General features: G+C 38.5%; 1 protein-coding gene and 1 pseudogene across 3 annotated transcripts; both read left to right on the top strand.

Annotated features, from left to right (window-relative positions):
• Positions 1–16,131: 16,131 nt before the first annotated feature.
• On the top strand, positions 16,132–16,280 carry LOC131513360 (U2 spliceosomal RNA; annotated as a pseudogene).
• Positions 16,281–133,348: 117,068 nt separating this feature from the next.
• Positions 133,349–286,472, top strand: COL8A1 (collagen type VIII alpha 1 chain). Of its 3 annotated transcripts, XM_058731630.1 has the most exons (5): positions 133,352–133,529; positions 176,468–176,598; positions 230,884–231,003; positions 278,723–279,053; positions 281,816–286,472. In XM_058731630.1, exons 4-5 carry the CDS (start codon positions 278,726–278,728, stop codon positions 283,720–283,722), a joined length of 2,235 nt encoding a protein of 744 aa, XP_058587613.1. In that variant the 5' UTR covers positions 133,352–133,529; positions 176,468–176,598; positions 230,884–231,003; positions 278,723–278,725; the 3' UTR covers positions 283,723–286,472. The 3 variants fall into 3 exon arrangements, with proteins under 3 accessions (XP_058587614.1, XP_058587613.1, XP_058587612.1); XM_058731629.1 differs by lacking the exon at positions 176,468–176,598; XM_058731631.1 differs by lacking the exons at positions 176,468–176,598; positions 230,884–231,003 and having other exon boundaries at positions 133,349–133,529.
• The last annotated feature ends 1,886 nt before the right edge of the window (positions 286,473–288,358 follow it).

Here is a 288,358-nt window from a genome sequence, read left to right as displayed (position 1 = left end):
GCACAAATTTGAAGTTCCCTAGCAGTTCTTATCAGATAGAATTTACTTTATCAGAGGAGTTAAAAACACTTTGACATGAAGATCCACTCTCGCCATTGCTGGTACTTACCTCCATTATAGAGATTACCAAGTTGTCACTATTTGTCTACGTGTGAATATATTAAGGTCCCCTCTTGCAGGTAAAGCTCCTTGAGGGCAAATCCTAAGAATGACTTGGCAAAGCAAAACCTTAGCACAGCCCGCAGATGCATGGCCCAGTCACAACTCCACAAAACTTCAGTTGTGAGTCAGGGAAGGAGCAAGTCACAAATCTTAGCAAGATATGAAATGATCTGGAGCCTGAGTGTTTGTTTTTTTTTAAAGAGGCAAGAGATACTGAGATATTGCATAATCAAATAAAAGTGGGAAATTCTACATTAAAACAAAGTTAATTGTTTTGTTCCATTTTAGGACTCCCCAGGGACTATAACATATTAATATTCGCTGTGAATCTCCAGGAAGAGAAAAAGAGTTCCATGTTTCCCAAACTTATTTAACCTTGGAACCCTACTTTCAAATATCATTTCTCAGAACCAATATCCTACTGTATACAATTTAAGAACTGTAACACTAAAGATTCCCAAAGCCCTTCAAGCAGTAATATTCTGAAATTTTACCTTATGAGTCTCTTTTTCTTTCTTCTAATCCTAGTGGGAATGTCCACTTAAGATGCTATATACCCAAACCCTTTATAAACTTCAAAATGCTAAATTAATTGTTAGTTATTACATATAAGGGCAAGACCTAGGGGAGATGGAGCAGATTGTTCCGTCATCATGCTTTTCTCTTAAGAAACCCTGAGAGCATGGGCAGCAAACAATCTCCACTAGAAAATCTCTGTTCTGACCTTCAACCTTGTTTAAAAAAAAAAACACACACACAACAACAAAAAAACATGCTTAATGACATACTTAGAAAATAAATTCTAGAAGTCTGGCACCATTTGTTTAAAAAAAAATAACAAAATCCTTTGTTTTGTGTGAATAGTGTTGTAACTAATTAAGGGGGAAATCAGCTGCCAGGTTACATGAAAAGACAAGGCCTGATTCCCCTGACATCTTCTTTGCATCCACGAGAAGCGAGCTGATGGTCTGCTGCCTGTGTGTTCAGCTTAGCCTCCGCTGACTGGGACTCATTAGCCAAGGGTAACAAATATGTAACCAATGCTTTTTCCAGATATTCCACCACAAACCAAGTACCACAGTGTCCGTCCCTTGCCTCGAAGGCCTGGGTCTGAGCCATTCAAGATGCTCCCTCCAGCTCAGCCTGAAGCATGGGATTTCCATTAGATGGAGTTCCTTACATCCATGCAGGCACTGCTGCGGTATAAATGTTACTCCTTTCTTCGTGGAAAGGTGGAAAGGGAGATGAACATGCTAATAAACTGCTACTTTAACTTCTTAATTTTAATGTTTAATAAACAACTTCTTATTCTACTTTAATTTTCCTAAGGCCAAGTCAACATACAGTTCAAGTGGCTCTGGGAATTAAATAAATATTACAGAAGCTTGTTCTCCAAATGGGAGTTTGTCCTGTTGTGTGATTTAAGCTTATTCACAAGCAACATTAGCCAGAAGTACCTCAAAATGGCTTTTGCCCCGTGGGACCCAGGATAATGGGATGTCCATGCAGACATTAGAGGCCTGAGTGAACATACAAAGCCACATGCAGCCAAGAGCATGGTCTAAATTTCACTGCTCTGGAACAAGGCTACCAGCAGACATAGGGTCAAGCTGGGCAAGGCACCCTCTCACCTTGTGTGATGCCCTCCCCAGCTCTCCCTACGTTGCTGTTGTAAGTCTCCTTTAGGTCAGAGACCAGTAACAGTTCTACTTTCCTTTGGAGGCTGCTGTTAAAATATACCAGTGTATCCTACCTCACATTCACTTATCAGGTGAGAGCAAAACTCTTGACAGAACTGAGAAAATGAGACCATGTCTAAGGAACAGGATTGCAAGGAGTCAGATGGGGCCTTGACAGGATGTGGGGGACAGAGAATGGCAGAATCTCTACCCAAGGGCTACCAGCAGGACATTCATTTTCTAGGAGACCTGACCAACCAGAGATGGAGGGGAGGAGTTAGAGAAGGAAGAATTCAAGGAAGAATTCCAAAAGGGAGCTCAGAAGAAAAATAAGGCAAGCCAGTTTCACTACTGCTATAAGGGCACGCCAGTATGCCCTCCTAGCAAGTTGGGCCCATGTCCCCAACATGTTATACTGAGAATTTTTCTAGTCAAACAAGAAGTTATCCACACTCTCAAAATAAGAAGCAAAACAGAGAAAATGCTTAAAAGAGTGAACCTAAATTACTTTCACAATTTAGCTCCTCCATTTGCCCTGGAGCAAAAATTGGTGAGATTTTAAAGAGACAGACACAAAAATATGTGTTGTTGTTGTTGCTGTTGTTGTTTTCTCAACAACTAGAGGTCCCATTCCCCAGAGCTTCAGCCAGTCCAGTTCGAGGAGAAATCAATCTACCAGGGAAAGTGACTTAGTTGGGCCCTAAAAGAGAGAGGAAGGGCAACATAAACAGGACTAGCCTCCTGCATTTGGCTAAGAGAGAGGTGACAATTCAAGTTTAGAAAACATCATTGCAAGAAATCAGTCAAGTGGGAAAAAACACTGAGGACCCAGAAACTTCTAGTAAATTCATTGAGAGGAAGGGAAATGAACAACTGAGCTAAGTAGCCTCGCTCTCCTCCAGCTGAGACAACCTTCTCAAATATCCCCCCTCATCTTCAATGGTGAGAACTCCAAACCTTGGCAGTTCTGTAGTTTTGCCACAAGCTTTATTCTTGAGAAGCCAAGAGCAACAGAAAACCTATCTGCACGTTTTCCTTTTTTTTTAATTTAAATTTTAGCATGTATTTATTTATTTATTTATTTATTTATTTATTTATTTATGAGAAAGAGACCCTTGAATTCCCTTCATGGAAATTTTCTAAGGATAAACAAGGCAAAGTAGGGTTAAAAATAGGTGTTTTAGGGGCACCTGGATGGCTCAGTCAGTTAAACGTCCAACTTCGACTCAGGTCATGATCTCACAGTTCGTGGGCTCGAGTCCCACATCGGGCTCTGTGCTGACAGCTCAGAGCCTGGAGCCTGCTTCAGATTCTGTCTCTCCCTCTCTGCCCCTACCCCACTCACGCTATATCTCTCAAAAATAATAAATAAATATTAAAAAAATTTTAAAAAGATATGTGTTTTTTTAAAAAAATCAGACTTCCCTACATCCAGGATATTCAACCTGAACTTCAGTTAAAGTTCAATATATATACACATAAAACAAATCAAGAGTCTTTACTACTGGATTGACAGAAACCTTAAAGGAACTGAAATGTATGACCTTAGAGGAAACCCAAGGCTACTTAAATAAGCCTCATTTTAATGAACCACAGCATAGCTGATTGTTGATGCACCCTCAAAACTTCATATTTATACTCCTGTCTGCTAGTAGAATAGGTGGCTGGGCTTTTGTTTTGCTTTATCCAAGTGGAATGCATTTCTCCAGGAGCACAGCATATCTCAGACCTGGGTCTGGATGGAACCCAAGGAATGTAAGATCAGAGAATGCCTGAAGTTACCAGATAATGGCCAACAGGCAATGAAGCTTTTGATTTTGTAAAATAAGGAATTGGACTAGATGAACTCTAAGAGTCTTCCAACTCGAACATTCTGTGATTCTATGATTCCACCCCACATTCCATATTCATTGACAAACAAGGAAAATCTGATCTGGACTAGTGGTTTTTGAAAACCTCATGATTCCATGAAACACCAGGAAAGTGTGGTCATACCAGACATATTTAATTTGTATGTATTTCATCATTGCTGAGACCTCTCCAAACATTAAATTGGAGATAGGGTTCAAGGGCATTTGAGAAAAAAATTAACAGAAATATTCTGGCTACTGGGTTTGTGTTATATTAACCTATGGGGGGGGGGGGAAGTACAGTTATAAGACATTCTTGTAACAGGTGACTATAATCCTAATGGCTTAAATCAGCTCTATACTGGAAAACTCTATGAGGAGAGGGAAGTTTCTGAGGGAAGAGTTTGGAAAGAGAGCTCGGATGGTCAGTCAGTCTGGAAATTTTGTCCAGCTATTATTAGTGATATTTTTAGGTGAGGCTCACCATATATTAGGAAAAATAAAATGACTTTGTTTATTAAACAATAAAATATACTTGGATAATAAGTTACACACCCATTTTTTTAAAATTAAGCTTTAGTCAGGGATGCCTGGGTGGCTCAGTTGGTTAAGCATCCGACTTTGGCTCAGGTCATGATCTCGCAGTTTGTGAGTTCCAGCCCCATGTTGGCTCTGTGCTGACAGCTCAGAGCCTGGCGCCTGCTTTGGATTCTGTGTCTGCCTCTCTCTCTGCCCCTCACTCATTCACTCTTTTAGTGAACATAGATCTTTTAGGCAACATATATATAAATGGTTCTTATTTGGGTTTTGTTTTGTATCCATTCAGCCACTCTGTGTCTTTTGATTGTGGAATTTAGTCCACTGACATTTAAATTAATTATTGATAGGTATGTATCTATTGACATTTTGTTAATTGTTTTCTGGCCATTTTGTAGTCCCTTTGTTCTTTTCTTCATCTCTTAGTCCCTTCTTTGGGATTTAATGACTTCCTTTAGTGATACCCTAGATTCCTTTCTCATTATCTTTCATATATCTACTACAGATTGCTGCTTGTTGGTTACCATGAAGATTACATATAATTTATATCTATAGCCGTATATTTTATTTTTTTTTTTAAATTTTTTTTTTCAACATTTTTTATTTATTTTTGGGACAGAGAGAGAGACAGAGCATGAACGGGGGAGGGGCAGAGAGAGAGGGAGACACAGAATCGGAAACAGGCTCCAGGCTCCGAGCCATCAGCCCAGAGCCTGACGCGGGGCTCGAACTCACGGACCGCGAGATCGTGACCTGGCTGAAGTCGGACGCTTAACCGACTGCGCCACCCAGGCGCCCCAATATAGCCGTATATTTTAAGTTGATAACAACTTAAATTTAAACATAGTCTAAAGATCTATACTTTTATTCCCCTTACATTTATGTTTTTGATGTCACATTTTCTTTTTATCTTTTTTTTAAAGTTTATTTTGAGACAGAGAGAGAGAGCGCATGTGCACACAAGTGGGGGCGGGGCAGAGACAGAGGGAGAGAGAGAGAATCCCCAGCAGGCTCTGCACTGCCAGTTGCAATGCAGGGCTCCAACTCATGAACTGTGAGATCATGACCTGAGCCGAAGTCAGATGCTTGACTAAGCCACCCAGATGCCCCTCTTTTTATCTTTTTTTTTTAAAGACTTTATTTTTAAGTAATCTCCACACCCAACATGGGGCTGAAACTTACAAACCAGAGATCAAGAGTTCCATGCTCTACCAACTGAGCCAGACATGCATCTCTCTTTTCATCTCTTTATCTCTTAATTAATTATTGTATTCACAGTTATTTTTATGACGTGTCATTTACACCTCATACTAGCCCTATAGGTAATTAAGCCACTACCTTTACTATATACTGTATTTACTTTTTCCAGTGAGATTCATACTTTCATATGTTTTCTTGTTACTAATTCGTGCCCTCCCTTTTCAGTTTAAAGAAGTCCCTTTAACATTTCTAATGAAGCCAGTTTAGAGATGACAAACTCCTTTGGCTTTTTCTTGTCTGGAAAACTCTTAATATCTCTTAATTCTGAGTACTTTTGCTGTGTAGGGTATTCAAGGTTGGAAGTTTTCTCTTTCAGCACTTTGAAAGAAGTGCCACTCGCTCGTGGACTGCAAGGTTTCTGCAGAAAAAGATGTTCATAGTCCTATAGGGATTCCTTTGTATGTAACAAGGTATTGTTTCTCTTGCTACTTTTACGATTCTTTGGTTTTAATTTTTGACATTTTAATTATAATGTGTCTTGTGAGTATCTTTCAGTTTACCTTATTTGGAACTGTCTAGGCTTTTTGGACCTGGATGTCTGTTGCTTATCTCAGATGAGGGAAGTTTTCAGCCATTATTTTTTCAAATAATGTTTCTGGCCCTTTTTCTCTCTCTTCTTCTGGAAATCCTATAATATGAATGTCTGTCTGATTTTGTCCCTAAGTCTCTTAAGCTATCTTCACTACTTTCCATTCTTTTTTCTTTTTTGCTCCAATTAGGTTCATTTACTCTGTCTTGAAGTTCACTTATTCCTTTCTTCATTTTCATCTATACTATCATTGAACCTCTTCAGAATATTTTCAGTTGAATTATTGCATTCTTCAGTTCTTTAACTTCTGTTTGGCACTTTCTTACATTTTCTCTTTGTTAAAGTTCTTGCCATGTTCATCTATTCTTTTCCTGAAATCTTTATGACCATTTCTTTGAACTCCTTAAATCAGGTACATTACTTTTCCCCATTTCTCAGATTCTCCCCCACCTCCTGATGTTTTATCTTATTCTTACATTTAGAATATATTCCTGTGTTTCTTCATTTTGCTTTGTCTGTGTTTGTTTCCATGCATTACAGGAAACAGCCATCTCTGCCAGTCTTGAAGAGCTGTGCAGAATATGAAACTTACTGTTCAACCCTGCTCTACCTCTTGGTCATCTCTCAAATCTTCATGATTGTCCAGCAGCCTGTTTAATTTTTAATAGCTCCCAATATTTGAGGCTGTGCCAAGACCAGCCAGTGTCCCAAAGGAGACGATCGGTCAACATTTGGATTCAGACTGATTGGAAGCCAGACCCTTAGGCATCAGCTTTTAAAGAATGCAAATATACACAACCCTGTAGGACTGCAAACATTAGCCCCAGTGGCTCCCCAAATCAAGCAAACTGGAGATGTCTCCTGGGCAGCAGTCACTGGGAGAATTCAGTAAATCATAGGAAGACAGAAGGACAATGCAAAGATTACATTCATGAGCCTGTGTCCCCTGAGAGCACCTCCATAGCCTCTAGATGTGTGCCACACCTGAAGTCTGCCCCTAAAGCTGAAGCTCCAGTTGTAGCAAGCAGGCTTCTTTCATGGAAAGGCTAGAGATGTGTATCAGTCTGCTACCTGTGCAGTGCCCTGGGGGTGATACTCTGCCAAGAGCTCTCTTTGATTGTTAGAGACTCATGGGACCCGAGAACACAAGCCCCCTTGTTTTCCAAAGCCAGGTGGTCAAGGGGCATCCCCTGACATTCTTGAAACCACCACGACTCTGGGAGATACTCATGCTCTGGAGAACAGCAGAGGGATAGTGTGAAGATGGTGCCACCAGTTGGACAAGGCAGAGGGGGAATGCAAAGATGGTACTCACCCAAAAAAACAAAAGAGGGAAAAAAAAGGAAATAAAGAAAAAGGAGAAAAAAAAGAATGAAAGAAATAAAATAAAGAAAGAAAGAAGAAAAAGTAGGGCCTTTGCCAGCTTTAGCAAAGCAGAGAGACAGGAGGAAGATGTCACCACCAGCCTCCACACCTGGAAAATATCCTAGCAGCATCCCTGCCCCTTAGATCAATGCTTCAAAACTAGGAGAGGAGTCTCTTTCACATAAAATCTGGGTACTTTTCAAAGAGTTGCTTCTCGACTGGGCCCTGGGGTGAGTGAGTCTGTGTGCTGACCCTTCAAGGGATGTTCCTTAGTTTGCCATAACCCCATGGGTCTATTGAAATGAGCCCCACTGGTACTCAAAGGCAGATGCTTTGGGTGCTTATCTCTCAGGTGCTTGTCTTAAAAGTTAGGGTGCCCGTGTACAGTATGAACCTTTTGCTCATCAGGAGAAGTTTGGATGCATTTTGAGACTCCCCCCATGACCCTTTGTGAGTCACCATACCAAGGGTGGGGTTTATGGTGAGTATGTGGCTTAGCCTTTCCTACCTACTTTGATGTGGTTTCCCTCCTATTTGTCCAATGTGAAGACGCTCCTTTAAAAGAAGGCATTCAAGAATAAGCCAGATTATCTCTTAGAGAGAGTGTGTATGTAAAGGAGACTTTAAAATGCAATGAATATATGTATCAAATAACTATGAAGGTCTTATCCAATCCAATGAGTATATGTTTTAGTGATCATATGGTACTTGTTTGAACTTTCATTTTTCTAAAACTTAAAAAAAAAAGGAAAATTAACAAATATGCAGAGGGAAATAGGACCCATAACTACAAAAGAATATTTGGAATCAATTTGGAAATGTTTCCAAGAGGTTGCATTTGAACAGTTTGAGTTGTTTTTGAATTTTGTGTCAAACTGAAAATTAGATTTTAAGATTTTATGAGTTGCAGAGATATTAAATTTTTTACATTGTTTCTTACACTTGACATTTATAAGAAATCATAAGCAATTGAATGAAAGTAATAAACAAACATCATGTTAAGTAAGGCAAGAATTTTTGATTAGATATAGTGGGAGCCTTTCAGAGTTTTGGTGAAATTAAAGAGAAAATAAATTAACATTTGAAAGGGAAATGAAAAGAGTGTACTATATAGTGGGCTCAGTATTGACCAATATAGTAATAATTTCCAGAATAATCAGTGGGGAATTAAGATGAATAAGAATTATCTTAAATTATGTAATAGGCTGCATACAATACAAGATAATAAATTTAAATAACAAAGGAAAATTTATGGGGCTAAAACTGAGCAACAGAAACACATAGAACTGCCTGGTGAGGAAACTGAAAACAATCAAAATCTCATTAATAACAATCACATGCCTTCTCTAAAAAAAGGATCAGCACTAAGTACTGTCAGGAAATCATCCCAGAATCAGTTTACTCTGGGTTCATAGAGTTCACCCAGTTAATGGCTAAAAACAATCAATTCAGAAGCTGAAAAGTTCACATGCTATGGGGGTGGAAAATGACAGTGCCAGACACAAAGAGAAGATGATAATAAGTTGAATTAAAATTTTCCAGGCTTTCTCTATGATTCTTGGCAACATAATCAACATCATTTAGCACAATAACATGTTGTGTGACATATAACATCCAGATGTATGCATAGATATACATATATCTATATTATAAACATATATATACATATACTTTTTTTTCCTGTCATTCCCTTTTCCTTTCCCCTTATCACTCAAGTCTACACTGGGAATAAAAATGGAGAATTTGCACATATATATGTACATTTCAAGTAATTAGATTTATTTATCAGTTTTTAGCGTTTAAATAATACCATGACTAGGATTTTGTAGTCATACAGTAGACTACCATGCCAATGGTTTCCTACCCAGCAAAGGGACAAGAAAGAATGGGAGAACCCTAGATATCCATCACAATGGTTAAAGGGAAGAGGAAAAGGGGCCAAGAAAGGGCATAAGGTGAAGTTGTTAGAAAATACCCTTAGACAAACTCCACTTTTCCTCTCACTTTTGGTTCAGGAGATCTGGCTTTCATAATGACATTCCCAAGCCATCTAGCACAATGCAACATGGTGGAGGTGATTTTACTTTAATGATGATCAAAGTAAATTTAAAAATCATTAAACAATGGCTTGCTCTCCTCATTTCAGGTTGTCTTAAGGCACATACTAAAGAAACTCCCTCCAGTTGATTAAGTCTTTTGTTTTTAAGAAAACCCCCCAAATGGCCTTTTCATCAAAGTACATGTTTTAAAGTACATTATAGAAGTGACTTCATGTGGCTTTCTATAAAAGATTCTCACAAATAATACCTCCTCCTTGAAGCCTCCTCTGATTCCCAAAATCTGCTCCCCAGTCTTCACTCTTCATGTTCCTTTATGGCTCTGTAAGTCCCTCTCTTAGCACTTCCTTTATTCTAGTGAATCATTCAAATTCATCACTCCAGTTAGATAGCAAGCTTTTACATTCCCAGCATCTAGCCCAATACTTGGCACAATAATGGCATTTGATAACACTTGGATACATGAATGACAAAATACTAAAAAATTTATTACATTTTAAGTGCATGTTCCTTGACTATCTCCTTAGACTATGAGCTCTTTGGCAAATACATTTAATTATAGAACCAGGCTGCCCAAGGTATCTCCTTTGGAATATATGGAATTATTTTCCCTCATAACTTAGACATTTTAAAATCTGTTACCTAACCCTTAATAAATAGTAGTTGGTAATTCTACACCACCAGAAGATAGATTAAATAACTTATTTAAAATTTTCCTTCTTTACAAACCATTTCAGAAGCACTAACAAATAAATATTATACTAGCAATTTAGGCGGCAGTTATAATGTCTTCTTTGTCATCATTGCCTTCATTTCATTCTTGTAAAAATGTCAGTGTGTTTAGGGAGGTCCCAGGGAAATGAACCAAACTAATTTAGTCAGAACAACTGACTCCACATCCTTTTAGTCTGCAGACCAACGTAGAAACCATTTCCCTCCTGCAAGGAGCCTGTTTTTGCCAAATCAAACAGCAAGCACAAAAGCAAATGGAGTGGGTTCTCTGGCTCAGTCTCCTACCTTTGACTGGCAATAGGCATTTTCTCCCTCCTTCTTATGCCCTTCACAAGATGCTCAGTGATCACCCCTGGAAGTTCCAAGTACTTTGACAAGTGCTCATGGAGGCCAGCTGGAATTCTTTTGAGGGGTTTAAATTTCTCCACCCTACCACCTAGTCATGAAGAAATTCAGAAGTTATGAAAGTTCTATAATCAATGGCTTCTTTTTTATAAAAAAGAATATCCTACCATGCAACCACTGACCAAAATAGCATATACTTTAAGCACTAGTGAATGTCAATGTTTACTTTGGGATAGTACTGAACATTTTAAGTCCTTGTAGTAGGCTCCAATGTGTATGCAACAACTCAGATATATCCTACACCTTTTGCCATCATCTATAACTTATCTTTCTTTTTTTTTAATTGTTTATTTATTTATGAGAGACAGAGAGACAGAGCACAAGAAGGGGAGGGGTAGAGAGCAAGGGAATCACAGAATCTAAAGCAGGCTCCAGTCTCTAAGCTGTCAGCACAGAGCCTGAAGTGGGGCTTGAACCCACGAAGTTGGACTGAGCACTTAATGTACTAAGCCATGCAGGTGCCCCTAGAACTTACGAACCCCTATTAATGCAGGGGTAAAAAACCCTTCTCTACCAAATTAAAATTATTTCGCTGGGTTAATTCAGTAAACTTTAAGTTTCTTCCTTCTCTAGGGGTTCCCCCACCCCAACTCCACCTTCCAAAGTTGGCACCTAGGTACAGGAGATGCTTCCATATCCTTCACTATTATTTTCTTCCCTCTCTAGCACATGTGGTTGGTCCTGCCAACCACTAGTCTTGCCCCTAGGAATGCTTCCATGATATTTGTTGAGATTAAATTGATCCCCGGCATATCATCAGTTTAACAACATCTGCTGATTTCTTGTCCTGATTCAGTGCTTAGGTGTCTCCTACTCAAGCATATACAAGTATTTAGATTGCCTAAAGGCCAAACCTAACCTACAGGTTACCAGCACATCAGGTCTAGCCTATCTGACTTGACACTGAACCATTTTAAAATGCTTACCTGGTTGGCACCATAATGCTTCGGCATATACAGAAAGAAACAATTTATCTAAGGGGCTGGCTTCAATATTGTCTGAGAAGTAAGGAGCAAGCCCCCTGCACAGGCAGCTTCCAAAAATTATCTATGAATTTCTACTTCTCACTTCCACTTCTTGGGATTTTCTCCAAGAGAATTACACTAGGACAATAAAATTTGACTTCTTGTTTCTCTTTCTTCTACCTTCCAGTCTCCATGGGAAAACAAAACAAAACCAAAAAACAAACCTAAGTACCCTAATGGGAACTTTCCTTACAACAGACTTCAGCATTTATAGACTTATATGACTTATAATAAAACTCTATGAAGCAAGTGTGCCAGGCTTGGTTTTTGATATTTATAGTGAGGGAAAACTGAAAATTTAATAAATTCTTTTATTTCTCAAGAAAACTAGATTTCAAAACCAGTCTATTACTATGGACTCAAAAAGTCATCTTAGGGACTCATTCCCAGGGCAAAAAAACTTCATGGTTTAATCTTACAGGAGAGCTTCATGAAAATATAGTTTAAAAAAGAATGAAAAAAAATGAACTCAAAATGGACTGAAGACCTAAATGTGAGACCTGAAACCATAAAAATCCTTAAAGAGAGCACAGGCAGTAATCTCTCTCACACTAGCTGTAGCAAAATTTTCCTAGACATGTCTCCTGAGGCAAAGAAATAAAAGCAAAAATAAACTACTGGGGCTACATCAAAATAAAAGTTTCTCCATAGCAAAGTAAACAATCAACAAAACTAAAAAGGTAACCTACTGAATGGGAGAAGATATTTGTAAATGATATATCTGATAAAAGGTTAGTATCCAAAATACATAAAGAACTGATACAACTTAATACCCAAAAAACAAATAATACAATTAAAAATGGGCAGAAGACATGAATATACATTTCTCCAAAGAAGACACAAAAATAGCCAACAGACACATAAGAAGATGCTCAACATCACTCATCATCAGGGAAATGCAAATCAAAACTAGAATGAGATATCACCTCATATCTGTCAGAATAGCAAAAATCAAAAACATAAGAAACAAGAAATGTTGGTTAGGATGTGGAGAAAAAGGAACCTTCTTGCAACGTTGGTGGAAATGTATATTGGTTCGGCCACTGTGGAAAACAGTATGGAGGTTCCTCAAAAAATTAAAAATACAACTACCTTATGACACCATAATTGCACTACAGGGTATTTACCAAAATATCCAAAAATGCTAATTCAAAGTGATATATGCACCCTTATGTTTACTGCAGCATTATTTGCTTCCATAGCCAAACTATGGAAGCAGCCCAAATGTCCATTGATACATGAATGAAGAAGATAGATAGATAGATACATAGATACACACACACACACACACACACACACACACACACACACACCAGAATATTATTCAGCCATAAAAAAGAATGAAATCTTGCATTTGTAACAACATGGATATAGCTAGAGAGTATAATGGTAAGTGAAATAAGTCAAAGAAAGAAAAATACCATATTATCTCACTCTTATGCAGAATAAGAAATAAAACAAATGAGTAAAAGAAAAGACAAACCAAGAAATAGATTCTTAACTATAGAGAACTGATGGTTACTAGAGGGAAGGGAGATGGGAGGTGATGGGGGAAAATAGAGAGTGGGGATTAAAGAGTACACTTATGATGAAAAAAAAAACCCAAAAAGAATGATAAAATACAATGGTTACACATTTTCAAAATATTGACACACTTTTAGATATCTCCCTGATAAAATGAGAAACAACCGAAGTTTTATATTAAACCATACCTTTATTCTCTACAATGTGGTCTACTCTAGACAGTTGATGAAAATGAGGTAAAAGAAGGCTTGAAAAACTCAAAATAAACATAAATAATTTCCCTAAAAGCATTTGGATGTGATGCTCTAAAGTAAAACTTGCAATTTAAGAAATAAACCCAACTAATAAGTGTAGGGTCTGCCATATGGCAGGCACTGGAGATAAAGAAATGAATAAAGATCACAGCCATAATCATAGTCATTTTCATACTTGTTCCCTGATATTATACTTTTATCCTTTTTCCAACTCTCTCTCTTCTTTCCTCTCTCTCTCTCTCTCTCTCTCTCTCTCTCTCTCTCTCTCTCACACACACACACACACACACACACACACATCTACATCCAATACTAATTGAAAGGCAATGACAGTACCTTGCTGTTTTTTAATTGTTATGACAAACATTGTGACAAAAAGAGGTAGCTTTTATAACCACATATATAGAAAATAAAATTGAAATCCAATAAGTTTAGGCAATCTACCTAAAGTCACCCAACTTATAAGTAATAAGCTGAGACTTAAACCTAACTCCCCTAACATTTGGTTTACTATTTCTTCCATGCACTGTTTTGCATCTCCTTGGTATGGGAATCTGTCCAAGGATAGTATACTTATCCCCTAAGGGGTGAAGAAACCTGGTGCTAGAATAGTTAGGGAATTTACAGAGACAAAGTTAGATACTCTATTCCAGTATATTCTGCATACTGCTGCCTGCCAGGTTGGACACTTGTTTGCTAGTATTTTTTATACTAAGAGGACCTCTGTATTTGAGCTGGACACCTGTACTCCCCATTCCCTTTCTTTGCCTCAGACAAGGGGAAGTGGAGGCAAGCAGTCATGGCCCATGTGGACTATCTCTAGGACAAGTCTTAGGGATGGTGAAACAACGGGATAGAATGGTCCTGGAGCTCTCCCTCTGTCAAACCAATCTACCAGTCTGGATTACTTAAGCCTATACTGTTAATAGACTAAGAAATAAATTTTAATCTTACTTAAGTCACCTTCATTTTTGGTTGTCTTAGACCAGCTGAATCTATACTTTTACCAATATGTATATTTTCCAAAATCACTCTTTAGCATATGTTCATATGTAACCACTGACAGTTCTCCATTGCTTACAGAATGAAATCCAAACCTGTCCTTCAAGGGCTTTCACAATTTGGCTCCCACCTACCTTCCCTACATTATTTCCACTATTTCGCTTCATTCCAGCCAGACTGACAGATTCACGGTTTGTTGAACATTCCTCCACTATCCCTCCTCCCCAAAAACTCTTCAATGAACTCTATTTCATTGAAAAAGAGAAGGCAGAGAAGGAGATTTGAGGAAGGAGGAAGAAAAGGAGAAGGAAGAGAAGAAGGATGTAAGAATAAAAAGGAGAAACAAAAAGTTGGAAATGGGTGATTCTTGTGTTTTGTTAATGTTGATAATGATGGAGATGATAGTAGAGGTGACTGATTTCAGAAAAGAACCTGTAAAACTAAGAAAGAATTGAAGAAAGCTCTGTGGCCATCAGCGTGTTTTGTACCTTTCATGAACTTTTTCTTTGATTGTTTATTATTTATTCCTTGGGAAAGCAATTAGGCAAATGAGAAACATTAAGAAATTGGTTTCCATTCATTGACTGAGCTATTTTCTCCTCATGCAGAGTAATATGAATAAACCACAAATTAATTTTCTACCAATGTTGCCAACGTGTCTTAGAGCATTTTAGGATATTCAAACTGGCTATTTGAAACTGTATTTATTTTTCAGGGCAGTCATATTGAAAGTAAAATTCCCAGCATATTGGTATACTGGAAAGGAATGGCATTCTGTTTTCACTTAGGACTCTGTGTTGTTTTCCCTGATATAAAATAACAGCTGTATCTAGGCAGCATCTTAAATAACTCCTACTTTATATGAAATACTGAAAAAGAGAATATTTGTAGGGAGAATTAGTAAAAGGGTCCTATAAAAAAGTGTGAGTTCATTTAAAGGAAGACTATATGAAGTGATGGTTAACTAAATGCTATAAACGTCAACCACAGTGTAAATAAGACTGAACCATTGCTATTTTTTCTCTGACTTCAAGTTTCCAAGTCTTTATCCCCAAAATTGTATTTCTAAGTACTTCCAATGTTCTTGAAGCATGTAAGAGTGTGCCTTCATGGTGATTACTATATTGAAAGACGTTTTGTCGAGTATCACCCAATAGCAATGGTAACAAGTGTCTACCATAGTAGCTGAGAAAAGTGCTTTGTACACACACACACACACACACACACGCACACACAGTTTCTCTTGTCAAGCACTGCACCCAAAGTAACTACATGTACAATCTCCTTGTTACCAGATTTAGCCTGAGGATAAATTTAGCCAGAAGATATTGTGAGCCAGCTTGGGGGAGAGCCAGGGTGATCCTCTTGCTCTCAGTGACCAGGAAAAGGGCAAGCCCTCTAAAGAGCAGGGCTCAGCCTGTATGTTTTGTTGTGTAGATAATAAAGTCTGTCACAATACCTTTAAACTAGGTTGTCTGCATTCCACTCAAATGTAGTACCATCGAAAATAGACTCAAGTCTGCTTTGGATTTGTTTTCCAGGCCCACTACATTCTACCGGTGATTTACTGAGATATAAATCAGAGATACAAATACCTGACACTCCCTAATTTACAAGGCTAAAATTATGAATCATTATTTAATACCAACAACTCTTGCTATGTTTCACAAGATTCTTTTATAATAATAACATCTTACATTTGTATCACATTTTATAGTTTCACATTCATTATTTCAAAATGCAGTGTGTTATCGCTTCTCGGCCTTTTGGCTAAGATCAAGTGTAAAATGCAGTGTGTTGCTCCTTTGTGATTGCCTTGATAAGTTCTTGGAAAATGTGTGATTTCATGTTGCCAATGTTTTTATTTAATACACATTTTATTCAACAAGCACTAATTGAGCACCTACTATCTTCCAAGCCCATGTCACACTCTAAACATATCTACTAAATTTAACCAAAATGTTTTTCCATTACAACCTTAGACAAGTGGCTCCATTATATTATAAATCTCATGTCTATCAGATTAATAAAATACATTTATCTATATGACATTTCCAGTAAAAGGAAGGAGGTTAAGAATATATCTAGATCAATTAAGATTTGGATGACTAACATTTTTTATAAGGTTCTAGAAATTGAGGTAAGTTTTTGGGCTTTTCTGCTTAAGGCAGCTGCCCATTTGCAATCACCAAATATGCCATAGAAGAGCTCTGATGTCATGTTCAATGTAGATTAGCAAAAATTGTATACCAACATGGAATAAGCAACATTGCCTTCTTTTATGTAGGGAGTATTCTCCTCTAATACTACGGGTTTGCGTAAATCTGTGGATGGTTCCCACAGCCGGAAGCTATCCTTATGTGGCCTCAGCTTTTCTAACTCCTTGCTGCCCACTGTTCTTGTTCCAGTCACGCCTTAATGTCTTTCAGCCAACTTTTGTCTCCCAGTTGACCCCGTCCCTGGAATACACCCTAATCTCATCTTTTGCTCCCAGATAATCTGCTCTTCACCATAGACAGTACGTCCAAACAACTCCAATTTGTATTCCATGACCTTTCCAACAACCCACACACCCTCTTAAATGAATGTTTTACTCATATAATCATGATGCTTTTGTTTCCCTAGGATTCTCTGTATTAGATACTTTAGAGAGCACTACCCTGGTTTTTAAATCATAGGCTTAAGGGCTAAGATTTATTGGATGCTTGCGTTGTGGTAGGTACCATGATAGAAATCTCATTTAAGCTCTATTACAATTTTGGAGGTCCATACTAACCCCACAATATGAATGAGAAAACATCCTCAGAAAGTTAAATGACTTGCTCAGGTGGATTCCTCATGGTGGATCAAAAGTAGACTTTAACCTACATCTCTCAGATTCAGCATCATTTATGGTGCAGCCAGAGCACCAATTCCTGTACCCAGTAATTTAATAGAGGGAGTTTTCTAAGGATACTTGTCACAAAGATATTAGAAGAGCCCAAACAGAAAACATGGGAGGGAAGGAAACCAGGAATTTCTAATACAAGAGGCCGCAATCATCCCCAGAGTTGGATGGGCAAAGGGAGGAACTGATGTCTCCAAAACTCAGAAGAAGACACGTAGAAGCTGGAACCCAGCAGGCTCAGACAGTGGGAGTTGGGGCCGAAGAGCAAGCTGTCTGGCAGGAGCTGGAGCATCAGAACAGTCACTACTAAAGATATCCTCGAAGCAGAGAGAGGTAGAGGTAAGTACCCTGGTTATTCCTTGCTCCATCCCTCCTATTTGTTGTCAGTGTCTTCCAGTTCCATTCCCAGGGCAAAGCTGAATGGTAAAGTTTTGGGAATAACAAGAATAGCTTCTTACTAACACAGAGAAGGGAGCAGAGGAAGGACAGGAAATGGATTTGAGAATAAGCAGGCAACTGGTTCCAAAGCCCACACTAACTTCACTAAGACACAACTGCTACCCTCTGTCATTTGCATCCCATGTGATAACTGAGTGCAGCCTGTGGCTGTGACAGACAAATCATCCATCTGTCCATTGGTTAATGCCCGTGTCTCCTCCTAAGCACTGCCAAGCAACTCACACAGCCACTAGAACATAGTGAATACTCAGTGACTAATCGTCTGATTTTTTCTCTCAAATGTTGACTAAGCCAATCAAATTATCTATAGCAACGATAGTATAAACATAAGACATGGATATCTTATGATACAGAAGTAATTCTCATGATAAAAGGAAGATATGAGAACAGTATAATTTTTCAATGTTGGCCTTTAGTGACATTATTTTAACTTTGTTGCTAAATCAGTTCCACGGCTCCAGTGACTACAGGTTTACCATGCAGCCAAAAAAGCTGTCGGGGTAGCCTGGGAGGCCTTCAGAAAGCCAATTGTCATTTACGACCTAGCCCCAACTTCTCTCCTCTGAAGAGAAGAAAATGCCAATACCACTTTAATGCTGTCAAAAGTCCCTCGCTCAGCTTCTTAGTTATACCAGTTGATATTATTGTTGGAATTCATTACTTCTCAAGTGTCCCCTATTTAATCTATTTCACATTCATAAGGAGTATGTAATCCAAAACCAGCACAGACTCAATTATACTCATTACTTGATCTTAAAAGTAATTCCCTAACATATGGAAGAAGGAACATTTTGGGAAAATGTCAATGGGTCTGGAGCATCAGAGTGACAACGTTCCCAATGCTGGATACTCATCCAAACATATTTAATCCCCTTCATTATAAAAATTACAAGAGAAATTTCTTAAGAACCATCTTACTAGCAGAATTCTAGGTATTTCCTGTTCCCAAGGGCAGAGAAATATTGCAAAATCGACATTTTTTAATGACATTTCAGTACTGTCTCTCTTGGCTGAAAACAGAAAAAGCAAGAGACACATAAAAATGAAAAAGGGAAAAAAAGGTTAATTAAAAAGTTTCAGCCCTGTTTAAGGGTAATTTAGCTAATTTTTATGTTAAACCTTTAAGCCAATTTGTATTTTATCCAAACAAGCTTGCCCACTTGTGGTGATAACATCATGAATAAATGAAAATAAACACATATGCCTCCTCTAAGTCTAATTCTTCCATGATAACTACAGTAAGAAATGAATATTACCATTTCAGTATAAAGACTAAGCACCACTTGGTTGAATTGTTTGGCTATTTGTACATTGTTACTACTCATTTGGAACACAGTCTTAGATTAGCTCATTTAAACTGGTGGCAAAATCTAATGTTTTATTAAAGTCTGTGAAATGAATTCATGTTGAATATGATCCTTTGGTCTGAAAACTAAGTATCAAGCCAGCATAAACTTCAATTCTTCTGGCAGGAAAGTTAAGAATTTGTCTCAATTTCAGACTATCCACTGCCCCCAATCCCTGCCCTACAACACACAACACATGCGCGCGCGCACACACACACACACACACACACACACACACACACACCTTTCGTCCATCATATTACCCAGAAGGCTACTATTAAGAAGGCTGCACTGAGCCTTGGTCTGTTTCAAATATTTTCTCCTTTCCCCCATGCAGCTCTGTAATAAGGTGGTGCTGCCCCCTGCAGGCTACATTCCCTGAGCTCTCAGCTGGCTCTGGCTTTAGCCAAGGACAGGCAACTCATGGGAAGATCGGAGAGCAGGAGAAAAGGAAAAGCCTGGGCATTTCTACCTCTTTTTCTGCCTCAGGTTGCATCTCTCACGTGGCTTCATGGCAAGAAAAGTCAGTTGCAGTTTTAAATTCCACTACATGACTCCAGTGACCAGGATCCAATAAAAATCATATTGCAACTCACAAATGTATCAACACTTGTATACTTCATATTTACACAATGTTGTATGTCAATTATACCTCAATTTAAAAAAGAACTCTCCCTTTATCTCTCTTGTTAATAGTTTCTTTTGCTGCTGATTTCTGGCTTGCCACTCTATCTCCTATTTGGTTTCTCAAATCTTCCATCTTATCTATACCTAATTCACCCTATTAAATTCCTACCATTTTAAATGTTTATTTACTTGAGAGAGAGAGAGAGAGAGAGAGAGCGAGAGCACAAGCAGGGGAGGGGCACAGAGAGAGGGAGACAGAAAATCCCAAGCAGGCTTTGCACTGTCAGTGCAGAGACCAGTGCAGGGCTGGATCTCATGGACCATGAGATCATGACCTGAGCCGAAATCAAGAGTTCAGATGCTCAACTGACTGAATCACCCAGGCTCCCCAAATTCCTACCATTTTAAAAAGCTTTAGTGGTTTGTATTTTCCTGGTTGAATATTCACTAATGGCAACAGTTTAAATTAAGTTGACAGGGATTATAACCCACTGTTTTCTATCATCCTTCACAAAGGTGTCATAGAAACCAAAACTCTGGGGTCAAGACGAGAGGAGAGGAGAGGAGAGGAGAGGAGAGGAGAGGAGAGGAGAGGAGAGGAGAGGAGAGGAGAGGGAAGGGAAAGAGAGAAAAAAGGAAAGAAAGGAGAGAGGAAGGAAAAACTGAAGAGGAGAAAAGAGAGAACTTTCTTCCCATGTGCCTCCATAGAGTTCAGTATTGTTCTCTGGAGAGATGACTATCTGGGTCTTTTTGTTTCTTTATCACTTCCTCCAAAATGGAAACAAGTCTGGCTGATACTGGCTATAACATCCCCTACCTCCACTGCAGATTTTCTTTGTTCCTCCTACAATCAGAGCAACCAACACAGTCCCCACAAAGTGTCACTTCTCATAGCAATAACAGCAACATGGCTGGCTGATTCATCTGAGACTCTGTGTTGGAAGCCATCCCTGCTTTGCCTCTTCTCATGAGGAGGAACCTGAAGTAGTCAAGAATCTTCCAGGGACTTCAAGGAAAGTTCAACTGCATAAAGGTGCAGCATGATACTCTGGGAATGCTACTACTGGCAATGCTACCTCTAAGAACTCCAACGTGCCTGCCAAGAGAGCTGCATCCTTTCTGTCTGCAGGGTACAAGACCGTTCCTCCCTAACTCTGCATCTCACTATCCATCTGGGCTCTGAGGAATTTCTGCCAACCAGAATCTTCAAAACTCCCTTGAACAGCCAGTTCTTTGGTACTCTATTAATAATAGGAATTGCAAACAGTCCCCTGAACCAAATGGAAGTAGGTGACCCTCACCTCTGCTCCCCCACTTCCCTGCTTAGTCCTGCCAACTCTTACTCCCCACCAGCCCCCCCACACCAAAACGAAAATGACAAGAGATATCAAGAGATGTAAAAGTTCCTAGTAGCAATAAGTAATTGAGGAGAAGGGGAACATTATGAGGTTATTTAAGACCCAGTCTCTGACCTCCATGTATTGCTGCCTACCAAGAAAGATGAAAATATAAATATGACTGATAAATGCCAGTACTGTTCTATGTCCAGAATGCCTTGGGCCAACATGGAAGAGAGAAGCCCGGTCAACTGGGGAGTCAGGGAGGTTGGGTGTATAAATGTTTACAAATGTTACATCCTCTTGTTGGACTGACCACTTTATCACTATGTAAGGCCCTTCTTTCTGTCTTTTGTTACAGTCTGTTTTAAAGTCTATTTTGTGTGAGATGCACATTGCTATCCTAGCTTTCTCTTCATTTCCATTTTCAGGGCCTATCTTTTTTCATCATTTCACTTTCAGTCTGTGAGTGTCCTAGGTTTGAAGTATCTTGTAGGCAGCAGGTAGGAAGATCTTGTTGCCTTTTAAAATTAACCCAGCCACCCTATGTATTTTGATTAGAGTATTTAGTGGTTCATTTAAAGTAATTATTGAAGGCAATTTTATTCATTCATTCATTCATTCATTGCCATTTTATTCATTGCTTTCTGGCTATTCCGTAGTTTCTCTGTTTTCTTTCCCTCTCTTCCCTTATGGTTTGGTTGTTGTATTTAGTGTTATGTTTAGATTACTTTCTCTTTTTCTTCTGTGCATTTACTCTGAGTTTTTAGGAAGTTAATTTTGAACACATTCCAAAGCTTTTATTTTTACTCCCCCCAACCATGTTTTATATTTTTGATGAAAAGTGTTTCATCTTTCAAGTATCCCTTAACTAATTATATTTTAAATTAATTTTACTACTTTTGCCCTTTACCCTTCATACTTGCTTTATAAGTGACTGATTCACTACCTTTATTATTTATTTACCTTTCCTGGTGAGATTTTCTTATGTTTTCTTATTAGTAGAACCTTCTTTTTTTGGCTTAGAAAAGTCCCTTTAATATTTCTTGTATGGTTGATTTAGTGATATTGAACTCCTTTATCTTTTATTTATCTGGAAAGTTTCTCATCTCTGTTGATTCTGAATGATAACCTTGCTGGGTAAAGAATTCTTAGTTGGCAGTTCTTTCCTTTCAATACTTTGAATAGGTCATGCCACTCTCTTCTGTCCTGTAAAGTTCCTGCTGACAAATCTTGTAGCTTTATGGGATTTCTCTTATAGAGAATAAATTGCTTTTCCCTTGCTACTTTTAAGATTCTCTTCATCCTTGACTTTTACCATTTTAATTATATATCAGTGCATTTGTCTTTGGGTTCATCTTACTTGGGACTATCTGGGTCTCCTGGTCCTGAATGTCTGTTTCCTTTTGCAGATTAGGAAAGTTTTCAGCCATTATTTCTTCAAATATTGTTTTTCCTCTTTTCTCTTTCTGGGACCCCTATCATACAAATGCTATTCTGCTTAATGTTGTCTCAGAGATCCCTTAAGGTATCTCACTTCTTTTAATTCTTTTTTTTTTTTCATTTTACTGCTCTGTCTGGATGTTTTCCATTGCCTTGTCTTTCAGCTTGCTGATTTGTGCTTCTCTTTAATCCATTCTGCCATTGAACCATCTTTAGTTTATTTTTCAGCTTTGTTATAACTTCTGTATGGTACTTTATTATATTTTCTCTCTGTTGAAGTTCTTACTGTATTTGTCCATTCTTCTCCAAAGATTGCTGAACTTTCTTATGACCATGACTTTGAAGTCTTTGTTGGGTAGGTTGCTTATCTCTACTTCATTAAGGTCCTTTAGGGGGATTTGTCTTATTCTTTGGTTTTTAACATATTCCTCTGTCTCCTCATTTTGTTCCTCTTTCTGTGTTTACCTATACGTATGAGGTTAAATGGCCACCTTCCTCTCTTGAAGAAGTGGTCTTGTATAAGAGCTGTAGCCAATGGCCCAGAAGTGCAATCTCCCCTGGTCACCTCTCTATATGTACCCCTCATGTGGCTGCATGTGCCTGCCAGCTCTTATAGTGTCATGTCTACTGCATGGGAAGGTTTAGGCCTGGTATAGCTTGGCCATTGAAGGTAGAACAGGGTTCAAGCCACTTGCCCATCTTGGTTGCAGCTCAGCTTCTGTGCAGATTGAGTGGGACTCATTTTCTGTATGTGTTGGGTGGGGCTCAGGATGTGTACCCCGTCTAGTCGTGTGTTGACTGCTATGTGGGGAGGGCAGGGCTGGTGGTATTTACCTGTCCTGGTTGTGGGGCACTCATCCAGTTTTGGCTTTGCTGCTGCCTGGGGTGTTTGGGGCTCAGGATGCTTGCCTGTCCCCATTACAGTTCAGTCTCTGTGTTGGTGGGGTGGGGCTCTGAGCTTGCATGGCCCTATTGTGGGGTAGGTGGGGTGCATAAATCTTGGGGCACTTGTCCATCCTGGTTATAGTGTAGGGTGGGGAGAGCATGCCCTCTGGTGCTAGCAGGTCAGAGGGAGGGCACCAAACATGGTGCCTATGGGCTTGGTCACCAGCAAATTAGGATGAGATTATAAAAATGGCCTCTGATAGTGCTTTCTCACTGGATAAAATCCCTGCAGTTCCCTACCTCTCTAGCAGTTGGCTTAAAAATACTAAGTGGGTCTTCCTTGCCTATGATCTAGATGCTTTTAAATCTGTTGCTTTTTCCCTTGTTCTCAGGGTAAGTCAATTTTCTCTTAAGCCCTTTAAGAGTGGGATCTCTGTTCCCTATACACCTATGATTCTCCTGTTTTAATCTCTATTGATTTGCAAAAATAGACATTTCAAAGGGGTTATCTTTCCAGGGCTGGGTCCCCGGGTAAGAGTACCTGATATGGGGCACAATCCCTTCAGTCCTCAAAGATGAGTTCCATATTTTTGGAATCACTTCTGATTGTGGGATTACCACATCTGTGTTAGGGCCCTGGGGAGGCTGTGTCTTTGTTGGGCACCAACATAGGGAGGGTAGGTACCCATTTATATAAAGCAGATATTAAAAGAAATAAAATGAGAAATAAAAAATAATACAACAATAGCAGGGTACTTTAATACCACACTAACATAAACAGATAGATTATTCAGACAGAAAATCAATGAGGAAGCATCAGCCCTAAATGACACATTAAACCACATGGATTTAATAGATACATACAGAACACTGCATCCATAGACAGAAGAATACACATTCTTTTCCAGTGCACATGAAACATTCTCCAGCATAGATCAAATATTATGCCATAAAACAAGTCTCAATAAGCTCAAAAAGACTGAAATCATATCAAGCATCTTTTTTGACCACAAGAGTGTGAAACAGAAATCAAATAAAAGAAGAAAACTGTAAAAAACACAAATACAAAGAAACTAAATAAATTGCTATTAAACAATCAATGAATCAATGAAGAAATCAGAGAAAATTAAAAAGTACCTTAAGGGGTGCCTGGGTGACTCAGTTGGTTGAGCAGCATCTAACTCTTGATTTCAGTGCAGGTCATGATCTCATGGTTTGTGAGTCAAGCCCTGCATTGGCTCAATACAGACAGTGAGGATCCTGCATGGGATTTTCTCTCTGCCTCTTTCTCTGCCCCTCCCTGAACGTGCACTCTCTCTCAATATAAATAAACTTAAAAAATAAATTAAATTAATAATACCTTGAGTAAAATTAAAATGGAAATACAAAGTTCCAAAAATCTTTGAGATACTGTAAAAGCAGTTCTAAGAGGAAAATCCATAACAACACAGGCCAACTTCCAGAAACAGAAACCTCAAATAAGTAATTTAACTTCGCATTTAAAGGGTTTACAAAAAAAATCAAAGCCTAAAGTTAGTAAAAAGAAGGAAACATAAAGATCAAGGAAGAAATAAATGAAACAGAGTCTAAAAAGACAGGGGAAAAGGGGCCCCTGGGTGGCTCAGTCGGTTAAGCATCCGACTTCTGCTCAGGTCATGATCTCGTGGTTTGTGAGTTCGAGCCCCACGTCGGCCTCTGTGCTGACAACTCAGAGCCTGGAGCCTACTTTGGATTCTGTGTCTCTCTCTCTCTCTCTCTGCCCCTCTCCTGCTCATGCTCTGTCTCTCTCTGTCTCAAAAATAAATAAAACATTTAAAAAAATGTTTTAAGACAATGGAAAAGATCATTGAAACTAAGAGCTGATTCTTTGAAAAATAAAACATGGATAAAACTTTACCCAGGCTCATCAAGAAAAAGAGAGCCAAAATAAATAAAATCAGAAAGAGGAGAAATTACCATTGATACCACAAGAAAAAAAAATCATAAGAGAATACTGTAAACAATTATATGCCAACAATTAGACAGCTTAGAAGAAATGAATAAATTCCAAAAAAATATAATCTTCCATGACTGAATAATGAAGAAACAGAAAATCTGAACAGGCCAATTACTATTAATGGAAGAATCAGTAATCTAAAATCTGCCAACAAACGAATGTCCAACTCCCTTCACAGGTGAATTCAACAGACATTTAAAGAAGGGTTGGTAACTATTCTCCTAAAATTATTCCAAAAAATTGAAGAGTAAGCAACACTTTCGAATTCATTTTCTGAGGCCAGCATTATGCTGATACCAAAACCAGACAAAAACACTAACAAAACAGGAAAATTAAAGGCTAATATCCTTAATGAACATAATGTAAAAACCCTCAACAAAAGATTATCAAACCACATTCAACATTACATTAAAAGGATCATACATCTTGACCAAGTGAGATTCATTTTATGAATGCAAGGACAGTTTAACATTTGCAAACCAACAATATGATAGAGCACATTAAACAAAACAAAGCATAAAAATCATATAATTATTTCAACATATGAAGAACAAGCATTTGACAAAATTCAACATTCATTTATGATAAAAAAAAATCTCAACAAAGTGGGTACAAAGAAATGTACCTAAACATAATAGAGGCCATATATGAAAAATCAACAGCTAACATCATATTCATTGGTGAAAAACATAAAGCTTTTCTTCTAAGATCAGAAACAAGACCAGAATGCTCACTTCTACGTTTTTTGTTCAATATAGTATTGAAAATCATATACAGAGCAATTAGACAAGAAAAAGAAATAAAAGGTATCCAAATTGGAAAGGAAGAAGTAAAACTGTCACTATTTGCAGATGACATGATGTTATATAGAGAAAATCCTGAAGATTCTACCAAAAAATGTTAGAACTAATACATGAATTCAGTAAAGTTGGAGGATACAAATTTAATATACATATTGGTTGCATTTCTATATACTAATTACAATCAACCAGAAAGAGAAATTAAGAAAATAATGCCATTTACAGTTGCACTTAAAAAGAATAAAATGTCTAGGAATAAATTTAACTAAAGAGGTGAAAGAGCTATATGTGGAAAACTCTAAGACACTGGTGAAAGAAATTGAAGATTACACAAATAAATGAAAGATACACTGTGCTTATGGATTGGAAGAAATAATATTATTAAAATGTCCATACTATGCAAAGGACCTATAGACTCAATGCAATCCCTATCCAAATAGTAATGGCATTTTTCACAAAACTAGAACAAAATAACCTCAGATTTGCATGGAATCACACAAGACCCTGAATAGCCAAAGTAATCTTGAAAAAGAAGAAGGTTGGAGGCATCAGAATCCCAGATTTAAAGATATACTACAAAGATATAGCAGTCAAACAGTATGCCGTGAGCACAAAAAGAGACATGTAGATCAATGGGGGGAAAAAATAGAGTGCCCAGAAATATATATGCTTCTTTCTAAGGTCAATTAATCTGTGACAAAGGAGGCAAGAATATTCAATGGGGAAAAGATAGTCTCTTCAATAAATGGTGCTGGGAAAACTGGATATATACAAAAGAATGAAACTAGACCACTTTCTTACTCTATACACAAAAATTTCTAAGTCTGAATAGACTTAAGAATTAAATGTAAGACCTGCCATTAAATTGTTGGAATAAAACATAGTATACATGCTCTTTGACAGTAGTCTTATCAATATCTTTTTGGATCTGTTCCCCAGGGAAGGGCAACAAAAAAAAAACTAAACAAATGAAGCTACATCAAACTAAAAAGCTTCTACACAGCAAAGGAAACCATCAAAAAAATGAAAGACAATGATATATTTGATAAGGGGTTAACATCCAAAAAATACAAAGAACTCATACAACTCAATAACAACAACAGAAAAAAAGTAACCCAATAAAAAATATGTGGAAGAGGATCCCCATGAGGAAGATGGCGGCGTAGGAGGACGCCGGGCTCACCGCGCGTCCTGCTGATCACTTAGATTCCACCTACACCTGCCTAAAGAACCCAGAAAACCGCCAGAGGATTAGCAGAACGGAGTCTCCGGAGCCAAGCGCAGACGAGAGGCCCACGGAAGAGGGTAGGAAGGGCGGCGAGGCGGTGCGCGCTCCACGGACTGGCGGGAGGGAGCCGGGGCGGAGGGGCGGCTCGCCGGCCAAGCAGAGCCCCCGAGTCGGGCTGGCAAAAGCGGAGGGGCCGGACGGACTGTGTTCCGACAGCAAGCGCGACTTAGCGTCTGGGAGGTCAGAAGTTAACAGCTCTGCTCAGAAAGCGGGAAGGCTGGAGGACAAAGGGAGGGAGAGCTGCTGAGCCCCCGGACGGCAGAGCTCAGCTTGGCGGGGAACAAAGGCGCTCGCCAGCGCCATCTCCCCCGCCCATCCCCCAGCCAAAATCCCAAAGAGAACCAGTTCCTGCCAGGGAACTTGCTCGCTCCGCGCAAACACCCAACTCTATGCTTCTGCGGAGCCAAACCTCCGGTAGCGGATCTGACTCCCTCCCGCTGCCACAGGGCCCCTCCTGAAGTGGATCACCTAAGGAGAAGCGAGCTAAGCCTGCCCCTCCCCCCCCCGTGCACCTTGCCTACCCACCCCAGCTAATACGCCAGCTCCCCAGCACCACAAGCCTGGCAGTGTGCAAGTAGACCAGACGGGCCACACCACCCCACAGTGAATCCCGCCCCTAGGAGAGGGGAAGAGAAGGCACACACCAGTCTGACTGTGGCCCCAGCGGTGGGCTGGGGGCAGACATCAGGTCGTACTGCGGCCCCGCCCACCAACTCCAGTTATACACCACAGCACGGGGGAAGTGCCCTGCAGGTCCTCACCACTCCAGGGACTGTCCAAAATGACCAAACGGAAGAATTCCCCTCAGAAGAATCTCCAGGAAATAACAACAGCTAATGAACTGATCAAAAAGGATTTAAATAATATAACAGAAAGTGAATTTAGAATAATAGTCATAAAATTAATCGCTGGGCTTGAAAACAGTATACAGGACAGCAGAGAATCTCTTGCCACAGAGATCAAGGGACTAAGGAACAGTCACGAGGAGCTGAAAAACGCTTTAAATGAAATGCAAAACAAAATGGAAACCACGACGGCTCGGATTGAAGAGGCAGAGGAGAGAATAGGTGAACTAGAAGATAAAGTTATGGAGAAAGAGGAAGCTGAAAGAAAGAGAGATAAAAAAATCCAGGAGTATGAGGGGAAAATTAGAGAACTAAGTGATACACTAAAAAGAAATAATATACGCATAATTGGTATTCCAGAGGAGGAAGAGAGAGGGAAAGGTGCTGAAGGGGTACTTGAAGAAATTATAGCTGAGAACTTCCCTGAACTGGGGAAGGAAAAAGGCATTGAAATCCAAGAGGCACAGAGAACTCCCTTCAGACGTAACTTGAATCGATCTTCTGCACGACATATCATAGTGAAACTGGCAAAATACAAGGATAAAGAGAAAATTCTGAAAGCAGCAAGGGATAAACATGCCCTCACATATAAAGGGAGACCTATAAGACTCGTGACTGATCTCTCCTTTGAAACTTGGCAGGCCAGAAAGGCTTGGCACGATATCTTCAGTGTGCTAAACAGAAAAAATATGCAGCCGAGAATCCTTTATCCAGCAAGTCTGTCATTTAGAATAGAAGGAGAGATAAAGGTCTTCCCAAACAAACAAAAACTGAAGGAATTTGTCACCACGAAACCAGCCCTACAAGAGATCCTAAGGGGGATCCTGTGAGACAAAGTACCAGAGACATCACTACAAGCATAAAACATACAGACATCACAATGACTCTAAACCCGTATCTTTCTATAATAACACTGAATGTAAATGGATTAAATGCGCCAACCAAAAGACATAGGGTATCAGAATGGATAAAAAAACAAGACCCATCTATTTGCTGTCTACAAGAGACTCATTTTAGATCTGAGGACACCTTTAGATTGAGAGTGAGGGGATGGAGAACTATTTATCATGCTACTGGAAGCCAAAAGAAAGCTGGAGTAGCCATACTTATATCAGACAAACTAGACTTTAAATTAAAGGCTGTAACAAGAGATGAAGAAGGGCATTATATAATAATTACAGGGTCTATCCATCAGGAAGAGCTAACAATTATAAATGTCTATGCGCCAAATACCGGAGCCCCCAGATATATAAAACAGTTACTCATAAACATAAGCAACCTTATTGATAAGAATGTGGTCATTGCAGGGGACTTTAACACACCACTTACAGAAATGGATAGATCATCTAGACACACAGTCAATAAAGAAACAAGGGCCCTGAATGATACATTGGATCAGATGGACTTGACAGATATATTTAGAACTCTGCATCCCAAAGCAACAGAATATACTTTCTTCTCGAGTGCACATGGAACATTCTCCAAGATAGATCATATACTGGGTCACAAAACAGCCCTTCATAAGTTTACAAGAATTGAAATTATACCATGCATACTTTCAGACCACAATGCTATGAAGCTTGAAATCAACCACAGGAAAAAGTCTGGAAAACCTCCAAAAGCGTGGAGGTTAAAGAACACCCTACTAACGAATGAGTGGGTCAACCAGGCAATTAGAGAAGAAATTAAAAAATATATGGAAACAAACGAAAATGAAAATACAAGAATCCAAACGCTTTGGGACGCAGCGAAGGCAGTCCTGAGAGGAAAATACATTGCAATCCAGGCCTATCTCAAGAAACAAGAAAAATCCCAAATACAAAATCTAACAGCACACCTAAAGGAAATAGACGCAGAACAGCAAAGGCAGCCTAAACCCAGCAGAAGAAGAGAAATCATAAAGATCAGAGCAGAAATAAACAATATAGAATCTAAAAAAACTGTAGAGCAGATCAACGAAACCAAGAGTTGGTTTTTTGAAAAAATAAACAAAATTGACAAACCTCTAGCCAGGCTTCTCAAAAAGAAAAGGGAGATGACCCAAATAGATAAAATCATGAATGAAAATGGAATGATTACAACCAATCCCTCAGAGATACAAACAATTATCAGGGAATACTATGAAAAATTATATGCCAACAAATTGGACAACCTGGAAGAAATGGACAAATTCCTAAACACCCACACTCTTCCAAAACTCAATCAGGAGGAAATAGAAAGCTTGAACAGACCCATAACCAGCGAAGAAATTGAATCGGTTATCAAAAATCTCCCAACAAATAAGAGTCCAGGACCAGATGGCTTCCCAGGGGAGTTCTACCAGACGTTTAAAGCAGAGATAATACCTATCCTTCTCAAGCTATTCCAAGAAATAGAAAGGGAAGGAAAACTTCCAGACTCATTCTATGAAGCCAGTATTACTTTGATTCCTAAACCAGACAGAGACCCAGTAAAAAAAGAGAACTACAGGCCAATATCCCTGATGAATATGGATGCAAAAATTCTCAATAAGATACTAGCAAATCGAATTCAACAGCATATAAAAAGAATTATTCACCATGATCAAGTGGGATTCATTCCTGGGATGCAGGGCTGGTTCAACATTCGCAAATCGATCAACGTGATACATCACATTAACAAAAAAAAAGAGAAGAACCATATGATCCTGTCAATCGATGCAGAAAAGGCCTTTGACAAAATCCAGCACCCTTTCTTAATAAAAACCCTTGAGAAAGTCGGGATAGAAGGAACATACTTAAAGATCATAAAAGCCATTTATGAAAAGCCCACAGCTAACATCATCCTCAATGGGGAAAAACTGAGAGCTTTTTCCCTGAGATCAGGAACACGACAGGGATGCCCACTCTCACCGCTGCTGTTTAATATAGTGCTGGAAGTTCTAGCATCAGCAATCAGACAACAAAAGGAAATCAAAGGCATCCAAATTGGCAAAGATGAAGTCAAGCTTTCGCTTTTTGCAGATGACATGATATTATACATGGAAAATCCGATAGACTCCACCAAAAGTCTGCTAGAACTGATACATGAATTCAGCAAAGTTGCCGGATACAAAATCAATGTACAGAAATCAGTTGCATTCTTATACACTAACAATGAAGCAACAGAAAGACAAATAAAGAAACTGATCCCATTCACAATTGCACCAAGAAGCATAAAATACCTAGGAATAAATCTAACCAAAGATGTAAAAGATCTGTATGCTGAAAACTATAGAAAGCTTATGCAGGTAATTGAAGAAGATATAAAGAAATGGAAAGACATTCCCTGCTCATGGATTGGAAGAATAAATATTGTCAAAATGTCAATACTACCCAAAGCTATCTACACATTCAATGCAATCCCAATCACAATTGCACCAGCATTCTTCTCGAAACTAGAACAAGCAATCCTAAAATTCATATGGAACCACAAAAGGCCCCGAATAGCCAAAGTAATTTTGAAGAAGAAGACCAAAGCAGGAGGCATCACAATCCCAGACTTTAGCCTCTACTACAAAGCTGTCATCATCAAGACAGCATGGTATTGGCATAAAAACAGACACATAGACCAATGGAATCGAATAGAAACCCCAGAACTAGACCCACAAACGTATGGCCAACTCATTTTTGACAAAGCAGGAAAGAACATCCAATGGAAAAAAGACAGTCTCTTTAACAAATGGTGCTGGGAGAACTGGACAGCAACATGCAGAAGGTTGAAACTAGACCACTTTCTCACACCATTCACAAAAATAAACTCAAAATGGATAAAGGACCTGAATGTGAGACAGGAAACCATCAAAACCTTAGAGGAGACAGCAGGAAAAGACCTCTCTGACCTCAGCCGTAGCAATCTCTTACTCGGCACATCCCCAAAGGCAAGGGAATTAAAAGCAAAAGTGAATTACTGGGACCTTATGAAGATAAAAAGCTTCTGCACAGCAAAGGAAACAACCAACAAAACTAAAAGGCAACCAACGGAATGGGAAAAGATATTTGCAAATGACACATCGGACAAAGGGCTAGTATCCAAAATCTATAAAGAGCTCATCAAACTCCACACCCGAAAAACAAATAACCCAGTGAAGAAATGGGGAGAAAACATGAATAGACACTTCTCTAAAGAAGACATCCGGATGGCCAACAGGCACATGAAAAGATGTTCAACGTCGCTCCTCATCAGGGAAATACAAATCAAAACCACACTCAGATACCACCTCACGCCAGTCAGAGTGGCCAAAATGAAGAAATCAGGAGACTATAGATGCTGGAGAGGATGTGGAGAGACGGGAACCCTCTTGCACTGTTGGTGGGAATGCAAATTGGTGCAGCCGCTCTGGAAAGCAGTGTGGAGGTTCCTCAAAAAATTAAAAATAGACCTACCCTATGACCCAGCAATAGCACTGCTAGGAATTTATCCAAGGGATACAGGAGTACTGATGCATAGGGGCACTTGTACCCCAATGTTTATAGCAGCACTCTAAACAATCGCCAAATTATGGAAAGAGCCTAAATGTCCATCAACTGATGAATGGATAAAGAAATAGTGGTTTATATACACAATGGAATACTACGTGGCAATGAGAAAGAATGAAATATGGCCTTTTGTAGCAACGTGGATGGAACTGGAGAGTGTGATGCTAAGTGAAATAAGCCATACAGAGAAAGACAGATACCATATGGTTTCACTCTTATGTGGATCCTGAGAAACGTAACAGAAACCCATGGGGGAGGGGAAGGGAAAAAAAAAAAAAAAAAGAGGTTAGAGTGGGAGAGAGCCAAAGCATAAGAGACTGTAAAAAACTGAGAACAAACTGAGGGTTGATGGGGGGTGGGAGGGAGGGCAGGGTGGGTGATGGGTATTGAGGAGGGCACCTTTTGGGATGAGCACTGGGTGTTGTATGGAAACCAATTTGACAGTAAATTTCATATATTAAAAAATAAATAAATAAATAAATAAATAAATAAAAATATGTGGAAGACCTGAACAGACATTTTCCAAAGATGACATAAAAAATGGCCAACAAGCACATGAAAAGGTATTCAACATCATCAGGGAAATGCAAATCAAAACCACAGTGAGATATCACTTCATAATTATCAGAATGGTTATTTAAAAAATACAAGAAATAATGTGTCAGCAAGGCTGGGGAAAAAAAGGGAACCCTGGTACACTGACAGTGGGCATATATTGGTGCAGCCACCATGGGAAACAGTATGAAGTTTCCTCAAAAAAATTAAAAGAAAACTACCATACAACCCAGCAATTTTACCCCTGGGTATTTATCTGAAGAAAATAAAAACACTAATTCAAAAAAATATACATACCCCTGTGTTGACTGCAGCAGTATTTACAATAGCAAGATATGGAAGCAATCTCAGTGCATTGAAAGATGAATGGATGAAGATGTGACACACACACACACACACACACACACCACACACCGCACACACCGGAACATTACTCAGCCATAAAAATATAAAATCTTGCCATTTGTGAGAACATGGACAAATACACAGAGTATTATGCTAAGTGAAATAAATAAGACAAAGAAACACAAATACCTTATGATTTTACTTGTATCTGGAACCTAAAAACCAAAAATAGAGTCACAGATACAGAGGGGAGGTGGGCAGAAGGATGCGTAAAATAAGTAAAGGAGATTAAGAGGTACAAATTTCCAGTTAGAATAAATAAGCCATGGGGATGTACCGTACAGCATAGGGAATACAGTTAATAATATTATAATGACTTTGAATGGTGACAAATGGTAACTAGACCTTTCTTTTAATTCTTTTTTTTAATTTTATTTATTTAGAGAGACAGAGTCAGAGACAGAGAGAGGGGCAGAGAGAGGGACAGAGAGAAAGGAAGAAAGAGAATCCCAAGCAGGCTCTGAACTGTCAGCACTAAAGCCGATGCAGGCCTCAAACTCACAAACGGTGAGATCATGACCTAAGCCAAAACCAAAAGTAGGACACTTAACCAACTAAGCCACTGAGGTGCTCCAGTAACTAGACTTTTTCAAGTAATCATTTCATAATGTATAAAAATATCGAATCAGTATGTTGTATACCTGAAACATAATATTGTATGACAATTATAGTTCAATAAAAAATCGTTTTTGCTATAAAAAAAAAGAGCATTCTGATATTCACTTTAAAAAATCTTATTTACTTTAGCCATAGGGATTAAAAGAATTCAATTACTCTTTTATGTTTCTCAGTTCCCTTTTGGGTTTTCCTTGTCATTATTTGTGATTATTTTTCATAAGACCTGAACTCTATGGAAAGAATCTAAGTACATTTACTATGCACAAATGTACTTACTGTCAAAATTTCTTGCTGTGAGAAGTACTACAAAGTGGAAGGATCTGGTTAAAGAGAAATTAATTCTGGATTCATGGGGCTAATTATATATTTATATTTTGAAACACTTTAATGAAATGCTCTGATTTCCTTTATTCTGGTGGGGTTTCCACTATTTTTTTATTTTATTTTTTTTTCAACGTTTTTTATTTATTTTTGGGACAGAGAGAGACAGAGCATGAACAGGGGAGGGGCAGAGAGAGAGGGAGACACAGAATCGGAAACAGGCTCCAGGCTCCGAGCCATCAGCCCAGAGCCTGACGCGGGGCTCGAACTCACGGACTGCGAGATCGTGACCTGGCTGAAGTCGGACGCTTAACCAACTGCGCCACCCAGGCGCCCCTCCACTATTTTTTAAATAAAAGTATCAATATTTATAACTAACTCCTGGCTGTTAGTTAAATATAATGGCATGGACATCAGGTCTTGTATATCAAGTTGGTCCTAGTTTTTGAGAAGTCAGTTAATTATGAGATTTAGCACTCCCAAACTACTACCTGCTCCGATCCAATGAATTCTTTTTTGTTATTATTATTCCCACTGATGCTGTAAAATTCCAATGAAAGCATAATCTTTAACAAACACATAGCTAGAATGCTTTATTCCTTAGCTGCATGAACATTTAGCTTATGAAAAAGAATGATACTCATAGTAATGTGAGGAACTTCCGGAGGGGTCTCTATGAGCCTAGATTTCCATATTAGTCCTTTTTTGGGGGGGAAAAACAAGTCTCGGGTGCATACTTGAAATGTTTTCAATCTGCAGCTTCACATGCCAAGCTAAATCCGCTTTATACTTCCCTGGTCAAATCTCTGAGATTTGTAAGGACAGTAGCCTTTTTCAACCGGTCAGCCCCTTCATGGAGTCAGATGTTTTTATCCTAAGCTCTAAGTCAGTTCACTTGTACAAAACTGGCCACCTAAACTGTGGACAGCTTTCTGTCTGGTGGGTTCATGTGGGCTCAATCTCCATCATATAAGTTTAGACTGGGGTGTTTGAAAAACCATGCAAGGGTCTTTTATGGAAAACCAAGTCCACTTCTCATATTTAAGACCTGTACTACTAAAATTCTTAGGAAAGTTAAAGATAAAAACTAAGTAAAACAGTTGCTATTATTTGTAGAAGCAGCATTGCATTTTGAGTGGGAAAAATAAACAGATTTCTATTAAGTAGTGGCACAACTGAGAAAACATAGTATGCAGGTGAGAAGGAACACAGAGCAGATAGATCTCAAAGCCCAGACTTCGCCCAGATACCAGCAGAAATTCTGTGCCCAGGTTCTGGAAAGTCTATATCCTTCCCTGGAAATGCAAAGAACTGTTGAAATGACACACTAAGAATGACCTTCGGTTGAAGATGGGATGAGTAGCATGCAAGTGCACACCTTTGGCTTAAATTTGATTGAGTGCAACTACAGCTTTTCACTGAATAAGAGAGAGGAGTCTTCCTCTATTTAGTGATGGAGAGTGTGATGGCTCATCAGGGCTGGAGAAAGTCCATGGCAGAAAACACAGCAGCACTCACACTCCAGACTACATTGAAAACCACAAGTCAGGTCCCATAAGAGCAATGTTTTGGAAGGATAGTTGCCATCTTGTTAGTTAACCAGTATTTTGTTTTTATTCATGCTGATTTTTAAAGCAACCTTCCTACTTTACTCTTAATTCTTCTGCTTATTGATCTTCACAAGTATTTCTGTAAATAACAGTTTTTCTGTAAACAACAGTTACTTGCATAGTCCTGGGCTGTGTCTATTAGACAAAGATTGTAAGTAAAGGAAACAAGTACAAAAGTTCTATGAGATCCTTGCTCCTTTGGCTCTTCTGACAACTGTGCATATCTTCAAATAGCTTTCCCAGGCACATGGCTCTGAACTCAGTTTAAACTCAATAAAAGTTTCTGGAACCTCTGCTGAAATTAAGGACCCACTCTGCCCTTTTCGAACTGTCAGCATTACAGTTTTTTGGAAAGAGGATTATATTACTTTCCAGGCATTAAAGCTTCCCATTATTACAGACCAACATTTCTGGTGTAGACTAACAAATACTAGAATTACCCTTCAGCTCCCCGTGTAGGTTCAGGTTTGAACATTGTACATACAGCAGCTTACAATTTGCAGGCAGTAGAAATGACACCGCTGAGAGAAGTGACCATAGACCACAAACAAAACAGTAAATTATTTCTCCAGATGCAGCTTCTGAATTTTCAAGTTTTAAATGAGTCACTCACCAAGGTTGTAAGGTTTATTACAACTGCAGAGGTTTCATTATTAATATGTAATCACAAAATTTATTAACTCTATCAAACCTATAGTTTCCTCCAGATGACCCTGAATCACAGTTTCAAATGTGTGTGGGCTTTCTGACACATGAACTATGGCATTTACCGAGCCAATCTCTATCCTATACCAGGGAAGGGAGGGGAATTGAAATAGAGATGAAAAAGCTATCAAAATGTCAAACTGAAAATATACTGGCCAGAGTGAAAAGCATTCGGGTAGAATATTTCTAGCTATATGGTAAAGATCAGTTCAGTATGTCAGATATCTACAGAGTAGTTCAGGGCTAAAAACTATGGGTAGAAATTCAGGGCCAAGAAGTGCCTATTTATAAATAATGTGAGCACTTAATTACACTTAGAAAACTTGGGGCCAACTGTAAAATGAGCTAGCTTAATCTTGAGTAAAACTGAATGGATATTTTAGGAAAAAAATGAACAAAGCTGTCCCTACTAAGTCACTACCTATAAACATTCACTGAACATTCAGAAGTCTTTACACAGCAATATCACCAAACATATACTTATTTCCATTCTGACATAAAGAATTTAACAAAATTCCAAGTGACATGACATTCATGACTTGGGACTCAAATTTGTTTCCTATTATGTAAGCCCAGAGATGACTCTACTATTAAATAAGTAGCTTAGACCTGGAGTTCTAGAAGTGTGATCCAAGGTCTTGAAGCATCAGCATAACTGGGAACTAGTTAGAAATGCATACTCTAGGGCCCCACACTGGACCCACTGTAGCAGAAGCTCTGGGGTTGGGCTCCACAATCTGTGTTACCAGACTGTTACAAGACTGCAAAGTAAGGGTGCTTCTACTTCTCTTCTCTTCTCTGAAACTGGCTGAAAAGAACAGTAAGGAACAAAAAGAAGGAAATTCCATCTTAAATGATAATAGCTACTATAATACCAAACCAAAAACTATGAGGAATATAGTAAGATTTGAATTCAATTAAGCATAATAGATGCATACCTTAACAGACCTCAGGCAGGGCATGGAATTCTACAAAGGAAGGAGACACAGCCCTAAGGCACCTGACCAGTGATTTCTTATTTGAAATAGCAAGTTGTAGAGAGTGACAGGCAATGTGAGACCAAATAAAGAATGAGGTAGACACACAATCTTTGCACCTAGTAGGCTGGCAATATAGCAAAGAGATAGGGGTTGACAATCAGTTGCTATTTGAGTTGCTATTCAAAACTGGCAAAGTAAAATTAATAAATTTTATAGGAATTCAAATTAAAACAAATAAAATTTACACAAAATCCCACCTGCTTGACTGCAAGATAAACAAACTAAATGAGCACATCCCTAAGAGAAGTACACAAAACTCTGTCCCCTAGCAGAAATTTTAGAAAGAGAACTGAAGCAGCATAAATATAATAAAGCTACCTTCTGCCCCAGCTTACTCCCCTAGTCCTTTGTCAGACTGCTGTTCAGCAAACAGCCCTAAAAGAATGACCCCATTTAAAGATGAGAACAATATCACAAAGAAACCAGCATAAAATCAACAGATGTAGATATAGCAAGAAAAATTTAAAAATATATTTAAAAAGCACACAAAAAATCAGACATAGCAATTATAGAAATAGAGATCATCCCCCCAATAGTTTTCTGTGATATTAAAAAAAAAAATAAAGAAAACAAAGTCTTTTTGAAAAAAAAGTATCTAGAACAAGAAAGAATGGTTCCAAATAGAAAAGATAAGCCAAGAGAAGGATACTCAAAGTGAGCTGGAAGAATTCAACAAGGAAATAGAAGAAATAAATGTGACTTTCAGGCATAAAGTCCATTTTTGAAGAGAAATTTTTATAATGGATACCACCAAAAATACAGACTGGTCAGACTTCAGAAAATTAAATAAAATGAATAGTACAAGAATAAAGAATTACAAAGCATTAGAGAAAATTATTAAAGAGCCATTAAAAGGGATATGGAAGACAAATACGTTCCCACATGTACATAAATGATATTCTCTGTGAAGAAAACAAAACAAATTGCAAACAAAATTTAAAGTTATATTAGAAGAAAACATTCCCAAGTCATGTTAATAAAGAATGAAATTTGAATTTAGGGCAAAATGTGTGAAAATTAGTCTAAGACAAGGATTTCATTATGAAGAAGTATATACTCTATAATGAAGATCTAATTATCCTGAACCTCTAAGCACTAAATAATGTATTAAAAAACACATAAAGCAAAATCTTTTAAAAATGCAAGAAGTGGGGGCGCCTGGGTGGCTCGGTCGGTTAAGTGTCCGACTTTGGCTCAGGTCATGATCTCGCGGTCTGTGAGTTCGAGCCCCGCGTCGGACTCTGTGCTGACAGCTCAGAGCCTGGAGCCTGTTTCGGATTCTCTGTCTCCCTCTCTCTCTGCCCCTCCCCTGTTCACGCTCTGTCTCTCTCTGTCTCAAAAATCAATAAACGTTAAAAAAAAAATTTTTTTTAAATGCAAGAAGTGTACATAAATGAACAGTAATAGAAAATACATCCACAATCATTGACAGATGGTATAAATTAAAAATAAGTATCAATAAAAAATAACTGAAAACCGTAATTAATGTTAATGTGATATACATGTGTACACATAAATACAAATTTTAAAAAGCAATACTTAGGGTTACAAGGAAAATATACTAAAGTTGGCAGTTTAATAGCCCCTAAATAAAGTCTCAAGTTCTCCAAAGTGAAATAGCATAGGCAATATTTTCTAACCAAAATGTCATGACATTAGAAACACATAATAAAAGGCCATATTTCATTTTTTCTCATTGCCACGTAGTATTCCATTGTGTATATAAACCAAAAAATAAATAAAAAATAAAAAATAAAAAAAATAAAAAAAAAAAGAAACACATAATAAAAACTAATCAATATGTTGTACACCTATGCCTTATACAATATATATGTAAATTATATTTCAATAAAATAATAAAACTAAAGTTAACACATCCATAAATGATACATTCTCCAACAACTCTTGAGTCAAACAGGAAATCAAAACAGAAAAAGCCAGATAAGGAGACTGAGACCTTGAGGATTCTTGGTTCCATTTCCCAGGAAAGGCCACCAGGTAAAATCCTTTAGAAATAGTTTCAAAAAGAAAATAAGGAAACAAATAAGATTAGAAATAATAACATTCATATATAAAATTAATTCCTGTCCAATAATAGTAACGGACTTGAAGATACAGGAAAATTTCATTTTCAAAAGCAAGTTTGTCAGGGCCTAACCAGCAAAATAGAATTCTGACATAATTAAATACAGAGAATAGAACTAGTTGTGAAGGTTTTAGAAGAGCTGAAAGAGCAACACGGGAAGGGTTGCCAAAACATCAGTAATAGCACAAAGCTGCTAATGTCCCTAGGCTGGAATGACAAGGGGAGGGGATGGCATGTTTGGAGTCCAGGACCTGCATCCCCAAAGAAAGAGGAACTCTGATAGGACTGCCTGTTGGAAGCTGAGAATATAGAAGGAGCTAGAGTCACAGAAGAAATTCAACCAGAGAAACCACCAAGAACATATGGGCAGGAAGAGCTACTCTAGCTTTTTCCCTGCTTCTTCCTTCTGCTATCTTTCCTATGCCTTTCACTCACCAAACTTAAATGGAAGTCAAATGTCAAGCATTCATGGGAATGTAATGTACATGGCGTCCTACCCCATAAATGCAAATTCAAATGGATCTGAAGGCAATAGACAAAAAACTAAGCACAGCAACCAAAACAAAAAGAAGATTAGGAGAAAAAGTAAAAATTAGCTCTATTTCCAATACTTCACTTAGAGGCCCTCAATAAGAAATATGTTTGTTATAGGCAAAGCATGTGATTATTTAGTTATTTTTAAATTTGGAAAAGGCACATTATATAAAAGTGAAAAATAATAAGAAATGAGTTTCTCTGTCACCCCATACTTGCAGTATCTCTCCACAGAGGTGTCAATGTTAATTATTGTGTGCATACTTATGGGAAATTTCCACACACATATATGAATATTTTTAACTGTCCTCAAGCACAATATACATATTATTTTTCCTCTGGTTTCATTTTCACTTAACAATATACATTGGAAAGCTTGTCACAATTCATTTTTCAAAGTCTCCATTTGATGAATAAATGGGCTGTTTCCAGGTTTTTGTTGTTATGAACAATACAGTATAAGGGTGAGGGAATGCTGATAAAACTGCTTAGCTTTTGTCTTTACACGTCTGGTATCTGAATGGATTCAGTTAGCATGTGGTGGGCCAGAGGCAATACAGCTAAAAGTAGAACATAAGTGGGACATGGGATTTAAAATTAAGTCACTGAAACATGGAACTCATTTCATATATATCTCACAATCAATGTTACTTGTGATTCATACCCATATGTATGGGAGTGTTTTGAAGGACATGCAGATGTAACCAATATGTGCATCTTTATACCCAAGGCAATTACACATACCAATGCTTTTATGCTCCCAAAACTAAATAAAACCTGATCCTCTCTGTTTGGGCCAGGCCAAAGCACTTGCCTCTAAAAACTTTCAGGTTTTTGAGATAGTTTGGCTGGATGACCTTGGACAAGGCCTTAACCTCTGTGGTTCTTAGTTTTCTCATTATTAAAACAAGGGTGTCTATCCCACTCCTAAAATTTCAACAATTCTGCTTTGCTCAGCTCTCACTGTTATTGCTCAGCTCTCACTGTTGTAAAGGAAAAATGAAATGCCCTCTTCTCTCTCTTTCTTTTTTTTAATGAGTTAAGTTTTAAGGTTAAGGGGAAGAAATCTTGGGAACTGATTCCCTAATATTTTAGGACTTTTACACTGGCCTCTATCTGTAATCCCTGTATTCTCCCCTTGATCCTTGTGAAGCAATAGAGGTTCTTTAAATCTCCTCCCAGGAAGGAAATTAAAAGAATAAAATGTTGGAGAGGGAGTATGAGGGTGAAACTGTTGAACATTACCATAATTTTAGGTTGCTCTTGCTTTTATGGTCTTCAAAAAGAAATAAATTATAATGCAGCCTTAAAATAAAAGTTCTATATGCAGTCAACTGAAGTCACGACAGGTCATACAGAATTGGCAGAAATTGTCAGATTTCAAAAAATATCATAAAAGTTTCAAAGTTAAGAGTTTAAGGGAGTACATAGATCTCAACATATTATCAGGCAAATTCTGAACCACTTAAAGCTTTCAGGAGGCTATTTAATTTTCAGTGACATGTAATTCAATTAAGAAAAAAAAAACAAAAATTTGAGTTTAATCAAATAGGAAATTAAGATACAATTCTAGTATCCTTCAACACATTTCAAAATCTTTCTATCAATTCTAAAGGTATACTTGCTTAAATTACCAGCATGGCTTATGAAAAACAATGTTGTCAGGACTTTAAACACTACCTCCAAAGATAATCCAGAAGAATATTTAGGAATGTGCAAAATGCAACTAAACTTTGGGATGTTAAGGAAAGTGATATGTAGATTTGCTTTTAATATTAAAATACTCTTGGTTTAAAAATTGTATGTACATTAACTACAGTGTTTTCCCTAGAAAGATTGCATTAAATAATCATTTACAGAAACTGGAAAATATGACAATTCGCTGAGATTCTAGTGTTCTAGTGGCATATTACTGAGCTAGAAAAGCCAAGGAAATACAGTGAGGACATAGAGTTGGCAATCCCAAACGAGTGACTCATTAATTCATCCCAAGAGAGTCAAGAAAGGTTATACATAATATGCCAAATTTTAAATAAATTTTGAAGCATAATATGTAGATTCCCAGTCATAGAAGAAGGGAAGGGCATTTTAAGAAGAGAAAGTGGCAGGTACAAAGGCACTGAGGACTGTTTGGAGGAAAAGGGGTAAGTTTAGTATAATTTCTAAAACATAGTGTATGCGTGTAGTAGGAGACAAGGAAGGAATGTGGGATGGGCCCATGATGGACAGTGGAGTTTGAGGCATGCTCAAACACCCTGGCTTCTTTAATAACAAGCAAACATGCTAAACTATAGAGCCATGTGTTTTATCATAGCACATTAATGACCACATGTTAGAAAGAAAACTGGAAAATAACCATCGGCTTTGGCAATGACTCAAACATTCACTTTTTATTTCAGTCTTCAGAACACCAGCATGCAAGGTAACACTTGGGAGTATACTTTCTTTACGTCGTATTAAAAGAAGGAAAAGCTCAGATATTCTAGCATTTAAAAAAAACACACACTAGATCTTGTATGAAAACTAGTGGGACAAAAGTTACTAAACCCATCTTGTAGATTTCTATATCTTTACAATGGCCAATGCATCCATGAAATATGTAGATAAGACAGAACTAGAGGACCCCAGAACTCTCAAGTTCTTAGGGCTTCTGAGCTTCTGAAACCAAAAAGTAGCTTTGACCTTTTTTAAGACTGTGTATATTTTCTCCAGCTATACTTCCCCCTTTCCCTAACCTACTGGTATATTTACTCTTACCCACATATATCCTGGGTTTTGCCAAATTCTTTTCTCATACCATTCTCAATATCCTCTTTATCTAATGTGTCTGTTCAAATTCTACCCATCCCTCTCCCCTTAGCTTGAGCATTACTGAGCACGTGTAAGAAGCAGAAAGTGTGTTTGATGGTATGTGGTGATGGTAAAACAAGAGGAATGGAGCAAATATATACTGAACACCTAGAACATACCAATCACTGGGAAAAGTTTCAGATGGTTAATCTTAAGCAATCCTGTGCCAAGAACTATCAGTGCTCTAGAGTCTAGAACAACATGCCTACCACTTTTCTCTTCACTGCTTTCAGTTTTATGCAGCCCTGTCCTCTTCCTCCTGTATTCCTTCTATTATGCTTTCACTGGATTGATTGATTGATTGATTGATTTAATTTAAGTCCAAGTTAGTTAATAGATACTGTAATAATTGTTTCAGGAGTAGAATTCAATGATTCATCACTTACATATAACACCCAGTACTCATCCCAACAAGTGCCCCCCTTAAAATGCCCATCACCCATCCACTGAATTTATTAATATCTTTATGCCTCCTTATTTCCTTAATAGAAATTTTTTTTTCTTTTTTTTTCTTTTTTTTAAGTTTTTTTTTTAACGTTTATTTATTTTTGAGACAGAGAGACACAGAGCATGAATGGGGGAGGGTCAGAGAGAGGGAGACACAGAATCTGAAACAGGCTCCAGGCTCTGAGCAGTCAGCACAGAGCCCAACGCGGGGCTCGAACTCACGGACCGTGAGATCATGACCTGAGCCGAAGTCGGCCGCTTAACCAACTGAGCCACCCAGGCGCCCCAGAAATTTTTTTTTTCAAACACTCCTTAACCCTTAGTGAACTCAAACTTTTCCCTGGTAATCTCAAAGTCCTAAATATATATATATAATATGTATATATATTATATATTAATATAATATATATAAATAATAATTACTATATTAATATATTATATATATATATTAATGCTTAGTGAACTCAAACTTCTCCCTGGTAATCTCAAAGTCCTAAATATATATATATATATATATATATATATATATATATATATATATATATATAGAGAGAGAGAGAGAGAGAGAGAGAGAGATATAGATATATAGATATATATATAGATATAGATTTTTTTAAAAAAAAGCATTATTGTTACATTATACAAACGTCCTATGATTCACTTTTCTCACCTAAAAAAAAAAGAAGTTCTCAGGATCATTTCACTAGTCTTTCTCATATATTTGGCAATAAATGAGAATTTTTGTGAAGACAAAGAAATAAAAGACATCCAAATCAGAAAGAAGTTGTCACTATTTGCAGATATTATGGTTTTGTATATAGAAAATCCCAAAGACTCAACCAAAAACTGTTGGAGCTTATCAATAACTTCAAAAAAGTTTCAGGATACAAAATCAACATATAGAAATCAGCTGCATAGCTATACACTAACAATGAAACTTCTGAAAAAGAAATGAAGAAAACTAGCTCATTCACAATGGCATCAAAAACAATAAAATATCCAGGAATAAATTTAACAAAGTGAAAAATGTGTACAATAAAAACTATAAGACTTTGCTGAAAGAAATCAAAGGCACAAGCAAATGGAAAGATATCTAATATTTATGAATCATAAATGATGTCATTAAAATGTCCAAACTACCCAAAGCCATCTATAGATTCAATGCAATCCCCTTAAAGTACTAATTGCCTTCTTCACATAAATAGAAAAAAAAAAATCCTAAAATTTGTACGGAACAAAAGAAAAACAACCCAAATAGCCAAAGCAATCCTGAGGATAAAAAACAAAGCTGGAAGTATCATAATTCCTGATTTCAAACTATGCTACAAAGCTATAGAAATAAAAAACAGTACGGTATTGGCATAAGAGTAGATACATAGACCAGTGGAACAGTATAGAAAGCCCAGAATTAAATCCCAGAATATATAATCAACTAATATCTGATAAGAGAGCCAAGAAGGCCCAATGAGAAAAAGATCGTGAACAAATGGTGCTGGAAAAACTTGAGAAACACAAGGAGAATACAAATGGATCTCTATCTCATACCACTCACCAAAATAACTTGAAATGGATTAAAGACTTAAACATAAGGCCTGGAGATGAGTTTGCAGGAGATAGCAAAGATATTGTTTAAGGATACAAAATTGCAATGTGTAGCACATAAGCACTAGAGATCTAATGCAGTGTGTGGTGACTATAGGGAACAATATTATGTTATAATCATCCAACACACTAAGAGACCTCTCCATTCCAAACATTAAAAAGAAAGGATACTATGTTATGTAACATGACAGAGGTGCTCATTATCACTACAATGGCAATTATATTAATATATATAAGTTGTATCATATTGACATGTTTTGTACCTTAAATTTACATGTGATGTGTCAAGGATATTTAATTAAAAATATTAAAAGAGTTTCCCTAAAGCTCAGTGCAATCAATACATTATGGTCCTGATTTCTCAGATATGATGACTTAGTCATTTCTTAATTCAGGAAGAGAACAGTAGGTATCTAAAGGGTAAGGTCACTCAAATCATGATATTATACTCCTAAGGCCAAGACAATCATTAGTTCAAGTTTTTCAGACTCCACGTATTTTCCTTGCTGGGTAAGTTGACAAGCCACAGAGATTCACTCAAGTGACGAGTGGGACCCAAAAGTATTAAAAATGACATAAAATATCAGATGGTTAGGGTCAAGGGCTTGTTGAGTATGAACTTCTGCATTTTGATGATGAAACTGGGCCATTTTGAACTTTATAAATATAGCAAGTTAGGTCTTTAGAACACCACTGTTTGTCAGAGAAAATTTGTTTTAAGGACTTGATTATAAAATCTTGCCAGAAACCAGAATCTGGCCTCTAGAGAAATATTAAATTCTGTTTATTCTAGAATCACATGAAAGCATATTCCACTGGGGAAAAAATTAGTGTTAGTAAAATCATGTAACAAATGGTTCTTTGGAGACTCTGGTGTGAATCACTTGAGTCTGTGACATGTTGGTTGGTGGAGACACGTTGCCTCATTTTGGTCATTGTCATCATGCCTCCTTCACTTTTCTATCTTCTTAGAGACTAAAAGATAGCTATGGGAATTCTTCCATGAGAAAACCCCAAACCAGGGAAATACTGAAGTTTGACTTGAATTTTATGTAAAGTTTGAGGGTTATTGGGCAACACAAAGGTAAAGCTGATAAAAGCATGCATTGGAAGAGAAGCAAAAATGAAAAGCAAAGTCATTTCCACACTCTCCACAGACTCAAGAAATGAAAGCAGCTGAAATGAGAACAATTCTCCCTGCTTACCCTTCAGAGACAAAGCGGCAGGAAATTGTGAGATTCCTCCCAGAGCCCCACTTGCGAGGAAGCCCATTTAGCAAATGGTATGAGTTGTGGGATCTGTTGTTATTGGTTTTCTTCCCTGGGAACACAGCACACTGGGGATTCAGCTGTACCACAAAATGGTCTTCTAAACCCTCAGACTTGTCAAGTGCAGACTCAGAACTACTCCTTATGGGTTTGCAAAGAGCCATAACTCTCCTTTTTGGCTCACTCATTCTTGGCACTCTCAAATTGCTAGAAGAAAGCTTTTGAACCCAACTTGGTGTTATGGGCCACCATTAGCTCAGCCTCCTAACATCTGTTCTGTGTTTTTGTTGCACAGGGAATCTGAAGCCCTCAGAATGAAAGTGGCCAGGAACTAAGCCATGGAGAGTCTTCAGGGAAAGAAGCACCCAAAATATAACCTCCATCTTACTACTTACCAAATTAAGGCATGGTTTTCATCCTTCACAAAAGTTCTTCTAAACACCAAAGGAAAAAAAAAGACTCCAAAATAATTTAATATAATAGAAATATAAATAAAACAATTCCCAAATGTATGTATCTCCTAGGGGAAGGGGTAGATTTCATCATGTATAATATGTAACATTTATTATTAGTGCCTGCTATGTGCCAAGGACCACTCTAAGTATTTTATGGGTATGAATTTATGTAATCCCCACAATAAGCCACAATGAATCAGTTGGGTATATATCAGCATCCTCTCTGCTTTATAGGTGAGAGAACTGAGATATGTCTCATGTCTAAGGTCCCAGAACTAAAAGTAGCAAAGCTGTGACTTGAACCCATGTAAGCTTGGTTCCAGCATCCAGATTCTTAGCTATTTGATCATATTGCCTTTTATGCTACAAAAGCATAGAAAGCCAAAGAAATAACAATCAAGTTCAGAGGTTTAAACTCCTCCTAATTTTTACATACTGGTAATTATTCCAACAGGAATGTGTGACTATCCAATTTTTTTTTCTGGACTCCATAGGTTAGGTACACAAGCCAACTAAAAAGTACAGAAAACATCTTTAGATTCCTTCTCTTTTACAGCCTCAGCATTGCTGGTCCACAGCAGACAGAGGAAATTTTCACTGTGCTTCCCAGGGTTGTGTGAGAGTCACAAGGAAGGAAGAGGTTAATACGCAGCTGGAGCAATCATTCTCCTGTTGATAATAAGTCATGTAAGTTAGGAACTGTGTCTCTTTGGCTCACTCTTTGTATGTCAGGGTTCTCCAGAGAAACAGAACCAATAAGATGTATATATCCTAGTAAAAGATGAATGGATGGATGGATGGATAGGTAGAGGGATAATGAGGAACTGGGTCATGCAACTGCAGAGACTGTTCAGCCCTACAATCTGCTTTCTTCATGCTGGAGATCTAGGAAAATCAGTGGTATAATTCTAGTCTCCAAAGACCTGAGAACCAGGGACGCCGGTGGTGCAAATCCCAGCCTAGCGGCAGGGGAAGATCGGTATCCCAGCCCAAGCAAACAGGCTAAAAGCAAAAGGGGTAAATTCCTCCTTCCTCCATTTTGTTTTGTTTTGTTTTGTTTTGTTCTATTCAGGTTCTCAGCATATTGGACGATGCCCACCCACACTGGGGAGGGCAAACTCTTTACCGAGTCCACCAATTCAAATGCTAAGCTCATCAAGAAACATCTTCACAGATACACCAGAAGTAATGTTTAATCTAGGCACCCTGTGGCACAGTCCAGGTGACACATAAAATTAACCACCATAACCTCTGTATCTCCAGTGCATAATACAGTGCTCAACATACAGCACACATTCAGTCACTATTTAAGTGAGTGGCTAGTTACCACATGGATGCCATGTATGATTATCTCTGTGACTATATCATGCACCTATACCTTTATTTGATTATGGAGAGAGTTTTAGATGATTGTGAGTTCACAGAAAACATGAACATTACACTTGGTGAAATGCCCACATAGGAGCAGACAAGACTGTGAAGACAGTATTTTTAAAGAAGGAATGTCTGCTTAAATCTAACTGAAATGAGCCTGACATAAATAGATGGAAAACGGTAAAATATACATTATATACTTTAAAGCATTTTTAATAAATTAGGGACCCAAAATAAATTAGTCTCACATTATAATTTGTATCTGCCAACTGTTTATTAGAAAGATTTAACTTGGTAGTTATCATTTTTGTGCCATTTTTACTGCCAACACAGTTTTGAAAAATATAGTCTATTAAAGAGGATAATGATTCCTATTGAAGATTGCACCAAAATAGTAAAAAAAAATATCAGTTGTATCCCATCCAGAACAAAAGGAGATTAAATTTACCTCATCCCTGGATGTGGCATTTGGCCCCAACTGCATTTTTGCAGCAGGGTGGAGTTTGAGATCAAAAACACCAGAAATATTATGCATTTAATGAAAGCCAATCTTCTGGCAACTAGGCTGAGCACTGTTTTGTCCTATTTCTGTGGAATTTTGGTTGCATCCAAGATATCATAGAATATTCTTTATTCCTACAGAACTATAGCCTGAAGAAAGATGGACACCATGTCTGTAGTAACACTTAAAGGACAATTATGTTTCTGCCTTGCTGAAAGAAAAGTACGTATGAATAAACCAACAGAAAACATTATACATTTAACTCCTTCACTTTAAAAATGAACATAGATGTTTTTCCTGGAAAAAAAAAAAGAGGGTAATGATTGTCTGTCAAAGCTAGAAGTCATTAACATTAAAAATAAATGTTAATGTTTATTTATTTTTGAGAGAGACAGAGACAGAGCACAAGCAGGGGAGACACAGAGAGAGAGGGAGACACTGAATCCAAAGCAGGCTCCAGGCTTTAAGCTGCCAGCACAGAGCCCAATGCAGGGCTCAAACTCATGAGCCTTAGAGCCATGAGATCATGACCTGAGATAAAGTCAGCCACTTAACCAACTAAGCCACCCAGGTGCCCCTAGCCATTAACATTTTTAGAGCTAAAAGGGGACCTTGGAAATAATCTAGTCTCATCTCCTGGTTTCTCAAGCAAAGAAACTGGAGTACTAAAAAAATGTAAGGATTTATCCATAATCTCAGAGCTACTGAAGGACAAACTAAGTCCCAGGTCTTCTATGTACAGTCCAGATATTTTCTATTTTGTCCTATGCTGTCTAGCTGCAGTGCTGCATTGTTCCATCTTCACAAGATCTAGTTCAGTGGCTTGTATACCCATCGCCTAGTGAGAGCTCCTGGACTGGTTTTCACCTCAAGATACAAGGCAGTGTGCTAAGAAACCTGGCACCAAGGTCTCTTGGGTCTCTTTAAAGCTGTTGCCAGCACCAACACCTGGACCTCGATGGGTATGTAGAAGTTTGATTTCCTTATATTTTACTTATAGTTATGTCATTCACTTGTGACATCCTGGGTCAGACACATGGCATGGCCACATTTAATTTGTGCTATTGTATAAAAGAAAGAGTTATTTAAGACACTGATCTTTCAATTAAAATAATTTCAACTTTTTGTGCATTGTTTTTCCTGAGTAGCCAAATTTACTGTATTTTCCCACTGCCTGAAAGGAAACCTGTTAACAAACTCCCCTCCATATACTTCATCCATATCTTTTTTTTCTTTTTTAATAATATCTCACCTGCTTTTCATCGAGGTCATCAAATCTATGATAGAGCAGCACATATTAGAGTCAGAAAGACAAAACTCTAGTGTAACAAGGGAGCTGTAAAGGCTTGAGGTGATTTTCCTGGTGCTCCTCATCAGATGATCCAAACTGAACCATCAAGTCCGTCAGATGGGTTGATCGCCATGGTGTCAGGCCACTAAGATAAGCTTTGTCTCCACATATATTCCTGCCCATCTGGCCTACAGATGTCTGGTGTTCCTCAGTGATGGTCAGATATTAGATATGGTCATGCCAATGTGTACTATCCAAAGACATTCCCATCTAGAAAACAAATTCCCTCTAGAATAAAGAATAACTAGGACTCCTTTATTCTACAATAACTGAAGATTAATAACAAGTCACAACAACATATGTGATTATAATGAGGAAAGGCCCCCTAGAGTTAAATCTGAATCCCAACCCTGTTTTATAATTGTTCATTTTCCTAGAGCCAATGGACGTACCATTTAGAGATGCAAGAAGCTGGGCAGCTGAAGTAATCATCAACCTGCCTCAACCTTGGTCTTGTTTGAGCTCCAGGGCTCCAATTCTGAGAACTGAGGGATTTAGATTATGATACCAGCCTGGTTTCTCATGTGCTTTCACACAGTAACCCTCTTCATGGTCACAAGCATTTGATATCCACCAAGAGAACATAACATCTGCTTTCTCTCAAAAATCCCATGTAAATTTTGAAGATCAATGGGAAAAAAGTCTCTGAAGCATGGAGATATCAAGATTATTGTAAATTCCCAGTTCTACACATTGCATTTTAATAGAAATTCCAGTTTCACAAATAAAAGTTATTGGTAAGGGAGACTAGAGTGACATTTATAAGTCCTTTATGTAACACTTTATAGTTTTACACATTATAATTCAGTAATAAGAGAAAGAAGGAACACTGCATATTTTCTCTCATAAATATTCAGAATAGCACATTTTCTTAACAAAATTCCTATGAGACATTACTAATTTCTGTTTTTATGAAATAACTTTAGCCATAGCCCATTCTATAAAGGTAGTATTTAATTACATATATTTCCAGATTATGATTATTGTCAACAATGACAAATAATTCTCCAGAATATTTTAGCAGAAAACTGTGGAACTTCATTCTCTTTTTCATATATTCAGATCTTCATCCACTTAGTTTTGCTCTTAGAATTTACAACCCAGATCTTGCACTGTTGGTGGGAATGCAAATTGGTGCAGCCGCTCTGGAAAGCAGTGTGGAGGTTCCTCAGAAAATTAAAAATAGACCTACCCTATGACCCAGCAATAGCACTGCTAGGAATTTACCCAAGGGATACAGGAGTACTGATGCATAGGAGCACTTGTACCCCAATGTTTATAGCAGCACTCTCAACAATAGCCAAATTATGGAAAGAGCCTAAATGTCCATCAACTGATGAATGGATAAAGAAATTGTGGTTTATATACACAATGGAATACTATGTGGCAATGAGAAAAAATGAAATATGGCCTTTTGTAGCAACGTGGATGGAACTGGAGAGTGTAATGCTAAGTGAAATAAGCCATACAGAGAAAGACAGATACCATATGGTTTCACTCTTATGTGAATCCTGAGAAACGTAACAGAAACCCATGGGGGAGGGGAAGGAAAAAAAAAAAAAAAAGAGGTTAGAGTGGGAGAGAGCCAAAGCATAAGAGACTGTTAAAAACTGAGAACAGGGAATGCAAATTGGTGCAGCCGCTCTGGAAAGCAGTGTGGAGGTTCCTCAGAAAATTAAAAATAGACCTACCCTATGACCCAGCAATAGCACTGCTAGGAATTTATCCAAGGGATACAGGAGTACTGATGCATAGGGGCACTTGTACCCCAATGTTTATAGCAGCACTCTCGACAATAGCCAAATTATGGAAAGAGCCTAAATGTCCATCAACTGATGAATGGATAAAGAAATTGTGGTTTATATACACAATGGAATACTACGTGGCAATGAGAAAGAATGAAATATGGCCTTTTGTAGCAACGTGGATGGAACTGGAGAGTGTGATGCTAAGTGAAATAAGCCATACAGAGAAAGACAGATACCATATGGTTTCACTCTTATGTAGATCCTGAGAAACGTAACAGAAACCCATGGGGGAGGGGAAGGGAAAAAAAAAAAAAAGAGGTTAGAGTGGGAGAGAGCCAAAGCATAAGAGACTGTTAAAAACTGAGAACAAACTGAGGGTTGATGGGGGGTGGGAGGGAGGGCAGGGTGGGTGATGGGTATTGAGGAGGGCACCTTTTGGGATGAGCACTGGGTGTTGTATGGAAACCAATTTGACAGTAAATTTCATATATTAAAAAAAATTAAAAAATAAAAAATAAAAAAAATAAACTTTATGTAAACACAAAAAAAAATAATAAAATAAAATAAAATAAAAATAAAAATAAAAAAAAAAAAAAACTGAGAACAAACTGAGGGTTGATGGGGGGTGGGAGGGAGGGGAGGGTGGGTGATGGGTATTGAGGAGGGCACCTTTTGGGATGAGCACTGGGTGTTGTATGGAAACCAATTTGACAGTAAATTTCAAATATTAAAAAATAAATAAAAAATAAAATAAAATAAAATAAAATAAAAAGAATTTACAACCCAGAATAGTTATTGTGATGCATTTAGTTCTGTGCTTTGCTTCAGTCAAGGTCCACACAGCAACAATCCTCACCTTTCAACTTGACAGTAATTTTCAAGTCTTTAAACTGTTTACAAGAGGTCATTCATAGGTGTGAAGGGAGCACTTCTCTTAATGTGCAGAAATATCTCAAAAGGAATTGCAGCTAACTCAGCTATCTCAAAATAGAACTCCCAGAGTATCTAAACCTGATGTGCATTTGAGGTTGAAGAGGTAGAATCATATTGATTGGGGTAGAGGAGTGGGGCTGGTCTTTATAATTAAATGTATGGGGGCACTTGGGTGGCTCAGTTGGTTAAGCATTTGACTTCAGCTCAGGTCATGATCTTATGGTTCATGAGTTCAAGCCCCACATCAGGCTCTGTGCTGACAGCTCAGAGCCTGGAGCCTGCTTTAGATTCTGTGTCTCCCTCTCTCTCTGCCCCTCCCCACTCATACTCTGTCTCTCTCTCACACACACAAATAAATAAACATTAAAAAAAATAACTGTAAGGAATTTCCTCTTATTAACCATTGTCACTCTCATTCATATTATATACAAAATTCTGTACTACATGGAACTTATTAAAGGAAAAAATTCTGTTCTTTACATAGACCTTCATCACTTAATTTTCACAGTAACTCTATGGACTAGATTCCCATTTTACTGAATGTGTGCTTAAAGATCTGAGAGGTAAATCACCCACCAAAAAGCAGAGCCAAGAACTGAGCCCAGGCTCTCTGAATCCAAGATCAAGATCTTGACCTCTCAGAACAGCTACATCAAGTCAAAAAAGATAGCCTATTCTATCCTATGATAAAACTTAATTCTCAGGAACTGACTGATACATAACACAGTGAAAATTTAAATGCCAGCTTCAAATAGGCAAGTTCAAAAGGTGGTCAAATGACCCTGAACATGAAAAAAGATGTTGAATCTCTACTAATCAGGAAAATGCAAACCGAAACAGTAATGTATTATCTGTTTTTTCAGCCATTACTTTCAGATGCAAGACTTAAAAAACATCAACAATATCTGGTTTAGGTGAAGATACTGGTAAATGGGCTTTTCTACCATGTGCTATTAATTGTGACTGACACTAGGTAAGGCTTTTTTAGGGAGAACTCAACAGTTTCCATTTAGAAAAACATTTGACATTTTGGATGAAAAGAAAAAAAATGAAATGGTTATAAAGGATAACATTTTTTAATGTTTCCCTATTTTCCCTGTGTTTTCTTTTACATTTTTACTCCATGTATTTCTGGTTATCTTAATCTTTTACAATAAGAATATAGTCATATTATCCTTGTGTAATTTAAGACATTTAGAGTAAAGAGTAGATCATGAGGATCCCATTGGTTAAATTGTACCTACTTCTCATTTACCATAATCATTAATCCCTCCGTTTCCTGTTATTCTTAGGATATTTGGAGAGATGCCAGCTTCCCCTTGTCCTGCCAGTCAGGGGTGCTGGTATCACAGTTCCTTCATTGTGCAAGCACACAGACTCCATAGCTAGCCTGTCCGTGTGTGTTCTAAATTGAAAGAAGTTACTGAAATTGAACCTGAGTTGATTTTCTACAGAAACATAGACTTACAGCAGGAGCCCCTAGTGAGTGACAGACTCACTTCTTCACCATTATTGCAAGAAATTGTGGGATTTCAAGCTTTGTATCTACATGGCATCTGTTCAGGGCCCAGGGTGACTAACATGCTCCAGGGAAAGAGCCCTACACCCTTACTAGTATACCCTTCTGCTGTGACTCTGCCTCAAAGGTTGCTTCTTTTCCACTTGCAATGCTCTGGGTTTTATAAGGCCCATTCCTTCAAGCCTCATTACATTTCCTCTGACTTAACCTCCTTCCTGTCAATTATCTGCTTGTTCCTTCCTTTCTTTGACACTCAGTACCCCTATCTACCTTATCTACAGTGTCTGCAAGATCCTCCTTCTTCCACAAATGTTCCTGGCCACCCCTGACCCTAAGGGCCCACACATCCTGGTATTCCAGACTTTGGGACTTCGAGAAGCTGTGAATTAAACACAAAAACAATGCGGAAAATTGGCAGAAGGCTGCCAAAGCACCAATTTTGCCAAGTGGACAATCAAAACAAGTCATAGTACCCACTATCACCATCATTTTATGAAAGGAAGGTATTTTAATACTAAAAATGGGGAAAGGTCATAATCTCAGTATAAAAATGAAGTGTTTTCTTTTTAATTTTTTTAACGTTTATTATTTTTGAGACAGAGACAGAGCATGAACAGGGGAGGGGCAGAGAGAGAGGGAGACACAGAATCCAAAACAGGCTCCAGGCTCTGAGCTGTCAGCACAGAGCCCGACGCGGGGCTCGAACTCATGGACCGTGAGATCATGACGTGAGCCGAAGTCAGACGCTTAACCGACCAAGCCACCCAGGTGCCCCAAAAATGAAGTGTTTCTTAAAGAAGAGCAATTAATCAACCTTGGGAAGAGAACTGAGGTGGGACACATAATGAAAAATCAGCTGGCACACTGGAAAACAGCCCAGCCTGTTTGTCTAGCTCAGGGGACTCTCTTAGAACCTAGAGCAAAGCCACTTTTGCAGGTTACCCCCTGCCCCAAAACCTCCCCTCACATCTCAAGGTGGTAAGAGTGAGTTCCCCAAGCTAAGCTAAGGAGTCATGCTAGCTGCTCTCCTCTTTCAGGAAACTCCATCCGTCCACAGCTGCCTGCAGGTCACACTGGAAATGCCCAACAAAGTGAAGCTCACTTATGCCCAGAGTTTGCCGCTCCCTTCTCCAATTCAAAGGCAGCTGACAGACTCGTCTCTGTCTTATATAGCCTGGGATACTTTAAGCTCTCCTTGAAGGCTCTTGTACAGTTCTTGTCCCACAAAGATTCTGTAGAGTATGGAGCAAAAGCCCCAGGGGGAGTACTCTTGAACCCACAAACTGCGAGAGAGTACTTGGCTGAAATTAGACAGGGGCACCCTGCAGTGCTCACTTTCATCAGGGACACATTTCTGCCCGTGGAAAGGTATTTAAGGTAACCACTGATACATGCCTCGTTGTGAGATTCAAAAACCCAGAAGGTACTTACTACGGATGCTTTCTTTTTAGGTGAACACAGTTCTTGAAATGCAGCTCTTTTACATTTAACAAAATCCATTTTAATATTCACCTTGATTACTTACCATGTATTTGCTCTAAAGTCAAAGGCTAAGTGGCTAAATGACTTTTTTTTTTAAACCAAAAGCCTAGGTTCCAACTATGTTGACCTAGATTGCCAGCAGTAGAAATATCCTAACCCTCTCAGGCCTCAGGGAGCCGAATCCCACACTTATTATCAGTAAGGTATGAAAGGGAAGGGAGGAAACCCGGTTAGGCCCATGGCCAAAAAGGAGTTTTAGTTATGAGAAAGAATTGGTCGATTTCAGTCCATATGAGGGCATCCAGAAAAGACAGATTGCACAGATGCCCCACTTCCTCATACAGTAAGGAAAGATTAACAGTCAATTTTTACAGTGGTATGGTTGATTTGCTCCAGTAACATTTGGTAGCAGGGGCATTGCCTTCTACCCAGGCTTATTGCTAAATAATACAGGAGCTAGAAGGAAATGCAACAAGAAAGTTGGGAATGGGAAACATGTGGTGAGGTCAGGACACACACTCCCACGTGCCCACACAACACATGACTTTGCACTTTCCTCTATCATTGTGAACACGAACGCCACCGTCATTAATCAGAATAAAAATTCTTAAAACTTGCTGCACCATTCATCTCTAGAGCTAAGTAGGATTATTCCAGGCTTTCGGCCCATGTTTTCTAAAAGCCTAGCTGATTAAAAGGCATTAACATTTATGTTTTGCCAACACTGATTATACTGACTGCTGGCAAGTGTTTATGTGATAACCTAGACCCAAGAGAGATGCAGAGAGATGCAGAAGAGAGAGATGCAGAAGAGCACAGTAGAAGAACATAACATGCATAGATGAGGGGCACCTGGCAGCGACTGAACTGACTCCTCCTTGGCAAAGGAAGGAGGTTAACTTACGGACTTCAAGGCTAACTAACATTTTATGACTCTGAAATTTTTTTAGGTTTATTTATTTTTGAGAAAGAGAGAGACAGAGGGTGAGCAGGGGAGAGGCAGAGAGAGAGGGAGACACAGAATCCGAAGCAGGCTCCAGGCTCCGAGCTGTCAGCACAGAGCCTGATGCATGACACAGGGCTCGAACTCACAAACAGCGAGATCATGACCTGAGCTGAAGTCGGATGCTCAAACACCCCAGGCACCCCACCATTTTATGACTTTAATTAGCAAACAACTTTTCAGAAAGCATCTACCAAATAACAGGAGTTTAAAAATCCTGTTTATCAATTCTCAGTACTCCATATTCTTATTATTTTTTTTAATCTTTTTTCTTCCTGCCTTTTTATCATGTACTCATTTCTCTGGAATGCTGCTAATTAAAGAGGAAAGGAAGAGTTCTGATAAGTCAAATTTAATGAAGGAGAAAGTTGAAGCTCTGAGATTATCCACACAGTTGTCCACATTCTTAAATTCTCTGAGATATCTCCTTCTGTGGCACTTCAACAGAAAGAATTAGCTGAGGTTACAACTCTAGCATGCCTAAAGATTTCTTGCAAAAGCACCTCTGAAGGAAAAATCTGGTAGAGAATACAATCCACTTCTGCTAGAGACCCTAACACAGCTGGCAATCGGGAAATTCATGCTGTTTGTGATAAGAATGAAAGCAACCAATAGTCTTTCCTCTAAAAAACAAAACAAAACCAGAAGCAATGACTTGCAAATTTCTAGCAAGCTTATCGCCCTCAATTCAGGACTATTTGTTTGCCAATTAAGTGTTACTTTTCACAAATACAAAGTTAAATCAACAACCTTCTTGGCATTCATGAGGCTATATAGGTAAAGGAGCCTGTGAAATGTGGAATTAACTTTTTTGGTTTGAAATTGACACATCAAGTTGATGAGGGTTTTGTCAGCTCATTTAAATTCCATTCCCAGTCATAACCATTGATTCCCCAAGCAAGGAAACAGAAAGAGTGCGTTATGTTCAGAACAGAATTGAGTGCTACTTGGAATAGGGGCTAAATATACACACATTTATTTTTACCATTATTTACTACTACCATTGTTACTATTAGTAATGTTGTGTCTAAATAGTTTACCAAGTGCTTTCACATATTTTTTCCCCATTTTTACATCACCTTCTGTGATGGATATAAAATAGCAAGTATTTTATAGATACGTTAAACGATTCAACATCTATCATCATCACCACCATCGTTTCGTGAGCACTTACTATTTGCCAAGCTGTACACTATGTTTAATGTGGATCATCTCATTTAATCCTCACAAAAACCTTAAGCAACTGGTATTATTATCTCTATTTTCAAGATGAAAAAACATGATTGATTGGGGCCTGGACTCTGGGGCTTATCAGTTCAAGTCCAGTGTTCTTTCCACATTGTTTTAATAATAGAGTTAAAAAAGAACAAAGAAAATGCTAAAGTTTCCAGTTCATTTCATATCAGTTCCCTTCAGACAGAAATAAAGCAAGAAAGGGACCATGAAAAGAAAGTTAAATTTGCAGCCTCTTCCCAAAATAAAAAAAAAAAAATTAAAATTAAAAAAAAATGCAGAAGGCAACAATATTCACCAAATCTCCTGGAGCTTTTATAAATTGCAGTTGGGGCGCCTGGGTGGCGCAGTCGGTTAAGCGTCCGACTTCAGCCAGGTCACGATCTCGCGGTCCGTGAGTTCGAGCCCCGCGTCAGGCTCTGGGCTGATGGCTCGGAGCCTGGAGCCTGTTTCCGATTCTGTGTCTCCCTCTCTCTCTGCACCTCCCCCGTTCATGCTCTGTCTCTCTCTGTCCCAAAAATAAAATAAAAAACGTTGAAAAAAAAATTTTAAAAATAAATAAATAAATAAATTGCAGTAATGTTGCAATACTACTTACTATACTAGCAGCTAAAAGCACAATTCTACTTTTAGCTCTCCTGCCCACCAAAAAACCAACCAACCAAACAATCGAAAAAAATTATTAAAAAATAAAATAAAGAAGACTTTGTTTAAAAGCCTGACAGTGTGGGGTGGCCTACCATAACTGATAAAGCTCTTGGGTTTCCAAACCACCCTAGTTGCAGCCTGGTTGGTCTTTGGTTACAACAGACTTCAATTTCTACTCAGCAAGTATTTAACAAATACCTACTGCATGTTTGGAGCTGTATATACATTTTGCGTGTATAGAGCTGAATGGGACACTTATTGTTCCTGCCCTTCTGGAGATTCTTATGAACTAAAGGCAAAGACAAATATGGGATTAATTACAGTGTAGTGAATTCCACAACAAGGTATTTATCCCAGTATTGGGAATTAGAGGAAGCTTCCCTGAAAAAAATAGTATTTAGATGAAGCCTGAAGGAATGCCAGAAGTTAATCTGATGAAAAGGGGCATGAGGACTCAGGGAAGAGAAAAGCTGAGGAGCAGAAACAGGGTCACCCACAAATCTGGAAGAATATCTACATCTTCCATGAGGCAGATGAGGTTTCCATAATCTACTCCAGAGTGGAGGTTCAGGTTTAGAGGGAGTCCACCTTTAAAATATTTCTCTTACTTGCCCAAGAATTCCCACACTCTTAAGAAACTAGCATATAACTCCCCTACTCTGGAAGGACAGTGAAGGAAAAACACTGATAGATTCTCAGCTAATTATAACAGCAATGTCAGAAAAAGTTGGTGGAGGGAGATATTCATTTAAAAGGACATGAGAAAATAAAATGGGGATAGGGAAAGAAAAATGATTGGGGTAGGGATGTAAATAAGGAAGGTATACCCTAAATGAAACAGACCACTGTAAGTTTAAAAATGTAATATGATGAGAGGCACCTGGGTGGCTCAGCTGGATAAGCGTCTGACTTTGGTTCAGGTCATGATCTCATGGTCCATGAGTTTGAGCCCTGTGTCAGGCAATATGCTCACAGCTCAGAGCCTGGAATCTGCTTCAAATTCTGTGTCTCCCTCTCTGTCTGCTCCTCCCTGCTTGCTTGCTCTCTCTCTCAAAAATAAACATTAAGAAAAAGGAATATGATGAGTTCTCTTTACCTACCTCTTAAAGAATTTATAACACACTATTCCAGATTCATTTTTACTGTACTTCAGACCACAAGAGAAGGCAATACAGTGTCGCAGATTTACATTCTTAAGTTCTGCTTAGGTTTGTTAAGTCTGTGGGTGAGAAGCAAATACACTAAAAGCCTTTATTTTGTTCCTTTACTTGGTATGTCAGTTCCTTAATTCATTTTAACACTCATACAAGTATTATTTTTGAATTGCTATAGACACAAAGTGACAGAATAAGAAAGCAGCCCAAAGAGTGCTAGGAAAGGAGGAAAATGATAGTTTTCCAAAAGTAATTCATGTGCTAAATATTCTCTATCTTTCCATCTTGATATACACACTAATCTTTTCACCCTGTCCTGTGCTTCAGAGGTTGACCTACATCAAGGAGTTCCCTTGAGTTTTCAGTCAGGTGTGGTCAATGGGAGGCACTGGTAGGAGATCAGAAAACGAAGGACCAATGAGTTTTTGGTGCCTCACTATCCCTTATTGGTTTCCGTTAACTTTGCCCACAACCTTGAAAATAGCCCCTTCATTAATTGTTCCTTACTGGCCTAAGTTGAATGTGCCACCACTTTCCACACCACCCACCCCCCACTAAAAAATGGAAAAAAACACAGAAGTGCAATGCAAGCTTAGGGAAGGCATGCTTGACAAGGAAAAAGTATATTTATGAGATAGTATGTTAGAACACGAAACCCATTTGAAAACATGTTTGGAGTATATCCATGGATTCCCCCACATACCCCACCCCACCATATCAAGGAGAGTGAGAAACAAAAATGCATTGGGGGAAGATAAGAAAAGAGATGGTCAGAAACATTTTAGACAATGATTCATTCAGGATAACCACCAAGGGATGGGACACCCAGAGGAACTATTTGGGAGGAGTTGATAAGTGCATTGGACTTTTCTGCAGTCCCCCAAAAGAATAAAACCTTCTATGCAAATATCCAGGGCTCATTTCCTCCTTTATCCAGGCTAATGTAACCCCAGCCAGGATGACCTCAGTGGCTTCACTCTAGACCTTCTTTCCAAAAATGAAAACTTTATAAGAATACCAACCACTTTGGCTACAATTTTGTTAAGTTACAGACATCAGGTTGCTAGCAGTACAGGGAAAAAGAAGAAATTCTTATCTCTTTACCACAACTATGGTAAAGTTCTATTGGCTTCCTCTTAGCTATATGCATGAAGGAATACAAATTCAACTAAATGTCAAGTACTAGCCAGTAAGTGAATCCCTCTCTAATGGGTTAGACCAATCACAAAATGTTTAATCATTTCTGCTTCTTAGATGAAAAAATATATATTACAGTATTCAAAGTAAAGCTGCTCATTTTAATTTTTGCCATCTTCCTGTGTCGTTCCTTAAGTAACAATGACAGCTAAATTATTTTTGCTCAGCCCAAGAGTAATGTGTTGGGCTTCCTTTTTAATGACAACAATCTTTTTGTTGCCAAATGCTTCACGTCTTAAATAATGGCTTGAATCTTGGCTGCAATTACAAGATAAGCTTGTTCTCATAACCTTTTCACAATGGATTTTCATCAGCTCCTTTATAAAGGAAATTAAAATTTGCATTTAACTTCGAGCTCATGTGTCTGAAATTGGACACACCATCAGCACACTCAGACATGGTATTTATAAATGAATAACATTTGGTCTATATGGTTTTGACTAATATTTCATCTCTAAAGGAAAAGAGAAGGAAAATCTAACTGAAATTAATGAAGAATCAACAGAGGTTGGATGACAAGGTGACTCAAAACTAAAGACAATGTTTCTGTTAATATAATGTGCTAGCTTCTAAATATGCCCCAAAGAAAATCTATGTACTTTCCAAAATTTCTCAGTAACATCTGAGACCATAGACAATATAGCCATAAGCAGGTTTATGTATTAGAGAATGTAAATTCCAGAAAATAAAGGCCATGTTAGGTATCAGTTTGATAGAGTGAGTGATATCCTCATTGCTCAGGATAGACAACACAACAATAGCTATGGTCTAATAAAAGCAAGATGTCCCCAGGAATTAACAAGGAACTCCTTTCAGACAATGCTGTCAGATCATTTTTTCCAGAACCCAAGCTGAGCTTTCGCATAACCTGAGAATAAACATCCTTGATGCCAGGACTTGAGAAATACCAAACTCCAAATTTGTGGAGAAGCATCTATCCCTGATCCAGGATTCCAGCTCCCTGGCTTGCCCCAAATGTCTCCTTCCTTTAATGTTGACCAAGGACCGCCAGCTTTGATAGTAGGTTGGGATTTGCCCATGATACAGTCTCAAATAGGAGAAAACATTCACAACTAAATGGGACAATGGTTAATTCAAAGGCAACATCTGTGGGAAATATGATTGCAAACTAGGAAAGCAAGTTGTCTATCAGGAGACGAGTGATTCATAAATGTTTCTGGCAGGGTCTCACACAGATGGAGTTGTGCACCACATGCTATTTTTTTCCTGCTAGGATTTTTGCCTAACAGAGTAAGTGATTGCAGACCTGAGTGAGGATGCATTGTGTCGAAAGCAAATGTAATGAACTTTCTGATCAAAGCATCATTGAGTCTCTTCCCTTGTGATAGTCCCTGCTCTGGCTCCTTCCCTTAAGTAGGCAACTTGGGGAAGTTCTTGACTGGAATGTTTGTGCAGATGCAAATGCTGTGACTTCCTTCTGGCAGGAATTTCAACCCTGACAGGATACAGAGAAAAGAAAAATCCCAGTATCTACTTCCCAGCAGCTCTAGAAAAAATGCCGTCAGTTGTGTTTAGGCCAAATGAGGCATATGAGTTGGTCTCTAGGGTGAAGATGTAGACACACAGAATCTGAGAATATTAGAATTGGGATCTTAAGGCTCCCAGTTCAAACTTCTCACTGGACAGTGACTGACTCCCAAGGAGGTCAAAATGACTTGCCAAGTGTCTCATAACTGCTCAATGACAGAATTCATTGAGGATTATAGGATTATAACCCACTTCGTATGATTCCAAGTTTAGTGTCCTTTTCCCCTATGATGACATAGAAAATTTTCCCCTCATTAATTCATTTACACATCAAATATTTATTCAATACCCACCATATGGCAATCACTGTTCTGAGTGCTAGAAAAAGAACAAGGAGTGAGGGAAAGAAAAATCTTTTACCTCAATTAGCTTACTTTCTAGCAGGAGAGAATAACAAATTCAGATAAATAAATATATACTATTATGTCAGGTAGTGGTAAATGCCTCAGAGTAAGTAAACAAAGGTCAAAAGATAGTGGGGGGCAGCTATTTAAGAGAGAGGGTGATTGGGGAAACTCTGGGGTGATATTTGAGCAGAGTCCAAATGCAGTGAGGGTGTAAGCCACACAAACAGCTGAGAGAAGAACTTTCCAGGCAGAAAGAACAGTGTGTACAAAGCCCAGAAAACTGGAATGAGTTTAGTGTGCTTGGGGGGTTGGATGGGGAAGGGGCGTTTGCCTGGACTAAATGAAAGGGAACAGTGGGGGTGAAGTCAGAGAGGCCAATAGAGGGCTTTCAGAAGGGGAACAATTTGATTTTAGATTTTTAACAGGTTATTCTGGTTGTTAGGTAAACAGATTAAACAGAGGGGAGAGAGAAGACCAGGGAGCCCAATAAGGAGGCACTTCTCTAAGACAGAATTTAAGTTCCTCGAGATCAGGCATTTTTATGTAGCTTGTTCATTGTTCCAAAATCAGCACCAAGAAGAGTGCCTGACACATTGTTGAGGTCTTAGAGGTGTTTACTAAATGAATGGCTACCTGAGAAGTGAGACAGAGGGGAAAAGTGACAGTGGCTTGTATTAGGATAACAGTACTAGAGACAGTGAGAAATGGGTAGATTTGGGTGATGTTTTGAAAACAGAAGTAACATTGGGGCACCAGAGTGGCTCAGTTGGTTGAGCGTCTGATCCTTGATTTTAGCTCAGGTCATGATCCCAGGGAGTCACGTGTCAGGGTGGATCCCACTGAAGATTCTCTCTCTCTCTCTCTGTGTCTGTCTCCCTCTGCCACTGTCCCCAACTCGCTCTCTCTTTCTCTCTCCCTAAACAACAATAACAACAACAACAAGAAAGAAAATAGAAGTAATGAAAAGTTTCAAGTTTGGATATGTATACTTAGTAAGAAAGAAACCAAAAATTGCTCCTAGGTTTTTAGCTTCAACTCTCCAGATAAATAGTGGTGAATTCTCAGAGAGAAACAGATTCAGTGGGGAGAATTCTGTCTTGATCATGTTACATGTGAGCTGTTTATTAGCCTTTCAGATGGAAATACTGTGTTGGGTAAGCAGTAGAACAGAAGTGTCTGGAGAAGTGTCAGGGAAGATATTAAGATTGGAGATATAAGGGATACTATTTAAAACCAATGAACACTGCAATGTCACCCAAATAATAAGTATTGACAGGGAACTGATGGGGTCCAAGGAGCCCCCGGGACATTTCAGTGTTTCCAGAGGGTAGTAGAAGAAGAACCAGCAAAGGACTCTGGCCTAAGATGAAGCAGTACAGGCAAAAAAGTTCGACAAGAGGAAAACCAGAAATTGAGGTATCCTAGAAGCCAAGCAAAGAAAGTGTGTTTCAAAAGGAAGGAGTGACAAACTTTTTCAGTTTTTCCTGAAAGGTCAGGTGAGGCCTGAAAATTAATCATGGTATTTGGCCCCACAGGTCATTGGTGACACTAACACGTGTAGTTTCAGTGGCATGATGGAGACAAAATCCTCACTGGAATGAGTTCAAGAGGAAAGGAGAAAAAAGGACGGGGAGAGTACAAGAATCGACCACATCTTTCTGGGTAATTTGCTATAAAGGGTGTAAAGACATGGGGAATGATTTGAAGAAGATAAGGGAATCAAGGAAGGGTTTGGGGTTATTTTTTTAGGAGAGGGTCATTACAACAAGCTTGTATGCTGATAGGCAGATCCATTAGAAGTGGAGGAATTCATGTAAAGAAACAGGACACCTATAAGAGAAAAGTCACAGTTAGACTAAAGAAAATGGAATCCACTGCACAAGTGGAGACCTTAGCTTTGGAACAAAGCAGGCGTCATTAATCTGAAAGGGAGGAAAGGCAGAATACTGGTGAAGATATAATTTGGTGGCATAAAAGACAGCAAGCCCAATCTGATTGCTTTTTTTCCAGTAATATAACAAGGTCATCCACTGAGAACATGGGGAAGGAAAGGGTGTCTGAAATTTAAAGAAAGAGGAGGAGATGAGGTTACAGATGTGGAAGACTGATTCCCAGAAAGGCACTCTGTGCAGCACCAGAATCGAATGGAATAACACTAGATAATATGAACACTCATCCAGTTGCAAAAAAAAATAATAATAATAAAGTTAACACTGGTAGACCAGGTGTGGGCAGTTAGGGGGAGAGTGGCTCCCTGAAAAAATAATGTGCAGAAAGAAGCCACAGGAGGTGTTTTAAACAATGTTATAGCAGCCCTATAAATTTCAAAGAGAACATCAGCATGAATTATATCAATGTTGCCTTTCATGTTTAAAATACTTAAAAGTAATAAATTATTTTTTTCTGAATTTAGGAGGAAAACACTTGTTATGCAAAAGCATTAGTTCTTTCATTTATTAACTTATAATGAAATAATATAGAGCCACACTTTGAACCAGCAACCATGAACACATATTAGGACATTTAATTATACAGTAATACATACTGTACAGAACAGAAAATTAATAACTTGTTAAGTTGAAGCAATTATCTAACAATAATAATAGCAACAATGACAGAATTATATGTTCCTTCAGAGTGCTTTAGAGTGTAGGAACTGGAAACACTCATTTAATCTGAAGAGTTCTGTTGTTTATTTTCTAAGGTAGTTTTTATTTTTAGCTGCCTGATTTTTCATGGAAGGTTTTAATTAATTCCTTTTACTGTTTTATAAATCTTTCTCTTAAGTACAGTTTTAGATAACACTGCAATTCAAATCTCTGAGTACTTTGAAGGTTTCCTTTTTCCTTCAACACTTTTAAAACACATAAGTTCCACTGAGAGATCCAAAAAAAGCAATATAAATAGCTTAGCAATTTTGGACCTTCTTTGGGTTAAAAGAACCACAACATTGCCAGTTTCAAACCGGCTTCTCACCCCACTTTGTGAGGTAGGGGATTAAAAAACAAACCACACACACACATCTACTATCTTAGTTCTTTCAGGCTGCTATAACAAAAACACCATAAATTGGGTGGTTTAAACAACAGACAGTGATTTCTCACAGTTCTGGAGGCTAGGAAGTGTCAGGGCAGGGTGCCAGCATGGCTGGATGTCTGGTTCAGTTGCTGACTTCTTACTGGGTCCTCACATGGTCTTTCCACATGGTAGAGGGGTGAGGGAGCTCTCTGGGCATCTCTTTTAAAAGGTACTAATCATGAAGACTCCACCTTCCTGACATAATCACTAATCCTAATTACCTGCCAAAGGTCACATCTGCTAATATCACTTTGGAGGGTCGGATTTCAACATATGAATTTGGGGAGACACAAACATTCAATCCATACATAACACACACACACACACACACACACACACACACACACACACACACACCTTATAAGCTTTTTTCAAACTCAATGAGATTTAGAGCAATTCACTGCCTATTCTTTAGATTTCATTGCAATAAAATGCCCTCATAATTTACTTTCATTTTTATTCTGAATTAAAAACAAGCTTTCTATCTGAAACATCTTGCATTGTGCTAACCCAGGTCTTGATAGAATATTTTCAAAGCGGTTCAATATATTCTAAGCTGAAATTCTTTTCTGACTTTCAAAAGAAAATATTTCCTTCATTTCCACTATTAAATTTCTCTACCTTTTTTGCTGATCCACACTCACATTGGGTTTTGGGAAGAACATCACTACACACACAAGATAGCACCTTGTTATATCCACCTGGATTTCCTTGGGTGAAGTAGAAGCCCTCTTGTCCCACACAACCAAGACCGCAGCTAGGTGAACTGAACTTTGAGTGAGCTGAACTCAACAGGACAAAAAAGACAAAAGGATTATTGCTCTATACTGTTCACTATGATCAATGCCCTCTATCGACACTGTAATCAAGTAAACTGCACAATTTCAGGGCTGACCAGGAATCTGAGAGGATGAGGGTTAGGTGAGATAAAGGCTTAGAAATCCAACTGAGTTGCAGAAATAGGCCTGGAATGGGTAATTAGCTAATAATCTAATGTCATATAATGTTAAAAGCTTAGTCTTTGACGTCAAGCCTATATTCAAGTCCTAGCCATACATGTTGGTGGGTGTTTAATCTTCAAAATGTTATTAATTTTTTCTGACATTGTCAAGTGGGGATAATGGCCTTACGTTAGAGAGTTGTAAGGATAAAAAAAAACAATTTTCATGTAAGGTATTTAGCATAAGGGACTGGATTATGCTTTTGTTGGCCCACTTTGTAGAGAATGGATCTCAGTTAATACTCAAAACACTCCTGTGAGGTAGGCTCTATTATTACCACCTCTGTGTTATAAACAGATAAATGGAAGCACAGAGAGTGAGAGCAAATTGCTCAAGGGCCCAGAGCTAGTCAGAGTCAGAGACAAAATTTAAACCCAAGCACAATGTGGCTCTGGAGTCCGTCCTAACCACTACATTAAACTTTGCTCATAGTTCTTTGTCCTGAAATGTCTGTTGAAATAGAAGTTAAAGCTGTGATTAGAATCAGTCTGTAGGTAGGGGATCTGGGTGGCTCAGTCAGTTAATGATCTGACTTCAGTTCAGGTCATGATCTCACAGTTTGTGGGTTTGAGTCCTGTGTCAGGCTATGTGCTGACAGCTCAGAGCCTGGAGCCTGCTTCAGATTCTGCGTCTCACTCTCCCTCAGCCCCTCCCCAGCTTGCACTCTGTATCTCTCTGTCTCTCAAAAATAAATAAACATTAAAAAAAAAAAAGAATCAGTCTGTAGATAGAAAAGAGGAGGACATAGCAATAGTGGTACCAGGCAGAAGTCAACTTTAGCACCCAAATAGGCAATATGTGCTGTTCTGGGTGATGTATCCATACAAGAATGGACATCAGACAATGGGCCAAGAGCTAGCAGGAAAGGCTAGAAGAATCTTTGGGTCAGCCAACATCTACCCAATATCCAGCTCTCAAAAAATAAGACTTCAAACCAGTGTATAGACATGAACAATGCTTCAACTATAGGATATGAAGGAAGAGACCTTCCCTTCATTGCCCTAAATCCTAAGTCCAATTGGTGGGGGAAATGACTTGGTGCACATAAGATAGCTATAGACTTCAAAGAAAGAGAATCAAAGCAAGGACTGGCACCATCAATTCCAGGGCATCATCCTTAATATGGCAAGAATTATTGCAACCTTTCCCAACAGCAGCAGGAGATTTTATACTTTCCACTGGTTAGCACTTGATAGTTTCAGATGTAGGATATTAGTCTGGATATGCTTGGCTGAGTTTGCTTAATAGCAATACAACCAGAGGCTCCAAATGAGACACAAAATATTATGCTTTCTTTGTCTTCTTTTTTCTAAACCTCTGAGTGCCTATACCTTTTTACACAACCCCCACCTTCTCTTCTTAAATTGTACAACAGCTTGAAACTATAAAGTTATAACTAAACTTCCTTTTACTACAGTTATGACCTCTCACAAGGTTGTTTCTTTCAATAGCTTACTGGATATATGGCAAAACAATTCCAGGATCAGGTTGTGTCTGGTTTCCCTCATATAGTCAAGCTGATATTGAGATTCTCCCTTGATTACCTGGAAAGGGGCTAGAAAAACAGCCGCCAAACTGGACATCTTTACCCAATTTAGATTTAGATCTATGCTATTCGTCTCCATTCCTTTCTTCTCCCTTCATCTCGTATTCTTTTCTCTCCCCAGATTCCTCGAGATAGGACTCACCAACACTACCAGCTGATTAACACGCACTTTTTCCTGTTCCCTGTAGGGCAAACAAGCTGTGGGCAGTCAGCACCAAAACTGAGGACAGCTCCTTTCCCTGGGGCTTCCTAGCGTGGTTCCCAGTTGTGGTTTTACTGCAGGACTTTAGTTGGTAGCTAGGAGGTTCTCCAAATCTCCCACCCTCACCGTGGCTTTTAATATCAGAGTCTGACTGAACTATTAAGTTTATCTGCTATAATATTTTCAGAGCTCTGAAGGTCTAGTGGTAGATAAATAGAGTCAGTAGAGGCTCACAGGAAATGTTTCATCCAGTCTTAAGTTAGCACTTACAAATCAAAGACTCTCCACTGCTGTTTTCTAATCTAATAAATCTCAGATGGTTGCTTAGGTACACTTACAATAATTGAAGGGGGTGGGAAAAGAATAATAACCTCTGCATCAGTATGAGTCCATCCCAGTCTGAGTTGAATATGCTAGGTTGAGCTCCTGGAATACCTACCTCACTGCCTCTAGGGCCTCACTAGGTTTTGTTGATACTTCTATGAACTTCCAAAATGTCAGGATATATACTTCTAGTACTGTTTGGACATACCTTAGAAGCTTAAACTAGCAAATTCTAGAGTTATTTGAGCATGTATCATGACATACCCCACTTTTTTTGGTATATTTTAGTCTCTGGCATTCCCATCTCAGGCTTATATGTCCTCTGTGGGCAACCACAAGTGGCTGAGTTGTAATGTGGTTCATAAGCAAGGGATGCTACATTTGGGGGAGTACATATTCCCTGGGGAAGCTTAAGGAGCCAGTTAAGACTCCTCAGGTAAAAAGAGACACTAGAAGATACTTTGGTTTGGGAACACTAGCTATAACACAGAGTATTGGGTTGTTGCTGAGTGATCACTAGATTATCCAACCTACCTGCCCTAGCTCATGGAAAAATTTAGGACCAGAAATACCACCTAGGTATTAATCTCAGGTAATCTAGGTAAAAAAAAGTTTCTCCTATGTGAATTGTACTAATCATATCAATATTCTCCATACATGCAATGATAACTCCTGTATGTGTCAAAATTACTTGAAGTAATGATGTCTTGAATGTTCTACCAACTCAGCTGGGTTTCCAACATGAAACCTTCTATAATCTCAGGCATGGGGAGGGAGGGCAGGAACTAGTGAAAGTATATTCATGGGAACTGACTGACTACAGACAAAGTCTTGGCCAGAGTAGCTGAACACATTTATTTTGGAATTATAAGTGTATAGATGTCAAGTGATACTCCGCCAGACTTGATCTCTATTTGAAGTCCCTGTGAACCCCAGAAAGAGTAGACACATGGATTTAGAGCTCAAGACCAAAGCCAGAGCTCCAATTAAATCCCTCATAACATCCACAAAACAAAGATAACTTTCCAAAATCTGACAGGGCCAAGAAATTTCTTGAAAATCCTAAGTGGATTTGTAGAATCTGTCAGTCAACTAATACTATAATAATACTACATAACAAATATCCACAAAACATCACTGACATACAACAATAAGCACTTATTTAGCTCATGCAATGCAAATTGACTGGAGGTTAGCTAATTCAGATTGGACTTGGCTGGACAGTTCTGTTCCACACGTCTCTCAACATTCTCCTGAGACTAGCAATAGTCTGGGAATGTTCTCATAAATATAGCAGAAGCACAAAAAAGCAAGTGGATACATACAAATACTCTTAAGGCCTAAGCCTGCAACTGGCACATGGCACTTACACCTGATGCTATTGACCAAAACAAGCCTCAGAACCAATCCTAGAGTCAGGAGATGGGGAAATAAACTGTAGGCCTTTAACAGGAGAAACGGAATAGTTACATGGCAAAGAAGAGAAGTACAGGGAATGTGATCTGCCACAAAGGTGATCAACGAGCACACCAAATGAGAAGCTGACCATAATGAGACTTCTGCACAGATGTGACAATTACTAGCAGACCTGTCGTCCTAGGTCAGGGTTGCTTCTGCAAAATGCATTCCTTTCATATGACACCAGTACTTTGTTACTACTGACTCCAGAGCAAGAAGAATTAATATTTAATCAAATATCATCTGGTCAAGGCATATCTTCCAAAATAGCTCTTTAAGAATGAAATGGTGTTCATCCTTCCCCTGAAACATCAGTCTTTAAATTCACTTAGCATACCACTAATATATGTGAATGAGTAAAAATATCCCAAATGCCTTATAAATCTTTTATTACCTGAACACAGAGTGTACTCACTAGTTATTATACAATAATTACATGGAAAATAAACAAGCTCTCTGTCTTTGCCAGGCTTTGACAATCTGACCATCTGGGTGTGGATAGAATGAACTTTGAAATTTCTCTTCAGGGATTTCCAAATGCATTAAATTCTCAGTAGGTTTGGCAGTAATTGTAGAAGTGATTGTGTTATGACTACCAAGTGAGAAATCTAGCTCTATCATTTGGCTACATAGAAATTATTATAAAATTAAAAGCAATTCAGTAGGGTCTTGGCAACTTAATATCATATCCTTGAATTTTGAAAAGGGTATGAATCCATTTAAACTGGCTTTCTTGAGTATGATTTTCTAGAATCATAGAGGAATTAAGACAACCCTTGCCATTTCTTTGATTTTTGGATCATACCTTAAAGATTGTTCTGTGTCTTCACAAACTTTCTTACTTGTTTTTCTCTTTTATGTGTCTTGCCAGAATATTTTATCTCAGAATATTTAACCAAGTGCAACTCAACAGCTGTTCTCAGTTAATATCTTCAGGTTAAATCAGTACACATACTACAAACTAAAACCTGCTTGGGGTGTTTGTTTTTAAAGTCAGTAAGTGCATGCACAGCTTTGAGACTTATATTCTCACCCCCCCCCCACCCCAGCATTCTCCAAATAATCAGGATGTTCCAAGGAGATCAGGTAGATCATTGTACTTGGAAGAGAGTATAGATTTCAAAGACATAATCATCATTAAGGAAAATTATGCTGCATATTGTGTTGATTACCTGGATTACCAATGATTGTTACTAGAAAATGGGTCTGCCTGTGTAACTGTAAACACATCTAGACATCATTAAATTTCATTCACTAGTAACCCCTTTATTTTTCTAAACAAGGCCATGTCACTTAGTTTTAAGGACATATTTCAAAATATCTTCTCTATCATGGCAGCTAACAAAGATAATCTGACCCTATATGGCTAAACTATATGAAGGCTATTGTGACATTTTAATATTTGCTAAAGTAAGGAGATAGGCCATCAAAAAATTCCACAGGACATTTGTGACAGTGCAACCAGAAGGCACAGTCATCACATGAACTCATGAACTCTGTTCCCACTGGCCTAGACCAGTGGCCTTCACACTTTTTTTTGACCAGGACATACTGTAAAACACACATTTAACATCACAACTCAATATACATACTCACATCCTCAAACACACACACATAACTGAAATAACAGTTTCAGGAAATGGTACTTGACCTCACTGCATATGATACACTCTGATATGTTGCCTCTCTTATATTTCATTATGTTTCCAAATGCTAATGGCAGTGTACTGAAAATGATTTCATAGCCTACTAATAGATGGGGACACCTGTTAGAATATTGGAGGAGTTGAGCCTTTGTGGATGTCAAAGTCCAGGTTCCCTGGAAATCGGACCCCAAGGCAAAGCTTTAGGGCTTTGGAAGTTTTATCTCAGGAAAGCAAGAGTGAGAGGAAAAGGAAGTGAGTCAGGGAAAAAGGAAGAACACATACAAAATGGTGCATTGCCAAGCTGGCCACAGCTCCATAGGAAAGCACAGCTGGTTACTCAGTCACAAAGGACGGACATCTCCAGCATGTCTGTATGGAGCCCTTTGTGGAGAGTGGAGGAGGAAGGCAAGCTCTTTCCCATGGGTATTCTCCTCTTGGTCAAAATTTGCCCCTCAAACTCCCTCCCCCCACATTTCTGGATTGTGTCGCCCAGTTCTTGCAGGCAGAATCTCTTCTAGTAAGGTCAGACCCCATGCCAATGCTTCTGGGGAAGAGATGGAAGAGATGCTGACACCCAGATCTTACCCCTAAGGGAGACTGAAATAACCTGAGATGAAGGGATGATTATGGCAGCTGGTTTTTAAGACCCTGGAGATGACACAAGTTGGCACTGTTCTCTAGCCAGGAAGTGGAAGGAGCAGCCGAGGCCCAGGAGTCGTGTAGAGCTGAGCACATCTGGGAAGCCCCCAAATCAGGCCACTATTTTGGGGAAAACACACTGTAGAGTTAGGAAGCCTAAGTTCATATCCCTCTACCTCCACTTCCCATATATGTGGTATCTGTGTAAATTGCTTTACCTCTTTGATGGATGATATTAATAACCTTGCAGAGCTGCTATAAAAACTAGAGATAATATAGAATTCATTCCAAAAAGGACTTTTATATCTTTTGTTAGACTTATTAATAGATAGCTTATATTTTATGCTACTATAAATGGTATCTTTTTTCTTTTTGTTAATACAATTAAATTTATGTACAGCAAACTTGCTAAGCTTTTGTTAATTTTAATATTTTATCTCTAATTTTTTATTCTCTATGCAAAGAATCATTATCTGTTAATGATACTTTTGCTTAGTACTTTCCAATCTTAGTGCTTTTTCCCCTCTCTATTTTACTTTCTGTGCTAGCTAGAGCCTTCAGTACAACATTGAATACAATTATAAAAACAGGCACACTTGTCTTATTCCTAATATTGAAAGGAAAACTTTCAGTGTTTCATTATTTAGTTTATTTGGCTTATGTGCTGCAGGCTTTTTAAAAATTCAATTTAATTTTAAAAAATAAATAAAATTTAATTTAATTAAAGAATGACAAACACCTTTTTATTATTTCTAGTTTTTTTCATGAATGGATGCTGAGTTCTATCAATTCATTTTTTTCAGTATGTGTTGACACATTATTTGTTTTATCTGTTAATGTGGAGAATGACATTGATTTTTCTATTTTTTTTTAATCTTGCATTTATAGGATAAACACAACTAAATATCTATGATGGATTATTTTTTTAACATAGCTGAATTGGCTTTGCTAATTATTGTATCTATGCTCCTGAATGATATTCACCAGCAATTTTTCTTTCTTCCACTGCCCACATCAGATTTGGGGGGTCAAAGTTACACTAGCACCATAAAATGAGTTGGGAAATATTTCCTCTTTTACTCTATTTTGAAATAGTTCATGTAAGATTGAAAATATTTGTTCCTTGAATGTTTGGTTGGGCTCCACGATATAACCATCAAAAGCCTGGAGTTTTCTCTGTGGGAAGATGTTCAACTACCTGTCAATTTCCTTAGTGGTCAGATAACTTTTCATGTGTTCCTTTTCTTCTTGACTCCATTTCATTAAGTTACATTTTCCTAGGATTTTATCCATTTCATATAAATTTTCAAATTAACTGGCATAAAGTTTTTCATACTATCCTTTTATTATCTCCTTAATTCTGGCAGTTACAGCCCCTTTTATGTTCTTCAAATTGTTTAGTTGGAACAGTTCTTTTTTCTTCATCAATCTTGTCAAAATTTGTCAATTTTATTAGACTTTCCAAACAACTAAGATTTTGTTAGTCCATGTTTATTTTCCATTACATTAATTTTGGCCCAAGTCTTCGTCATTTCCTTTCTTCCAGATTCTTTGCATTTATTCTGCTCTTCTTTGCTGATCCTCTTAATACATCACTCATTAGTTTTCAATCTTTTTGTTTTGATATAATCATTAAAAGCTAAAATTTCTTTCTAACTGCTGCTTTATCTCCATCTCATAAGTTGTGATAGCAGTATTTTCACTATCACTCCATTCTAAATGTGTTCTAAATAAATATTTTCTTTGATTGTGATTTAATGTATTTTTTAATTTCTCTCTATATGGGGTTTCATTGATTATCTTTTGGTTATTGATTTCTAACTTAACTTCACTGTGTTCAAAGAACAATACAGAACATTGAAGATTACTGAGATTTTAGTATATGGCCAATTTTTGCAAATGTCCTTTTTGTTCTTATACATAATGTATATTAAGCATTGCATGGGCATGTTTTTATACATGCCCATTAGGACATGATTTTTAATCATATTGCTTAAATCTTCATTTTTCTTACTGCATTCCTGTCTGTACCACCACTCAGTTTCTGAAAAGTATATTAAAATCTTCTACAATTGTGAACTTATTTCTTTATTAGGTCTGTCAATTTGTTTTATTCATTTTGATGTATGTCATCAGGTACACACAGATTTTAAATTATTATATTTTCCTAGTGAATTAAATATTCTATTACTAAGAAGAGATTAATTATGCTTTATACTTTAAAGTACATTTTGTGTGACATAAAAATAGCTATAGCATCTTTCTTTTGGCTAGACTTTGCCTGATACATTTTTCCATCTTCTTTTGTTTTATTATCCAGTCTAATAACCTTCATATTTTAGGTAAAGCATTTCCTTTACATGTATATTTTTTGTAACTGACATTTTTACTTATATCTGCTATCTTAATTGGTGTTTTCTATGCATTCTGCTTTTTCCATATTCCCTTTCCCTCTCATTTCTTATCTTTTAAAAATTGATTATTTTTTCTCACTTCTATTTTCCTTTAGCAGTTTAAGTTGTGTACTGCTTCTATTCCTTTACTGGTCTTCCTAGAAATTACAGCATATATGCCATAAAGATAAATGTCTTTACCTCCCCACACAACACAATTTTAACTTCATTCATTTCCCTTCCAACTTAAGTTTGGTTGTTTTCTAGTATTTTAGCTTTGCTATTTCAGCATTTTGGTTTTAACCTACTTCTCATCCCTATCTCTAAGTTTACCAATATCTTTGCTCACTATTTCTTACGAAATCTCAGATTCTCCATCTAGAATCATTTACATCATTGCCTAAATATATCCTTTAGAAATTATCTTAGTGATAATCTTTTGGAAGTAATATTGATACAGGTTTGCCTGAAAATGTTATTTTGCCTTTGTTTTCATAGGATTTTTTTCTCAGTTAAGAATTTCTAATTTTTGTTACATTCACACAGTGAAATACTAGTGAGCAATAAAAAGGAACAAACTACTGATTCATGCAAGAACCTGGGTAACTCTATAGAGAATTATTCTTAGTGAAAAAGTCAACTGCAGAATGTTAAATACTGCATGATTCCATTTACATAATACTCTTAAAATGACAAAAGTATAGAAATGGAGAACATACTAGTGGTTGCTAGGGCTTAAATAGTAAGTGGAGGGTGGGAGGAAGTGGGTGTGACTATAAAAGGGCAATATGAGGTGTCCTTGCAGAGATAGAACTGTTCTCTACCTTGACTTCAATGTCAACATCATGGTTGTTGCTATTGTACATAGTTGTACAGATTTATAATATGTCATCATTGAGATAAACAAAGTAAAATGTACAAGGGATCTCTCTGTAGCATTTCTCACAACTGCATGTGAATCTACAATTATGTCAAAATTAAAGTTTAATTTAAAACTGACTTTAAAATATATTATGCATGCATTATGTATGATTCCATTTATATAAAGTTAAATACAGCTGCACATTAAATTAAATTCTTCATTGGCAATTATTTTCACTGGCTTCTGGCTTCCATTATTGCCATAAGAAATCAGCTATCAACCATCAACCATCTCTTACTAGTGATCCATTTGCTCCTTCTGACTACCTTACAGATACTTTCTTTGTCTTTTGTGTTCTCTGGTTTCAAGCTAACGTGTTTCAGTGAACATTTCTTTTTTAAATATCTGCTTTGGATTCATTGGCTTTATGTATCTGAGTAATTATGTCTTTAAACAATTCTGGAAAAATTTCCCATTCTCTGTATTATCTTTTTATAAAATGCCAATTAATCTTGTGGTAGATATCTCACTCTCTCCTTTGTGTCTCTTACTCTTTTCCATATGTTCCATATATTTGTCTCTAAGTGGGGCAGGCAGCATTTTCCAGTTCACCTTTATACTGAGGGCAAAGTGCTCTTGTCCCAGCTTTCTAAAAGAGGCTCGTTTATTAGACTTCACACCTGAATTTTGTGTCCTGTCTCATAATTCTGTGAGAAAGCTGAAGGTTACTAGGTTCATTAAATATCCTCCAGACAGAATGAAAATCTAGAGGTAGCCTAGCTCTCTGGATTTTTATCTTCACCTGTCTTGATTTGAGCCTGATAATTCCTTACTTCTGCATACCTGGCCCACCATATTATAAGAAACAAAAGGTAAAATTATTCATGTAAATTTTCAGGTACAGATAAGGCATTCTATAAAGAGTACCTGTTCCTATTATTCAATGTCATTCTCCTAGCCTAACTAGCCTGTTACCTTCTTTTCCTCATGGAATCATCATGTATTTTAATCAAATTAGATATTTTTAAATCAGTTTTTAAACCAATTCTTCATTGGTTTTTCTATTAATAGAATGCCAAGGCTTTCTGAATTCTAGTAATTTGAACCAGAAAAGCAAAAAGCCATAGTCACTTCGAAACAGCACACTGTATCCCGTGAACATAAGGGAAGGGAAACAAAAATAATATAAAAACAGGGAGGGGGACAAAATAGAAAAGACTCATAAATATAGAGAACTAACTGAGGGTTGCCGGAGGCATTGTGGGAGGGGGGATGGGCTAAATGGGTAAGGGGCATTAAGGAATCTACTCCTGAAATCATTGTTTCACTATATGCTAACTAATTTGGATGTAAATTTTAAAAAATAAAAACATTTAAAAAAAGCCATAGTCATACATGTGTTCCAAGGCTCTCTAATAGGACAGGAAAAAGGAACCAGCTCCACTGACTTTAGATTTGAAAACAATACCTTTTATCATGCAAAATACAGTGAAGAGTTGAAAAAACAAAGACAAAACAAAAATCTAAACACAGATCAAATTATGCAGCAAATTTCCTCAGGAAAAGAAAATAAAAGACCTATTTTTCAAGTCATAAATTTTATTTGATTAATATAAAATAAAATGAGTTTCATGGCTGTGTACCTGTATCTGATCAAAACTCCAATGTTGGTGAATGTTGCTGTCTCTGTCTGGAGGAATGGGAAAGAGGTTTGATGCTGGAATTTCAGAAGTTCTAAACCAGACAGGGTCACTGTAAGGATACATGAAAGTCGTCATAATTCTAAATCACAAAAGTAAATATGAACATGCCTAAATGCCAATATCTCCTTACTATCATCTCTTGCCAAGTTTCTACTGACAGAACTAATTAAAGGAAAAGTGACATTTTTCCACATTTATCTCATTGGCAAAATATCAACCATATGACTTGCTTTCGAACTGTCAAGAATGGCAACATTTAACACTTCTCAAGGGAATATGTCAAAGAAAGACCCAAACTACTACTTAATGCTATTGCCCCTTTTCAGATGTGAAGCTATGATTCCAAGGACAGCAGTACGTTAAGAATGGCACATCTGTAAAAACAGAATCAATCATGATAGAATAGTTTTTTTTATTTATTTGTTTGGTTTTGACCAGATATGTTATATGGATCAAAGTTACTGAAACCCTAAACTCTTAACAGCTCTGAATTATGAAACAGTAGTTAACTACCCTATGGAAAGATATAAACATTTATGAGCACTTGGATATTTCCTCACAAGTTCAAGAATCATAAGGAAAGAGAGCTTGGGGTCATGTAAGGTGCATCCCCATTCTCAACTGAGAGATAGGTGGTAAACGGAGGGGAAATAAGCCAGTCAGGAGACAGTTTGGAGTTAGTGCAAAGTGTACAGGACCAGTTGTTTGCAAGTTCCCAAAACCAGCCCCAGGAGAGGAACTGATAACTGAACTAGTGGAGATCAAAAGAATGAGGAGGCAGGCTTCAGACACCTGCCTGGCATATGTGTGAACTTTATTCTAGAGTATCAAAATGCAAAGGCAGGACCAGGACACCCTGTACAATCTGGAATAGTTACAGGGGGATAAATATTGGTAACTGGATTGGACACTAACATGAGTCACACTAAGGCAAGAGCACTAATTATGCATAATTATATTAAAATTTTGAGCAGATATAATTGCTGAGTTTGCTTTACACCTGAATCATATGCTGATGTTTAGAGAATTTGAATCATGAGCCATAAAGACTCACAGTTAATCTTAGTTCCAGAACCAAAGTAGAAATACTGTATTTTACGAGAGAGAAAAAACCCATTGCATTTAAAAGATTTTTCTCATCTTTACCTATAATATAAATTGAAAGCCAAACCAGCAACCAGAAAGTATTCTCTAAAGCATGATTTTCAACATACAATGAAGTCTTTAGCTTTTTACTCTCTAGCACTGTGTACTGTTGAGCCAACAGTATTATAAAACCATTCAGCTTAATAGAACAAATAGGAGTTGATACCTATTGTGTGCCAGGAAGTTTTCACCAAACAGATGAATAAAACATGGAACTTAGTATTGGAGCAAACATTCTTTATCAAGAGGCCATAAAGCCTCAAAGAGGAGCCTTGTAAAATCCCTTATTTTTAGTATTGAGTGCGTGTGTCCATGTGGCTCTAGACATTTAGACACCAGGCAGGGGCTCCATAAATGTTGCTGAATGAAAAAGTACCACTTATTTGGCCCATATATTAGTTTTCTATTGCTGCTGTAACAAATAACCACAAATTCACAGTCTTAAAATGATACTCACTATCTTGAAATTCTGTGGGTCAGAGGTGCAGGCATAACATCTCTCAAAATATCTCTACTCAGAGATCATAAAGCAGACATCAAGGTATTAGCTGGGCTGGGACTTTATCTAGAAGTTCTGAGGAAGGTTCCACTTTGAGGTAGAATTCATTTCCTTGTTAATGTAGGACTAAGATTCTCATTTCCTTGACATGTGGTTCATCTTCAACCCGCCAATAGCACCTCAAATCTCTGACTTACTCTTCTGCTACAAGGCAGAAAGATCTCTGCATTTTTAGGCTTTGTGTGATTAGATCAGGCCAGCCCCGGATAATTCAGGATAGTCTCCCTATTTTAAGACTAGCTGATTAGCAACCTTAATTACATTTGCAAAGTCCCTTTTTCTATGTAGCATAACATTCACAGGAGCAGCATCAGAGGGCCAAAATGCTCTGCCTACTGCAAATCATTTGATTCCAAGTGGTATAAATGGTAGTTTAAACCAAAAGGGACTTACTAACTGGGAAGTTAAGGAATGATGCTGCCTTTATCATGGATGAAACCATGCCTGAAGATTTAGATCTTAGACTCCGTCTCTAAGCTTTGTCCCCTTCTAGGTATGGGGAGAATGGCCTCATTTTCTCCTACTACAGATTGATTTACTTCAATTCCTATTTTGTATCCTCCCAGATTAGTGACCCACAGAAAAGAGGAACTTCTTTATTCTAATGTCCAATCAGAGTTTCATGTTTTGGAATCTGAATTTAAGCAGATGAATGGATAAAGAAGATGTGATATATATATACATATATATATATATATATATATATATATATATATATATATATGCAATGGAGTATTACTCAGCAATAAAAAAAATAATGAAATCTTGCCATTTGCAACTACATGGATGGAACTAGAGGGTATTATGCTAAATGAAATTAGACAGAGAAAGACAAATATCATATGATTCACTCATATGAGGAATTTAAGATACAAAACAGATGAACATAAGGGAAGGGAAGGAAAATAATATAAAAACAAGAAGGGGGACAAAACATAAGAGACTCTTAAACACAGAGAACAAAATGAGGATTGCTGGAGGGATTGTGGGTGGGGGGGAATGGGCTAAATAAGTAAGGGGAATTAGGGAAGACACTTGCTGGGATGAGCAGTAGGTGTTACACATAGGGGATGAATCACTAGAATCTATTCCTGAAATCATAGCACTATATGCTAACTAAATTGGACGGAAAGAAGGAAAGAAGGAAAGAAGGAAAGAAGGAAAGAAAGAAAGAAAGAAAGAAAGAAAGAAAGAAAGAAAGAAAGAAAGAAAGAAAGAAAGAGAGAGAAAGATTTAAATCCACAAAAGACACACTCTTAGATTTGGTGGTGTTGAAACCCAGTGGTGAGAACCACATCTGCATCAGATGTGATATCAGAGTCAATGTTTAAGAATGATGGCACAGTGAAGAGCAGCACCAGAAGTAATGTAAGGTGGTGGAAAGTGCATGGGTCTGCAAGGCAGACTTGCCTCGGGGCTTGGATCTGCCACTGCTGACTGCTGACTTTGGGCAAACAATATGATTCAGCTGGACTGTAATTTTTTCAATGTATAATTAAGTCAGAAGGACCTATAGTGACCATTCGACCTCCAATTCCCTCTGTATCCCTAATTTAAAAGTCACTGAAGGGACACATGCACCCCAATGTTTATAGCAGCACTATCAACAATAGCCAAATTATGGAAAGAGCCCAAATATCCATCAACTGATGAATGGATAAAGATGTGTTGTGTACATATATATATATACACACAAACATACACATACATACAGTGGATAACTACTCAGTGATGAAATGGAATGAAATCTTGCCATTTGCAACAACATGGATGGAACTGGAGGGTATTGTGCTAAGCCAAATAAGTCGATCAGAGAAAGACAGATATCACATGATTTCACTCATATGTGGGATTTGAGAAATTTAACAGATGATCATAGGGGAAGGGAAGGAAAAATAAGATAAAAAAAGAAAGAGGGAGGCAAACTATAAGAGACTCTTAAATACAGAGAACAAACTGAGGGTTGATGGGGAAGGGGGAAGGAAATGGGTGATGGGCATTAAGGTGGGCACTTGAGATGAACACTGAGTGTTTATGTAAGTGATGAATCACTGACTTCTACTCCTGAAGCCAAGACTACACAGTGTGTTATCTAACGTGAGAAAGAGAGAGAGAGAGAGAGAGAGAGAGAGAAAGAAAGAAAGAAAGAAAGAAAGAAAGAAAGAAAGAAAGAAAGAAAGAAAGAAAGAAAGAAAGAGAGGAGTTAATGGGAAGGTGGTTGGTTCTCATTCATGCTAATACCATAATAACTCATTCTGATACTGAGACCCACTATATCCCTCAAAGCACTCTGGGTCTTGACCTCTCCTGACTCTTAACTTCTTGCTCTTCTATAGTAGTTCTGTGGTACCCCATCTATAACCCCTTTATCAGCTAGTGTATCTACTACCCAGCCTCTGTGTGTGCTGCATCTAACAGCTTATACCTGCAACTTTCCCTAGCACATTGCCCTTGGCTGACTGGGATATCTCATTCGGAGATGCCTGGGAGGTTTCAGTGTCCCCCACTTGAAGGTAGCCAATGATTGACTGATAGGGAGGTATATATACACCTCCAAGCCAAATGTAGACTTTACCTAAGACCACATCTTTGCATAGCTCTTTGCTCTTAGCTATACCACTCCCCTCAGTTCCTTACAACTTTTCCTGAAGAGCAACCCCTCAATAAACCATGGGCACTTCAATCCTTGTGTCAGGCTCTGCTTTTAGAGAACTTACCTAAAACACTTTCTAACTCTAACTGCCTTACTGTCCCACCCAAATTCTCATTTTTGCTTACCTCAGCCAGAGTTCATTTCTGTTGCCTAACAATCAAAGAACTCCAGCTAATACCCTTAAAAACAGGAAAGGAGAGAAAAGGAGAGAGTGCTTCATGATCACAACACCACTAGGGCCACATAAAGTGGAAAAAACAGGTTGTGGTGAGAAAACTAGTTATTTTTGAGTGTCTTAAATCCCTGACTAGTTTGTATGATCCAAGACAGCAAGAACCATGCTTGCTAGCTATTCACCTTTTTTTAATCTTCCATAGCATGTAGCACAAGTCCTTGAACAAAGCAGATGTTTAATAAATATGAATCAATCAATTTCACAAAGGTAAATTCCCCAAAGTGCTTATTCCATCAAAAGACAATGTGAAAACAGATCAATTGGAAAGGAATGAGCGTGTTTTTCTTACATGGATCATATTAATTACAACTAATATTTACCTAGTAAACTACAGTTTGCAAAGCATGTCTACATACATTGTTCAATTTACTCATTTAAGCAATCATGTAAGGTGAGTTTTAATAACAGCCTCACTTTACAGATGAGCCTCAGAGAGGCAGAGATTTGTCCAAATGGCATAGATAGTAAACATTTAACAAGAACATCTGCTCCAAATCCTATATTTCTTCTTCTGAGTTAAGATCTCCCTGGCAAAGGGACACACACACACACACACACACACGCACACCTGGTCTTGTATTTTTCCAGAAAGGACTTTATGCTTGGTGTTCTTGGAACCTGAGATTGAAAAGAGTGACTAGGCTGTGGAAACAAAAAAGTGTGTGGTGTCTGCAGTCTGTCACTTCTTTCAAAAAAAGAGATTAATAGCAGCATAAAGAAAAGCCACAAGATGCCTGAATGATGTGTGAAAGACAGCAGGATGAGGCAATCAGAGGTATATGAAGAAGCAAGGAAGACTTTGCCCCATTCACAGATCTGAGTCAGATGTTATTGTTATTCTCCTCTAATTCCTGGCATCTATTGTTTCAAGTGTTGAGCACTTTGAGTTTCTTCTCCTAGAAAAAAGCAAAGCCCATCCAGTTTCTCTTCAATTAGAAAGTTTCACTCACATCCTTTAAAACATAATTAATCAGGGTGGTGTGTGGCCACTTCCAAACCAGGAACCAAAACTTTTCCTTTAACCGTTAGGAAAACCTCTCCCACCCAGGGAGAGAGCTCTCCTTGCTCATTCTCAATGCCAAAAAGCAGAGAGTGAGAACAGGTCGTCTGTCTAAAGTCTACAGGTATCATGTGTTCTAGATACAGGTATCTAGTCCTCGAGGTCTGAGAAAACACAGGTCATCTGTCTAAAGTCTACAGGTATCGGGGCGCCCGGGTGGCTCAGTAGGTTAAGCGTCCGACTTCGGCTCAGGTCATGATCTCACGGTCCATGAGTTCAAGCCCCGTGTCGGGCTCTGTGCTGACAGCTCAGAACCTGGAGCCTGTTTCAGATTCTGTGTCTTCCTCTCTCTCTGACCCTCCCCTGTTCATGCTCTGTCTCTCTCTGTCTCAAAAATAAATAAACATTAAAAAAAATAAAATTAAAATAAAGTCTACAGGTATCATATGTACTAGATACAGGTATCTAGTCCTCGAGGTCCAAGAAAACACAGAATCCATCTGAATAGCTCCTGAAAACGTCTCTGCAAAGCTGTTTGAAATTGTCTGCTGGCTAGAGCTTTCACATTCACACTGATGGTGTCTGATTTTCCATTCTTTTCTTTAATAATATTCTTCTACCTAGGACCACTTATTTCAGGCTATTTTATTCTAGGGTTGTTAGGCTTCATTCCAGCTGGAAAAACAGGCAAACGTTTCCCAGGCACATTCCCCTGCCGGTCTACCACCCACCTAAGTACTCACCAGGAGTCACTCTGATCTTGCCTGGCAATGTCCTCAATGTCAGCCAGATGATCCTTCCAAGTGGATTCCAAGCACTCACAGATGACAAAATTATCTGCCTTGATCTATTTGTCCTTTGACCAAGAATTTTAAAGCACCTCTCCAAGAACCCAAAAATGAAACCTCCCTCCATAGATAGCATTTTGTTGGCCAGCACTACTACAGCCAAAAGGGTCTCAGCCACACATCTGCCTACATTATGATTTAAGGGTGAGAGAAGTTAGGGGATGCACCCTAAATCAACCAGGGGTTAAGCAGTCAAGGGTAGAGTTTCTTGTCCACACTACTCTTCCTAAGTCTCAGCATGGTTGTTTACAAATACTATTTTCTGTAAGTTTTTTCATAAGTCAAACCAGTCATCTTGGTAACAGATTCCAAATATAGGACCACTTCACTACTCTTTTTGTCTTTCATCTTCATTGTTTAAAATGTTTTCTTTTTAACTAAAAGAACATCTAATGCTCATATATTTCATGGAGAGAGGATGTAGGGCTGAGGAGAAAGGAAGTAAAATCCATTGGTGGTCCCAAAAAGAAAGTGAAGACCTACTCTAAGTAAGATGATTCAGAGAGAGGTATTTCAGCAAGATGATTCACTAATGTGTGGATTTAGGGGAGCTACAAAGGTGAGTGCAATAACCTAGAGACAGTGGCAGTTGAGGTCTTACCACTGGTGTACCTGAAGAGAAACGTGAGAGAGTTATTGGAATTCAGCAGGAGAGAGAGTTGGGTGCGGTCTGCTAGCTTGTGAAGAATTGTGACTTTTGGTAAAGGGACACAGAGCCAGGTCTCACAGGGAAGAGGGCAAAGGAATATACCCCTGAGCTCGCTGTCATCCCCTTCCCACAGCTTCCTGTAAGGGCTTCCCTTTGGCCAAACCTGAAAGAAAGCTTGTGGGCTTGGAGAACCCTGGTGATGTAGTCTATACAGGTCAGCCTCTCAAGGCTGACAATTTTACTAGGTTCTTGAGATACTTAGAAATGATAATACCAAAAACCTGATAGGTACCAGGTACTTGTACTTTATTTCTTCTTTACCATCTTCTATTATAGGCATTTTATATCTGTCTTACAGATGTGGAAACTGAGGCTCAGACACTTTCAATAACCCAATATGGTCACAAAACTGGTAAGTGTCCCATCCTGGTTTTGAACTTCATTCTGTCTACCACCAAAACAAGTATTCTTTCTGGTTTGTCCAATTGCATATCAACTAGCCATCATTGTGTTTAGTAAATAATAACGTTCAATAAATGGTAGCTTGACAAGTATGTGCTATGTACTGTGCTAAGCCCTTTATATATATATTATATAATATATGTTATATATTATATAATATATTATATATTTATATATATAATTATTTATATATATATATATAATTGAAGCTTTTTTTGGATAAGATCTATTGGTGGTTTTAAAGATTAACTGAGATAATTATATATATAAATATATAATTATATATATAAATTATATATATATTTATAATTATATATATAAATATATAATTATCTCAGTTAATCTTTAAAACCACCAATAGATCTTATCCAAAAGAAAAGCTTCAATTATCACTGAAGAGATGCACAAACTTTTACCAAGGACTATGTGTTGGCCATAAAAAAAAAAAAAAATGCCTCACAGAACTCCTTCTTCAGGGAGTATAATTAAGAGTCTTAGGGTCTGTATTATGAAATTTCATCATTCCCTTTACTCTGAGGTCACAATTTCCACCAGCTACTCCCAATTAATGACTGAGTGCAAAAGGGACACTAAAGTCAGGCCCTTTCCTGGGACATGTGAGATTCATTTGATAAGAAACTTTGGCTTGAGGACTCCTCAGTGGCCTCACCAAATTCTTCTTAGAATCAGTCTAAGATGTTTCTGCCCAAACTTCCTTCCCTCTTTCCCTCATTTGGTGTCAGACCTGCATTAGTCTGAAGTCTCTCCCAGACTTTCCCAGTTTCCTCTCCTTTTTTGCTCACAGGCATTTCTCCTAAAATTTTCTTGCAAGTTTAATTCTGTCTTGGTATCTATTTTTTTTAGCCTATCTGATTCTTAGCAGACCCTGCTAACACAGGAGTCTCACTGAAATTGTAGTCTTAAATATAGCATTTTATAGATAATTGTTGAGTATCTGTTACTCACAGAGCTGTATAAAAGGTAAAAGAGAAATCAAGCCAGCACCTATCCACAAGTAGCTTACAATCTAGCAATAAATTTGTTATATACAAAGATACGCTATTAGATGGTTACCTGATATGCCAGAAGGAGAAACCATCGTGGGCGGTCAGATTCCATCCTTTTGTGTTTTATGCTATTATCAGTGGGAATTCCATGCATGTTCCCTGGCAGTGTGTTTCTTTGAAAACTTGGTTCTAAATCCAATATCAAACTGTGGTTTTTTGAATTGTAAGTGGAAATGGCTTGGCAGGAAGAAAAAAATGAACCAGCTGTCTTTGTCCAACTGTTTGAAATATGTATTTTCCAAGTATCCATTCTTTCCACTATTTTTTTTTCCAACAAAGACCCCACAAAATATGTTTGCACTCAGGAAGTCCTCCTCTCCTCTGAGGTAGATGAAGGTAGAAACAAAGTCATTGACCTAAAGCATTCCTTTTTGTTTATAATAGACTACTTTCTGCATCCCCCAACCCAAATAAAAAAAGAAAAAACTTTCCATGAAATTTTCTTATGTAGATATTTGACCAGTATTCTTTTCTTTCCTCATAAAGAATGTTTGGGGTATTTGTAAAGTACACACACACACACACACACACACACACAAACACACTGAGAGAAAGATAATTCTAGTTGCCTTTTTTGTTGAGTCTGAGAATTAAGAAATGAAAGACAATTCCAATTTTCTATCATTTTCTTGCTTGAGGGAAGTCATGGACTTTTATTTTAAAAAATAGCTATTTTCTTTTTGTGAAGTCCTGAAAAATAACAACCACCTTTTGACTGGCATGGAATCTGTAACGACTGATTAATCATTCAGGAGAAAGGATGAAGGATGAATATAGATCATTTCAGTAACTTCTAGTTATGCTAAATTAGTTTAATGACAAGTGATTTCTCACCTTTGATATGTTATTTTAAAAACAAACACATAAAAATTTAGTCAAACTATTGTCTGAAGGGACATGATGCCTCGAAAACTTTAAGATGTCTTCTCAACTGCTAGTATGCCTGTTTATACAGAAAACAGCCTACCAAATATAAGTAGGAGGTTAATGGGAAAAGCCTCTGCTTTTTTAGAGGCCTATTAATGATCTGGCTAGAGGTCTTTAGTTATTACACTTGTGGATCTAGCTGATTCTGAGAATCCCAGCATGAGTTCTGACAAGAACTCAATGGAACATGGGTCCCAAGCTGGGATGACAAGGATCATCAACTAGGATGACAAGTGATACCTCACCAGCTTGACCTACCAAAGGTCTCTGTCAGCTGCCTGGCATCCAGGACACCAATCTAGCTGAAGGAGCAAATCTGTTCTATCTTATGTTTCACTCCAAACAATTACCCTTATTTGAAAATAATTCTTGACAGAAGTAGAAGAAAAATAAGAAAGTGTTGAAAACTCAATGAAATGAGTAAAATTTCCTGAACGTTATTACATCTCAAGAAAAGCCTATTCCTTTTACAGAACCTTGTCTCCCTTCTCTGTGGTCTAAACTTTCATGGTCTTAACACATACAGCAGCTCCCCCACACCTGTGGGGGATAATTTCCAAGACCCCTAGTGGATGCCTGAAGCTCCAAATAGTATTAAACTCCATATACACTATGATGTTTCCTATACATACGTACATATGATAAACTTTAAAATATAAATTTAGTAACAGATTACTAAAAATAACTAATAATAAAAGAAGACAATATACTATAATAAAATTTATGATGAGTAGCGTGAAGAAGAGGTGAGAAGAACCCCTGAACTGACCAAGTCCACGTGCCCGTGTCCAGTGCCAACGTCCCACTGCTATCACCACCAAGCCCAAGTGAAAGTCCGAAAAGGGGATGCTAAAGGAAATAAAGCCGCGGTGAAAGACGAACCACAGAGAAAATCCTCAAGGTTATTCACTAAAACTGCTCCTCCAAAGCCAGAGCCCAAGCCTAAAAAGGCCCCTGCAAAGAAGGGAGAGAAGGTACCCAAATGGAAAAAGGAAAAACCTGATGCTGGTAAGGATGGGAATGATCCTGCAGAAAACAGAGATGTCAAAACAGATCAGGCACAGAAAGTTGAAAGTGCTGGAGAGGCCGAGTGAAGTGTGTGCATTTTTGATAACTGTGCATTTCTGGTAACTGGACAGTTTGAAACACTATTTTTTATCAAGTGCTATAAAAGTGCAGAATTTTTTTACTTTTTTAAAGCTATGTTGTTAGCACACATAATACTTTATTGTTGTTTGGAGGGAAGGGCATATGTCACTAATTAAGTATCTCTGAAGCTAGCCTGATAACAGGTTTGCAGGGTGGACACCTTTCCTTGCTAGTTTTGAGAAACTTCCTCTTGGTTCCCAGGAGGAAGGATTCCTTGATGTCAACAGACATTAGCCACCTTGGCACAAATGCCTTGTGGTGTGGAAAAACTAAAGTTCATTTTTTTTATGTCTTCTTCTCCCTCTCTGTTGGAACCTGACTCCAAGAAATGGTTCCCAGTATATTAGGCAATCTGGACTTTAGTGTCACTATTGAGATGGCATTCCTCAAAAGAGTTCTTTAGCTTATGGATCTTCAAATTGATAATTCTGCCATTTTCATGTTATTTCCTGAAAGTCAGGGTTGGCTTGTGAAAAGTTGTTGAACAACGTGCTAAATGTGAATGTCAACCCTCATTCCTTTTTTTTTTTCAATATATGAAATTTATTGTCAAATTGGCTTCCATGCAACACCCAGTGCTCATCCCAAAAGGTGCCCTCCTCAGTACCCACCACCCACCCTCCCCCCCTCCTACCCCCCATCAACCCTCAGTTTGTTCTCAGTTTTTAAGAGTCTCTTATGCTTTGGCTCTCTTCCACTCTAACCTCTTTTTTTTTTCCTTCCCCTCCCCCATGGGTTTCTGTTAAGTTTCTCAGGATCCACATAAGAGTGAAACCATATGGTATCTGTCTTTCTCTGTATGGCTTATTTCACTTAGCATCACACTCTCCAGTTCCATCCATGTTGCTACAAAGGGCCATATTTCATTCTTTCTCATTGCCACGTAGTACTCCATTGTGTATATAAACCACAATTTTTTTATCCATTCATCAGTTGATGGACATTTAGGCTCTTTCCATAATTTGGCTATTGTTGAGAGTGCTGCTATAAACATTGGGGTACAAGTGCCCCTATGCATCAGTACTCCTGTATCCCTTGGGTAAATTCCTAGCAGTGCTATTGCTGGGTCATAGGGTAGGTCTATTTTTAATTTTTTGAGGAACCTCCACACTGTTTTCCAGAGGTCAACCCTCATTCCAAACTTTCCCTCTTGAGAGCATCAAATGAAGACTTCATTGGGGTTTATAGTGGCTTTCTGATTTTGGTAGTCCATTGAAGACGGGAGTTTGAAAATTGTACACTCTTAATGATTGTCTCCCATGTCCTGCCTGAAATACCATGATTGTTTGTGAAAAGTATCTTTAAAAAGCTGGATACGGTTTGGGGAAAAAAGTTATGTGAACATGTCTCTTTTTCTTAAAATATCTTCTTGTACTGTACTCGCCCTTCCTGTGATGATATGCAATGAGAAAATGCCGAAGTGATGAGATGAAGCAAGGTGAATGACTTAGCATTGTGCTACTAATTACCTTCTGAAAGTAAGTCAGAAGGTGACCGCAAGTAACTGAGACAGTGGGGGGAAATAGTCCCAATCTGCTTTAGGTGAGCAATTCTTAGCTTCCTTTAATGTAGCTCCTTGAGGGTAAGAATCAGCATGTATCCTCCTGCCCTCTTAACCACCCCACCCAGAAAAGTACACAGTGATTTGCACATAGACCAATAAATAGGAAATGAAAATTGGATGTCCTAGGAAAAATAAATCAATTATTTTTGCCTTCACATATATTTTAACTTTCTGGACTACTGATTGATGAGCAAATTATTAAAAGAGAAATACTTCAAAAATCCACAAATATCTTTTCTTTAAAAAATATAGACAGAGATTTGTAAATTGAACAATATTTATCTTTAAATTTCTATAACCAAAATTATCTGTGTGACCACAGAATTGTTAACTGGTTACTTTTGTCATTTAGAGTCATTTTTTAAGCACTTTCTCTTTCAAGAGAAAAGTCTCTTTCAAGACTTTCTGGGAAATTGCCCTTTCAGATTGGGTCAAAGTCGGTGGATTTCCTACTTTCTGTGAGACAGCCCACTGGAGGAAAACACTAACTGACCAGGATGGGTAGAGATAAAATTCCTGTGAGGAACAGTTGAGCTTGAAGAGGCATTCCCAGGGTTATATTGGAATGACATTTTGAGGTGGTTAAGTCAGAATTGTAGTGGTTGGAAGAAATCAAGATTACAGCAGGAAGGTTAAAGCATTTAAAAGCTGAGGCAGCACTGATCAAGATTTAAGGAGCCATCTGGGAAGCAATTCTGACTCCACAAGCAGCATTTGCCAGTCTACCCCTTTTGTTTCATGCCCAGAATTTTTGGAGAGGAGTTGATAAGAGGAGAAGCAGTGCAGGAAGAGAGGAAGTGCTTGCCATGCTAGTGGCTTTTCTCTTCCTTTCATGTTCCTTAACTCAGCAACAAACTATAATCCCTATTAAACACAGATACAACGGGGGCCTTTTTCAACTGAGAGGAATTGCACTCTATAACTGAAAGCTATCATATGCTTTTGCTAGCACATTTGGTGTTACTAATGACTTGGAATACTGGAAGATTTTTCCAGTCCCTCACACAAAAACAGAAGTGGCCACATCAGTAAGGCAGCACTAAAGAGAATTTTGAGCATCTGGATATTTAAGTAATTAAGATGGCCCAGAATACTTCAGTCTATTATTCAGCACAAACCAAAAAAGAAGTTGTTTCCACAATTCACAGCTATATTCCCAGACTTATCGTACTTGTGTCTTCTATAGGCTGAACACTGGACTCAGAGTCCCAAGAGCTGCAAATGAGCCTGATACCACTTACTATCTTATAACTTGGGCAAGTTACTTAGTCTCTTCAAGCCTGAATTTCCCCACCTATGAAACTGGAATATTTTTATCTGTCGTACTTAGACAAGAGAGACCTTGTAAAGCTCAAAAGAGGAAATAGATATGAAAGCATTTTAAAATTCTAAATCACTATGCAAGAGATGGTGTTAAATGAATTAGTGGGGGTCCTTTGCTGATCTTTGATTAAGTTCCACTAACCATCCAACATTTGGGTGGTCCTGACCTGACCATTATCCAGTCCTCAGGCAGACCTTTCATTGTCTGAATCTAGTATTGGGTGGAGCATGAATTAACTGAAACCAAATCAAATCTCTGTCCTGCTTGTTCCTGACAGACCTCCTAGTAATTAGCATTCCAGAGTTGCTTTCAAAGATGAGAACTGCAAGAGAAATAATAATTGCATGTTTTTTTAAACTATAGGGAATTGTCCATCTCATGTATTCTATTATCTGGGAGCATCCAAATTAAATGATATCAGTTCATGTATTCCATAAGAATGTACATAAATATTCATGTTCTTTGCTCGAGTTCTAAAAAAAAAAAAAAACTGTAGTGAAAAGTATTCCTTTGCCCCTTGGATTTCAGTAAAGATGTTTTATTCTTCCTACTAAATCATTTCAAATTATGTTCCATGCCCGTAGTGTGCATTATATATCCTGCCAGTCAATAGCTAGACTGCAATGGCATTCATCCAGATACTCATTTTTACATAAATGGTTTTAAAACACGTTCTCTATATTACATCCTAATCTCATGCTGGCCCAGCAAAATATACATGATTCAATATAATGCAAATAATATTATGATGAGAAAAAGTTACCAAGGAGTCAAAATGGTGTTATAAAGACTTACTATAAAATCCATATGCTCACTCTGAAAATGTTCCAAATAAGCACTAGAAACTGACAGTTTAATGTGGTACTGAAAAGGTCAGATCAAGAAGCAGGAAGGCTCATGAAACCAAAGCACATGCAAAAGAAATAGCCAAACGAGTATCATGACTCCTGTAAAGAATTCCATATAACACAGGACCTGAATTTCTAGTCCCAAACTTAATTTACTTCTGTTCATATCAGAGACAAAATATCTTTATTAGAAATACTGGAAAAGCAGAGTAATGTAACTATTGTGTGTTTGCATTAATCCAAATCAATGGAAAATTTAGCCACAAAATACCTTCCTTAGAATAAATGTGAACACCTACACTCTAAATCTCCCCACATACCAAGATTTTACATGCCCATCTGCCATTTAATTCAGTTGTCTGATGAGAATTCTCCATGTGCATCACACTTGACTATGTTTTCTGTACAGTTTGCAGCTGGCTTTCTAGAATAATGTTTCAGGCATGGTTATTGGCTTATATATTCCTATGGTGCTTTCTCAGAGTGAATATCTTAAATAATTTTCGCTTACCTAAGTGTAGCTTCAAATATGCTTTTAAAAGGGACCCTGAAGGATTTGCCAAGACCTCGTATTTTAAATTTATGGCCTATTATGACACCATCCCTATATTTTATTGTGTTTCCACATTCCTGATGGAGAAACTGAGGCAGAAAGGGGAGACTCTGATTCAAAATACTCAGTGATTGAGTCCAGCAACGGAACTCAAGTTTCCAAATTCCTTTTATTATAATAGTTTTCTCAAGTTGCCTTAGAAGATCTTCCTCCAGGCATGATCAGAACTCTGACAAACAACTAACTGCTTTGAAAAACAAGAAATTATCTGCTGGAACTCCCTTAAACTGGCATATGTGAAATCAAAAGCCAAAAGGACCAAATAATCTTGGCTCAGGCTGCATGATAATTCCGACAGTAAAACTCTGAAACGCAAACATGCAACCGTTCAGAAAATAAAATAAAATAAAATAAAAGCTTCAACATTTCTCTCAATCCAACATAAATCAAAACAAACAATAATGGTCATGAGAGGTTTCCAAACTGGCCTGGATAGAGCAAATCCCTAAGCTCCAATGTAAAATAATTGAGGAGAAGCTCTCTTCTCTGAATCAGGCAGCAAACCCCAGGGTAACAGGCCCTCTTCTCTTCTACTTTCCCACCAATAAGTACAGCCACCTGATCAGTGGGAATCAGGGTGTACCTGCTCCAAAGGGAAGTGGCAGCCAGCCCCCAAACTCCATTTAAATGAAAATAGGGGTCAACAAAGTAGTCAATCAATCACGTATTTTTTGTATGGAGGGAAAGCACAAGAAAAATAAAAAGGAACATAGAAATCATAAGCAGAAAGCAGTCTAACCCAGCTTTCTCCTAACTCTAGAATGAGAACTTGGAATTATGACAAGAAAAGATTGAATTTTGAGGATTCTTTGGTTTGTGGCTACTGCTAAGTACCCTTATATTTTGATTCAAGTTATTTATTGACTCTTACAGCAATACTGGTAGCAATGTGCACTTAGGAATTCGACCTTTTTTAATTCCAAAATTGATAGACCTTTTCTGCCTCAAAAATATAGAATGAGAATCAGTAAAAGACAAACAACAATGTCACAGCAATCAGTTGTAAGTCAGCAAAAATAATAGCAATAGAAACAAAAATCCTAACTTGCTAGCTCAGAGACACCACTCCCTCCCTTCAATTATGTTTATTACAGTATAGGTATAATTTTATGTGTACTTTGTGATTATTTCATGACAAATTCTGCCTCCACGTAGGAGTCATTTTGAAAGTGTTTTGAATGGCAAAGTGTGTTTTGAATCATTCAAGAATTCATAGCAAATTAAACTATGAAAAACCAAATTTCATACATCTCCTAGAACTATTTCTAAACTGAGAGCCATTCAAAGAAATTTTGTGTTCATGTATATTCCATCTGTTACAAATTCATGACTTTTTGAAGGAAACTGTTTATAACGAGCATAGAATCATAAGCTTGTAAACGAAGTCTTTGGAGACCACCTACTACAACCAACCCGCTCAACAGAAGAGGAGACTGGGTTAATAGGCCAAACCCTTACCTTCAACATGACAGTTTCAAATAGAAAATAAATCTATTAAGGCATTGCTAATGGCTTTTTAAAACATATTGCAAGCTATTACTCTTCCATTAAAGGCTTGTTCTGATTCTTTCTAACTCCAAAAGAGAAGTTTGCAACTTACTTCCTAAACATAAGAAGCCATGTGTACACTTAGCAAACTGTTTATAATTCTGATTTTCATACATTATTTGTATTTTCTTATCCCTTAAGGTATCATTTTCTAAATCGTAAATGGGAAATGTGTATGTACATGTGTGTATATGTACATGTGTGTGCGTGCGCACCTTTAAGAACTATCATAAGCACAGAGGAAACTTGAGTAGTTGCCTCTTTGTGGCCTCTGGAAGACAGCAAGAATATTCATGGCTGCATGTAATGAGTTTTCACTGTCAAAATCATTGTGACATTTCAAGGGGAAAAGCCCCACAATTTCTGAGTAGCTATAGTGAATGTAACATAAATTATACCAACTGGTTCTACTTTCTTCCTGCAAAGAGAATGAACTGAATTGGTGGGTGTAAGCCAACATCTTAGAATGTGCCAGTTCGTGGATCTCCTTTCACCCAAATAAGAGACTCCATTTGATAACTATTCTTTTATGCCAAATAAATCCAGATCTTAAAAGCCCTTATTTCAGTAAAGTTGAAGGGCAGAGACAAAACAGCACGATTCCTGCAAATCCTTGGAAACAAAATGAAAACTTATCTGTCAAAGAACTGCAGAACTCTAAACTTGAGACCATCTTGTTCAACATCCTCATTTCAAAGATAAGAAATCTTCAGCTAGAGAGGTGAAGGGCCGCTTCAATGCCCCCCAGACAATAAAATGTGGCTCATAACTAGAACTCTGAAGACCCATCTACCTGAGTGGTTTTTCTGACTGACAAATGTGACCTCCACATATACTCACATCTTTTCACCTGTGATTTTCATATTGATATTCACATGTTTATAAAATAAACCTACACTCAACTCCTTTAGACTCTTCCTATTTAAAACAAATATTTTGTTTCCTCAAACTCAGTAACCTTGCTCTTAAAACTTCCACATAAAAGTCCCCTCTATAATTTAAAGATCTCCTACATCCATCTCCTCCATGATGATTTCCTACAGGCTTCAGCCAGAAAAGGAACCTTCTAAGCCCTAGGATATCCCATTCACATCTCTTATTTAGCATCTGTCACGTGCTTCGTCACAGTAATGTTATTCTATGTGCATTTCATCTGCCTCACCATGTCTAAAACACCTGGAGGTTAAGTCAGAATAGTATTTCTCCTTCAGTTACATTTGTAAAGCACAACATTTGTCTTTTGGGGAAGCCTGTCAGCCCCTGTGAAGTCACAATCTGATTTGTATCATAGTGAATTATTTATGAATCTGGATCCTGCAACAAATTAAGAAGCCCTCGCTATCTAGGATTATGTTTGCTTTTAAGATTTTTTTTTGTTGTCCTTTTTTTTTCTTTTTTTTTTAGAGAGGGAGAGAGAAAGGCAGAGAGAAAGGGAAAGAGATTCTCAAGCAGGTTCCATGCTGTCAGCATGGAGCCTGAGGTGGGGCTCCAACTCATGAACCGTGAAGACCTGAGCCACAATCGAGAGTTGGACACTCATTTGTTTGTTTTCAAAACCTCCTATTGCACATAATTTAATTAATTAATTTTATATATTCTTACCCTACAAAATCACCTGTCTATGTATAATTGTGCAATAAAAATGATAGGGCTTGTCAAGGTAGGGTCAGGGGCGCAACATACAAAAAAAAAAAAAAAGAAAACATTAAAAAAAAGATAAACTTAAAACAATGGTAGCACAATTTTAAATATGATAAGTGGTTAAGAAATACATAAATATTACAATAGATATTTAGATATAGCACTCCACCTGGAATTTTCTTGAGGAAGTGGGCATCAGAAGCACTGTACCTTGTGAGTTACTATAAAGTGGTAGAAGGAGGGTTTTCTGGAATCAGATGGAAAGTTTAACACCAGATGTGGATGGGTGTGGCTCCTGACACACACAGAGAACTGAGGTAGCTGGAGATGTATGAGGTGTCCGTGTTTTGTGTTTTCCCAGGCCACTTGGTTCAGCTGGGTGCAGTTTCCTGCCATCCCTTAGTATTTCTTTCAGAGGAAATTGTACATAAGCCCAAGCAAAATTCATGTTATGCTTAAAGTGTTCCCTATTATATCAACTGCACTGGAAGAAACTCACATTTTTAAAGTAAAGCGTTACAGCAGAAGTGACTGCATGTGTATCTTTAGATGCCAACGCTTTCATTCCTATGGATTCGATTTCCAGGACAGAGATTGATGGGTTGAAGGATTTACGTCTGTGGTTTTTGTTTTGTTTTGTCTCAGATATTGCTAGATTGCATCTTGGTTTTAATATTTTAAGATATTTTCTCTTTTCACATCCTTAGAGAAAACAATTCAGTCCCATACTGTACACCTCACATTTTTCCCAATTTGAGGTAACAAGTGTGAGACTGGATGAGATTTTCAAGACGGGATCCTAGATCTTGCTTTGCACTAGCCAAAGCAGCCAAACGGTTAATTTAAAGAACAAGGCTTTTTCTAGGACATCTAGGGAATGAGCCACTCTTACTCATCTGCCCTTCGCTTCCATCTGGGTAGCTCAGGACCAGAAAAGAAGATTCTTAGAATATTCTTCAGACCCCAAGGTACTTTTTAAAATAAATTTTCTTCAGATTATAAAAATTAAAAAAATTCTCTTTGGGACAGGGCTAAAACAGATTTTAAAAAGAAAGGGAAATAACATTTACTTATGACTCCACCAAGTGGAGATAACCATTTTTAATGTATTGGTGAAGTCTATCACATGTTGACATCATATGATATTTAGTTCTATCTTGACTATTTTCATGTCAAGAATGAAATTAATATAAATATAATTTTATATTTATGTTAATATATATTATTAATACTATATTTATAGTATTTAATTATATTTTATATAATTATTTATGTTTATATTACTACATTAATTATATTAATATATTATATTAATTTATATTTATATTAATACTATATTATATTAATACTATTATATTAATACTATATACTTTACATGAACACTAACACCCCATTTTATAATATATAATAATTTAGACATTTTTCTACTGTTAAAAATTCGATTTTTCAAATGTATTCTATTATAAAAATCTCTTCCATTGATGCTGTATGTATATAAATATAATTGTTATATATATTTGTATATATACATGTATCCTATATATATCATATACATATAATTATTAGTATACTTTACAAGGAGGATTTCTGGATAAACATAAAAATATGTTTAAGGCTACTGACATACTTTGCAAAATTCCTTTTCCAAAAAGGTACACCATTTACAATTCTACAAATCCGGCTTTAACTAGATTTTAATATTTTTTGTAAGCCTATCCTAATTTGATGTTTGAAATGTTTCATTTCCTTCTAATTTGTATTTCTGTTACTTGTAAGGATAAAATGGTTTACTATTTTTAATAGCCACTGTCTTTCCTCTTCTGAAAATTCTCAGGTTCTATCTCTTGCCTCTTAATTGAGATATAATCAGTCTTGACATATTAATTATATCAATCCTTTGTCTATTGTATTCACTGCAAATATTTTAAGTTTGTTGTTCATCTTTTTATTTTTGAGGGTTTCTTTTATATTACAGATGTTTTACTAACAGTTTAAACTTTTATCTCATTAAACTTATCAAAGTTCTCCTTTGATCAGGGGCACCTGAGTGGTTCAGCTGGTTAAGCGTCCAACTCTTGATTTTGGCTTAGGTCATGATCTCATGGTTCATGAGATTGAGCTGCATATTAGGCTCTGTGCTGACAGAGTGGAGCCTGCTGGGATTGTCTCTCTTTCTCTCTCTCTGTTCCTCCCCTGCATATGCACTCTCTCAAAATAAATAAATAAACTTAAAAAAAAAAAAGTTTCCCTTTGGTCACCTCACCGCCACAGTTGAGACAGAAAACAGTTTCATCACAGCAGAAATTCCCTCGTGCTCCCCCTCCACCCCTGAGCCCTAATTCCTGGCAATCACTGATGTTTTCCATGCATATAGTGTTCCCAGGACGTCATATGATGAACTCAAAACATGTAACCTTTGGGGTCTGGCTGCCTTCATTTAGCAAAGCAAATTTGAGATTCATCCTTGTCGTGTTAGTCATAGTTCATTTTTGTCATCGCCGGGTAGTAATTCATGGTACAAATGTACCACAGTTTATCTGTTAACTACCTGAAGGACATCTTAGTTGTTCCTGGTTTGAGGCAAATATGAATGAAAGTGCTATACATTTCCAGACAGGTTCTGTGTGAACACAAGTTTTCATTTCTCTTGGATAAACACCTAGAAGGATTTCTGGAGCATATGGTAAGTTCATGTCAAACTTTGTAAGAAACTGCAAAACTACTTGCCAAGTGACTATAGATTTTTGAATATCTTCTAGCAGTTCCAGCTGCTCCAAACCCTGTCAGTCAGGACCTAGTATTCTCAGTTACTTTTTTTAACCATTCCTATATATATATATATATATATATATATATATATATATATATACACATATATATATATGTATATATATATGTATGTATTTTTATGTATTTTTTATGTATTTTTATATGTATTTTTAACCATTCCTATATATATATATACATACATATCATTCATATCATATATATACATACATATCATTCCTATATATATATATACACATACATATCAATATACAATCAATGTGTATATATATATGTGTGTATATATATATATATATATACACACATATATATATAGAGAGAGAGAGAGAGACAGAGAGAGAGAGGGCTGTCAGCACAGAGCCTGAAGTGGGGATCAAAGCCACGAACCATGAGATCATGACCTCAGCCAAAATCAGACGCTTAACTGACTGAGCCACCCAGGCGCCTCACAAAGGCTTTTTAATGTTGCCCTTCCCTACACAGAGATTAAGCCTTTTGTTTCATAGACGATACAGGAAAGAAGTGTCCTGGTGGGCTTTTGGACATTCTTCAGTGATAGCAGCTCTATTACAATTAATGAGTGAGATCCCATACTATCGGGCTTATGCATAACCTCCATCCCTGCCACCATAGCTCATTGTGTCAGCACTGGAGAAACCAAGCAAAGGCTAACTGACAATAACTGGCCAAGACACTGTGTCAACTGGGGTTTAGTGCTTATTCCACGGATGATGCCCTCTGGTAAGAGATAACATTTCATAAAGACTTTCATATTTTCCCACCTCGTAGGTCTATCCATGCGCCTCTTTCCCAGATGTCCTTTTCTCCATTCAGCATATCCACTTCCACCCTGGCCCAGCCACCAAACCATTAGTTACAACTCAGGAGTCCATGTATATTCTTATTTTGGACTGCTTTTCTTTCCACACAAAGTGTAATGACCAAAGCTCTGCTTATTGGGAGAATATTCCTTCCCTACTCCCTTTCAGCACTATCACAGGTGAGATAGCAGGAATCCTTTTATAGCTTGCCCCTATATATCAAGCCTACACATATGTGAAACAAACTCTGCTTTTATTCTCCGTCCATTGGCTGATTTTAAGGAACTCCTCATGACTGTAAAACGAAGGAGAGAGGCTCTGGTACATGGTTTCAGATGGCAAGTGTCTATGGACCACCACTTCAGGCTTGACCCCAGATGTGCTACTCCCTTCTTACAAAGGATTACTGTTCTCCATCTGACCTTACAGCTTCATGAGTCTGACAATATTCTGCTAATGATAAGCAGCTCTAGCTGCAAGATCACACTGTGTCTCAAGGTGAGACATTCCACCTCCACTCACACCCAGCAGAAAACCAAGAGCTGTTTCCAGCCGGTTTGTACAGTTCTCTACTGCAGATACATTACAACATCTACTGCATTACAATAATTACAGATGGTATTCCCCTGTTTCAAAACCACAATCGACATTGTGATTCTCCTACTGGAGTTTTTCATAATCTCCACAGGACATCTTGCCCCACCACACACACATTATTACCAAAAGGTCTCCTGAACTGCAGGCCCAACTGGCAGGGCTTATCCTATAGCTGAGCTGCCACCAAAACCTTTCCTGCTCTGGGCCTCACTCAAAGCCAGCAGGCTTCTGTGTTCCTGGGACATATTATCAGAGTAGTATATCCAAGTATAAAGTGTGCTGTCTCTGAACCAGAGAGGCCCTCAAAGCACTGTGCTTTATTCTTAATGGTAGGAGTTTCCTTTACATTGGAGGGATATCCTAGTCACCTCACTAATGTGCTGGGAAAATGAATCTGCAGAGTTTATTTCCTACCATGTTTTGTACCAAGGCCTCCAGCATACTTATTTGTCTAGTCCAAATAACATGCTATCATCAATAAATCAATGTGATGTTTTACGGGACATCCAGGTGGTCCAGGTCCTGTTGGGATCACATTGTGACAGAAAGTGAAAGTTAATAGGGCCCTGATGTAAGACCATAAACGTATACTGTTGTTTCACTCATGTGAATGAGACCTGCTTCTATCTTCCTAATAGGTATCGAAAATAATGCATTTTTCAGATCAGTGGTTGCATGCTTTGTACCTGAGGTTCTTCTCTGGCAAAAATACAGCAGCTATAATTGAAACTACCCTTTGGTTGAATTTACTCTCCTCTAGGATCCAATCTGGTTTTTGTAGGGGCCAGATAGGTGAATTAAATGAAGATGTGATAAGGAACCCTTCCCCTGACACTAAATCTGTCACCACCCCCTCTACTCGAGATATATATTGTTTTAAATTCACTGGTTTGACAGTGGAGTGGGGGCCATTTTCAGATGCATCCCCTAAATCCTTCCCAGTGGAAATTATAACAACAATTACCCAACATGCTTAGAAACCAGTATGTATATTCTTCCAACTACCGAGTATGTATATTCCAATTATACATTCAGGGACTGGGGAAATAACAGTGGGGTGAGTCTATGGTTCTAGTGAATCCATGTGACCTAGTCTTGGGCCAGGACTCCATCTCTCACCTGGCTCCCACATATCTCCACTCTGATAAGGATACCATGATGATATTTAGTACCAAGGTATCAATGTCAACTCAGACACTGTACCCACTAGCCCTCAAAATGTCTAGGTATTACCTTTTTCCCAATGGACAGTTACCTGAGTAAATATTCTAAGTCCCTTTGGGAAAGGGCTGAGTAAATCATTGCTGTATATACTTGCCACGGTGTTGTGGGCTCCTTCCTCATGGATACCAGGCTTCTCCCCGTGTCAGTGAGTCCAGGAAGCACAACTTTCCTTTGGGTGTCTGCTTTGACATCTCAATCAACCACTCTTGATTTCTTTTGTTAGCATAAGTTAGGTAATACTCTTAGTGGCTGCCATCTATCCTGCCCCTGGAAACATTGATTTTTTTTTTTAAACCATCGCCAGAGATCTATGCAAGTCAGGTCCCCTGGCTGCCAAGCCAACCATGCTATTCATTATGATAACTGCACCTGCCTTGTTTATGGTTAATTACTACCACGTGGTGTTTTTACCATCCCCAACTTAAACAGGACAGCAATAAGCTTCTCAGCCATGCAGGTGCATGTCTCCAAAATTCTTTACCACTTTGGTAAATAGCATGTCCATAAGGCCTTCCTATGGGGCATAGTCAGCTGGTAGATGTTCCAGCCTTATTTAGATATCCACTTGAGCAGGCCCTGATCCCTCAGTCTTTTGATCCCTGCCTCTACCATCTGCCACAGGAGTGCCAACATTTCTATTTCACTTAATGTGGTCTGTCATTTCTCTGAAGATTCTGAGCAGCATATTAGCTCTATCTCCTGGGTTCTTGATAGGGTGTCAAATCTTATAACCTGGAAGAATGCTCTCATGCAGATAAATTCTCCCTTATCCAACTTGATGTTCTACCTCCACTCCTTGATCCAGCACCTTCATGATATAAGTACATCATACACACCCTCCTGGCTCCTGCCAGTGCATATTAGCCGGGCCCAGTAGTTCCTCAGGCATATATTCTCTTTGCTCCCTTAGCAGGCCCAGCCCTCTCTGGCTGGGTTATGTTGTGAATTAGCCCTAGTTCTCGGTCTGGTGTCCAGGGTTAAGGATGGTTCCTGAAAAGAGTGTGTATTGTCTCTCAAACCCTGTGTGTCATCTTCAAGCAGCAAGGAGGACTAGCATTTAAAATGTGGAGTGGGCCACTTCTGTGGGTCCAGAGCTTAAGAAGATCTGAAGATTCAAGGTTTTTAAAGACATAAACACAGGTGTTCCCATTTCAAGCCTCAAAGTTTTGCATTCTAACCAGGGCCCTAATCTTGTTAAAGTAGACTTGTGGGGGTTGAAAATTAACCTTCTCTGAAATTCCACTAAGCTCATAATCAAGTCTTGGGCTCGATCCTCAAATTCTTCTTCCTCCGCTTGTAGGAGATAAAATTCTTTTTGTATGCTTCCAAGGCAGCCCTCCGGCCTGCACACTTCACCTTAAATTTTTGATTAGCCATCCTTAACTTTTAATTGCTTTTCTCCAACGCAGTGCTTATGCACAGCAAAAGCCAGCTGATTCCATTGGCTTAATAATCACTTATTTACTGCAACTTCTCAAAGGCGTGGGATATTGCTCCTACCAGAATATTCCCTTCCACTGTATCCCATCTTAATTCACCACTTGAGAATGTTCTAACTGCACTGCCACACATGCCAGAGGCTCAGTGTCCAAGCCACCATCAGGGACAGGGTTCTCACTGCCCTCCAGCTAGTAGGTGATCCAGCTCTAAAATTCCACTGTAGAGGCTCAGACCACCACTGACCAACTAGTATTTAAGCTGGGTTCCCTAGAAAACAGACTTACAGGCTGAACAACACCCAGAAAGGAGGAAGTTGAACTGCAGTACAGTTGCAACAGGGGCCTCAGCCAATCCTGCAAGAAGCCCTGGAACTAAAATAGCTTTTTAGAGTTTTCTAGAATTAAGCCAAGGAGGCAGGGTCTCTGTACCCCCACATATTTCAATTATTTAATATGAGCGGTCTCCAGGAAGAGAGGTACCCTTGAACAAGACAGCTCCCTTTATTCTAGAGCAATGTCCAGAGATACTCAGCTATGAGTTGTTTACAGCCATTATTCCCCACAGGTGTGGGAATGGGTGCCACAGACCTGTAGGGCGAATCTGGATGGTACATCACCGTGCTCGTTACTCACTTGCACAACACCAACATTACACACTTTTCCAAATATCTTAGAAAAGCTATTTATAAAAGTCAGTATGATGATCAGGTAGGAGAAAAAAATGACATCCTAAATGGGGAATTCAACATGCTCAAGCAAAAGTGGAGTTTGAATATTACAACTATCAGGAAAGATGTTCACAGAAGTCCACATAATGAACACAAGTGAGAATAAACTGTTATAAATGGAAAGATATCATATAGTCAAGTAGTAAGTAAAAATAGGAAGGACCAAACAAACTCTGGCTGAGAGATGAGCTCTCATGGCACCAGATGCAGTGTTAGTCACACAGTCTCCCCAGGCCAACCACCTTCCAGTTGTTACAGTGTATCTAAACAGATGTTCTCTGCTTACCTTCTGTCCACTCACTGTTCTACCTCAGGGGCAGGGACAGCAGTAATGATGGAGGTCTGATTCTAAAATGGATACTGTTCTGTGCAATTACATCAACTAATACTATTCAGTCATCCCTCTATTTTAACTGGGAAAAACTAGCAAAGAGAAGAGATGGGGATGGGACATCTAGTTGCTGGTTCATCATGCAAGGAGATTGGAAGCCACCACTCTGTCCCAACAACAAGCAACAAGTTGAACAGACTAAAAAAATCAACAACTCATCATTTATCCGTAACAGAGGAGAGGACACAGGGAAAACCACTGCCCCCAAGATTAGAGAGAGGCAAATACAGGGAGTCACGGCTCCCTGGAACAGAGACTTACCTTGGGAACCAAGTGCAGGGTAGGAAACAGGGAACTGTAATTGACAGATTTCTGGAGGCTCCACACAGACAAGTTCGAGAGTTAAACACTCCACAGGGACCCCGTCACAGAGGACCCCTACAATATTGTGAGATTTACTTCCACAAGCACCAACCAGACTCCCTCAGAAAACATCAGGAGAAAACACTCTCTTCTGCTTCCACTGGAGGGAGGAAGAAAGGAACCATTTTGAAATATCCCAGAGAGCTCTGTTCTTCTCTAACATTGGGGAAGAGAAATACCCAACTCCAGCCCTCTCAGGCCATCCTGTACCACCTAAGGGGAGGAGAAAACAAACAAAAAAACAAAACAAACCTGAAAAACACTTGTGAGTTCACAGCCGAGAGGCACAGGCTTACCAAAAGACTGAGACCTAATCATGAGACTGTAGAATGCTTCTAGTCCCCCAGCACCTCACCACCACATTACTAAAGACTGATTATATAGCAATTCCTTTTACCTGGTACGTCATGTCCAGCCACCAAGAAAAAATTATAAGGCACAAGAAACAGCAAAAAAACAATTTCAAGAAGCAGAGCAAGCATCAGAACCAGACATGGCAGGGATATTCGGTTTATTTTTCAAGTTTTGTTTGAAGTTTATTTATTTATTTTCAGTGGGTGAAGAGGGGCAGAAAGAAAAAGAACCTCAGGCAGGTTCCATGCTGTGAACGCAGAGCCCCACACAGGGCTTGAAACCACGAACCCTGAGATCATGACCTGAGCAGAAGTCAGACCTTAACAGGCTGAGCCACCCAGGCGCCCCTGATGGGTTTATGAGTAAACTAGACACAGCTGAGGAAAGAATCTCTGAGCTTGAGGATATCTCAAAAGAAACTCTCAAAACTGGGGCGCGTGGGTGGCTCAGTCAATTGAGCATCTGACTTTGGCTCGGCTCAGGTCATGATCTCACGGTTCATGAGTTCAAGCCCTGCGTTGGGCTCCGTGCTGACAGCTCAGAGCCTGGAGCCTACTTCAAGTGCTATTTCTCCCTCCCTTTGCCCCTCCCTCTCTCACGCTCTCTTTCTAAAAAATAAAATAAATAAAAATTTAAAAAAAAGGAAACTCTCAAAACTGAAGAACAAAGACTAAAAAAACAGAACAGGATATCCAAGGACTATGTGACAATTATGAAAGGTGTAGCATTTGTGTAATGGGAATACCAGACAGAGAAGAAAGGAATAGAAGAAATGTTGGAAACAATGACTGAGAACTTCCCCCAATTAATATCAGATACCAAACCACCAAACGCAGCAAGCTCAGAAAACACCAAGCGAGATAAATACCCAAGAAAAGAGATTGAAATTACCTGAGTCCAATCTAATATCTCCTCCCAATCTGAGGATTATTAGCACAGATTATAGGAAGCATGCATCTCAAAATTCTGGCCAGTTATCTAGATCAGTCTTCTTTCAATTTGGTGTGTCAACTATTATAGTCAAAAACTCTTGAGATCCACCAACCCCACTTACTCTGTTTGCCATGCCAAAGAAAATTCTTAACCCCATTAATGGTAGGAAGAGTGCAATTTTAAATAAAGAGAGCTGAATGAGGTATTTTCTGAACTTTAAGAAAGTCATAAATATCATGCTACAAAAAGTAAAGAAGTTATCATATTGTAAATATAAATATTCTACTAACCCACCCAAGGCCAACTTTAAACTCTGCGAACTGGCAATACAGATCAGCATGATCCTTAGATTTAAATAAACCTAGGTTCAAATCCTGGCTCCACTTCCTTGTAGCTTTGTTTTCATGGGCAAATTCAACCGCTCTAAGCTTCAGTTGCCTCTTACATAAAACAGATACATTACTGATGCCTATTTCCATTGAGTGCAGTAAGGATCATTTTGCAAAAGCATATGCAAATAGCACTGGATTTGGCACTTAGAAAGTCTTTCATTAACAATACATACACTAATTTATTAGTGGTAGTGTTAATATTAGTTACTGTGTAAGCAGTCTCCTTTCTCTGTGTTCCTGGTTTGTCAGAACACAGCCTAACAGAAGCAAGAGTTCGTTTCTTAGCGTTTTAAATTGTGGCCCTCCAGAGGACCAGCAACCCAACTGTGCTTGTTTAATGTGGTTTTTTCTGCACCATATGCGTGTGGGCTTTTAATAAATGCTATTTGATGATGATGATGAGTTCCTGGAGACAGAGCTGTGTTCAGTAGTCACTACATTATGCTTGGCCTAACTTTCTGCTACTCAACTCCAGGAATGCTCCTGTGAACAGTACAGAAACTTCTGAAATTTCCATTTGAGGTGAAGCACCACTGCCAGGAAGCCTCACAAAGGGAGTCATTAACCCTCACCCTTTTTTCTGGTGGCCCCTTCCAAAGTGACCCTCAGAAGGGCCTTCTCAGCAGGCTGCTCTGGAGCTCGCAGAGTTCGGTGCATTCCACAGCACGCTATCTGCCGTGTTCCCAGGAAAGCAAGGGGCTCATGGCCGCTGAGCTCAGTGGGCCAACTCCCAAAGCCCAAACGATGGAGAAGAGTTTATTACAACTCCACCAAAAGGAAAAACACGACCAAGGCCTCACAGACCTCAGCCCCTAATCGATACAAAAGGAGCTTACAGATCCAGGGATTCAGACAAGGCTTAAACTTTTAAAAAATATTTGCATTAAAAACAGTGATGTATTAAAACACCAAGCCTGACAACTAAGATCAAAAGCAAAGACTTTTTCTCCTCATAACTTACATGAAAGTGACTGGGAGGTATGAAGGGCTTTTCATCCCATGGGATTAGGCTGCTCAAAAGAGCACAGGCTCTTTTCATAGGTAGTTTGCTTTCCAAGCCAAGAGGGCCTGGGTTTTCTGTTGGTAAGTTCTCCTCACTGCTATAAAACTATATTTGCCAAATACATTTGAATTAAAAGTCTGTTTTGTTTCAGATGTGCACCCTTATTTTCAGAAGATAAAGAATTTCTTCTTGGGTGAAATGTAAACTTTCTTACCTACGAAAACTTCTACCCTCCTGCCCAAGACTCGTAGTTGGAAGAGGTCTAGTGACCCCTGGTACAACCTTTCCAAGTAGGATGCTTTGAACAGAGTGCTGTAAATGAACAATGCTTCCTTTCAGACAACCTGGCTTCTCCAAACACAGAGATAGCTGTGATGCTTTGCCAGACCAAGAAAGAGCCCTGAGTTTAACAGTGATGACCGGGACTTGCAGCAAAGTTATGAGCTTTGCAGACAGTCTGTCTATGCAGGCTTAGACCTGGTTTCCAAGGTTCACTGAGACTACTGCCTGAAATAGCAGGGAAGAGTGAAAAGTGATTCAAGAGAGTGGAAGGACATCAAATTACATTTGAGGGCAAAAAAGACACAGGGAGAGGCCCGAGACCACTGTGCCTCTCCTTGGAAAACAACAACAAGATTATAAATTTAATATTGCAAAAGTCATAGAAATGAGAAATTTTGACTTATTGCACCTAAGTTTATGTTAGCTGTTATACTCCAAGCCATTTAATCAAATTTTACAGTCACTTGATCAATCATTTCATCAAGTTTTAAAATTCATCCACAGAGATTTTGCAACAATATCCTGGAGATTTTTTTTTTTGTATTGTGGACTAGTCTGTTGTTACTGGCAATGCATGTAGGAACTAGTCCTGGTGACCTCTCTGTGAACCCACCAGAAAGTCAAAATTTGCAATTTCTTGTTCAGTGTAAAGCTGAGCTTTGACCTTGAGGACTTTGTTGTGGTGGCTTTCCCCAGGAAATCAAAGAGACTGGTCATTTCCCAAGTCCCCAGAAGCAGTTCTGTTGTGAGAATCTATCAGAGGCCTCTGAGTGAGCATCTCTCAACTTAATGGTTCAAGTACAAATTTTCATTGGTATATAGAGGCTATCATCTAAATCTCAAGTCTTGTAAGAGGTAACAGGAAGACAAAAGGATGAGGGAAAAAAAGGAAACTTTTTGAGAAAAGAAGGGGTAAGATGTTATAAACTGTAATAGGAGAGTGTCTGTGCTGCATGACAGTATCAGTCTTTCTATCTTTTTGGAATGTCTCACTTCTTTTGTCCAGTACCTTCCATTGTTCTAGCTGGCTCTTCTCATGTTGAGAGCAAATACTTTCTCTGCCAATTACAATTGAATGTCTTACACCTCTGCTGAGAACATTCTGTAGATTGGACTTCATTCCAATTGACTTGGATGCCCTTCCTGTTGACCTTATTTTCCTTGTGTCTCACTTATCAGCCCTCCCTAAGAAGTCGGGGACTGCTAATCTACACCTCAGATGTTGACATAACTTTTGTCACCAGCAATTCGACTTGTCAAGGGCAGGTATGCATGCAATCAGATATCCAGAGCCCAGAGGTTCATCCTTATGATAAACTTCAGTGAGATGTTCAATTTGTAGATTTATTCACTCCCATCTTCACATCCTCTTCCTTTTTTTACCCAACCCATGGGATGACTTCTCTCTCCTAGAAGCACAAGGCTTTGTGAGGGCCAGCATCAGTAAGACAGTATTAATTGAATGAGCATCCGTTATTTGCTAAAACTTTGTGAGAAAAACAAAATATACATCATGAACAGAGCTGAAAGGGACCCTACAGCTTCAGTCTAAAAGTGTTATGTTTCCGACAAAGAAATTGGGATCCACAGAAGAAATTTTTTCAAATCATCCTGCAGTATTGTGGTGGGACTAAACAAGAAAACGGTTCTTATCGCAACTGCTGAGCTCCCTCTCACACGATCATGAGGCTTCCCATTTAGTTGTGATGACACCTTAAATTCTGTAACATTATAACCCAGAAAAATTTCCATATAAACTTACACAGTGTCCTCCAGTTAAAACAAAAGTCTATGCTGTTTGAAAATGTTTATTGATGGCTCATCTTCCTGATCAGATTCTCTACAAAAGCGAACTCTAAAGAGCTAATGCATTATTTTATTCTTTTCATTGTTCAAATTCTCACTGACCTCAGAGGACCCAGGGAATCTTTTCTATCAACAGTCCTAAGAGAGTCATAAAAGAATACACAAGTCAGCAGTGACCTCAGTGAATACAGAGCTGCATATGACAGGAGATCTGAGTGGGAAGCTACATGTAATAATTGAAAGATGGTAACTCTTATTCTGAGCAGCAAAAATTATGGCAAATTAGGCTTAGTAAAGCATGTAGTTATATCCAAAATTTTAATCCAACTAACCCATTCACTACTAAACACATGTGTCTCAAGTTCAGTCCAGAGTTCCTTTGAAGGAAGCATGTGTGTGTGCATGCGCGTGCATGCATTTCATCCATACAACTTTCACTTAGTGAGAATTTGTGGAATAACTACAATGTGAGGAATAGAAGGACTTAGAGAAGAAACAAGAGAGCAGAGTCCCTGTATAGAAGCCATCTTGCTCAGCCATCAGTGCACTTGCCTTCATCCAAGTGTCTCATCTTTTGACTTGAACTAGATATAGCCCAGATGCTGGGAAGGAAACATAAAAAGAGCAGTCTTTACTTCAAATTTTCCCTACCAATACTTCATCTCTGCTAAAGCTCATTCTTGCTCCTGGTGTGTGTGGTCCTACTTTTTCAGATCTTTTCAGTCAAATCCTTAGCCCCTTGTTGTACAGACTCACGGTTGGTATTACTAAGGCTATATTTTCTGATACTGCCTGGACCCTTGAGTCTTTAAGGGTCTCTCTGTTTCCTGGTCTGGGCTCACTGTCTCTGCAGCCCTCATTTCTTACTGACTCTAATTCAAGATACCTACTTGTGTTATCTCTGGACTTCACCAATTGTGCCTTTGATACTGTCATTGCTAGACCCTCTTGACATTCCAGTATCTTCTATTCCTGATATTCTAGAAAGAAATCAATGTTGACAGATAAGACATGTGAATGAGGTCTTAAAAACAATATCAGGGTGTAGGGGCGCCTGGGTGGCGCAGTCGGTTAAGCGTCCGACTTCAGCCAGGTCACGATCTCGCGGTCTGTGAGTTCGAGCCCCGCGTCGGGCTCTGGGCTGATGGCTCGGAGCCTGGAGCCTGTTTCCGATTCTGTGTCTCCCTCTCTCTCTGCCTCTCCCCCGTTCATGCTCTGTCTCTCTCTGTCCCAAAAATAAATTTAAAAAGTTGAAAAAAAAAATTAAAAAAAAAAAAAAAAACAATATCAGGGTGTAGATAAAAACCCTCTGGATACCAGCATGATCAAAAGGCATTCATTAACATTTAGAACTGCTCATAAATTAGCAGAACCTACATAACTCTGACTTCTAAACAATCCAAACATTTTTATAACATTTTCAACATTTTGTCCGAAAAATTAAAAGGCATTAAAACAGACTTACATAAAGAATTTTGTCTAAAAATTTTCTCCTAGATATATATTCTGGGGTCAGGACATATTCAGAAAGATCTCTTGCATTCTATCTAGTCAATTCCAGAATCTCACACCAATGATCCTGGAGCAATGACCCTCTTTTCTTCATTTATTTAAGATTAAAATGGCCCTGTGGCCTTGTACAAACACACGGTAGTAGCAGATATCAATGTATGCTGAAATAATTTTCAACTATTTGATTCAATTGTTTGATCTCTTAATCTTTCAGGAAAAAAATTAATTAAACAGACAACATTAACTTCTAATATTCCAGTTAACTGAAATGTTTAAATATTGAATACAGTGGAAATCTATTATAACTTGCTTTGCTAAATGACTTCTATGTCATTTAACTGACTTGTAAGTGTCAGTTCCCTAAAATATGCCTGAACTGAGAAGACCTCACCAATTCTGCATCTACCAGTAACTATATTTAATCAAGTAAATTGAAGCCTTTAAGCCTCAATTCTCTTACGTGTAAAATAGGGTGGTAGACATTCGACTGAATGAAATTTAAAGTCCCTTCCCAATGAGAAGTTGTTTGATTATGTGGATTTTATAACACTATTTGTGTATCACCCAAATATTAATCCTGTTCTTTGGCAAAAAAAAAATTTTTTAATTAAAAAAAAACATAAGCACAACATAAAGGCTCACGACATCTCAGTGTGCTAAAAGCCTGCAATTCTCATTGACTCTGAAAGGAGTTCTGCAGATGTGGAAGAACATAAATACTGGGGCTCTGTGAAGTGAAACTGAATGACTATGAACCAGCCAGCTGCACCAAGACTGACTTCACTTGAGCTGTGCTTTGGTGCCTTGTACTCACACCAGCTGTGCCCCAATCTCTGATCCAATTTTAGTTGGAACAAGAAAATGTTAGGAGAGGCAAGAGAGATGATTTACCTGTAGGAGATTAGACATTGCAAAATACCACAACTAACTTGCAAGTCATTGGTGATTAGGAAATTTCTCAGAGATATCTGCTAGGTTTCAAACTAATATCCAGTTGAATATCGACTATATACCCGACTCTGTAGGATGGGAAGGATAAATAAGGCATAGCTCTTGCCTTCAACTCTGTAAAAGAGACAAGACTTACACAAAGAGATACAGCAAAATGCAATAGGGATTGACCCACAAATAACTGATATGACATTCTCCAAGAACTCCAAATAGGTTTTTGGCTTATCATGATCAGATCGCTGTGATATATATCACATACACATAAATGATATGTATACACACACACACATATATTGCAAGTCAAGAAATATGACCATGGTAATTAAATATTTTTAAAAGAGCAATACATAACTGAGTAAACATGGGGAAAATTCAGTGTGGCAGGTAATTATAACTCTAATGACTTTGTCTTACGTCACTAATAAAAGTGTTGGCATTTGTTGCCTTAACAGAGATCAATAAACATGTCCAAGGTAGACAGACATTTCATATATGTCCCTGTATTAAATTAAATGTTTCTTGGAAGCACTTAAACTAAAAGCAAAATAGATGACTCCACCCCTAACACATTGTTCGTTGGGATTCCTGACAATCTTGTTAAAAATTAAAGGATTACAATTTCTAATTTTCATTATTTTCATGTAAATAGTTTTTAATGGAACCTACAATATCTTTAATGGAAATGGCATATTAAGTAGAAAATACAGAATAAACCTGAATGTCTGTAACAGTTTAAACTTCCTTATAAGATTGGCCACATGCATATAACTCCTCTCTTCAAAAATGTGCTAAATGTCAGCAAAGAAACTAAAAAATGTACATCTTGGAAGGACAAAAAAATGCGAAAGAAAACAACAGAGTTTGAGAGAGTTCAACAACTTTTTGGAACACTGATGGAGCATGGTAATTAACACCTGATGAAGGAGTAGTAACTAAATTAACTACAATCTGGAATGCTTAAAAAATGAGGGCCTTAAGTCAAGTTCCTTAGAAGCAGAGACTGAAATAGGAATTCCTGCATATATGATTTACTGATAGATTGCTCTCAGGAGAAACTTGTAAGGGCAATGAGGGAATCAGGCCAGAGCAGAAGAAAAAGTGAGTCAAACATGTGATTTTAGAGGAAGTCTAGCCCAGCCTGATCCCACAGAGAGCTCTGGAGGATAAAGTGTATTAAAAAGCTATCCCATCCAGACAGTAGAAGGCTGAGCTCTTATACCCCTGCATAGTTACTCCATGGCCTAGGAGCTGCCCCAGGCAGAGAAAGAAAAGTGTCATCTCCCTTAGTCCAAGACCATCATGCAAAGAACTATGTGCAGCCAGTATCTGCAGCAGCAGGGGGCTGGTGTATACCTCTAGTAAAAGGGATTTGAGCAGGGTACCACCAGCATCTTCTATAGTACACCCTTGCCCAGCTGAGTCCGCTTGTTTCTTATATTAAATTTACCCCATCTGGTCCCTGCTTCTCCAGAATTCTGGAAGTTCTACAATTTCCAGTACAACTTACAGGAGGAGAGTTAGTGACATGAGCTATTATCTCCCTGCTGAAGTTGTTCCTAAAACCATATTGACATACATTTCCCTCCACTGTTGATATATGCAACAACACAAACAGCATGGCTGAATCTCAACATAATTATGCCAAGTGAAAGAAGTCATACAAAAAAGTGTACATCCCATATGATTCCGTTTATATAAAATTCTAGAAAATAAAATCTAATTGATAATAAGATTAGGGGTTGCCTGTGGAGAAATTATGTGGACAGGAGAAAGTGATTACAAGGAAGCAAGAGGAAACTTTTCGGGGCAATATATATGCTCACCATTTTGGTTGTGATGATAGTTTCATGAGTGTACATGCCCAAATTGTATACTATAAATATGTGCAGATTACTGTAGTCAGTTATAACTCAATAGAACTCTCAAAAAATACACTAAAAAATGAATAATTTTCAAATAAATATAGGAAATAAGTAACCCATATTATGCAGATAATGTCACTAATTAATTAATTCAATAGTTACCATATGGCTACTGAGTGTGAGACACTGCATTAGATGTTGGGATCAGAAATATTTGTAGAATATGACACGCTTTCCCAAGGATTTCACAGATTTGTGAAATAATAGTCACCTACCAGTTGAGAAAGATAATCTATGATATTTATTTCAAAGATGATAGTTAATGTTCCCTATATTTCCTTTATACCAAAATATTGAATAAATCTAATAATGTTTGCAGTTCCTTTCACATAAAGCCTTCTTTTATTAGTAACTGTTTCTGTGTTATCGTCACTTTGCTAACCATTGCTCCTTGGATGGCCATAGTATCTTCACCTTTCAACACTAGTGTATTAATATTCCAAAATCATCATTACTTATTGACCATCACCAATAACGCAGTCACCTCTTAATCCATATTTTGACAGTGGATTTTCCAGAAACCTAGCTTTGGTCCTTGCACCCTTCTGCTACTTGCATTTGGGAGCATTTCATTGCTTGTTAGCTTCTCTATAAAGTAGGAAAAAGGAGGTAAAAAATCCATCCAAAATTCTGCTGAGAATAATAAAATCTTAATATTGGAAGTAATCTCCAAGCTATCTATTCCAACAACTACCCAGTACTAGAATCTCCTCTAGCCGGTCACTGACATATTCACTCAAACCAGATCCTGCTTGAACATTCTGAATAATAACAGAGCCAATACTTAGCTACTACAATAATAAAATTTATGATGCCCTAGTTTAGCTCTTTTCCATGTTGGCGGTTCAAATAGAAGCTCTGAGGGGTTATTGGAAACAATATTTAAACTTTGGTTAGGAAATAGTAATATGTATCTTAGTTATTATATATGTACACACACACAATGTTTGGCAGAGAAGAAAGAAAGAAAGAAAGAAAGAAAGAAAGAAAGAAAGAAAGAAAGAAAGAAAGAAAGAAAGAAAGAGAGACAGGGAGAAAGGGAGACAGGGAGGAAAAGAGAAAAAGGAGAAGGAGGAGGGTGGGAGAGAGGGAGGGAAGAAGGAAGGAAGGAAGGATGGAAGAAAGACAAGCATTCCTCCAAAATATGTTATAAAATACCTCACCCCCAGTATTCCCTGTAAGAAGAGGATGAAGGGTGAAAGAAAGGGAGAAAGGGAGGGAGGGAGGGAGGGAGAGAAGGAGGGAAGAAAATGTTAAACTAAAAGAATGAGTCCATTCGTGCTATGGGCTAAATTGTATACCCCTCCAAATTCTTTTGTTGAAGCCCTAACCCTCAATGTGACTGAACTTGGAAATAAGGCTTTGGGGTTAAATGGGTTCATAAGGGAGGGTTCCTGATCTGATAGGATTAGTGGCTTATAAGGAGAGGAAGAAGAAAGAGATCTCTCTCTTCACCACTTGAGGACACAGTAAAAAAGCAGCCATCTGCAAGTCAGGAAGAGAGCCCTCACCAGAACCTGACCATGACTCAGACTTCCAGCCCCCAGAAATGTGAGAAAATAAATTTCTGTTATCAGAGCAAACCAGTCTATGGTATTTTGTTATTGCAGCCCTAGCCGACTAACACATTTAGTCTTAGTAAGACTTTTTTGAAGTCTATCAAGGCATTTGAGAGCTCAAAATATTTTTTGTAAACCTCAAGTCAATTTAAAAAATGTTAAAGACTCATTTTTGTTCAGACCACTTATTTAGTCTTAACCTGATTTTTTTTAATAAAGCAAAAAGAGTATGGATGAGAAAGGAGCCCGCTAAAGAGGAGACTGGATGCCAGGATCTTGGACAGTATCATCTGACATAATTGATGCTCAGTTACTCTTCAGTAAAATGAACAACTGAAATTTAAAGTGACCCCAAAGTTTCCCTCCATTTACAAACTCTCTAAATATTTAAATTCAAAAGAATCTTGCAATATTGGAGGAAAAGGAACAGATTTGTAGTCAGTTTGGCTAAATGTATAAAGCACTTTGTAAAGATAATAGGGAATGATAACTACTTGCTAACAATGAACATTATGGAATTCTCCACAAGGAAGCTGAATTTTTCCTATTAAGGATTAAAGTACCCTAAAAGTGAATCTTACTATTATTTGGAGCTCAAGTGAAAAGAAAAATTATAGTTGAGGCCTCCAAAACTTTAGTCTGTAATTTTCTCCTCTATCTGAAATGATTCATTCATCCAACATACACTGAAGACTGAAGTACAAAGACAAAGCCTCCCAAAACTGGGAGTCAGGAACTGGAGAGCACACTATTATTAGTCAGTTTTTCTAATGAACTCAATAAACATTAATAAGTGGAAGTGTATATTTTTTATGTACAATATAGTCTCCCCATTTAATATAACAAAATGTGCACACTGAAAGAGACAGATATCCTAGATTCAGGGAATTTTAATGTGGGAGACACTTTAGATATACTTGTTCTTGAAGTCACTTCAGATGGCCTCAGGGACAGCAAGCTGCCCCCTTGTAGGAGCTTCCACAGTATTTGATTCTCTTCCTTGTGACTGCATCTTGTTACATTATAATATCCTTTTTTTTTAAGTTTATTTATTTGTGAGAGAGAGTGTGCGTGCAGGGGAAGGACAGAGACAGAGGGAGAGGGAGAATCCCAAGCAGGCTCTGCACTGTCAGTGCAGACCCTAATGTGGGGCTCGATCTCATGAACTGTGAGATCATGACCTGAGCCAAATTCAAAACTCGGATGCTTAACCTCCTGAGCCACCCAGACAGACCCATTATAATATTCATCTAAATATGTCTACATATCAGGAGGCATCAGGCACAGGAACCAAACCTTATTCATCTTTGTTTCCCAGGACTTTGCACCACATCTGACACATAGCTGGTGCTAAATACCACATTAGTGGAGTAAAGAATAAACCTGGCTGAACTGCATGAGGAGGCTGAGGTTCACAAATACTTGTCCAAGGTCTCACAAACAGGTATGGTAAAGCCAGATTTAGGCCCCAGATCTCAGGCTCACAGTTCAGTGTTCTTGCCTTCAAAATAGCTTGCAGGTAAAAAAAAAATGGTACCTCACCCAAACCCCACTTCTGTGTTCATTTGGGGATAACCAGAAAGACCAGCAGTATAAAAAACAACAACAAAATTTAAAACAAGAGGAGATGTGTAAAAAGAAAAGAAACTGATTTGAATAGAAACTTCTCTAAAGAAGATATTCAAAAGGCCAATAAGCACATGAAAAGATGTTTAACATCATTAGTCACTGGGAAAATGCAAATAAAAACCATAACAAAAACCACTTCATACCCACTAGGATGTCTGTGATCAGAAAGACAAACAATAAGGCTATAATAAGAAAACACAGGCAATAACAAATGTTGGCAAAAATTTGGAGAAATTGGAAACTTATACATTGATGGTGGAAATATAAAATAGTGCAGCCACTTGGAAAACAGACCAGCAGTTCCTCAAATGGTGAACAAAGAGTTACTATATAACTCAGAAACTCTACTTCTAGGATACTCGAAAGAAATGAAAACATATGACCACACAAAACTTGCACATCAATGTTCACAGCAGCATTATTCACAACAGCCAAATAGTGGAAATAATCCAAATGTCCATCAACTGATAAATGGATAAACAAAAATGTGGTATATCCATGCAATGGAAAAGTAGTATGGCAATAAAAAGGTAATTGGAAGTACTGATATTACATGTATACATGCTACAACATGAATGAACCTTGAAAACATCATGCTAAGTGAAAGAATCCAGACCTAAGAGACCACATATTGCGCGATTCCATTTATATAAAGTGTGTAAGACAAGAAAATCCTTAGAAAAAGAAAGTAAATTAGTGGTTGCCAGGAGCTTGAAGAAGGACAGAATGGAGGATAACTTCTAATGGTCTTTGGGAGTGATGAAATGCTATGGAATTAAATGGTCTGCACGATTTTGTTAACATGACAATCATTAAATCATACACCTCAAAAACATGAATTTTATGGCATGTGAATTATATCTCAATAAAAAATGCAAGGAAACTACCTAAAATGGCTGAATTATGTGAAATAAGTGTCTTTATAAAACAATTTTTTAAAGGTACAGTCTAGAACCTGTACAAAGTAAAATGAAACATTAGTACCCATGGGGTACCTCGGTGGCTCATTTGGTTAAGCATCTGATTCTTGATTTCAGCTCAAATCATGACCTCATGATTGGTGAGATAAGGCCCCATGTCAGGCTCTGTGCTGACAGCATGGAGCCTGCTTGGGATTCATTCTCTCTCTCTCTCTCTCTCTCTCTCTCTCTCTCTCTCTCTCTCTCTGCTCTTCCTCAACTGACACACGCACATGTGTGTGCTTTCTCTCTCAAAAAAAATTAAATAAACATTAAAAAAAGAAATAATAGTACCTATTATGTCTCATGAAGGAAACTGAAGGAACCTAGTGTTTATTTAGAGCCTAGTTGTGTCAGGTCCCAGAATAAATGCATTTTCTATATTTTCTCATTAATCTCTCAAGCAATCTACTACTCATTTTACAAATGAGAAAACAAAGTCACAAAAAGGTTAACTAATTTTCTCAATATCACACAATAATGTAGGGCAGACATGGAAATCCAGTTCAGATATACCTAACCCCAAAGCATATATTCTTTCCATTCTGGCATAGTTTCCTTATGTAGTTTTCAAACTCCATAAAATTCAGTTTCTTGCAAGTTCCTCTCGAACTTGTGAAGAAAACTAGAACAAACCTATCTTCAAAGGCTTATGCAAATGCTGGGCAAAATTGATAAGCTCAGTGGACTTGTTTATTTTTCCCACCTGCCTTCTTGATCACCTTCTTCATGATTGTCAGAGTTGGGGAGAACAGTTTACCCCAAAGCCCCTGACTATAGCTGGTGGACACTGTATCTCTGTAGGATGTCTGGTTCATCATTATAGTTCAAAGAACTTGGTTGTACTTTACATTCAGTAGAAGTTCAGTGAATAATTGTGGAATCTGAGTGAACACACATTTTCTTACCCTTAAAGTACTCATAATCTATTGGGGAGAAAAGTATTGAGGATATAGTAAAGTTAGCCATTTTACCATTTTATGACTAGATGCACTCCAAGGAACTTTCTTTGCAGGAGATTATCACTGTGGACAGACTTGGTTGATGGAAAGCCATTCCCCAATCCTTCTTATAGAGGGTTAGAGACTGACAGAAATGACCAACCTTTACATAATTGATAGGGTTATATCCTTTAGTCCTCTCCAGTGGGACCATGTGGCCAGTTCTGGAAAACAGGTTGAAAGTCAAAAGAACAGATATTACTTGTGGATTGAACATAATTGCTGATCTCATACACACCTCTCTTTTCTGCTGCATAGAGACCAGCAGTTGCTGAGATAATAGCTGCTCCATCAGTTACAGGAAGAACTGTGGAACAGAGCCCCCCAACTGGCCCACATGGAGATTTCACTAATCACTGAAATTTTGAGATAGTTTTTGTTTCTACAGCATGACCTAGCCTGTCCTGACTGATTCAAGTCTCTGGAGTCAAGATTATGTGTTAGAAGCAGTGCAATTTAACTAAAATGTGCTTGACCATGATAGGATCAGAAAGATAGTTTGGGGTCAAATAATACTAAGCCTTGAAATTCACACTAATGTAAAAGGTATATTGAAGGAGGCAAGTACTACAAGAAGAAAGAGTAATTGCATTAAATCCATAGAAACTATTAGAAGGAAAAAACTAAAAGCAGAGGAATGCACATTAGTAGCAGACACTGAGACATGGATGATGCCTTTGCTTTGAGAGCCAAGAAGGACTAAAGGTAGATAGCTGAAGACAGGAAGTGGCCACTAGGCAGGAGATGCTAAAAGTCAGTCTGAGAAGTACAAAAGCCCATGGCTAGGAAGGGAACTGCATTAACTGTCTATTTCCATCATGTCAAGTTACCACAAGTGTAGTACCTTACAACCACACAAACATTATCTTACAGATTTGACCTGGTCTCACTGACTAAAATCAAGGGATCAGCAGGTCTCCATTCCTTTCTAGAGGCTCTAGGGCCTCACCTAACTTCTAGCCACCACTTGCATTGCTTGGCACTGTCTTCAAAGTCAGCAAGGTAGAATTTCTCTAACCTTTCTTCATCTGTTTACATCTTTCTCTCTTAACACACTTAGGAAAATGTTCTCTGTTTGTGAGGACTCATGTGATTAGATTGGGCCCACTCAAATAATCCAAGATAACCCCATCTCAATGTCCTTAACTTAATTTTATCTGCAAAATCCCTTGTGCCACATAAGGCAACATACTAGCGGGATCTGGGGATTAGGACCTGGCCATCTTTGAGAAGCCATTATTCTATCTACCCCAGTAACCAAGTATTAAGAGTGAGGAAGAGTCAAGATATCAAGAAACTAGAGTGTGGTACAAGATGGGAGAATGGCTCCATTTTGATGTACTCTGAACTACAGCAGGCCAGCCCACTATGCACAGTGGCTCTTGTTCTGAGGCCCCAAAAGGGTAAGTTCAATGGTAAGAATGAGAAGTGATTAGGCCTTTACTTTGTTAGTGATAGGGAATGCATACTGCAGATAGCAGTGCCCATAATGCCCTGAGATTAACCTGTGGCATGCACAACAAACAAGTTTAATAAATAAGGCTGAATGAATGGATACGTAAATGAAATGCTGACCAAATAAACAGGACTCAAAAATAGTCTGGATACAGAAGGCACAAGAAAGATAAGAATAAAAATATTTGACAACCAATGAAGCATCTAGGAGCAGTACGAGGCTAAACCTTTAAAAAAACATGGGAGAGAATTACACAGAATTTCTTCCCCACTGTGCTCTGAAAATTTTATTGTTTTTCAGAATTTAATTTCTTTTACATAGCTGAAGGCGTAAATATGCTGGCAGATAGATGTAAGCTAGAGAAATGTAAGAAATCATATTCATTATATGTTTAGAAAAGGATTATTGGGCACATGCTTTTCAGGAAACCAAACTAGACATAATATTCGTGAGAAAGAATTGGGGAAACTTCTAATTTGGAGAGTGTGATCACTTTTAAAGGAGATTTTATCTTTAAAGAAATCTGAAGAGACAGGACCATGTTTTAATTATGAAACAGTGTTTCTGAATGTGTGGGCCTTAGATCTCTCCAGTCGAGGTATTCCACATCTGGATCAATTGAGTCAGTAACATGTAGAGAAAACTGAAAACTATAATAAATTACAACCCCTGTGGGCAACACCCGATTAGATTTCTTTTTGGCTTTTGCACAATGGTGGCAATGGCTGTAATCCAAAACATAAACAAAAACTCACATGGAAGCAACAAACACATTTTTTTTAATTATATTATTCCCCAGTCCAAAGAACTTTTTGTCTAAGACTTTGTCTGTGGTTTATTTATATTACTGAGTAACTCCACCCAGTGAACATAAAGCACAGATGACTCCAAAAAGGCAGCATTTACATAGTCTAATGACTCCCATGTATGGATGATAGATGTGGACGCCAAGAAGTTTGGCAATTCCTTTTGGGAAATTGACTTAATAAGATGGTGACAAGTGAAGTGTGTGCATGGTCAGTCCCATGGTAACCCAGACATTTCTATTCTCATCGCAGGAAAAACAAGCCATTCATTCTCCATTACCAATGTGCTCTAAAGCAACATGTAAATAATGGGCAAACTGCCACAAGTTGGATTTGCTAAAAACAGTCCCATGGTATAAATAGAATCCAGAACTATAAGCATTCCTAATGCAATATGATAGTTGATGAGAATGACACAAGTCTTAAACCTCTTGTTTCTTGAAACTTAATCTAGAGAACTGACAAACATCGATAAAACAAGAACCAGAAAGAATCAATTTGGCCTGTCGCTTGAATTATGAGTTCTTCCAGATATCCACGTACATTATCCTAGATTGTCTCTGGTTAAACTTTAACCTTATGCTGGTTTTCCCTACCACTCAATACATTCTTGTTTACTGGGAATCTGTGGACGAGAGTCCTGCCTTACCTAGGAGCACTACCTACACAGGAGATGAAATAAGATTTGAAATTCCCATTGGGTCTTTCTACTACTTTATCAATATCTAATGGGACCTGCATAATTGGGGGTTTTATAAAGATTAGTTGAGAAGAGCTGGCCCCCCTACTATGGAATAGTTAACAAGCTCATGCAGGTATACATACATATGACTTACAAACATGAGAGTGTTTATCTGGAGTTTACCACCAATCCATAGGCCTTTAATAAGGAAAGCTACAGTCATACTCTTAACACACTCTTGGGTTTCTTCTGTTTCTATTTCCAACACTATGTCACTTAATCCAGACAACTTGGTACAATGAGCTTTCATCTTTTAATCTTTGATGCCCTCTTAGACTGGTAGCACAACACACTGATTTCCATCTTCTTACTTACTTGGTGCCTGTGTCATTTTAATTTGTTGGTCCATATTTTCCCATAAATGTTTTTTGAAATAACTCTGTATACAGGCACCATGGCAGGCACTAGAAATGTACTGGAGAACAAGACAGATGTTTGACTCTCAACTTTTCTTGGCAGATCAAATCTTAGACTGATTCTTCCAGCTATTCCCCCTCCATCTTGAATAGTTCAATGCCCCAAGAGAATCTTAAGGCCCACTGTCATGGGATTGGCAATGATCATCAGGCAAGCATACCAACCAAGCTGCCCCTGAGCCTTCAATGGGGGCATAGAGAAAATCTATACAATGTTAGACCTCTGCCCTATGTTGGCACTTCAACGTCCCATGCTATGTTGTCTCTTTTTGGTGCCAAGGCAGATGCTACAAAGCATTTGTAGCCACTCACCCTGCAATTTCTCAAAGGTCAATGCCTAAACTATGTTGAAGAACTCCATTGCACTTACTTATTTTTTACATTGGTTATTTTTAAATTTCTGTCTTTAGTAGATTTGCGTAAATCTGTGCCATTCTGGGGTATCAGGAGATGAATCTCTTTGGTACTACTCACTCCCTTTACACAATACCACTGCCTTCTGTTTCTGGGATGTACATGGAAAAAATGGATTAGGTGGGTAGAAAGGAATGTGTTTTTAGATAAATGCTGTCTAGAAGACTCGCAAGCCGTTTCCTCGCTGTCTTTCCAAATGTCCCTTCAAGAGGAAACAAAAACAAAAACTCTGGTTACTAAACTAAGTATACAGATAGATAATCGCTGTTTAACTTTTGCTTGCCCACAACATGTTATTTATACCCACCCAGAGAAAGTAGCCTCATGTTAGTATTAAATGAAAAACAAATCATAAACATTAATGGAAATTTAGCACAAACTATACACATCAAAAATATATGGATATCCAAATACAAATTAGGGACAGAGGAAAAATTCTAAACCATCCCAATGAGTTCTCTATGTTAAGAATTTCTAACAAATCTGCACAAAATTTCCTGTTATAAATAAAATGCTTTTGTCAAATTTCAAACTTTTTCTCCAATTTTCTCCCAATTATATTATGGTCTAATATTGAATTAGTCTGTTTTACACAGACAAATGGATTTGGCACATTGACACTGAGTCATATCTCCCTCCACATGGGACAGTATCTGAAATTATGCATCACCACACACAGTAGAACAGTTTTCTCTGGGAAGAGTGTTTAAAGGGAACAAAATGTTTGCAAAATAAAAAAAGAGAAAACTCTATCCTTTACAATTCCAAGAATTCTCTAGCCATGGACCTGTGTTCTCTTTACTTCTACCCAACCCAATAATTTTCTGACACACTAACGCAACAACTATTAGAATAATGTCTCTCTTTTCTCATCTACTAAGGTGCCCTACATTAATCACAGCTATGAAAATGAAATGAGATTATATATGTGGAAATGTTTCGAAAAGCTTCAAGTGCTATCCATACTTATGAGGGAGGAGTGACAGTGGTGGTCCCAGTGGTGGGGATGTGGCAATTTCTTTGACAGTGTTTCCCCATTTAGGGCATACAGAGAACTAGTTCTGTGAAAAGTCCCATAAAGAGTCAACTCAGTGTGGGCTTGGCTCTGTAACTCGAATAATCTTGGAAAACACTATGTATAATACGTCTACCTTTCAGAATTTGAAAGAGCACGTTAGCCACTGAAGGCTTGGAATAGCCCTACAATGAGGAAATTTTATTAATAATAAAAATCATTAATTTTAATAATCCAGAATTTCTGAAACATAAATGCTTTGAACATATCCTTTCTATACAACAGCTATTAATATTCCTAGGCACTAGAGTCCCACAGAGTGTTGTTGTTATTGTTTTTATTATTATTATTCAGAAGGAACTTCTGAACAGCCAATTTCTTTCCCTCGTGAGACCCCAACCTCTTGCCTATACTAACAACACGACAGGTGAAATTCTTAATTTATGAGTAAAACTAGTGATACGGACATCCCCTTCAAAAATTAAGCCCCGGATTGGAACCTAAAAAGAATGTTCCAAATACCCATAATTTATCATTTTTTATGTGTATGCCTATACATACTTCTGTCATAAAGAGGAATATTCAGATGAAAATATATCCATAGATTTTAAAGATGGCAGTCTTCATAGTCTCAAAATGGAGATAAAGCAACAAGAGTTTACTAGTGCAGTCAGTCCTACACCAGTGCTTTGAGCAACATGATTTCCTGCTTTGAAGGAGCTTGCAGTCTTTTTGACTTCTCAGTTTGAGGAGTTTATAATCCAGAAGGCAGAAGTTAGCGCAAGATAACACAAATTAAAATAGCAAATAATATTCATTTGTGTTGATACAAACACGCATTATCATCAGAGATGTCCAGTAAGAAATAGTCTTGGTTTAGTTGTTGAAAGTGGGAAAGGAGGAAACCCATCTGATCCTGAACAATGCTCTTCCTTGCCACATAGTCAGATGTGATACCAGTATCCCCCTGGAACTCTCTGACAGGTCTAACACAGAAAGTCTAATAAAAACCAAGGTTCCAGGAAGGATGCAAAATATACACAAGATAAAAGTAAATTGAAAAACTAAGAGAATAAAGAATTAGAACACGGGAGAAATGAGGATGTAAAAAATAATATGAGACTAAAAGAGGGTGGCACAGACTCTTCTCTAAAGTCCAATGGAAACAAAGCTATGAGTAACAACTTACAAGAGTTTCAAGAGATCTGGCCACTTTTTGTACAGAAATTTAAGTCTCACTTCTTAACAGGTCATTTCTCTTCCTACCCCCTTACATAGTAATCTAAAGCCCATTTAACCACATGTCGATAGCAGTGATGTTTTTAAGGTTTCTTGCAGATAGACTTAACTATTTCCTTATGCATGGAGTGAAACTCCAAGACTGTGACTCTCCTTCTAGGAAAACAAGTAGGCTGCCAGAGATGAAAAGATCTGGTATTGGCACACTGAGTATATTCACAAAACCATATGGCGGCTCTAAGCAGAAGTGACAAGGGCTAACCATTATACATCCACATTTGAGAAATAAATTCATGAATAACATAGAAGCCAAGGTATGGAGAACTCTAAATTGTTCCCCTTTTTGTCATGGAAGTTCTATAAGGACATCTTGTAAAATGTTTCCCTTAAAAGGACATAGATGGGAACGAGACACCATGAGATGGTATCCAGCCATCACGGAGGGTCCAAAAATAAGTGGCCACAGTTCTTAAGGGCATTTAGCATTAGCTGCAGACTGTTGTTTACTCATTCAGTCAATCAAAAGTCTTAGATTGTGAGGGTGTATACCAGGAGAGTGCACTGGGGCCCCTTTATTTCAAAGCAATATTGAAACACATCTGCTCAAATAACCTTTGTACTTCAGCAGACTTACTTACCAAGCAGGAAGACTCGGTTTGCAGGCCAAATGCAGACTGACCCTCCTGATCCCCGACCAAAAACCATAAAGTATATTATTATATTTTCACCCAAACAAATACCAAGAACTAAGCTCTTCTTTTTTGTATGTTTCTTGATTCCATCTTCTGACTTATATTTAGCATTCTGAGTAACCATTTCAAAACTCTCCTAAATGAGCAAAGGCCTCCTCTGAGCCCTGTCATAGACCCCAGTACTTATTTCGCCCATAGAATTGGCCCTGTTGAATAAAAATGGTGTATTTATCTGTCTCCCCTACAAGACTGTCTAAATCCTCAAAAATGGGAACCAAACCATATTGGTCTCTGGAACTTCAGCTTCTATAATGCTGCCAGAAATATACCAGCAGTTCTAAATGTTTTGTTGTTGTTGTTGTTGTTGTTGTTGGTTGGTTGGTTTTTGAGCTAAATGTAAGGGGTACAAATAGAGAAAGATAGGGAAGATTTAATTTTTTTTTAAAGTTCTACAATCCATAATACATATTGACCACCTATTCTATGCTGGGCCTAGCTTCAAGAAAAGGGGTTAAACCTTCAGGGAGAAAGCAGTGAAGTTAAGGAGAAAAGAGGTGAGCATATGTATAAACCAGTAGATAGCGGAAAATGTCATAAGAGATGTACCAACCTCCCTTGGAGCTTCAGTAAAAGAGAAAACATTTCCTGAAGAAGGTGGTATTGAAGTAAACGGATAAAGGATGTGAGCATGTGTTCATGGGCGAATCTGGCAATAGGAGCTACCACCATATAAAAGATGAAGAGCCGACGGCACAGACATTGCAAAAAGCAAGTGGTCTCCCCTGACAGAATCACAGGGTATGTGAGTGAGATTAGAAATGAAAACTGGGCTTGAATCATGGAGGAGAGACTTAAATACCAGAATACGAATTCAGATTTTTTTTTTTTTTTTTTTTTTTTTTTACAAATCGGGTAATGTGCTGCCATCAAAGGTGTCTGCAAGAAAAAAAGAGAAAAGAAAAAAAAAATTTTTAAAGGTGGGGGCGGGGGCACCTGGGTGGCTCAGTCGGTTAAACATCTGACTTCGGCTCAGGTCACGATATCATGGTTTATGAGTTCAAGCCCCGCGTCAGGCTCTGTGCTGACAGCTCAGAGCCTGGAGCCTGCTTCGGATTCTGTGTCTCCCTCTCTCTCTGCCCCTCCCCAACTTGCACTCTGTCTCTCAAAAATAAATAAACACTAAAAAAAAATTTTTTTAAAAAAGGTGTCTGCAAGAAGGCATGATGTAATCACTGCTGGACGTAGGGAGACTCCTTTTGGGGCAACATGCAAGGTGATCTGTGGATAGGATGTGGTAGTCTAAGGTCAGGACACGTGTTAGATCTCTCATCTCAGATAAATATTTTTGTCGGTCAAACTGGAATTTCTCATGAAAATCTTAAGTTGTGTAAGACATAACTCAGAGCAGGAAATATAGGATTTATTACAACTGAACAGGAGGTAAATATTAACAAGGACCTAAGAGAGTAAACCACAATGAGAAAGAACGGAGGGTAGAAGATAAAGCAGAGTTAAGAATTAGTTAGCGAGGGAATCCTGGGATCAAGACAATTCCCAGACTGTAGACAGAGTCTAAGGTGCATAAATAAGGGTGAACTATATTTTACTAGCACCCTGGAAGGCCTTTACTTTTCCACTCCTGAGTAAGAAAAAAATCCCTTGACTATATTACCCCTTCTTCATTGCACTGCCCCCATGAGAGAATTCCTACAGTGAATTTTTTTTTAATTTTCAATTTTTATTTATTTTTGAGAGAGGGAGAGAGTCACAAGCTGATGTCAGATGCTTAACCAACTGAACCACCCAGGTGCTCACAAATTTTTTAAAGTATAAAAAAAGAACAGAATGGGCCATCTGGGTGCTCAGTCTGTTAAGCGCCTGACTCTTGATTTCGGCTCAGGTCATGATCTCCTGGTTTGTGGGTTTGAGCCCCGCATCGGGCTCACTGCTGTCAGCGTGGAGCCCGCTTCTGATCCTCTGTCTCCCTCTCCCTCTGTCCCTCCCCTGCTTGCTCTCACTCTCTCTCTCTCTCTTTCTCCCTTTCTCAAAAATAAACACTTAAAAATTAATAATTTAAAAGAAAAGAACAGAGTGACTCTAGTTGTCACTGGTTATGGGGAAGGTGAGGGTCAGAAAAAGGCTCAGAGACCCTAGAAAAATCTAATAGTTTGGGAAACTAAAGGAGCTATAACAATTTAGACTATACTGAAAAGGGCATTCAAACTTTTCCTCATTAAAGTAATAAAGGGGTGAGGCACTGGGGAGATGAAGGAATTTACAATGGGAGAAGATAGAGAGCCTCTTAGGAAATCAAATTGATCAATTTGGATATCAAGTAAATCTGGCACCATGGATAGAATTTTCAGAAGCTAGGAATAGGTGTGGTGTGGTCCCACTTCCACCAGGTGAAACGAGGATTACTACTCGATTCAGAGAAAGAGAGTTAAAGGGCTTCCAGGTTTAGACGCTGACAGCTAAACCCAGGGGACTTCTGGGTGACTTAAGGTCACTGTAAGTAGTGCTTACAGTTAAGAGCCAGCTGAGTGACAGAAGTACACCCCACTTCGGGATTCTATACCCAGAACACAGACAAGGTTTGATATTGGGGTGTAATCCCCTTGTAGCAAACACTGGACTAATGCGTTCTGATCTCTTAGTCCCATGCCCAAAGTTGAGCATGTGCATCTCTGAATGTTGGGCTGACTTCATGGGGGAAGAGTAGGAGAATCATCTACCAACTGGCACAAAGTAGACATCGGAAGGGTAGAAAGAAGTTTAGAGAATGTCTGGTTAAGCCTTCTTATTTTATGCACGGACACTAAATCCTAAAAGGATAAAACATCAGCCCCGAGTCTTCACAGGTAGTTAGTGACCTAGCTGGGACTAAACCCCAGATTTCCTGACTCTCTGTGCAGTGCTCTTTATAAAGCCAGCAGGAGCTATGAGGCAGTTGTCCGTAGGATCACCCAAGTCAGCTCTCTACCATCTGGGCCAACAAGGAAAACGGTGACTCACAGAATCCAGCCTTCCTTTGGAATGCAGGAGAGGTGTGCCTTTCTCCTGTGCTATGAGCCTTTTCAATTTTTGTAAATAAAACCCTATTTTAAATGCCCTGGGAGAGCTGGCAATTGTGAGTGCCTTGCAGGCCAAGATCATATCTAGTGATACTTAGAACAAGCTTAGGCTGACTGACCGATGGATCATTTGGTAGATAGAGAGCAAACGTCTATACATCAAACTTACTTCATGTTGTCCATGATTATTGCTTAGACTAAAAGTCATGTTCATTTGCATTCTAAAGTACTTAGGAGTGTCAGAAAGAATCAGAGGCTGAAATTTGCCAAGGGTAACACATATAAAACAATTGAAAGTTAGCTGTTTAAAAGCATACATGTGAAGGTACAGCTTTTAATGCCAGGTTCCATCGCTTTCTAATCCAGGAGCCTTTGAAAACTCAGTGATCTCATTCATCAGACCTACTCAATCTGGGAGTAGATACTTTTTGAGAACCTCAAAGCTACCACAGGGAAAGAAGAGTCAGGCTTCCTTGACACAGAGCAGACACCACCCTTCACATGAATCCCATCTGTCATCCGGGCCATACCCGGGGAGGGCGGCGGGTGGGTGGGGGGGTCCTGTCTTTCTCTCTCCTTACAACCACATAGGGCACCGACAGAGACAATGTCACCACTCTTTCTGCCACCTCACACAGACAGGCCTCCAAGTCTGCAGGACAAAGACACTCCCTTTTCTCTAAGTATGCTAATGGCCTTAGACATACCATACACATTTATCTGCAAAGCTACCAGAAAGATCCTTTTCAAAGAAAAGCGAAATCTTAGTAATATGCCATTTCCATCATGCCATTGTACTGCTCAGAAGTGTTCAATGACTTCTCACAGCTCACAGCTATGACGACAACAACAACGACAACTACTATTACTATTACTACAGTTCAGACTACTGAGGTGACGTAGAAGGCCTTCCATAGGCAGATCCCACCTCTCCTGCCCTGTTTCTTAGCCTCATGATTTTCCTACATAGACCCTTCCCTTTAGTCATGCTGGCCAATTCACTATCCTCCAAATATCCCTGTGTCTTCCTCAGCTGAACACATTCCCTTCCTTGCCCTCCAGTTCATCACGCATGTATCCAAACACTACTTTCCATGGCCGAGCTCAATGCCAGCTCCTCCTCAAAGTCTCTCTGCTACCCAGCTAACAGGATTTCATGCTTTTTTTTTTCCTTCTATGAGAACAGATCTACATTCTTATTTTCCTCTGCTTTGAATACTCAACACTGTCTGGTATCCATTCTTAATAAATATTTGTTAATTATTACTTCTAAATGAGCAAAAAGAAAAAGGGGGGCATTCCATATTCAAAGCTGTTTAAAATAAGGTAATAATCTGGAGCTGTTATTATATTATCCACACAATGGAAACTTCAGAGCATCTACTGTGTTGTCATTGGATTCCTTTCTTTCCACAGAAGACCAAACTAGGTCATTTCAAACCTCAGTCACCTTCAGAGAGATTCTAGAAGGGCACGCTAAGAACCAGCAAAGGAATCACATTCCTGGATTCCTGACTTGTTGTCCAGATCTGCTACTGAATCAGATTCAGGCAAGTGTGAACTAGAGAAATGAACTAACCATTAGCACCATCCAAACAAAATGAAAGGAGCTCTTTTGTTATCTTGGCTGCATATTCAGGTTTGAAAGGAGGGAGGGAGTAAAGGAAGGGAAAGGAGAAGAAAAATACAACCATCAGTTGCCTTCCCTTCCAACGTGCTTTTCTTGCCTTTTGTTTCTATTTTTCACAACTCTGTGATGAAACTGGAATATTTGGAAGGCATAAAATTGGGACTGAAAGGATGATTTGCTGTAACCTAATGAGGATGTTTACTAATGTGTTAACCACACAGATGCTCCTCTAACTGGGTCCTGTGTAGTTTGTCCAGAAAACATTTCTTTCCTAAGTTGGAAAGTGCCAGAAGTGGTACCCTGCCTATAAAATCACATCTGATTTCAGGGGTCCGCCCCAGCAGCATCAGGCAGTTCTCTTTCTAGGACCAGTAACAAGGGTTATTCATTTCATAGACTTAATTTAATGGGTTTGGCCACATCTTCAAAAGACAAACATACTATTTGGAAAGAGGAAAACTGAATTATGGAGGATGTGAAAACAGTAAAACCAAACAGCAAGTGGGCATGAAAGTTAATGTGAAAATTCTACCTTTCTAAGTATTCATTCTTTTTTTCAATCATTAAGCCAATAAATATTATCCACTCTCTATGTATCAGTGCTCCATAGTGTCATTTATTCAATTACATGATATGTATCCAGTGAGTACTTATTTTCTGCTAGCTAGTTAACGACTAGATACAATTTCTTTGCAGCCAAAAATTTACTATCATGTAAAATAGCAGGGAAACACAGATATGAAAAATTATAAATATTAAAACAAATAAGCAATGTCTAAAAAATCATAATATTTGGAATAATTATTCCAATGTCAAATTTGTTTATGATAAACTTTAAATTTTTCATCTAATCCTCCTTCATACCCAGGCACATGGCGTTCTACTTTGTTGATTTTCACATGTATCCAACGGAGAATAAGCTTAGTTACAAATAAAACAATCAAAGCTTTGGGCTCTAGAGGCAGACAGATGGGAGTATGAATATGTAAAAAAACTAAGTCTAGTGTAAACTTAGCACATGTGACAACTAGTATTATTGTTACCCAAATGCCACTATTGGGTATTTTCCTAATGGATTTCTTTCAATCCTTTTTTATAGGTGTGACTTTTAGACCAATGTTTCTTACAGAGAGGAGAGAATTTTGCACACACACACCCCCACCACCACCACAGGGACATTTAACTAAGTATAGACATATTTTTGGTATTCACCCCTTAGGAAGGAGAGTGATACTGGCATCTGGTGGGTAGAGACCAGAGAGGCTGCTCAATATTGTGCGGTGCACAGAAGAGGTCCCCACCACAAAGAATTACCCTGCCTGGGATGTCATAGAACCTAGTTTAAGAAACCCAGCTCTTGGCCGTCATTTTTCCTTCTCTCGGAGCCTGGGAATCCACAGACATCAGGATCTAACCTGAGACCAGGCTAGGTGTTTTACAGGACAGCCTCCTGCACAGAGTGCAGGAGTTTTGCAAGCTCACTAGCTGTGACTCTCCATTCATCTTGTTGGTTTGAGCTAACTGCTTCACCCCTGTAAGATTAACTTCTTTAAAAACAAACAACCAAAACTACACAATACTTACTTCATAAGGTTGTGGTGAACCCTGAATCACATTGTATCTCTCTCTATATATATAGATACATTCATATAGAGAGCTGTTCAGTGAAAGTCCTTTTATTCTTCCCAGCCCACTTACCCCACTCCTCCCTTTTTCCCCTCAGTAACCCCCCCACACACACACACACCGCCCATTCTTCAGGTTCAGGTTCTCTCTTTTTAAATGTTTTAGTTCCTTTGGTGGCAAAAATCGAGCTTGGACTGGGAAGTGAGTCACCACTCAGCAGCTAAAGGAGCTTGTTTTTCTTTCTCTGAATGTATTTCTTAAGAATTTCAGCCTGATCCTTCTGCCGTTTGCTGGTTGAATCCTCTCTGAATGTTTAAGACACACAGAGAGTGAGCTGTGGCACCAAGACGTTTTCCAATTGTTAGGAATGAGAGTTTTTTAAATACCGAAAATAACCAGAGGGCAGAGTCCTGAAATCCTGTTACATAAGCAGATGTTGGAGGACCGAGGCTGGGTTTGAGGTTCCTTTCCTCACAAGCCAATCTCAGCTGATCCTCCCGAACCTTTGCTGGATTTACCTTAATGCTGCAGAAGTCTCAAAGGGGCCTCGGGATGCTGCACAGTACCGGCAGCACAGGGAGACCTTTCTTGTCAAATAAGCACTGGTGGGAGTGAGGAGTGGAGGGCGGGTTTCACCCGCGGGCAGGCGGGACGCACGGGGGCTGCGGGCGCCAGGGGCGCGGGGGGCGCCTGCTGCGCACACTGCGCTCCTCTCCGCGCCCGCCGCTGCCGGGTGTGTGTCCGCCAGCGCTCGGGCCGTGCTCCTCGGACGCCCCGCTTCCCCTCCGTGGCTCGCTCAGGAACCCTTCCGTTTCCCTGAACCGTTATTTAGTGTTTCAAATTCACAGAAAACACCTTTAGTCATCACAGTCACCTACAACTCCCCTCTCAAAAAAAAAAAAAAAAAAAAAAAAAAAAGTCATACAAAAACAAAATAATTCAATTCCCTTTTCCTTCCAGATCTTGCTGGTCTCTCTGTCTCCTGTTCATTTTCTCCCCAACCTTTTTTCCCTCTGTGATCTACATCCTTTCTCTATTTCTCTTCGTTCTCTCTCTCTCTCTCTCTCTTTCTTTCTGTTTCTCCCTCCCTCTCCCGTTTCCATTCCTTCCACCGCTTCTACACCCCCCCCCCCCTCCGTCTCTCCTCCCTCCTTCGGGCTCCTGCTCTGCCCTCTCCGCCCCTCCCCAGAGAAGAGTGTCCAGCTCCACCCAGGGCTGCCCGCCCGCCGCTCCTTTCCTGCCCACCTACTATGAGGAGCAGCCCCTCCCACCTGCCCATAAAAGCCAAGTGCATGTTACCAGCCGAGGATCAGAGCACTCTCCCGGTCCTCTCCTGTGGGAGCCCCCAGCCTCTCTCCCGGATCTTACGTGCTCAAGGTAAGAGAACACTTCTGCAGGCATCTGACCTAATGGGGGTTGCTGCGGGGGTGGGAAATACGTCTCCTCTGGTCAACATGCTTACCGTTTGGTTCGACCTGATTCTTATGGATGCCAGATCAGCTGCTCCTTTAACTAGCAACTGGTTGGAAAACAAACTTCTGTTTGAACGGTAAAATAAAAGTTCATTTTGGGCAAGAAACAGCAGCATAAATACTGCAAAAAACCTTCTCTCTTTTTAAATCACTTTTCCCCATTTGCTGACTGTTGCTGAAGTTAAAATGTATCTGTTTGGGGTGTTTTACGCTTTTCATTGTAACTATCTCATATATCAGTGGGGGCAAGGAAAACTTTGTCCCATTGTCAAAAACGTACTTTAGAAGAACACAATTAGTTTCCTAAAAATAGCAGTCAAAAGGTCTGCTAACAATTTTGCGATGTTTTCCAAACCCCCTAAGACAGCTTCTGTGAGTCCTTTAAAAAGTATCTTTCCAGGTTTAAGTGCTTGGAAAAAATGATGTGAACGGGTGCCCTTTGCACAGTGACAGTAATCAGGTGGCTGGTAGATAGGAAAGAACAAACCCAAATTTACAAGCTGGGGCAAAATGTGCTCTCACAAAGCTATCTTTTCAAGACTTTCTAAAATGAGAACGGTGTCAGAACCCAGAAAGTGTATAAAGGAACTTCATGAATTTCTATACATACACCTAAACATAAAGCATTTCAATATGTTTCACAGCAAGAGAAAAATACAGGCCAGATTATACAATTCTTCTGTGTACACCAGACGGTTGTAAAAAAAAAAAAAAAAATCAACTTGAAGGCTTTGGAAGTTTGAACCCTGCTTGCCACCCTCCTTTCCCTCATCTGGTAAATTAACATCGACCTGATTAGGACTGGATTCTAGAGCTACCCAGTAGTTAAGCTAGCATCGTATTTAAAGACTGCCATACCTTCCTGTTTCTGAGGTCGGAGAATGAGTACCGTGCACCTGTGAGAGCTTCTGTGAGTAGCTCCACGACTACTCCTGTAAAACCAGACGCTTGGTCCATGAAGTTTGCCATCAAAATCTGTGGGCTGTGTGGGATGAAACTCTCTCAAGTGGGAGAAAAACCCTCTTCAAATATTTCCTCTGGGGAATTAATTGCACAAGACTGCTTAGAGACGGCAAACCAAAGGTTTGGTCAGGAAACCAACCCACTATTTCAGCCCTTAAGATTCTTAAAGTAAAAGAGGAAAAGCTTCATTTTTTTTTCTTTTTTGGTTTGTGTATATTGTTTCACTTAAAAAGGGAAAAGTCACCAGAGCTGTAAATAATTCTTCACTATTAAAGAAGGTAGAATCAACAGAAGTTTAACTGAGGGTCTTTCAAAGCTTTTCTCCGTATCATTTGCATATCAAAGGAAATAATAAAGATGTATTAAAATTCTGCTTGGCAGGGAAGGAATTCAATGCTGTGATTCAAATGAAAGAGTTACATATAAAGGTTTCTGTCATGTAAAATTTTGCTTCATTGGAAAAAATTATTGCAAGGAGTGTGGTTTCCTCTAAGAAAATGATATAAAATTACTATTGGCTGAGATAGTATGTGACCTGAGCATATTAAAATACCTTTCATCTTCAGCCACAGTGCAGACTGCTTGCTTCATATCTGATGTAAGTGGTTAATCAACCATGACAAGAGCACAGGTATGGGACAAGGCCAAACCAAGTGTGTGGTATGTCCAAGTTAATTCTTTTTTATGGTTATGCCGGACTCAAACCCATCATCACAAGAGCGAAAATGCATTTCATTCACCAGATTTCCCTTGAGGGAAGTTATCTCTTCTGGGAGAAGAAAAAAAAAAAGTGTTTCCAATGTAAAAGAGCTCCTGTTATTCCTAAATTTGGGGATGAAAAGTGTTCTCCCAGAGTTTGCTTCTGCTTTTCCTGGCAGCTAATCCACTCTACCAGCTACGAACCATTTAACAGTAACTGCCTTCCCCATGTGGCATCAAGTTCAACACCCTAAATAACTGGGTGAGATCATGTAGATGGCTCATGACCTAACTTTCCCAGGGCCCTTTACTGGACTCCTAAAGTGAGTCTTTCCCTAGAGGGCACATATCAGGCAAGATGAGACTTCTTAAGTCTTTAGAAAAATCAGTGCTGGGTTTCATGTAGTAGCCATCCCAATGTCTCTCCTTTGCACAGAATGTGGAGACTTCACATGAGTCTTTTCTCTCTGCAGTTATATAGCTGCTCCTGAATTGGGTTCATGACCATACCTATCTAACACCAATCGAGCTGGCTTGACCAACTCCTTTAATGTTTCTCAAAAAAGAAAAAATGAGCAGCTTCCTTTCACTAGAGACACAGAGAAGGTGTTCTGCTCACTTCAAGGGCCTGCTAAACCTAGGGAAACACACATTTGGATTGTTTTCCTATTGTCACAATTACAAAACAGTATTATTCTTCCAACGACCAGAAAGTGTATCCCACTATATGTCCACTGACACCCATGAAAATCAAAGAGGAGAATGGGGATGAAACCAAGTGGGAAGCCAAGAGGAATGTCTCCTAGGAAGTGCCCTGGGAGAAGAGAAAGAGCAGAATCTGTTACAAACGCAACTTCTTTTTGCCTTTATTTGTATGAAATATGAAGAGGTGCAGAAGAGCAAATAGTCATATCTGCTCTTGGTTTTTGTCTTAAATCAATAAGTATATTTCCACCAATACGCTAAGGTCCATCTCTTCTGTGCCCTACTCTAACAGAGGAGAATAGCCCAGTTCTAAAGACCAAAACGATTTCAGGTCTACCTCACATTAAAACCCCTAGGACTTTGCCAGTTACAGCTTTTTTAAAACTATATTATGAGTATAAAAACCCTCAGAACATTAATGGGTGGTTCACATCAACAAACCCACCCCTAACCGTCCAAAAGGTCCCAAAGTTGGGTGATTATTTGCAAGTGAGAAGTTAGAAGCAGCAAATTACTCCTTCTTATCTATGGTCACCCTCTTTGGTATGGCAACTTGCAGAGTGATTGAGATAAACACTTATTTCCCAACCTCTGGTCCTCCCAGTAATCCTCTGAAAACCAAGCCTTTTTTCATGCCTTGACTTCCTTCTCATCCATCAAGTCTTCATAAACACACATAAGCATAATTTAAAGAAGGTACAGATCTTGAGACTTAGAATCCAGTCTTCTGAGAGGTGCATTGTTCTAATTATGAGTGAAAAGAAAAAAAAAAAAAAAAGGAGAGGAGAGGAGAAGGTTAAGGGGAGAATGAATGCTCTTTGGAATTTAGAGAATGTTTTACTTTAGCATTTTGTGAAATGGACCTTTTGCTACCCAAAGCATGTAGAACTTAAAAAATAATAATAATAAAAAGATCAGCTCACAAATGGTTACAAAATGCTAAGGATATAATGAAAAAGATCTTCCAATGACCTGGCAGTCATTAACACCAGTTTATACCCCACAATACTAAATGAGAGCTCTGCTAAACTTGCCCTTTCCAGAGAGGCAAGGAGTGAAGAGCGGGAAAGAAAATTAACCACACTTCAGCACCAACAAACAGAGAAGGCACTAATCAGACATTCCACTATCACTTTGGCAACTGTGTTCCCCGTTTGAGGAAGGAGGTTCTTTAGAATCTATCCTTAAGCAAATAGATTTGTGGCATGGGGGTTAAAGGGAGTCACACAAGGTCAGAATGTCTATAATCTGGGGGCCCTGTGTATGCAAATCCACAAAGCCATTGAAATTGCATGGAATCAAACTGAGGTGACTGAAACAAAAATGTTTCCCAAAACTGATTATAATCAGCTAAAATAATAATGAATTCTAACTGCTCAGTGTAGCATAATGGCAAAAGCAACTCACAGCACCTATAGCTGATTATATAAAATATTAAAAGACATCTGATGGTTCACCTTCAATCTTCCCTATTAATTTTGGGTCCACTTCCATGGTTCTTCCTAGAAAATGAAAACTGCCCTTTTCTCCTTTCATGGGATTTGCAAATGCATACATATCCCCTCCCCCCGGCCCCGTGCTACCCCATTTTTCTTTCAGTGGAAGAAATCTCTTTTCAATGATTACAGATCAAGTTTCTAGAGTACCACTCATATTTGTGGCTTTTCTCATTACCCAAAGTCTCATACTTCTCTTAAACAGACTGTAAATTTTTACTCCGACAAATAAAAAGGCTTTACATTTTTGTCAAGCTTCATTCATCTATCTAGAAGAAATCTAATTTAAAATTGCTACTTGCCTCCAACAGGCCCTCTGCAGTGACGTTTCTAAACACTTTATCTAGTCCTTATTCCCCTTTCTTGGGTATTAAACTTATTGAGAGAAACACAGAATATAAATGCTGGAAGGATCTTTGGGGCTAATTTTAACTAATGTTAATTTTACAGCAAAAGTCAGAGAGGTCGATGTCATGCCCAGGGTCACCCCAGACGTGTGTAGCAGAATCAGGAATACACTTCGTGCAGTCAAACTCTTCAAACAGTGGTCTGTCTTAGATAACTATAGTGTGTCTTTCCCACACAGTATGTATCTAAGATGTCTTAAAATCTGGTTCCAACATTTATGTGACAGAACAAATGTGTTCTTGTATAATAACCTTCTTCTTCTCCCACTCAATAGACAATGTGTTGCCAATATAACCACCTTACTCCTTCCCAGGTCTTTAATGAGAAAAAAGACAAAATATGCATAAAGAACAATCAGAGGAGACTTTGAGGGACATATGGTTGGAGGGGTGTAGGCATGAAATGTGTCACGTCAGAGGAGAGGGGTTAAGGGGCCAAGAGTGTAGAGACAGGATACTGTAGCTAAGAGGGCTCATTCCCTTAGACAGAGGAGAGAGAAACTCCATAGAGTTGAGGTGCTAAAGAAGAGATTTTTAATGTGTCTGATCCAAGAGCCTGTCAAATGTTTGGGAGATAAAATCCTATTTGGGTCAGCCTCCTTTCAGTATAATGCCAGTTGAGGACTGACTCACATGGGTAAAAGCTTTACAAGTATTACATCTTATTAAAACTCTTCTGAACCCTTGACTGAACTTCTGCTGGGAAAAGAGCCTTATCTGACCCCTGACTTGACTGACCCAGCAATACTAACTCCATGGAAGTCATGCCATCACAATGCTCTCTGCTAAGATACAAATACAGTTTTTGGTGATACACAAAGTTAATCCAACATAGAAAATGATGAAGGTAAAAGGAATATTCTTGTATCATTTCTGGAAACAATTTGCCCTGAATAAGTAGACAGATGTTACCCCAGATGCTTCTTCACTTTCCCCTAAAGCCTGACAATTGTTTGCGTATCTTTGAAATAGTACTTTTGTTTCTGAAATTGATTTATTGTATGTTAAAATTTACATAGTCTACGACTAAGCATCATCGTGAAAACATTCTTTTAAGTAAATTTCTTGAAGACTGCATCTCTTAAGCTCTCTATTGATGTGTTTACATCACAGGATATTTAGGCATTGGCATCACTTGATGTGCCGAGATTAAAGACAATCACTTCATGTGCTACTTTTCCAACTCAAACTGAATAGGCCTGGGTGTGGGTGTCAGCTGTTGGCTTCTCTGGGAAATAAAATGTGTCCAGCCTGTTGGGGCGCCTCTCCAGTCCTCTCTGTTAGCTAGATAAAACAGCTGTTTTTCTGAAAGACTGGGCCAATGACCTCCGTAATTCAGGTTTCATGTACTAGGGCAACTATGGCTGGCTTATGCAGAAATTATGCTACCCTGCAGCCGAGTGGGTAAGTCACAACTGCCTTCAGTTCCATAGGAGGACACTGAATCCTAACATCTGGCTCAAGAGCATTGTCCTGGGGCAGCAGGAAGATATCTTGGCAGCAGTTGATGCATTTCATATGTTCCTCCAACTATCATGCCATGTGAACTCTAAAAAGATAAATCTAAACTTGGTTCATAAATTGAAACTGATGACCGTACACCATTATATTTCTTTAACGATCTTTACTTAGCGATTAACTAGTCTTCAAATCCAGAGGTCATGGTGTTCATCAGTGCTATAAATCCAAACAAGTGGCCTCTTGTTAAAAGGCAGATGAAAGATAAGGCCAAGACCTAAATGAAGGGAGATGCTAGGTAGAGCTAAGACTTTGTGGCTTAGGTGGCCAAAATTGAGGTTGGAAGAAGAAGAGATAAAAGGGGATCTTTAGCAAAAATATGCTATTGGATCCATAATTCCTAATCTAACGACATGTCTAGTTCCCCTTCTAGCTCCCAGTTTATTCCAATCCCCTCAGGTTGGAAAGAGTGGGGAGAGAAGTCATTGACCAGTAGAGGGAGCCACGGGGCTGAGTGTCTCAAAATAAAAACTGACTTGTTCCTAGAGGGGGCCTTTTAGATTTGAATTCTTCTGATAAAAGACAGAGCCAGGTGTCCTTTGTTACCAGTGGCTAAAGTGTACAATAGGAGCATATCACATTGTTGGTTTTCTTTTTGAGAAAAAAAAAAAATACCAATTTAAGCCTCTAGGAATAAATCACCTGCACTTCAACAATGCCAGAAATGTCCAGGCTTGTAGAGGTTTATTTGAAAGAAAACCAAAGCAATCTTAGAAAATGTTCTTTCCAAGGCCACCACCAGCCAAGACTAAATGCTCCAGACTAAATGCTCAACTCAGTGAGAAAGAAACTCTGGAAGCTGGGGGTGGGGTCAGGGAGAGAAGAGCAGAGAGGCTCAAGCACTGAGAAGATTTCATGAGTTTTAAAGGGGAAGTCTTGGTGTCCTGCCATGACCAGACCCTCCTGTCAACAAGAGCAGGAAGGGAGCCTAGAGAAAGAAGGAGGCAGAAATGGGCCCAACAGGTTTCTCTGAGATGGCCTAGAATCTGCACTCCTGGATCCGGGTCTCTCCAGGGAGCAGCCAGAGCCTTGCCTAGACTGAAGTGAATACCTTTCCGTTGAACATTTCCATTGCACAGCTGTGTTGGGGATGGCTTGTTAAGACTTGAGACACTTGCATAATTCAGAACCCTTTGGGGGATAGAGCTCAATTAGGACCATAAAAGAAAAATCCCTGGCACACCAGAGAAGGGCTGCTTGCTTTTTAAAACTTATGACATCCATAGGAATACAGAGCAGTCCTCTTTCTATTTCTGAGGTCAGTGGAGACGAACCTATAAAGTTTGTGTGCACGTAGCCTAAGAAGTCCCCATTTGAGAAAATCTTGCATTTTAATCTCAGAAACACCTTGACTCTTTCTGGGATCTTTGGAAAGCCACTGATCATCTCTGTGCCTTAATTTATTTATCTTAAATAGAAGAGCAATTTTCAAATAACCACTGTCTTTGTCATTTAGAGACACTTGAGGTGTTGCCAATTATTTTGCAGACTGATACTCCTCAAACATACATGGTTGCTGTTACTTATATAGTGAATAGATTATACTCACAACACCTGGTAATGGCTCATGGTATTTATGCAGAATCAGGTCAAAATGGAATAAAATTCCAAATAAGCACATAACCTTCCAAGATGTAGCAAGAACATTTTTGTTTCTTAAAGTACGAAAGACAATTCCTCATGTGTCCAGAATCCAGACAAGGTCAAGCGTAAGTAGAAGAGGGAAAAGAAACAATTAATTTATGGCTTAAGAATCTCAAAAGGCCTATATGCTCACTTGTCCATATTTTGACATCAATTAAAAGCTAATTCCCCACACACAGAAGAGTTTTTGTGGTTTTAAAATTCTACTTTAGCTAAAGAAAGATGATATTTTCAACAATGATGTTATATTATGTAAAACCCAAATGTTACTTCTTCAACGTTTTCCAAAGTGTGCTTCAGAAACAGTAGTACCTGAGATATTACTATGTGTTTATACAGAAAAAGCTTCTATGGTCTATTACATTTCAGAAACACTCAGTAAAACAACGTGATCAGTTTTGTTCACTGCTAGACTTCACAAAGACCTTAATATGCTAATTATATTTTCATTTTTTGAAAATGTTACAGTCAGTAGTGTGCCCTAAACTTATTTGCTGACACCTTCCCACCATGAGAGCATCTCTTGGAACCAGTATTCTATGGAAAAATTTGGGAACAGTTTAGGAATCACTGTCCCACGTCATTGTTTCAAGATCTACTGGGACATGGTAAAGTCAGTATTGCTAGTCATTATGTAATACACATTGAGTATCACAGATATAACACAAATTATGTGCTATGTCAAACCATAAAGTAAGAAACAATCCCAGTGTAATTTCCAAGCCCAGCTGAAAAAGGAACAAAAGAAGATGATGAACCTGTCTTGGTTCAATGGCTCAGTTCTTCATAGTAAAAGCAATAGCAGAAATGCCAGAATAATTTAAGATTTTGAAAAGCTAGGAAGATAGATGATGGGAAGGAAGGCAGGAAGGGAGGGAGCGAGGGAGGGAGGAAGACTGGACAGATTGAAATGATCTCTTCCTTCCTTCTTCTTTCTCATTGTCTAGATATTGTAATGATCATCAATAAGCAACAAGTTTGGTAAACAAGGAGCCTATGTAATTTCATGAATTAGCTCAACAGTCTCTGATCTGATCATTGTTTCACCTTAACTACTATTAATGACCAAGATCATTAGCCAAACTTCTTCCCTGAGCATTTACTTTCTCACTATAAATAGGGAGCTAACTCCTATAATAAGATCACACTTACTGATATTCTAGTATATCATACTATATCAGGGATTCTTTGGTTTATTGATAACACTCAGACCTCCGACCCCTATCAAATTCCCTGTTTCTCTTAGAGCCTTACTCTAGTAATTCTTTCCCCTTCACAAAGATTATACCTGGAGGCCAGTGTCCTAAAAGTGTCAGAATGGAGCATTCTCTCCTTTAAGAAAATGAGTAGTTCATAGTCACTCAAAGGAGAACTCAAGCTCATCATTTGTAATTACAGTAATAGATACTATTTATTAAGTGTCTAATAGGATCAGACCTTGTACTGGCATCTTTATCTCTATTCCTTAAATCAACCCTACAAGAGCAATATTATCATTCTCAATTTAAAGAGGAAAGAAACGGAGCCTCTACTTGGTCAAGCAACTTGCCCAGGGTCACACAGCTAGGAAGTGGCATAGCCAGTATTCCCATTGAGGTCACATTCCAAACTTCAGCCTTCCTGCTCCTCCACACTGCCTTTCATGGTGTCTTCTAGTGTTAATAAAAGGGAGAAAAAAACATCAATTCCCTGTGACAATGCTTCTGACTCATAAAGAAAGTGAGAGAATTCCAGTGGCTCTGTTCCTAGACACTGCCGACTGGCTCTGTTTCTTGTTTAATACTGTGATTTTAATTTCTTTTTCTTTTCTGTATTTTTTCCTAAAAGCATGCTGTCATTTTGGAGCCAAAAAAGTAAGGGCTGTGTAACTAGAAAAACCAAAAAAAAAAAAAAAAAAAAAAAAAAAAAAAAGCTATCATTTCTCCCTAGAGTAATTTTTAAGGGCTAAGGTTTCTCCATAAATTCTCCCCAAGTGGTCCCAAGTTGCTTGGCATCAGTCTGGGAGAGAGAGTGACAACCTAGCATGTCATTCCTAAGGCAGTAGGAATTCCCATGATTATATGAGAAACAGACAGAACAAAGACATTACAGCACGTTAAACAAACTTGAATCTGGCTCATCAGATCATTCTCTTTGGCGTTACTTTTATTAGCATCCATAGCCAGCTGACGAGAGTCAAGACAACTTAAATGATTCCCTCAGCCATGTGAGTCACCTAGAAAAGTGTCTATATTGTCTACACCTGCTCCTTAACCTGCTGTGAGGGTCTATATAGAAATAAGTATACCTCAAGCCCTTCCTTTGTGTTATGCCAAAGACAAAAGAAGAAACAAGGGCTGGTTCTTTCCATGTGATCACATTCTGCATACTTTTTTGCTTTTGTCCTTGATCTTCCCTCTCTGCATGTAGTATTTCCCACTAAATCTATGGAATTAATTTGTACTCCTCCTCCAAGGTTCAGATCAGGTATCTTCTGCTTGGAGAAGACATGCCTACAACCTGCCTTCCCCAGGCTGCATTGCACACCTCCACCACGCTCCCTAGTACTATGTGCACAGTCCTGTCATGGCCATGTCCACTCTGTAATAGCACGGGCTTGTTCTCTGTGCTTAGCGGTGAGCTCCTTGAAGAAGGATTCAGGTCTCGTTTACCTCTGCACCCTCAATACTTAACACATAATAGGAGCATAATAAATATGAACAAGAGGAAAGAAAAAAGGGACAGGGGAATAAAATACAGTGATGGTGAATGAGAAGCCTCTTACTTTGCTTTTCTCTATCCCTGTAGATGGTTCCAAGAAAACATAGTTTCACCGAAGTTCATTAACACCAGTGCACACACATATAGTGTTACTAGTGTTACACATTGACGTACAGTGTTACTCCACCGGAGCTAACCATGGGACACAAGATGAAGTCCCATTTGTAAGCTACTATTAAATATTGGCCTTCCATATACGAAATTATGTAAGGAAAAATTACTTGTTAGGTGGTGCCACTGTCCCAAGACTGTCAGTACTCTGCTCAAAAATATGAGTGACATTATGAAACATAGAACAAAAACCTTAATTTGCCAGTCAAGTATCTCAGTCTCTCTCAACCTAACCCATGCTTCCATCTTCACCTGTCTCCAGTCTACAGCAGGAATTTGACCTAAGCCACAAGGGCTATTAGTCGCCCAGACATTCTCTTTCCTTTTCTCTACTGAGTGTCCCCCACTTGCCCAAGGAACCATAAACTCAAGGTCTTCTTAAAGTCATCCCAAATGTTGCAGTCTGCATTGATCCTTCTCACTTCTCAACTGACAAGCACTTACTATAAATGTCACTTAATGTGTTGCCTGTACACTGCATTGAAGACATCGGAGCTGTCTGCTAGAATTTTCTGTAGTGATGAAAAAGTGCGATATCTGAGCCACCCAACACGATAGCCACCGACCACATAATGGCAACTGAGCATGTGAAGTGTGCCTAGTGGAACTGACGTACAAAATTTTAAATTTTTATTTTATTATAATCTATTTTTTTAACTTTGTTTATTTTGAGAGAGAGAGAGAGCATGTGTGTGTGTGTGTGTGTACACAGACACGTGGAGGAGGGGCAGAGAGGGAGAGAGAGAATCCCAAGCAGGCTCCATGCTGTCAGCGCAGAGCCCAACGGGGGGCTCAGACTCACAAACTCTGAGATCATGAGCTGAGCTGAAATCAAGAATTGGACACTTAACTGATTGAGCCATCCAGGTGCCCCTTATTATAATCTCTTTAAATTTAAAATCAAATAGCCACATGTGGATAGTGCCTACTGTATTGGACAACACAGAATATTTACATTTTGATGTGCTATGTCTTGTATCCCTTGATGAACATATAAGCTACCAAAAAAATTGAATAAGAAGCTTTTATGTATCCCAGGGGAATGCCATGACCACAGCAGTGCTCTTTAAATTTCGTGTTCAGTGCATTGCTTGATTACATGCCTGCCTCTAATTGTTCTATTATCTTAAAGAAGTCCTCTTCCCTACATATATAATTTTAACAAAATACTACAGATGGTATTTCCTTTTTTTTTTTTAGTGGCTTAAACTCACACAGAATGGCAGTGTACTGCAATCTGGGTCCTTTATCACTAGACAAATAAAATAAAATAAAATATAGACTGATTTCAACTGAATCTCTCCAAGAGAAATCTCCATTATTCATTTCCACCTCTTCTCTTTTCCCTTTTGTCGGAAAAACATGTTTTAAATACCTGCACGTAGAAATGCTTCAATTTTATGTGTGACTGTTCTACAGAGAAAGACTATCTCAGGTTATCTGAAACAAGTTCAGTAATAGATTTTTCTTTTATCTCCCCCCTGAAACCCCAAGACCTTCTGAAGGAAGGTAGTCCTATATCGTAGATTTTCCCAGAGAATTTTTGTCTCTATTTCTAGTGAACACCCTGAGGTTCTTTGAAGAAGGCTCAACCCTCTACTAGAAGGTCAAGGGAGGTCACATGTCTTTGGAATTTAACAATGATGTGCCCCTGGCACTTGCTGGCCTACCAATGGCCCTTCAGGAATCATCATGCCAACAGGCCAACCATGCAATAAAATCCTGTGGCTGGCAAAGCCAAGAGCAAAGTGATCAAACAGTCTGGCTGCAGATTAGATTCTAACTTATTAATAAGGCTTCAGAAAATAAACCAGATTGAGTCTTTAACAGCAACAGTTTACAGGAGATGTTTAATGATTTCGGAGGTCGGCCACACCGCATGCCTTCCTTCTGACTCAGTGAAGAGCGGGACAAGGGCAGAAGACACGCTCAAGAAGCCAGAGCAATCAGCTGTATCTTTTCCATTTACAGCTAAGTTTATTTGGAGTGACTGGAAAAACTTTCAATGAAATCTTTTTTTTTAAATAATAAAATAAAAGAATTTACCCAACTATCATGAGCCAGACAACATCGAGAAATAATTATGGGTGTGTATTTTCCCCTGCCTTGTAAAGTATTTACAAATTGTAGCATGAGCAAGCTCTAAAGTAAATGGTAAAGATAGCAATAACATTTAACTTGTAAATTTTTTATATTTAGCCATAAAAGAATCACCATGTGTTTAAATCACATTTGAATACATATAAATAAAATTCTCATCTGCAGACGTGAGCCAGTGGCTAAAGAAAGAATCCGTGACTCCTTCTCAACAGAGCAAAAACACTGGAGAGGCTTAGTACCTTATTTCTATAAAATAGAATTCATTGCCACCACATCAGCAAAAGTGTTAGTATCTTAATTTGGGAACTTATAAAAATGAAGACATTGATAGTGACAATAATAAACTTTGTAGAGAAATTTACAGTTTATGGTGTGTTTTATATACCTTCCTTCATTTGTATTAGATAGAGGATGACTTTATCTACATTTACACATGAGACAGTGGAGGCTTAGAAAGATTAAGTAAATTTCCCATCATTCAGATAGTGAATGTTGGAGCTAGAATATGAACCTGGCTCATCCCACTCCTGAAGTCCTCTTCATTCTACTAATTCAGGCTGAGCCTTAACAGTATCACATCCAGATCATCCTGGCAGCATAAAGCAGAAACTGCAGCAAAGGAAAGCAGAATGATCTGAAAGAGTTAGTTAGCAAAAAGGATTCAATGACTGAGAATGTGCTTTTCAAGAAGATAGAATTCAAATAAGATATTATTCAACAGTAATAGAATTAATGTGTATTGAGGATTTACTCCATGCCAAACAGAATGCTAAAGCTTTTTTTTTATATATATAGTATTGCATTTTATCCTAATCATTTTCCTTATAGACAAGAAACTATGTAGGAGAGTTAACTAACTTCCTCAAAGTCACATAGCTGTGGGTAAAGGACCAAGAATGTAAAACCAGTAGATGAGATTCCTGAGTTCTCCTCTTTAACTGCTACATCAGTGACATTTTATCCCCAGAGAATCACTCATAGCATCCCATTACTAATCTCTAGCAAACAGATTTGCAGTGGTGACAGGACAAGGGACATAAGAAAAGCCACTGATAATCAACAGGAATCATTTTATAGGTTGTCTTCTGTACAGTTTATGATTTTAAAGGACACACAATCCACTTTAAATCTGACTCTAATTTTTAAAGGGTATTTTTAAAACCCCCTTTTGATTAATACCAAAATGCATGTCATTTATGGGGGCAAAAAACCAAAAGATCTTAAATCATCTATGAGAAGCCATTGTAGTGTCATGTATAAAAGCACTGAGTTAGACATAAGAAGTCATGGGGTCAAGTCCCATGATTTCTGAGGGAATTACTGAATCATGGCTGAATGTAATTATTGACGTATTTAGTGGTGTCTTTTAAGAATTAAAGAAATTTCATATTTTAAGTAGATGTTATCAAAACAAACATATTTTGATCCTCACAGTTGTAAAATATCAGCTTTGGGAAATTTTTAATTATCTAACATATCTCATTCTCTAAAAGATTTGGGAAGGTTGAGGCTATTCTAATATATATGAGTGTGTAAACACATACACGCACACTTATGCATATAAATTATATGAAGTAGAATTTATGTTAAGCTAGAAAACCTCATGTCCCTAACATGCAGTATAACGGATTATTAACTTTTTGGTTGTCAGCTTCCAATAAAAGCATGATCAAAGTAGTTACCTGGAATCCAAAGCCTTGAGTTCATGCTTACTTTTCATCTAATGCAGCCGAGATCAGGGAAATTACCTCACTGCTCAGTGACTCAATTTATCTATTTGTGTAATGAGAAAAACAAAGGGTCTGGGGGACTTTGTTCCTGTTTCAAAATTTGAAAATGCTTAATGTAAGTCCCAATAATAGTCTGATTTGGGGTTATTATTTTTTAAGCAAACATCCCTCAAGGAAAAGATGCAAGCTAGTCTTTCCCTGCTTTTCTTTCCTTACAATCTTTCCTTTCCAAAGATCACCACAAAGAAACAAAGAGCCAAACACACTGACTCACGTCTTTTTCTAATAGTGTTGTGGTCAATTTGCTCCCGCATAAAAAAGTAGTAGTGAAGCTTTGAACTCTGGGTTTTGGAAGGCCAAGAGTGGAAAAACGTCTTTAGCAGAAAGAACAGCACATTCCAAATCTGTCCAGTGTTAGAAAAGTCTGCTTAGGCATGCAGTTCCCATTGAAGCCCTTTTCTGTTATCAACTTTCTGACAGAAGAGGCTGAACTTTGCCTTTCAATGATATCTTGAGTTTGCTGGGGGTTTTTTTGTTGGTTTTTATTTTGCTTTGTTTTGTTGTTTGTTTCGTCAGACCTTACTCATACGAGCCTTAAGATGGTTTCTCAGTTTGAACTTGCCTTTAGGACAAATGGGAAAATGGTGTAGCTTTGCTCCTAGAAAAGCTGGTTCCATCCTTTTTTTGGGAGGAAAAGTTGTACATGGTACAGAAAGTTGAAGATACACTGAGAGTCTTCACTGAGAGATTTCTGATACTGAAGTCGGTTATTACATTCTATCATTGATCAGATGTCATGATTTTTGCTTTCTTAGATGCTGCTTTCTCAAAGTCTGTTGCTATCTAATATAGTCATACAACTTTGTAGCGTACAAAAGTACTTTCACAATCCGAAATATATATGTATGTAAGTCTTGGTACATTTCTAAGTCACTAGTGTCATTCTTTGACTACTAAGATTGAGCAGCTGGCTTATCCTACATATCACCCAATTGAAGAAATTATCTCAGTACTAAAACCCTATCACCTAAAGTGCTGGAAGGACGTTTCAAAGGTCTTCACTCTTTTCTCCCTGGGAGGAAGTTTCCATAAAACCACTCTCACCATACTGTTACTCATCACACATCTCACCTGCAGGCCATCCTGGCCTTGGCTTCTTCCCTCCTGTCAGTGGAAGAGACATTTCTCACATATTTTCTGGGTGCACCTCTCCACCCCTCCTGCCTTCTGGGGCCTTGACTCTGAATCATCTGCACCATTGGTCTATTGCAGCTGTAGTGTTCTTCAGTGCAGCCCAGGTTGTGACTCACCCCTGTTGAAAATCTTTCAGAGCTATTACTTGGCCCTCAAATTAGAGTCCAAACTCTATCACGAGATTTATAAGGCCTCTCGTGGTCTGGGCCTGCCCAACTTTGCAGATGCCTTCCTTGTTATACCTCCTGCTGTCACCAGGCCCACTCTATAGTCACAGTTCTCTCTCTCTCTCTCTCTCTCTCTCTTTATATATACATCTTTTTTTTAAATTAATTAATTAGTTTATTTTTTTTTTAGAGAAAGAGCAGTAGCAGAGGAGGGACAGAGAAAGAGGGAAAGAGAGAATCTTAAGAAGCCCAGCGTGGAGCACCATGCGGGGGGCTTGGTCTCACAACAGTGAGATTATGACCTGAGTGGAAACCAAGAGTGGGACACTTAACCGATTGAGCCACCCAGGTGCCCCCACAGTTTTCTCTTAAAGTGTCATAGCTCTCATCTTTTAGGGCTTTTATCCATACTGTTCTGTCTTTCTCCCTGGAATACTCTGCCTTCTCATCACCTCCCAGCTTCCTAATCATTCCCAGAAGCCTTCTGTGTGGCCAGGACTGGATTAGCTGACCCTGCTGTTTGCTCTTACATTGCCCCAACCTCTCTCTATGGCATCTGACACCCTCACTATGCCTATTTCATTAATTGACTGTCTCTTCTGCTGGTCTATAAATACCATTATGGCCTGAATTGAGTCTGCCTTACTAAGCAGTGTGTCCCCAGCACAGACTCTGAAACTGGTATATATATATATATATATATATACCCACCCAATATTTGTTGAGTGAAGGAATAAATGAAGGATATCTGAATGATAATTAGAGAAACACAGATAAGAGACGAAGCAGCAGATTCAAGGATCAACCAGAGTTTTAGAAAAGGAGAGTGGTCAAAGTCTGGCCAAAGAAGTCAGAAATCAAGAAGTCTTTAGCAACCAACAGGGCAAGGTAGGAATAAAAGGTCTAAGACAGGCCCATAGCCATAATACATTGTTTAACCGACTGAGCCACCCAGGTGCCCCTAATCATAATATATTGTAAGCAAAAACTGATCATCACAATCCCCAGCCAGTCTCTCTCGTCATCATCTTGGACACAATTTCCCAAGAATATGTCATAGCATAGACCAAGGAACACCTGCGTCATGATCGCACACACCCCCAGCCAGCCTTACTGACTCAGGATCTCATGGGGTGGGCCAGAAATGGGCATTTTCAACCAACATCCCAGTTATACAACTTACAGCTCTAGGTGTGAAGTGGGGACAACTACAATAGCTGGCCGAGTAGGGAGAACAAGAAGAGGAAGCAAGTACCCTTCCCCAGTGGTGGCCAACTCAGTATTGTGAGCCCTCAGTTGCTTTACGTGTGATAAATGACTCATGTAGAAGGACAACTTTGGCCTGGTTTATCCACAATGAGCTAATGCATAACTGTCCATGGTTGGCCCTTAGACTCCCAATGGGAGTCTTATGTCTGGGGGGAGGGGGGCACTTTAATCATAATTCCCACTTAACTTGTCACTGTGACCTCCATTCTCCTGTTTGAGGCATAGCCCAGCATAATCCATCTATGCCTTCTGTCTGGACTAATGCATATTTAATCAACATTCAATAAAACGATATTCCCTTGTCTGTGACCTGCACAAAGGGCTAATAATAAATAACTATGAAAAATTCATTGTAAGCTATTACTCCTGTGAGAAAAACAAAAATGTCCCCTTTATCCCCACTGAGCCTGTGGTTTTAAAGCCCTTTCCAATTTTGTATTATTGTCAAAGAAAAATAATTAGATATGGCTGACTGGAAAAAAAAAAACATCTCGAAAGTTCTATCTGAGGAAAAGAGGCTCACCTCAAACCAACATTTCCTGTTTTGATCTTATGTTCCAAGCAGTCTCATTTTTTCCTTTGGGTTTTACATATAGTTTTGTCGTTTATGGGCATGCCTGTAATCTGTCATGCTCACAATGAGTCCAGAATAAATACTGATTTTTGTTACTGTTCTATTATTTATAGCTTAAGCTTGCTCTTCACCTTTCTCCCAAGACTCTGCTCTATCACTAGCCATTTGACGTCAGTACACTGCACCTTAAGTCCATGATAAACCAGAACGTATGTGATGTGGGCAGAAAAAATACTACATCTTGACTTTACCAAAGTCGTTTGAATCAAATGTTTTAAATGTAATTGAAAACATATTTTTACAAGCAAATAGAGCCAATAAACTAGAAAAGCCGTATGGAAGCACCAGGCCCTGCTTCTCTGGTTTTTAATAAACTGCAGTAGAGGACCTTGGGAACAGTGGGACACTTGTGTTGCATCACAGACTCATACAGGAGGACAAGTACTCCCCCACAAGTATGGCTCATCTGTCACATGTGCTCTGTAAGAAAAGTGTAGTAGGGAAAGAAGAGGAATACATAAGGGCACCATGGCTCTCTATAACCTTCCTAATGTCAGTGTGGGAATCTCATATGGTCTTACACAGGTAGTATGATTAAAGGGGGAGAACCTCACTGCCTTTGTCCCGCTCTGATCCCTGGATGGAAAACCATTATTATCTTCCTATAATTATTATTTTTAAAAACATATCTACAAAGGAAATATCCTTCTGGGCCAGGTCCTCATCTCCATAGCAGTGACACAGCTCTCACCAAATCTATGGGACACTGTTGCCCTTCATCCCAGTGTCAGATATTTCTGTTGGCTTGGCCTTTCCAGACCCTGAAACTGGAAGTCTATGGTGCTGCAGTGGGGCTGGCAAGCAGGAAAGGATTCTGGGCTAAGAGATTAAATCCTTGGCATACACTGAATCATCTGGCATACTGGCTTCTCCTATAATTTCTCTCGCTATGAACTGGAGTGGGTTTATTTACTCAATTTTTAAATGGCACCATTCATTGAGGTAAATCACTTGACGTAAAAGAACTAATTATAGAGCTTTTAGTAAAAGGAAAGTAAAAACTTTTCAATCTAGGTTTAGGGGCAGAACCAATTTCTGAGTTTTAGGTTTTTCCTGTATGTATGTGTTAAAGTTCCAAGGGACATGATTTGACCCAAATTTGTTGAATTGCTAACCATGATGCGAGCAGAGTAGCTATGTATAAAAATAAACTTTTCAATGTGTATGCCAATTTTTAAACTCTATCTCTTATACATGCTGACAAGGGAATGGATATGGGGGAATGATTCTACATTTATTGGTAAGAGTCTAACTTGGTACAACTTTTAAAAGTTGAAATAGTAATTACACCCAAGAGTCTATCCTATAGAAATATTCACATGTTTGTCTTAGGACATAAGGATGATGATGTTCACCAAAAGATGAAATCCACAGAGTGAAAAGGCAACCTGTAGAATGGGAGAAAATATTTGTAAATCGTATATTTGATGAAGGCTTAATTGCCAGAGAACTACTACACCTGAACAGCAACAAACATTTTAATGGGCAAAGGACTTGAACAGACATTTCTCTAAAGAAGATACACAAATAGGCAACAAGCACATGCATGACAAGAAGCTCAACATTACTAATCATCAAGGAAATGCAAATCAAAACCATAGTGAGATACCAGCTCACACCCATTAGCATATCTAGTTCCAAAATTGTTGGAATGATTTTCAGATATCAGTGTGCAGAGCACGATATTTTATATGTTCACCAAGAAAAGGGCTTGTGAGTCAGTGGCAGGGTGGTCACAGCAGTGCACTAGAGGTCCAGAGAGCCAGATGGAGTTCCGTGTCAGGCACTAGCTGGCCGTGTGACCTTAGGTTCTTTGCCACACCAGCATTTGCATTTTTATCTTTAAATATCTATGTACATTTCAGATATGCAGTACCTTGTTCTGTGTTTCTTGAGATCTGGCTGATACATGTATGTTGTGTACCCCTACAAAATTTGACTGGGCCTGAAAATAGCCAACCCATCACTTCTCCTAGGCAGTGATCTGAACTCGGGAGGCCATGCGTGCTTAAAGGACCGCATTTAGATGTTACATGATCAGGCATTCTGATTCTTCCACTCAGTCTCCACTGTCGCTAAAGAAAGGGCAAGTACCACCACAGACTCATAGGACACGCAGAGCTGAACTCTTCAAACCCATGTCAGTCCTTCAGAGCTTCTCTTCATTCCTCCGTTCAATCAAGAAATAATTATTCAGTGCCTACTATAATAAGCCAGGGCTCTACCAAGCCCTGGATATTCAATGATCAGAAAAATAAACAAGACCCTTATTCAGTTCAATTAAGGTCAAGAAAACAATGTGAAATGTGTTTTTGGTAATGGAATTACAGAGTACCAGGTGGGGGCGGAGGGACATGGTGTGGGCAGCACTCTGAGTTAGGGGCTCCTAACGCAGACTTCAAAGGTTTCCTAAAGGCTTCTCATCACAGAATGGCATCAACTCAGCTTTGAAACCATGAGTTAGGTCATTTTGCCTACTAGCCATTAGCTTTCCAAGAAGTCTGTCTTCCCGTCGTCTCTGGCTGCTGGAGAAGGGCATGCATGGCTCAGGCAGGAAGTAACCAAGCCACTGTGGTTCAGCTGCTCAAAGAGAAACAATGGCATCTCTGACTGATGTGTTGTAGCTGACTTTCACTCTAGGTAGGAGAATCCACTCTGCCGAATCCAGGTGTAAAGGGCTTCAGATATATGACCACCAGAGCTGAGAATAATGAGGAATACTGATTCTTTCCTCACCGAAGGCAATATCTACCATAGATCACTCGTCATTTTTACTAACCATCCCATCAAGCACAGAGCATCCGTTTGAAAGTCTTCAGAGTGCATGTGTATCCGTTTCTTCAGGCATAGCACGGGCCAAGGTGATAGGGCTCACATCCCTCTTCTGTTTTCTCCAAGTCCCCTCAGAATTCTTGTTTCCTGTCCTCATAATGTTTTTTTAACATTGGGTTGCAGAGCTGAAGTAAATACACAGTTGTTGTTGTTGTTGTTGTTGATTTTTAAAGGAGTCCTGATCAAACAGGTGGTGGCAGTATTGTGTTTTGCCTTTTCCCTGCAATAGGCTCTACAAATTTATCAAATCCCAATTAAGCCGAGTCTGAGTCTTTGACCTATAATTCTTACTTTCCAGCAATGACCATTGTTATTTTGTTTTCTGTAACTGATTTCTAAACTCATGAAAACCTTATACTAGAGGAAACAAGCTTGATGAGAAAGAGATGAAGATCATTAAGATTGTTTTTTCCCACAGAAAGGGATATACCTGGATCCGTTACAGGAGCCAGGTTTCTTTGGAACTTTTAAAAATTTAGAATATGTTCAAAATTTGCCCCACACACATTTAAAAAAAATAATTAGTTTCAGCTTTTTCCTAATCTTGCTTCCATTCCGTAAATTTTTCTACCTCTGTTTTCTGCATACAGTGGAAATTACATCACAAGTCATTGATTTGGAGCCTGCAGGCCCCCCTTTCTGCAGGAATTCTCAACCTTCCTATGAGGTTCTTGGAGCCCCTCACTCTCTGGCACCCACTCTGGACTTTGGGGAGTGGAAAGCATCCACCATCTCCCTCCCTCTCATAGGAAAAGCTTCTCACCAGAAACACTGACTCCCCCACAATTGATGTTCTCAGTTCCTAACTCTCCCCATCTCACACTTCCTCAGATAGAAGGGGATTAGGGCAAGGGATAATGGAGACAAGAAGAAACATTAAGTTTGATTATCCCACAGCTGGTCCTTCTGGGATCTCCTTAGTAAGGCCACATTGGGGTATGAGGAACAATTGGGGGATCTTTTTAGATTTACCACTTCTCTGTTTTCAACTGGGACCCTACACATCAATTTCAGTGCCAGAGGACAAGTTCCATCAACATCTTGTTATTTGTTATTTACAAAAAAGATTTTCTGTCTGTTACTCACATCTCTCAGGGCCTAGCATAGTGCCTTTTTTTTTTTTTTTTTGTAAGCAGTGATGGAAACACTCACTAAGTACTTATTAAATTCTGAATATAGAATTAGGTACTTGAGATATTGATCAGAAACTCTAGATTTCAATCTGAAACCTGCTAAAATAAGCTTGTGGATATCACGTCACAAATCCTGATGAAATCATAGAGACCTCACACCCAGAATTCCTAAACTCCACTCTGAACCTTCACAGCATTCTCTAAATGCTCCCATCATCAGAAAATCCACCATATGGGCAAAGAGCAGGGACAGTGCTTTAAAAATGACATGCATTCCTGGTGAGAAATTAAAAACAGAAACATTTGATGAGACCATCTTTTATGTCTGTTTGAGAAAGCTCCTTGGGCTTCAACATGTTTCATTAGCTCCTGGAGTCTAATGTCACCAGAGTCCCAAATTGGAAACATTTTGCCACAACTCACAATTCACAAGTAAGAATCCTGCTTGGGATTTGATTCATTTTGTGGGCCTCCTCACTGGGTTTTCTCCCCTTCACAACTCAGATAAATAAAGTGTGGCAGTCCATGTGGTTTTGCTTTCACATCCATAGCTTCAACTAACTTTTTTGGATCCTCACATTAGATACATCCCTCTGTAATATATGCATTCAGAGAACAAAAATTCAGATTAGTGTGGAAGGTTTGGGGGAGGCATGGCTTCATTTAATTTTGTTGGTTTCAGTTTTCTGTTGAAACTTGTTTCACATCCTTATATAACCCAGTTTCCCTCTCTGTATTTCCCTCACACTCTCACAAATAAGGGACATGTCTACTTTTCTCAAACAGGTGCTACAGCAATTGAAAAGAAAAATAGTTTTAAAACAAAACTTTGAGTTTGTGGACGAAATCCCCTTTGTGCCATCAAAAATTTTGTAATTAACCACATGTCCCTGGCATGCCTTAACCTCCAGTCTTCATTTCCCTCATCTGACAATGTAAGGCCAGGCTAATGTATTGTCCATTCATTGCTTATTCTGTACCATGTACCGTGGAGAGCATTTATCATATGTGATGATTTTGTTTTGTATTCATGATCATTCTATACAAAAGGAATCCTAATCTGCATTTTGTAGATGAAGGAAAAGATGCAGGAATGTTAGGTAGCTTGCACAGCACGTGCTGTGGCTAGTCAGTGACAGAACCTGAACTCAAGCCCTCCTTCACTTAATTCCAAAGCCCTAGTTTTACCTGCTGTAATATGCTGTCACCTAATGGAGCTCTGTACTCCCTAAACTGTTCCTTTAGGTTCTGTTCTGAGCTCACTTCACTGCAAGAGACATCATTGGTAAACTATTATTGCTGGTTTTATGCATAATAAAAATCATATACCCGATGTTGTGAATAGTGGAGAAAAAAGAGATATCAGGAAGCTTCATCTCCTTTGACCTTTTCTTCCAAAACTATTCTACCTAAACGAATGGTTTTCTTTTTATTTTGTAGGTACCCCCAAATAGTGTGCAGCCTCCCTTCAGAAGACCATCCCTACTGTTGGGAGGAAGAATTTTTCTCTGTCTGTGGCTCCCTTCTATTCTAATTTACTGCCAGTACTTTAGGGTGAATGTGTCATTGTTTCCTGTCCCTCTCTTATGATAGGAAATAATGGAACAGGATGCTTTTAAGGGAAGATATAAAAATATTGTATTGGGACACCATGAGGAATGTTAATTCCTTCTTTCAATCAGTGTTTCAGGGGTTGTCTGTAAAGATTAAAAACAGAAGGAATGAAATGTCCATAGATGGACTTATGAGGAACCCAAGTCTTACATAAAAGTGTTCTTCACCATCTACTCTTCTAGTTTTTTTTTTCAATTTTTTTCTTGTGATGAGGGCTTGTGAAATCAACTCTTTTTAACAACTTTCAAATATGCAGTATGGTATTAGTAATTATAGTCACCCTGATATACATTACACCCCTTGACATATTTATTTTATAACTTGAAGTTTGTACCTTTCAACCTATTTAGCCCACCTCCACCTCCCACCCCCACCTCTGGAAACCACCAATCTGTTCTCTGTAGCTTTTCCTTCTCTTCTTGTAAATAACAAAAATTCAGTATCACCTGTGCCTGCTTGGTTGTCCTTGGGAAAATAACACTTAAGGAAGAGGGTGGAGAGGAAGGAAAGGTAGCTCCAACTGAAAATTAACTGATTTAATCACAAATTATCTAATGTGTTTAATAAGAATTATCTTCTCCATATGTGCTGGCCCAGAAAATGAAAAATGTCTTGCCCATCAGGCTTAAGGCGTGAATCATGATTTTCCTATCAGCTAAACACTCAGTGAAAGGGAAGAAACATTTGAAAAGATAATGCAGCAGCAATTTTTTTTAAAATTAAAAATGAATGAGAATTTGTAGACCTCTTTTTTAACTTTGGCAAAGCTATTATAAATAGCATTTTTAAAAACAGTCTCGCTAAAACAAAACAAATGTTTCCTGTCAGTATGGAAAAAGAAATTCCTGTCTAAAATTGTGTTATCGTGTTATCTGGTTTTTAGTCCACTTAATTAAGAAAGCTGTTGAATGTTATGCTACATGTCATCAAATGCCATTTTTAAAACTGATTTCGATTTTTCATGAGTTATTTCCAGTTTTGTGTTTTCACTATTTAATCCTTTAGGGTTTTTTTTTTAAGTAATCGTTTTTCAAAGTCAAAGATACACTATTCTTGGTGTCATTCAGTTTAAAAGATACCCTAATATAGAAATGCATTGAAAGCCAAGTCATCTACTAAATTATAACACAGCCTCACACACATCATTAATACTTACTTTTAAACCAAAAAACTGAGCTATGGAAAGTGCTTAAACTGAGTTGAGGTACATTAAGTCTAATATACTTCTAATTTTTCACATAAAAAAACATGAGGCTCAGAATTTGAATGAAATGAAGTTATAAAGTTGGTGGCAGAAAGCTGAGTTCCTTTTTACAAAGTCAGTGTACTTGTTTCACAACCGCACTCTTCAAAAAATATTTATTAAGCAGCTACTATGTGACAGGTATCGTGTTAGGGTATGAGGATACAAAAGTAAATAACACAGGGCATCCATTCTGAAGAATCTTATAATCCAATGGAAAAGTAATAAATAAATAGGTGATGTGCAAGTTTTTATGTAACAAGTAACTTACAACCTTAGCAGCTTAATACAATCTACAATATACATTTATTATCTTATAGCTCTAGTGGATCAGGGATGGGCATGGTTTAGCTAGTCCTCTGCTTCAGTATTTCTCTCACAAGGCTGCAATCAAGGTGTCAGCCAGGGCTGAGGTCTCATCTGAAAGCTCAACTGGGGAAGGATTCACTTTCAATCTCATGTGGTTGTTGGCAGGATTCAGTTCCTATGGCCTACTAGACTGAGGTCCTCAGTTTCTTACTGGCTATTATCCAAAGGCTACTTTAAAAAATCTTGCTACACGCATCTCCCCAACATGGCTGCTTCTTTTATCAAAGCATGCAAGTAAAAAAGGCAATAGGGAAATTTCTGCTAACAGGATGGATTCAGGGATTATTAGGGACCATTTTAAAGTTTATCTGCTGCAGAATTCTATAGTAAAACATAATAAATGCTGTGAAAGAGAAAGGCAAGGGAGCAGTGGGAGCACAGGGGATAAGCTCTGCACCAGATTAAGGAGGCTGGGCTATCATTTGAGTTGAATTTAAAGGATGAGGAGTTATCAGATCAATGAAAAAGGAATGAAAGTGATTCTGAGCAGGAGCAAGGTCTGTTAAAGCATAGTATAGACTCCAGATGGAGACTATCTTAAGGCTAGCATATGTTGAATGAATGAATAATATGCCTTTGTAGCACTAAAAGTGGGATTCCACTCTGATATGCCACATAATAACCATGTAAGTCATTCTCCATCTCTTTAAGGAAGGTAGGAGAGAGAAAATTACAAGTGTTCGGAGTTAGAAGGAAGATGTGTTTTATAATAAGAATTCTAGAGAAAGCCAGAAATGTCACTCCATTCCAAGAGGAAAAAAAGTTTCCCAGAGCCTTTTTGAGTTCACCAAAATCCTGTACAATGTCTGACTTGAAAACATATGTAATATATCACCTCTAGGACCCAAGACAAAAGATGGTTTATAGTTCACATGTTTATTTCAGACTTGGCATTTTTGCCTTGATTTACAATATATACATATTTTGTACTTCAGCTGAAGAGCTCATTTTTCAAATAACGTAAAATAATAAAAAGTGGTATCACTTGCATTAGCAGTAATTACGTAAAAGACAAATATTTTTAAGTTGTAACCGTTATAGGAAGTTTTTTGTGCCAAAAATTGAGTAATAATGACCATATCTCCTCTTGCATATCAAATATGATTATATGAAATATATTGAATGGGACTACACATTTATTACTCTTCCATTCATAGAAAGTCAGACCTAATATTAATCAGAGTTAGTCATCCTGTTGTCCAATGGTGATAGGTAATCACATTTGGTGCCAGCTTTCAGAGAGAAAGCAGAGGATTCTCACAGTCTATTAGTAAAGGCACCCTCTTTTTACTGCCTCTTGGGATGCTGGATTGTTTGTCTTCTTTCCTTCACCAGTTGTGACATATGCAATTTCTTCTGGGGTGGGTGTATGTGTATATGGGAGAGAGAGAGGGAGGAAAGAAGGGGGAGAGAGAGAAGGAGAAATACTGTGTAAAGAGGTGTAGAGAGAAGTTTCAAAAGTATAATTCCTTTGTAACAATTTTCTACAAATCTACAACAGAACCAAAATCCTTGAAGAAAAAAATATTTTTAAGAATAGGAACATGGACCAGTGGAAAGGAAAATAATTTCAAAGGAATAGGAATAACATTATTTTTTAAATATAAAAAAATAAAGGTAATAATTAAGATATACGTAATATCAAAACATTCTTTGAGAGTATTGTAGAAAAAGCAATTCTCAAGGGGCTCCTGGGTGGCTGAGTCTGTTAAGTGTCTGACTTCAGCTCAGGTCATGATCTCCCAGTTCGTGGGTTCAAGACTCACCTTGTCAGGGTCTGTCCTGACAACTCATAGCCTGGAGCCTGCTTCTGATTCTGTGTCTCCCTCTCTCTCTGCACCCTCCCCCACCCCCACTCACACCCTGTCTCTCTCAAAAATGAATAAACATTTTTTATAATTTTTAATAAAAAAAGAAAAGACAATTCTTCAGCTGATTTAAGGAATATAAACATTTTAAAATTTCATTGATGAGAGGATGTTCCAAAGTAGAAAACTTAAAGCTCTTAATTATGTACACCCAAGTTTGAAATAACTAAGTATTCGATTATCTAGACTGTCTCTCCTAAACCTGCTACAAAAGAAAGAAGCAGGACTTTGGGAACTTAGTTATTCTGTTGATTATCTATAGAACACACCAATTGAATTATATGGAACTTACCCACTTTAGAGCCTTACAACTTTTAACAGAGAAAAGACACAAGTAATCTAGAAATGGTGAAACCTAGAAGGCTCTGGATATCCCAACACAAAACTAACAAATCCACAGGGAATCTCCACAGCTCAGAGCAGTAAAATTTAATTAGTAACTTCTGCATTTTCAAAGCTATTGAAAACCTCTTCACTATGTCAGTATCTAAATTTCCTAGACGACATCATTTGTTTCATGTAAAAATAACCATTACTTTGATTCATAAGGCAGATTTTGGTACTTCCATTAAATGTGTATGGAAACTACTCATCCCTGACTTCTATGCTTTCTTAACTTCTATTTTCCATCTCTTTATGTCTTCAGATTGCATTTTTTAGTGCTTTCCTCATGCTTCAGTTTATCCAGTGCTTTATTTAACTCATCTCTTGGGGTCTTATTTTAATAACATATATTCATTTTTAATGAACATGTCTTTTCTATAATTAGTATTTGATTCTTTTTTTTAAAAATCTGTCCTTTTGTTCAACATGCCCTTCATTTTTCCCATGAATTTATTCAATCTTTTATCATTAATCATTTTTTTATGTAGTATATGTGCTTTTTTTGTTTTAAAATGTTACTTCTAATGTTTCTGCTGCTGTGCATTCATCATTTACAATATTACCTGTGTTTTTTAAGGCTTTAATTTTATTATTTTTTTATTGGGTACTAAATATACTTTAAAAAGCTATAACATGTGTAAGGTTTAAAGAATAACAATACCATGAACATTCCTATATTAGTTTTATATCTAGTTTTAACATGGACTGTTACCAGTGCACGTAACACTGCCCTGGTAAGATTTGGAGCCAAATCCATGCTGTGTGCCTCTTTGGTCTCTTCCCTCTCTCTTCTTCCCAAAAGTAACTGTGATCCTGAGTTTTATGTTTATCATTTTCTTTTTCTTTATGATTTTATCACTCCTAATACACTTATTTTTACACTTATTTTAAGCCTCTTTTAGATAGTTATACCATCAAGAATTTAATTTATCTAATAAAATTCTTGCATTAGTTGCATCAACTAACTCTCTCTTAATCAGTAAGTTCCTGCTTGTGCTTTGTAATTTCCAACTGCAAGCTCAACCTCAGAAAAAACTGCCTCTCACCTCCATACTGATTACACCCTGATGTGTGGAGCTTCCTCTAGGAATATCATTGCATTTCCTCTGCTGTAGCTCTACAAGTTTCACCAGTTTTACTCCAGCTTTACCTTAAACTCTGAAGTTTTGTTTCTACACTACTTGGGTTATTCAAATTCAGGTCTCACAGCAAGTGTAGATTGGACCTTCAGTTTCCACAAATCTCTCCACCCATGACTCAGAGCAGATGATGTTTCCATGCCACATCCCCATACCAGGCCTGTCTCTGGAGCAGAGTTTCCTAGTTCCCTTCATGAATTGGACAAACTATTCCGGATATATTTATCCATTGCACAAAGAGCTTTAGATATTAGCTTCTAAGGCCTATATCCGTTCTACTACCTTTAACCTTCTTGGCATCAGCCACTGCTCATTACAATGACTTAAGTTCTCTCCATTTCCTGCTACTCAGAGATTTCCCTTTCTGGCATTTGAACTCATCTATGTAGCTAATATTTTTAAATCTATTTTATAGCTGGCATTACTATGAATTTCAACTTAGAAGATACATTTCTTACTTCTACTTATCCAACCAACCTTTCCAGAAATCAATATTATAGCTGAAAAAGTAAATCTGGGGATTTTTATAGGATTTTGTTCAATGCCTTATTGAAGTAATGCTTTGTGAGTAAGACATAGACTTACTTCTTTGAAATATCAAACTTTCTCTTGACTCTTCCATTGTTTGTGAAATTTTTTAACATTTAAGAAACACTTTGTTGTGAAAAATGGTACAAAATCATAAGTCTACATTACTAGATGTAATTAGTAAATGGGCAACACATAGTTTAGTATCACTTTGGCAGACAAGTATGAGAGAGAAGGGCTTGGTTGCCCTCCTTGATTAAGAGTTAAAATCTTTACATTTTCTACTAAAAAGGAATCTGAGTGAGTTTTCAGACTCAGATATTAGGGATATCTTTCTTCCTTTCAAAAGCCATTGTGAAATGACCACCCACGAATTTGTCTAAATCATTTGATAGATCCTTATATATTAAAACAGTTCTTGCCTTTCGTGTGACTAATATGTTTTTCATTCACTATATTGATCAATTTCCCTATTATTAGTTCTTAACATAAATATGTGAAAGTAAATCTTGACGAACAATATTTGGAAAGAAATTTTTTTTCCTGTTTTTTTTATTATTATTTTATTTTCCCACCTTTGTTTCACTCTGATTTTGAGGTAATTGTTGATTTGGGGGTATTTTTTCAAACCTCATTTTATATGCCATTTTTAAAGAAGTAGCAGAACATATATGCTAAGATTCCCAGTTCTGGAGTCAGACTGCCTAAGTTTCAAATCAGACTTCACCACTTACTATGAATCATGTTACCACAGGCAAGTTTTTTACCCTCAATGTACCTCAGTTTCTACATCTGAACAATAGGGATGCTGCTGCTGACAATGGTGCCTACCACACAGGGCTGTCATAAGGACTGAATGAATTAATACATATAAAGCACTTAGAAGAGCCCTTAATATATGTTATTATTATTATATTTAAATTTTCCATGAGAATTTTACACAGGCATCTCTAACAAAGCGTTCCTAGCCATAACCTAGCCTAATGATTTCATGGTTTTATGCAAAAATCTCAGGGCAAAATATTTTGAAGCATATAGAAATAATCTTGTGCTATCAGTTTTCATGATCTCTTGCGTTTTTCATGAATGGACATCCTAAAAGTAATGAATCCAAATAAGCCTTATTTTTTTCAATCAAAACTCTTTGTTGGGACTGTTTACAGGAAATCTCTTGGGAATGGAGGGAGTTGTGGCAACAGAAGAACCCTTCAGCTCTGTGGCCCGAGAGGGCCCTCACCCCCACCCCTGCTGGTCCTGTGGGCCAAGATAAACATGTTTGGCAAGGAGTGCCTTGCTCACTCCACCCTGGCAACTCGGAGGTGAAGGTTTTGGACTGTGGTATTGCTACTCCACCCAACTCTGTTCTATTTTTAATATACCTTTGTGATAAAATGTATTGTATCCATTTAAAAAGAAAAGTCTGGAAGGTGTGGCTGACAAGAAGGAAAGCAATATCCTGCCACTGCCTCAGACATGAAAGCTTCAGCTCATGGCCCACCCTCTCTGTACAGCTCAGGCTCCACATTTTGTTCAATAAAAGCAACAACATTCACATACCTCACCATCAGGGAAAATGCCATAAATTGTCCCAGTCATGTGTGCCCTGGTAAACACCCAAGTATATGACTGAGCTCTCAATAGCCAATCACAGAAAGAATATCGGCACACCTTGCTTTCCTTAAAAAATGTGTTGCGGGGCGCCTGGGTGGCGCAGTCGGTTAAGCGTCCGACTTCAGCCAGGTCACGATCTCGCGGTCCGTGAGTTCGAGCCCCGCGTCAGGCTCTGGGCTGATGGCTCAGAGCCTGGGGCCTGTTTCCGATTCTGTGTCTCCCTCTCTCTCTGCCCCTCCCCCGTTCATGCTCTGTCTCTCTCTGTCCCAAAAATAAAAAAAATTTTTAAAAATTTAAAAAAATTAAAAAAAATTAAAAAATAAAAAATGTGTTGCTAAAACTGCATGAAAATAAAATGTAAGTTAAATCAATTCTTAAATGCATTAAGAATGTGCTGCTTAATAAATACTGGAGGACTGAATAATGAAATCCCTTTGTAAAGTAATAAAGACCCTAGTTTATCTGTTTTCATGTCTAGAATTTTGGAATCTGAATTTCCTTAAAGAATGGCATAGCAATAACATTAGTTTCTCAACTAAAGGTGTTGCTTAAACTTTGGGCACTCAGTTTTCTTTAGGGGAATACTAGGGCACAAGATTCAGTGACCTCTGCAAGTCCTCTCAAGCTCAAAATTCACTGTCTTCTTAGGGCAGTCTAGTAGTAATTAGAGGAATGTCCTCTTGTTTGGTTGTTCTTTCTACTTATCATTCCCTCTGTAGTCTGGGGGAATATGTACTTTCCACTATCAGTTTCTCAGATAGCCCCATGACACTTCACGAGAGGGCTGGACTGAATGCCTTGCAGATGTGGCAGAAAGAGCCAGAACTATGGTACACTGAGGTTCTGAAGCTCCCCCTGAAATCTCTTTCTATAATGATCTTTCCTGCTTTGTTTTTGACCCAGAGTGGGGGAAAAAAAATCAAGAGTGCCTCTAACAATTTCATGGATTAGGACCTTCTTTCTGGATGACCCCAAGAACAGAAGGTACTACATACAATATTCCATTATTTGCCATGAGCACCAGAGATGCACAAAGGGAAAATTATATTAACTCCCCATCAAATACTGGGAAAAAGTACCATAAGGTAGTTAGGTTATTTGCCCAAGTTACCCATGGGTTACTAATAAAGCTAAAGATGCTGAATTCTGTGACAGAATTACTAGGTTATGCTGTTTAATGTTGAAATATCTGACACCAGAAGTATTTTAGTTAATAACATTGCCTATCATCTTCACTGAACATCACATTCTTCATCCAGGGTGTTCATACATTTAACAACTCACCCTTGGAATAATCTCAAGAACAAAAGGCAGCTGGAAGGTAATATTTTAAACATTAATGAGATATTGGTGGTGTACCTCAGTTCACCCAAGCCTCCAAACACAAACATAACTAGTTTTTGACTCCCCCTGTGGCTAAAGAAATACTTCCATTAGTGGAAATATTTGAAATCACAGAGATAAAAAGAATGTGTGATTCACATCAGTGTTATTTTGTCTCATCTAATGACATAAATAAATGTGATAATCAATATGAAATGGCTTGGCAAGCTTCAAAGAATGAAGAATCATTTTTGGCGTTACTACTGGTTGTAAGAATAATAGCATTGTAAACTATCAGCTGACATTAAAAAGATCATTAGAAGATATTACAAAACACTTTATGCCAGTAAATATGACAACTTATATGAAAGTGTTGCCAAACGGACACAGAAAAAGACAGGAAAACTGAATGGCTCAATATCATTAAAGAAATTGGACCTATTTTTATAACCTTTCCACAAAGAAAACTACACCCAGGTAGTTCACCTATAAATTACCACAGAACTTAAAGAATAAATAACTCCAATCTAAAACAAACACTTCCAGGGATAGGAAAAAGAATAAGAGACACTTCTGTATTATTTATCAGCCCAGCATAATCTTGATGCCAAAACTTGAAAGGGATGTTACAAAAAAGAAAAATAGCAGACACATAGGTACAGAAATCATAAACAATATTAGCCTGACCTAATTGGCTTTATTTCAGAAAAGCAAGGTGGTTTCTGATTCAGAAACCAATCAATGTAATTTACCACATTACCATTAAAAAGAAGAAAGCTACATAATAAATTCAATAAATTTAGAAAAAAGCATTTGGTAAAATCCAACACCCATTGATGATAAAAGTGCCCAGCAAACTATCTTAAGCTGATAGCATACTTAGCAAAAAGTTCTACAAATATTAACCTTACTTGTGGCTTTTGGGACAAAACAAGAATGCCTACTCTCACCATCTTTTGTTCAAATTATATTGGAGGGACGCCTGGGTGGCTCAGTCAGTAGAGCCTCCAACTTCAGCTCAGGTCATGATCTCACTGTATGTGAGTTTGAGCCCCGCCTGGGGCTCACTGCTGTCAGCACAGAGCCTGCTTCAGGTCTTCTGTCCCTCTCTCTCTCTGCCCCTCCCCAGCTTGTTCTCTCTCTCTCAAAAAATGAAAGAAAACATTTAAAAATAAATAAATAAATTATATTAGGGGTCCTAGTCAGTACAATACATCAAGAAATAGGACTAAAAGGTATAATAATTGCCAAGTAAAAAGATACTATTTTCATTAGTTATTATTGGAATGAAGAGGTGCATTTATCAAACCCATTGGATGCAAGGTCTCATATTCAAAAAGCAATTCGCTTCTGTATACTATAAACATGAAACAAATAGAAAATAAAACCTTTTAAAAGATACCATTACAATAGCATTGGAAACATCAGTTTAGCAGCTACATGCAAAGGAATTTAAGGAGTAAGCATCAAGAAATGACTATTCTAAGAGTAACAATAATGTGATCGGATTGTGCTTCAAAATCCAAAATTCATGTAAACATAACCAATTTTTAATAATTATTTTCTAAAACCCATACCCAAATCTTTCCTCCTTCTCCTCCATTTTGTTATCTGCTATATTTCTTAAAAACAAGATATCACAATTATTTAGAAATTCACCAGCATTCCCTAATGACAGCAGAAATGTGCTTCAGGAAACTTTTCATGGAAGCCACTGGTTTTAAATTGGCTTCATGTCTTACAGGGAGAGTACCAAAAAGGACTGAATTAATACATGACAGTCACAGGTCACTGTGGATCACTTAGAAGTATAATCCTCCATTTACTCAGCTTCTTCATATAGGACATCTTATAGTATATCTCATGAAAGTATACAAGGTGTCTAAAAGCAATTTTGAACTAATAAATACCTAGTAGTGCAATTGCTTGTTCATAGGGTAGGACTATTTTTAATTTTTTGAGGAACCTCCATACTGTTTTCCAGAGTGGCTGCACCATTTCGCATTGTGCACCAACAGTGCAAAAGGGTTCCCCTTTCTGCACATGCTCGCCAACATCTGTTGTTGGCTGAGTTGTTAATTTTAGCCATTCTGACAGGTGCGAGGTGGTATCTCATTGTGGTTTTGATTTGTATTTCCCTGATGATGATGAGTGATATTGAGCATCTTTTCATGTGTCTGTTAGCCATCTGGATGTCTTCTTTGGAAAAGTGTCTGTTCATGTCTTCTGCCCATTTATTTCTCCACTGGATTATTTGTTTTTTTGGATGTTGAGTTTGACAAGTTCTTTACAGATTTTGGATACTAACGCTTTATCTGATATGTCATTTGCAAATATCTTCTCCCTCTCCATGGTTGCCTTTTAGTTTTGCTGATTGTTTCCTTCACTGTGCAGAAGCTTTTTATTTTGATGAGGTCCGAATGGTTCATTTTTGCTTGTGTTTCCCTTGCCTCTGGAGACATGTCTAGTAAGAAGTTGCTGCAGCGGAGGTCTAAAAGGTTGTTGCCTGTTTTCTCCTCTAGGATTTTGATGGTTTCCTGTCTTACATTTAGGTCTTTCCATTTTGAGTGTATTTTTGTGTATGGTGTAAGAAAGTGGTCCATGTCACTGATCTATTACTTTGGCTATTCAAGGTCTTTTCTGGTTCCATACAAATTTAAATTTTTTTCTATCTCTGTGAGGAATGTTAGTGTTATTTTCATAGGAATTGCATTGAATGTGTAGATTGCTTTGGGTAGTACAGACATTTTAACAATGTTTGTTCTTCCAATCCATGAGCTTGGAATGTTTTTCCATTTCTTTGTGTCTTTTTCAATTTCTTTCATAAGCTTTTTATAGCTTTCAGCATACAGATCTTATACCTCTTTGGTTAGGTTTATTCCTAGGTATTTTATGGTGTTGGTGCAATTGTAAATAGGATCAATTCCTTGCTTTCTCTGTCTGCTGTTTCATTATTGGTGTATAGAAATACAACTGATTTCGGGGCGCCTGGGTGGCGCAGTCGGTTAAGCGTCCGACTTCAGCCAGGTCACGATCTCGCGGTCCGTGAGTTCCAGCCCCGCGTCAGGCTCTGGGCTGATGGCTCAGAGCCTGGAGCCTGTTTCCGATTCTGTGTCTCCCTCTCTCTCTGCCCCTCCCCCGTTCATGCTCTGTCTCTCTCTGTCCCAAAAAATAAACGTTGAAAAAAAAATTTTAAGAAATACAACTGATTTCTATACATTGATTTTATATCCTGCGAGTTTGCTGAATTCATGTATCAGTTCTAGCAGTTTTTTGGTGGAGTCTTTCAGGTTTTCCGCGTAGAGTATCGTGTGATCCGCGAAGAGCAGAAGCTTGACTTCTTTCTTGCCAATTTGGATGCTTTTTATTTCTTTTTGTTGTCTGATTACTGAGGCTAAGACTTCCAGCACTATGTTGAGCTAATAGGGAACTTCTGAATACCATCCCAGGCAAGCTGTAGAGTACCCAAATATTATGTGACTTTAGGATGAATATGCTAGACACTGGGCCCCTCTGTACTTTTCCATACAGTTCCGCACTCAGAACAGCTCCAGCTGTCTATGGGAAGGTTCTGAAAGACAAAGAGCTAGGGTTTGGCTATTTACACACAGACCATAAATGAATTACCACGAGTGTGTTGGCAGAGAGATTTGAACCTAAGGACATGGGACAATCTGCACAGGTTGCCAATGGTTTGTGACTTGTGAGAAAAGAAAGGGGGAATTGAAAAAAAAATCTTGCTGGCATAATTTACATTGGACCACATGAGCACATTCCAATCAATCCACTTCATAGACATGATCTCACTGGTCTCCCCAACATCCCTACAAGGAAATGAGGGGGACAAATGTGACTCCACCCTTTAAGCCAAAAGCCCCATCCTTCACTCCCACTTGTGGCTAGGAGTGGGTGGAACATATTTATACAGAGGAACAAATTACCATCTTCCTTGCTTTCTGGCCCCTCAACATGTGGGTGAACAAGTTTGCCTTTCAGTGCTTGAGGCCATACAATTCCCAAAACAACCAGTCTGAAATGTTGGGGACTGAGTCACTGGCCAGTGATAATTCTCAAACAAGTGCTGGTTTGTTTCTCAATCATTGTTTGGCCTTGCTAACTTGGACTCAATAACACCATGGAATATAAGCGGCTGGGATGAAATTTTCCTCATTGGCCTTGAGGAGGCTTTTTTCCTGAAAAGTAGCTTCTTAATGGTGTTGTTGTTGCTGTTGTTGTTGTTGTTGTTGTTGTTTGAGTATAGTTGATGCACAATGATACATTAGTTTCAGATACACAACATAGAGATTCAAGATCTCTATACATTATGCTATGCTCACCACAAGTGTAGCCATCATCTGTCACCATGTAAAGCTATTACAATATCATTGACTATATTCCCTGTGCTGCACCTTTTATTCCCATGACTTATTCATTCCATGGAAAAGGGAGACAATAGTGAATATGGAAGCTAAAACATTTTACACCTTTGCACTAGAGGATATGTTGATAGGACTATGCTCATCTAGAAGATAAAATTTGAAACCAGGAAAGTAAATACTTTGGGCATCCAGAAGTTCTCCCAAATAGTAAACTAGATCATCGTTTTTCTATTGTTGTTGTGGGGTGTTTTTGGTAATTGTATTGCCATTCCAAACTTCACTCCTCCATATGTGTGATTAAAAAAACAAAATCTGTGGCAGAATTATTCAAATTCTCCATCAAAATAGTTACTAGTACGTATAATGTTGTTGAAAGGTCATTTAGAAAAATAACAGTATACCCACAAAAATTTATTGGATGGTATTTTTCACATTAGGAAATACAAAATAATTTATTCATAAACCTACTCCTCAAGATTCATGTTTGATTCTCCTATACTGAAAGACATGTTTGGATTTTCTTTCTCCCACTACAAATAAAAATGTCCCAAATATTGAGAGATGAAAAGCACAGAAGATCATTCTCCATATAAATGTTGACACACATACATACTCACTCTACCAGCATATGGATACATACTACAGATATAGAACTCAGCAGCTTACAGCAGTATTCTGAGATGAGCACCATATGTGACATAATAATGCATTATTTCACTAAAGCTTTCAGAGCTTAAGAAAATAGCCTGAGGAATAAGACTGCTCTTTTCTGAGCCAAGGTTGCAATCTTCTAAGTCCAAGACGTGCTTGAAAACAGTCATTAGGTAATTGTAAAAGCCAAGGGAAATCAGTTTAAGAATATTAAATAATATTACTACTGACTGCCCTTTTCCATGTTCAATCCAGATGGAAGCTGGACACATGGGAAGTGACATTTTATAATAGCAAAGAAAAGGAGAAGGAGCGAGCAACCTTCCTGCCTATGTTCTCTCTGCAGGATTTTATAACTATCTGCTCTTTCTAGTCCCCAGAAAATGGGGATATTACATCTGTTCAATATTTTATGGAAAGTCTCCCCTTGTCTTTTTATAACATAGTTTCATTTTATTGTTAGGCAATTTCATTTCATATGTCAATAATAGCCTATTAATTTATTCAAATCAGGGGCGCCTGGGTGGCGCAGTCGGTTAAGCGTCCGACTTCAGCCAGGTCACGATCTCGCGGTCCGTGAGTTCGAGCCCCGCGTCAGGCTCTGGGCTGATGGCTCAGAGCCTGGAGCCTGTTTCCGATTCTGTGTCTCCCTCTCTCTCTGCCCCTCCCCCGTTCATGCTCTGTCTCTCTCTGTCCCAAAAATAAATAAAAAACATTGAAAAAAAAAATTAAAAAAAAAAAATTTATTCAAATCAACAACATGAAAAGCAGTTCTTGATATCAAATAAATATCCTTAAGGGAAGTCAGAATATTTCACTGTCGCGAACTTGGTGTATGATCTGGAGGAAGTTACTTAACCTCTCTAAGCCTTGCTTGACTGTCCGTCAAATGAGAAAGAGGAGATAAATTGTCTTCGTAAGTCTTTCCAGAATTCTGCTATTCTTTTTGCAAATTGGTTTCTGCTTGCAGAAAAGGTTCAATCTGTTTCTGGCATGGCAGTGACCAAGTCACAGTCTCTATTTGGGATAATGAGAAAAATAGGCCAACACATTTACAAGATGAATTACTGTGGCCAAAAGATACATAAATATGGATTGAGTGTATTTTTAATATTCAGAGAAGTTTCCATGTCTGAGTTACTTCATTAGCAACTGTTACTTCGCCTACCCCTGGCTGAGATTTTCCAGTAACACTAGGTCAGCAATTGTAGACTCCATTTTCTAAGAAAAATCTCTGCATTTTCCATCTGCAAAATTTTCACACCCAACGGCCATGTTCCTTAAGGGTCCAATGGAGACTGGAAGATTAGAGGGAGGGAAAAAAAGGTTTATGTAGAAAGAGTTTCTGACTTGGGAGTACATTTAGTTCAGAAACAAAAACTCTGAAGTGTGGCTGGCTTAGTAAAAGCCATCAAGAATATGAAGGACCAGCTGCTCCATATTTCCTCAGAGACTAGAACCTGAGGAAACTGCTTGCAATTATAGCAGAAGGCGGCACTTTGAGTTAGACCCAAAGAATTTCCTGGTTAGGTCTCTGAAACAAGTCACTGAGGGAGAGTTTTGCCACCCTCAAGGATATCTTGAGACCTGGGACAGCTACAATCGAATATTAGCCCATGTGTGTTCAGGGCTTCTATATTCAGACTCTACACTCTAAGGACACTGCATGTGCTACCTATTTTTATCAGCAGAACAGCGCCATGAGAGAAGTGTTATTGTTATTGTCACTTTATTGATGAGAAGACTACAGGGTTTGTTTTTGTTTTCATTTTTGCTTTGGTAGCTAGCAAGCAGAGGAGCCTGGATTTGAACCCAGAGCCAGTTCTCTTCATTGTTAGGCTCTAGGGCCTCTCTGCAATGGATTGACTGTCAACTAATTAATTGCAGTTTTATAGGGAATAACACAAGGAAGCTACTGGATTTGACCAAGTGTAGGAGGACCTTTTATACAAAGAAATATAATCTGATGTTCATCTCCACCAATTCCAAAAGCATTGGAAAAGGCTTTAGTGGCTTAGAGTTGTGTAAAGACCACAGAATATATGAGAATTTACTAGCTTTGTGACCTCAGATGTGTCACTTAACCTCTCTGATGTTCAGGTTCCTCTTTCACCCATTCAGCACTATTCACTGAGTACCTCCTTACATCAGAAATTCAATGGTGAATAAAATCTGGAAGATGAGAAAAATAATACCTATCTCACAACATTTCTGTGCTTACCACTCAGTCAGCGTGAGTTCCCTTCCCACTTTCCCTCCTGCACAAGGGACTTGTGTTACAGAAGGAAGAACTTTCTGACTTTAAGGGTTGTGATATATGCTTCTAAGTACATAAAGGAGAATAAAGAATTGTTATCTTCTGAATGAAAGATGCTTTTTCCAGAAAAAATCCAGAGAGAAAAGCACCAGCAAGTTTGTTACTTCCTTTCTCCTTTGTACTCTCAGAATTTTTTCATACCTCTATTATAATGTTTATCATATTTAAGTTATTCTTTTACATATCTTTCCCCCCATGAGACTCTGGATTAGAAGACAATGTGTATCCTTTTCTCCTTTCTGTATTTGCCAAAATCATACCAAGCCCTAGGCCTGGTGCATCGTGGACACTCATAATTTGTTGAATGAATGAATAGGTAGGTAGGTTAGGTATGCGGGTGGATGGGTAGATGGATAGATAGGTAGATAGATAGATAGAGGTTCCTGGTTGGAAAAATTAGAATAAAATCACAAGAGAGAAAATACAAATTGAAACTTACTTCACATACTAAGACAAGTAGACCATTCAGTTTTTGCTTTATTTTGACGTAGGAAGAGCTGTAACTAGGAACAATATGTACGTATCTTTCATGAGTGTTTGAAACTTCCAGAAGTTCCTTCTCAGCAGCAGCACTTGGGGGGACAGGATAAATTCTAGTTTGTGAAAGGAGTGGGTGGTCCTGCCAGGAAGCAGGTGGATAGGACTACATGATTTCTTCCAGCCTGAGCTTCAGTGACTCAGTAATTCCAAATGAACCCTCGGGAATCCTTCCAATCGAATGATTCTTTCCAGTTACTCGGACTGGGCCTCAAACAGGCTCACATTAAAAGAACCCAAATATTTAACCCAATATTGTCATGTTGCAAAGATTATTTTCACATCAGTGAATGCCCTCAGCCAAGCAAAAGTACCGTGTATGTGGGCGAGGAGAGACTCTAACGTGGTCTCTATCAGACCAAAACAGGCTGAAAACTCAAACGTTTCATGAAAGCAGGTTTGGGGGCTTAATCTGAAATGAGCTAATTTTTTTTAAGTGAATTGATGAAGTAAACTCTTCAGGAAAGTCAACTAGGTTGGGGTCCTGGGACTGCACCTCAGTGACATCAGATCTGAAATCCTACGGTGCTCCTGCATTCACGCAGGCCTTTCAGTAGCAGATGGTGCAAGCCAGCCACACCACAGGGACCACACGCAGAGTGTGAATTTTTAAGAACTCTCTTCTCGAGTTGGATCACTGGGTATCGAGAGCCTCCATGGTGTCTGGAACTGTACTAGACATTTTACATCTATTGTCTATAACCCTAAAAACAATCCTAGAAAACAGGGGTCATTATTCTCATTTTGTATCTGGAGAAATGGGGCTTCAAAGAGGTTGTACAAACTGCCCAATGCCGTCCAACTACTAAGTAGAGTCAGGATTCAGATCCAATGCATCTCTCGGCTTCCCTTCCTAAAGTAAGAGGGTCAGAAGATTGCTGGATTATTTACAAGCATTTGAGCCTAAATGCTGCGACCAGGAGACACAAAGCCTTATTTCATGAGAAGCTGCTATTCTTTAATAAGAGTTTGTCATTTGGTTCAAACCAGTTGCCCATCTTTTTCCTACTGAAATGGAGAATTGTCAAACCTCAAGAACCCATTTCCTGTTGCTATTTGCAAATTGTCAGTATTATTTTATGATAGAATCATTTCTTAAGGTAGAGTTGTATGTTTGCTTTATAATGTCTGAGTTTGGCACCTTGCAGAATAATTTTCTGAACGGGAATTGTGCTTCCATTACCTAATTGCAAAAAGCTGCCAAAATTTTAAAAGGCTCTGGGAAGGGGAGGCAGTACAAGAATTCAAGTGACCTCAAGGTCTCACTCTTAAAAGAAATGGAAATATTCTTGGACTGGATCGTCATCCTATTTGTTGGTGTAACTACAGCTGGAAGGGGAGAATAAAAGGCAACACTTCACTCCCCACTTTCTCCAGTAACACGTGCAACTGAATTATGCTCTTCATGAAGAAAATATTTCCGAGCAATTTGCAAGTTTTACCATCGTCTAAAAAAAAATGTGCATGTACCAGTTTAATGCCTCACTCTGAGGAAAAAAGTAAATTTATTTTTAACATAACAAAGACTCTAAGGGAAAATGTCAATCAACTAAAGTGAAAGCTCAGGCAGTGAGAAGACAAATGTGAATAATGCAGAGAATGGCATCAAAAGCTGATGGAAAGGGATACTGTTTAACACAGTCGTACTATCATCCAAAGTGCTGAGAGGAAAGAATAAGAATTTGCATATTCCTGGTGTGTTCAAAACATGAATATCTTCCAAATGCCACACCTTTCAGTCTTTTATTTTGGATTTTATTTTACACATAGAGCATAGCCATGAAGTAATATTAATTTAATCACACTCTAATAAAAGTTACTCTGCCGTTATTTCCATCCTTGCTAATCTTTCTTTCTCAGTTTCCTCATGAACTTAAAGCTTTGCCAAATACAAACGTATCAGTGTGAAGAAAGGATATGAAGCTAACCCTTCCCTACATGTTCTACACCACACCTTATGCCAATATTACATTTTTCTCCCCTTTCCTCTGTGTTGTAGAATTTGAGTCTTCTTAAAAATTCCCCTACATTGGTTTTCTATTTCTAATTCTTCTGATGGCTTCCCACCTGGAATAAAAGATTTTACTTTCAATTCAAACATGGAGAATTTACCTCTGGATATGAAAAACCTATGGCCACGTCATGTTGATTTTGCTTATTTAAGTCGGCAGTATGGTAATAAATTGAATAGGTTCTTAGTAAGAGTGCTAATTCATCTACCATGGCAGTTTTCTGTGATTAAAAAAAATATGGCTCTAATAGTCAGTCTACCTTACCCACGTGAGGTACTCAACTGGGGACTTAGCAACCTTTACAACAATACAAGTGTTCTTATTTTTGTCTTTTTTGTTTTCAATATTACATAAAAGAATTTTGCCTCTAATAAACACCCTAACATCCAATACTGGAATGGAAATCTCCAAAAGGTAGCTACTTTTAAAAACTTCACAACCTCGCTTTATTGGAACTAACCATGTAGCCCTAAATTGATCCTACAAATTCCCAGAAAAGGCAAAATGAATTTAAAGAACATGTTGCATCTTTAAAACAATAGTAGAATGAAGGGTTACGTTTTTTTTACCAAAGACCTGCATTGAGCTTTTTGTAGAATTTACCACAATACCATATAATTTTAGTGATACATATTTAGCATTTAGTATAAGCCTTTTTACAATATATGAAAATGAAGCAAGAGAACAATTAAGTAGCTAATCACTTATTTCACTTCATATTGGTTTATTTAATAGATTTCAGAGAGCGTAAGTTCATAAAGGGGTCCACAAAGTAAGAACCAGAGGACCCTGGGGAGAGGGCTGTATACTAAAGCCAGAAGCCAGAGAAATAACTTACTTTCCCAAGACTAAGAACTGTGAAGATCTCCAAGAGGAGATCTCCCAAGGTCCAAAGGAAGAGACAGAAAGTCTTAAAAGCAGGAGAACATTAGAGGGCAGCTGACAGGGCCACATGGTAAAACTCCCCTGCTCTTAAGTTCTCAGTGTGATCACCACGATGACTGTGGCTGAGCTCTACACCTGTCACGTGTCTCAAAGCCCACACGCAGTGGGGCCACCTAACAGCAGGTGGACCCGTGATGGCTAAGTCAGAGAAAGAAAATTCAAGGCCCGCCAGCCTCCACTGCCTTTTTGACATTAGACATATCACTGGGGTTCTTTTAGTCCCATTTCCTGATCTGTGAAATATGGGTAACAACAATGTGCTAAGGATTGTAGAATGGAGGTGAAGAGCCCTTGGTGGGCTATTAGGCACTATGCAAATGTTAGTTATGTTCATCTGCTCCTGTGTGTGTGTGTGTGTGTGTGTGTGTGTGTGAGTGAGGAGGAGGAGTAGTAGTAGTAGTGTGGACTATATGATTCTAAACTGTGACATTTCACAAATGGGGAGAGGTAGATGAGACAGTTGCACTCCATGAGCTGAGGGGCGTGGGGAGCAGTGACTGGGCAGGAGGCTGCTGCCGTGCATGCTGGCACACCAATGAATACATATACTGTGTGTTACAGTTGTAAGACTCCATGCTGCACTCTGGATGCCATCTAATTGCTTACAGACATACTTGATATGGACCAGAAAAAACCTGATACCATCATTATTCGGGATTCAAATTGAAAAGCAGCACTACAGTGAGGCTTCGGTAAGAAACTTATAATAATCATCTTAACAAGTAACTTAGTATGGTTGTTGTAAAAATTAATGAAATCGTTTTAAGTGAGAGCACAGCAAAGGTTTGTCATTTTGGAGATTTCATGAATAACTGTACAGCCGCTGCCACAATAGTTCCTTGTGTTCTGCATTTTCCGACATACCTGATGAATTCTTCTGCCCAAAAACTGCCTGTGAAAGTGGCACAGAGAAAGTTAGCTTGAGTCTCTCAACCAGCCGCTAGGCCCACCGGCGTCTTCATCAGTATGACCATCGATGTTCATGCAAAACCCCAAAGTGCCTCCCATGCCCTTAGAGAAAAATGTTCCAAATAACTATAGGTTTAACTGCATATTGTGTTCTCATACACTAAAAATCTGAAATCTGACCTTCCCGCCTCCCTCTTATAAGAATGCTTGTAATTAATTGGGCCCATCCAGACGATTTAAGATAATCTTCCCATCTCAAGATCCTTAACTTAATCACATCTGCACAATCCTCTTTGCTATGTGAAGTAATATATTCACAGGCCCCAGGAATTAAGTCATGGACATTTTGGGGGTCCAGTATCCAGCATACCACAGACGGTTTATTGTGTTATCATTACTTTTTCTCTGAAGGAAAATAATGCATTGGGAGCATAAAGAATTTGGTCAAATACATCCAAAGAGCCTGTGATGGAGTTCTTCAATCATTATGTCCAATTCTTCCTGCCCACATCAGTCTGGCATAAGTTTTCTCACCCTTGGCACTGTTGACATTTAGGGCCAGATATTTCTTTATTGTGGGGTGCTGTCCTGCACAGTGTGGGAATTTTAGAAACACCCATGGCCTTTTCCCACTAGATGCCAATAGCACTGCCCCCACAGTTGTGACAACCAAAAATGTGTCCATACCTAGCGATGTGCGCCCTGGGTGGAAAAAAATCAACCTCAGGAGAGGAGTATTCATCTAACAGAAAGCAACCAGATTATTGTCATTAGCTCCTTAAAGGCAATAACACAGAGAATGCAAAAGATCTAGTGGTATTAACTGATGGCTAGTCTTAAGTGGCCCCTGATAGTCTAAAAACCTTTGCTAGAGCTGATCTCCTGAAGTGCATTAACAGACAGCTGTCAAAATTCATGGAATCAGAAAACAGGCATTGTCCTTAGTGGACTCTTACTTTCTCTCCATGCACAGAACATAAACCTCCAAGGCTCGTTCTATCCGAGATTAAGGCAATGAATTGAAAATTCATTCAATAATTCAATAATTCAAGTTTATCTGCCAAATTTAGTTTTTCTAGCAACTACTGCATATGATTTGACATAAAACTGTGAGAGTGAATGAGATAGTATGGCCAAAATACTGAGTCCAGAGTGGATCCAGAGAAATGTGAAGCCACAAAATATTATCACCCAAAGTTTTAGCATTGGAAAGGATAGAAGAGACGTAGAAAGTGACATTGTCATCAAGCTGCTAGTGATAATACCAGAAATTCTTATATGGTGTGAACCACTCGATTATTGTCTAAGTTTGGGAAAATCACTTTGCCTGTGTAGGACCCACTTTCATCTGTTGAATGAGAAGGCTGGGGTGGGGGGGGGCGGGGAGAAAATCACCCAGCTCTTCACTACCGAAAGTGTGGCACATGGACCAGTAGCATCGGTATTACCTGGGATCTTATTGGAAATGTAGAAACTTGGGCCTCACCCCAGACCTACTGAGTCAGAATCTGCATTTTAACAAGATGCCCAGACGAACTAATGCACTGGTTTTCTAAGTTTGTTCCGAGTACTTCAAACCACCTCCCTACATTCCCTTACGGCCACCCAACCACCCTTGTGGACAGGGAACCTAAGGGCAGAATTAGCAGTAGGGATTAATTTTTTAAAAGCTCTGGTAATCCAACTTTTCCTTTGACAGATAAGGAAACGGAGGCCCAAAGAAGTAAAGCAGGTTTCCTGAAGCCACCCAGCCAATTAGTAGCAGAACACAGATTTTATTATTAGCTTTTCCAGTGTAGTTGACGGTACTGTTTCAGAAAAATGTTACCAAAATGGTGGGCTTAAATTGCCAAGTGTTACTCTTACAACCAATGAGCAGGAATGCTTTTTGTCTCTGGGAAAAAAAAAAGGCTTTTCCCCCCAAGTTTAAAAATGACTGCTTTTTAATGAAATTATGTTATTCCTGGAGGTACTTAGAGAAGAATCAAGTTACAGGGTGTCTCGCTCCTGATCCAGGCAGTAGGAAGGCCTCTATACTCAGGCCAGACACTTCCTCTCCCCTTTCCTCCCTCTCTCAACACCCACTCACTCCTCCCGCACACACAGGCTCACTCCTCCATGATGGTGTGTAATTCAATTACAAATAACTGTAGAAACCACATAAGTCCGTGATCGAGGATACTCACAAGTCCAGTTTTAGCCAATAATCCCTTTGCAAACAGCAGCCTTGACTGAGACAACGGAAGCCTTCTTTGGCTTGAAAATCAAATATATCTCAAATAACCACAAAGAAATGGATGGATGTACAGGTTAAGAGAATATCGTGGTTTACATTTAAACAAATTTCACTAATCCAACACTGGGTTACAGTGGTCCCCCCTTACCCATGAGGGATATGTTCCAAGACCCTCAGTGCCTGCCCGAAACCACAGATAGGACTGATTCCTATATATATACTATGTTTCTTCTTCTACATACACACCTATGATAAAGTCAAATCTATTAATTAGGCACAGAAAGAGATTAGCAATAATAACTAATAATAAAATAGAACAGTCATAACAATACACTATAATAAAAGCTATGTGAATGTGGTTTCTCTCTCAAAATAGTTTATTGTACTGTCTTCCTCCTTCTTGTGAGGACATGAGATGATAAAATGCCCGTGCGATGAGATGAACGGAGATGAATGACATAGGCATTGTGACAGAGTGTTAGGCTACTACTAATTTCTGATGATATGTCAAAAGGGGGATCATTTGCTTCTGGAGGGTGGATAACTCAAAGTGCCAGAAGAGAAACCTTGGACAAGGGGGGAAGGGACTACTGTAATGGGCATTTGTATGTTCCCCAGTGACAAGTGTCTCTGCCTTGGGGCAATCTTCCCGATTTTGTTTCTACTCTTCTTCTCCCTGTTGTCATTGAGTAATGACCTAGAAACAAGAGATCTCAGTATGACCATAACCAGGAAGAATAACAAACTATTTGAATAATTGAGCATACTGTATTTGGCCTCAGTAATACTGTCAGATACTTTCTTTAATTTGCCTCCAGACTACTCTGGGTTTTGCCTGCAATAAAAGTCCCAGGAACTATATTTAAAACAAAGGGAAAGAAATAATTGCATGGTGCCATGTTTACTCTTTGAAAATGATCTTTTTATCTCTTTCTTCCTCATACCTTTATATCACCTGAGAAATGTCAAACCAAATGTGTCAAACCAGAAGTGCATTTCACATTTCTTTTATGCTTGATAAATCTAAACTATCTTTCTCATTCTTCAACTCTTTCCTATCTATAAATCTTTGTAAATGTGGGGGGTTCTTAATCTTTTTCTCTTATACAAAATTGTGAGGCTTCTTGATAGACCAGCAGGATTGTGACAAGATTAGCTAATTTACAACATTTAACCAAATAATACAACTATCTAGCATATGGATAGGAAGCAAAGAATAGATCAAAATGCATACCCCCTTTTTTGAAGACATTTTTGACTACTGGCAGAAGTAAACACTGCAGTGGATTTTTATAAAAAGATGTTGGGATATAATTAACATCCTTTCCAGCCAAATTATATATTTTCTCTTTTTTTAGTAATAATTATCAAGGGTGTACATCTTAAACCACAATCCATCCAAATAATGAACAGATTTTCATACGAAGATTCTATAGCAGCCAACTCAGTAGAAATATACTGAGTCACATTTAAATTTTTCTGGCAGTCACATTTAAAAAGTCAAGTGAGGGGCGCCTGGGTGGCTCAGTCAGTTAAGTGTCTGGCTTCGGCTCTCATGATCTCACAGTTCATGAGTTCGAGCTCCACATTGGGCTCTGTGCTGACAGCTCAGAGCCTGGAACCTTCTACGGATTCTGTGTCCCTGGCCCTCCCGTGCTCGTGCTCTGTCTCTCTCTCTCAAAAATAAACCTATATTAAAAAAAATTTAAAAAGTCAAGTGAAACAGGTAAAATTAATTTCAGCAATATATTTTATATAACCCAATATGTCTAAGATATTATCATTTAAACATGTAATCTAAATTAAAAATGACTGGGGCACCTGAGTGGCTCAGTCAGTTAGGCATCCGACTCTTGATTTTAACTCAGGTCATGATCTTATGGTTTGTGAGATCAAGTCCTGCATCAGGCTTTGCACTGGGAATGCAGAGCCTGCTTGGAATTTTTTTTCTCACTCGCTCTCTCTGCCCCTCCCCTTCTCATGCTGGTACATACACACACACTCTGTCTCTCAAAATAAATAAATAAACATTTTTTAAAAAATTAAAAGTTACTAATGAGGTATTTCACATTAGTGATGGTAGCCTCCACAAAGCATATTAGTCTTAAAAGATTAGGAGGAGAAAATGGTTATAATTAAGAGAAAAGTATGAATTATTTTTAAGCAATTAAAAAAAATTCTCAATAATAAACTAGCATAAGCCCTAAGATAATTGAATTGTAATGACCTCTTGTTTGTTTTGGGGGTTTTTGTATCAATTTCTCAAAACAAACAAACGAACAAAAACTACTTATTCTATGAATGAGATTTGCAGTTAGTTGTCAGGTCCTCCATTAAAAAAATTAAAAATAAAACATAATTTACAATCATAAGACAACTTGGATGTTCTCTCTCTTCCTCCTTCCCCCATCTTCTCATTCTTGTGTTTGTTCCCATCAGATCAAGACTACAATTATTAATCATTTCACATATTCTTCGGTTTCCTTTCTCAACTGTGTCCCATAGAACGCTTTGTTAGGGTACCTGCCCTCCTGCCTGGCACATGAGAATCACTCAATATTTGTTAAAAGAATTTAAATAACAAATTAAGGAGCATAAGCTAGGTCAGTAAAAGGCAAAGGGTTTTTTTTTTTTTTATTAATAACATACCTAGAATTCTAAATATTACTTATCCTAATACCTGAATTGAAAAAAAGCAGAGAGTCAATTTGGTATCACAATTTTCAACTTCTATAACACATTCCTGGATATTTAAAAATAACTTCTTCCTCCAAATGTCAAGATTAATGAGAGTTAAAGCTTGTCTGGGTCTCATCCCCAGGGTTAGGAAGGATCTGCTAGGGACACCTACATGAAAAGCCTGGACCAAGGAGTAAGGTTCTGAGGTTTCAGATACTTTCACCCAGAGCAGCCAACAGCAGCCAGTCAGGGGGAAACCTTGAAACAAGGTCAAAGGTGGAACCAGAGCAGGGCTGAGGGACCCTCCGAATATCCATCTGAGGGGACAGGCAGAGGGCAGTGTCTGGAAGGATTGGGGTCCTGTTTGCATGTGGCCAGTGGCTCACCAGAGACTAGACCTGCCAGGCCCCTCTGCAGGGACACCCAGAAGTCTCCTCAGGCCCTGCACCATCATACCAGAATCTAACACCAGTCATGCTCTCCCCAGATTATGACTATCAGACCTTCAGGTGGTAACTCAGGTAGAAACAGGGGTATTTATTTTGGAATTCGTGTGACAGATTTCAGCATAACACATTCAGATCTCTTTTGCCTTACTTTCACCATCCTCCTCTCTGACCCACTTTCTTAAGTTGGTTTTGTGTGTGTGTTTTTTTAATTTAAAAAACTTTCTGTGCAGTAATTTAGTCAGTTTGCTATAATCCTCCACCCAAAATATATGAAAATGTGCAATCACACACAAAAATCTGCAGGCTTATTTGAGGTATGAAATGTTTCCTGTCAACTCCATGAGAAATTAAAAGAGTAGCTGCTCTAAAGAAACTTTTGGGATGATTAGATCTGCTAATAAACTTTATAGGTTTATGACTCAGAATTAAATTCATCAGATTAGAAAGTTAAAAGGGAAGCAACCAAATTGTTTAAAATGCTGGCATTACCTAAAAAGATCAAGGAAGCTGAGATAAAAGCATGTTTCAGGGAGTTAACTGGAAATACTTTGGCACAATAGAAGTAGTTTGAGAATCTTTCAGCACCTAGGAGTGACTCTAGCTTGAAAAATACACAATTTTAACAATGAGGGTTATAAATTCTCACTGACAACAGACAAAGGAGCCTTGAGATACTCAAGAGTCATGCAGCTGTTTACATCTAGAAGACCAATTCCTTTGGGAAGATTTGTGAAGACACATCTGTACATTTCTTCTTCACTTCCTAACACATGACCCTCTTCATACCAAACCGTATTTTTCCTCCATACTGATAGCCCTACTGCTATCTGGCCAGCAAAGAACACAGATATTGTATAAAGGAAATACCTGAGTCAATGATAGAAAAGGATCTAGAGTAAAGCATTCAACACTCATTTATTTATTCAAAAAAGAAATTTCATAAGCTCTTACTCTGTCATCAGTAGGCTGCTCTGTGTTATGAAGGATGCCAAAGTAACATAAAACTGGCCTACCCTTGAGGAACTTACGGTCTAGTTGGATAGAGAAATAGTGACAAGCTACAGCACTCCATTAAAAAAAAATTCAGCAGTATCTCCCAGTCTCTATCATCACTCTGTTTTATTGTCACTATCTGAAATTGCTTTGTATGTTTATTTATTGTATCTTTATTTGTCGCTTATGATGTGTCTCTCCCATCAGAATCTAAGCTTCATGTAGAGAGGGATTCAGTCTGTCCTCCCAGAACCTAGAAACACAACATTAGTTGAATGAGTATATCAATAATGAATAAAACAGATCACTTGCAGCTGTGTATCATCAAGGACTTGATGAGTGATAAGTGATAAGGACAGTAAGAGCTCCAAGCATTCAGTGGAAGAGCAGAGTGAGATTTTATTGTCAAGGAAAGCTCCATAAAAGAAGGGAAGCCACTGAAGATGAGTCAAATTTGAAGTAGTGGAGGACCATTGCCAAAGTGAGGTAGGAAGTTAAAAACAAGTACCACTGGTAGGACAGTTACAGGTAAGCTCCCAAATTTTTCCATGGGATCAGTGTTCAGTGCTAAGACTTCCCCTTGCAACATTCCTCTGATCTTTAAAAATGCTTTTCTTTCCATCACTTATGCTCACAACTCTATGGCCACCTACAACTCCTGTCCACCCTTTACTACTGTCCTAAAGGCAAGGAGTGTCCAACCTCTAACGACTGTACTCAAGCTATTTCTCTTTCATCTCTACCCTGTCCTCCACTCACACTGCCAACATCTTGACCAAGCCCTCATTAGCGTTTTTTGAACTAGTCTTCAAAGCCCCCAATCTACTTTCCAAGACCTGATTTTTTGTTTTGTCCTAGCTCTGCTTTTAGGTTACCTGTGTGACATTGGGAAGAGATCACAAATCTGTCTATGCCTTAGTCTTTTCATCTGTACAGAGAGGACCTGGGATGGACTAGACCATCCCCACAGTCATTTCCTATCCTCAAACCTTAGAATCTTATAATCCTTGGATATCTGTCCTCTACAGACCTCGCACTGTGCTTTGAACAGAGGGAATGTACAAAGCTTATTTAACTTAATGTAATTGTGTTGTATTTTCAAATACTGTTGAAAAATTATCTTAGAATTTCAAATAAAAAATCCTTTAAACATTTCTTTCCTAGGCTTTATTTTACTTTCTCAAATACATTTTTACTCTAAGCATAGAATTATCTTCATTCTAAGAAAAACATAGTTAATTTTCCATTCTAAGCAAAAAAGTCAAGTTAAGTTTAAAAATCTCATTTTGGGGGCGCCTGGGTGGCTCAGTCGGTTGCATGTCCGGCTTCGGCTCAGGTCATGATCTTTCAGTCTGTGAGTTCGAGCCCTGCATCGGGCTCTGTGCTGACAGCTCAGAGCCTGAAGCCTGCTTCGGATTCTGTGTCCCCCTCTCTCTCTGCCCCTCCCCCACTCATGCTCTGTCTCTCTCTGTCTCAGAAATAAACATTAAAAGAAAAGTCTTTTAAAAAATCTCATTTTTAAAAACCTGGTTAATTCTCCATTCTACCCAAAAATCTCTCCCCCATTCCGTGTTACACACATATACAAACACACATTGTTTCTTACTCATTTTAAGTGTAGATTAAATAGTCTAGTCATGATCAGTATAGAGTCATGTTTATAATGTGTTGAAATTAATGATTGTTGGGGCACCTGGGTGGCTTGGTCAGTTAAGCATCCGACTTTGGCTCAGGTCATGATCTCCTGGTTCTTGAGTTCAAGCCCTGCATCAGGCTCTGTGCTGACAGCTCAGAGCCTGGAGCCTGCTTTAGATTTTGTGTCTCCCTCCCTCTGCCCCTCCCCGACTCATGCTCTGACTCTCTCTCTCTCTCTCAAAAATAAACATTAAGAAAAATTTTTTAAAGAAATTGATTGTTGATGAAATAATTATATGAATAAAAAAGAACATTTGAGCAATCAATGCATTTTAAACATTAAGGTGCACATGAACCATCTAGGGGTGTTGTAAAAAGACAAATTCTGATGTGCTTAGTCTGCAGTGAGGCCCCAAATGGCATTTCTTTTTTTTTTTTTTAATTTTTTCAAATGTTTATTTTTGAGAGAGAGAGAGAGACAGAGCATGAGCAGGGGAGGGGCAGAGAGAAACAAAGACAGAATCCAAAGCAGGCTCCAGGTTACAAGCTGTCAGCACAGAGCCCCACACAGTGCTCAAACTCATGAACCACTAGACCATGACCTAAGCCAAACTCAGTCACTTAACCGACTGAGCCACCTAGGCACCCCTCAAATGGCTCTTCTAATGAGCTCCCAAGTGATGTAGATGCTGCTGCTCTAAGGTGGCAGTGACAAGGTGTGAGAACACAAGGGAACGTGAGAGATTGTCATATTAAGCTTCCTCATGTCCACAGGAAAATTGAGGCCTAGATTGGGAACTGTGCCCCAGTCCCTCCAACTAGTACTGGCAGAAGTGAGACCAGTACAAATGCACAGACCTCTCACTAGGGCTGGCAGCCTGCCCAGTGCCATGCTATTGGTGCAGAGTGCAGCCCTACACCCTTCTCCCATGTGACCTACATGGTGTGAGAGGTCACACTTTTGCAAGAGCAACATGTTTCTTATCACCTTCTACTGCGAGAGGAGCTTAAGTCTTCAAATCTCATCTTCGTCACTTACTATCGTTAACCTCCAACCCACCAATGACAGAATCAGGAGGAATATTCTTAGTTCTGCCAAATCAGCTGGGCTCCCTTTTCTCTATTTTTGCCACAACATTACCAAAACCTTGAGAGAAAATATGACTTTTCATTAAACCAGTTGATTGTAAAATCTGAGAGGCCCAGACTTAGACACACTGTCACTACCAAGCCGCATTGCTGAGGCATCCTTTGAGTTGTGTGTACATGTGCCTGAATACACACACACACACGCACACACACACACACACACACACACACACCCCTATGTACCCCTGGCAGTGTGTGTACTTGACCACATTTGGTTTACTTGGTGGAAACTCCATGTTTACAGACAGGCAGGTTGTCTGACTTGCACTTAGAAAGTTCTAACAGTTTCCCATGCATAGGCCCCCACTCTTCTCACCATAGATTCATAATTTTGTATCTGGTTCTTAAGTGCAGAAAGAGCTTTATTATACAAAGAAAGGAAAAACAAGAGGAATGTTCAGACCATAGTATAAGTTTCTTTTCCTGTGATAAGGACCAGTGGACAAGCTCACTGGAGAGGACCAGTGAGGACCTGGGTGAGGGGTCTGGGAAACAGACTGCTCATTTTCAGTTAGTCTAGTAAGCAAAATATCAGCTTTGAATTCATTTGGTTTCAATTTACTTTCACAAAACACATATATAGTGAAAGATCTTGTTGTTTCTGCTTTCCTTTCTCCTTGCAGATTTTACCTCATTTAAAACATAAAAGGAGAAAAATAAAGGTGCTGACCAAAGCCAAACATAACATGATACAGGTGGACACACTACAAACTCTCCCTTAGAAACCTTTACCCCCAGACTTCCTGGGTAAGACTTTTTCCTAATGGAAAAAGAAAAGTATGTCCTCTGGCAGTGGAGTGTTTCGGTGTCTATAGGATACAACATATACCTGAAAGGATCTTCATTCTCCTTCACTGTTGGGAACCCCATCCTCTATTGTACAGAAAAGAAAATTAGGTACACTGAGGAAGTAGTTTCACTAAGTGAGACATATCATCCTCCTAAATTTGTCCTCTTGAAAATAGAAGTTTAATGATTTTTCTTGAATTGCCAGATTCCTTCTCAGGCTGCTTCTGAATCCCCCCATGGCATTTACAAAAACTTATGCCCACTCTCTCTTACCCTCCCATTAAAAAAAAAAAATCAGCTATCCTTACCCATTTAGCCCATCCCCCCTCCCACAACCCCTCCAGAAACCCTCAGTTTGTTCTCCATATTTATGAGTCTCTTCTGTTTTGTCCCCCTCCCTGTTTTTATATTATTTTTGTTTCCCTTCCCTTATATTCATCTATTTTGTCTCTTAAAGTCCTCACATGAGTGAAGTCATATGATTTTTGTCTTTCTCTGACTAATTTCACTTAGCATAATACCCTCCTGTTCCATCCACATAGTTGCAAATGGCAAGATTTCATTCTTTTTGATTGTCGAGTAATACTCCATTGTATCTACTCCTGAAATCATTGTTTCACTATATGCTAACTAATTTGGATGTAAATTTTAAAAAATAAAAAATAAAAAAAATCAGCTATCAACTTTCACTTAATTATGGAATTCTAGAAATCATTAATTTTAGATCTTATCTGGAAGATCATCAGCCACCATATCCCATGCATGTGTGACTGAGGCCCTTAGCAGTGAAATATTAACATTCCTTTAAAATTTTTTTTTTACATTTATTTATTTATTTTGAGAGAGACAGAGACAGTGCAAGTGAGGGAGGGGAAGAGAGAGAGAGGGAGAGAGAGAGAATCTCAAGAAGGCTCTGGGCTGCCAGCACAGAGCCTGACATGAGGCTTGAACTCACGAAACTGTGAGATCATGACCTGAGCCAAAACCAAAGGTCAGATGCTGAACCGACTGAGCCACCTAGGCACCCCAGAAATATTAATATTTCTCAAGTAGAGGCAAGGCCAGAACTTCTAACTCACAATTTTATGCTCTTTTCACCACATCAGTTTCAAAACAGAAAATGAAAGCATTCACTGGAGAGTTCTTAGGTGTTATTGGAGTCCATTTTTGTCCTCTGCCCTCCCATACCTGTTATTCAGAAGGAGTAAGCTTGTAAGTGAAGAATAAAGTAATCAAGGCCACCAACTATGCATAAGCCAAAGAAATCTGCCTGATTATGTCACTTAAACTGCAGTGGGGAGATTTTCCTGTCTGCCTCGCAATTCCACCATACTTCAACAGCCTCCACCCTTAGGGATTCTGAGCATCAGGGTACATATTACCTTATCCCTACTCTCCTATCTTAAAATTCAAAAATTCTGAGAGAGATGATATTTTAAATAACTAACAGCTAACTTTGAAATTTGTTTATAAGACAACTTCTCTCCAGGATAGGAGAAATAACCATTGATCTAAGTGACAGAAAACTCAGAAAAGAGAGAAAAGTTCAGAAAGCAGAGATGAAATATGCCAAACTTAATCTGCTTCCATCTTGCATAAGCCAGGCCTTGGCCATATTAAAAACATTGTTGACATGTCATAATATACAAGGCACAAAATCCACAGAACTTCTATTTGTCTCTATAACTGTAGCTAAGGATTGACTAGTGCCCAAAGAGAATGTAAAGACCTGTTGTCATTTCCAATTGAATCAAGATTTTTTTTTTGGCAACTAACATTCCAGAGAAAGCCAGGGGTGATTGCAGTTCATGTGAGATAGAAATAAAGATGATGAGGACAACAGGCAACATCAGGTGTGGCAGATACTATTCTGAGTGTATTTATTCATGCATTCATTCATTCAATAAATGCTCACTCAGTACTACTTCCTATGTGTAAGAGTGCTGGGGATTCAGTGGCAAAAGAAAAAGAAAGCTGTCACCTTGATGAAGCTTGCATTCTAGTGGGGAGGCAGATAAGAAGTTAGCAAGTTGATGGCTAACATGTCAGGTGGTATAAAGTCCTATGGAGAAAGGAAAGGTAACAAGTGTTGTCAGGTAGAATTGCTTTATCTTTCTTTTTTAATTAATTTGTTGGATAGCTATGGGAAAGGAACTGACAATGGGCACATATCCCAAGATCCCTAAATTTGGTTAGGTGCTCTTTTTTGGATATTTTTTTACTATCAAAAAAAATTTTTATTCGACTTATTTAAACATAAGAAATTCACCCATTTCTCCCACCCTCACCTCTTACAAAGCACAGTCTGTTCTCTGTATCTATGAACTCGGTTTTTGCTTGGTTTTTGGATTCCACATTTAAGAGAGATAATATGGTATTTGTCTTTCTCTGACTTACTTCACTTAGCATAATGCCCTCAAGGTCCAATTGTGTTGTCACAAATGGATTTGTGACATTTCAACATTTTTTCACATGTATATATATGCATATGTGTATGTGTATCTATATACGTGTATATAAAAATATATATGACATACACACACACACACACACACACACACCACAATTTCTTTATCCATTCATTGATGAACACTAACATTAGTTCCATATCTTGGCTATTATAAATAATGCTGCAATAAACATGGGAGTGCACATATCTTTTTGAATTAGTGTTTTCATTTTCTTCAATAAATACTCAAAAGTGAAATTTCTGAATCATATGGTAGTTCTATTTTAAACTTTTTGGAGAAACTCCATACTCTTTTGCATAGTGACTTTACTAATTTACATTCCCATCAATAATGCAAAAATTCCCTTTCTCCACATCCTCACCAACACTTGTTATTTATTGTCTTTCCAATTATAGCCATTCTAACAGGTATAAGATGATATCACATTGTGGTTTTGATTTGCATTTCTCTGATGATTAATGATGTTGAGTGTCTTTTCATGTACTTTTTGGCCATTTGTATGTCTTGGAAAAATGTCTATTCAAATCTTCTGCCCATTTTTAAATCAGATTGTTTTCTGGCTATTAATTTATATGAGTTTTTAAAATATATTTTGGATATTAGCCCCTTATCAGATATATGACTTGCAAATATTTTCTCCTGTTCAGTAGGTTGCCTTTTCATTTTATTGATGGTTTCCTTTGCTATGCAGAAGATTTTTAGTTTGATATCCCACTTGTTAGTTTTTGCTTTTGTTCCTTTTGCTTTTTGTGTGAGATTAAAAAAATCTGTGTCAAGGAACTTACTGCCTATGTTTTCTTCTAAGAGTTTTATGGTTTCAAGTCTTACTTTCAACTTTTTAATTTTTGTGTATGGGGTCAGATAGTGGTCCAATTTTCCCATTTATTGAAGAGACTGTCCTGTCACTATTGTGTATGCTTGGCTTTTTTTCTCATAAATTAATTGACAACATACGTGTGGGTTCATTTCTGGTCTCTCCGTTCTATTCCATCAATCTATGTCTATTTTTATACCAATACCATACTGTTTTAATTACTAGCTTTGTTAATATAGTTTGAAATCAGAGTGAGATGCCTCTAGTTTTGTTATTCTCTCTAAAGTTTGCTTTGGCTGTGCAGGATCTTTTGTGATTCCACACAAATTTTAGGATTGTTTGTTTTATTTCTGTGAAAAATACTGTTGGAATTTTGATAGGCATTGCATTGAATCTCTAGATTACTTTGGTAGTACAGATATTTTGACAGTGTTAATTCTTCCAGTCCATGAACACAGAATATCTTCTCATTTATTTGTGTCGTCTTCAATTTCTTTCATCAATATCTTGTAGTTTTCAATATACAGATCTTTCACATTCTTGGTTAAATTTATTCCTCGGTCTTTTGTTCATTTTGATGCAGTTGTGAATGAGATTACTTTATTAATTTCTTTTTCAAATTTCTAGTTTGTTATTAACATAAAGAAACAACAAATTTTTGTGTATTGATTTTGTATTTTGCAACTTTACTGAATTTATTAGTTCTAATGGTTTTTTGATGGAGTCTTTAGGGTTTTCTATATATAATATCATGTCATCTGCAAATAGTGACAGTTTTACAGCTTCCTTTTCAATTTGGATGCCTTTTCTTTTTCTTGCTGAATTGATCTGGCTAGGACTTTCAATACTATGTTGAATAAAAGTGATGAGAGTGGACTTGTTCCTAATTTTAGAAGTAAAGCTTTCAGGTTTTCACCACTGGGTGTCATGTTAACTCTAGGCTTGTCATATATGGCCTTTATTATGTTGAGGTACATTCACTCTATACCCTCTTTGTTGAGAGTTTTTATCCTAAATGGACATGGAATATTGTCAAATGCTTTTTCTGCACCTATTGAGATGATCACATGATTTTTATCCTTCATTTCATTAATATGGTGTAACACATTTACTGGTTTATAGATGTTCAACCATCCTTGCATCCCCGAAATAAATTTTACTTGATTATGGTGTATGATCCTTTTAATATATTGGTGAATTTGGGTTGCTGATATTTTGTTGAAGATTTTTGCATCTATGTTCATCAGACATACTGGCTTGTAATTTCTGTGTGTATGTGTGTGTGTGATCTGTGTCTGATTTTGGTATCAGGATAATGCTAGCTTCATACAATGTGTTTGGAAGAGTCCCCACCCCACTTTGTTCTATTTGGAAGACATTAAAAAGGATTGATATTAATTTATTGAATGTTTGATAGAATTCACCTTTGAAGCTGTCTGGTTCTGCTCCTGTACTTTTGTTTATTGGGAAGTTTTTGATTACTGATTCAATCTCCCTGCTAGTTCAGATTTTCTGTTCATCATGACTCAGTCTTGGTAGGTTGTATGTTTCTAGAAATTTATCCATTTCTTCTAGGTTGTCCAATGTGTTGGCATACAAATGTTTATAGTAGTCTCCTGATCCTTTGTATTTGGGGGATATCAGTTGTAATGTCTCCCCTTTTGTTTATGATTTTATTTGAGTCCTCTATTTTTCTTGATGAGTCTAGCTAAGGGTTTATCAGTTGTATCTATCTTTTCAAAGAAACAGTTCTTAGTTTTATCGATATTTTCTACTGTCTTTTAGAATTTATTTCATTTATTTCTGCTCTAATCATTATTTCCTTCCTTCCAACCTTGGGCTTTGTTCTTTTTTTTTAGTTCCTTGAGGTATAAAGTTTGTTAGTTTATTTGAGATTTTTCTTATATCTTGAGTTAGGCATTTGTCACTATGAACTTCCCTCTTAAAACTGCTTTTGTTACATCACATAAGTTTTGATATGTTACATTTCTATTTTTGTTTGTCTTAAGGTATTTTCTGATTTTGCTTTTGATTTCTTCTTTGACCCACTGGTTGTCTTTAGCACGTGGTTTAATCTCCACATATTTGTGAACTTCTCAGTTTTCTTCATTTAATTAATTTCTAATTTCATAACACTGTGGTTGGAAAGATGCATAGTATGATTCCAGCCCTCTTAAATTTATTTAGACTTAATTTTGTGACCTAACATATGACCTATCTTGGAAAATGTTCCTTGTGCGCTTGAGGAAGATGTGTATTCTGTTGCTTTGGGATGGAATGTTCTGTAAATATATGTTAAGCCCATCTGGTCCAACATGGCATTTAAAGCTGATGTTTCCTTATTAATTTTCTGTCTGATCTATCCATTGATATAAATGGGATATTGAAGTCCCCTACTAATATTATATTTCTGTGTATTTTTCCCTTCAGGTCTGTTAATATTTGCTTTATATATTTAGGTGGTCCTATATTAGGTGTATAAAAACTTACAAATGTTATATCCTTTTCTTGGATTGACCCCATTATCATTATGTAAAGTCCCTCTTTGTCTATTACACAGTTTTTGTCTTAAAGTCTATTTTGTCTGACATAAGTATAGCTATTCCAGCTTTATTTTTGTTTCATTTGCATGGAATATCTTTTTCCATACCTTCACTTTCAGTCTGTGCATGTCTTTACATCTAAATTGTGTTTCTTCTGGGCAGCATATAGATGGGTCTTGTTTTTTTAACCCACTCATCAATTTTGTGTCTTTTGATTGGAGAATTTAGTCCATTTACATTTAAAGTAATTATTGATAGGTATGTGCTTACTTCCATTTTGTTAACTATTTTCTGGCTGTTTTTGTAGTTCCTCTGTCCCTTTCTTCTTTTGCTCTTTTCCTTTGTGGTTTGATAATTTGTATTCCTTTCTCTTTCTCTTTTGTGCATTTGCTATAGGTTTCACTTTGTGGTTACCATAAGGCTTATATGTAACAACTTATATTTATAACAATCTATTTTAAGTTGATAACAACATAAGTCTGATCCCATTCTATAATTCAGTATTTTTATTCTCCTCCACTTCTTGTTTTATGTTTATGTTGTCACATTTACATCTTTTTATCTTGTGCATTCTGTAACTAATTATTGTAGTTATAGTTATTTTTACTATTTTTGTCTTTTAACCTTCATACTAGTTTAATAAGTAATTTTACTTATAAGTATATTTACTTTTCTATTGAGATTTACTCTTTCATCTGTATTCTTGTTACTAATTAGCACCCTTTCCTATCAGATTATTTCTTATAAGCCCAGTTTAGTGGTGATAAACTCCTTTAGCTTTTGTTTGTCTGGAAAACTCTCTCTGTCTCCTGTAATTCTGAATGTAAACTTTTCCAGGTAGAGCATTGTTGGTTGGAAGTTTTTTCTTTTAGCACTTTGAATATATTGTACCACTCCCTTGTGACCTACAAAATTTCTGCCAAAAAAATGCTGATCATCTTATGGGAGTTCTGTTGTATGTAACAAGTTGTTTCTTTCTTGCTGCTTTTAAGTTTCTCTCCTTGTCATTAACTTTAGACATTTTACTTATAGTTTGTCTTGGTATGGTTCATCTTATTTGGTTGGAACACTAACAGGATTCCTGGATCTGGATGCCTGTTTCCTTCCCCAAGTTAGATAGTTTCAACCATTATTTTTTCAAATAAGATTTCCACTGCTCTCTCTCTTCTCCTTCTGGGGGTCCTATAATGCAAATGTCAGTCTATTTGAAGTTATCCCATGACTCCTTAATCTATCTTCACTTTTTTTTCTTTTTGATGCTCTGATTATGTTCTACTGCTCTGTCTTTAAGTTTACTAATTCTTTCTTTTGTTTTTCCTAAGCTGCTGTTAAAACCCTCTAGTGTATTTTTCAGTTCAGTTGTTGTGTTCTTTCCTGTGACTTCTGTTTGGTACTTTCTTACGTCTTCCACCTCTTTGTTGAAGTTCTCACCATATTCAGCCATTCTTTTCCCTAGTTCTGTGATCATTTTTGTGGTGATTTTTTTCATTAAATCATTTCATTTCATTAAGTTTTTTTTCTGAAGTTTTATCTTGTTCTTTCATTTGGAACATATTCCTGTTTCTTCATTGTGCTTAATGCTCTGTTGTGTTTTTTACACACTAGATGAAACAACTTCTCTCAGTCTCGAAGGAATGACCTCATTTAGGAGATGAACCTTTTGTTGAGCCCTGCTCCAACCTTGGTCATTTCTGAAACCTTTGTACTTTTTTAAGCAGCCTAATAAATTTTTAATAGTTGCTAGTGGTTGAGAATGTGCCAAGACCTACCTATCAGGGTCCTAAAGGAGACAGGCTCAGCACATAAGTTCAGGCTGACTGGAAGCCAGACCTGCAGACAGCAGGTTTAAAGTATGCAAATATATAGTCGTGAGGGGCTGCAAGCATAAGCCCTGGCAATCTGGAGGTGTTCTGTGGGCAACATCCACAAATATTTGGAGTCCAGGTGAGTGTATAAGCTCCTTTATGGGAGATACTAGAGAACTAGAGCAAAGCAGAGGGAGAGTGCCAAGGTGGCATCCACAGCCTACATTTCCTGAAAGTAGCTCCACTAAATGTGTGCCAAATCTGAAGCCTGCCTCTCAATCCAAAGCCCCAGGATAAAGCCACCTCTTTCACAGAAAGACTGGAAGGTGTGCCTCAGTCCACTATCGGTGCATTGCCCTGGAAGTGGTAGCCTGCCCTGCCAAGAACTGTCCCTCTGATTGCCACAGTCTTTTGGGACCCAGGAACACAAGCCCTTCTGGTCACCAGAGCCATGTGATTAAGGAGCATCTCCTAGGTATCAGCCACAAAAAAAAAAAAAAAAAAAAACAGGTACCAGATGCATGTAAAGATCCCTCCAGGAGACAGTGGTGCTCTGGAGCATGATAGAGAGTGAGCATGAAGCTATCACTCACCCTTAAAGGTCTCTGGAAAGGACTGCTGTCAGCCTCTGTGTGTGTGTTTAATTAGAAGCCTGCCCCTTATCTACCACTTATCAAGAAAGATGTCAAAGGCTGAGGCAGGGAAAATTTATGCAAATATCATTGGATGGAGACCACTAGGGGTAGTCCTAATTGACAGAAAAGCTTCCTTTTGCCTCATTCCACTTCCATTATTTTATGGACTGTATTGCACTTTCTAGGAAATGAGTCAGAAATACATGCCTGTGTCACATTGTCTTTTTACAAAAAAAGTCTATTACAAGTTGGGAACATAGGTGTTATTAGCAGAACCTAATAATAATTTTGTAGCAGGTACCTAACCCGTCAACTGCAAGAGTGGAAAGGGACCTTGTACATTTCTTTGCCTGCACAGTGCAAAGTTAAGGGAAACATAGAAAGGGCTGAAATTCCTTTTCAGTGATCATTCTGTTGATATTACTCATAAGTGACTCTCAGCCCTTATTCCCAGATAACTCAGATTTCTCCAACTATTTAAAACTTACAAAGAAATTCTTTACAAAATTTGTATTGTAGCCATGTCAAGTCTCCCCTTCAATTCTTTTATTTATTTTTAAAAGGGCATTTTGTTTTAATGTTTATTTATTTTGAGAGACAGAGCACGCACATGCGTGTGTGCAAGGGAGAGGCAGAGAAGGAGAGAGAATCCCAAGTAGGCTCCATTGCTGTCAGCACAAAGCTGGATGCAGGGCTCAATCCCATGAACTGTGAGATCATGACCTGAGCCAAAATCAAAAGTTGTCTGATTAACCCACTGAGCCACCCAGCCACCCCTCCCCTATAATTCTTTTAAAGATTAAACACCTGATTGTCAAAAGTTTGAAGAGAAAGTTATCTGCATTAAATCTTTTAACCACCATCTTTGAACACAAAGAAACATAACTTAAATAACTCTTTCTATGATATGCCAGAATTTTAGATCTCTCAAAATTAGAATTCATAATATTAGTAAAATGCCATCTTTTTTACATAAATAATTATGTAAAAATGTTTACCTGAATAATTAGGTGGCATATAACATTAATAATTATGTAATCAAGATTGTACTTCAAGAATGGTGGGGTTTTTTTCTCATTTTTTAGACATTGCCAAGTCAATTAAATGAATTCCACCAGAGAACCGAAACTCAATTCAACTGAAAGAGAATCTGTTGAATGCCTTAACACTTTGAAGGGGAAGCTAAACAAATATTACACATGGGTTTTCTTTTTATACTCAAGGAATTTACAACCTGGTAACAACAAAAGGTTTATATATCTTATATCCAAAGGAGGGGGAAAATGCAAAGAAAGCAGTTAATAACAGTGCTGCATATGTAGGGCATCTGCCTCTGTTCTTCAGCCTCCAGGCAGTTCTGACCTGCCTCAGTATTCACTTCTTCCTTCCAGTCAGGTAATTTCCACTCTCTCCCCAAACTCTCCAGATTGCGAACAATCTGGGTCATTTTACATTGTATTATTACACTTCTGCACTACTCTCCTGAATCTTGTAAATTACTTATGCACACCTCTAGGAGTATGAAGGGGCTTCCCTCCTCTTATAGTCAGAAGGCCCCTCCACTGATAGAGTAAGAGTTTTGATTGACTTGAGAGAAGAAAGACTGAGCCAGGCAATTTTGAACATGGATACCATAAATAGGTATCCATGACGGTCTGAGACAAGGTACCCAGGAGGCAGCTTAGGACAACAAGAAGGTAGGTACTAGGCATCAGGAGTTTGGGAAAGAAGATGTTAAATGGTGGAAAAGTTGCCCAGTAACCCATGTAGGGGGTTCTCTTTCAGATTTGACAGGCAGGACCATACACCTAGGAAACATACGACAACTTTACATGTTATTCTGCTCCTGGCCCCCATAAAATAAGTTAACGATAAGAGTTATTTGATTCCCAAACCTCATTTCCCGCTATAATCCTCAGGTAGTTCTAATGTACTGACTCACTGTGAGAGTTTATTTATTCATTTAACAAATTTATGGAGCCTCTGTTATGAATTAAGTGTGCCTCTGAGAACCAGATTGGAGCCCAACCTCCATCGTTTCTATAGGCAATCTATGTTCTGAATTCCCAACTACTGATTTACACCTTTGGGAGCTCTTCTCAGTAGTAAATAGAAGGTTATTTATATTCTTTCTCTATGAGAATTTGCATGCTGACTGCTCCTTAGTTTAAAAACAGTATGAAAGTCCAGAAGAAGGATACACACCACTTTATTTTATTTATTTCTCTCCCTTTCTTTGTATTTGAATTATTTGCATGCTGGGAGAAGCTCATGTGACAGCATTTTTTTAAAGTTCCCAAGAGACATATCTATCACAGTGGGGGTTGAGAAAACTATACTACAAGACAGAATATTTGATTTATATAACAGTCTGCACATAACAAATATGGTTTATTTTTCAAAAATTGGAAGAAGTCAAAAGTTCACTTTTTCTTAAGAAGTAGGGGGACTTCATTCTGATTTGCAGGGGTGAATAAACTCCTCCCCCAGGTATATTCCTTTTAATAATTTTTATTTATTCGTTTCACCCAATTTTAGCATCTTTCCAGCATAGAACAAATATTATGATAACTAAATACTTATTTCAAAATGTCAATATATTTTTTTACAGTACACATTATATTTTTGTACCTCTTTCTGTGTTTTTAGAAACATCTTAGGCATTTTAGGAAAAAGTCCAAATTGTATGGTTCTTAATCATAATTACATTGAACTGAGTAACAGGTAAGTAAATTATTATTAGGTCAGGAAAAATCTGTAGGCTGTGTACACATTGCAGAAGAGCAAAGGGCAACCTAGTCTGTCCTCTCTACAACTCCCCCCCCCAAAAAAAAAAACCACAAAGACATTTATGTTTGCAGTTGCAAACTGGAAAAATAGAAAATAGTGACAGCATGAACTCTTGACAGAAACACCAGAAAAGAAGTTAATCTCCAGTTCAAGTCTTCTATTTTCCTGACATAATCTTATTTGGAAGAGTAAGGGAATTTTTCTCAATGAAAACAAGCTTTGTTTCCAGAGTGGTTTTCCTCTCTTCTTCTTTTTTTTTTTTTTCCTCCTTAGTTAGAACCCAGCTAACGAGAGTTGCAAGTTCAGGGTCATTTTCTAAAACATAGGAGCTCAACCATACTTGATATGGTCATTCTCGCAAGGAAACATGGAGAAAAAATGCTGAACTCTAGACGGAATTCCAGAGTTAGAATTGCAAAACTCTAAACACATTTTCAGACTGATGGCCTTGCGTTCTTACCAAATGACCTTTCTGTTTGATCTTGATGAACAGTTCTGACTCCTTGGCTGGTTAAGGCAGTTAAGTTTGGAGTTTGTCAGCAGTCTTCTCAATAGAGCACAAGTTACATCAATTCAGTCACCTAAATGTTCATATTTTCATGTCATATCTAAATAATTAACTCAGACCTAACCTTTACATCTCTGCAATAGTAGATTCAGTAACTACTTAAGAAAAGTATATAAACTTGGCTGTTCATGAGTAATACCTGGGCTTTCTTGGAATCACTGCAAAAGGGACAAACCATATATAGGCAAACCATAATAGACACTTAACTATAGAGAACAAACTGAGGGTAGCTGGAGGGGAGGTGGGTGCAGGATAGGCTAAATGGGGTGATGGGGATTAAGGAAGGCACTTATGATGAGAACTGGGTGTTATTTGTAAGTGATGAATCATTAAATTCTAATCCTGAAACAATTATTTCACTAACTTGACTCTAAATTTAAAAAAACTAATTGAAGTAATAAAACATAATTATAGGAAAATATATATACATAAATAAATAAATAATAGAAAAAGTTAAAAAATAAAGTGTCAAGAAAGAGAATGAAATGTATGTAAGGGAGTTGCCAGGATCTGCACCGATCTCATTGAATGACCAATGCCTTGGATTGATGTACAGAATATGTGTTTTTTAAATGTTTAACTTTCCTTGCTCCTTGGGTCAGCTTATAATGATGCAGACAATGCAGTAAGATTACATAGATTACAGATAAGTGAAAAAGATGGATCAAAGAGGAACTAAAGGTAGAAAAGTAAAATAGAGTATGGAGAAAGAAGGGACATCGAACGTGCATCGTGACAGGCTGTACAGTTGCAAGAGGCAGGCCACCTATTGGGCCCGGATCTTTCTAGCAGGCCATATGTAAATGGCAAACAGGATTGGTTATGAAAATTTACACACATGAAAATACACACATGAAATTAACCCTCTGCTCACACCATGGCTGCCATGAAGGGGTAGAGCTGTGCTGGTCTGATGAGAAGGGTTACAGCACACCAGTCTGGATGGGATAACCAGGCCCTCATGCCCTGAGATGATGTCAGGTACTGGTTCAATTTCACATGCAACATGGGGGCACCTTCCTCTTCATACTACAAGTGAAACCGAAAATCTTCAAAATTTCAGGGAGCTGAACATTATCCTCCTTATCCATCCTATAATGACCGGTAATTTCTTAGGGAGGGCAGGGGCATAACTACCTCCCCAATAAGCAAGTGTGTTCAGGAAGAGGTCACTGCCCTATCCCGTGCTTCCATTTTATTTTGGTCCTGATGCATTAGACCTGGGTGTGGGAAAGTCAGACTCTGATCTACAGGATTCAGCCCAGGCCCTGGCTAACTTGGGGCACTATTCTGAGAGAGAAATTTGGAGAAAGTGCCATCAAGTAAGAAAAATATAAAATAGGGGCACCCGGGTGGCTCAGTCAGTTGAGCATCTGACTCTTGATTTCAGCTCAGGTCATGATTCCATGGTCATGGGATTGGGCCCCATGTCAGGCTCTAACTCAGTGTGGAGCCTGCTTAAGTTTCTCTCTCTTTCCCTCTTCCCCTCTTTTCCGCGTGTGTTCTCTCTCTCTAAAATAGAAAGAAAGAAAAATATAAAATAAATAAAAACATAATTAAATTAAATGCCTGCTAGTCTACATCAATGTATATATGTTTAATAAGTTTATAGTTAGCATCTATTAAGCACTTACTATGTGCAGATACTTGTCTAAGATCTTTACATTCATTCATTTAATCTTCCCAACAACCCTGTGAGATGGATACTATTGCATGTATTGTAGATGTAGAAACTGAAGCACAGAGAGGTTAGGCCATCTCCACAAATCACATAGCTGGAAAGAGATGCAGTCAGGATTGGAATCCTAAGGGTCTCACTCCAGAGCTGCTCTCCCATCTGTGAACTCCAAAATCCGCTTCTCATCCTTCACCCTTTAACACACACTTCTGGGACTACCACTTTGGACTTCCTTTCTCCTTGGATTAGCCTCCTGATTTCCCCTCCATTTAAAAAAGGGGGGGGGGGTGTTAAGAGAAACCCTGGAGTATTCTCTGTGCTGCCCATACATTATCCCCATATCTCACAGATATGGCTGCTGGTGATATGTGGTGAGCAGGCATCTGAGGAAGCACTGAGCAAGTTCTGTTCTAGAACTGGAAACTGAAAAAGATGCCAGAGGCCTCAAGACAGTCTGTGGTCAGGGATATAACTCAGGATGAGTGACTATGCCTAATTCCTCATTTCTCCTTCATCCCTAGGTCTCCGTTCCTCTTTGCCTCACATCAGAAACTTAGGATATTCACTTCTCTCTTGGCCCAATGACTTACCTTGCCAGAAACTCACCAGCCTGAATTATTCTGATGATAAAACCTTCCTCCTCAGGCTAGAGCCCACTTCTTCCACCCTTCTTTGATCTCTGTAGAATTTTTCTTTTTTGGAAAAACCATGCTGGCAAACACACCAAACTCCTTCCACATACTTGAGATTTTACAGTGGCTTTTTTGGAACTCCACTGTATTTTACATGTCAGTCGATCTCTGCTGGAGAGAGATCCACAAAGACCTGTTGACACCTCGCGGCAGAATTTCACAGAATGTTCTAGGAAGAGATAATTTTCTAATTATACCACCAAATTCTGCTTATGAAGGCATTTTCCAACCGCTCCATTTCCAGTGGTGGGAATGTCTGAGGGTGAGGGTGAAATTAGACCCCGGGTGCATACTTTCCTTTTCTTTCTCCCTTTTTTTTCCTCTTTCTTTCTTTCTTTTCTTTTCTTTTCTTTCTTTCTTTTTTTTTTTTTTTTTTTTTTTTTTTTTTAGCATTTTGGTGTTAGGAAGTATTGCCTGAAAAAGTAGGCCTTGCTTTCCAAGTGCTCACCTAAGAAGGCAACCCTACAAAAATGCTATTTTCCTCAGACTAACACCTAGAAGCAATGGAACTGGACACACTGGGTTTAGGGTCCTCCAGGAAGGAAGCCCATCATTCTTTGTACCTCTTTCCCATCTCTAATACATTTCTTTCTGCTCTTGTCTGACAGAATAGCTCTTCTCCATCCGCCAGTTAGAGACCACTCTTTCTCATCCTTTAGATCTTAGCTGGGCTTCAATTCTCAAGGCAGCCTTTCCTGAGCCACTTTACCAGTGTTCCCAAAGTGTGGCCCATGGACCACTACATCAGAATGACCAGGTCCTAGAAAGCCAAATTGTAACAAATTCCAAACAGATTCATATGCACATGAAAGTTTAAGAATCTCTGCTCTACCTGGAGCCTGCTTCAGATTCTGTGTCTCCCCTCTCTGTCCCTCCCATGCTCACTCTCTGTCTGTCTCTGTCTCTCAATAATAAATAAATGTTAAAAAAAATTTAAAAAAAAAGAATCTCTGCTCTATACTGGGTGCATTCCTATGCTCTACCCTCCCATAATCCTTATCTACTCCCTTATCATACTAGTAATTGACTTGTTTAGCATCTGTATTTTACATCAGACCATAAGCTCCATCAGGACAGGGAACACTACTGAATTTTAATACCTGTCACTTTGTGGCTTATAGTAGATGCTTAATAAATACTTATAGAACTAAGTTGAAGCAAATCACTTTCTTAGAACTGTTTTTTTTAACTAATCCTCAATTTCAGAAATTAATCTTTCATTTTTAACAAAAGTCATAAAATAAATAAAACAACTTGATAAGAATAATTTAGTCAGACACCAGAACCCACAGAGTGATCATGAATCTTTCTGTATTGAATCAGACATCATATCCATTCTGTTTGACCTGTGCAGTCACCACCAATGTTCTGAATAGCAACAGGGGTATTATCTGGTGATTAAAAAATAATTTTTGCCCAGAAGATGAGCCTTTTGTTGTAATGTCTTTTAAAAGATATTCAAGGACAAAGCTTTAAAAAAGTATTTTTAAAATCAAAATCCAGTTAGAGAATGACAATGATACATAAGGAAATTCCTGTTAATCACACACTCAAATCCCTTCTCTTGTGTGAGGAGAGCCTGGCTACTTAACTCACTAAAAATGTCATACCCAAGAAATTCTGGGTTATATGTTAAACTAGAGAGAGATAACTGAGGAATCCTGGAGCAAAGCACTGTCATCAATGAATCTGGGGTATTTCCCACATCTTGACCAGGCTACTCCGCAATTCTCTCTCCTTACCCCTCCCAAAAGAGAAATGGCATCCATGGAGGAAGAGCAGGTGGTGACAGATGGAAAGCCACACTACATATAAAATAAACCAGCTCTGTTATCTCCATATATTCTCCAAGTACCACACACTTTAATACAGATGATTATAAAATTATAACTATTTTTTAAATGCCAGTTATGTCCAAATGCAAGGGACATTGTCAAACTAAGTTTCCAGTGCCCCATAAACAAAATTCCAAAAAGCACACTGAATGAGCCAAAGTTGAAGAAATGCAAGCATAGAGGAAGAGGTTTCCACTGATCTTCCAAGAGGTTAATCCACTTGGTAGCTACTGTCAGGAAGGAATGACCAGTCTGCTGACTTATAATGCTTGTACTAGGCACAGGTATTATTATTATCATCACCATCATTATTACCATTACTATTACAATTATTATTTTATAGGTGAATTACAAATGCTAAGTAACTAGCCCACGGTCACACAAATGGAAAGAACTAAAGTTAACATCCTGGCTATATGAGTCCAGGGCCCCTGCTGCCTGCACTGTTAAAGATTTGGGAAACCTCTGCTGTTAAATCATAATTTTTTGATGAACTGGGGAAACGCGAAGTAGAAAAAAAATACAATATTCTATTGTATGACGTCTGGCCCCACTCCAAGGCCTCACTTATAGAATTCCATTCCATATAGAAATTTTATTTTGGAATTCTATCTGAGTACTAACAGGCAAACCTGTCCTCAAATCAGAAATGGGGAAGGAAGGGTCCTGAGAAACTTTGGTTGCCCAGGCAATTTATTATGACAATTCTAAGAATCTTTTCTAGACTTTTTTTTTTCTAATTGCAGATCTTTGCAGGGGCTCAGGCCTTGATTGAACACTGCTTTTTCACTTCGTTATCTCACATATGAAATCACTTCCTTTTCTGGTTCAGGATTAAGAAGGCAATTTGAAACTCTTCTTTTTGACTTTGAGAAACAACAATAAAAGAGAGAAACAAAGAAAAGAATTGTGATAGTCATTCAGTAGTTACATAAAAATAGAATTGAAGTTTAGTCTAAAAATGCAGAGAAAGTGAGTCACCTTAATAGAAACAAGGGTAATAGTCACCATATGATTAATTGTTTTGTTTTTAGCCCTCTAAAAACCCTTTGTCTTGTCTTCTCAAAAACCCTTTCCCCTTTCTTTCTTTTTTTCAAAACTCCTGGGAATTTTTTGCACATCTGCAAAACCAATGTCAGTTCCAGGTTCCTATTCTGGTGATGAACCAATCTGGCTTCCAGCCTCAGAAAAGGAAGCCAGTTCTCACCAGACAAACAAATGGAGGTGACCTAATACCTGAGGGAGGTGAGGGTGGGGCCCCTTATTGATAAATGGCAAAGTATTTAAGGCCTGTCTGGTCCTCAGACTAGTGACAAACTGAACCACACTAGGGCTTAGAGGCAGTTTATGGAGTCATGTAAAAACAGGTGAATTTTATTTTCAAAGTAAAGGGAGAGATTATGGGCTAGAGAGAATTATAAGATTAAGCTAAGGAGAATGGTTCCTTCTTTTCAAGTTTTTATTTAAATTCCAGTTAATTACAATATAATGTAATATTAGTTTTAGGTGTACAATATAGTGATTAATGCTTCCATACATCACCCAGTGCTTATCACAACAAGTGTACTCCTTAATCCCCATCACCTATTTAACCCATCCATCCACCTGCTGCCCCTCCAGTCAGTTTGTTCTCTATAGTTAAGAGTCTGTTTTCTGGTTTGCCTCTCCTCCTCCCTCCCGCTCCCACTCTATGTTTATTGGTTTTGTAAGAATCAATCATTTTTAACTGAATTTTTTTAGGGAAAAAATAAGCAAAATAGGAATAACATTTTCTATATATCTTTCTCTCTAATAATGATTTATGCCTTGAAACTAAGTCTGGCTTTAAAAAAATTAACAAAAACAGCATTTGATGCTATCAATACATAGAAGTAATGTTCTTGGTTTGTGATTTCTTTTTCCACTAATAAAAATACTTGAGCCTGTCAGGTTTTTGTTGACCTCTATTAAATTCAGGTAACTTGGAAGTGAACAAGACAGAAAATCTGTACTCTTTGGAAGGGGACAAAGTTATACTTTGGAATAAGAAATTTTAAAAGGTTAGGAGAGAATGCTCTTAGGACCATTTGGGGCAGAAACCAAAATCAGATTTTATTATCCCCACCAAGAACCATGAAGAAATACTGAGTTATTTGTGACTATTGGAGTGGTACTTTCTTTGAGGAAAAAGATTCCAAACAATTCCTGGAAACTCTACCTCTCTAAGAAGATGGCATTTTTGTGAATTGAGGGAAAAGGCGTGAGCAACATATGGAGTACATTTCCCCTTATAACACTGATCTGTTTAAAATTGAGGGAAAAACCTCTTGGCAAGGTGTACTGGCCAAGCCAATGGCAAAAGTCATTTCAGTTTATCCTGATCCCTTTCCATGGTCCACCTCCCAGCCTGCCGGACGTCCGGGCCCATGATTTATAAGCCCTGAATTGAAAAACAAGCTGCTGAAGATGCCTAGAGAACCCCGCTTTCCCTTGGCATGTGAAACACAGCACTGTCTTTTGCCCCATGTCTGCAGACATGATGTAAGGGAAAGATCTAAAGATTTTCCAGAAACAAGGTAGATTTCAAAGGGCATCAGAAGTGACTATTTCTTGAAGGATTGCCTAGCCTAAGGAAGACCTCACAGAACTGGGAATCTGGCATGGGACCTTTCCAAAGGTAGAGTGACTGCCCAGCCCAGTTTGCCCTGGTCTCCTGGTTTTGGCACTAAAGGTCTGGTGTCCATAGGAACCTCTCAGTCCCAGGCAAACTGAGACCATCAGTCACCCCAGCAGGAGACTCTGGATGACTTTGTGTCTCAGATGTTGAGAAAGAAATTCATAGCAATACTGAGAACAACTTGTCCAACCTAAGCAAGGGAGGAAATAGAAATAAAAACTCTGATAATAGCAGTCAACATTTATAGAGTCCTTGTTTTGTGCTAGGCTTCTGCCATGTGTTTTGCAAATGTTATTTCAGTTAGTTCTGATTACATCCTTGAGAGTTACTTGTTACTATACCCATGTTGCAGATTAAGAAAACTGAGGAACAGAGAAATTCAATTAACTTGCCCAAGTTAACACCAACAGTAAGGATAGAGCCAGAATGAATATCATGAAGTACATTGAACTTAATAACCAAGAGTTATCCCTCCCACCTTCCAAGACTCAAAATCTCCTCACAGCCACATGCAACCTGTTTAAGCTTTGAGATGGAATTAGAACAGACACATTTTTTTTTTTTTGCTATCCCAGGAACTTGCTAAATGCCAGATGCTCCCTCAGGAACAGAATCCACAAGTTTTTATGGAAGAAAGCGGTAAACTCTTACAACAAGGTCACTTGGGTCCTGAATTAGTCAAGACCTCCAGTACCTTCTCTCTAAAGCATTCTTTCAGTTGTTGATCCTGGGCACTGGGCAACCTCTCTGAGAGCTAAGTACCCTGTCAGACAGCTGCCTGGGGGCCCTATTTAATCTCTCTTTCAAGGAGCAATAGTATTGTTTGAATTAAGTTGCCACTATAATCCCTTGGCTTACCTTTTAAGAGTATTACAGACTCTTGGAATAGATTTGTGGAGAAAATACAATTAAAAGAAATGTTAACAGTGTTCTATTCAAATACAGAGTGTGTAGTTCCACAGGAGGAGACAGCTTGCCCCAGACTGGCCACCAGAGCATTTGTCTTATGGAGAGAAGCCGTTTTACTTAACCTGGTTTCCTGTATAAAAACAGAATGCCAAGAGCCTGTGTCTTTGATAGGAGGGAGGAGAAAAGGCAGTCTGGACGTCTTTCCAGGTTAACACTTAGAATCCAGCAAATGGAAAACACATCCAATTGGGAGTCTAACCATAGACATGTTTGAATGACAAATTCAGACTTTCTCATTTTAAATGAGAGACCTTGACATATCTCTGTCTCATCGAGTCTAAAAACACATGCATTTATGACTAGTGGACTAGAGACCACCACCACACAATTGTGGCTGTAATACAGGTAGCTATATTCCTTTTTGTATCCAGACCATCTGTTTTTGACTTAGTGCTCTACTTGACTTCCTAAAACTTGACCCACCTCAACGTCATGACATTCTATTTTCCCCAAGGGTACCCTCTGCTGTGAAAGTAAAGCACAAGCATTAGGACCCGCTGGCTAGAAGGAAGCACTTTCTAAAGCCAATCTCATAAAGTTTCCAGGTTCTCAAGGAAACAAATGACTCATGGAGCTCTTGGTGTAAGTATCTAGTGCTTCCCAAAGTTTCCACAGACGTAATGATGAAATGGGATCTATCTGAGGAACTGACCTTTGTTCTGGGGCTATTACAACTTAAATACACTTCTGCATCCTACTGACCACCTGTGAGCAGCTCCCTTTATGTTTGTTGGCCATAGTCCCAGGGATCTATTTCCATCCATCTGTCCATTATTCATCTCTCCATCCATCTACCCATTCATTCATTCAACAAATATTTCAGGAATGATTTTAGGCTCTGGGAGTACAACAAAGAACCAGACAGACAAAGTTTGTTCTTTAAAGTAGCTCATAGTCTAGTAGAGAGACAATAAATAAGAAGAAAACAATTAAATAAGCAAAATATCTTCAGATAACAAATGCCATAAAGAATAAATAGGTGAATGCTATAGAGAATTATGTGGGGGAGAAGGAGCCTCTTTACGTAGGGGATGCCCTTTAAGGCAGTGACATTTGGGTTCAGACCTGCATCATTTAAAATTTTGAAAGAAGAATATTCCAGGCCAAAGGAATTATAAATTCAAAGTTCTTGGGGACAGTAATAAGCTTGGTGAGTTACAGGAATAGCAAGAAAGTCGCTGTGGTTATAGGTAAATGAGCACAGTTGAGTAGGGTATAAGAAAGAGTTGGAGGTTCATATAGGGCTTTTTCAGCTAAGGGGAGTTGGTTTTTCATTCTAAGTGCATCAAAATGCCATTGGAAGGTTTGAGGGTAGATGAGTGATATTCTCTGACTTATCATTTTAATGAATCTATACAGCTGCCAAGTGGAGAATGAGTTGTCAGGTGGGATGGGGATGAGAGAATGGTCTCAGGCAGAACATTTAAGAGACTCTTAGAGTAAACAAATAAGAAATGATAGTGGTTTGGACTACTAGTAGAGACAGTGAGAGGTGAATATATTAGTGATGTATATAAAGATAGAGCTGACAGGTCTTACCATGGTTTAGATATGGGAGATGAGGCAAGAAGAGAATCAAGAATGACTCGGAAATACTGAGATTATGCCATTGGGGAGGGGGTAATGCCATTTCATGGCTCTCCATGAAAAATTCTACACCAGGTAGAGATAATGAATCCTGTTAACTTTTCTCCACTTTATTCCATGTTTTCTTGAGACGCAAGAGGCTATTTATGCTTCCAGGACTTAGTATCTGTAATGAAAGACTTCCAGTGCAACCCTTTTTCTGCATGTGTTTCAGAACAAGCAAAAAGTTGTTGGGGCCAGGGCTGCATAAATGGTCAGCAAAAAGAAAATTCTTTCTCTTAGGATCTGAAAAAAAATGAAGGAATAAACAAAGGCAGGCATTCTGATTTTGCAGCCTCCTTTGCTCCCTGAAAGGGGAAATTTGATTGAGTCATTAGTCAGTGGGAACGCAAAAAGTGGCACTGGGTGAGGATTTGAAATGTTTACTCTCTAGAACAATCTGCAAAGCCTAAGGGACTCCCAGAGATTGCTTCTCTGAACAGTGTCTTCTTTTTCCATATTTCATGTAGTCTAAGACAGAATATAAAAGGTCTTATGTATTCACTCTGGGGCACTTCTCAGATTGCCTTTATTAATATAATGACCCTTTACAGTAGTATAACCCCTTTCTTCTAAAGGCAGAAGAAATTGTACTCAGCAAACTCCTTACTATGTGGTACCCATTTGAATCTAAATTAAACCCTAGTGTGCCACCACTCAGTTTCCATACTCTGCCATACATAGGTTGGTGACTACAGGGCCAGAAGTAACCTGGTACAGAGTAGGGCGATAGTTCTGTTAGTAGACATAAACTGCAACCATTTGACACATGAACATATGCAAAAGACTTCTCTGAGAATTCCCAATTCTCATGTTGGTTGGGAGCACCCTGTTTATCTGAATTCCTTCAGCCAGCAAAAGTTCATCCATCAGACCAGCATCTTGAACAAGCACCCAGGGAGTTGCACTGGAAAAAATTACTTCTAAGACAAACATTCCATCAGAATGATTAGAACCAAAATGCAAAATCATTCACTCTATGAAGATAATACCTAGATTCATTGAATAATACTGACAGTAAAATTTTTCTATGCACACTCGAAAATGTGCCACAAAAAGAAAGCTTATTAAATAGAATTTAAATAAGCATACCTTTTCAACAATTTTGGAAAAAATAGAAACCCATATAGAAAAATGTAGTAGGTAGCCTTTCTGTCATATCAGACAATTCATGACTCCCCTCCTCAGAAGACTTCTTAATAGTGTAAGCCATAATTATAGTCAGTCCTCAGCATTGCTTTGCATGACATTTGAATTTAGGAAAAAGAGTATTTTGCTAACCCCTTAGTGCTGAGTGTTTGACCTTAAAGCTTGCTGTTGCTCCTTTTTTGTCTCAATCCTCGTGACTACAAATGCTATTAGTCATAAGATTGTTCAGTCACTTTTAAATTCCAGCCATGGTATTTGACTCTCTGGCCTAAATATAAAGGGAATTCAAACTCCTAATGATTTCTGAAAGGCCTAATTCTTTCATCTTTCCTACATACTTTGAATTTTCCCAGCTCCACGTGGAACCAGGACCTGTGTTAGCTTTTAGCAATGTATGCCCCTTAATCCTTCGCCAAGAAAAGAGACATTTCCTAGTGAAAAATGCAGAGGTTTGTGTGTGGACATCCCCGGAAATGAATCTCAGCATTGCTACTGATGAGTTAAGTTACTTTGGGAGAGTCGTCAAACCTCTACGTGGTGTAATAAATAGATCATATTTACATGAAGGGATATTATATCAATGATATATATTACATGTAAAATGCTTGGCACAAAATAAGCATTCAGTATATAGAATATATTATTCATTATCACAACATCACTCCATTTATATAAAGGTAAGAGCTGACTGAACATGGTTTTCCATTTCAACCTATGCCTGGCAAGGCTTACTTTAGTCTTAAAATCTTTGATACTATGATTTTATTTTTCACGGCCACACACAGTCCTAACACATCCAATATGTTACCTGGAACAATCAATTTAAGAGAAATTCAAGCTATTTTTTTTCATGTTTATTTATTTTGAGAGAGAGAAAGAACATAAGCAGGGGAGGGTCAGAGAGGGAGAGAGAGAATCCCAAGCAGGCTCAACGCTGTCAGCACAAAGCGTGGTGCGGGGCTTGATCTCATGAACCGTGAGATCATGACCTGAGCTGAAATCAAGAGTCAGCCGCTTAACTGACTAGGCCACCCAGGTGCTCCAAGAAACTAGAGCTATTAATTGAGTTTAGTCTGAAAATCTATCCCAGTACATCCATTGTAAGTGCAAAAATGCAAAAGGAATCATGAAGTCCAAAATCTTAGAGTTCAAAGTGTCATTAGAAATTAAATGCAGCAACATGGATGGAACTGGATGGAAGGTATTAAGCTGAGTGAAATAAGTCAGTCAGAGAAAGACAGATATCATGTTTTCACTCATATGTGCATCTTGAGAAACTTAACAGAAGACCACGGGGGAAGGGAAAGGGAAAAAAATAGTTACAAACAGAGAAGGAGGGAGGCAAACCATAAGAGACTCTAAAATACAGAGAACAAACTGAGGGTAGATGGGGGGGGGGTTGGGCGGAGGAGAAAATGGGGGATGGGCATTGAGGAGGACACTTGTTGGGATGAGCACTGGGTGTTGTGTATAAGCGATGAACCACGGAAATCTACCCCAAAAACCAAGAGCACGCTTTACACACTGTATGTTAGCCAATTTGACAATAAATTATATTTAAAAAAAAAGAAATCAAATGGTTCAACAACTACTATTTACAGATGTAGAAACTGAGGCCCCACTTAAATAAGTAACTTTAACAAGATCATACAACTTAGTGGTGAGCTAATATCAGAAGACCAAGTCGCAGTTAGCTTTGTAACTCAAAAACCTCTCCTAATCTTTTTTTATTTTACCATTTTACTTAATTTATTTTTTTTATTTTACATCCAAGTTAGCTAGCATGTAATGCAACAATGATTTCAGGAGTGGATTCCTTAATGCCCCTTACCCATTTAGTCCATCCCCCTCCCACAACCCCTCCAGTAACCCTCTGTTTGTTCTCCGTATTTAAGAGTCTCTTAGGTTTTCCCCTTCCCTGTTTTTATATTATTTTTGCTTCCTTCCCTTATGTTCATCTGTTTTGTATCTTAAAGTCCTCATATGAGTGAAGTCATGATATTTGTCTTTCTCTAATTTCGCTTAGCATAATACCCTCTAGTTCCATCCTACTCTACTAATGGTAATCTACTCTGGAAAAACAGTAGGGAGGTTAATTAAAAAGTTAAAAATAAAACTACCCTACAACCAAGAAATTGTACTACTAGGTATTTATCCAAAGGATACAAAAATTCAAAGGGGAACATGCACCCCAATATTTATAGCAGCACTATCAACAATAGCCAAATTATGGAAAGAGCCCAAGTGTCCATCAACTGATGGATGAAGAAGATGAAATGGAATATTACTCAGCTATTAAAAAGAATGAAATTTTGCCATTTGCAACAATGTGGTTGGACCTAGAGGGTATTATGCTAAGCAAAATATATCGGTTAGACAGAGAAAAATACCATATGATTTCACTCATAGGTGTGATTTATGAAACAAATCAGATGAACATAGGGGAAGGGAAAGAAAAATAAGATAACAGAGAGGAGAGCAAACCATAAGAGACTCTTAACTATAGAGAACAAGCTGAGGATTGCTGGAGGGTTGGGCTAAATGGGTGATTGGCATTAAGAAGGGCATTTATTGTGATGAGCACAGGGTGTTATATGTAAGTAATGAATCACTGGGTTCTACTCCTGAAACCAATACTACAATATATGTTAACTAACTTGAATTTAAATAAAATATTGGGAAAAAAATAAACTAGTGGTAATCTTGCAGAGAACTTGACTTTCCCAGTATTACAAACCAATAATAAATTTGGGGCTAGATCATCTGTTATCAGTGGGATTGCCCAATTCAGATACTCTCCAAGGACTCACCTAGCTCTAAATATTTTATTTTTCATCTTCTTGTTATTCAAGGATACCCTTCACTACATGGACACATGTTGTTCATCAATCTCCAAAATATTTCTTTTCTTCTAGCCAGACCACTGTGTTTATGATCCTACAAATATTTATTCCATTGCCAAATCTTTCCCCATATGCACAATCTCCCCTTTCTTCTGTGTTTATACAACTCCTATTCACTCTACAGGACCCAATTTCCACCTCCTCCCCAATATCTTTCCTCATTTCTGTGGCTTTCATGAATCTTCCTCTCTTCTGAGCTCCTACAGTGTTCAAGGTGAGTCTGCACAACTGAGAACACACTTATCTGCTGTGTATGATGTTCTCCCTCATTGCTTCGTGTGCACATCTTATCTTCCCAATTATATTGACAGCCCCTTGAAGACCAGCACCATAGCTTAGACTTCTCTAAGTGCAGTGGGAAAGAACACTGTGATGAATGCTCATCATAGGTACTCAGTTAATATTCAGTGGATTGGACAAGAGGGCAGAGAGGAGAACAAACATTTTCTTGATTCTGTAACCACTCTTGATTAACTTCTGAAAATCCACAAAAGTGAATACAAAAACTTAAAACTGCTAAAGTTGATTGAGGTTTTGAAGTAATTACAATCAATGAGGGAGGACAGGGAAAGAAAGGAGATAGGCTACTTGTAATCCAATCCTACAATCTTTTCTTTGAAATGTAGAGAAAATCCCACTTGAGACTGCGCAGGAGATTTACAGTTGTATCTAAATGAGGTGTCTACTTCTGTATCATCAGTTTCTGGCAATAAGTCTTGTCTTTAGAAGTGTACTTTTTTGTCTGGGTAAGAAAAAATTTATTGAATCCATGTGATGAAAGACGAATAATATAGAGCTCTATGAGCCAAAATTAGTAAAAAAAGAAAAAATTCATACTTATTCATACCAGAGTGCCACAGTTTCTTCATTATATAAGCATGAAGTAGCATCAGGCACATTTTAGGAAAAGGTTTCTTATTCCAGCTTCTTTTTATTTGGTATGTATTTATTTAGTGCCTGGTGATAATGATAATGATACTAATAGTAGAATACAGTTTACAAGTGTGTTCATTGTTATATTTCAGACATCAAGAGGACTTCCTTGCTCATGGTAGGCACTGAGTAAATAATCCCTAAATGGATGAGTGGTTTCATTTACTCCTTATAACAGCCTTACAATGTGGTGGTCTCTCAAAATATAATATTGAGCAAGACAGAGTTCTAACCTTCAGGTCTTGTGCAGAGAAAGGGGGGACATGCAAGGAAGGCAGAGAAGTCAACAGACAATCCCAATACAGTGTGATTGTTCTGATAAGGTAATAGAGGGCATTTGGTTGAAGGTATAAGGAATACCACACTTAAACTCAAGGGAACATACAAGGTTTTCTGGAGGAAATGACATCAATACTGATGACTAAGAGTTAGTCTGATAAATTAGAAGTTCAGTAGTGCCCCCTTATCCAAGGCGGATACGTTCCAAGACCCTCAGTGGACACCTGAAACCGCAGATAGTCTTGAACCCATGTTCTCCCTACACATACATATCTATGATAAAGTTTAATTAATACATTAGGCACAGCAAGAGATTAACAATAATAGCTAATCATAAAATAGAGCAATTATAACAATATACTAAAATCAAAATTACATGAACGTGGTGTCTCTCTCAAAATAGCAGATTGTTTTGTACTCACCCTTCTTCTTGTGATGATGTGAGATGATGGAATGCCTGCATGATAAAACGAAGGGAGGTGAGTGGTGCAGGTGTTGTGATGTAGGGTTAGACTACTCTTGACCTTCTGACAATATACGTCAGGAGGATCATCTCCTTCTGTGCCACAGTTGACCTTGGGTAAACTGAGGCAAGTAAAACCACCGAGGGGAGGGAAACTACTGCAGCCGCGTATGGTATACCCAGAAGGTGAGAGTATGTTACTTTCTTTAACTGTATGTAGTTCAGTGTGGACAAAGTGATAAGGGAGAGAGTAGAAATGATGCTGCAGAGGCCAGCAGAGCTCTGAGCACAGTACCAGGGACGTGGACTTGGTTCTAATGGCAATGGGCCAGTTAAATGGGCTTCAGAATGGTCACCACTGATGGCTTCCTCCATCTCTCTGGGTTTTCAGAGTTCTAACATTTGCTTTGAACTAGATTAATTGAGGTATTCCTTTACATATTTGCACGTGTGAGTTCATATTGCTAGAATTATAATCATTTATGGTTTTCAGATCCAGACCTGTATTTTACCATCTTTGTGACAGAGGTCTCTAAGACCAGCACTGTCTTGAGTCTTATGGAGGTTGGCAGTTCTTGATATATCAACAGTAGATCCAACTGTGTCACAGAACTTGTCACTTGGCTAACTCACTATTACCATGTTATGATTCAGTCAGTTGATCTTACTCTGCTAAAGTTACAGCAAGGGTGGCAAGCTAACTTATTGTTCGTGACTGGCCGAGCCTCAGAACGAGCATATTTTATATTATTTTGTAGTATTAAATGACAGGTGGAGAAATATCAGAGAAGACAGTGAGTGGCAAGATGTGGAACAAAAAAGCTCCAGAATCCCATATACTTTTCATTTAATGTATTCTTGATGCCAAGTTTTAATGGGCACGAATACTGTATTACTCTGGATGACTTCCTAAGTAGTCCTCCAGCCAACCTGAATTTCTCTTTATCAACATTCAAGTAGACAACATTACACAAGGAAAACGATGATATATAGATCTTCAGCGTGAGATTTCAAGGGAATTATATTCACCTCGAAGCAGCCTTTCATGTAAATGTATCATGGAAATTAGCATAAATATCTAAGAGAACCTAAATTAAAACAATCTTTTCCATCACCCTGAGGTATGTGTCAATTGGCTTATCACTGAAGAACGAGCTGCTTACTGGTTAGTGTCTCAGGGAAATTAAAGAACAGGTCATGTGTTCAAAACTGGAAACTAGTACTAGACTACGAGCTAAGAAAAGGTAAGCTTTGTTTCTGGAATTAAAATCCAGGTGGAGGGAACATCATTTAAGTCATGACCTTAGAAGGACAGTGAGGAGCTTCAGAGAAGCAAAACAAATGAGGGAAAAGACCTGCTGACGATTCTCTCCCCATTTCCCTCTCACTGCTTCATTTTGATTCCAGTGTGGGGAGAAGAATGACTGGTGGGAGACACAGGAAACAAAGGGCAGGAGAGGAGGAGTGGGGAACTGGAGGTAAAGAAAAGGATGACAAGATTAAAGGACTAGTGGAGAGCATTCTCTAAACCATCCATAATTTAAGGGGTAGTGCTGAAGATAGGGGAATGCAATATGCCATCCCCCTTGCTCACCACCAACACCAAGCCAGGAGGCATGCCTATTGGTCAAAAGTCCAAATGTCACTCGGGGCATATGCACCCCAATGTGATAGCAGTGCTATCAACAATAGCCAAAATTTGAAAACAGCCCACATGTCCACCGACGGATGAATGGATAAAGAAAACGTATATATATACAATGGAATATTATTCAGTGATCAAAAAGAATGAAATCTTGACATTTGCAATGTGGATGGAGCTAGAATGTATTATGTGAAGCGAAATAAGTCAGTCAGAGAAAGATAAATATATGATTTCACACATAATGTGAAATTTAAGAAACAAAGCAGATGAACATAGGGAAAGGGAAGGAAAAATAAGATAAAAACAGGGAGGCAAACCATGAGAGACGATTAAATACAAAGAACAAATTGAGCATTTCTGGAGGGGAGGTGGGGGAGATGGGCTAAATGGGTGATGAGCATTAAGGAGGGCACTTGTTGGGATGAGTAATGGGTGTTATATGTAAGTGATGAATCACTGGGTTCTACTCCTGAAACCATTATTACTCTAGATGTTAACTAACTTGGGCTTAAATAAAAACTTTCTGGGGCGCCTGGGTGGCTCGGTCAGTTAAGTGTCCGACTTCAACTCAGCTCAGGATCTCGCGGTCTGTGAGTTCGAGCCCCGCGTCGGGCTCTGGGCTAATGGCTCAGAGCCTGAAGCCTGCTTCTGATTCTGTGTCTCCCTCTCTCTCTGCCCCTCCCCCGTTCATGCTCTGTCTCTCTCTGTCTCAAAAATAAATAAATGTTAAAAAAAAATTTTTTTTAATAATAAATAAAAAATAAATAAATAAATAAAAACTTTTTTTAATGTCACTCAGGGACAAGTAGCGTGACCTGTGGGGTACAAGACAGGACAAAATGTGAAAAGTACCATGAGAAATGTCAGTTGATTGCTAAGCAGACCAGTCAGCCAGCCAGTGATTCCAGTGATTCCAGAGCACTTACTTTGTGCTCGGTTGCTACAAAAGCCACCAGGCCTGAGAGGGGCCTGAGGAGAGGAGCATGGTAGTGGCCACAGGGGGGGTGAAGGCAGTGGCTTAAACCTCAGGTAGATTGGGGCGCCTGGGTGGCTCAGTCGGTTGAGCGGCCGACTTCGGCTCAGGTCACGATCTCGCGGTCCGTGAGTTCGAGCCCCGCGTCGGGCTCTGGGCTGATGGCTCGGAGCCTGGAGCCTGTTTCCGATTCTGTGTCTCCCTCTCTCTCTGCCCCTCCCCTGCTCATGCTGTGTCTCTCTCTGTCTCAAAAATTAATAAACATTTAAAAAAAATTAAAAAAAAAAAACCTCAGGTAGATGTGTTGTTTGAAGCAGACAATAGAGTGTTGGCAACCTTGTAATAGAAAGAGTGGCTCAGATTCATACAATTTGATTCGATATCTGGAATATGATTAAATTCAGACTTCCCCTGTTGAATTAGCCATTAGATTTGACGGAGAACATTTTTCAAGACACTTAGAAAATGATGTGAAATAAGGTTATACCTGCCAGAGAAGGGACAAGGGAAGGCCAGGCTATGCATGAAAAGACAAAAAAGCAGAAGAAAATATCCACCTTTAGTATAAAATCCCTGAGCACATTTCAGCAGACACTGGGTTCTTTAACTGAGGGAGGGGGTGTGGCTAACCTGATGTGCCTGTTGATGTTTAATTCAAAGTTCAGTAAAAGTTTAAAAGGAAATGAAGTGAAAATTGATCACTCAATATATTATAACTGGAGAAAGAGATCCACCCCGAAAATATTTCTGCCATGGAATTTTTTCAATGTCCTACGTTTGAGAATTCTTTCAATAATATAATTTTTTTAATTCCATACTACTGAAGCATTTGAAATAAATGAATTATCTTTTAAAGGGAACTCTATGTGTCATCACATTCTCAAAATGCTCATTTTGGACTTTAAAAGACCACAGGGCATATAATGTGGGGAATATAACCAGGTGGATAAAGATAGAGACAGACTCCTTTCCAGTGGACTAAAAGCTATTTAAAAAAACAAGAAAACAAAAAAACATTCATCTGTAGTATCAATGATGTTGCAAAAATATTTAGGTCATAATAAACTGAAAAATGGTTTATCGTAAGCAAAAACTTGTACCCTTTGACATTAGTGTATCATATAAGCAGAAGTAGGTACCCAAGAAGGCTTGTATTAAGATATGTAAGTAATACCTTAATCAAATTTTTTTGAATAAAACTTAGAGGTTTTTACTTGAGAGATCCATAAGAGGATGACACACACTGGCCATTGTGAGTAAAAAGAATGGTAATTAAGAGGAAATAGCATTCTTTGTTGACAAAAAACTACTTAGAATGTACTCAGAATTTTTTAACATTAAAAGTGATTAAAACTTTGAAATTATCTTGTTCCTGTCCTCACTTTGTAGTTGTGAAAAGCAAGGCATTTCCACATTGTGATATCTAGCCGTAAATTGCTTGCCTGAGGTGGGAAGGGCTAAGACCCCGCCATTAATACATCGAGACTATCATCTCACCATTTCCAAGAAAGCATGCAACATAAATTCCAATGTTCTTTTAGATTTTTATGACCTAATACATAAGATCTTACTGGAACTTCAGAAATGAGACATCTTAACACATCAATATTTGTAGAACGAACCTTGCAAAATCAACAATGGAAATTCACAATGTTAAGGGATCATAGCAGATTATCTTACCTTGAGAAAAAGGCAGTAACCAATGTAAAAAAAAAAAAGTTATAGGTAGATGACATCTGGGACAGAACTCCTTTGTGTCCAGGAAGGAAGCCTGAGGTGTGTGTTTAACAGCTGTATTTGGAGGAATGGCTATGGGCGGAGTGGGGTGGGGGTTGGGAGAGAGGTGGTACTCTCCTCCCTAATGAGGAAAGAAGAGGAGGAAATGAATTTAAATTACAACCAAAGGAACTTAAGTTAGATGGAAAGATCTTATTGGCATTGACAGTTTTATGAACCCTGGAAAAGATTCCTAGGGAAGTTTTCAAATTCCCTGTCTGGATATATTTAAGAGGCGAGAGATACCTATCAGCCCAGGGTGGTTGAGGTAGAAACCTGCCTGGAATTCACTTTCAGCTGAATTCAGTAAGTCCAGATAAACTCCTGACAATGTTTAAGGGTTGATGGGAGGTGGGAGGGAGGGGAAAGTGGGTGATGGGCATTGAGGAGGGCACCTGTTGGGATAAGCACTGGGTGTTGTATGGAAACCAATTTGCCAATCAATTTCAATTTAAAAAAAAAAAAAGATTGACGTCAAAGACAGTAAATGCTAGACAATGGTAAGAAATGTGGTTCCTTAGAAAACAAAAAACTCACCCAAAGTAATCATTTCCTCAGAAAATCAATTGGCGTATGATAGTTGGTTATAAGTGGAATGTAGAATTATAATACATTCTGGCTTTTGTTTTCTTTTTGATCTGGTTTCCAGGGAAGAGAAGGCTTATGAAATCTCTCTGGCAGTCCATGCCCTGCTTAATAGATTTTTATTTTTCTTCTTTACGCTGGTCACAACCAAATCTCTTAGAAGAAACTAGGCTTAAGTAGCAATACATGTGCCCTCAGAGTAAACACCTCTGCAGGAGAAAACCTTTCCCCACACTCCAAAAGAAAACTTCTTTGCCTCCTAACTGAAAGAAACAGATGATTCTGTTACAGATGAACAGATGATTCCATCACTACTGTCACCCTCTCCTTCCTTGCCCTCACGCGGACTCCAGCACTCTCTCGGCCATTTGCAGTACTTATTTCCAGCTCACGAACAGCACTTGCACTCACAATTCATACCCAAATTCTCTAATTTGTTGTACTTCTCTGTTTATACAGCTGTGCATCTGTTTGTCCCATTGTGTTAACCACATCTATTGTCTGGTTTCTATTGTGAGCTCCTGGAGGCAAGGAATGAAGTCTGTTTAATTTGCTTCGCACAATGCTGCGTATACACACGCAGGTGGACACCGTGTGACTGTGCTTGACGGTGATGGCTCCTGGCGTGACTAGACGCTCCAAAAAATAATAACATATTTAAAACTTCATGGATTAATCGAAGTCGGAGAGAAAGGACTCAATTCAAAGAGGCTGTGTAGAGTCACCTGGGTGTCTCAGTCAGCGAAGCTCTGACTTCAGCTCAGGTTGTGATCTCACGGTTTGTGAGTTCGAGGCTGGCATCAGACTCTGTGCAGACAGCTCAGAGCCTGGAGCCTGCTTTGGATTTTGTGTCTCCCTCTCTCTCTTCCTCTCTCTCTCTCTCTCTCAGAAATAAATACACATTAAAAAAATAAAAATAAAGTATTTTCTGTTGCTTTGGGATGCAGAGTTCTAAATATATCTGTCCAGTCCATCTGACACAATGTATCATTCAGGGCCCTTGTTTCTTTATTGATCTTGTGTCTAGATGATCTCTCCATTGCCGTAGATGGGGTATTAAAGTCCCCTGCAATTACCACATTCTTATCAATAAGGTTGCTTATGTTTGTGATTGTTTTATATATTTGGGGGCTCCCATATTCGGCACATAGACATTTTTAATTGTTAGCTCTTCCTGATGGATAGACCCTGTAATTATTATATAATGCCCTTCTTCATCTTCAGCCTTTAATTTAAAGTCTAGTTTGTCTGATATAAGTATGGCTACTCCAACTTTCTTTTGACTTCCAGTAGCATGATAGATAGTTCTCCATCCCCTCACTTTCAATCTGAAGGTGTCCTCAGGTCTAAAATGAGTCTCTTGTAGACAGCAAATAGATGGGTCTTGTTTTTTTATCATTCTGATACCCTATGTCTTTTGGTTGGAGCATTTAGTCCATTTATATTCAGTGTTATTATTGAAAGATATGGGTTTAGACAGCAAATAGATGGGTCCTGTTTTTTTATCATTCTGATACCCTATGTCTTTTGGTTGGAGCATTTAGTCCATTTATATTCAGTGTTATTATTGAAAGATATGGGTTTAGAGTCATTGTGATGTCTGTAGGTTTCATGCTTGTAGTGATGTCTCTGGTACTTTGTGGTCCTTGCAACATTTCACTCATAGAATCCCCCTTAGGATCTCTTGTAGGGCTGGTTTAGTGGTGATGAATTCCTTCAGTTTTTGTTTGTTTGGGAAAACTTTTAAAAATAAAAAAAAATTCTGTGTCATCCCAATGTCCTCCCATATGCAGCACCCTAAAATCATAATGGGTGCCCGGAACCATTAGAAACTGAGCAGTGTGGACAAAGGTCCAGTCAACAACTGGAAAATCTGATAATTCACTGTCTGAAAGGCACAGAAAGCATGATAGCAATTATTTGGGAGATTGTCCTCCACTATGGCCTTCTTTTCTCTTGGTGTATAAGCCCAACTTTGCTGGGGTTCTCAACTCAGAGCATCATCTGTCAGTGCCCGCCGCCCCAGGAGGTTGTTATGTTTGACACTCCATGCAAGACTATCAAGTTCGTAGTGTCTTTGCCTTATTTCTTTGTTTACAGCCCAGAAAGAACCAAAGTCATATTCACCAGAATTAATAATTGTTCCTTCTTACCAATCCCTGCACAGCACCCCCAACCTTTTTTTAAATTTTTTTTTCCCAACGTTTTTTATTTATTTTTGGGACAGAGAGAGACTTAGCATGAACGGGGGAGGGGCAGAGAGAGAGGGAGACACAGAATCGGAAACAGGCTCCAGGCTCCGAGCCATCAGCCCAGAGCCTGACGCGGGGCTCGAACTCACGGACCGCGAGATTGTGACCTGGCTGAAGTCGGACGCTTAACCGACTGCGCCACCCAGGCGCCCCTCCAACCTTTTTTTTAAATCAGTCTTCCTCACTGACCCAAGAGGACAGAGATGAGTCAATCCACGTTTCTTAGTATTGGGTTAAAATTTTCCAATGTCTAGGGGTGGCTCAGTCAGTTAAGTGTTCGACTTTGGCTCAGGTCTTTAACTCACGGTTTGTGGGTTTGAGCCCCGCATTGGGCTCTGTGCTGACAGCTCAGATTCTGAAGCCTGATTCAGATTCTGTGTCTCCTTCTCTCTCTGTTCCTCCCTTGCTCACACTCTGTCTCTCTCTCTCTCTCTCAAAAATAAATACACATTAAAAAAATTTTTTTCCAATGTCTATTCATTCCTAAGAGTCTCAAAGTTACATCAAAGGACAAAATGATTGATGAAAATCCTTCCCTCAGGGGAAGCACAGGAAATGACATTTCATTTAATTCAACAAATATTTTCTAGGCACCAATTATTTTTAGACACACTTGTTGTGGGCTAGGGAGGGAGAAGAGAGCAAAACATTATCTTCAAAATGTGTGTGTATGTGTGTGTGTGTGTGTGATGAGTTCATTTAAAGTTTGAACAATCTTAAATATAAGAAGATTGCTTTAATATAGGCTCATGGTGAAGATTAAATGATGTAATATATAAGTAAAATATACTTAGCACAGAGCCTGACTCATAAGACATCCTCAATAATTAATAGCTATTACTATACTTAACTGAGTTATGGCTTACTTTAGAGCAAGTTTTTGAGAGCCTCCCCCCTTGGAAACCAAATTTGACCTTAGATTATGAACAATATAGTTTGGTTGTTATAGGGTTAAGGGAACCATCACATTCAAGTGCAAAAATAACCTATCATCTAGAACATTGAAGTAAGTAGCTTTCCACCAGAAATGGAGCTCAGCCATGTCCTGATGTCCTGAGAGAGTCTGGTTCTCATCCCTCTTTTCCTATGAAGGTTCTGGAGTGTTTCAGAACCTTGATCATATCCCAAACACACACAGCATGTATTTTTCCTTCTTGCTTCCTCCTACCATGATTTGGGTCATAGTTATTCCATAAGACAAGTGACTAAAAAGATACACTTGAGTTTTTTCACATATACTTAAAAGGTACATCAAATGATTATTTTAAGGCATCATTTTAATTAGTTGGCTGCTACTGAATTGGTATCATCCATTAGTCTTACATAAGAATAAATCACCTTTTAACTGGAGGTAAAGCCAAGTCAAATTTTACTTACCCAAGGCATTAAAAAAAAAAAAAAAAAAAAAAAAACTTGCCCAAAACAAATAGCTTTGTAGGTCATCTTAGATGAGGTATATTTAATTTATCAATTACTCAATTAATTGCATAGATAAGTATATGAATGGATTATAATGCAAATGGAAATATGATTAAATCCAATGATGTCATAATAAAGTTAGCCCAAAGGAATCCATTTACTTTGCATTTTTTGGTTCAGTTTAAGTAGTGCTCCACAATGCCAAATATTTGAAGAGAGCTATAATCTCTGGGAAAAGATGAGGAACTTCTGGGAAATATTTGATATATTTCTATCTGTTGCAAAAGTATCAGCAAGATGCACCTAGAATGAAAATATCAGACTATTTTCTGTCAATTATCACCTCTTAAGTTGCACGATAAGGGCCTAATTTTAGGTTTCAACTCATGAAACTTCAGCTCTCCAGTTCTCTGAACTAAAGTCACTATTCCTCAAATTTTTCACACCTTAAAGTGTTAATTTCTCACTTCTACTTTCCTGATTCCAAACTAACGGAATCCAAAGATTTCAGATATACTTTAGCTGTTTAGATCTTTCCAGTCTTTTCCTCTACCAGATCATTTAGATTTAGCATTTTTGAACTGTGTGACATAATGTGTATCTTAAAATAAAGGAAAATTAATGTCTCTACAACCATAATGTACTTAAAAGAAGGCCAGTGATCCAGCAGGCCAGACCTTTAATACTGACTTAGAACAACCTCAAGGAGATTGTATTTTCTGTCTTCTAATTTATCAGGACTTTGTTGATAATTAAGAATTGATCCTGTTTTAGGGGCCCCTGGGTGGCTCCGTTGGTTAAATTTCTGACTCTTGATTTCAGCTCAGGCACAATTCCAGGGTCTTGGGATCAAGCCCTGAGTCAGGCTCAGTATGGAGCCTGCTTGGGGTTCTGTCTCTCCCTCTCTCTCTCTGCCCCTCCCCCACTCACGCCCTCTCTGTCTCAAAACAAAACAAAACAAAACAAAAAAAAAAAAGAATTGATCCTGTTTTAGTAGAAATAGAATTCTCAATCCTAGTTTTATCTTAAGTTTTTGTAAAAATCAACTGAAGGATAAAGTCGTTCTTTGGATGGGGAGAGAAAAGGAAATGGGTCCTTCAGTTCTCCAAACATTATTAATGAAACCAAATTAGATGTACTACTCTGTGAGAAGATAAAAACATCTTCCAGAAACCTCAGATTGCCTCACCCAATTGTCTTTTTCAAAATCCCGCCATTTTTAAATAACTCAGATGCTCAATTTAACAGTATTATTAATCAATGAACATTTACCATGCTCCGTACAACTGCCTAAATGAGTAAAGTGGAATATTGTGTTGAAAAACTTGAAACTAAACCCTGGGATAATGTCAATGGGATAAGAATAGGTTGTTCCTTCATCTTGCTGATTCCTGATTCACCAATTTTGTTCCCCATTGTGTGAAAGAATAGATTCTGTCTTCTTCTTGCCTTTACTCATTTGTTACACAGTCATAAGGATTAAGTGAAACTGTACAGATAACACAATTAGCAAGACTAGCCCAAAGGACATGTTTAATAAACATGTATTTCCTTTCTCTTCAAGAATCATAAGAATGTGGCCAGCCTGCTTTGTGGAGGAAATTCAAAACTGGTGAGGACAGACTATGTTGAAACACTTCTCCAAACTTGCGCCTGAGAGTCTGAATGTTATATAATTTCTGAAATGGTATGGCATATCTATAAATAGCAATTCAGACTTTTCTCATGGATTTTATAGAAATGGATCTCACTACTATAGAGTCTTGTGATCATCCCTGGACATTGAGGCCCAACTGCTAAGGGCTTGCAATCCCCAGAGTGAGTGACAAGAGGAACAGCTTTAACTCCCATCCACCCAGCGGGGTAATTAGGACATGTCCTCATTCTAGAGGCTTGTGTTAAACCATCCTCAAAACAGAAATCCTGTTTTCAACACTTTCAGTGCCGAAAGGGGAGTCTTTTACTAATACTTGTTCCCTATCCAGTAAATAAATCACATGTTCTGCAGCAGGAAAAATACTGGTGGGAGGTGTGTATTTTTCATTTCAAAGCAAGGAGCCTGTTGAGTGGTGGTATACTTTTAAAAGCATCTGGTTTGACAGGGGAGCTCTCATCACACTCCTGAAATAATTTTACACTGTTATGATTTTGTTTGTGGTGTTTTTCTTTATTCAAAATTGGAGCAATGTACTTAACTTTAATCAGAACCATCAAAGCTTTAAAAAATGCCCATATATAATTTAAAATTTCTGTGTTTTTTTTAAATGTCAAATGCTGTTTCTGTTGCACTGCTAAGCTATGTTTCAGAAGTACAGGGAGTATTTCCAATGCATCCAATGTATGGAACACCTACCATGTGTCAGACCAGTTCTCATTGCAAGGGATGCTACAGTAAACAAATGAAACAAGTTCCCTGCTCTCAAGGAGGGGTGGGGGGAGAGGAAGCATTGGTGTGGAGGCAGATTATAAATGAATAAAATATATAATTAAGTCAGGAAGATATAGCTGCTACTGTGCAATTAAAGAGGATTAGATTAGGGATACATGAAGATGAGTGACTGACTTTGGACTGGATGGTCAAGAGAAACCTCTCTGAGGAAATGATATTCACACTGAGATTTAAATGGTGAAAACCTCAACCATGCACTATTCTTGGGAAGAGCATTCCAGACAGAACAGAAAAGGCCTGAAGGTGGGGATCAGCATGGTGTTTTCCATTGGGGGAAGGCCAGTGTGGCTGGAGAATAAAGGGCAAGGGGAAGAAGGGGTAGAATCGGGGGCGGTAGGGTAGGCAAAGTGGGAATCATATGGGGCACAGAAACCAAAGAACAAGGTTAGGTCTGTTCTAAGTACTATGAAGAGCTATCAAGTACAAGGGATGGGGGTGGGGGGGTAAGCGGAAGCATACCACAATCTGATTCACTGTTTCAAAGTTCACCCAGCTGCTGTGCGGAGAGTGGGGCAAGAGTAGATACACTTTTTTAATGTTTATTTTTGAGAGAGACAGAGCTTGAGTGGGGGAGGGGCAGATGGAGAGGGAGACACAGAATTAAACAGGCTCCAGGCTCTGAGCTGTCAGCACAGAGCCCAACTGGAACTCACAAACTGCCAGATCGTGACCTGAGCCAAAGTCAGACGCTTAACCGACTGAGCCACCAGGTGCCCCAAAAGTAGATAGATTTTTAATGCAATTGGAACCATTGAAGAATTGTATGCAAGAAAATGGACTCATTTGTGTTTGCTTTTGTGTTTGAGATATCTCTAAGGTGTAAGGATTGGACGATGGTACAAAGGGAAATATAGAGGGAGCTAGAGTGGAAGAGATTTCAGTGAATTTGGAAAATGATGTGAATTTTGATAAGGAGCTCAGATAGTGTCCTTGGATTATAAGAAAAGAAACAACACTTATTGAGAAACTATTATGCTTATTTTTATATGTGTAATCTCTTTTAATTATCACTACCACCAATGGAATAGTTACTTAGCCCCATTTTTCATATATGAAAATGGAAACTCAGAGAGATAAGTAAAATTTCCAAATATCCAGCAAAAGTAAATGGCAAATCCAGGATTCAAAGCTTGGTCTATGTGACTTAAAGCCCTGGTTTTTCCTATTATACTATGGTTTCCCTATGGAAACAGAATTAACAAATTATCTTTGAAATTGTATTCTAAATTTTAAAATTTTTTTTTTTCAACGTTTTTTATTTATTTTTGGGACAGAGAGAGACAGAGCATGAACGGGGGAGGGGCAGAGAGAGAGGGAGACACAGAATCGGAAACAGGCTCCAGGCTCCGAGCCATCAGCCCAGAGCCTGACGCGGGGCTCGAACTCACGGACCGCGAGATCGTGACCTGGCTGAAGTCGGACGCTTAACCGACTGCGCCACCCAGGCGCCCCTGTATTCTAAATTTTAAATAACATTCTGTAATATAAAATATGTATATAGTTTATTTTATGGTACTGATTGACACTTAGCTTGTTTCTATTTTTACTCCTAAAAAATAAAACTGTGATAAATATTTTATATATTATTATACCTCATTTCTCATTACTTTGTCACTTGAATTCCTAGATTCTTAGCTGTATCAAAGAATATGATTTTTTTTTTTAATTTTTTTTTCAACGTTTTTTATTTATTTTTGGGACAGAGAGAGACAGAGCATGAACGGGGGAGGGTCAGAGAGAGAGGGAGACACAGAATCGGAAACAGGCTCCAGCCCTGAGCCATCGGCCCAGAGCCTGATGCGGGGCTCGAACTCACGGACCGCGAGATCATGACCTGGCTGAAGTTGGACGCTTAACCGACTGCGCCACCCAGGCGCCCCAAGAATATGATTTTTTTAATGTTTGTTTATTTATTTTTAGAGAGAGAGAGTGTGTATGGGGGAGGGGCACAGAGAGAGAGAGAGAGAGAGAGAGAGAGAGAGAGAATCCCAAGCAGGCTCTGGGCTATCAGTGCAGATCCCAACACAGGACTCCATCTCATGAACCATGAGATCATGGAGCTAAAGAGTCAGACACTTAACCAACTGAGCCACTCAGGCACTCCAAATAATAGGATATTTTCAAAACCTTACTCTTGTAATGTCAATTTGTTTTCCGAAAGATTTGTGCCATCTGTACCCTCACTTAACCCAAACCAACATTAAATATAATTTTTTACCTTTGCCAATTTGATAACCAAACTTTTAACTCTATTGTTTAATTCACATTCCTTTACTTACTAATGAGATTGAACATTTTTTGCATATTTTTTAGTCTTTTCATTTTTCTTTCGTGAATTGTATGTTCACTTAATCGCCCATTTTCCTACATGGTTTTACTACATTTTTCTTGGTGATTTTAAAAATTTTTTTTAATGTTTATTTTTGAGAGAGAGAGGCAGAGCGTGAGTGGAGGAGGGACAAAGAGAGAGGGAGACATAGACTCCAAAGCAGGCTCCAGGCTCTGAGCTGTCAGCACAGAGCCTGACGCAGGGTTTGAACCCTTGAACCATGAGATCATGAACTGAGCCAAAGTCAGCTACTTAACTGACTGAGCCACCCAGCCACCCCTTTCTTGGTGATTTGTAAGAGCTCTGTATATAAGACAACTATTAACATGGTCTTAAAAAAAAAAAAAAAAAAAGACTGTCTTTACCAATTTTTGCAAATAACTTTCCAGAATGTATTTCACTTTCAAATTTTAAATTTTCATTGTAAAAACATCATACATTCAGGAGGGCATGCTCCACTCATCTGTTGCTGCATAACAAGCCACCTCATAATGTAGTGGCTTAAAACAACAAACATTTTATTTTATCACATAATTGTATGGGTCTGGGCTGGTTGCTTTTTCTGCTCTTACTCCTCACTTGCCTGGCAGATTGGCTGCTCTAAAGGACCCCAAAAGGCTTTACTCACATGTTTAGTGAGCTGGCAAGAATAGAAGAAAGTCTAAGCTCTGCCAACATTGCCACCTGGCCCACCAACATGTGTCTGCTCCTGCACAGTGGTCTCAGGGTAGTCTCACTTCTTACTTGGAGGCTCAGGACTCTAAAGGGCAGTATTTTAGAAACAAGGAAGCAACTTTGTGGCCTTTTATGACCCAAGCTCAGAAGTTACATAGTGACATCTCCACTGTGCACCATTGGTCAAAGCAGACACAAATCCTCCCAGATTAAATGGGAGGAAACACAGAAGAGGATCAAAGATCTTGTGGCCATGTTTTCAATCCTCCATAGAGGCTGGAACTGTTCAAAGAATAAAGCAAACTCCGCTTTACCTTTTAATTTTGTTCATGATTTTTAATATGCAACTGGTTTTTCAGTATTTATATAACTTTATCTCTTTTTTTTTCTTTGTGAGTTCTGCATTGTTTTGTGAGGCATTTTTTAAAATTATTTTCAATGTGCCTGTCCACAAAATCAGGGACATTATCAAATAATATATTTGGAGAAATGATTTTAAGGTCTTTAGATACTTTGAGTATTATGTATTGTAGTCGAATTCACTTAATTTTTTAATCCTTTTCATCCTTAAATTTCCATCAGTGACACATTTGAAAGTTCATCTAAAAATGCAGGTTGAACCATACATTTAATTACATAATTGCTGTAGAGGCAAAAGAAAAAAAGAAAAAAAAGAGAAGTCTAACTAAATTGTTCTTGCTTAATACTTTGCCACATTTCTGGCTCAGTTTTTCAAAATGAACTAAAATACAATGATCTACTTTAGGCCTATGGAGCTAATCGTCCTTTTCAGGTCTTGCAATCATGTTTAAATATTGAATAATTTCATTCATTTTTATTTATTATTATTTTTTTAATGTACATTTATTTTTGAAAGAGAAAGAGAGTGCAAGCAGGGGAGAGGCAAAGAGAGAAGGAAACACAGAATCTGTAGCAGGCTCCAGGCTCTGAGCTGTCAGCACAGAGCCCCACATGGGACTCAAACTCACAAACCATGAGATCATGACCTGAGCCGAAGTCAGATGCTTAACCAACTGAGCCCCCAGGTCCCCCAGAATTTGATTCATTTTTAAATGGTAATTGTAGCACTCTTTCTTACAGTGTTTCAACTGGCAAAGAAAAAAAGTGTCATCCCATAACAGCAACAAAAAACTAGTAAAGGACATTCTTCTGGCTAATAGGAAAGAACTCATATTAAAGATATGTTGTAAACACTCAGTAAATGCTAAATGACAATACTCATCTCACGTTCTAAAAATGCCATTGAGGTCTTTTGGGTTATTTTCTCTGCTTCCAGTATTGCATTTCAAAAACTGATTTTGTCATCTCACTGGGTGCAGGGCTGTGAAAGCTGCAGAGAGAAATAAAACGAGTAAGATGTATGATACACATGTAACAGTGATCAGCATTTCTATCTCTTCTGTGTATCTGTCTCCTATTTTATTTTCACCATATCCTGGAAAAAAATGAATTTTGGAAGAAGACCTTGGAAGAAATCGTATTATCTAATACAGTTAACCACCATGAGGGGAGGGGGCTGTGTTTTTTTTTTTTTTCAACATTTTGTTTCCAACACAAAGCACTGTGCCCTGCACATAGCAGTGCTCAATGAATATGTATTAAAGAATACTTTGGGCAAAGGTACAGAAGTGTGTATCAGCCTTTTCCTCCTACCCAATCTGATTGTGAAGAGTTTCATTTTCATGGAAGCCGCTGTTTGTGCAGAATCTCCCTCATATTTCTCTTTATTAACTGCCAATCACACCATACAAGGAATGAACTAGAAAAGTCAAGCCCTTGAGTCCATTTACCATCATTGAACTTTATTATTAGAGATAATTTGAGATCCCATGGCCTTCTAGAGACAAAGCATTCTCAAATCACATATGGCTAACCCAGACTTTATTTATGTCTGAATATCCACCCGTTGAACCAAAGTTCAGAATGTTGCTATATCCAGCCATCAGGCCTGTGCGCATACATCAGAGCCCAAGCCTTGTGTTTTGGGGACACATGTTTTATAGACATTCAACAGCTAGAAGACATTCAGGTACTTCTTCATTTCATGTTAAATAGAGAATACAGAAAAACTCTAGACCTATATCCTTCACTAGCCACAAGGACACATTCAAATAATATTAAAGTGAAATAAAACTAAACATTCGGTTCCTCAATCATACTAGCCACCTTTCAAGAACTCAGCAGCCGTATGTGCCTAGTGGCTACCGTCTTGAGTAGTGAAGTATGTAACATTTCCATGATCACAGAAAGTTTTACTGAATATTACTACTCCAGAATATATCATTTATATCACATTGCAGAAATTTTGAACTGGATACCCAGTTCTGCACTTATTTCTTGACCAACCAATCTTATTATTGATCTAAATGTCTGAAGTTGCTCCTGTTTAAATCTTATTTGAGCAACAAGTGTAGAGAATATTTCCTAACCAAGTCCTTATGAAATATACCAAAATAAAATAAAGAGTACCTATTACCCAAAACACAGAGTTAAATATCTGAAAATTGATTTTAAGTGGAGAGAAGTCCCACATGATTTGAAAAGTTGAACTTACAGATGATTTCTAAAGTATATCCAGCTAATTAAATTACAGCAAAAGGTCAAATGGAAACCCAAAAGTGTTGCCAAATTAAAGCTCTATCAGATCTGACTTGATAAATAACAAAGAATAATTTCTAACTCAAATACTGTTCTATGCAAATTAGATAGAAATGTGTTGCTGGAAAAGTTTAATTTTCTTAAGTAAATCTAACTTTTCTCCCTCAGGCATTACTTCCTCATAAATTTTCTTCCTCTATAGCAAATGCCAAATCCTTTCTAAATTATCTCAAATGTGTATCAATGGGAATTAAATTAATAAGAACTTAACGCATAATATAACCATGAAAAGCAATAAAAATATACAATAGATTGCTTATCTGGACAAAAATTCTATATACTGTATGTGTTAAAATAAATAAGTGCATATTTGCATACACAGAAACACAAAAAATTATTCTCTTCTAGCCTGTATACAAGGATCCCTAATATCTCCTAACAGTTCGCTTACATTCTGGTAAATAATAGCAATTTTTTTTTGAAGTGTGTATTTATACATTCCTATTATATAATTTCACCTTTGATCCCAAAACAATATACTTTGATAATGATTCAGCTTCTTGTTGTCTCCCATTTGAGTAAAAGCATCCTCTTTTCTCTACCTCAGAAGCTGTTCAGGAAGTGAAGCAGCATCTAGTAAAGAGACAGAAATCAGCCCCAGGAGTGCCACAGGAAGGCACAAGCAAGGACACTGGTTCTCGGTTCCTCAGGCCGGCCAAGTCTCAATGTAAGTGTGAGAAGCAATGGAGGGCAGTGCAGTGGCCCGTCGCTGGGTGGTCCATGGGCCAAGTGCAGACGGAAGGATGTTGCTGTCTGGGAACACAGGGGCGGTTGGCAGAACTGGGGTGTATCCGGCCTGCCTGCAGGTCCTGTGTCCCATCCCCGTCTTCACTGTTGCAAGAGCCTTGAGACCACGGCTACTAATGCCAGCCTTTAAAATCCCCCAGGGTAAAATACATGTGCAGAGTCTGATTCTAGCTGATTTTTAAGCCCAGGCATGTTGAATACAGTCTTAAAATAATTATTTCCATAGGACCTGACTGGGTATCCAAGTGTTCACCAGATGCTAGCAGCTAGATTTTGCAGAGGAAAATTGCTAACTTAAGCTTCTTTTCATGATTCAGCAGAGGGTTTTAAGTAATAAAAGATCTGGAGATTTGTAAAATAAATAATTCCAGTGCAAATGGGAAAATTAAAATAATCTTATCATCTCCCATCATGTCTGTATGTGCTTTCCTACCATTATCGAATTACTCTTAATTGGGCCAAGTTTGTTTTTGTGTTTTTTTTTTTTCTGGCTGATACTTTATAGTTTTAAGTTATGAGCTGTAATGAAGAAATGATTCCTTTCAGATGACTGAAGTGACATATACTAAATTTTCCTAACAACAATCTAGGATCTATGAAACAGAGCGTGATATATCAAGTACAGTTTTATTCATATTCAGTATTGATATATCCACAATTTAAAAACAACAGCATGCCAGTATTTCTTATCCCTTAATTCATCTCTTAGTAGAAGCAATTAAAATATAAAGCACATCATTAACTTTTGAACTTCAGTTGGAAAGAAAAATACCATTCATTTCTGAAGAGTAGACATTATCTCATAGTATCCCCAGCCATCCTATGCTTATTACCATTGCCTGGTCTTAAGTGTGACTTTTGGACACCCAACTCATTATTTCCTAATATTCAATGGTACAATGACTTTTCATAGTCTATTTAATTTTATTTAGTCATTTAAAGAGTAAATAGTTGAGATTCCTCAGATTCTTACATTGTGCTCAAGGTGTACTTGAACAAAAAGAAAAAGCACAGCATCTGGCCTTAATGCCACATGACCACATCCTGTCTAGAATGAATTCATTCAGAATTTTTGAAGAAATGCAAGTACATTAATGATTTTCCTTAGGTATCATATTTTTACTACAGGTACCTTTAATTATTTTGGCTGGATTCCATCAAAGCCAGATGTTAATCAAATGAAATATTTATAATGCAAAACCATTGAATAAAAAATATATGTTCGTTTAAGCAACAGCTTATAGGACTGAAACCAATCGTGTATGTTGGAAAAGCTGATGAAGGAGGTATGACTCTGTTACATTCATAATGTCAGGGTAAGGCTCTGAACTCAATCCAGAGAAATTTTATAATTGTTGCAATCAACTACAGGCTCAGCTTCTGGATTTCTTGTAACAAAATCTTGCTGCCAAGGACATTGATGGGCTCACCCAGTAAAAAATTACAATAATAATGTTAAACTAAATCATAAAAATGCAGGAGGTGGTTATTATAGGGCAGAGGAGAGGAATTGCTTATAAAGTTATAGTGGAAATATCAAAAATACACTTTATTGAACTTTTTAAAAATTAAGCTTTGTTTTTAAACTAGGGTGCAAATGCAATAAAATGTAAAGGTTATGCAAAAAATGATTTCATTCAATCGTCAACAGCAATGATTCAGCAAATGAAAATAGAAATTACATTTATTCAGCACAGTCATCAAGTCAGCAGACTTGAAGCTTATATATGATAGTTTTCTAATAAAAATAACCAGTTGAAACTCATTTTTAAGAAGGAATTTTGACAGAAAAAAGAATAAAGAACTTTCTGAATGTGTCTCTTCTTAGTGAAAATGAACTTGGTTTGTGCCTAATTTCACATAGTGTAAAGCTCTAAATATTTTGTGTGGTTTTAAAGTTCTATGAAGAAATTCATTTGAAAGGAATGTAGAAAATAACCAAAAAAGTGTAAATATGAAAACCATGATTGACTTACAGTTAGAAAAATGGAAATAGTGAGAGCTAATCTGCTGTGTGCCCTTCAAAGGTAAAGAATGTCACTTTTAAAAATATTTTTGTGTCTATTTTTTTTTTAATTTGTTTAAGTTTGCTTATTTGGAGAGAGACAGAGAGAGCACGAGCAGGGGAGGGGCAGAGAGAGAAAGAGAGAGAGTCCCAAGCAGGCTCTGCAGGGTCAGCTCAGAGCCCAGTAGAAACTGTGAGATTATGACCTGAACCAAAATCACGTTGGACGCCTAACCGACTAAGCCATCCAGGCGCCCCTTAAAATTATTTTTAAGTAATCAGGATTTATCCTTCAGATCATCTTTTTACTTTCTGAAAATATAGATTACTGAATCATATGTCATAGACATTTTGGTAGGTAATTTCCATACTTTCTTCAATTTAAATAATAAATATCTCTAAGTGACAATTATCATAGAAATAAACTCCTTTCACTCATTGAAATACCTGATGTGCCTTACACACAGCAAGCACTTTAATAGTACGAAGTGAATTGAATTAGTCACACTTTTGTTTAGAGATTAATGTGTCTCTTGGATTCACACTAGCAAGGTGTCTCACACATGGGAATTAATGAGCTACATCTGTAACCAAAAATATCCATGGAAAACGTGCTGAATTGATCCATATCTGGTTTATTAATCAGGCCCACTACAGAAAGGCTTTCTTGTGGTTGTACTATATTTGGGAGATAAATCGAGTGGGGAAACCACAGTTCAATTTAGAAGTTGTTTGAAACATTGAAGAATGTGGGGGTTTATGTTATATGACAGCAATAAAGTCCAATCCTTAACGGTCATAATTCTGATTTATAAGTATATAAATATCCTGTATGTTTAATTTTAACTTCAGAGCATTATAACAGTGGTCAATAAGACCCTATTTAATATGGATTTACTTCTTACTGACACCCTCTTCCTTATTTTTTTTTTTTTAATAAAAAGGTTTGGGGTTTGTTTTGTTTTGTTTTGTTTCTTAAAGTTAGCTTGGTACAAACAGCCTTTAGTTGAAGCAGATGGCTGGAAGTCGGAAGCCCCAGATTCTATCCTTGATTCTCCTACCAACTGGGAATGTGGCCTTGGGCAAGTCATGAGAGTAAATCTACAATAACAGGAGTAATAATGCCTTACATATGTATGGTGCTTTATGATCTAACAGAGCACTTTCACATACAATATCTTATTTAATCTCCACCCAGCCTCCTATGAGGAGTATGGCAATTATTAACAACCTCCATTACAGAAAGGAGAAATTTGAGACCCAGAGACACTAAATCACTTGTTCACAGTCACTTCAATATCCAATGTCACAGCCAGGAACAGGCACACATGATTCCAAGCTGGTCCTTGTCTTTTTACCTCTGCCCCACACTGCCGCCCTCTGGTGCCTCCAAAGCTGAAATTACAAGAGCAGCACTGCCCACTATGGTAGCCATGAGCCACATGTGGTGATTGAGTGCTTGAAATGTGGCTAATCCCAGTTGGGATGTATTATGAGTGTAAGATACATGTGGGATTTCTAAGACTTTGAATGAAAAAAGAAAAAAAGAATGGAAAATCTCAATACTTTTTATATTGAGTGCACATTAAAATGATAATTACTTGGGATATCTTGAGTTAAATAAAACATTAAATTAATCTCACCTGTTTCTTTTAAAATTTTTTAATGTGGCTACTAGAAAATGTGAAGTAATACATGTTTCTCATTGTTTCTGATGTTTGAATGGCTCGCATTGTTTCTGTTGGACAGAGCTGGACTAGAGAATTCCATTGTTCAGAGTTTTCACAGTACTAGGCTTGTTTTTGCACCTGTCTTGTTGTGGTTGACACAAATTTCCAAATATTCTGTCAGACTTAGAGCAATGCAGATTCACATCAATAATTTGGTCATTTTCATATATCTTCCACATACAGGGGAAAATCCAGACTTCATTAGTTGATGCCTCAAATTGCTCATTCATTGAAAAGGGTCATGTTAGACTTGCTGGATGCTTGAAAGGCTTGGAGTAAAAGTACCATGGAAAGAACTATAAATTATATTTATGACTCTGTAACACACTTTATTTTAAAATATGTTCCCATTAAACATTATGAGTGAATGAGACATTGGAGTATTAGGTGATATAGGCAATGTAAAATAGTAATTATATATAAATTTAGCATAAAACATAGTATATTTTATTCCCCCTCCCAACTCTTTAAGACATTTTATATATAATCCCTAAAGAAGTAGCTTATTCCCATTTTGAAAAATCCAACAGAAAGTCCTCAGGAAAAAACGGGTTCTTATTAGGGAGAAAAGTATATATTACAGTAAAAAATAGCCCAAATCACTGAAAGTTAACATCTACTTGGCATTGATTATGTGCACTCAGCACAATGCTGAGAGTTAAACCAAGATTATCTCATTTGGGGATTTGAAAATTAGCAAAAGGGAGCAGAAGCTAAACTCTTAACCATTGCTGCCTTTTACTGCAATGCTATTTGAAATCACAATGCAACCTATCACAAAAGTATTAAAATATTTGGAATTGATTCCATTTAATTCATTTCAACCCCGCAAATGTTTATCCAGCAAACACAATGGATCAGGAACAGTTTTAGACATTGAAGGAGTATGGGATAATAAGACCAGAGCTCTGCCCTCAAAGAGTACACAAGTTGGTAGGCTTGTGAACATGTTTTTGAAAAATACATACTTATAAATAAGATGATATGAAGGAGGAGTTACTGTTCACTTTCTAAAGGCAGCAATAAAATTGTTACCTTACTTATGTTACAATATGTTCCTATATATTGTAACAGAAATGTTTATGGCTCTGCTGGCAGGTATTGAAGCTTGTCTATTGTTTATAATGCAAAGGTTTCATGTTAGAAACAAAAAAACAGGGGCGCCTGAATGGCTCAGTCAGTTAACGAGTTCATGAGTTCATGAGTTCATGCAGTCAGGCTCCACGATGGCAATGAGGAGCCTGCTTGGGATTCTCTTTCTCTCCCTCTCTCTTTCTGCCCCTCCCTCACCTGCACTCACTCTCTTGTGCTCTCTCTCTCTCAAAATACATACATGCATACATACAAACATACATACATACATACATACATACATAAACTTTAAAAACAAAACAAAAAATAACAAAACCCTCCAAAACAATGTGATATGAATTTCAGAGGTATGCTTTCTTCTATATATTATACCCATTTAGAGGAAAGTGGGTTGAAACTATCTTAAATACATTCTAGAAAAAGGAGATGAAAACAAACAGAAAGGGATTGAAATCAAAATGGCACTGAAAATGACAAAACTGAAAACTAAAAAATTTTATAACTTTTAATACAATGATAGTAATATGTTACCTTTGAGAGTAGAGATTAAAAATTGTGTAACTTAGCTAATTATATATTAATTTTTAAAAGAAGGTTTCAAAATATAATGTAGAACTTGTTGCCAATTTCTTAATGTTCTTGCTTATCTACAAGAAAAGAAAAAGAAAAAAGAAATAGCCAACTGTGTGTGGCAGAATTTTAGGTGTCTGTATGTCTTTATTTACACTTTTCTGTAATAATTCCAGAATAAACACGCATTGCTTTTATAATAAGTAAAAAGAAAAACTTTTGTAATCCACTCCAAATTGACTGCAATCAAGACAGGCAAAAATCGTATCAGAGGAGTGAAATGCAAATTTTCTTCTCAATCACAAAATTTCAAAATAATAACACATTTCATAGGTTCTCCTTTCAGGGATTATTGCACTTCCTTTGATTCAAGGTAAAGCAAACTGTGGACTATTCAAGTTCTCTAGACAAGAAAGGTGAAAACTGAGTTAGGTTTTCTCGATTTTCTTGAGAAAGTGGTTTAGCCTCCACTGTGAACGCAACTGTAAAGATCAAGGTTATAAAATGAACTCTAAATTGTTATTGCAGCAATCAGAAAAGCAGAGCATCATGTAAGATGCACCTCTTCCACCTTGAAACAAATTGGCCATCCATCATTTTCAGTGGCATCTGCTTCAAACTGGCCTTTAGTTCTTAGCCTGGAGATGTATAAAATGCCATATGGGAATATATCGTATAATCACCTCTTTGAGCTGGATAAGGTCTTAGTGATCCTAAAAAGGGAAATGTAGAGCTATTCTAAGCATCCCAATTAAAAATTCGGGGAGAAATATTTGGTTTGATAACTTCTTTCATGGAAACAACACGAAAACTTTACTATAAAGAAAACTCAGAAATGTGCTTTGTGTGCCATTTAATCATTAAATCATAAATCCACAGACCATTAGAGCTGAAAGGAGACTTCTAGATTATCTCATCCAATACCAATATTTTGTAGATGAGAAAACTAAGGAGCAGAAAAATTAATTTCTCAGGAAAAAAGATGAAATCACTGAAAAATATCACAAAGAATCCAAGAATTTCTGGAAGCTTACCTAGGAACAGCTAGGTATTCCAAATCCTACGAGAACTTTAAAACGTGAATTTTTGGTTTGGTGGTGGGTACTCGTATACAAGGAAGGAGAGATACTAGTATCGACTAATATCCATATAATATGTGAAAAGCACATTCATAGTGAATGCTTATACAGCAAAAATAAAAAATATAACAAAGCCAATGATAGCAGACCAGATCATTCACTCGTTACTTAGCTTCCTTTCTTCAGTGAGTCAAATAATTGAAATGAGCTTTTCTTTGCCACTTTTCTGACACAAATAGTCTATTATCATGAGAAACTGGCTACTTCCACAGTTTCTGGTAGACCAGAAAGTAATGCAACATTCAATCCTTGAGTTAAAAAAGACAGGCTGTCAAAAGCCTCCTGATTTTATGCATTTATGAAAAATATGCTTATAATAAAATTTTATTATTAAAAACATATTCCTCTCATCTTCAAATTATATACTTACTATACGTTATATACATTCTGGAACAAGTAAATATCAAGGCTCTTTTTCCAAGTTCAATATCTGGCCAAGAAATAGAAATAGTAACCCTTGATTTTAAGGAAAATAGAACAGTGCATGTGTTTCTATTGTCATCTATAAAATAGGAATGGAGTAGATTCTCATAAAATTGTTTGATGATTAAATTAATAGTATATGTAAAATGTTTAGTGCAGTACTTGGTACACAGTTAATATTCAGTAAATGTCAGCTATTGCTAATAGTAGTAATATTATTATTATTTCTGACATGACAATTCCTCCACATACATACTTCCCTCAATCAGACCAATCTCTTGTGATTCCCCACAGTTTCATGGCCCCATGCCCTTGCTTATGCTGATCTCTCTTTTTGAATGTCCTTTCCTTGCTTCTCCTGCTGAACTCCAACCCATCACCCAAAGTTTAGCTCTGGAGGCTCCTCCTCTTAGGCATCTTCCTTAATCGCTTCACCTGTGTTAGTTGCACTCTTCTGTTACCCAGGGTACCCTGCACATATGCCTCTCCTGGCCATTGAGAATGTGGCTTTTTTTTTACTTGATCCTCCCTCACTTCCAACACACACACACACACACATGCACGCACACACACATACGCACACACTGACACATAGAACTGAAAATTCGTCACACTCCATTTTTTTTTTATCCCTGTAGACATGTCAATTGAATGAACCCACTCCTGTATAAAAAGATAAGTTATTTTTCCTTCATGAGTAGGGATTGGTCTAGAATGTGTACCTAGTGACCTTAGTTTTGAGGGGAAAATTGGATAAGGGTGGGAATAGCTGGGAGATGGACCTTGGAAACCCTGGGACCTGGTTCTGCCACAAACCTTACCCTGTGGTCTTCAGCTCATGTAACTTCTCTGGACTCAGTTACCTTCTCGGCAAAATGAACAGGCTGTGCAAAATATTCTCTGAGGATCCGCCCAATGCCAACATTTATATGATGCTAAACATTGGTTCATCTCAGTGGTTCTCAAGGTTTAGCAGATATCAGAATCATCAGGAGGGGCTTGTTAAAACACGGATTCCTGGTCAGCAGGTCTGAGATGGGGTACTAGTTATTTGCATTTTAACAAGTTCCCAGTTGATGCTGAAGCTGCAGGTGGAAGGACAACATTTTGAGAACCACTAATTAAGCTTCTAATCTTGTGACACTGTCCCATAGTCACCTTGGTGAGAGCACTCCTGATAATGCAAATTCACAGTAGGATGGAGGCAAGTGAACCCAGGCTTCTGTGAGGCTACCATCAGGAGGACTGAGAGCCTGTGGGTGAGTCCTGGGAGAGGACTCAGAAGGCAAACGTTGCTGACCGTAACAGTTTTGTTTAAGGCCCATCTTGTGGGGAAGAGGCAGCCTGAGTTCACAGTGCTGCATGCGAGGCACAGAAAATAGATTGTGGGTTTTGACCCATCCACTGAAACCTGCTGCTGCTCAAGTCACAATGGATTACAATTGCCATCTAGTGATGGTTTTGAATTACTGCATCTAGAAACAACAATGAAATGCTGCTTTCATTTGGACACTGCTTTTTTGTTATGAAACTATATTCAAGATGAGAACCCCTAAGAATAAGCTCTAATGTACTCTGGCATCATTTACATTTATATCTAGATACTATGCGAATAAACATGTATATAGCACTTACTGTGTACTAGGCACTGCTCTAATACTTTATATATGTTGTTACACACAGCAGCCCAATGAGACAGATACAATTATTATCCCCATTTTTCCAGAAAGAAAATATAACTACAATGTACAAAAAAATTAAGAAACTTGCCTGAAGCTGCCAACCAGTAACGTGTACAGCTGGAATTGAACCTAGACAGCTCCTGGAGAGAGATTACTCTAGCCAGCCTCTCTTATGTTGGCAGTTTAAAATAGTTACCAAAACAATTGTTACCTGTAAATAGTTATCAGGCCCAAGTCAATTATCTGGGGAAAAAACTCATAAAATACATACTGAAGCAATGAGTTTTTTCTGATTCTTCCAAATGAAATCAACTGATGTAAATAAAGAAATGTTTCTACCCACCCAAAGACATTGTCATGCAACAAAAAGAGCAACAATTTAGAATCAACTTCCAACTTGTTATGCAACCTTGGACAACTTGCTCAACCTCTCTGGGCTCCACTTTCTTCATCTATAAAGTACAAAAAAAAATGTAGTTTACATTCTTTGGGGATTCTTTAAAATCAGATTGGATTTTAGAGTTAAGAGTTATCCAGTGTGTGTGATCACAAGAGGAAATGTGGAAGCAATGGGCAGTGACCAGTTTGGTTTTTCTTAAATGGTCCTACATGTGGGAAAGGAGCCAGGACAGAAGATTTGATCTTCTGATCTACTGTCCGGCAGTGCTAGCAGTAAATAATAACACTCATGGCATTTGCAGTGAAGTAGATCAATGCTTCACTTCTCTTCCCGGATGCACTTGCCTGTGTGCCCGAACTCTGCATCCCTGCCTGTTCCAGCCTCCCAAGAGTCCTCACCAAAGGGCAGGAAACTCACATCTTTGCTGGTGGATTGAAGTTCAACCCCCTTCACTTCAAATTCTGTGATCAGAGATTTGCTTGGATTTAAAAACCTGGTCCCTGCTAATCCTTTTAGCTTCTTATCTAACACTTCCATTACTAAACCATTTCTTACCTCAATAGGCCAAACAGTACAGAATGGCTACCAAAACAAAGTACTAACGGTTTCTTTGTATTGTGTATGTATAATATGCTAAGATATGCTGATATAAAGATTCTTGATCATGAAGGAAAATAAACGTGTAGACAGAGCTCAAGGAATAAAGGGTAATAATTAAAATATAGTGAAGTAAAATATCACTATCTCACTGTAATAGATTTTTATCTCATTCCAAGTACAGTAAAACTTGGATTGTGGGTAACTTGTTCTGCGAGTGAGTGTTCTGCAAGACAAGCAAACACTTCGAATAAATTTTAACTTGATAAATGAGCAATGTCTTGCAACATAAGTAGTATGTGATGCTGAACACCACATGATCACAACTGAGCCAATGGTTCTGTCTCTCTCTCTCTCTCTCTCTCTCTCTCTCTCTCACTGCGGGATTGTGGGTGATTGTTTCCTATGTTCGGATGCTTGGTCTCAGGCCATGGTATTTGGCAGAAATCAGTGATTTTTCAGGAAGTTAGAAGATACCCACAACTAGCACTAGTGTATTTTTCATTGCTTCAAAGCACCTATGGACAGTCCTTTGCTTTTCCATTCAAGGGTAAGCTTAGGAATGCTTGCTTCATTCTAGGTCAGGCTGCCTGCAGATAGAGACCCTTTCCTCTGCTGCCTTATTGTCAGTTACGTTAAATACAGTATATGATAACAGTGGTTAATACTGTAGTCAACATCCGTGTGAGCATATACAATGGCCCCCATGCAGAAAAAGACTCCTTTGAGCCAATAAATAACAGTGAGTCTGTTAGTGATAGTGAAAGTCATCCAACACAATAATCCTCCTCTCTCGTCTCCCTCACACCAGCCATGAAGGTTTTCAAAAGTAAGTGCAGATTAATTTATTTTTGCTTATATTTTGTATTTTCTTCATTATTTCTGTTATATTACAGTATTGTAATCATTTTTATATGAATATTTTTGAGCTGTGGAACAAATCATCTGAGTTTTCATTATTTTTTATGGGGAAATTCGCCTTGATACACAAGTGCTTTGGATTACTAGCATATTTCCGGAACAAATTATGCTTGCAAACCAAGGTTTGCAAATATATTTGCATATATTTAATGCTCATAGCAAACTCAGAATTAGGCTAGGTAAGTGTTATTATCAACTTTATTTGCAATAAAGCAGTGAAGGAAATTGAAACAGAAATTTTAAAAAGCTTCAAAAAATAAGTAAATAATTGAGGGTCCATATATCCCAATTTTTAGTTTATGCTTGCCCCATAATTATAGTTTCTTTTAACAATAAAACCTTGACACAAAATGACTACCTTGTGATACTTTGAATTAAAAAGATTAATTAGAAGATTAATTAGATCCTAAGCATAGTAGAAAGTCTACATTAATTCACTCAACAAACATGTGTTGAGAATCTACTGTGTGTCTGGCACTGTTTTAAGTGTAGGGGATTTAAGGGTGAAGGAGGTCAGAAATGACATTCCACCTTCAGAGCTTACATTCTATCTTGTTGAAGAGAAGACAATAAACTAGAAAACAAATAAATATGTAATACTGTGTCTAGTAATAAAGAAAAACCACAACCAAGAGAGTTGAGAGCATTGTTTTAAATCAGATGGTCAGGGCAGACCTCTCTGAAGAGGTGACATTTGTTCACACGTCTGAAGGAGGCCAATTCATGTAGAGATCTGAAAGGGAGTTCAAGCAAAGAGAAGTGAGTGGAAAGTCCCAGGGCTGGGAGCCAGCTGGGCTTGTTCCAGAATAGCAAGGGACCACTGGCCTGAGCACATTGACTAACAAGATGGTGTCTGGGAAGAGGGCAAGGCCATAGTATGCATGCCTTGCAGGCTGTGGAGGCAACTCAGAGTTCATAGGAACTTCAGTAGGGAGGCACAGGAGGGTATTGACAGGATGTCTTTATTGGTCTGCATCTTTAAATCATCATTCTGGTTTCTCTGGGCAGATTAGACTCAGGCCAAGAGTGGAGGCAGACACTCTAGTTAAACTACTGTAACAACAGTCCAGGCAAAATATGCTGGTGCCTTAATAATAGTGGCTCAGGATGTATCTTTATGGAGAGGTCCTAAAACTTGTTGATATATTGGCTAAGTGAGAAAAGGATAAATCAAGAATATCTCCTAGGCATCTTAAATAGTCCAGTTCATAGAAGCAGAAACAGAATGGTGATTGCCAGGTATTGGGGGGAGAAGGAAATGGAAAGTTGCTGTCAAATGCATATAAAGTGTCAGTTATGCAAGATGAATAAATTCTAGAGATCTACTGTATCACATTGTACTCAAAAACTGCAGTAACTCTGAGAGACTATTTTCTAGGGAAATAAAATTAGTTTTCAACATTATCTTGTGAATCATGCAATGTCATTTAATCATAGATTACGTCAAAACTTAAATTTAAAATGTTATTATGCATTTACCAAAAACACTTTTTTTTAATTTAAAAAAGGGCTACATAAACTCTCAGAATTTTTGATGGGGAAAAAAACCCAGAATATCTCCTAAGCTTTGAGCCTGAGCAACTAGATAAGTAGTAATATCATTTTCCAAAATAGGGGAGCCTGAGGTAGAATTAGTTTCCTAAACCTTGTAACCTTCTAATTACACTAGTTAATCTGATTTCAGAATTTTAAATTCAAGAATCGTTAAGCTACATTACCACTTTTGAAAGAATGAGCCATGTATAGCAACAATGATACTCTGCTATCACATGGAGTCCCACTCTGAGATAGAATTCTAAACTAGACAAAGCAGCCTAAGCTGGTGTGATGTTTCTAAATGTTCTTTTGTAAAAGAGTTTCAAAAACCCATAACTAGAGAATTATGAAATCATGCCTTCTGTTTAGGACATGTTTTATAAATATGAGTAATGGAAGCATAGCTCTCCCCGCTCTCAAGAAGTACAAGGTACAAGTCCACGGTTCATTTCAAAGGAATGTTAAATATCGGCCTGAGATTTATACTCTTGAGAAAGAAATGTTACAGTGGAATCAGGGAAGAAATGTGCTGGGTTTGAGCCAGTGGCTCTTTTGTGGGAACCACAGTCTTGAACACGCAGGCAGCTGTGTTGTACTGAGCCCGGCCTCAAAAGTTTGGGGACAGTGTCATCACATCACCCATGCATGATTGATAAGAGCAAGAAAACACTTTTGGAGTACAAAGACTTAGCCAAAGTCACCAGTAAATCTGAGATGGAGCCAAAACTGAGTAAACAGTAGTTTTTAAATGGACACAGAAATTTTTTGATTCATATGCAGAAAAAACAAAAGGGACACCAAAGTCCAAGGAAATGTAGTTCCTTTATCAGGCCCCACTTATACAGAGAGAACAGCTCCTTTTCAACATTTTGGCTTGTCTGATGGATACTAATGAGCTCTGATCATTTGTGTAGAAGAAGAAGCAGTGAAATTTAATAGTGTATAAACTATATAAAGACAGGGGCCTGTCTTCATTATTGTTGTGTCCCCGGCAATTGCCACTGTACTTGGCACATACTTAGCACTGAACAAATCCTCGCTGAATGAATGAATGAATACACAAAAGCCTGAATAAATGATTAAAGCTAAGGAAGGAAAGGAATCTCTTCTTTCTATTTGTATATATATATGTATATATTTGTGTATATATATATTTATATATATACATACATATATACACATATATGTATATATATGTATATGTATATACGTATGTATACATATATAAATATATATACATACATATATATATATAAAACCATGGTATCAGGTGAAACGTAACCAAAATGACAAGAGGGAACCATTCTTTTTTTTTTTTTTTTAATGTTTATTTATTTTTGAGACAGAGAGAGACGGAGCATGAACGGGGGAGGGTCAGAGAGAGAAGGAGACACAGAATCTGAAGCAGGCTCCAGGCTCTGAGCTGTCAGCACAGAGCCCAACACAGGGCTCGAACTCACGGACCGCGAGATCATGACCTGAGCCGAAGTCAGACGCTTAACCGACTGAGCCACCCAGGCACCCCAAAAGGGAACCATTCTTGTCTAACACACTCTTTTCCTCTGATGTAGCAATTCAGTTCTCACTGCCTACATAGTTATATCATTCACTGACATTGACTGAGTACTAACAGATCTTTATCTCTATCTTTCAGTGGTTTTTATGTGGTCTACATTTCCCACCTATTCTCTGTACTCTTTGGTGAGGGGATTACCAGCCTGAAGAGTTAAACAAAAGGTTGAATAATTGACAGGCTGCAGCTCCAGAACTTGATTTTTGGACCACCCTCTCAATTCTAAGATTCTTAGCTCCATGTCCAAGACTCAAGTTTGCCTTAAGCTTACATCAGTTTAATCACCCTTACCACTTCTGACCTCCTGCTCAAGGGCAGCCTTTTTTCCATTGTCATCATTCTATCTGGCCATAGCTGTTGAGTAGCTATGGATGGAAATGAGTAAAGGGAGAAAAATAAGAACTTAAAACGGAATTAAATGGGATTCATCCATTCCCAGACCAAACCCTCTATAGGAGAGTATTGGAAATCTCATCTACAGCATAGACTGGCCTAGGATCCAGTCTGGGTGTTAGAGGCTGTTGGCACTCCGCCTTGAGTAAATGAGCATGAACCTGTCCTTGTATCAAATGTTCTTCGAGATCCTTGCACCTAAGCTTTTTTAGAAGTGTATATAAGTCATTCTAAAGTGAGAAAATGAACAGGATACACTCTAGTAGAAATCCAATGACAGATAATAAAATAAGTCTTTCCCATCTCCCTTTTTGATGACATTACACTTTAAAAATAGGTACATGGAGGAGCCCAAGGGAGGAATTTCAGTAAGGCAAATTTACTTACAAGTAGAATTTCTTCCAGAATACAAGAGCCTTTGGCAAACATTGGTTGGCACATTCTTCCTAAAAGGTAAAAGCCATTTTTTTTGGCAGGTTTTAAGTGACACTTAAGAGTGTCAGGCAAACCTTCCAAACCGTAGCCAAAATGCAAGTTTATCCAAAACACACAGCATCCCCAGCCAGCTCAAGATCAACAAAAAAAGTTAGGCCTAACCATTACAGAATGTTAATTGTGAAACATAATTCCTTGATATTTATGGCTCCATAAACTGGGCAAAGCTACTGAGTATTAAGAAGTATTCTGCAGTGGAGCAATTGCTTATCCTTGATGCTATAACATGTGCTATATTAAAGAGAACCACAAGTTGGTCACACTCTCTCCATTAGGACATGGTTCTCTACTTTTAGTGTGCCTAAAAATCAACTGGAAGCAAGCTTGTAGAAAAATGTGGGTTTCTGATCTGGTCCCCAAGCCTATCTAGTTAGACTCTGTTGGGGGAGGGGATTGGGACAAAGGAAGGCCAGTGAGTAAGACGCACATGGTCTGTAAACCATACACGGATTGAGAATAACTTGCACCAGAGTCTGAAGTGAACACCCGAAAGTTGGGACTCTCCATGCAACTCTTTAATCCTTGCACCCAGCACTGACACTGGAATCTGGAAGATACTCAATGAATTTTTAATGAATGAAAAGCAGTTAACATTTATGAATGCCAGGCACTGTTCTAAGTATTCTACACATATTAACTCATTTAATCCTCACAAGAAGGAACTATTATTAGCCTTGACACTTGCTTGGCACTCTGCCTGCACACTGTCCAGAGTGTCATGTGGTTGGCTCTTTTGTTACATTCAACTGCTGCCTCCTCAGAAGAGTCCCCACCCGGACTGCCTGTCTAAAGTTGCATCAATGCCACTCCCGTCCAGTCGCAAGATCCTGTTCCTTTTCTCTATAGCCCTTGCCTCCATCTAAAACTATCTGGTTTGGTTTATTGCCTGGGTCCCTCCACTAAGATATAAACACCATGAAAACAAGAGTCTTGCACCATGAAAACAAAATCTGTCACCGTATCTCCAAAGCCTAAATCACAGTAGACACCAAAGAAATATCTGTTAAATGAATACATTTGACAAAACCATAATAAATGCAAAGTAAAGGAGTTGTGTTTGCTATATAATTTTTTAGTTCTCTCAGAGCTTCCAGAATTTATTAGGCTACATGTAAAAAGCAAACCCCAAAATGTCCTCAAAATTATTCCCTAATCCACCTTGCCCCAGGTCATAGCATGGACATGAGGGAAAGGGAAAACTAAGTAAAGGTGAAAATGGACAGTCTGGATAGATTTCTCACTCTATAGCTTCAATATTTTTTTTAATTTTTTAATGTTTATTTCTGAGAGAGAGAGAGAGAGAGAGAGACAGAGCATGAGCAGGGGAGGGGCAGAGAGAAAGGGAGACACAGAATCCAAAGCAGCCTCCAGGCTCTGAGCTGTCAGCACAGAGCCCGGCACAAGGCTTGAACTCATGAACTGTGAGATCATGACCTGAGCCAAAGTTAGACGCCCAACCAACTGAGCCACCCAGGCTCCCCTATGGCTTCAATATTTTGTTTGAAATGAACTCTTAGGACATCACACAGCCCCATTTTCAAACATAAGTAGAAAACACATTCCAAGATCAAATGTACATGATTTTCTTAGATTAATCTGTTTTTCTTGGCCACACAACGACTCTGCTTTACTAGTTCAGAAAGCTGTATCTGCATGACACCAAAAGAGCTAGTTAAATCAATGAAACTCATACCAGTCATCTCAATAGTAAAAAGAATGGATATACCAGTTCACTCCAAGTAGCAAATGTGTCAGAATCATTGATTTTACCCTGTGCCTACAGATCAAAATCAGAAACTGATGGTAGACTAAGGAGAGAGAAAGAAACTCCTTTTAAATGGGTTTCTCATACAGTATGGCTCAAACCCATACTGAAAGGGAACCCATGGTTCCTTTGAAAGAAGCCACTTGCCAATTGACCTCATATCAATGCTAGCCACGTCCCTGCAGATTCTGACCATGGAGGAGCTAAATGATCTCCTCTTTGTGTATGGTGTGGGTCTCAGACAAACAAGAGCTAGGACTGAGGGGTAGCTGCCGAATGAAGCGTTTTGTTCCAAGCAATTTTTACCATTTCTACTAAAATGCCAGACAGTGAACGTTGTCGGTAATATTGTTGGATAGAACATACTCAAAAGCAACTACAAACTTAAAAAAAAAAAAAAAAAAAGGAAAACTGTTTTTTGGGGAAAGACATTTTAGGAATATTTTTTCACTATGATCATGTACGGAGTTAGCCAGACCTGAGTTGGCTTCATTAGTCATCTCAGAGAATGTGGATAGATCTTGGGGAGATCATTCCATATCTGAAGAATTGCTGATCCCGAATCTCATTCATTTCAGTCAGTCACTGGGGCTTAGTATGAAACTTGGAAGTACCAGAGTAGATGCGGGAAGGGGTGGAGGAAGCGATGCAACCAAGAGTGAGATCCATTCTTACTACAGGAAGGCCAAGATCCTTTGCAAAGACTTCACCTAGGAAAAGTCTTGCTGCCACAACCCTCCTCCCCCACAATCGACAAAGATTTAATCAGAATATTTTAAAAGATAAAGAGGAATTTCTTTTCATTCTAAAAATTTCCAAGTGCAATCTAGTCAAAAACAAAGATGTTCACTACCCAAGCCCTCAAAACCATCTGGGTTAACTCAAAGCCTGGTTTAGCACTTTTTGTTTTCCATTTTGTGAGGAAAACATGATTTGGATTACAAATTTCTCCGAGGTTCATACATATAGCTGAGAGACTCTGTCATTTCCTTATCAGAAGCAACAGGAGAAATTCCAAGTATGAGGAATCACAGAGATTTATTGCCTCAATTCCCAGCTTGACACTTGGCTCAGCACAAAGTTTAAGCAGCCAAAAAGAAGTCCTTTACTAAGGTACGAAAGGAGCTGGCTGCTTGTGAAGTCCAGACTTGGGAGTGACACAAACGGGGGTTTGGGTTTTTACACAGCCAGCAAAACCTAGTCTGTTTGAAGTCGGATCAATTGATTTCTTGAACATTTCAAATAAGCAAAATTCTGCAGGAAATGGAAGCCAGATGCATTTTTAACTCAGGAGATCCTTGGAAGACAGGCAGAAAATAATCAAACAACATCCTCTAGTTTCATTTTGGCCCTCCTCCTAGACTTACTCTCCAGAACTATACATCCCTACATGACGTAGAGACAATGAATGAATAAACTTGGGGAAGGGGAAGAGTAGAAGTTTACTTTTTAAATAATTAAAATTTATTTAAATAATAATTTTAAATTTAGTCACATGCTGATATTATTAAATTAAAAAAGACACAGTATGTGTTTGATATAAATGTATATCAATTTTAAAATACTGCGTTATTTGAAAGAAGATCCGAAACATTTTAGGAAGCATCTGTTGTAAAGCAGGCACTGTGCTGGCAACTTTCACAATAACCCTCTGAGGTAAGTCTTTTTTCTCACAGTACACACAAAGAAACTGAGGCTTACTGAGATTTACTGATTTGCCAGATGCCACAATGATTGTGAACAGAGAGGCTGAGGTAGATTTTTTTAATGGTTTTTTTAAATCTGTTTATTTGTTTTTGGGAGAGAGAGAGACAGATGCGAGCAGGAGAGGGGCAGAAAGCGAGGGAGACACAGAATCTGAAGCAGGCTCCGGGCTGGAGCTGTCAGCACAGAGCCCTGTGAGGGGCTTGGGGCTCAAACTCAGGAACTGCAAGATCATGACCTGAGCCGAAGTCGGATGCTTAACTGACTAGCCACTCCCCTAGATGGACTTACCAAAGGAGTCCCCAGCTGATCCTCAGGATTGAAATCCACATGGAAAGAATCTGATGTCTGAGACTAAGTTTCTTCTACACTAACTGTTGCTAGTTTCCACCTCCTGGTGCATGGTACAGAAATAAGTTGGCAGCTGGTATTGAAGTTGGATCTACTAGGTCAGGAGTACTTGGCAGTTGAATGCATGCCAGAAGTACCACCATGCCAAGTAGGCGCATGCAACTTTCCCCCAGGAACTCTAAGGGAAGAAGGAAGGGGTACTCTCTTCTCTCCAATAAGCTTTGGCATCAGACATTTAAAGAAAATATAAGAAACAGGAGAAGAAGAAAACAGACTCCTCCTGCCACACCTAGCTGCTACCTTGTTAACACCTTGTTCTTTGTACTTGTGACTTTCACAGAAGATGAAATATTTCTTTCCTCTTGACTTCACATATGCTGTCCAGAGCCCCCAGGTTTCCTGGAACTTTTGTTAAGAATTCCAGATATCCCAGCAATAATTTTCAGACACCAAGCTTTGGCTGACAGAGAGCAGATACAACCAATGTCTGGGGATTTTCCCCCTGCTTTCCTCTACTTTTTCTTCCAGTGAAACTGTCCCATTATTGGTTTTGATTTATTAATTATGATCATACTTTCCTTTCTAGAAATCTCATTTGCAAAACAAAGAAAGAATAAAAATAGTAATGAATAGTCATCCACGGTATTTTGTTAGTTCTCGGCTCTTCCTTTTGAACTGTCTGCTGTTTCTTGGCCACTTCTGTGTCAGTAAAGAACATCATGAACATAGGATATTTTATGTGTATCTATGTTAATGAGGCCCACCTCTCATATTTGTGATAATTTGGGCAAAAGTACAAATGGAGGCCCACTTTCCATACATTTAAATCTTTAAAAGTTATGAATCAAGCCAACTGCTAGTTTATGTTTTATTCCTCTGCCTTGGCAAATATACATTTCTAATAACCCAGAAGGCCACGTCCAAATTTAGAATTCTCAGACTCCTTGAAGTGCAACACCAGAATGCAGAGGCTTAGGGAGATCAGCCTACCACCAGTTCATTTGTTCCCACCTCCAGCTCCGGTAATAGACTATGGACCATAGGCCATCCAGGTTTCACAACCATGCATGTGAACACCCTATCATACAGCCAGCTCCATCCACAGTCCCTAACAAAAAGCTACTTCCTTGCCTCATGTTGGACCCAGAGGTTGCACACCCAAGGGATAGTCCATCTTAGGAGGGTGAACCCTAAGAAAAAGCCTCTGCAGTCACTGGAAAAAGCTCAAGATCATCTGGGTAGAGAATTCTTAGGTCTTGCAAATCCAGAGCAGGTCTAGAAGAGTGTGAGCTCTGGACAGCACAATCCCTTGGCTCCTTACTCCTGGCAGTTGGAGGAGGCACATTTTCAGGAAGGTCAGAGCAGAGGCACCTGTTGGCCCTATCTGAGTGATACTTAGTGTCTGCTCATTGTAATGGCTAAGTGAGAATTAACTTCATTTACTGGATGTTTTCATCCATAGCTTCCAGGTAAGAGTGAAAGGCATCTCAGAAGAAGATTTAAAACTAGATGCTCAAGAGCCATAGTTTCACGTATGGCAAAGCATTTGTACCTCAATATCACTGAAGATTATGCAATATGCTCTTTGAATTGCAAGTGCAGTCATCTGATTTCCTGCTCCAGTTTCCATGGTCCAAGGCCAATGAAGAAACAGAATCTGTTAAATATTTGAAAGGTGACATCATTAACCATGAATTATCATCTAACATGGAAATAACTTCAATTAAGAGGAGGGAGTATACACACATATTTCATTGTCACACATTTCTTTAGAAGATGAAACAAGCAAGAATCAGAGAAATGTACTCTGGGAAATGGGAGGGAGAGAAGAATGGGTTCCTTGGGTTTACATTTGTTCCAAGTGAGGTAGGCTATGCTCCTCCTGCCCATCTGATCCCCTGGACTGGCTCCTACCTCTATCAGTGATGATAGCAAAATAAAAACAGCTAATACTTACATCCTACTTACCCTGTGCTAGATACCTTTCTAAGCCCCTAATCAGTCTTATTTAACCTGCACAAAAACCCTGTGAGGTTGGCATTTTTATTATTATTCTCACTTTATAGATGAGGAAATTGAGGCATAAGAAGATTAAGAAAAAAACAAAACCTTGACTAAGGTCTTGTAGGAGGTTCAGAGCTTAGATCTGAACACAGAGGGATCCTAGAGTCTGCATTCATCAACATGTTCTACTGCTCCTTGAGATGATCTACCATCCAGAGACTCACCAGCTCAGTCACTGGTCACCTTCCACTCTGCCTTGCTTCTCCAAATAAATGTGCTTTTGCCCCTAGTAGTTGAAGGTTTGACCTGGAAAATCAGTTATCTCTTTGGCTGACCTGAACTTTTCGTTTCCTGTGGGATAAGGACAGTTTCCCTCTTCTAAGTTCCAATGGGTGTTACCCACCAGAGGCTACAGAAACCATAACATCCCCCAAATTCTCTCAACATCTCACTGAGCTTTTTATTTTTATTTTTTAAATGTTTATTTATTTGTTTTGAGAGATAGTACAAGTTGGGGAGGGGCAGAGAGAGAGGGAGAACCCCCAGCAGGCTCCCTACTGTCAGCACAGAGCCCCACGATGTGGGGCTCAATACCACAAACTGCGAGATCATCACCTGAGCCAAGATCGTGACCTGAGCAAAATCAAGAGTCAGATGCTCAGCCGACCAACTCACCCAGGTGCCCCTCTAACTGGACTTTTTAAAGAGGAACTTTAGGGGCGCCTGGATGGCTCAGTCGGTTGAGTGTCTGACTTAGGCTCAGGTCATGATCTCCTGGTTTGTGAGTTCCAGCCCCACATCAGGTTCTGTGCTGACAGCTCAGAGCCTGGAGCCTGCTTCGGATTCTGTGTCTCCCTCTCTCTCGACCCCTCCTCCACTTGTGCTCTGTCTCTCTCTCTCTCTCTCTCTCTCTCTCTCTCTCTCAAAAATAAATAACATTTAAAAAATAAAAAAAAATGAAAAGGAACTTTATATATGAGAATTTACTTATTCTCTTGCCTTTAAGGTTCCCAAATGATTAGGGGTTGTGTCTTATTTTTCTTTATTTCCAGTTCCTATTAGAGTTCTTTACATGAGAGAGGTGTTCAGAAACTTTGGGAAAAAATGAGGTTTTATTCTATTCTTCAATAACCCTGAATTTAATCTGGCAGGCCAATGAATATATAAAGAGCAGAACAACAATTGTATAAAAATTCCGAATTCAGTCATTGCAGGTGAGAATGAATATGGAAAGTGTATATATATGCCAGAATCTATTCTATATTCAAAATTCTGATTCAAAGAGGTGATATGGTGTAGGAGTTAAGTGCCTAGACCCTGGAGGCAACCTCCCTGAATTCAAATTCCATTCTTGCTACTTGCTGGCTATGGGACTGTTGACATGTTATTTAAACCCACTGTGCCTCAGTTTCCTCATAGGTAAATAGGAATAATTATGATAACAGCCTCCTTTTCAGGGGGATTTTTCTGAAGATTAAGTAACTCAATCAACACAAGGTGATTAAATGAATTAATCAATATAATGTGCTTTCAGTACTCCCTGGCATGTGGTAAGTCCTCCATGAATGCTAGCTGTTATACCAAGTCATTCCATAATTTAAACACAAATATATCTTTTAACAGGTAAAATAGTTGTATTTTAAAGGGATTGATAAAGCAGTTAATGATATTTTCTCTTTATGGTTATTAGAGAACAGTTATTATTAATAACAATGAATAGAATTCAACCAGGAATAACAGAATCTAATTGCTGCCTTACACCGAGTGTAGGCAATGTAATAAATTATGCCATGAAACTATGGCTCACAGAAGCACCTGGCTCATTATCCTCCTCTCTCCTGTGAGCAGGCTGCACCTTTATGAGAATACAAGGAGTAGCTTGTCAATCTTAGCTTCAGTCAGCTACAAGTGCTCGAACACACACCAACAAACACACCACTATTGCCAGACCAACATCCCATTTAGCAAAAGGTAGCTAGGGGGACAAACAATGCAATGGGAATCCACAAGCATGTACTGTTTTGTTGACATTCTCCGCAATGAAGCCAGAGGGAATTATAGCAGGGCAGTAATATCCAAGATGTTCCAAAGCATACACACCAGTTTAAATCCTTTTTGGAGCCCAAATTCCTTCCCTCTTAATTTTAACCTTTGCTGTACAAATTCTTCCTAAACTCCTTCCGAGGCCATTATTCAAGATGAAGCTTGGAGCACTTATTGTACTACATCTAGTTGTTGTTTACTTCACTGGCATGTGGGTTTCTTTATTAAATAATATCATTAGCATGAGTCAGGGGGTTCCTGCTGACCATGTAACCAGAGTAACGTACAGTTGATACTTTAAATCCTTTCGGTCATATCTATGTTCTTGGATTCCACTCTAAGAATGTTAACATTTCATAGCTTCCTCCTATTTCTTTATATATTTCTCCATGTAGTCTCACTGGCCTATTATAGTTTTTCCTAAATTATTAACATTTCATTTTATTTCTACTAGATATCCTCAATACCTTTCTCTTCTCCAACACAACAGATTTCTCTTCTGAAGCCTACTCAAAAGCATCAAGATCAAATGTTTCTTTCAGGAGAGTGTTCCAAACATCATTCAACGCAAGCATTTATATATCAGATGCTAGTTCAGCAAACCCAGATCAGATTGTTTCTTTTAAGGATGGTTTTGTTTATGAATATGTCTAAGGTACCAGAATTGGTTGGTAAAAAAATATATTAATATCCTATTGGTTCCTGGAATTATAGTAATAGCAAGAATGTAGCTATATAATGTCTATTATAATAGCTACCCTTTATTGAGTTTCTGCTAGTTTTCAGTTAACTATCAGTCATTTGTTATCAAATAATATCCTGATAAAGATGATTAGTCTCATTTTCTAAGCTAGGAAATGGAGGTTCCAAAGGTTACACATCTCATAAATGGCAGAGCCAGGATCCAAATTCGGGTAGCCCGGGCTTCCCAGCCCACAGACTGTCTCTACTTCGCAGGCTGCTTGTCAGCACATGTTCCCCAATTAATGCAAGTCATTTAATAAGGAAAAACTGAAACTCAAACAGCTCAACCAGTCCATGAATTCAAGGCTAGGAAGCAAAGGATCACTAGAATTAACCTAGAAATGAAAATTAAACTTTTTTATATTCCCGGTTCATTGTATAATCCTTCAACAGTATTTCATTTTTCTCTAGTGTTTTTCTTGAGAAAGATAATGAATCTCAAGGGAAAATGTGCTGCTATTAAAATTAATACTCACCTAATAATTGGATTCAACTTTTGGAAGCCAGTGCTACTGATGGTTAAAGATGATGTCCTCTAGGGGAGGAAACCCCTCTTACAGCACTGCATTGCATGTTTATGCAAACATTAACTGCTTTGGCTCTTTCAAATATTTGTGTGTGTGTGTGTGTGTGTGTGCACTAGCTTAACAATAAGTGTAGTACCACGAAGCCCTTAAAGAGATGCTGCATCAGGGCGCCTGGGTGGCGCAGTCGGTTAAGCGTCCGACTTCAGCCAGATCACGATCTCGCGGTCCGTGAGTTCGAGCCCCGCGTCAGGCTCTGGGCTGATGGCTCGGAGCCTGGAGCCTGTTTCCGATTCTGTGTCTCCCTCTCTCTCTGCCCCTCCCCCGTTCATGCTCTGTCTCTCTCTGTCCCAAAAATAAATAAAAAACGTTGAAAAAAAAAAAAAAAGAGAGATGCTGCATCCTCCAAGCCTAAAACAATCCACGGTCCATCTTTTTCCTGGGAGTTTTATCTCATAGCTCAGAATGTGACACTTAAGATACAACCTCATTCCTTTCGGAGATGTTTTTCTCTGATGATTTGGGAACTTACCTATTTTGCCACAGTTTATTAATCCTGGAGTTGTTCAGACACAAGGTTTTCATTTAATATTTGACTTTGGCACAGAGACATTTTCAAGTTTCTCCAGCCCAAAACTTGGAAAAGAGCTAAGGAAAAGTAGCCAGGAGAACTCTACAACAATATTTTTTAAACCTTCATATGTCCAGATTTAAAAATACATACATTTACCTTTTCTTTAGGAATAGCAATAACTGTGAGCTGACAAGATTTTTAATAATTCTCTTGGTAACAGTTGGTAGACCCAACATGTTTTTTTGAAAGGGAAGAAAAGGGAAAGAAAGAAAGAGAGAGAGAGAGAGGAAGAAAGAAGAAAGAAAGAAAGAAAGAAAGAAAGAAAGAAAGAAAGAAAGAGAAGGAAAGAAAGATGGACCTCAAATACCCCAACTGACCCATGATGACCTGGCTCAATCCTGGAGAGGATTAGGAGTGTTCCTTTTATAAGGTCACATTTCATTAGGATGAACATTTTGCTCCAATCCAACTGTATTGCAGCCCATCATTGCCATTTCAGTTGATCATCACAAATCAAATCAACACATAATGCATTCTGCCACTGGGCCTTAAATCATGATGTGCAAAGTAATAGAGTACATGATCTTTCAAAAGACAAAGGAAATGTCCCAAAACAAAGGAGTGAAAAGTAAAGATAATACTAATGGTAATCATAAGATACATTTCTCAGAATCAGTAAGCATGAGAAACCAACACTACAAACATGATTTAAATTCTAGGACCTGTGAAAAGAATATTGCCACATTCTTCTTTTGAATGTGATGTAAGGAGATTGTCATAAACTGTAAAATGCTGTGAAACTCATTAGCACATGATGAAAATTTGGTTGAGATGGGCACATAACCAATCTCATTTCAAATGAGATAAGCTATTACAAATAGTTTAAAATCTTACTTTTTTCAAACTAAAAAAATGATTGGTGACATTAAGGTAAATTAATTGAGTTGTAAGAGCAACTTAAAGTTGCTTTTGCAAGGAACTTGAAGTTTCTTTCACCCAAAAAGTCCTTCAGTCCTGGATATGGGGACCTCGCAAACCCAAACTACAAAAGCTGAACTTCAAAAGAGACTTTCTTTTTTGTGTGTGTAACTGTCCCCACAGTCAAGCACCAGAACACCTGGTCTGATTCTACATGTTCCTAAGTGAACATATGAGACTTAGTGCTTGTAATCTGCTGATGGCAAAGGGGGACCTTCTGCTGGTATGGGCAGTCGCTCACCAAGGGCTGACATTTACAGATCACTAGCTACCAGACAATGCTTAGAGCACTGTACAGAGAAAAATTTCATGTACTCCTCACAACACCCAAGTGTAATACGCAGAGAGAGAAATTAACTTGCCCAAGGTCACACAGACCATGAAAGGCAGATTCTGTACAGGTAACTGCCCTGTTCCCTACCAAGCTGCGCCTCACACCATCCCGCCAGTCAGCCTGCCAGTCAGATTTCCCAGTAAACTGCCTTCTGAATATCTGATACGAAATGTTAGTGTAGACCTAGCCTGGTGCAGTCTCCAGACCACTGTCCTTACCTTTCTCATTGCCTAGAGCCTCTTACTGCCCATAGGTGTTCCCCCTGAAGGGCCACACCTTCAGAAACTTTCAATCTTCCCAGCCATCCATTCCTACCCATAGTTTCCTCATAGGATAATAACTTCTTTTAGAGAATATAGCAGCACTATCAACAATAGCCAAATTATGGAAAGAGCCCAAATGTCCATGAACTGATGAATGGATAAAGAAGAGGTATAAATGTCCATAAACTGATGAATGGATAAAGAAGAGGTATACGTATATGTATATATATATAGGCCATCAAAAAGAATGAAATCTTGCCATTTGAAACAACATGGATGAAACTAGAGTGTATTACGCTAAGCAAAATAAGTCATTCAGAGAAAGATAAATATATCATTTCAGGTGTATGTGGAATTTAAGAAACAAAACAGATGAACATAGGGGAAGGGAAGCAAAAATAAGATAAAAACAGAGAGGAAGACAAACCATAAAGAGACTCTTACATATAGTGAACAAACGGAGGGTTGCTGGAGGGGTGTTGGGTGGGGGGATGGGCTAATAAATGGGTGAGGGCATTAAGGAGGACACTTGTTGGGATGAGCACTGGGTGTTATAGGTAAGTGATGAATCACTAAATTCTACTCCTGAAATCATTATTACACTATATATTAACTAACTTGGATTTAAATAAAAGTTAAAAATCTTGGGGGCGCCTGGGTGGCTCAGTCAGTTAAGCGTCCAACTTCAGCTCAGGTCATAATCTCACGGCTGGTGATTTCAAGCCCCAGTCGGGCTCTGTGCTGACAGTTCAGAGCCTGGAGCCTGCTTCGGATTCTGCATCTCCCTCTCTCTCTGCCCATCTCCCGATCACACTCTGTCTCTCTCTCCTTCAAAAATAAAGAAGAAAATTTTAAGTTAAAAATTTTTAAAAAGAGAGAATAAATAACTTAATCTTATCAAAATTATTATTTTTTTAAGTTTATTTTGAGAGAGAGGTAGGGAAAGAGAGTAAGGGGGTGAGGGGCAGAGGGAGGGAGAGAGAGAATCCCAAGCAGGCTCTGCACTGTCAGCACAAAGCCTAGCTGGGGGCTCAATCTCATGAACCCTGAGATAATGACCTGCACTTAACCAACTGAGCCACCCAGGTGCTCCTAATCTTACCAAAACTATTAACACTAACATGTGGATGACTTAGAAGGATAACTCTGTCAGAGAGTATTTGCATTTCAGAAGAGGGTTTTATTAACCCAAATGAATCGTACTGGAGGGTATTCCATCATTTGGTTGCTTTATGGTGTCTATGGCATAAAGAACACAGGATTTGGAGTCAGAAAGAAGTTGAAATCCTAGTTCTGCCAGTATCAGCTATGTAAAGTTAGGCAAGTAAATCAATCTTCTGAGTCTTTGGTTTCTTATCCACTTAAAAAAAAAAAAGAGGGCAATAACTCTTTACAGCAATATTGTAACAATTAAATAAGATATGTATGTCTAGCACCTAACGTACTACCTAGTACATGACAGGCATTTAATCAGTGTCAGTCCTTATAATATTCTCCCAGCACTTTACAGAACATTAGAAGTGGGAGGCTAACCCATGCCATAGACTGCCATCATTTTACAGGGGAAACCAGATTAACAAGGCTTCTTGTTGTTGGTACGGGCAGACTTTCTGCTATCCGCCTTGTTGGCAGCCTGCCCTACATTCTTGCGCCTTCTGGAAAAGGAAAATGAGTCAGCAGGGACTTTGGAAGGCTGGTGAGACTACAGCTTTGCTAGAGACCAGTGTTCATGATGTTGGCATTGTGTTGGATTATATGTCAACAGGGCATAACCTGTTTTTTAAAGAGATTCATCAACATTGCCTACAAACATCCATGCACTCAACAACATGTGTTCACCAATGACTATGTGCTAAATGTTGTGCTAAGCCCTCAGGAATGCAGAAATAAAAGCAGTCGATGAACTGCCTTGTGCTACCTGATAGCAGAAGTGACAACAGAAGAGAGAACAGAAAAGAAGGACTTCCCTCTAGAGGCGGGTACATGCAGGCACAACACCCACAAAACAATCGTACTCGGAACAAGGATTACCATCCACGGAGTCATGCATTCAATTATTCATTCTCCAAATTTTTACTGAGTACGTACCATGTGCTAGCACCCGTGGAAACACCATGGTGAACAAGACAGGCCAGCCCCCTTCTCTGATAGAGTTTACAGTTGGGGTAACAGTGATTTGGGGATACTTTTAACTTAGTTGAACTGCCTTCCTTAAGCATTGATGGCATGGATTCTTCTCCTAGCTTTAATCCAGAGTAATCCTAAAGAGTGAAGACACTGAAGCTAGGCCATCAGATTTGAATACTGGTATGCTACCTACTAGCTGTGTGACAATCTCAAGCAAGTTATTTAAACTCTTTGGGTCCTCATTTCCTTGTCTGTAAAATGAATATAATAGTTGTTGGGTTGTATTAAATGATGTCATTTTGGTAAAGCGCTTAATACAGTGTCTGGTTACTTGTATACACTTATTCAAAGTTTATTACTCTTAATATTGTTTTTATTAATAGGGTCAAACAGTGCTTAAAACATTCTAAGCCCCTATGGGATATGTGTTCAATGAATTAATAATAACATGACTTCAATTAACCCCCTTCAATTAGCCAGTGGCAGGGGCAAAGGATAATACCTGGTTTCCATGTCCCAGTGAGCAAGCTATTCCAGATGTTAAGGGCAGTGGTAGCCAAGAGTGAGTCAAATCCTCCTTTAACAAGATTCTGCTGCACTTTGCATGATGCTTCTGTTCTCATTGTCATCTATACCTAAATGTTTCATGAACATGACAGGACACAAAATAAATGAAAATCCAGGCTATTATAATTACTATTCACAAAAGATCTTTTTTTGAGGATCTATAAAGTAACTTTGAAGGAACTTGAGCTCCTTGAAGGAACAGCCTTCTATAAATTGTAACACATAACCATGTTTTGTGTGTTTAATCCAAAAGATCCTTTAATAGATGCTAGAAATACCCATTTCCATATGCAATCGGAGCTCAGAACTAAGCAAGTAGCCAACCTTTGTGTCTCTCTATCACTATGCCCACATTGATAACTACAGGTAGATGGGAAAGGAAATGATAGACTGGAAGATAAATAGGTGGTGGAATTTTCTTCACAAGTTACGTCATAATTTGATTTTGAAGATAGAACGCGTAAAGTTCAGCAGTATGAATCTAGTATGGTTCTTCTAAAAAAATCCAGAGTGTCATTATATGCTAAATAATATGTAGGTTTAGTCCTTCCTTGCCTGCCTCAGACTTCTTGTGTATAATTCATGTTTTAATGTGCTTCTGTGTAACACCAGATGCTCACAGAGATAATTCAAAAGTTATTTATGTTTGCTATCCGATGTCTTCTATTTGCATTCTTTGCAAGTCTTGTTGAGACTGATATTAAAATAAGTTTGTTTTTTGTGGATACACATCAAGGACTAGAGTGCAGAAAAGGCCTTAATCACATGCTGGAAGATGGAGGGAAGCCAGCTTGAGATTGTAAAAATGCTGGCAATTGTCATGCAAGTGAGTGGGTCAGCCTAACACACATGAACAGGAGTTGAATGTTTCCCTGTGACTAATTTCTCAGAGATGGAAAGGAGTCTGAGCAGTCAGTTCCTCAGCTAGCCAACTCCTCTAGCCTGTAAGTCATTCCAGGACAGGGACCTCATTTTCCACTCATTGTTGTATCTGTAGCACCTGGCATTTGCTAGTACTGAACAATGTTGAGTGAATGGATCAATGAATTAATCAATTAATTGGTGAGAGCATTTCTCTTCATTCTTTATATCTTAGAACTCCAATCTCCCAGTAGAGCACTGGGTTAGGATCTGGAGGTTGTTGTGCAAACAAAGGCAATGGTCAAGCAGTGTTTATCAGGGAAAATTTATATATAGAGAAGCAATAGCAGTTACGGGGTTCCCTGTTGTGCTTAGCACATTCCAGGCTAGCACCATGCACAAATATATAGCAGGCCTGGAAGTCAGACTCCAGGAGAAGGAGCTTTCCACTTGGCCTTGAGGCATTTAAACTGTATGACGAAGGAAGCACAAGCCCTTCCCCTGGCATAATCAGAGGCTAAGATAAAAGACAACTATGATATGGCAGAACATTGGCTCCATCCCTCTCCAGGCCACTCATCCATCATGGCTGAAGAGAGTGCCAGCCCTTCTCCTATCTGGGAGAGAGGGTCCAAGCTTTGGAGATGATTATGTTTGTCATCTTAAGCACAAACATAGAGCTAGGCTGCAGCCAGTTTCCATGGAGATTTTCTGGAGGTGAACTCTTTTCCTGAGAGTCCAACCTGCAGGGGGTCCCTCTTGAATGCATAAACTTTTGCCTCTCAGTGGTAATGTGGTAGGCACAAATCAATCATACCATCATGATCAGCCATTCTCTTTAGGAGCTACTAGCCTGGTGACAGGTGATGGCATGGAAGCAGGTGAGGCTTCCTGCTTCCTCCTATGCCTCCGACTTCCCTAAGATACCTGTTACCTTGCATCTCCATGTTACTGTCTACTCATTCCCAGCTAGGCCAACCCACTCAGACCACCTAGACTTCCCCCGGCCGCATTCCCCTAAAATCCCTGAGTCCTAGGTCCTTGGACCCTGTTTTCCATTATCAATCACTCATTTGTCAAAAAAAACAAAAAACAAAAATCGAAACAAAAAAACAAACAAACAAACATTGGAATGTATTAAATTTCCCAGATTCGGAAACTTTAACAGGAAGTTCAGGCACTTAGCAGAACTGTGGAGGAGATATTTTGGTTCTAGGTAAGGATGGGTGCTTTTTAATGCCACCCTTATGATGCTACATTGACATTTCTTCTTTGCTTATAAGAAGTCTGCCCTTGAATCAAGAGAGGAAGGAAGATGATTTGACCCATGTGCCCCACTGTGGCCTTTGAGGGCATTAGCTTTTATTTGGGCTCAGGTTCAAAATGGGCTGAAGAGGTTGTAAACTCAAAGTGAGATTCAAAAACGTGGAAGAGAGCAAGGGAGTTATGGATAGAGTTGGGAAAGAACAAGGAACAGATATGAAAGAAAAGGGAAAACAAAGCCAGATTAAGAAAGGAAGCAGGACCAGTGTGTCTCTTTTTCACACATTTGTCTTTGCCTTGGATTGCATTTGAGGCAGAATTAGCACCTTGAATCCTTCATAGTTGCTAGCATGGGGGTTCAAAAATTGTTTGTGAATGGGATGAATAAGAAAACTGAAGGGGCGCCTGGGTGGCTCAGTGGGTTAAGCGTCCAACTTTGGCTCAGGTCATGATCTCTGGGTTTGTGAGTTCGAGCCCCATGTTGGGCTCTGTGCTGACAGCTCAGAGCCTGGAGCCTGCTTCAGATTCTGTGTCTCCCTCTGTCTGCCCCTCCCCTGCTCACACACTCTCTCTCTCTCTCTCTCTCTCAAAAAACAAATAAACTTTAAAAATATATTAAAAAAAAAAAAGAAAAGAAAACGGAAGTGGTTTGTGATAAGGAGCTCAGTGGAATCAGTAGAATGGGTCATAGTGACACTACCCCAATCTTCACTGAGTGTCATCTGGTTAGCTTCACCTTTTAAGCAAACAAAAGAGAGAACAAATGAAAATAGCTTATTCTAGTGGTAATCTCCATGACAGTAGCCGAACACCGCTCCCCCCACCCCACCCCACCCCAGTCTCTGGGAATTTTTTTTTTCCCCTCAATATCCAGATTCTATTGCTCTTACAGCAGAGAAGCCTGAAGCCTGGAGAAGCTGAGTGGCTTATCCAAGGCCACACAAAGGCAAGTGTCAAGCTCAGGACAGACACTCATATTTTCCAGCTCTCAGGGCTAGGACTGTGAGAAGAGAAAACTGAACCTCTTAGGATGTTCTGCTCAGAGCAGACACAGATTAAATATAAGATTCAGATGAATTAATAAAATATAAAATGTGGTGAAATTAAAAATAAATTGTAGACTACACAAAGTTGAAATGGGATCATGACACCCGATCCTTAATCTGTTTGCTATTAGGGTGGAGAACAAGATCATGTTCTGCTCTTCTGGAATTCAGACACATTTTTTATTTATTATTTATAAATTTAAAGATTTAAAGGAGTACGAGGAAAGCTCACACAGGCTGGGCAGGGCCTCTTTATAATGTAAATACCTTTCCAATGGGGAAAAAATACTGAAAGATGGTAGTTTGTCTTCAGACAACATTTCCCAGACATTTTTTTATTGTTAGCAAAGCTGTCTTGGAGCATAACTAAGAGTTTCTGAGGAATGGTAACTTTAAAGCAAAGGGAAGGAAAATTTCAATAAGAACCAAGCTGCCCAACTCCCCCTTTATTTTTAAACAGAACCATCAAAGGGCAGCTAACGGAAATATACTTAAGTGGCATTAATTCATCCCTAAGAGGACTCTCCAAGAGTTTTATTGCTACATAAGGGAAAGCCATAAACCAGCAGGAGGAGAAAGCAAAGAAAATAAGTCTGGGGAGTCGTCTTGTGTAAGAAAGTGAGCAGGTGGTCAATAATGTGTCCTTGGCTGGCTTCCACAGCAAGGAGACAGAAACTCATGGCAAGGATGTGGCCCACAAAACAGGCAGTCACAGGGAAAGGAACCGTCGAACTTCACAAAGTGCTAATGAAGAGTTCACATGAACGTGAAATAGTACAATGCCCATATCTCCTCCCCCTCTCCCTGCCCATCCAATTTCATGTTATACTTGACTTCAGAACCTATTGTCTGCCTCTTTCCAGTCTCTCATATGATTAGGACAGAGCAAGAAAGGACTAGGTTGGATACGCACCAGGAGAGTGAGTTTTTAGACTGAAAAGTAATATTAATGATCATTTAGTCCAACACTCTCAGTTTTACAAACAAGGAAATGGATTCTCAGAGCTTGCTTTCATGGATGGATTTTTGCTTGAGGTCTATGGTCCTCAATGTTAAGACTGGGGATTTAGAAAACACTTCCACAATGTAGCCGTTCAGCTCAAACCAAATCTAAGACCTTCAGAGTAGCGGCAGAGAGGCTGACAAGCATCTTGCAATGAGTGAAAATTATCACCAATCTCAAGGTCATTTTACCTTCAACCAAACCCTTCCTTGTTCTTGACTAGGTTGTGGGGTTTTTAAATCAAGAAGAGCATTCTTTATTAATTTCCAAAGAAGAATGGCTATTATGTAGGATTCTCTATTCTTGTGAGCTGGCAGTGGATACCAGAACACACAATCAGGAACATGAGAACGAAAATAGTAGGCAGAGAGAACAGTCACATTGATTTGGTGTTTGGAAGCCGTGATGTTTTTCTCTCAACCTTCCCATCACCCAAGATCTAATTGCATTAGAAAAGACGGGAGGGACAGGATGGAAATATGGTACCATTCATATATTCATTTGACAAGTATTTATAAAGCCTACTTTGTACACAGTTATGAACTGGGTGCAGAAAGAATTTGCAGAGATAAGTCTGATTGGAGTTCTCTGGACCCTTGAGAGAGCTTTTATATGGAGCTTTCTTCCTCATAACCAGCTCCCAGAATTTATGACCAAAATTCATTGTTCAAAATAAAATACATTAGAGATTTGCTGCATTATCTGGGAAATTAATATTTTCTATTTCAGGAAGTTCTTGCTGCTAAACACGGTTTGGGATTCATTTGGTATTTTGGTTTGAGGTTACCTTTGCAGTAACAACAAATGAAGTGTATGTTAAACTGAATCTGTAGTCTTTTAGATACAAAACTCAACGTAGTTTTGAATTAAGCTAAAGTCTGTGGCTAACTGGGTCTCCGGTGAGGGGCTGGGTGCTCAAATCTTTCAGACACAAGTCTTGGAATATGGTAAACACTAAATAAGTGTTAACTATAGCAGTATTGCTATTATCATCATTCGAGTCTCCAAAAATACCATGGAAAAGCTTCTAAAAAAGTGATCATAAAGGGCACCTGGGTGGCTTAGTTGGTTAAGCGTCTGACTTCAGCTCAGGTCATGATCTCACGGCTTGTGAGTTCGAGCCCCATGTGGGGCTCTGTGCTGACAGCTCGGAGCCTGGAGCCTGCTTTGGATTCTGTGTCTGCCCCTCTCCTGCTCATGCTCTATCTCTTTCTCTCTCAAAAATAAATAAACATTAAAAAAATAGAAAAATGATTGTAAGCTGCCAATTTTTCTGACCTAAAAGTCCATAACAATTACACTTGCAAATTTTACTTCCTTCAGCAATAAAATATAGCTTGGTCCTGAAGCCACTTCCACAAGGCCAACCTGCAAGAAATGTCTTAGGCTCTCTGAATTTCAAAGCTAAAGCCTTTTGAGCTGCTCAGTAGTCAGTTCACTGAAAGAAGGGAAGTGGGAAGGCATCCAACATTTGAACTAGTGCCCTCATATGGGGGTGGGCAGGCTGTACTAACAGGTGGGAACGCAGACACAATACTTGTTACCCACTTATGAGGAACTGTCTTTACTTTAAGTGTCTTCAGAATCTCAACTGATTTTCATAATAAGTCTGGAAAAGAATGAGGACAAAAATCATCACCTTTCAAATTCTTCGAAAACGGGACAGCAGTAAAGCAGTGTTGTGGGATATGTGCTCATGACGCCCTCTGCTATTACTACTTTTCCTCCTCCTTCTCCTTTAAGTAATATCTAACACATACAAAGTGCTTATAGACCTAGGCACTCTCCTAAGCATTTTATGTTAGTCCTTCCCTTAATGTCCTTAACAACCTCAGGAAACAGGTAATGTTATCAACCTCCCCAATTTAGTGTGAGGAAATAGACGCACAGAGTATTTAAGTAAATTTCCCTAACATCACAGTGCTAGGAAGTAATAGAATCGGGATTTAATTCAGACAGATTAGCTCAGAGTTGCTACTCAAGCATTTCCCCTGACAGCTGCTCTTTAACTATTCCAGTAGCCAATGTGTATTTTTAGATAATTTTGAGGAAGGGGCACAAAATGTCCTCCACTTGTCTCCTTCCTCTGCTGGACAATTCCTATTTATTCTTCAACCCTTAGCTCTAGACAGTGTCCCCTCAAGGATCCTGTGTCTGACCAACACTACCCATCCAACCACCCCATCTAGGTTAAGGTCTGTTTTGTCTTTAGTGGGAAACTTATACTAGATCAAGATTTAATTTTCAATGATAGAGTAGAAACTTCTTGAGGATAGATCCTTGTTTTACTTTCACTTATGTTTATATATTTCCAGCTTCTGACACAGTAGCTTACAATTTCAATATATGTTGAATTTAGGGTGCCTGGCTGGCACAGTTGGTTAAGCGTCTGACTCTTGATTTCGGCTCAGGTCATGATTTATGGTTGTTGGATCAAGCCCTGCTTGGAATTCTCTCTCTCTCCTTCTCTGTCTCCCCGAATACATAAAGAAACATTAAAAAAAATTAATATTTTTAAAAAAGATTGTTGAATTTAGTAATTAAACTAAGCAACAAATATTGAGTAGAGAAACAATGCCAGGACTTAGAAATTTAAGCAAATAAAAGCATGGGACACCCCCATACAGCCTTTTAGAGCAAGAGAGATATTGAGACCATCCCGTATAAAAGTACCCAGCAGCCTAAAGGCTGGATCCTGCCCACAGAGTGATTTTTTTTCCCCTACCAGTCAGTGTTTAAAAGAAAAAAAAGAATTGAGGGGTGCCTGGGTGGCTCAGTCAGTTGAGTGCCTGACTCTTGATTCTTGATTTCAGCTCAGGTCATGATCTCATGGTTCCTGGGATCAAGTCCCATGTCAGGCTCCAAGCTGAGTGGAGCCTGCTTGAGATTCTCTCTCTCCCTCTGCCCCTCTCCCTCTCTTCTCTATGCTTTCTCTCTAAAATTAAATTAAATTAAATTAAATTAAATTAAATTAAATTAAATTAAAAATAAATTCAAAAATAAAAAAAAAGAAAAGAAAGAATTGGGCCCAAATTTTTAAACAAAGAAGTTTTTTCCAAATGTGTGACTTCTCCTGAAAAATTTGAAGACCTGCCCAAACTAGGTACACAATGAGTAGTTCAAAAGCTAGTTGGAGCAGTGCTCCCTAGTTCACCATGAACTCTGCCCAGCCAACTCCCTCACTCCCCTATCTCCCTGCTTCTCCAGGTACTTGGGCTTCCCCCACTCCTTCTGATTCATCTTCCTCACTGTACAGTTTAGGAAGAGGAGGCCCTGAAGAGGAGGCCACACACAAGGGTATCGTGTCGGAGAAGTGAATACACCCCAAGCCTCTCACCTCCCATTCAGTTTCCTATTCACGCTCTAGGCCCTCAAAAGAACATTTGTGAAACATGTTTATCAGTGAATTCCATGTTTCTGTGAATTCTTGTGCCTTGTAGTGAATTTTGGTCATAAAAAGAAAAGTCTCTTACCCACTCTAAGCCTCCTTACCAGATGTATCTTCAGGAACTGGCGTTGATTACATAATTCTTTGTCCTTTCCTCTCTCCACTGCCATTTTCTCTGAAAAATGTTTAGTGAATTAACTGTGAAAACCTTATGATTTTTCCTCCCAGACAGCACATCCATCTCTCTCTCCTTCAAAATAAATTCCACCCTTAGAAAAAATGGAACTTTCAATACCAAGATAGCTGTGGTTTGGTTGCTTTCAGTGCTTTGCCTGTGTTCAAAGGGCAGGATGTTACCACGTGGGCTAATTACTTAGATGGAGCTGTGGTAGAAAAGTGGTGGATTTCAGAGACGGCCCTCTCTGTGGCTGACAATTTATCACAACTTGGTGTTTTAGGCTGAGCCCCAGCTTGAGAACTAAAATTTTTTTTTAATTTAAATTCACTTTTGGGAACAGTCTTGTGGAATTATCTCTGCTACTCTTGAAATGTGTAACAGAGAAAGAACAAATTCACATTTACTGACCAAGAAATTGTCGAGATTTTTTTTAGCTCTTTTATAATTCGGAAGTTTCCAGGGCTAAAAATCACAACTCCAGTAGGGTTACTGTTTTGACTAGAGATTAGCTTGGAGTGGGGGCTGGAGGGGCAATTTTGGAAGAAACTGATTAATTATTTTTATTTCCAAGTGCTGTTGATTTGATTTAATGTTTTGACCATGTGGGATAGAAATTCTAGGGCTTGACTTTTAATATTAAGTCATTCAAGGTTATGTGGCTCAGAGTAATTTTAGTTAAATAAAACTTCGACAATTGAACCCCAAAAATAACGAGATCAAAAGTGAAAAAAGGTCAACAATTTGGGGCCTCATGCCCTGTACCTGTCATCTTTAAACCCGCAAAGACATATATGCACTATACAGTAATTTAATTAATAAATATTTTAGTATTAATGAAATATGGGAAAGGCTTGGATGTCTTCCTTGGTTCAAGGAATTTTGTTTGTTTCACAGTTTCTTATAAAAATACCAAAATGAACAATCTATTGCTGTAATAGTCTGCTAATAAAAAGAAAATGCTAACACGGGAAGTTGGCTTGCTCACTTCATCTTCTGGATATACTGATAGAGAAGTACTAAGTGCCAATCAGAGTGGGGCACAAAAAAAAAAGATCTTCCCATGCTTTTCAGTCCTTCCTTGCCACCATCCTAGGAAAGTATTGGGAGAAACATCTATAGTGGTTAAGGGCTCTCTCTCCTGCTTCCAGGAAATGCCCATGCTGGCTAGGAACTGAGCACAGTGTTCTTTATATTTCAATCTTCTCAATTTTCAAAACTTTCACCAGAACTTTTAATTGTAAGAACAACCACTAACTCATTTGAGTTTCACCTGATCTCTCAATCTTTCTTGAGTAAGATGCTGACCGATAATGAAGCATCTAAAAGGTCAGAATTGCAGAAAAGGAGAAAAGGCAAGAGCTTCTAATATGACAGACTTCCTCAGAAAGTTGGAGTCCGTAAGCAAGCTATCTTCTCCTCTCTGTCTCTCCCTCCCACATCTAGAGGTTGCCCTAGAACCCTGACTTCTTAAACTTCAGGACCTAGATGAAGGCCATTCAGGGAACATGGTTACGTGCTCTTGTCTTTTTACCTAATTTGGTTTAAACTTTTTATTCTCTGTGACCTTAGATATTTTGGGAATGAGTATAATTTTATCACTTTATTCATTTGTTACTTACAAAGGACTACTTCAAACACAACTAGTGAGTTTTAACTGTCTGTGTGACAAGGATACTGCTGAATTCTGTTGGTTGAAATTCACTTGTAATCCTATTGGTCTGAATAAGAGTTCAGGGTGAGATAAAAGTGTTTACAGTAAGCAAATGTTCCATGAAATTTATATTTTACAGAACAGATTATGGCTATTTGCTCTAAATAAGTGATTTTACAACAACCAGTTCATTGGATTACATTAAATGAAACTTCTCCACACATTCTCCCTTGCAAAGGTCTAAAAACAGCTTTAGTTCACATTGTGTAACTTACATACATTGTATTAGTGAAGAGAAGGAGAAAGATGCTCTCCAGAGGACTTTCCAGTCCTTCTCTGGACACACCAGGAAATAATTGACCTTGCTACACGTCACCAGACCCATAGAACTGGGAGAACCTTACTCTTGGGATGCCCACATCAAAGCATACTTTACTATAGAACTGCCTTTAAATTTTGGATCTTTAATTTTTCTTACAAAATGAACATTATTCTTTCTAAAAAAACATGACTATGTCACTCACACCTATTCACTACCCACTTCTCCTTCCTTAGAGCCATACTCTGTATTCATTTGTCATTTCCCTGCCAGGAAGTTATACATCAATACTTGCTAAATGACTCTGAGGGAATTTTTGAGCTTACATATTATGAGAAGTTTTCTTTGAATCATTTGTAGCCACTTCTTAAAGATTTCTCTAAGTAAGCTTCAATTTTTATTTAATCTTTCAATATGATTTTAAAAATTATAAATGGCAAATTTTTTTGTCCCTAAACTTTGTTTTATTATTTAGGTTCTTCCTTTTGTTTCTGGTCAGGTGCAGCTTATTTCATCAGAGGAATACTTAGGGGGAGGGAGGAGCTATTCAAACTCTTCCTGTTCCATCTCCAGCCGTAAGAAGGAAGATGTGAGATTAATTTAACTTGATGACATCCAAAAGGCTTGAACATGTACATTCATGAAATGATGTATCTATGAAGTGTGGGTATGTTATTCATGTTCACAGCTACCATAGAATTTTAGAACTGGAGGGGACCTTTGAGTCACCTAGTCAATGTCCTCATTCTGCCAATGAGAAAACTGTTGCCTTGACAGGATAGGAGACCTGCTTAGGTCAGAACTAGAATTTAGGTGCTCTATGCTCTGACAACAATGATGTGTTCATGTTATGGGGAGAAATCAAAACAAAGCAAAAACAGGATTCCACTTTAGAACTTTCTCTTTTAAGGGTCCTTTCAAGTATTTTTTTTTTTGGGGGGGGAGTCCTCTCAAGTATTTGATAAACTATTTCACAGCGGACATGCTTCTATTTAGAGAGACAAAAGGAGCTAATTGTAGACCTCAAGTATGTGAACTATCATTTTAAGAAAAATATTCTCCAGATGTTTCCCACCTCCTTTGAGAATGGAAAAGGGGAAATGAGTTTAAAGTTCAGCAGGAAAGATCCAGATTAGATATTAAGAAATGTAGGTCTGTGAAATCCTGCAGTTGGTTACTGGAGAATATTGTGAAATCTCCTCTTTTGGAGAACTTGTGGAATGTGGGGGTTGGTCATTTGCTTCAGAGGGGTTATGTGGGTGGCCCATTTCTAGACCTGGGGACACAATCTAATTGAGATCTCAAGTTCTGTAGGACCCGTGAGGTCATGCTCTGCTGATAGCTATTAGTGAGGTTGTTTGCTGCTCTTGGTTATAGCAGATTCATCTGTGAAGCATATAATTTTCAAGCTGCTTTGTACCTATATCAGTCTTGGTAGATGTAAATAAGCAGATTGATTAAAACTAATGAGTGCTTATGATGATCTTGCCCACTGCCTTCATTGAAGTGATTGACCAACATCTGATAGGTTTTTTTCTTTGGGCTTCATCTCAGCATATTCACCTTGCCAGTGGCTATCTGACTTCATGAATGCCTCCCAGCTTGTGTCCCTAGTCCAAAAAGCAGAAAGTAAGGGATCCAGTCCAAGATCTCATCCTAAATAACAGAGAATTTCTTTTCTTTCAGCTAAAAAGGCAGCCTTGGTATTTGGAGGACAAGATGGAGAAAAGTGACAGTATAGTTAGATCTCTGCCTTGTAAAACAAAGTAGAAAGATTTGTTAGCTAATGTATTGGAGGTCAGCTCCTAAAAGTAATCAAAGAATAATTTAAAGATTTTAAGTTGGAATCTAACAGTCTTGAATTTCAGTAAAATAATCAATTTTTTTTTTTTTTTTTTTTTAATTTATTTTTGGGACAGAGAGAGACAGAGCATGAACGGGGGAGGGGCAGAGAGAGAGGGAGACACAGAATCGGAAACAGGCTCCAGGCTCCGAGCCATCGGCCCAGAGCCTGATGCGGGGCTCGAACTCACGGACCGCGAGATCGTGACCTGGCTGAAGTCGGACGCTTAACCGACTGCGCCACCCAGGCGCCCCTAAAATAATCAATTTTATAAATATAGGATGGGGAGATATCATTTGAGTTTAACATTAAATAAAACTTAGTAAGTAGATATAAGATTAATGATATAATGTATTTGAAGTATGTTCATGGTAGTGGCATAAAGTAAGTGCTCAAAAACATAGCTAATATTATTATAACTTTTATGTTCATTGCGTCTCCTTCCCCAACCATCCTCTAGTTCTGGTTTTCTCATATACAGTCACCAATTTTGCCCCTTGCCACCCTGGAGCATTGAACCATTCTTCCATCTAACTCCCTCAAAATCAGTTCTGACAAAAGAATTAGGTTTTCTTCAGAAGGATTAGGATTTCTTCCTCTCTAAGGAGATGAAAAAGGGGATTTACAATACATTCTATAACAAACTTAAAAAGCCCATCTGAAATGAGTTTTTTTCTTTTCTTGAGTGTTCCTCCACTGGAGGTCTCCTTTTCTGGGACTCTCCTCCATGCAGCAATCAACTCTGCTCACACTTAATCTCCTCCAGAATCCCCCAGAATTTCTCTATCCTCTGTGATTTAGAGTTGCTTCTCTTTTCCTTTAAACCCTAGGTGCCAGCCCATCCAAGCACAGAAGGCTCAATTTTTTTAGTAAAAGGGGTTTCAGAGAACATCATCTCCACAAATGATAACCATCTATTTCCTTACCTACCCTCTCCTGCTTGGTTTTTCTCCATGTTTTCCAAAACTGCCTATATTTATGTATTTGGCTATTTTTTTGTGTGTCCCCATCAAAGCATAATTCTCAAAATGCTAAAACCACAATCCTCATTCATAAGTGAACATGCCAAAGTTTTATTTAACATGGCGACAAAGTTGGTTTAAAACAAAATATTAAAAACTTGGGGCTTTAGGGGTGCCTGGGTGGCTCATTCAGTTAAGTGACTGACTTTGGCTCAGGTCATGATCTCACTGGGTTCAGGCCCCACATTGGGCTCTGTGCTGACAGCTCAGAGCCTGGAGCCTCCTTCAGATTCTGTGTCTCCTCTCTCTGACCCTTCCCCACACATGCTCTGTCTCTGTCTCTCTCTCTCTCTCTCAAATAAAAAAAAATTTTTTTTTAATTAAAAAAAAATAAACCTTGGGGTTTTTATTATAATGAGCTGATAGAAAAAAATCCTGAGTTACATACAGTTACATACAAAACTGGTAACATAGCAAAGAGCAATAAAACCATATCCTTTTCAACATAGTTGACTTATTATATCTGTAAAACTAATCAATTATGCAATAAAGTTACATATCCCTAGTTAGATGATCCTAAGGTAGTTTTATTTGCATCACAGTAAAAGATCATGTAACCATCTATCTTTTGCCTTATCCAATTTTGTGATATATTTTTAATGTCCACTTCCCACCTCCCGCTAAAAGTAAGCTACATGTACCCTGCCATATGAATCAAAAAAGGTGGTCTCTCCTACTAGCTGCTCCTACCAGGTAATAAAAATAACAATAGTTGTACAACTAGATAATAGGTTGCTTTATGAATGTTTCCATCATGATTAATATTCAAATAGGAAATATGAAGGCTTTCATATTTCAACTGGTGTAGGTAGGATTCTAAATGCAGAGTGAGGCTGAAATAGATATTTTCTAAAGCCCCATCAGCACTAAGAGTTTTGACTGTGAAGATCTATCTAGAAATAGATATTGAGAAAATGGAAAGAATATCACATAGTTGCCTTGTCCTCAGTTTACAATCATGTTGAAGTATAATGGACCAAACAAAAAACAAAAAACAAAAAAACAAAAAGCAACAGGAAAAAACATAAGGTTGATGAGCTGCATTTAACTTTGTGTTAAACTTTCAATAGGAAGAGGAAGATAATGATGGCTGAAAAGGTAGGGAAGACTGCAGAAGTAGGAATTGAGTTGGTCTAGAGGAATTGTCTAGGTGATATGAGCTGAGTTGTATCCACCAAAATTCCTGTGTTGAAGTCCTAATCCCTAGTACCTCCAAATGTGACTGTATTTGGAAGGGGTTTTTTAAAGAGGATATCAAGTTAAAATGAGGTCAGTAGGATAGGCCCTTATCTAACATGACTAGCATCCTTATAAAGGACACAAACACACAGAGGAAAGCCATGTGAAGACATAGAGAAAGGGTGGCCTCTACAAGCCAAGGAGAGAGGTCTCAGAAGAAACCCACTGTGCCAACATCTCAATCTCTAACTTCTGGTCTTCACGATTGGGAGAAAATAAGTTTCTGTTGGTTAAACCACTTGGTCTAAGATACTTGGTTATGGCAGCCCTAGCAAACTAATACAGTAGGGTTAAAATGTGGAGGATCAAAAAGAAGAAACCCTTAGAATAAAAAGAATACAATGAAGATGTGAAAATGAAGATAGACACAGATGAGTAAAGTTCTGAAACAATGGTTTACATTAGTGAAAGGCACCCATAACTACCAGTGTGATAAGAAAGACTGTGTGTGTGTGTGTGTGTGTGTGTGTGTGTGTATGTTGTGTCTTAAGAGAGACAAGTAAGCCTTTCAACTTTCACATCTCTATCCAAAATTTATTTCCCCAGAGATGTTTTGCCCACCACTCTTTCCAGAACAGTGTCTTCCACCCCAAGGCATTCTCAGGCTCTTCACCCTGCTTGCAGGCTCTTTGCCCTGCTTGGTTTTCTTCATGGTAGTCAAATCTGAAATTATAAAATTTATTTTTAACTTGTTTATTATTGCCTGCCTCCCACACTAGAAAGTGGGTTCAATAAGATCTAGAACCTCATTTGATTCACTCCTCTCTCCAGTACCCAGTTTGTAACATTTAGTAGGCACTCCTTAAATAACTATACTTAATGAATGAATTTCTCTGAGAAATGTAATCAGAAGAGAACCTTCTTTGAGAGGCATTGGAAAGCCAAGAAGACAATTCTGGTAAATATCACAGGAGTAGGATTCTGCCTGACTTTCCCTTGCTTCAGGGGTGATATATCTGAGGCCTTGAGAAACTATAGCTCCTGTGGGAGGGACTACCCAGGAGGAGATGGAAGAGGCTTGACCACCACCACCACCACCACCACTACCACACACACACATACACACACACACACACACACACACACACACACACACTTTCATGTGTTGTGTTAGCCTCATGTGAAAGGGAAAGTTGGATTTAGGGCAAGGACTGAAGGTTTAAATACTTAAACATTCTTTTGCACAGAAAACCAAAATCTCACGGGGATAAATACAAAGAGAAAATGCTGAGGAGCATTTAAAATAATATATATCACATTATTCTGTTATATACATCACAGGTCACATGAGGAAACTGAAATTCTCTGCAGCCCTTCCCAAATATAGGGAACCATTTAGAGCTATACAAAATGATTAGGATTGGCAACTCTGACACCAAAATGAATAACTGCCTTGGTTCAGCTGTTCTTTCCTTTTTTTTTTTTTTTTGCCCTTTTTTAACAAGTATATTTTAATGGCCATTATTGTTTTATTCATGTTAGGTTTATCATTACTGCAGTTAACCTCACATTTATTTTGGCTAGTATCTTTCTTTGAAACTCTTTGACATTTCAGTTGGTTTTGATTTGTCTTTTTGGTCACACTCCATTAATAATAACTTAAATTTGAATGGTGCTTTTCAGCTTACAAAAAAATTCCTACTATCATTTGTGCCCTCAAACAGCTCTGTGGGAGAGGCCAAGATTATAATTTATTTTTTATAGTTGCTGTTTTATAGGTAAGGAAACTGAGACCTAGTGAAGATAAGGCACTTACCCAAAGTCATAGACATGGGGAATGGTATAGCTACAACTCAACTTGGTCTTCTACAGGGCATGAAACCCATCACTAAGTTGGTCTGACTGGCAAAGATCCACTGTCTGCACACATTATATACGTTGATGTTCACGTATACTTGTGCACACGTGCACACACACGAACACACACGTACCAGTTATCAAGTATAAATCTAAGAAAACATCAACTAGAATTCACAACATTATTGTATCTTGCGTCCTCGGCGGGGGTGGGGGTAAAAGAAAAAGGGGGGGGGCAAGAGAATCCATTACCACCATTTTTTTCCCAGTAGAAATTCCAAGGCTCCTTCCTCCCACCAGGTGTTTGTATAGTGTTACACAAATCTGATGTTCTTTTGAGTGATTTGGGGAGAACCACCGCACCACTTTGACCACCAAAACTATCCTCAGGGACAAGAGGGAAATCAGTAAGGGTAAGTCAAGCGGTAAATTCTAACCAGGGCCCCTACATAAATATTCAAGTTAAAACTGAACAAAGTTTATTTAAAAAAAGAGCCAGAGAAATGGCAGATGGCAGACCTAAGGAGGTGGTTTTCAGGAGAGAAAGGCCAATACTACAAGAGGAAATAATTGTAGTAAAGTAGGATCCCACTGGGCCTTTGGTATTCAACTGGTCTTCTTCCAGGCATTTTGCTTCCTTCCAGTTTTCCAATGTTTCGTTAGATTGTCCTGGTTTAAAAATTATTAAGTATAATCCAACACATTCACTGAATTGATGGAAGGGTGAAGGGCCAAGTATGCTAGCTTATTATTAAAGACATCACCACAAGTTTAGGGTTTAGTAATTAAATTCATTCATCCCCAAAGATAGAATTCAGTCTCAGCTCATACATTACCAGGTATTACCATGTATTTCTGGTATAGATTAATACTTCCAGCTCTCTGGTGACTCCCTTAAACCCTGAATGTTAAGGACTCTAGAGAACAATTGAGTCTTATTTTTAACAAATAAAGAACTTGAAGAGATCTGTTCAGATACACAAAACTGAGAAATAAGGTCTTAAGCTCTGGTCTTCTGAGTGAACAAAGTAAGGAATGGTGGTTTGTATAGTACGTTGTAATTTGTGTCTTAAAGGAATATGTATTATATGTGCATATTCTTAGAATACCTCTGGAAACATATGAGGAAAATGGGAAAAGTTGTTGCTTCAAGGGGAAAGGATTAAAGATACTGGAGAACAGAAGAGGATGGGAAATTCATTTTTTTCTGCTGTCAATCCCTACTAAAAAAAGTATAAGCTCTGTGGGGGCAGGGCCCATTGACCATATTATATTTATCTTTATAATCCCTAGCTGGGTCTAGCATTGTGTTTGATGAGTAGTTAATAAATTATCATTGAGTACTTACAACAGATGTTCTTTTCCCATCTAAGATAAAAATGGACCATAGGGGCACGTGGGTGGCTCAGTTAAGTGTCCCAACTCCTGATTTTGGCTCAGGTAATGATCTCACAGTGTGTGTGATCCCACATCAGGCTCTGAGCTGAGATTCTCTCTCCCTCTCTGCCACTCCCGTTCATGCGCGTGCTCTCTCTCTCTCTCAAAATAAATAAACTTAAAAAAAAAATAAATACAATGGACTATTGAGTATAAATCAATACCAATTTTGTGGCTCTTTCCAAATGGTTTATAATAATCCTTCTTAGACAGAAAATAACAGCATTCTATCTTCTCCCATTTACCAGCACATGTACTATGTAGAATACACTTGAATTAAATAGTTCTTGAGACTATTCTGATTTATGAAATGGAGAAAGTTTTAAAAATCATTTTACTGACAGATGTTTTGGGGAAAATATGGTTAGCATATTTAGAAAAATTATAAAGCAGTGAATTTTGTGGTAGAGATTCCATTAAATATTTTCTTAGGTGCTTTTTATTAACCAATTCTCCTGTAGCCTGTTCACACTCTTGGCATCCCTCTTGAATAGGATGTCGCAAAGTCAACACATATTTTCTAAGTGGAAAACTGTGATCCAGAATTAAGGCAGAAGCAAAGAAAACAAACTCACAGGAGATTGGAAATTAAATTATTTAGAGATAGTTTATTCAAAGTTCTTCAGAATATTCTGACATTAAAAATTGTGAGAACCTTGCCACTTCTTTCTCCAGCATAATGATGACACTCCACTTAGGATTCAGATTTTCAAGTCCTTTAATAACGTGTGGGGAGCACCTTATTATGTCCTGTCAGTACCAGGGAGAACAGACTTCAGTGTGTACCACAGTTGTCCTCTAGTGGGCTTTTGTGAGCACTGCAGTTCCCTGGGCTTCTGGGTCTTCAGCCCTGGGCATTTCCAGAGGTCTTTTTGAGTTGGTTTTTATAAACCTATAAGCCCCATTTGCATTTATTCTGTTAAATGTCAAATTGCAAAGGGTACTATTAAAGGGCTCGTACAGTTTAAGGGCTTGTACAGTTTATTCATGTGAGTAGTTACACAACCCTATTTTATGCAACTAATTTGCTTTGTAAACTCCTTTCCTTCATAATAGTACAAGATAAACTTCAATGGACTCCCGGTCCAAATGAGCAGATTCTAAACTAATGACTTTACGGTATTTAAATATCACAATGGCATTTTGGGACTGTCATATTGTACCTTCTTTCCAATTCAGAAGACTTCTGTGGTTTGCATTGTTGTTGTCTGCTTGCTCTTCAACTTTTACATTTATTTGTGACCACACCAAAGCAGCTAAAGGCAGATGAAAAATCTCAGTCCCTGGCATAAAGCCTATCAATTACTTACCATTTCCACTTAGAATGGAATTTTGGCACATACTAACAAAGCCTGACTGGCCACCAAGTTTGCCTCCTTTTGGACAACCTACTCAATCCATTAGGATTAAGTTTAGTGCAAATGTGATACTCAAAAGAATAATGATTTAAAGAAGAGGATAAACCTTTAGCTCTTCCTTGTGTAAACAAATTCTAAATTTAAGGATTAATATGGGACCTTCTTGTTCAGCCAAGGCTGAGGTCTGTTCTAGCTTGTTGCTCCACCATGCTCAGTGCACGGATTTCACTTCTGGTCCCGGATGTCTGCTCTGCTTCCAGGCAAATGTATCCACATTTCAGCCAGCAGGAAGGAGGAAGAGGGACAGGGCCACTCTCTTTCAGGGTCCTTCCTGGAATTTGTACCCATTACAACCACATCCATTTGTCACATGGCCACACTTGGCTGAAATGTCTTTATTCTGGGCTGTTTTGTTCCAGCTAAAAATCAAGGGTTCCAATACCATGGAAGAAGGCAGAATTGATATTTCCCCATAGTTTATAATCCCACCAATTGCCTTCATTTGACAGTTCCTACTCTTTTCTGTTTTTTGCTTGTTTTCTCCTGAAAAGGCACCATCTTCTTCCTTTTCATTCATCTTCCACTGGTGATGTTCTGCTGATAAAGACTGTTTCCTTCTTCTCCCCCTTCTTTCTCTAAATAGACATGTCTAGTGGCCTGTAAGGCTTTCACCATGTTGGTGCATTCCTTCCTTCCACAGGTGATGGCTGTGCCACCTGGCCCTCTGCAGCTGCTGGGAGTGCTGCTTACCATTTCCCTGGGCTCCATCAGGCTCATTCAGGCTGGTGCTTACTATGGGATCAAGCCGCTGCCACCACAAATTCCTCCTCAGATCCCACCACAAATTCCACAATACCAGCCTCTGGGCCAGCAAGTACCTCACATGCCTTTGGGCAAAGATGGCCTTACCATGGGCAAGGAGCTGCCCCACATGCAGTATGGCAAAGAATATCCACATCTACCCCAATATATGAAGGAAATTCAGCCAGTGCCAAGAATGGGCAAGGAAGCAGCACCTAAGAAAGGCAAAGGTAACATCACATTCCTGTGCTGTTATGAAATGGCAGCTTTCCAAAATCCTCAGCTATGAGATCAGGGGAAAAGCTACATTTTATAAATTTTTATTCTTGAATGTATTACTGATATTCATTAAGTGTTCACTGTGTTCTAAACTCTATCCTCAAAAAGTTCAAGACCTAAAAATACAGACAAAATTAGTTTTCTGTTGTGCTTTATTTTAATAGCATTAAATGGCACAAAACACATTTAATAACAAATAATTTATTCTCTTACTCATTATCTGTTCAAACATTTGGCAACTATTTCATGAGCATCTATTTTTGTGTCAGACTCTGGGCCAGATGCTGGGGGGATTAAAGCAATGGGGGAAAAAAAAGGTGACAAGTCAGTCTCATGAATTGGGACACCAATGTTGTAAGGGCCTATTGTGTTAAAAATATATATATATTTGAAAGCATTTTGTGATCTAGGAGCTGGATAAATGTCACTGTTTTTAAGAGTGCTTGAATTAAGCTACTACACCTGTTAATAAACTGATAAAAGGAGACTATAAAAGGTAAGGACTGCATGACAGATGAACATTTTTCCCATTGCTTTCCAGCCATATTCATTAGTTATTCAGCACCTACAACATGCTTAGCACTGCGAGAGACACTTTCTTAAAACTTCAGTTGTTTTATCTGGATTCTGAGGAAACCTAGCATTTATAGGAAAGGAACTGCATCGGCATAGCAATTCCCTTTGAGAAAGTGGAGGCCATTCCTACTGGTCCCTGCAAAAGCAGGAAGCTCTACTTCTGGGGTACGACTGGATTTGGTGCTAAGAGGCCTAGAGGCCAGAAATGAGAGACCTGAAAATAATATAATATTGTACGTCAACTATACCTCAATGAAAAAAAAAAAAAAAAAAACCTCTCTGAAACTACTTTTCTTCATCTGTAAAGTTAAGATTTGTTGAGAAAAATCAGTGGCATAAGGTAAGTAAAATGCTAAGTAAATACTAAAGCAACATAGAAACTTCTGACTTGCTACAGCTGGTCATTCAAGAAACTCTAGGTAAGAAGAGTATGTTCAGGCACTGTGCTAGACATCAAGGATTCCTGATGAGTAAGACATGACCCTGTCCCAGAAGTTCTTGATACAGTAGCTACACACTGCTTGGAAATAATATGTCTTAATAGCACTAGAATATCTACCTAGCATAACAGAAGCATTCCCAATTTTCTTCTCTTTAGGAGCTGATAGCCCACTTAAGGGATTATCAGGATTGTTTTTCTTCCTTTCTTGAGTGGCCTGCCTGGATTGTGGCACTTCCTGTTCTTATTCTGATGGGTACCAGATTGCAATTGGGGAATTTGCTAAGAATATAAGTTCTATGGTTCTATTTTGTTCCCTGACAGTAGCTCAGTGAAAAATATGATGGTCAGGATTAAGATATGACTATTTGTTAAAATAAAACTTTGAGGCCATAAATTTCATTTCTTTGTGTTTCATTTCAGTAGCATAGAAGATCCAGAGTTGTATTGCCGTGTAAGGCACAGCATAATCATCCTAACAAACATGTGCTTTGTATTTTGATAACAATCTGAGAAAGCATAACATCTTTCATTATCTATTATCTAATCTTGTAGTGTGGCTATATTATCCTTGCTGCAGAGAGGCAAGCAGAAACAGTGAAGGCTTAAGTGGCCCAGTCCAGATCTCATTTCAAGTCCAAGAAGAGCTTCCTGCCCCTAATCCCAGCTCAATTCCTTCTCCACACTGCTTGTCAGCCTAAAGTACCTTACTTCTCCTGTTTGAAACCTAATTTGCAAATGAGGAATAATTTATTAAAGAATCCATATTTGAGGCTCAGGAAATCCTATAGCACATTAAAGGAATTAAGCAAATGTATTTGGCTCTAGAGACAGACGTGGAAGATGTTATTAAACCACATACAAGATAAAATGCTTCTATTCTTCCCTGAATCCACAAGATAATTACTTTCATTAAACACATCTACTGCTTTTCAGCACAAGAGGAAATATTATTTAGCCACAAAATATGTATTTAATATATAAGATACATTAAAATATTATTTAGCCAAAAATATTAATAGGAAATATTTTTTAGCATAAAATATATATTTAAATATATATTAAATACATATAAATATAATTATATATAAATAAGTATATAAATATAAATATATTAATATCTATTTAATATATAAAATGTATTAAAAAATCAAGGACATGGAAAATACATTAGGTAGAATAAAAAAAATAAAAACGCCAACACTGTTTAACACATACACACACCTAGAATACATGAGATGAAAATACATATAAATGTCAAGTGATTATCTCTTGAGTAGTGGGCTTATAGGCAACTTTGATTTTTCTTCATCCTTCTTTGAATTTTCCAAAATCTTCATAGCAAACACACCATCTCAAAACTTTGGAGTTTTGTACTTGGAAAAATGTTTCCTCATTACTTTTTAGCTTTTTTATATAACCAATGCTGATAAAAGCAGCTACAGATATCAGTTCTCAACAGTATTTCAAACATGACAAAACAGTTATCAGCCTGATTGTCCTTTAAGTACGGATAACACAGTCCTGGAAGACGAGCACATTATTCCTAGTCTTTCCTTTCAGTAAGTAATAGGCTAAGGTGTCAAAATTAAATAATGATTGTCGTGACTTCCTTAAGTAAGGAATAATAAATATTAATTTTTCTTTCTCTTTTTTTTTCCCTCCTTGCCCCCACTCCCATCCCCTCTCCCCCAATAGAAATACCATTAGCAAGTTTACGAGGGGAGCAAGGTCCGCGTGGAGAGCCTGGCCCAAGAGGACCACCTGGGCCCCCTGGCTTACCAGGTCATGGGATACCTGGAACCAAAGGAAAGCCAGGGCCACAGGGATATCCAGGAATTGGAAAACCAGGTATGCCCGGAATGCCAGGAAAGCCAGGAGCCATGGGAATGCCGGGAGCAAAAGGTGAAATTGGACCCAAAGGGGAGATCGGGCCTATGGGGATCCCAGGACCACAAGGACCTCCAGGGCCCCATGGACTTCCTGGCATTGGAAAACCAGGTGGGCCAGGGTTACCAGGGCAACCAGGTGCAAAGGGTGAGCGAGGACCCAAAGGACCACCAGGACCTCCAGGCCTTCAGGGTCCTAAAGGAGAGAAGGGCTTCGGGATGCCAGGTCTGCCAGGACTGAAGGGTCCTCCAGGGATGCATGGCCCTCCTGGCCCTGTTGGACTTCCAGGAGTCGGCAAACCAGGAGTTACAGGCTTCCCTGGGCCCCAGGGCCCCCTGGGAAAGCCAGGTCCTCCAGGTGAACCTGGTCCACAAGGCCCTATTGGAGTCCCAGGAGTTCAAGGGCCTCCTGGGATGCCTGGAGTTGGGAAACCAGGCCAGGATGGGATCCCTGGCCAGCCAGGATTTCCAGGCGGGAAAGGGGAACAAGGACTGCCAGGGCTGCCAGGACCCCCAGGCATTCCAGGGATTGGGAAACCTGGTTTCCCAGGACCCAAAGGTGACAAGGGCATAGGGGGTCTGCCTGGGGCTCTGGGACCAAGAGGGGAGAAAGGACCAGTAGGAGCCCCAGGAATGGGGGGTCCCCCAGGAGAGCCAGGCCTGCCTGGAATCCCAGGTCCTATGGGCCCTCCAGGTGCTATTGGTTTTCCCGGACCCAAAGGAGAAGGTGGGGTTGTAGGGCCACAGGGGCCACCAGGTCCCAAGGGTGAGCCAGGGCTTCAAGGCTTCCCAGGAAAGCCAGGTTTTCTTGGTGAAGTAGGGCCCCCTGGCATGAGGGGTTTGCCAGGTCCCATAGGGCCCAAGGGGGAAGCTGGACTCAAAGGTTTACCGGGGCTCCCTGGTGCTCCCGGGCTGCTTGGACCAAAGGGAGAGCCAGGAATCCCAGGAGATCAGGGTTTACAGGGTCCTCCAGGCATCCCAGGGATTGCGGGCCCCAGTGGGCCCATTGGACCACCTGGAATGCCAGGCCCCAAAGGAGAACCGGGCATCCCAGGGCCCCCTGGGTTCCCTGGAGTAGGGAAGCCTGGAGTAGCAGGACTTCATGGCCCCCCAGGGAAGCCTGGTGCCCTTGGTCCTCAAGGGCAGCCGGGCCTTCCAGGGCCCCCAGGCCCTCCAGGACCCCCAGGTCCCCCAGCTGTGATGCCCCCTACACCACCACCCCATGGAGAGTATCTGCCAGACATGGGGCTGGGAATTGATGGAGTGAAACCCCCCCATGCCTATGGGGCTAAGAAAGGCAAGAATGGAGGGCCAGCCTACGAGATGCCTGCCTTTACAGCTGAGCTGACTGCACCCTTCCCACCTGTGGGGGCCCCGGTGAAGTTTGACAAACTGCTCTATAATGGCAGACAGAACTACAACCCACAGACGGGCATCTTCACCTGCGAGGTCCCTGGGGTCTACTACTTTGCATACCATGTTCACTGCAAGGGGGGCAACGTGTGGGTTGCTCTGTTCAAGAACAATGAGCCCATGATGTACACGTATGATGAGTACAAAAAGGGCTTTCTGGACCAGGCATCTGGGAGTGCGGTGCTGCTGCTCAGGCCCGGAGACCGAGTGTTCCTCCAGATGCCCTCAGAACAGGCCGCAGGACTGTATGCTGGGCAGTACGTCCATTCCTCCTTTTCAGGATATTTATTGTATCCCATGTAAAAAAGAAAAGAAAGAGAGATTTAATAGAAGAAAAGAAAATGATGCACCGAAAAAATCCAAATGAAAAATGTAATTGCTTCAAAACATTTATATAGTTGGAAAGTTATATTTCAGTGAAAATTTGAACCATCGTGTACAAATAAAAACTAAGATGCATGTTTAATGCTCTGCACAGCAGCCTATAATTGAAAATGATGGGATAGATTTATGTATCAAGTACTGACACTTGTGTTGTACCCACTGGAATCATATTAGCTGTTGTATTGTTATATGCTTCCATAACCTGCTTATTCAGATCATTCAGAATATTTCAGTATGAAAGATCATAGCTAATGAAAGTCATTTGCTCATACTGTTTAAAGATTTATCAACATGGCTTAAAGAAATGTCATTGATAACAATTACATACCGTATTTACTTGCATAATTTCCTCTGTATTTGTGCAGATATTTTGCCATGGAATGTGGGTGAGGGGTTCTGCTGTGTTACAGCCCCAGCGGGAGGGAATAAGGGGGGACCAGTAGGGTTTTAGTCCAAGGGATATTTCCCTCCTGTCAGAGGCTGTATCTTTTCTCAGCACGAGTCCTACTCAGAATTGTCTATCTTGTCTCTCTAAAAGAACAAGTGAACCAATCGACCACCGTGTAATTTACTCAGTGCCTCCTCTGTGCCTTGCACTGGATGAGACGTTTGAGGGACATGAGACAGTGCCACGAAAGAAGCTAAACAACCAGCTGGGAGACAGGGGCAGTAGTTAATTCACTTCTTTCTCAAGGGTTCTTTTTGTTTTATTTTCTGTAATTTTTTTTTCTTTTTTCTTCCCTCCATGTAATTTCCACTATGATCCAACCAACATAAGCACGTGGAAGTCATAAGAAAAAAATAATAACTTTCCAGTTTTGTGGAATGTTCATTATCATCAGCAGTTTTCAATTGCTTACATGCCTATAAAAATCCCCCTTCCTTGCCTATCCATACAAATGACTACAATGAGGTTTCACCCATGAAGGAGCTTTAAGTGTTTCTCAGTAGCTGTTGAATTTTGAAGAAATTTCCCAGTGTTGTATATATGCAAATTGGTATGTCTGAGGTTCCAAAATCAATTTCCAAAACCCAAGTCATTTTTTACTTGGGGAGGAAAAGAAGTTTCAGAATTCCATAGGAAAATAATTTTTTTGAAAAATTATTTCTCAAGTTTTAAACTAAAAAAATGGATGTAGTATTTTCTACTGTAGATACTAGGAGGAAAAGGAAAGTCGTAGGCAAAGAACTGTTTCTTTAGAAGCAACCTGAGGAAGAGCTATCTGAAATGTCAAACGGCAAATAAGAGCCCATGCTTCTTTTTCACCTCATACTCAGCACAAGTCAAGGGTCAATACAAGTTTAAAGAGAAAAATAAATGTCTTTCCAGGTTTTCACTTAGGTACATATTAACTGCTTCGGGCATTCAAATCTGGTCTCAAAATGCAGACAAAATATTTCAGTCAGCTATGAGTCTGCCGCTGACACTATAAGGAATTGGGGATATAATGTGGGGTTATAGTGGTGGACTCTTGTATCTCTTCCTCAAAATTAAAAGTGAGAAGTTGAGGGGAAAGGTACAGATGGAAAAATACACAAATAAATACGGTATAAACACACATGGAAATGTGTCTATGTCAAATCTGAATCATTTTAACCATCAAGAAAATCCTCCCCAACCTAATAGGTGTCTTTTCCCTTATATGGTAAACGAGCACCATTTCTTCTCAATTTCTTAAAAAGAGAAATGAGTTCATTACCAGAGGGTTTCTTATTCACTGCTAATTATATGACAAACTTTTCCCATCAAAAGATATCCAACCCAACTTTCATTTTCAAAGCAGACAGCGTTTCTATGGCCAAATACCCTTCAGGTTGGTCTTGAGGATGCTGGTTTTGGACTGATGACTATGGAGGCAATAAGGACCCACTGGGCTCCTTCAGCTAAACAGATGCATTGAAATGGCTTGGAAGCAAGTCAAATCAGCTGATCTGTAAATCCGTATTTATCTGTACATGTATGGGCTTTTTCTTTCCACCAAGTAAGAAAGTACCTCTTTAGGTAAAACCAAATTTCACATTTTAAAATACCTTCCAACTTATTTATTGGTTGTTACTCAATTGCATATATATATATATTATATATACATATATATAATATATATATATGAAATGTGTGTGAGTGTGTATATCATCAGGCATATGCTTCTAACTTTTAGATAGGGGAGGAGCAAAATTTATGCCAAATACTGTGTATTCTACAATGGTGCTAATCTCAGAACTAAATGAATTACTCCATTTAATTTAAAAAAGAGTTTTAAATAATTATCGTGTGTGTCTGTGTTTCCCTTTTAAGTGTTGCACATCCTGTTAACACATTAGTGTAAAAGCAGATGAAACAAACAACCACATGTTCGAAAATCTAGGGATAGAGCTATAATCCCTATTTAATTCAAATTCAACCAGAACTTTTCCATGTGAAATGAACAAAATTGGCATTGTTATTTAAACACAGAGTTTTAATGCAGTATGACATCCCACAGAGGAAAAGAATGTCTGTAGTGGGTGACAGTTCTCAAATATTTTGCAGAACACCATGAAAGGTGAATAGACTGGTAACTTTTTTGAGTTTCCATGATAGATTTGAGACTTGTCAATAGCAAATCAATTTTGTATTTAAATTTTTGTACTGATTTGAAAAAAAGACTTATTAAATATCTTTAAAAGTATGTTTCTCATCTTGTTCATATCACTCAGCTGACACTGAACCTCATAATTTTTTTTATCTCCCATGTACTAATGAGCTGCTGAAACAGAGACCTAAATCATAGCTTAAACAAGACAATTATTTCTCTTTGACACAACAGGTCTGAGCATCAGCAGTCCAGTGCTCATGTAGTAGCTCCAGTCAGGGCCCCAGATTCTTTCTATCTTTCTGCTTTTCCACCCTAAAGTTGTTGCCCTCATTCTCAAGGTCCAGGACAGGTAACTATCACAGCCACATTCCAGGCAGTGGAAAGGTGAAAACATCAGGAACGGGAGAGCATGCTCCCTAATTGCTTACATTACTCCCTCCCACATCCTATTGCTCTGAATTTAGTCACATTGCCCAAAGCTGCCAAGAGAGTGTGGGAAATTGAATATTTATTCAGGGTAACCACATGCCCAGCTGAAAATCAGGGATTCTCTTAACATGGAAGAAGGGAGAACAGATATTAGGGGACAATGAATGAGCTGCTGCATCTATCACCTCCATCATAAAAGGAAAAAAAAAAAACCTGCCACAAACCTCTCTTCCCCCGCAAGAAACCAATCCTCAAATACTCTATTCTATTTTAGCCAGCCACACTAGAGCCGAATATTTTGAGGGGAGATAGTGGTGAGTAGAGCTACAGAGCAGAAGCAGACCTGTTTCAAGAATCTAAGCGTCTTAAGTATCACTGATGAAAGAATTCTGCTGTGATGATTTATCAAGCTCAGAATGATTGTAACTTACATCTATGATATTATGAAGAGATCATTTAAAGCATTCCATAAACAAGTGTGTATCACCCGTCTATGGGCTGATTAACTCACTTGCTTAAACCATAAGTCTGGAAGCTCAAGACCACAGTTTCCATTCCCAATCAGCCCAATTAGTTCTATTTCATTCCATAGCTCTTCCATAACATGAACCAATCATCTTGTATGCACACACTGTTGGTCACAAAGGTAAACAGAAGGGCGGATACAGGTGACACAGGCAGGGAGGAATAAATAGTTGGAATTCAGAATGCTGGACAAGCAAGGCGAATCCATCATCACAATGGGTCTGTAGCATCCCCTTGCCTTAAAACAAAACACAAAGTAGGCCTACTCTGCACTCGATACTACTAGTACTACGAGGCAATGTGAAGGATACAAAAGCAACGGAAAACATGACCCTTCCCCTTAAAAAAAAAAAAAATCATCTTCTGTTTGGAGGAAATTAAGATGTTTGTTAAGCAAAAGATTAGTTTCCAGGTGATATACAAACAAACAGATGTGGTGTGGTGCTGAGAGGATGCACACTAGTTAGATTCAGGAAGAGAAAGACCATTCCATGCTGCTGCCTTGCTAGAAATGCTCTGACATGTCTCCTGCATAATTCCTCCTCACCCCTCAAAACACAGCTCAAGCATCACCTCCTCTTCTGTACTGCTCAAACTCAGTCATCTTCTCCCCTGTGACCACCCTGCCTTGTATAGACTTCTGTCCCTTCACTTTCCCTACCTTGTAACTGACCTGTTACTGTCTCCCATATTTGACAGAGAGTAGCTTCTTGAAAGCAGGCACTATTTCATCTTTCATCCATAGCCCAACACAGAGTGCTGGTCCAGCACCAGGTCAGAAGGAAGAATGAAGAATGAATCTCTCAAGGCTGCTGTGGGAGGCAGTGACAAAGTCGGTATGAGTTGCTCTAGGATTCCAAGATTCTACAGAAGGTTATATATTCCAAGATTATTTAGAAGTTTAATATGGGATGAAACCTAATAACAGACAGTATTTTGGAGATGATTTTTAAAGAAATCACTTTTAATGTGATGGACTTTGAATAGCATAGGGACATCCCAAGAGGAAAACGTTCTATTCCTCT

This window comes from Neofelis nebulosa, chromosome 5, assembly GCF_028018385.1.
Source record: "Neofelis nebulosa isolate mNeoNeb1 chromosome 5, mNeoNeb1.pri, whole genome shotgun sequence".
NCBI lineage: Eukaryota > Metazoa > Chordata > Mammalia > Carnivora > Felidae > Neofelis > Neofelis nebulosa.
This window is presented reverse-complemented; position numbering and strand designations above follow the sequence as displayed.

What these genes read in the sequence shown, in the direction of transcription:
- COL8A1 (XM_058731631.1), top strand. Translation starts at nt 278,726, where the DNA reads ATGGCTGTGCCACCTGGCCCTCTGCAGCTGCTGGGAGTGCTGCTTACC. An exon ending in AGCACCTAAGAAAGGCAAAG is followed by an intron (nt 279,054 to 281,815) that starts GTAACATCACAT and finishes CTCCCCCAATAG; the next exon opens with AAATACCATTAGCAAGTTTA.